This window comes from Odocoileus virginianus, chromosome 15, assembly GCF_023699985.2.
Source record: "Odocoileus virginianus isolate 20LAN1187 ecotype Illinois chromosome 15, Ovbor_1.2, whole genome shotgun sequence".
NCBI lineage: Eukaryota > Metazoa > Chordata > Mammalia > Artiodactyla > Cervidae > Odocoileus > Odocoileus virginianus.
This window is the reverse complement of record NC_069688.1, coordinates 14,048,896-14,290,619: the sequence shown is the minus strand read 5'-3', so window position 1 is coordinate 14,290,619 and position 241,724 is coordinate 14,048,896. Positions and strand designations below refer to the sequence as shown.

General features: G+C 44.3%; 3 protein-coding genes, 3 long non-coding RNA genes and 1 pseudogene across 9 annotated transcripts; 3 read left to right on the top strand and 4 right to left on the bottom strand.

The window, feature by feature from the left end:
- Window positions 1-11,589: 11,589 nt before the first annotated feature.
- On the bottom strand, window positions 11,590-12,391 carry LOC139038441 (uncharacterized). Its single transcript, XR_011491408.1, has 2 exons — window positions 12,298-12,391; window positions 11,590-12,192 (listed from the first exon to the last, which is right to left on the bottom strand). It is a non-coding gene; the product is annotated as an uncharacterized lncRNA (long non-coding RNA).
- A 294-nt stretch (window positions 12,392-12,685) lies between these two features.
- NTAQ1 (N-terminal glutamine amidase 1) lies at window positions 12,686-31,505 on the top strand. The gene is made up of 6 exons (XM_020879029.2): window positions 12,686-13,025; window positions 18,042-18,141; window positions 19,038-19,088; window positions 23,444-23,592; window positions 24,584-24,708; window positions 30,849-31,505. Exons 1-6 carry the CDS (start codon window positions 12,937-12,939, stop codon window positions 30,956-30,958), a joined length of 624 nt encoding a protein of 207 aa, XP_020734688.1. The 5' UTR covers window positions 12,686-12,936; the 3' UTR covers window positions 30,959-31,505.
- Window positions 31,506-31,844: 339 nt separating this feature from the next.
- Window positions 31,845-34,811, top strand: LOC139038440 (uncharacterized). Its single transcript, XR_011491407.1, has 2 exons — window positions 31,845-32,110; window positions 33,112-34,811. It is a non-coding gene; the product is annotated as an uncharacterized lncRNA (long non-coding RNA).
- A 38,150-nt stretch (window positions 34,812-72,961) lies between these two features.
- Window positions 72,962-124,463, bottom strand: FBXO32 (F-box protein 32). Of its 3 annotated transcripts, none has more exons than XM_020879036.2 (9): window positions 123,321-124,463; window positions 117,151-117,263; window positions 116,268-116,317; window positions 115,121-115,213; window positions 101,550-101,643; window positions 100,520-100,704; window positions 93,859-94,041; window positions 92,677-92,820; window positions 72,962-73,173 (listed from the first exon to the last, which is right to left on the bottom strand). In XM_020879036.2, the coding sequence occupies exons 1-9, from the start codon at window positions 123,434-123,436 to the stop codon at window positions 73,057-73,059; spliced, it is 1,095 nt and encodes a 364-aa protein (XP_020734695.1). In that variant the 5' UTR covers window positions 123,437-124,463; the 3' UTR covers window positions 72,962-73,056. The 3 variants fall into 3 exon arrangements, with proteins under 3 accessions (XP_020734695.1, XP_070333152.1, XP_020734696.1); XM_070477051.1 differs by lacking the exon at window positions 72,962-73,173 and adding an exon at window positions 76,338-77,198; XM_020879037.2 differs by lacking the exon at window positions 72,962-73,173 and adding an exon at window positions 86,748-92,058 and having other exon boundaries at window positions 123,321-124,454.
- LOC110128309 (uncharacterized) lies at window positions 115,248-181,851 on the top strand. 2 transcript variants are annotated; one of them, XR_002311118.2, is made up of 3 exons: window positions 115,248-115,297; window positions 149,820-149,999; window positions 181,502-181,851. It is a non-coding gene; the product is annotated as an uncharacterized lncRNA (long non-coding RNA). The 2 variants fall into 2 exon arrangements; XR_011491406.1 differs by lacking the exon at window positions 115,248-115,297 and adding an exon at window positions 138,467-138,682.
- Window positions 181,852-196,257: 14,406 nt separating this feature from the next.
- LOC110128308 (ribonuclease H2 subunit C-like) lies at window positions 196,258-196,775 on the bottom strand (annotated as a pseudogene).
- An 11,874-nt stretch (window positions 196,776-208,649) lies between these two features.
- KLHL38 (kelch like family member 38) lies at window positions 208,650-219,510 on the bottom strand. The gene is made up of 4 exons (XM_020879035.2): window positions 219,434-219,510; window positions 217,378-218,963; window positions 211,121-211,226; window positions 208,650-209,975 (listed from the first exon to the last, which is right to left on the bottom strand). Exons 2-4 carry the CDS (start codon window positions 218,722-218,724, stop codon window positions 209,686-209,688), a joined length of 1,743 nt encoding a protein of 580 aa, XP_020734694.2. The 5' UTR covers window positions 218,725-218,963; window positions 219,434-219,510; the 3' UTR covers window positions 208,650-209,685.
- Between the last annotated feature and the right edge of the window lie 22,214 nt (window positions 219,511-241,724).

Below are 241,724 nucleotides of genomic sequence, written 5' to 3'. Positions count from 1 at the left end.
GAATGAGAGCCGTGGACGTAATGAGACATGGTCAAATACTACGCATATTTGGAAGAAAGAGCCAATTGAATTTGCTCATTAATTGGATTTAGGCATGAGGGAAAGAGGAGTCGAAGATTACCCCAGTATCTGGTTGCTTGTTTGCTTCAGCTAATGGCAAGATTAAGCTGTACTTAATTTAGAGAAAGCTATGGCTAAAGCAAGTTTGGAGGGAATATCTGAAATTCCTTTCCATTCACACCTAAGATACAGAGGTTATTAAATATTCAGCACTTAAAATTTGACCTTTTAAGAGCTTTTAGAAATGTATGCACCGTGATATTTACTACAGCATTATTTATAATGTCAAAAAGCAAAGAACAACTTGAATGGCCCTCAAAGGATCCTTGAGAAGACTGCGATACAGTCAGTAAGAATTGCAATGCAGGACTTCCCTGGTGGTCCAATGGCTAAGACTGTGTCCTCAATGCAGGGGGCCCAGGTTCGATCCTTTGTTAGGGATATAGATCCCACATGCCACGACTAAAGATCCTGTACACCATAACTAAGACTTGGTACAGCCAAATAAGTAAACATTTTTAAAAATTATGATGCAGCTGTGTTAATTACATGGAAAGTTGTGCATAATGCATTGTAACTTGTTAAGAAAGTACAAAGACTTATGTATCATACAATTCCATCTTTGTTTAAAAAAAAGGATATGTATATATTTGTATATTTGCATTGGAAAAAGTCCAAAAGAAACTACAACAAAATATTAATGGTTAGATTCTGGATGGCAATATTATGGTGGTTGTGTGTTTTAAATACGCAATGAATAAAAATTTCAGAACACTAAGAGACAGAGGCAGCCAAATGGTTTTCTTTGTTCAACATTAAGAAATATCACACTTGCTTTAGCCTTTAGTTCATGTAGTGGGTGATATGTGTACCCCAACAGGATACATCCAAGTCCTAAACTCTGGCATCTCAAAACATGACCTAATTTGAAATAGGGCTTTTGCAGATGTAATTAGGATCTTGAAATGAGGTCATCCTGGATATATCAGTTCAGTTCAGTCGCTCAATCCGACTCTTCGCGATCCCATGAATTGCAGCATGCCAGGCCTCCCTGTCCATCACCTGAAGAAGGAATTCATGGGGCCAGGACTCCATCTCAGGCCTATCTGTGCCGATCATGCTCGGCTCCCTCTCCAGTGGACTCTGAACTCTCTGCTTAGTGCCTGTGGGAATGACAAAGGAAGGATAAGACCCCCTCCAGACAGGGGAATCTTGAAGATCACATCCAGGTTGCTCATTGCCTAAGAGGAAACATGCCGTAATCACCCCTGTCTCCGGACAGGTCATAAACATTTTCCGTATCTATCAGGATGTAATCACAGGCTTATTGATTATTAACTGGTTGGAATGTAACTGCAGGCTTATTGATTATTGACTGAACACATAACACGTGAATGATGGGGGTTATTGTAGTTGTATTTACCCTACCTTTGTTTATGTAAGTCTCAAGGGAATTGGGGTGGTGGGTTTGGACATGTACACATGGGGTATAAAAGATTTTCACAAATGCTGGTCGGGGTCCTTGGCTAACAGGAGACTCTGCCTTGGACCCACCGGTGTAATAAACTGTACTCCACTATCTGCAGTGTCCTTCTGAGTGAGTTTGTTTCCCGGAAAGCATGGCTATAACACACCAACTCCCGGAGTTTACTCAAACTCAGTGATGCCATCCAGCCATCTCATCCTCTGTCGTCCCCTTCTCCTCCTGCCCCCAATCCCTCCCAGCATCAGGGTCTTTTCCAATGAGTCAACTCTTCACATCAGGTGGCCAAAGTAGTGGAGTTTCAGCTTCAGCATCAGTCTTTCCAATGAACACCCAGGACTGATCTCCTTTAGGATGGACTGGTTGGATCTCCTTGCAGTCCAAGGGACTCTCAAAAGTCTTCTCCAACACCACAGTTCAAAAGCATCAATTCTTTGGTGCTCAGCTTTCTTCACAGTCCAACTCTCACATCCATACATGACCACTGGTAAAACCATAGCTTTGACTAGATGGACCTTTGTTAGCAAAGTAATGTCTCTGCTTTTTAATATGCTATCTAGGTTGGTCATAACTTTCCTTCCAAGGAGTAAGCGTCTTTTAATTTCATGGCTGCAATCACCATCTGCAGTGATTTTGGAGCCCCCCAAAATAAAGTCTGACACTATTTTCACTGTTTCCCCATCTATTTCCCATGAAGTGATGGGACCAGATGCCATGAACTTGGTTTTCTGAATGTTGAACTTTAAGCCAACTTTTTCACTCTCCTCTTTCACTTTCATCAAGAGGCTTTTTAGTTCTTCTTCACTTTCTGCCATAAGGGTAGTGTCATCTGCATATCTGAGGTTATTGATATTTCTCCTGGATATCTTGATTCTAGCTTGTGCTTCTTCCAGCCCAGCGTTTCTCATGATGTACTCTGCATATAAGTTAAATAAGCAGGGTGACAATATACAGCCTTGACATACTCCTTTTCCTGTTTGGAACCAGTCTGTTATTCCATGTCCAGTTCTAACTGTTGCTTCCTGACCTGCACATAGGTTTCTCAAGAGGCAGGTCAGGTGGTCTGGTAGTCCCATCTCTTTCAGAATTTCCCACAGTTTATTGTGATACACACGGTCAAAGGCTTTGGCATAGTCAATAAAGCAGAAATAGATGTTTTTCTGGAACTCTCTTGCTTTTTCAATGATCCAGAAGATGTTGGCAATTTGATCTCTGGTTCCTCTGCCTTTTCTAAAACCAGATTGAACATCTGGAAGTTCACGGTTCACGTACTGCTTGAAGCCTGGCTTGGAGAATTTTGAGCATTACTTTACTAGTGTGTGAGATGAGTGCAATTGTTTGGTAGTTGGAGCATTCTTTGGCATTGCCTTTCTTTGGGATTGGAATGAAAACTGACCTTTTCCAGTTAGGTGGCCACTGCTGAGTTCTCCAGATTTGCTCTGCAGCACTTTCTCAGCATCATCTTTCAGGATTTGAAATAGCTCAACTGGAATTCCATCACATCCACTACCTTTGTTTGTAGTGATGCTTTCTAAGGCCCACATTCCAGGATGTCTGGCTCTAGGTGAGTGATCACACCATCGTGATTATCTGGGTCGTGAAGATCTTTTTTGTACAGTTCCTCTGTGTATTCTTGCCACCTCTTCTTAATATCTTCTGTTTCTGTTAGGTCCATACCATTTCTGTCCTTTATTAAACCCATCTTTGCATGAAATGTTCCCTTGCTATGTCTAGTTTTCTTGAAGAGATTTCTAGTCTTTCCCATTCTGTTGTTTTCCTCTATTTCTTTGCGTTGATCACTGAGGAAGTCTTTCTTATCTCTCCTGGCTATTCTTTGGAACTCTGTATTCAGATGGTAATATCTTTCCTTTTCTCCTTTGCTTTTTGCTTCTCTTCTTTTCAGAGCTATTTGTAAGGCCTCCTCAGACAACCATTTTGCTTTTTTGCATTTCTTTTCCATGCTGATGGTCTTGATCCCTGTCTCCTGTACAATGTCACAAAACTCTGTCCATAGTTCATCAGGCACTCTGTCTATCAGATCTAGTCCCTTAAGTCTATTTCTCACTTCCATTGTATAATCATAAGGGACTTGATTTAGGTCATACCTGAATGGTCTAGTGGTCTTCCCTACTTTCTTCAATTTAAGTCTGAATGTGGCAATAAGGAGTTCATGATCTGAGCCACAGTCAGCTCCTGGTCTTGTTTTTGCTGACTGTATAGAGCTTCTTCATCTTTGGCTGCAAAGAATATAATCAATCTGATTTCGGTGTTGACCTTCTGGTGATGTCCATGTGTAGAGTCTTCTCTTGTGTTGTTGGAAGAGGGTGTTTGCTATGACCAGTGTGTTCTCTTGGCAAAACTCTGTTAGTCTTTGCCCTGCTTCATTCTGTACTTCAAGGCCAAATTTGCCTGTTACTCCAGGTGTTTCTTGACTTCCTACTTTTGTATTCCAGTCCCCTATAATGAAAAGGACATCTTTATTGGGTGTTAGTTCTAAAAGGTCTTGTAGGTCTTCATAGAACTATTCAACTTCAGCTTCTTCAGCATTACTGGTCAGGGCATAGGCTTGGATTACCATGATAGTGAATGGTTTGCCTTGGAAATGAACAGAGATCACTCTGTCACTTTTGAGATTGCATCCAAGTACTGCATTTTGGACTCTTTTGTTGACCATGATGTCTACTCCATTTCTTCTAAGGGATTCCTGCCCACAGTAGTAGATATAATGGTCATCTGAGTTAAATCCACCCATTCCAGTCCATTTTAGTTCACTGATTCCTAGAAGGTCGACATTCACTCTTGCCATCTCGTTTGACTACTACCAATTTGCCTTGATTCATGGACCTAACATTCTAGGTTCCTATGCAATATTGCTCTTTACAGCATCGGACCTTGCTTCTATCAACAGTCACATCCATAACTGGGTATTGTTTTTGCTTTGGCTCCATCCCTTTATTCTTTCTGGAGTTATTTCTCCACTGATCTCCAGTAGCATATCGGGCACCTACCAACCTGGGGAGTTCCTCTCAGTATCCTATCATTTTGCCTTTTCATACTGTTCATGGGGTTCTCAAGGCAAGAATACTGAGTGGTTTGCCATTCCCTTCTCCAGAGGACCACATTGTCAGACCTCTCCACCATGACCCGTCCATCTTGGGTGGCCCCACACGGCATGGCTTAGTTTCACTGAGTTAGACAAGGCTGTGGTCCTGTGATCAGATTGGCTGGTTTTCTGTGATTATGGTTTTAGTGTGTCTGTCCTCTGATGCCCTCTCACAACACCTACCATCTTACTTGAGTTTCTCTTACCTTGGACGTGGGGTATCTCTTTACAGCTGCTCCAGCAAAGTGCAGCCGCTGCTCCTTACCTTGAATGAGGGGTATCTCCTCACAGCCGCCCCTCCTGACCTTGAACCTGGTCAGGAGGAGGAGGAGGATATATGGTGGACCCTAAATCCAAGTCTGGTGTCCTAACGGGAAGGAAAGGAAGCTTTGACACAGAGACTCGTAGGGAAGAAGGTGATGTGAAGATGGAGGCAGAAATTGGAGTGGTGCCTCTGTAAGCCCAGGAACACCAAGGACTGCCAGCAACCACCAGAAGCTCAGAGACGAGTACAGGGCATTCTCTCTAAGAGCCTGGGGACAGAACCAGTGGTACTGACACCTTGATTTCAGGCTTCTGGCCTCCTGAACTGAGAATAAATGTATCCCTCTGTGTGTGTGTGTGTGTGTGTGTGTGTGTGTGTGTGTGTGTATGTGTGTGTGTTTAAGGAACATGACTTGTGGTAATTTGTTACAACAGCCTTAGGAAACAGAATTGGTCTGGAATTGGTCTTTGTTCTTGCTCAGTGGCTATCTAGTCCAACTCTTGCGCCCCCATGGACTGTAGCTTGCCAGACTCGTGTCCATGGAATTTTCCCAGCTAAGAACACTGGAGTGGGTTGCCATTTCCTACTCCAAGGGATCTTCCCCACCCAAGGATCGAACCAAATCTCCTGTGTTACAGGTGGATTGCCTGGAACTGGTATTTAGCAAGTCATATTTCTTTCTTTTGCTGAAGTCTTAGCTATGGTTAATAGGAATGTCTTTAGGAAAAGAGGAGGGGGAGCAGAAACTCAGGTTCTTTACTCCCCCCCCCCCACTTCCTAAAGAGGGTCTGTGTTCTTAGCTCACATGAGACAGAAAAGAGGGCTGAAGTCAGAGTTAATCATAATTCCATTACCTCACTTGAGATGAGGTCATAGGTGGGACCCTTTCTGTTCTTCAGTAACAATTAGAAAGCAAATATCAATTTGAAAAGGGATTTCTCTCAATGTTATAAATCTGACCTTACTTAAATTTGATAGCTAATTTCAGTGATTTCCCACAAAAGAGGAGAAAATCATTAATCATGTGGGGTGGGGGCTACATGGGGGTTGACATTGTCTGTTTTTCAGCTACTCCAAGTTTAAACATGTCTCCTACATGAGAGATTTTCTCTTTGGGTGGGTTTGGGTGAGGCAGGGCCCACCTCCTTCGATGGGAACCCCACAGGTATTGACATTTCCCTGTTGACCTGGCCTCCAGGACTCAGGCATGTTATCTCATATCAATTACTAAGCCTCTCCTACCTGAGACATTCATCACCTCTTGAAGAAGTAACCAAAGATTCAGGGACAGAGATTATTCATCACCACCATTCTTGGATCCTTGGAGCATTTTATCAGTGTGATCTGGCTGTGCTTCCCCAAGCCCCACCCCACTCTCCTCCCCATTCTTCTGGTAAATTTGATTTCCTGTTTAAGTCAGCCAGAGATGGTTTCTGGGGACTTTCCTGGTAGTCCAGTGATTAAGACCTCGTGCTTCCAATGCCAGGGGTACAGGTTCAATCCCTGGTCGGGGGCCTAAAATCTCACATGCCTTGTGGCATGGCCAAAATTTTTTTTTTAAAAAAAGAACTCTGGTACAGACGCTTCAGGTCAGAACAGGGACTTTTACCAGTGGTTTCCTATAAGGGGCACAGCATGAGACAGACACCCCTATCAGATGTGGAGGAGGGAGGGCCAGGAGAGAGGATGTGAAGTGAGCCAGACAGACATGTCATAATTCTAGGATGTGGTTTTCAGACATTCTCTCTTTATCAGCCTCCCCTGAATATACTTCAGTTTCTCAATTTGCCCATGTAAGATGTGGTACACAACCCTGAGGTATAAGCACGGGTCCTGGTACTATTGCTTCCTTTCCACCCCATTCTAAGTAAGATTGGTAATAATAGTATTGCATTCCAACCCAGCCCAACTCCCCACCCTCGGTGATGAGGTGCTACACCCCTGCCCAGAGCTCACATAGCACATGGCTGCCTTAGCATTTATCGCTTTATGTTAAAATTATCCTTTAACATGGGAAAACTGAAAGTGAAGTAGCTCAGTCGTGTCCAACTCTTTGAGACCCCATGGACTGTAGCGTGCCAGACTCCTCTGTCCATGGGATTTTCCAGGCAAGAATACTGGAGTGGGTTGTCATTTCCTTCTCCATAATGGAAAAGTCGTAATCAGATAAATGCAAAAGAAATGACAATAGGAATGCCATATTTTGCCTATATTTTTATTTTTTTAATAAACATACTCAATGTGATATTGAGGTAGAGGCTTGTTTCTTAAAAGTAACATAGCCACATATATTAAGGGACCTGGAAAATATTTAAAGCTGTTAGTCCAGGAATTCTACTTCTAGGACTCCTTCCAAACATAAATAATCAGAGGCTCAGAGGTGAGGACGAAGGTTTATGTGCAAAGATGTTGAGTGCAGCTTTATTTATAATAGTAAGACCTGAAAACAAACTAAATGTACAATAGTAGGGGGAAAGTTGAAGCTGCACAGGTGGCTCAGTAGAGAATCTGCCTGCCTATGCAGGAATGCAGGTTCAATTCCTGGGTCGGGAAGATCCCCTGGAGAAGGAAATGGCAACCCCCTCCAGTATTCTTGCCCGGAGAATCCCATGGACAGAGGTGCCTCATGGGTCACAGTCCGTGGGGTCACAGAATCAGACACGACTGAGCAACTCAACAACAAGGGGAAGAGCTATGTAAACAATAGTCTGTCCATGTAGCTTTTTATATTGATGCTGATAATTTTGATTTTTTAGAAATGTATTAAAAAATGTATTAAAAAGTATCCCATGTGAAAAATTCATGCAGTACAGAAATGTGAAAAATAAAGGTACAAGTCACTCTGTGTGATTGCCATGAGGAAAAAAAGTTTTCTCTTTCCACTAGGGTTGCCAAGCTTGGAAAATATGAATAGAGGGTTGCCAGTGGCCATCCTCCTACAGCAAGAAGGGAAGTCACGTCAGGATGAAGCCAAGCACTGAGCAGACAGAGATGGGGAGCAAGAAGGCCTGGGGGAAGTGAGTGCCACTTCTGGTCCCTTGAGACCCTGGTTTCTGCAGCTCATCTTTCAACTGTGAGAGCCACTTCAGTGTCCTTCCTGTTCAACAGACTAATAAACAGCCTCCCTGCCTTGACTTTAAACTGACTGAGTCATGACTAATACAATAGGGACAGCTGCTGTGCTGGAATCAAATTATATTCTGTTTGTGCTATAATCCTCTTCTAATGATCAATTAATTCTTCCAACAACATGAAATGAGGTCCATTTGGCATGAAGTGGGCTTGGCAAATCAGTAGAGGCCTCTAAATAATAACCGTTTTTTTTTTTTCATGGTCACAAATCATCCCAGGAATAGACATCAAGTTCATCAGGGTGTAGTGTCTGGAATATATATATATATTTTTTCCTTTTGTGAATCTGAAGACAGCAACTATTCATATTTAGTCTTATGTCATCTTTTCCAACATACTTTCTCAAAGATCCATAAGAAAGGCTTTGGGGTCATAAACTAAAGCACTTTAAGTATACTGGAATGGAACTCATCTGAGTCTAAACATCTTTTAACCCCTTTAAGGCAGCTTGGTGATTTCTACCACTGCACCTATCTTAGCTCTTTTATTTTTAATTTTTCCCAGGCTTTTTATTTTGTATTGTGGTAGAGCCAATTAACAATTATCTCGGCTTTAATTTCTCTTACAGCTATTTTCTTTATTCTTTACAGCTTGAGGATTTTTTTTTTTAATAGAGAAAATCCTAGCAAAATAGACACTGGGTATTTCTGTTTTCTTTCAGTTGTCTGATCACATCATATCATTTGGTCTCAAGCAATGGGATTCTCTTTCTTTTTCTTCTAGCTTTTAATACTGAGCATTAAAATACCCCCTCCCCTAACAAAAAATAAAAGCCCCTTTTGTTCTTAAACCCGACTGTATTCCTGAATCTCCCCTTTCATGTCTGTGGCCCTTTTTTGTATTTTCCTTTGTTATGAGTTACTCCTCCAAACCCCTGCCCTTTAACATCCTGATTTTATTGGGCATTGACTTGTCTGAGTGCATCTCTTTCCTTCCACATTCACATCACTAGGGTTTGCAGGTCAGAATCTGGATCTATGTACTTCCCAACTCCTCTGAAACCATACTCTTTTTAATAGACTTTACTATGAAATTATGTGTGTTTTAAAAATACAATCTTCCCCCCCCCCAATTTAAAGATTAATCCTTGCTTTTAAGAAAAGGTTTAGTAGCTTAAAGAAAGCACATTATAGCAGAGACTTCTGACTCTCTGAATATCCATCCTTCCTTCTGCTTGAGATACTATTGTTACCCGGGCTGCCCAGAATCAACCCTACATCTCCTAATCTCCCTTGCATGTGGATGTGACCTTGTGATTATCTTTTAGACAGTGGAATGTGAGCAGAAGGGATATGTACCATTTTGTGGATTTTTGTTCTTAAACCTTCTGTTACTCCTTTTTCCTGATTTTGCTGGCCAGAATGAAATTGCAGCTGATTTGGTGGTGAGCATTCTTCAACTAGGCTCAGCTGTAAAGAATCTGCCTGCAACGCAGGAGACACAGGAGATATGGGTTCGATCCCTGGATTAGGAAGATCCCCTGGAGGAGGGCATGGCATCCCACTCCAGTATTCTTGCCTGGAGAACCCCATGAACAGAGGAATCAGGGGGGCTACAGTTCATAGGGTCGCCAAGAGTCAGGCACGACTGAAGTGATTTTTTTTTAACTATGTGCAACCAGGGCAACATCTTAGATATGGTCTTCCATCCAGATCTCAGGCGCCTGGGTACAGACACTGTGGAGACAGTCTATCGGCTCTGGAATGTAAACATCCAGGGTTTATATAAGAAATGCATTTGTATCTCCCTAAATCAAATTTTTGGGTTTGTGACAGTAACCTCACTTGTATCTTAGCAAAACAGTCATTAATTCAATAGGGATTTATCCCAGTCACAGTGCTTACACTTTGTTCACAAAGAAGCATAATGATGATAATCATAGTTGCAACACTTGGTAGTTGTTTACTACATAGGGTACTTCTCTGTTGTGCCAGGCACTATGCTTTTTGCACAGATTAGTTTATTTAATGCTGATGTCAGCTTTGTTAGGTAGACACTATACTTGTATTACTCTCATTTTTCAAAAAAAAATTGACACACAGGAAGATTGGTGAATTGTCTAAGGTCATACAGGACAGTTAGCCGAGAAAGGATTTGAGTCAGTCGGTCTGACTCTGGAGCTATTACTTTGTACTGTCTCAAGACAAGACCATGTCATGGTGCTGCTCATGGCAGATTCTGAGACAGGTCAAGTTACTTAACATGATAATAATAGTAAAGACATATGACTAAAGTGTTGTGGCAAAACAGAAAAAAAAAAAGCTGTGCAGAATTGGAAGGCAGCAATGAACTTTCCCTGGGAAAAGCTGAAAATAAGGAAAGTGAAAGAGCACACATTAGATAGAAGATACATGCATCTTCTGCAAAGGTTTCTGAGTAGTAAGACACTCAGTGATGGGAATTAGGATCTATTGGAGAGAATGGAGTGAAACTATACCACAAATCATGACTGCTACCATTCATCGTTATGTATTGGGCTTCCCTGGTGGCTCAGAAGGTAAGGAATCAGCCTGCAACAGGGGAAACCTGGGTTTGATCCCTGGGTTGGGAAGATTCCCTGGAGGAGGGCATGGCAACCCGCTCCAGTATTCTTGTCTGGAGAATGCCCATGGACCAGAGGAGCCTGGTGGGCTGCAATCCATGGGATCGCAAAGAGTGGAACATGACTGAGCGACTAAGCACGTCATTATGTGTCAGTACATATTCATTCTACTTTATATACATAAATTCAATCAATCCTCGTAACAACCCTCTGAGGTAGGTGTTGTTATCATTAACTTCATTTTAGATGAAGACACTGAGCCACAGAGAGGTGAAGTAACTTGGCCCAAGGTCACACAACTAATAATTAATAGAACCTACTAGTTTGGCTTCAGAGTCCTGCAGCAGTCTAGGTCCAATCAGAAGAAACCACATGGTAGGTTAAAGAGGGGATGTGAATGTTAAGAATTAGATAAAAGTAAAATGTGAGATAAAAGGAAACTATGGTATCTTGGACTGAGGGAGGGTCCTCAAGGACAAACTTGAGAGGGGTCTGGATCTCATTGGAGAGAGCATGGGTTGGCTACCAGATAGCAGAGACATTTGCTCATTTAGCAGGCTGGAGGCGGTCCAGGATAGCTGGGTAAACAAGAGAGAAGAGGGTGGAGGAGCGTGATCACTAACCAGCCTCAAGGGGAGCCATGGGAATCTGGGAGCCGGCAGGGACAGAAGACCTTTAAGACGCTGGGGACTGGAGAGATGGAGGCAGAAGGACTGCTAAGTGCATCACCCTGCTCCCCTGAAAGGCTTGCTAGGTGGCTGCCTGCAGCCCTTGCAGGGCTCTAGTTTCTGCGTCAAGAGGGCTGCATAAAGGTTATTGCAAGGCTAGAGCTGCAAGGTCACAGAAGGACAGATCTTGGGGCTGTGGCAGGAGCAGACCCTATTGGATGTTTTTGAGACCACACTCCTAACCCTGGTTGGTTCCCAGAAACCGCAGGAAGCTTCTTCCTTCAGTGCATTTAATAGAGAAGGTTTAACACTGTGCTCATTTTAAAGGATAAATGCTTAAAGGAATTCCATTATTTATTATTAAGTCTGTTGAAGTATGTATTTGGACCTGAGAAGTAATACATTGATAACTGACACAACGACTTACATTAAGTCTTGAGGACTTTTGGGCTTTAGAACTCATGAGACTGGGAGAATCGGACTGCATATATATATATATATATATATATATATGGTCTATAATCCAATCTAACAATTTCGGTTTTCAGAATGGGAAATACCCGATCAGCTGTATATGTCCCTTGCAAATATAAACATTCAGAAGGATACAAATCTAAAGTGAAAGCCCTCCATGCCATTCATTCAACAGAGATAAACACTTTTAACAATCTGGTGTCTTTCCTTCCAGACTGCTGGCAAATAAATATATGATTAACACTAAAAGGGCACTATGAGGATTTTCAAAACTGCTCCTACTCTATGAAAGAATCAGTATATCTTTTTGAGTCAGTATATTTGGAATGAACATCCCTCCACCATTCCACCATCCTTTTCGCTCCCCGCGCCCCCTCGCCCCTCTCAAAAATGAACCTTTTTCACACACAAGATCCTCTTATTTCACTTGCACACGTGGAGTCTTCCCAATCTCATCGGCCGCAGCTGGCAAGGGGTTAGAGGGTGTCAGACTCCTCCGAGACTCATGAAACACCGTTTACCAATTCCAAGCCCTCCCCTGACTCCCCTCTCAAGTGGCCAGCCGCTGACCTCTTTTTTTCCCACGCTGATCGAAACCACGCTGTTCCCAAGTCTCCAGCACTCTCGGAACACTGCAGCTCTAAGACCACGTGCCGCGTGGCCCCGCCCCTGGCCCCCGACCCCACCCACCTGGCGGGCTTTCGCAAACCAGGAACCACACAGTCCTCCACGTCCCTGGCTCCGCCCACTATGAACTCAAGCCGCTCACCCACCCAGGATCCGCCCCTGTCGCTCAGACTCCACCCTCAACGGCACTGCCACGGAGCGCCTCGAGCTCCGCCCACCTCTTTCCGCGCCAGGACTTTGCATCGCTAGCCCCGCCCAAGTTCCGCCCACCAGAACCTGCCCAGCCAATCCAGGGCCGCCCGAGTCCAGCCACTGACAACAACTCTCTTCATTCCCAGCTCCGCCCTCCCGGAACCTGCCACGGGCATCTCGAGCTTCTGCGCGGGATCCTGCGCTTTCAGCCACTCAGGCTCCGCCCACCCTGCCCCAGGCCCCATCACCCGGGGGCGCCACCGGCGGCCTCGGGCTCCTCCCAGTCCGCCCAGCGAACCAGCGCTGCGTGTGGTGCGCCGGCTCCTCCTCCGAAGCCCGCCAGCGGGGCCGGTCCGTTTCGTACGCCTCTGGCCCGTGCCCAGGCCCGCCATGGAAGGGAACGCCCCCGTCGCCGCAGCCGCCGAGTATCAGCCGGCCAGCCCCCCGCGGGACGCCTGTGTCTACAACAGCTGCTACTGGTGAGGGGGCGCGGGGGCAGCCCCCGGCGTCTCCCCGGCCCACTCGGCGGTGGAGACGCAGCCGGGCTCCGCCTCTTCCCGGCCCCTCCCCGGGGGCGCTCTGGGCCTGGCTTGAGGGTTTTCCGGTTTGAGGGGCGGAGGGAGACAGAATGGCAGCCCTAGAGTCTAGAGTGGAGCGTGGGCATTCGGAGGGTGTTGGGGGAGGGGGGTAGTATCCGCCAGGAAGGGTCGAGTCGCTGGTGGTTTACTTCTGCCTGGCCTTTTTCTCCTGGACCTTTCTCAGGGGATCTCGGTGCTTGGGGGCGCATGGAAGGGGAGTTGCAGGCGGAGGGTGGAGGGTAGAGAGCCTTTGAAAATTATTGTACTAAATTAAAGCCCAAGTGGTTTCGCACTGATGTGAAGGTCATTTTAATTTTCGAAGAGAATGAAAGCACAGAGATTTTGCAATAACATTCCCAAGGTCACTCATTGAAGGCAGCCAGGATTCCAAGTCAGGCCCCGTTGTACCAGAAACTAGGAGCCTAAAGACCACCACGTCGTTACTATAATAGTGGTTAGGTTTACACGTGGTACTCAGTATATGCCGAGCCTTGTTCCCAGACGTTTCAGTAAACGAATTCGTTTTTCCCCACAGTGCATTAGGAGGAAGGTACTATTACTCCCGTTTTAAGGGTGAGCACGTCGAAGCACAGAGGGTTGCAAGAAATTTGCCTACTTGTGAGGGACAGGGAGACCTAGCTATAGTCCATAGGGTGGCAGAGTCGGATACGACTTAGCGACTGAACAACAACGTAGCTTGTGAGTGAAGGAAGGCAGATTGGGAACAGAGTCCTCACACTGTACCCCTTTCCTAGACTTCTGTGATGGAATTACAACCCTTAATCTTGGTCTTTTTCACTCCTACGCCTACCATTCCCTTGCTTGAATGGAGACTTCCAGTCCTGCACAAGAAACCTCAGGGTCCTCTGAAACTACCTTTCCTCCTTCAGCTGGTCACCAAACCAGTGCTACGAAGAGCTGGAGTTTGTTCAGCTCTGCATGTCAGGCCCAGTGCCAAGTACTTCCTTTCAGGCTTAGGAGATAGATCTATTATTATCCTTTTTCTCATTTCCTTTCCTAATGAAAATACTGAATCACAGGGAGGTCTTTAGTTTGCCCAAGGTCACACATCTAGCAAGGGCTTCCCTGGCGGCTCGGATGGTAAAGAATCCACCTGCAATGCAGGAGACCTGGGTTCGATCCGAGTTGGGAAGATCCCCTGGAGAAGGGAAAGGCTAACCACTCCAGTATTCTGGCCTGGAGAATCCCATGGACTGTAGGGTTGCAAAGAGTGGGACAGGACTGAGTGACTTTCACTTTCACACATCTAGCAAGTGGTGGTGCCGAACTTGGAAACTCCAGGGTAGGTGCTGCTTCTACATTTTATTTCTGCCCCTCCTCTCACCTTAGTCCTCTTAGTTCTTGTCTCTGAGATCCATTCATTGTTTTATTCATTAATGCAATAAATGTTTACGGAGGATGTGAAGCAGGATCCTAGACACTAGGGATACTGCAGTGAACAATGTAGACATATTCCCTGGTAAGATTTCATAGTTCTTACATTTTTGTTGGGGGAAAGCAGACAAAAGCAAGTTTAACCACACTTGGGTGTGTTGAGTGCTGTGAGAAAAATAGAACAAGATAAGAGATGGTGACTCATTATATTATTAGGATACTTAAATACGTTGATAAAATGACATTAGAACAGAGAGCTGAAGAAAGAGGGCAGGAGCTTTGTGGAAATTGGCAGGAGATTCCTCCAGGCAGGGGGACAGCAGGTACAGAGGCTCTCAGAAGGAAGCTGGCGAGAGTATTCGAGGAATAACAGAGAGGCCGACATAATAGGAGTGCAGTGATTCAGTGGAAGAATACTAGGAGATGAATATCTGTTCAGTTGATCGTCTCCTCTTGGTTCCTTCAGCCATAGATAGGTCTGTCCCTCCTCGGGTCTGGCCACTGGGGCCTGTTCTGGTCCTTCCTAACAGGCATCTCTGCCCAACTCTCCCATAGCCTATTAAGTCTAATTTTCAGCTGGCTTCATACTGCTCAAAGTCAGTCTAAATTTGAATGTACCCAGAGAACCACCTGGAGCTTATAGAATATGCAGATCTTAGGGTCCAACCCCAGAGAGCCTGGATGTGTGAGCTGCACTGTAGAGCAGTCTGAGTCTGGCCCATTGATCCTGTTTCAGGAGCTTAGGGCCAGACAAAAAAGTCTATCTCCTGCGTATAGCAAGCACTCTAAAGATCTGGTCACCATCTGTTCCTGTGACCTATTCGTGAACCTGGCTTCTCTGCTCTGCCCAAGGGTTTCTCAGCCTTGCCTCTGTTGACATTTTGAGCATGGAGATTCTTTGTTTGGGCATCTGTTCTGTGTAGGGCAGGCTCTACCCATTAGATACCAACCCTCCCCCAATCTGTCACAACCCAAAATGTCACCAGCTATTGCCAAATGTTCCTTAGGGGACAAGATTACCTCTGATGGAGAACCAGTGCTTATCCTGTCCAAACTCATCAGGCTGGCACACCTTTCTGTCTGCTCCTGCGGATTCTTCGAACTTGGAATAAATGCCTCCTCTTGACATCTGTTAGCTTCTGTCAGATGTCACTTAGCTTTTAAGACCCAGCTTAATGATAATAGTGGTAGCTAATATTTGTGTTTCTGTGCAGTTTGCAAAGCATTTAAAAATTATTTATTTGGCTGCACCAGGTCTTTGTTGCAGCATGCGGGATCTTTAGTTGTGGCATGTGAACTCTTACGAGTTGTGGCATGTGGGATTTAGTTCCCTGACCAGGGCTCAAACCCAGGCCCCTGCATTGGAAGCACAGAGTCTTAGCCCCTGGACTACCAGGGAAGTCTCCTGCAAAGCATTTTTGATTCTGTTGTAATTGTTTCGGATTTTTCAAATAGTTGTTAAGCACTTGTGTTCCAGGGATCCTCCCCTTCTGCATGCTTCTCTATCAGCTCATCACCAGTCACCCCTGCAGAATCCCAGTCCCAGTACTGCTTTGTCAGCGTCTCTGCTACGCAGATACTCAGCTGACAGCCTGGGGCGTTATTGTTATCACCCCCCCCCCATTTTTTTTAAACCAATTAAATGAGTTGCAGGACTCACAGCTAATCTGCAGCACTTTCTATTCCAGTGGTGACTCCCAGCATTTGCAAGGATGAGGCCCTCTTTTTTTTTTAATTAGCATTAAAAGTTTTATGAGATCCTCCTTCATGGTATTAGTTGTACTCTTGAAAACAAAATTGTTGATGAAAAGGGACTACAAATTCAATATCTCTTAGGTTTAATTTTTTTCTCTGTGTAATGGTCACTTATGTTTGAAAAGTAATAAGCAAAATACGTCCAAGCTACATGTGTATTTAGCCAGCCAGTAGTGCTCATGGTACATATGGCTTTGAGGACTTTTGGGGTTAACTCTGTGTCCATTCTTGGGAGGGGGAAGGGGAACACACACGGAGAACCCGCTGACCTATTTCCTCCATCATCCTGTATCCCTCAAAATGAATGACTCCCTCCTCTGTACTTGCTCTATGCATCTTTTATGGTCTCCTGCGGTGCTCGATTATTTATGGATATGTGTGGCTCCTCTCATCGTCTTCGACTCTGGTTTATCATTCTAAACTCCACGCTCTCAGCGTGGTGATTGGTACATCACTGGCTGTTGTTGATAGTCAGCACTCCTGAATGTCTCTAGGTTGGAAAGACAAATGTCTTCTCAAAGCTCTGTCTGAGACCATCCAGGTTAAACAAATTTTAGCTACTACATGTTATATGTCATATTGAAACAGTTAACATGTTATTACTCTGTGCTGCATGTCCCATAGAATTATTCGCATTCTCCTGTTGGTATCTCTGCCACCATTTTTTTCCCCATAAGACTTCTTGGATATTCTAGGGAAAAACAAAATCATGGGAGAAAAATACAGACACTTAACCGGTACTTTCAGTCTGGCTGAGTGAAGTGTTGAGACAGGTGAACAAGGGCAAGGCTGAGTGAAAAGTGTGTCTGCAAAGAATTGTACCAGTCCTCACTGCCACTTCCAGGTTGCATGGTGTAGGTGGCTGGAATTAAGGTTTTGACAAATTGAGTCACTTGTGTGAGCAGAATATTGGTGTAGCTCGTTCTGAGCAAAGCTGCCGTGTGCCCTGATAGAAGGAGACAGGAACCCAAAGCTTGGGCGGTGAATACCGCCAGGAGTGCTGGAGTGTGACTGCCAGCATGGCTTAGCTTGATGCACTGGGCATTGCTTTACTTCGGTAGTTCTTACCATTGCTTCATAACAGCTGAAGGCCTCTCATACAGAAGAGAGATTCTTCTAGGATAGGAGAATAAGAAAGATGGATTTCAGTTCAGCCTGAGGAGGAGCTTTCTAAAAGTCAGGACCTCCTCCATACCAGAGGGGCTTGGGGAATAGCATTCACAAGAGGCTCCCTCCAGAAGAATTCCTGGACATATCCCATAACCATCCTGATTTTTTCCAGGCAGGAGCCCTCCTACACAGTACCCATCCTGCCATTTCCAAAGGGAAGCAGCCAATCAATGTTAAGATTTATTGAGTATTGATGGTATGATTATACGCACTTTACAGAGGAGAAAATCAGACACTCAGAGAGGTCAAGGTGTCCAAAACTTACTACCTTGTAAGTGGCTGAACTGGAATTCAAGTCCCTGGACTCAGAACTTTTAGAATACTGATGGAGCATTTGAGCACTTAAAATGCCTCTGCTAACAGAGGCAGTGAGCTCTGTGTCCGCAGAGGGGTCCACGCACAGTTCAGGTTCGTAACAGCTGTTGCTGGGGATGTTTCAGAGGAGGTACAATTGTTAGCCAGTTTTTGGAGGAGGTGGTGTTTAAGGTCTCTGCCAACTTTTTTTTTTTTAATGTAATAATCGGTCTTTTGTTCAAATGTGAAAGACACTGAGTGTTCTTGCTTAATTATATTGCTTAAACAATTATTTTATTCCAGTGAAGAAAATATTTGGAAGCTCTGTGAATACATCAAAAACCACAACCAGTATCCTTTAGAAGAGTGTTACGCTGTCTTCATATCTAATGAGAGGAAGATGGTAAGTTGGGGAGTGATTGCAGAAAGAAGGATGACATTTGAAGTTAAATAGAGGATGGGTTTAGCTTATTCTAAAATGTGCTTTATAAAATATGGCAACAGTTCAAAGTTTGTTTTTGAATCAGATTTTTTTCCTACAAGGATGTAGTTAAGAGTTTAGTTTCTCAAACTTAAGGATAAAGATGTTTATGACATAGTTTTTTTTTTTTTTTATGACATAGTTTTAAAAAGGTATATGAAATAGCTTTTAACATAAAATATATATTTGCAGTGATTGGAAAAAAAAAGAGTTTAGTTTCTAACTTGCAGGTAGGGAAATATGTGATGGTATGTTTATGCAAATTCAGTTCCCTTTCTTTAAGTATTAAGTTAGAGCTTTTTAAAATGCTTAGATTAGAAGCACATATGCTCAGGTTTGAAGGAAAAGTTTCTTTCCTGAGTTGTATGGAACTACATTAAACTTCTATAAAGTATTAAAAAAAAAAAGTAAACTGTTCATAGTTTGTAAAGCACGTTTGTGAGCATCATGTTGTTTGATCCCAGTGGTTATCTTGTGAAGTAGTCAGGGTCTGGACAGCTGTTTCCGTTTTGTAGATGAGGAAATAGAGACTTGGGAAGATTCCATGAATGATTAAGTGGGAGAGCAAGAGGTGAACCTGCCAGGACTTCCGACCCCTAGTTTGGGTCTCTTTCTACTCTCCAGAGAACATCTTAACAATGAATTATTGCTCCTTCATCATTAAGAACCCTTGGAAAGATTTGGACTTCTTCTTATCTGTTCATTCTTCCACCTCACTTGTTGGTTGTTTTGAAATATTTTATTTTCCATGTGTGTATTGCCTAAAAGAAGTGGTTGCTCTGTAAAGTTGTGACTCAGGAAGTGTATTGTATTTGTAGATACCTATCTGGAAGCAGCAGGCAAGACCCGAAGATGGACCTGTCATCTGGGTAAGATGGTCAGCACAGCCAGCCTCTGATGCAGCAGTACTTGTAATCCAGGAGCGGTCTTTGTGTTTTGGTAAAGCAGAAATGATGGGGCAGTAGAGAAAGACTATGATAATTATTAACAATTTGACCTTTGGATGACAGATGTTATTTGGTCTAAGGCAGAAGCACTGACGGGCATGTTTTCTTTTAATTTTCAAATTATTATAGAAGTGATTTTAAATGGCTGATGTAGCAGATAAAATTATTGTCTAGACTCTTGTCTATCTAGCACTGGAAGGAACTTCAGCAGCATCTCATCCATCTGTACAGTAGAGTTATCCAGAGACTGAAAAATACAGGTTTCTGGGAATTCCAGTGTTTAGGACTCAGGGCTTTCACTGGCAGAAGCCTAGGTTCAATCCCTAATCGGGAAACTAAGATCCTGCTTGTTGCCTGATATGGCCAAAAAAAAAATATATATATATATATATGTGTGTGTATATATATGTGTGTGTATATATGTGTATATATATGTGTGTATATATATATGTGTGTATATATGTGTATATATATATATGTGTGTATATATATATGTGTGTGTATATATATATATATATATGTGTATATATATATATATATACAGGCTTCTAATCTAGTTGATCTAAAGGTTTGGGAATTTGTGTTCTTAGCAAACTTCTGAGAGAGCATGACTGGCATTTGAAAAACACAGATCTGTTCCAACCCATTCATTTTTCAGGTGAAGAAACAAGCCCAGAAAGGCACAGTGACTAGGTCAGGGTCACCTGGCTGATCGGTGGCAGAACGGTGTCCTTTCCAGCATACATCCATATGTCACCTTAACCTGAAGAATGGTGCCCTGAAGAATGGAATTGTTTGTGCTAAGAAACATGGGAGATAAAAGAAAAGCTCCATTCATGATAATGTAACAAACATCAAGTTTCTGATGCATATTTAGGATAAGACATCATTTGAATTGGCTTCATTTATTTATTTAACATATATGTATTGAGTGCGTGTTATATATGAGGCACAAAATAGACTGAAACTCTTGGCCTCATGGAGCTCACACCCTTGCTTCCTTCACTAGCAGGAGACTCCCTGCTCTGAAGCCCGAATCCAGCAGCGTTGGGCTGGGAGCACAGGCTGAGTGAGGCACATTGGGGTTAAGCCCAAGTCCCCTCCTGGTGGGCTGTGTGAGCTGGACGGGTTACTTACCATCCTTCGGTGTCCTCCTCTGGTCACTGGAGGCCTCAGGGAGATGCTTATTTGAAGCATCACTCTGGTATCTGCACCAGTGCTCTAAAAGCACTAGCAAGTTTTTTTTAGCAGAGCAGTAGAAGCCCAGCTGTGGACTGCCCATCTGCCCTAGCATCATGCCCCTTGCTGAAGTGCTCAGCTTCTGGTCTTCAGGGAAGTTGCAGGGAAAGGACCTGTGGTCATGCCCTCCTTACACAGCAGCTCCTGGTGGAGAGTCCTATTTCAGGAAGTCGCCTGCAGACTTCCTGTGTGGAATACACCTCTGGCAGTTGATCTGTGCCCCTCACTGCTGTTCTGTTGTAGGTGATGGGTGAGCCTCCCTCAGTGGGTGGAGACCAACCCCTCAGGAAGAGGTCACGTTCTAAGTGGGCGCTCCTGCCTCTAGCCTGCGGTGTCTTTTCCAGGCGTTTGGACAAGCTCTTCACCTGGCTCAGAGAGTGAAGCTGCTTCTGGAGTGTGTACTCCTTGGTCCCCATCTCTGCCTCTCCTCATGGAAGTGGCCTGCTTTTCCCATTGGCCATCTGCTATGTAGGAACATAGACCTAAGCTAGCCAGAAGGATATTCCTTGTTTATGCCTTTCCTTTTTTTAAAAATTTTTTTTGCAGCATGCAGGATCTTAGTTCCCCAACTAGGGATCAAACCTGTCATCCCTTTGGTAGAAGAGCAGAGGCCTAAGCACTGGACTGCCCAGAAAGTCTCTGCTTATGCCTTTCCACAAGCTATGTTCTCTTTCTGGAGAGCTCTCCGCTTTAGGCAAGATGCAGCCTTTCCTCAGTGAAACTCCCCTTATTAGTTGGGTCCCTGTCCCCCTTGTGGGGGCCCCCCGCCACTTGGGTTGGTTTTTAAGAAGGCTGAGTATTTACATAATAATTTCATTAATTCTCTCAGTAACACTGTGAGTAATACTATGAGGTAAACACTACAGTTGGGCTTCCCTTGTGGTTCAGTTGGTAAAGAATCCACCTGCAATGCAGGAGACCCTGGTTTGCTTCCTGGGTTGGGAAGGTCCCCTGGAAAAGGGAATGGCTACCCATTCCAGTATTCTGGCCTGGAGAAGATCCTAGCAGGCTGCAGTCCATGGAGCCACAAAGAGTCAGACACTACTGAGCAACTTCACTTTCAAACACTACAGTTGTCCCCATTTTACAGATGAGGAAACTGAGGCCGGTTGGTGGTGGGGCTGAGGTTGAACTGGGTGATCTCGCCTCACATGCCCTAACCCGCAGGTTCTGCCTCCTGCCTTCCCTCATCCTCTCACTCCTCTGCCACTGTTGACTTGGGTTTCCCACTCACTTCTCCAGGAACTTCTTGAATGTTTGGGCCTATCTTTCTCATCTCTGTATCTGTATTTTAATAGCAGGGTTTCCCACAAGTAATTGGGAATATGTATTAAAAAAAAATAACATGAATTAGATGTCAGGAGAGAACCCGATTTGGGATATGGCAGAGACTACTGCTGGCAGGGATGGGAGAAGATCAAAGATGGACTCCTGAGTGGGGAAAGCATTTGAGCCAGAGCTGGAGTGATGAATTGGGGGAGAGCAGTGGAGACGGCAGTGCAGGTGGAGTGGAATAACATGAAGAAGCCCAGGGGGCCGAAGTCGTGGACTGTTACAGCAGAGGGTTGGATGCATTAAAGGGGGGATGGGGAGAAGCGTTCATTTCTGATGCTCTTTCTGCTTTCCTAAGATAGAATTGGAGCCAAAGGAAGCACTTTGGGCTCTGATGGCGCAGTGTTTCCAGTCTCAATTAATTGTCTTCTACCTACCTCACAGGGTCAAATGAAACATTTAAGAAAGTGCTTTGTAAGCTCTGAAGTACTAGAAACGTATGGTATTCCTAACATTGTACTAATGTGATTGGACTTTTTAATCTCACAGTGCTGTTCTCTGTGCGAGCGTTTTTCCGAGGCACTCTAGGCATCAGACTGCCCTCATGTCCATTGATGAATCTTCCTGACATCCATTCCAGCTCTTAGCTGGCTTGGGCAGCACCCCGTGTCTGGGGGTGAGAGTGAGAGTTCACATGCATGCTGGGACGCAGCTCTGCGGGAGAAGTTCTGTGTGTCCTTTTTAATGGCCCCAGATTAGGGCATGACTGATTGAAAAGCAATAGCAGCGACATTTAAAAAAATTGATTTCTTTAGCTGCGCTGGGTCTTAGTTGCAGCATGAGGGATCTTTTATCTTCGTTGCGGCATGAGAACTCTCAGTTGTGGCATGTGGGATCCAGTTCCTTGACCAGGGGTTGAACCCAGGCCCTCTGCATTGGGAGCACGGAGTCTTAGTCACTGGATCACCAGAGAAGTCCCAGCAACAACATTTTAAAGTCCTTCTTCCCCTCTCCAGGCTGACCTCAGGCCGTTCCCCTTTGTTAATGGTTTCGAGGATATCCTTATAGACTTTTTCTCTGTACTCATATGCATGCCTGTGCACTTCTGAACACACACATCTGTCTTACACATCAATTTTAAAATACTGTATGATACATAATCTGCAATTTGCTTTTTCCATCCAACTGTGTAACATGGAGTTAATCCAGTTTCCACAGAAGTTTACCTAATTCTTTTTAGCAACTGCACAGTACCCCATCTTACGGCTGCCTTGTGGTTTGTTAGCCTTTCCCCTCTTGGTGGACTTCTGATTGTTTCTGAATCTTCACTGTTAAAAACAGCACTTCAGAGATTTTCTTTGAATATATACCTTTACTTGCATATGGCAGTTTTTCTCTAGGATGAATTCCTAATGGTAAAATTGCTGGGTTGAAGGTATACATTTAATGTACACGAACATTTCCACTTTGATATAACTTCCCTGTCACTGGACATCTGGTCTGTTTTCATGGTTTTGTGTTTGCTTTGTTATTTTAAGGAGGGCTGTATTAGTCTTGTATATGTTTTTTTTTTTTTTCATTTATTTTTATTAGTTGGAAGCTAATTACTTTACATCATTGCAGTGGTTTTTGTCATACATTGAAATGAATTAGCCATGGATTTACATGTATATGTATATGTTTTTGGTGGTAGATAGGCATTATTACTATAACCTTGGAATGCTCCATCATAAGGTAACCTGGTTAACTTCAACTTTTACTTCTAGGATTACCATGTTGTCTTGCTTCATGTTTCAAGCGGAGGACAGAGCTTCATTTATGACCTTGACACTGTCCTGCCATTCCCCTGCCCCTTTGACACATACGTGGAAGATGCCTTTAAGTCTGACGAGGACATCCATCCACAGTTCAGAAGGTGAGGAAATTCAGGGTGGATTTACCTACTTTTCTGAAGTTATACTTTGACGATTATACAGTTACTTTCTTTGCGTGTTTGTTTCTGCGTTGGTTTTGTAAAGATTGCTTGTCTTGGCTTCACCATTGAGTTGATATTTGAGAGTCATGTACTACACAGAAGATTCAAAATATTTTGAAGTTTTAAACATTGTCCGTCGTATGAAAGGCTGGCAGTCTTTAAAACTTTGTGTGATGAGATCCAAAACATTTTCTTTAAGTCAGTTTCAGAATGTCTCTCATACTCTTATTTTTGGATGTGTGGGTGGTGGGGTAGTGTGGGTTGGGGGATCTGGATGCCATATGATGCCAAAATTGGGAGGACTATGATAGACTTCCTTGGTAGCTTAGATGGTAAAAAATCTTCCCACAATGCAGGAGACCCAGGTTCAACCCCTAGGTCAGGAAGATCCCCTGGAGAAGGGAATGGCAACCCACTCCAGTATTCTTATCTGGAGAATCCCATGGACAGAGGAACCTGGCGGGCTATAGTCCATGGGGTCACACAGTGTCTGACACGACTGAGTGACTAACACTTTCCTGATATCAGCACCTGAAAATTATGCCCTTGACCCCTGATATATTCACTGAGTAAGTAAAGGTAACTGGATAGATTTCCATGCCTTTGTAGTTTGGAATGTCAGCTGATCATTTCTCATGGCATCTTTAACAGGTGTTATAGCCACATATCTGTTTGTGTATCACTGATAGTGGAGAAGGAAATGGCAACTGACTCCAGTATTCTTGCCTGGACAATTCCATGGACAGAGTAACCTGGTGGGCTATAGCCCATGGGGTTGCAAGAGTCGGACATGACTTAGCAACTAAACTATCTGCCTGTCACTAATAGTAAAAAAATGTCTGCCTAGTTTTTTGCATGTCATAGAAAATGAGTCTTAAGAATTGAGTTAGAATTTCAACTGTTACATAAATGAGTGTTGGTTTACCTGCAGGAAATTTAGAGTGATCCGTGCAGACTCGTATCTGAAGAACTTTGCTTCTGACCGATCTCACATGAAAGACTCCAGTGGGAACTGGAGAGAGCCTCCCCCGTCGTATCCCTGCATCGAGACTGGAGGTGAGCCAGGGATGCCCTCTCAGAGGGGTTTCCCATCAGTGTGCTGGTGAGCGAGTTCCCTTAACCAAGGATAGGAAGTGCACTCTCGTTTGGGTAAGACTCCCGGGGTGGTCAGGAGGTGAGCGGGAGTGTAGTTGTGTGTATTTATCAGACTCAGGAATGGAGGCTCAGAGAGCAGGATTGGACGGTTTCATGGGAGAGGAAAGGCTTCAGGGAGCCAAACCACAACCCTGTTGCTGGAATATCAGCTGTCCCTGCCTCTGGTCCACCAGACTTGGGGAGAACTGTGTGTTTGTGCCACTTCACCATGGGACGTGTAGAGCCTCCCCATGGTGGGGCTTCATGTTATGGTGAAGGGAATCCCCTGGTGCCTCTTTGAGACCTGTGAAATCTCTGTAATAAAATCTGCATTAGAAAGGCAGTGAGAGCTAGCTGGTTTTATTGTCCCACTCATCTCATTTATGTTCTTTTAGGCATCAGTCCAGTTAATAATTTATCAAGGCTTAAGTAGATCAAGGGTTCTTCACCACGTTACTGTTGTCTGGCATTCACCTGGGTGAATTTATTGTGGGAAGTAATTCACAAGGTTGCCATTAATTGGTAAAAACCATCCTATGATGAGGATGCTGCTGTCTAAGTCAAGATGTTCTGCAGGCTGTAAAGGAGGCCAGAAAAATAAGACATTAGAGTTCAGAGTTCAGCAGGGAAGAAAGTAAAAAGTGTATTTGGTATATTTGAAGGAAGTGAACACTGAAGGAGGATTCCATCTCTGATTTTTGAGGCTCTCTGTGGAAAGCTGTCATGATTTTTAAAGTTCACATTGGCATTGCTTCGGGTCCACCAACCTGGTTCCCAGGCTCAGCATCAGAACTGGGCTAGCTTAGGTCAAGAGAGGCCTTCATGGGTCTTGCTTTCATCTCGCACACCCTACTGGGTGTGGTCTGGACAGTGCCCGTGTGGCTCGCTGTGTCTCTTCCACATAGGAGCACTGACACAGAAGCTGAATGTCGTAAGCCTTCAGCAAACCTTGTCAGCCCCCGTCCTCCTTGAGGTGTTCCTTTGGGTTTTGGTGACTGCTTCCCAGGAGGTGCTGTTTGTGCCAGCCCCCTCCTATCTTATGTTCGTCTCCTCTTCACTTGGCAGACATGGACACTGGAGCCCCTGGAGGTCCAGCCCTCTGCCTGCCCCCGGGCACCGCTGGAGGAGGGCGGCCGGGTCTGTTACCTCCCTGTGCTCGAGAGCAGGGAAGGGGATGTCTTTTTTTGCCCCTGGGTAACTAGCTCATCGGTGGCCTCCTGAACTTGAGGTTGTAACTCAAAAGAATCTGCTCTAAACATACTGGTTTCTCATGTAGTAATTTAACCATGTGGCCATGTTCTCTTGTGTGGTCAGTCCATTAATTCAAGCCCTGTATTTATCAATTGAACCGACCCAGGAGTCGACCCGGGGTCTCCTGCATTGCAGGCAGATTCTTTACCAGCTGAGCTGCCAGGGAAGCTCCATTTATCAAAGAAATGTGTGTGAAGCTGGGATAAGGGAGAATTACTTTTAGCTCAGTTGTGTCCGACTCTTTGCAACCCAATGGACTATACAGTCCGTGGACTTCTCCAGGCCAGAATATTGGAGTGGGTAGCTGTTCCCTTTTCCAGGGGATCTTCCCAACCCAGGGATCGAACCCAGGTCTGCACTGCAGGTGGATTCTTTACCAGCTGAGCCACCAGGGAAGCCCTGTTTATCAAAGGAATGTGTTTGAAGTTAGGATAAAGGGGGATTACTTTTAGCTAATTAGTATTGCTTTATTTTTAAAAACAAGTTAAAAAAGCTTCCAAGAAGACATCAAACTTTCAATTAATGCCTGTTTTAGATACTTTCATAGCAGCTTTACTTGGTTCCCTGCATTTAGTTGTGGAATTGGCCCTTAGGGGCTTAAAATTTATCACATTTCATACATTTCACATTACATTTTGGCCCCAATATTTAATAATTTTGGTGGCCATGTGTCTGCAGGCCCCGTTTTTAATTTAGCGTTTAGTGTATTTTAGATAAAGGAAACTACGCCCTCCTCTTTTTGCCCATTTCTGATAAGAAGGAAACCGAGATTCAGTCTTGCAGCCTTGCCCTAAAGGCTCAGTTCCAGCACCAGCCTTTGATGGCTCAGTTTTTAAGGACCTTTCCCAAGTCTTGGACTGAACTGTAGGGTACACCATGACTGCCCCTTTCTCTTTCTAAGCCTTTTGCTGCCTCTCATCCTTTCATTTCCTGTTCTCAAATGATGTGTTATAGTGACACTGGCTAATTTGAGCTCAGCTGGCGGATCAATGTTATACGTAAATGGAAATATTATAGTGCCTCTTAAGGAGGTACAGGCAAATGCTGATTTGTTACACACTGATCTTTAAAAATTTTATTTTATTTTTATACACTGGTAGGTAATGAATGCCTACAGATAATCATTTTTTATTTAATTGCATTAAAAAGTCCTTGAAAATGAATACCACTGTATTTCAGAACTTGAGGTTTCCTTTAGCCATTTGTTAAAGATTTTAGCTGACTTACATGGAGTAAGTCAGGTAAGTAAGTACATCTACCCCATGTAAGGAAGAACTTTTGCCCCCTTTCTCCTGGGAGGCTCATGTGTTTCCTTTATTTTGGATTACTTGGTCATCTTGCATCCCTGGCTGTCTGACCACGTCAACAGAAGTCCTGGTTTTGCTGATTATCTAGCCTTTTTGTTGTAAGACTGTGTTTCTAATGTTCTGTATCCTAAGTGTTTACTTGCATTTTTGAAAAGATGTATTTGTTAGATAATATTATGCTAGTTTTACGTTTTTTCTTTCAGTTTTTTAAAGGTGTCCTTCTGCTTGCTTAGTTTCTGATCAAGAAGCATGCTGTTGTTCTTATATTTGTTTCTCTAAATGTAGTGTATCTTCCCCTCACTCCCCGGCTGCTTTTTAAGTTTTTTTTTCTCTTTATTTCTCATTTTCAGCAATTTGATTATGATGGACTTTAGTTTTCTTTAGACTTAGTCCACATGAGGTTTGTTCAGATTCTTAGATTGGTAGATTTATGGTTTTCATCAAATTTGGAAACATTTGGCCATTATTTCTTCAAATATTCTCTTTGACTGCCACCCTTACCTCCCCTTTTAAAAATAATTCTTGTCCTTCACCTGCACATGCGTTAGATGACTTGTTCTTATTCTCTTAAGTCAGTGATCACTTTTTTCCAGACTTTTTCTGTATGTGTTTCATTTTGAATAATTATTTTGTCTGTAAATTCATTCATCTTTTTTGCTGCATTAATTTGCTGTTAATCCCATCCAGTGCATTTTTTTTTAATTTTACATATTTTATTTTTTCATCTCTAAAAATTCCACTTGGGGCTGATTTACTATCTCCCATTTCTCTCTGTTGTGCCCATGTTTTCCTCTACCCTTTTGAATGTACAGAGTGTGTTTATAATAGCTGATTCTTGTCTGCTGGTTGCGTTCTCTCTGTTATTTCAGTCTGTTTACGTTGGTGGATTTTGTTCTTGATGTTGAGTAGCACTTTCCTGTTTCTTTGTGTGATTCATGACATTTGGTTGGGTGCTGGACTTTGTGAATTTTACATTGTTAGTTGCTAGATCTTGCTGCTGCTGCTGCTGCTAAGTCGCTTCAGTCGTGTCCGACTCTGTGTGACCCCATAGACGGCAGCCCACCAGGCTCCGCCGTCCCTGGAATTCTCCAGGCAAGAACACTGGAGTGGGTTGCCATTTCCTTCTCCAATGCATGAAAGTGAAAAGTGAAAGTGAAGTCACTCATTTGTGTCCGATTCTGTGCGACCCCATGAACTGCAGCCTACAAGGCTCCTCCGTCCATGGGATTTTCCAGGCAAGAGCACTGGAGTGGGTTGCCATTGCCTTCTCCGTGCTAGATCTTGAGGTACTTTTAAAAACAATGTTGGATTCGGTTCTGGCATACAGTTAAATTACAGGGGTCAGGTGGGTCCTTTCAAGGCTTGCTCTTTTAGTATGGGCTTCCCAGGTGGCACTGGTAGTAAAGAACCCACCTGCCAATGCAGGGGACATAAGAGGTGTGGGTTTGATCCCTGGGTCGAGAAGATCCCCTGGAGGGGGAAATGGCAACCCACTCCAGTATTCTTGCCTGGGAAATCCCATGGACAGAGGAGCCTGGCTGGCTACAGTCCATGGGGTCGCAAAGAGCTGGACACGACTGAAGTGACTGAGTGCAGATTCTCAGCAGCCTTTCACCCTGCACTCATTTAGCCTTGCTACTCAGGTGTAACCTTTCTGAGGATTCTGCCAAATGCCCATGTGTTAGGAATTCTCTCCCCCTTGGCTGGTGGGGACCGTGGAAGTTCTGGGAGTTATTAGACCAGCTGCTTTCTGGGCTTCTTTCCTAGCTTCATGAGTTCAGTCCTTAGGCAGACTTGGGGGTAGAGGGTGAGTCCCCTCTGCAGAAGTCTAGAACACTGTCTGCATAGTTCGTCCTCTTCCACACTCTGTCCCCTACACGTAGCTGCCGTGCCCTCCTGGGCCCCGGTCTCTGTCTTCCCATGGGCAGAACCCCATTGCTGTTGTGTGGCTCCTTCTGTGCTGTGTCTGGAAACGCCCCCTGGGCAGTGAACCGGGGGGTCCTAGGGCTCCCTCCCTGTTTCTGCTTTCTCAGCGGTCGGTCGTGTTGGCCACTGTCTGGCTTGTGGAAAGAGATGCTGGATACACTTTGTCCACTTTCCTGACTGTCTTTGATAGGAGTACCGTTCTATAACTATTCTTTAATGAGGACAAGAAGAAATGTGTACACACTTTTAAAAAATGTATGGTATGGAAAATTTAAATCATAAACAAAACTAGACAGAAAATTAGACTTTTCAACAGTTATCAGCTCATGGCTGATAGCCCATCCACTTTCCCCCTTCTTGTATTATGTTGAAGTGAATTCCAGATAGTATGTCCTTTCAACTCTAAATATTTCAGTATGAATCTCTTAAAATATAAGGATTAGTTTATTTAAAGTATGACCACAGTGTCATTATTACAGCTAAAAAATTAAGTTCTTTCAAATCAGCATTTATCTCTCTAGTCAGTGTTTACATTCACAGTTATCTCATAAAGTCGTAATCTTTTTCTTATAGTTCATTTATTTAAATTATTATCCAAATAAAACCCCTGCCTTATGCTTAGTTGTTATGTCTCTGAGGAGTCTTTTTTTAATATATAGAGATTCGTAGTCAAGCTCTTTTTTTTCCTTGTAATTTATTTGTTGAAGAAATGAATCTGGGAGAAAAGATCTGGTTTTGTGGATTGTATCTCTTGTATCCTCTTAATTTCCTGTAAATTGGCAGTCGTATCCAGTAGATCGGCAGTTTGTGTGTGCATTGTTTCATCTAGCTTTTTATTTTGGCATAACTTCAGATTGCTAGAGAACTGGGCAAAACAGCACAGAAAGTTCCTTTGTACCTTTTGCTCAGATTCCAGGCTATCTGAGAAAACCATAGCGTAATTATCTAAAGAAAGAAAATAATAAGTCAATACAAAAGTATCAGTGCAGTACTGTTCACTTACAGACCTTATTTATAGTTTGTGACTTTTACCCCAATTTCTTTTTTCTGGTCCAGAATCTAACCCAGGATGTTACATGTAGTTCTCACGTCTCCTTACACTCCTTCAATCTGTGACAATTTCTTTTTTCCTTTACTTTTACACTTTTGCCCTTTCGAAGGGGCTTCCCTGGTGAAGAATTTTCCTTCCAGTGCAGAAGATGTGGGTTTGGTCTTTGGGTTGGAAAGATCCCCTTGCAGTAGAAATGGCAACCCACTCCAGCATTCTTGCCTGGGAAGTCCCATGGACAGAGGAGCCTGGTGGGCTGCAGTCCATGGGGTCACAAGTCAGACACAACTTAGCAACTAAACAACAGCCCTTTAGAAGGATGCTGATCAGTGACTGTGTATGGTGTCCCTCAGTTTGGGTTTGTGTGATGTTTTTCATGATTCAGTTGAGGTTATACTTTGAGACAAGAATATCACAGAATGATATTGATCCCTTATGAAACCTTTGAATAATTTTCCCTACTTTTGGTCTTTGGGGCTGTTAAACCAGAGTTGTGCCTGCAGTGGACATTTCTTTCATGTATTTTTTAGATTCCAAGATGAACCTGAATGATTTTATCAGCATGGATCCTGAGGTCGGATGGGGAGCCGTCTACTCGCTGCCTGAGTTTGTACATCGGTTTAGCAGCCAGAACTACTAAACTTGACCTCGGGATGTGGTGCTGCAGAGAAACACTAGAATCTGAACCATCCACCCCTTCATCTGAGACAGCAAACATTATGGTACATTTGGCTTGGAATTATGCTTTCCCCTTTTAATTCAATTGAGTTGAAAAAAAAAAAATAGAAACCATTTTTTTGATATGTTAGGTTGAAACTTGATGTAGTTGCTCAGATATTCCTACTGTTCATTTGTTAAAACCTGTGAAGACTTATGCCAGTAATTGCTTTTGTTTTGATATTGATACATGGACTTCGTGCCTCTCTTGGATGTATCATGTCTCTCTAGCTCCACGGTAAGCTCCTGGAGGGCAGGGCCATGGCCCATTGCTTTGTGAACCTCTGATGCCCATAAAGTGTTTGCTTGTAACTGTGCTGCTTCTCAAGAGGGCTGCCATTGTGAGCTGAATCAGCGATAAATGTTAGTCTTTTGGGACCATTATGTTCTTAGGAAAGTTTTCAGCCCTCTCAGGCTTAAGTGTTCTTTGGCCTATTTATATGTTTTTAAATAAAATTGACGTAAATTAATTTTGTTTTGAAGATTTTGTGTCTCTCTTGATAATCTGGGATACTCAAGACTGTCTCAGTTGTAGACAGGAACCCTTGCTTCAAAATGCACTGATCAGTCTTCCTTCTTGAAGATGTGTTTGGAACTTTGGCTTTCATCATCTAATTCCAAATAAAAGACGTTTGGCATTAAAGTAGCATATAGTGATAGTTCTCATTCACATACTCCATGGTTCTGTTCTAAAAAGGAGCACATTTCTTATAATAGGGCTATGCAAGTGTTTGCTCTTAGGTGTGTTTTCTGCTTACTAAGAAATAGATAAATAATAAATAAATAAATAGGAATGGAGAAGGCACTGGCGACCCACTCCAGTACTCTTGCCTGGAAAATCCCATGGATGGAGGAGGAGGAGTCTAGTAGGCTGCTGTCCATGGGGTCGCTAAGAGCTGGACACGACTGAGCGACTTCCCTTTCTGCTTACTAAGAAACTTCCATTCACATCCCCTGCCTTGAGCTTTGGAGGGACACCTGCAGTCATTTCCTCGAGAATCAGTCTCAGGAAATACCACGTATGCAGCTGGTTCAGCTGACCTGGAAGATGCTGAGAGAAAGTGAATCAGCTCTGGTAAGAGGAATATAAATACAGCCTAAATTATGTTTATAAATTAGAGTTCAATATAGACCCTATACTTGGATGACTTTGTTGAGTTTCAGATGGTCATTTAAAAAGTACGTGACTACAGTAAAGAAGGTAAGTTTTGGCAGGTTGGACCCCAGAAATACTTGCCTTGAACAGAAACATTCAGAGGGAACAAAGGATTGTGATCTGATTTATAAATTGCATCTCTGAAGGTTTTTTTCCCCCTTGCCCATTAGTGAGCAGGTTTCCAGTCTGGTATTTAAAATTATGTCTGGTGCAGGCCAGTCAGACAATCTGTGTGTGTTAAGTTTGAACTTTCCAGCCACCTTGCCTTGAAATTGAAAACCCCCTACTTCCAACCAGTGTGGTGAGCAAACGTTATAGGTTTTGTCAACATATCCAGTGGCCGTTGTCATGACTTGCTGGAGGAAGTAGAGGGCATTTGTTTTTTTCTACCTACCACTCCTACAGTACCCTTTGAGAAACTTCTTCGCATATTTCATAGAGTCCCCATGGCCATAAATAAAGGCATGTAGCCTAAGCTGGACCAGGCATGGACCCCAGCCCTGGACAAGTCTAAGAGTGGCCTGTCCCAGGGTTCTCTGCAGTTGCTGTGTTGACGTTCAGAGAAAGACGTTCTCGCTCCTTCGGGACCACTGGGCCAGGGGCCTGGCAGTTTGGGGCTGCTGGGGGCATGCTGACTGCAGAAGAAGGACCTGCCTGCTCACTGCAGCCCAGCAGAGCAGGCGCCAGGGGCATTTCTCAGTGCCTGCATCTTGCTGTGCTTCAAGCCAGCCCCAGCCTTTGAACTTGCGGGTTACACAGACCAGAAGGTTCCTTTTCCTCTCCAGCTTGTGTGAGGAGGAGTGCTGTCACTTCTAACTGATGGGTAGCTTCCCTCACAAGAATTTTTCTTGAGAACGGTTGATTTTGTCAGAAAACTGTAACCATTGTCTCTCTGTGCTTTTCTTTTCCTCTGAGGTCAGATTCGCTTTTCTTATCCTTAGCGTGTGTGAGAGAACTGAATAAATACTGATAAATGCTGTGTGGAAAGAGGAACTTTCAAGAAATGCAGGGGACTAAAGTAGAATTTATTTTTTTGGACTCCAAAATCACTGTGGATGGTGACTGCAGCCATGAAATTAAGACTCTTACTCCTTCGAAGGAAAGTTATGACCAACCTAGATAGCATATTAAAAAGCAGAGATATTACTTTGCCAACAAAGGTCTGTCTGGTCAAGGCTGTGGTTTTTCCAGTGGTCATGTATGGATGTGAGAGTTGGACTGTGAAGAAAGCTGAGTGCCAAAAAATTGATGCTTTTGACCTGTGGTGCTGGAGAAGACTCTTGAGAGTCCCTTGGACTGCAAGGAGATCCAACCAGTCCATCCTAAAGGAGATCAGTCCTGGGTGTTCATTGGAAGGACTCATGCTGAAGCTGAAACTCCAATACTTTGGCCACCTGATGTGAAGAGTTGACTCATTGGAGAAGACCCTGATGCTGGGAGGGATTGGGGGCAGGAGGAGAAAGGGACGACAGAGGATGAGATGGCTGGGTGGCATCACCGACTCGATGGGCATGAGTTTGAGTAAACTCCGGGAGTTGGTGATGGACAGGGAGGCCTGGCGTACTGTGATTCATGGGGTCACAAAGAGTCAGACACGACTGAGCGACTGAACTGAACTGAAAGTAGAATTTGTAGTTGACTCTGAAAATAAGAGAAATAAGGCATCTCTGGGAATCTTGATAGGGAAGCAATTACATGATATAAAATGGCTCCCAGGTCAGTAGAACTGACTATAGCTGATTGTGGGTATTACCATGGCTTTTACAAATGATTGTGTCTTTCAGAAGAAGGGCTCATTAGCAGTGGAAGTAAAGACAAACTGTGGTTTTTCTCAGCTTAATTTTTAATTGTTGTTTAGTCACTAAGTTGTGTTTGATTTTTATGACCCCATGGACTGAAGCCTGCCAGGGCCCTTTGTCCATGGAATTCTCCAGACAAGAATACTGGAGTGGGTTGCTATTTCCTTTTCCAGGCTGTCTTTCCCATGCAGGAATCGAACCCAAGTCTCCTGCATTGGCAGGCAGATTCTTTACCACTGAGTCACCAGGAAAGCCTCTCAATAGCTTTCTTGAGATGGAATTCAAATAATAAGCAATTTACCCTTTTCAAGTACACAGTCTGATGGCTTTTAATTTGTTCGGAGTTGGGTGTCAATTTCAGAACACTTTCCTTACTCCCAAAAGGATCCCTGCACCCCTTAGCTGTCACTCTCCATTTCCCCTCCCTCCACCCCAGGCAGCCACTAATCTTTTTTTTTGTCTTCGTGGATTTGCCTGTTCTGGATATTTCACATACATGAAATAAGATACTGTGTGGCCTTTGGGGACTGGCTTCTCTCACCGAGCATCATGGTTTCAAGACTCGGTCATGTTGTAGAGTGTGTCAGTGCTTCATTTTTTTTCACTGGCGAATAATTATTTTTAAAAAGCTGGTACATGCACATTGTACAAATTCAAAAGAGAGGGGAAAGATATATGATAGAAAGTACTCTTCCCCCCCATCCTCACCTTAAATTTAAGGTGCATTCTGATTTCCCTACCCAGAAGTAACGTTTTCTGTTTCTTTTATGGCCTTGTGGGAATGTTTTAGTGCCCATTAAAGCATATATGTTTAATGTATTAATTATTGTGTATTTTTATTATTAGTTATTATGTATTCTGGTTTCTGTTTTCTTCCACAAATGGTAACATTCTAAAAGTACCATTCTGCATCTTTTAGAAGTTAATATATTTGGATATTTTCCAATCAGTACATGTTGAACTTCCTCATTCCTTTTAAAGGATATATTGTAGTCTATGGCGTGCATGGTTCATAATTTAACAGTCCTGAAGTTGTTTTAGTCTCTTGGTACAACCCCCCCCCCCCCAAAAAAAAGTTCAAGGAGTATTTTTGGCTATGCATCTTTATAGCAGCTTTTGAGATAAGTTTTTAAAGTGTAGACCGCTAATTGTCCCACTGAATCCATTCTTTTTTTTCTAGAAAAGGGGATACAAATGTTTTCTATTAATATAAAGGGCCAAATAGTAACTATTTTAGGTTTTGCAGGCTATAAGGTCTCATCCATAACTAACCGCTCAGCTGAGCCTTGGCCTTCCTAGCAGGTAAGCAGCCATAGACAGTGTGTAAATGAGTGGGTGTGGCTGTGCTCCATAAAACTTTGTAAAATCTGGGAGCTGGAGGATTTGACCGTTGGGCTATAGTTTGCTGTCCCCTGTTCTAGAGTCTCGGAGTTGTAGCTGGCATTGTGGCTGCTCTGCCAGAGACTACATTTCCCAGTGTCCTTTGCGGCTAGGTGTTGCCATGTGACCCAGGTTCTCACCTTGGGATCTAAGGGGAGGGGGGTGCACGCCACTTACAGGAGTGACTTGTGAAACATTGTCCGTCCCCTCCTTCACATCTCTCCCCCTTGCCTACTGCGTGATATTGAAAGGTTACTGCTAAACCACGAAAGACGCCAGGATTCTTGGCCTCCAGAGGAGAAGAATTCAATCCAGGGCCAGTGAGACTTGATTGCTCAGAGCTTTTGTGTAATAAAGTTTTTATTAAAGTATAAAAGAGATAGAGAAAACTTCTGACATAGACATCAGAAGGGGGCAGAAAGAGTGCCCCTCTGCTGGTCTTTATAGCTGGATGTTATATACCTACTAGCAGTCTGCTAAATAGGGAGAGGAAATGTCTCAAAACTTAGAGATAGGGAGAGGAAATGTCTCAAAACTTAGAGAATGGCACCAGGCCCCTCCCCCACAACATGCATTGAGATAACATTAGCACCAGGTGAGTCATCCTGGGCCATAAGACAATTGACAGGAATCTTGAAGGAAGGCAGATTTCCAAGCAATATGTATTTTCATTAACATAGATTAGGAGAACAATGTAAGAGTGAAAAATACTGGTTTGTCAAGTTGCTTGAGTCTTATTCAGAACTGACTGGAAGACACAGTCTAGGGTAAATACGTGGTACATTAACATAGGTTAAGACAAACATTTTCAGGAGAAGAGCACATTGTTTAGCTCAAGGTTTGAGGCAAGTTAAGTTCTGGTGGAGCCGGATGTGGGATGTCATTATGGCAACACAGAATTTAAAGAGAAACCTCTTTTTAAATTTGTATAGAGAAGGGGAAAAAAATCTAACTCTTGTTTGTTTCTTCCTGCCACTTAAGAGACAGATAAAAAATGTCTGACACCTGCAGCCTGTTTCCTGTGTTTGGAGACCCCTGGCCTTCCTGCCTGTTACCCTCTCGGTGTGATGGTGACTAGAATGACCTTGGAAGCCACCCACTGAAGATGGCAAAGCCACTATCAGCCTGGATTCCTGACTGACCCCATGGAGCTGAGCTGCAGGCCTGCCTGAAGAGTGTGTTGTAGAGCGCTTCCTTAAGTCACAGAGTTATTGATGCACCTTGATTCTGCAGTTTAGCCACCACCCCCGCTAATTAATACAGAGCCCATTCAAGACTTATCAGGGTATTTCTACAGGGTTGGAAATAAGACTGATGTTCCAGGTGGAGTTAGATCCATGGTGTTCTCATGCAAGCTGCCCCTTCAGTGTCCTACAGTGTTTGTGGGATTATTGCCCTTCACAGAATGTTCAGGAACACTTCCGTCCATCTGTTGCAGGAGGGGAGACCCCTTCCAGGGCCCGAAACTGGGCTCTTGTCCTAACACTCGGAAATGAATTGTCCGAGGAGACACATGCTGACAAAGCAAGAGGCTTTATTGGGAAAGGGCACCCGGGTGGAGAGCAGGAGGGTAAGGGAACCCAGGAGAACTGCTCTGCCGTGTGGCTCGCAGTCTTGGGTTATATGGTGATGCGATTAGTTTCCGGCTGGTCTTTGGCCAATCATTTTAATTCAGAGTCTTTCCTAGTGGCGCACGCATCGCTCAGCCAAGATGGATGCTAGCAAGAGGGATTCTGGGAAGTGGACGGACAGGTAGTGTCTCTTCTCGACCTTTCCCGAACGCTTCTGGCTGGTGGTGGCTTATTAATTACGTATTCCTTATCAGGATTTCCTGTCATAAAACAACTCATGCAAATGGTTACTATGGTTCCTGGCCAGGGTGGGCGGTTTCAATCAGTGTGCTTCCCCTAACACATCCATACCTTTTGCATGAGGTTCGAGTGCCTTGTGGGAAGGAAGCCAAGTGAATCTTGTCTTTATTTACAGTTTAGATTTGTGCAGGCTTGTCTGATGGACTAGGAGGCCTCTGAGCCATCCTAGCTAGAGGAGAGGAAAACAGGTTCCTGAGAGAAAGTCACCCAGAGTGAGGAAGACGCCCAGCTGAGTGGACCAGACTGGGCAACGGAGGCCTGGTGGTTAGAGGGACTATGGGTGGCTTAGACAGCATGGGGTGTGTTCCTCACTGCTCCCCTTCCTGCAGCGCACCCTCGGCCCCGCTCCCACCCTCTTGGAAGCCCTGTCCTCTGGGAATGAAGGGAATGAACTCTGTCACTAGGGGCCCAGTTGGGCCCTGGGGAACCTTGAAAGTAGCTGGTCTTGGGCGTCAAAGGAGAACAGTGGAGGCCAGTGGCCTGACAGGCTGGGATTTGAGTGGTTGACTCGGAGCAACAGAATAGAAGCATGATAAAGCCTGAGGCTGTGGCTCTTATTTTCTGTGAAACTGTTTCATCAGGCCTTTTTAGGGAGTTGCTCTTCAGTTCAAATGGCCATCTATTGAGCCCACATTAAAAGGCGGCATAAGAGGCCCCTTTTCTATCTGGGTACAATTCCTGCTATTCTGTTTGTCCTCATACTGTATGTCTCACTACTCTTTTTTTTTTTTTTAATTAATTTTTTTTTCCATTTATTTTTATTAGTTGGAGGCTAATTACTTTACATCATTACAGAAGTTTTTGTCATACATTGAAATGAATTAGCCATGGATTTACATGTATTCCCCATCCCAGTCCCCCCTCCCACCTCCCTCTCCACCCGATCCCTCTGGGTCTTCCCAGTGCACCAGGCCCGAGCACTTGTCTCATGCACCCAACCTGGGCTGGTGATCTGTTCCACCCTAGATATACATGTTTCGATGCTGTTCTCTTGAAACATCCTGCCCTCGCCTTCTCCCACAGAGTCCACAAGTCTGTTCTATACATCTGAGTCTCTTTTTCTGTTTTGCATATAGGGTTATCGTTACCATCTTTCTAAAGTCCATATATATGTGTTAGTATACTGTAATGGTCTTTATCTTTCTGGCTTACTTCGCTCTGTATAATGGGCTCCAGTTTCATCCATCTCATTAGAACTGATTTAAATGAATTCTTTTTAATGGCTGAGTAATATTCCACGGTGTATATGTACCACAGCTTCCTCATCCATTCGTCTGCTGATGGGCATCTGGGTTGCTTCCATGTCCTGGCTATTATAAACAGTGCTGCGATGAACATTGGGGTGCACGTATCTCTTTCAGATCTGGTTTCCTTGGTGTGTATGCCCAGAAGTGGGATTGCTGGGTCATATGGCAGTTCTATTTCCAGCTTTTTAAGAAATCTCCACACTGTTTTCCATAGTGGCTGTACTAATTTGCATTCCCACCAACAGTGTAAGAGGGTTCCCTTTTCTCCACACCCTCTCCAGCATTTATTGCTTGTAGACTTTTGGACAGCAGCCATCCTGACTGGCGTATAATGGTACCTCATTGTGGTTTTGATTTGCATTTCTCTGATAATGAGTGATGTTGAGCATCTTTTCATGTGTTTGTTAGCCATCTGTATGTCTTCCTTGGAGAAATGTCTGTTGAGTTCTTTGGCCCATTTTTTGATTGGATCATTTATTTTTCTGGAGTTGAGCTGGAGGAGTTGCTTGTATATTTTTGAGATTAATCCTTTGTCTGTTGCTTCGTTTGCTATTATTTTCTCCCAATCTGAGGGCTGTCTTTTTACCTTGCTTATAGTTTCCTTTGTTGTGCAAAAGCTTTTAAGTTTCATTAGGTCCCATTTGTTTATTTTTGCTTTTATTTCTAAAATTCTGGGATGTGGGTCATAGAGGATCCTGCTGTGATTTATGTCGGAGAGTGTTTTGCCTATGTTCTCCTCTAGGAGTTTGGTAGTTTCTGGTCTTACATTTAGATCTTTAATCCATTTTGAGTTTATTTTTGTGTATGGTGTTAGAAAGTGTTCTAGTTTCATTCTTTTACAGGTGGTTGACCAGTTTTCCCGGCACCACTTGTTAAAGAGGTTATCTTTTTTCCATTGTATATCCTTGCCTCCTTTGTCGAAGATAAGGTGACCATAGGTTCATGGATTTATCTCTGGGCTTTCTATTCTGTTCCATTGATCTATATTTCTGTCTTTGTGCCAGTACCATACTGTCTTGATGACTGTGGCTTTGTAGTAGAGTCTGAAGTCAGGCAGATTGATTCCTCCAGTTCCATTCTTCTTTCTCAGGATTACTTTGGCTATTCGAGGTTTTTTGTATTTCCATACAAATTGTGAAATTATTTGTTCTAGTTCTGTGAAAAATACCGTTGGTAGTTTGATAGGGATTGCATTGAATCTATAGATTGCTTTGGGTAGTATAGCCATTTTGACAATATTGATTCTTCCAATCCATGAACAGGGTATATTTCTCCATCTGTTTGTGTCCTCTTTGATTTCTTTCATCAGTGTTTTATAGTTTTCTATGTATAGGTCTTTTGTTTCTTTAGGTAGATATACTCCTAAGTATTTTATTCTTTTTGTTGCAATGGTGAATGGTATTGTTTCCTTAATTTCTCTTTCTTTTTTCTCATTGTTAGTGTATAGGAATGCAAGAGATTTCTGTGTGTTAATTTTATATCCTGCAACTTTACTGTATTCATTGATTAGCTCTAGTAATTTTCTGGTAGAGTCTTTAGGGTTTTCTATGTAGAGGATCATGTCATCTGCAAACAGAGAGAGTTTCACTTCTTCTTTTCCTATCTGGATTCCTTTTACTTCTTTTTCTGCCCTGATTGCTGTGGCCAAAACTTCCAAAACTATGTTGAATAGTAGTGTCTCACTACTCTTTTTTGCGATTATTCAAGCTCCTATTAAGGAGTGGTAGGCTTGTTCATAGGCTTCCTTGGTAGCTCAGCTGGTAAAGAATCCCCCTGCAATGCAGGAGACCCCAGTTCGATTCCTGGGTTGGGAAGTTCCCCCTGGAGAGGGGATAGGCTACCCACTCCAGTATTCTTGGGCTTCTCTGGTGGCCCAGCCTGCAGTGTGGGAGACCTGGGTCCAATCCCTGGATTGGGAAGATCCCCTGGAGGAGGGCATGGCAACCCACTCCAATATTCTTGTCTGGAGAATCCCCAGTGGACAGAGAAGTCTGGTGGGCTACAGTCCATGGGGTTGCAGAGAGTCGGACACGACTGAGTGACTAAGCCCAGAACAGCACGGGTTTGTTTAGAGGCTCAGAATCTCTGTACAGAGTTGGGGTTAGCAGAGTGATGGTCACAGCTAGTGGAGAATTTGCTTCATTTTTGAAAAAATAAAACACTGAGCCAGACTTGTTTCTTCCCATGAGGATGCTGGGTTTATCTAGGGGTTCAGTCATGGGTTCTTTGGAAAAATCAGCAGTGATGTCGTCATAATCTACTTCAGAGTTCTCTGTGTGAAGAGAATTGTAATCAGCAGTGGCCTCAGTGACTTCTTCAGAACTCGGGGTGTTTAATTCCACCTCAGCAGACAGAGTGAAAAGTCTGTGTTCTCCATGTGTGAATCAGTGGTCATTTCCACCTCATCAGTGAAGCCTTGGTCAGTGGTTCAGGCTGGGCAGTCAACGGTCGACTCTAGGTCGATGATGAATTTTGGGAGCCCTGTGAGGTGGGGCATAGCCACAGTGAACCAGGTGGAAGGGAGTGGGGTCAGTGGGTGCCAGCGGGAAGTGGGGGTCCTTGTGAGGGTGAGGCGGCCAAGGGTGTCTGCACCTCATCAGGACTTTGAAGTAGAAGATGACCTTACATAGGATTGATGAGCTATTGGGAGGCTTGCTTACGTTCGGTTTATAATAGCAAGAACCCCTGACAATGCACAGAAATTGTTGGTGGAGAATGGTTATTAAAAAGCTGGACCTAGTGATGGTGAATGTGTGCCTAAATCATCAAGATTTGGAATTACTATAAAAGTGGCAGGTTTGTCGTCACTGATGGTTAGAAGCCTGGGACACACCAGGTACTTACCATTCAGGAAAGAGGAAGTCGAGGTCATTTGCCTTGAATACATTTTGGAGAAGAGTTAGAAGTTACAAGGTGACAGGTTCCATCCCTCCTTCCCTTCCTCCATCCGTCCATCCATCCACCCACCCAGGGTGTATCACATGCCTACCATTTGCAAAGCTAGGCCCTGATGAATAAGACAGAACTGCCCTATAAGAGAAGACGATGGAGAATGCTCAGGTTCAAGGGACAGAACCTCTGTCCTTTTTTAGTATGTCTTTTATTACCTCACTCTCATTCGCTTGTAAAGCAGAGGGTGAACCTTGGAGGAGCCTGTTGTATAGCAATCTTTTGGTAAAGACTTGGCACTTAGAGATTTCACTTCGAACTAACATTGTATGTAAGCCAAAATGAAGAACTTTTCTGTAGTTACTTAAAAGGATCTTGAAGGAAGAAGTGATTATTCCAGTACAGATGTTACAGAACCAGAAAATTTGGAAACACATGAGCATCCCTAGGACCATAAAAACAAATCAAGACTGGACCAGAATCATTCACTTGGTTCCCCTGGTCAGGGGTTACCGTCAGCTCTTCAGTGGGCTAGAGCCGGAGACTCATGTTAGCACACTGCCTCTTCTGTGTGGTTCTTGGTTACAGGTGTAGAGTATTTGAAAGTGAAAGTTGCTCAGTTGTATCCGACTCTTTGCGCCCCCATGGAGTATACAGTCCATGGAGTTCTCCAGGCCAGAATATTGGAGTGGGTAGCCTTTCCCTTCTCCAGGGGATCTGTCCAACCCAGGGATCAAACCCCCAGGTCTCCCGCATTGCAGGCAGATTCTTCACCAACTGAGCTGACTATATTATTCATTCTGGAGGTTAATGACAATTTCTCTAAGCAAGTCCTTTTGTCGCCTTCATAGGACCCGAGTGAAAGAAGCTGTCTAGTTATAACTGCAGTGTGGTGTTGAGGCTGTGTTATAACTTCCAGATCAGCTCTGATACTCTGTGGACAAAAAGTGCTTAGGAGTCTGCCATACTGTTTGTCTTTCAGCGTGTGGCACACAACAGATGCTCCGTGAGCATTTGCTGCATGAATGCATATATATTTATGAGGTTCTCTCAGTGTGTTTCCAGTAGCGCTGCTTGTTATAAAATCAATGAGATGGTGTGTAATTGTGCACATAAAGCAGCCGCAGTTGGTCGATGAGTTGTGAGACAAACAACTGTTACTACTGTTTTTTTCTCTTGGCTGAGAAATGACGGGCATGCTCTGCAGGAGGGATTATCTCGGCCTATTCTTTTGCCCTTTGTCCCCCTGTTTTCCCTCCTGATCCTGTTTGGACGTGATTGTTTATGCCATTTCTGAGAAGAGTGTTCAGAAATACCCCGGCTAGTGAGAACATTTCGTCAGAATATCTATCAATACTTCCCTGTGTGCCTTGACCAAACAGATGTAGAGAAGGAACAATATCGCTGTATTTCACCCTGGTGAACTGCATAGTAGCTTTAGCCTGTTGGAATTCAGCAAGGATGCTATACCCTGAATATCTGTATCTCCCCCAATCCACTCCCTGAACTATGGTATAATCTTGATCCCCAAAGGGAATGGTATTAGGAGGTGGCATGTGTCTGTGTGTGTGAGGGAGATGAGATTAGGAGGGGGGTGGGGGGACTTCCCTGGTGGTCCAGTGGCTAAGATTTTTTGCTTCCAATGCAGGGAGCCTGGGTTCGATCCCTTGTTGGGGAATTAGATCTCGCATATCACAACTAAATATCCTGAGTGCCTCAACTAAAAGATTCCACATGCCACAAGTAAAGATTCCACATGCTACAACTGTAGATTCCATATGCTGCGGTGAAGATCAAGACCTGTGTTGCAACTAAGACCCGGCACAGCCAAATAAGTATTTTTTTAAAAAGATTAGGAATGTGGGGCCCTCATGAAGGGGATTAGTGGCCTTATCAAAGAAATCCCCTAAAGTGCCCTAGCCCCTTCTGCCATGTGAGGATACAATGAGAAACCTGCAACCTGTGATTTTAGCCAACCATGCTGGCACCCTGATTGGACTTGCAGCCTCTAGAACCGTGAGTAATAGATTACTGAGGCTTATTAACTACCCAGTCTGTGGCATTTTTGTTAGAGCAACCTGAATGTAAAGGGTCCCTAACCTGGAGTCCTAACACACACTGAGTGTGTATATGAGTGTATTTTTCTGGAGAGAGAACCCCTAGCCTATATTATCTGTTTATTCATTTAACAGTCTCTAGGGACCTACTTGGTGGTCCAGTGGCTAAGACCCTGAGCTCCCAATGCAGGGGGCCTGGGTTCAATCCCTGTTCAGGGAACTAGATCCCACATGCTGCAACTAAGAGTTCTCACACTGCAGTTAAAAATCCTGTATGTTGCCACAAAGGGTGAAGATCCTGTGTGCTGCAGTTAAGACTCAGCACAGCCAAGTAAATATTAAAAAAACACCAATATTATTGTTTTTAACCTATTGAGGGCCTACTCTGTAACCTCAGGCCCCAGGATAGATGCTGGTAACTGAAACCAGGGTAGCTGCTGCTTGCCTGGAGCTTATAGACTCATGATGGAGAGTAGCAGCAATCAAACGACTGTGCAATTGCAGCTGGGAGAGCGCTGTCGCGGAGAGGTAGCAGTTCTCAGCATGTGTGAGCACGCGTGCGTGCATGCTCAGTCGCTCAGCCGTGTCGGACTCTTTGCGACCCCATGGACTGTAGCTTGCCAGCTTGCCTCTGTCCATGGGATTTCCCAGGCAAAAATACTGGGGTGGGTTGCCGTTTCCTTCTCCAGAGGATCTTCCCAAGGACTCAGGGATTGAACCTGCAGCTCCTGCTTGGCAGGCGGATTCTTTACCACTGAGCCACTTGGGAAGCCCCATGAGAACGTGTAATGGGGGAAATTATCTGGTTAAAGGGGACTGGGAGGCTTCCTTGAGGAAGTGTTTCATCCATTCAACAAGTAGCCCTTACTATGTGCCGAGCAGCATTCCTTCCCTGGTGATTGAGCAGCGAAGAAAACAAGCTCCTGCACTCACAGAGACCACATTCTGGTGGAGAAGATGAACAATGGACACATACTGTGTGTGGAAGAATGGTGTCTACTTACTGAGTTGGGGAAGATGGTAGGTGGAGAAATTTTGGGGAGGAGGAGTGTTGAGGAGGATCAAGTTTTATTTTGGGCATCTTAAATTTGGGATGCTGGTTAGATGTCTAAGAAGAGATGTCAAATAGTTGGATAAAGGCATTCAGGGGAGAGGTTCGCGCTGGAAATATAAAGTGGGGGAGACTTCAGTTAATAGTATATAAAAGCACGGGACTCAATGAGCTCATTGACTGAAGGAGTGTAGACTGAAGACGTGGGGGCCCTAGCCCTGGGAGCTTTTACACTTAGAGGTCAGGAGATGAAGAGACTCCAGAAAGAGGATGGAAGGAGGGGCTGGTCAGGGTAGGGAGGGGGAGAAGACAGAAAGGTCAGAGAAGAATAATTCAAGAGGGAGTCAGATGTTGCTGATCAATTGAGTAAGCTGAGGACTGAGATGACCACCAGCCTTGGCAAACGTCTTCAGAGCAAGTTCAGAGGAGCGGTGGGGATGAAAGCCTCCTTGAAATGGGTTTAGGAGAGAAGGGGAGGCAGGAGGCAGAATGGTCTGATGAAAGGAATAGAGAAGTGGGGCTGTCCTGAAGTGGGATATGGGTCAAGAGGGGGCTTCCCTGATCGTGGCCATCATCAAATTCTTCCTTCATGACGAACAAATTTACCACTTCTAGCCCTTCAGAGAGACCTCGAGGGACATCAGAGACCTGTCCTTCAGGCCCACCGTTCTCACTCAGGGTGAACACTTCTGTGTTCTTGACTAGATCCATCCATCAGTTCATACCGCCTTCCTCAGCATAGACTGGAGGAAAGAAAGTTGGATACCCCAGAGGGATAGTTATCCTTTGATACCCATGGAGAATTGGTTTCTGGACCCCTGTGGATACCAAGCCCTTTGGATGTTCAAGTTCCTTATATAAAATGGTGCCATACAGCCAGCCCTCAGTAACTGTGGGTTCCACATCAGTGGACTCAACCAACCACTGATGGAAGATTGCAGATTGAAATCCACAGACGGGGAACCCGTGAGTAGAGTGCTGGCTATGTTTCATCCAGGTCTTAGAGAAGTCTAGGCACCACCCCTAATGGACTCCCTGCTTTTTCCTTTGTCCCCTTCCCACCTTTCAGTGTTTTCTCCACAAAACAGCCAGAGTGGTCTCTTAAACATATAAACAGATGATCTCACTTCCTTGTTTCAAAACAACCACCACTACCAGGACTTCACAATAGCTTCAACATATACTTAAGATAAAATTCAGGACTTCCCTGGTGGCCCAGTGGTTAAGAATCCGCCTGCCAATGCAGGGGACACAGGCTTGATCCCGGGTCTTGGAAGATCCCACATGCCACGGAGCAGCTAAGCCCGTGCGTCATAACTACTGAAGTCTGCTCTCCTGTGCTTCACAACAGGAGAAGCCCCCACAATGAGAAGCCCACACAGAGCAGCTAGAGAGTAAGCAGCCCCTGCTGCTGCAACTAGAGAAAGCCTGTTCACAGCAATGAGGACCAGCAGAGCCAAGCATAAATAAATAAGTGAGCATGCTTAAAAAAAAAATCAGTGTTTAGAAAAGGGGAAAAGATCAAATCCACTGTTCTTACTCTCGCCCACAATGCCCTGCAGGGCCTGGACATGACGGCCTCTGTGACTCCAGCACCCCTGCGCCCGGCCGTTTCCTGTCGTGCCTCACTGGTGAGTCTGCTGTTCCTAAGAAGGCGGAACTCATTCCTTCCTTAGGGCCCTCACATGCTATTTGCTCTAATTTGACCCCTTTTCTGTCCCTTCATATTTTCTCTTGGCTGTCGGCTCCCTGACAGTTGAGCTAATCCTTTCCTGGTCACGTGTCAGAAGCTGCCCGCCCCAGTCAGTATCAGACTGCTTCACCACCTCCCCCTTCCCAGCAGTTATCACTTAACTGAAGTGATTTGCTATATTTATTTGTGTAAAGTCTGTTTTTATCTCCCGTCACTAGACTGTGAGCTCTCTGCCTTGCCTAGCATGTTGTCTGCCACTGTGTAGGTGCCCAACAAACATGCCTGGAACATTTAATGAAGGAGCAATCCCTGCTACCTCAGGGGTCTGGAAGATCAGGGTCCCCCCCGCCCCCACCCGATCTCTGGGTAATGCCAGAAAATTGTTACTAAATTCTTGCTCTTTGCATTCCTCCTTTTGACCAGGTTCTGTTCCATTTTCAGATTGTACTGTCCTTTTGCAAACAGTACTGTACTGTTTAGGAAAGGTATATCATTTTTATTTAGATGGTATTATCATTTTTTCTTTTTTGGTCTCTCAAGCCTCCACTCCACTACTCTTTCACTTCTTGGTCTAGAAAGGACATACAAATGGCAGATAGCAAAGATTATTGTGAGTTGATTTAATCGGCGTCACTCTCACACTCTTGGTGGGTTCTTCACTCTAGTCTCCTGTTGTAAACATATATTGAAAGCACCTTGTCCTGTGTGTCTGCTCGTGACAGTTGGGGAAGGCATTACTTTTTCCTTCTCTCCTCTAAACTTGACCACGTAGCCTAGCATCAGAGGGTTATTTCTTTTCACCCTGTCAGTCCAAAGAGAATGTGGCTCTCGCCATGAGCTATAGCAGGCTTCCATTTGAGCCAGGCTTTTAATAGCAACCGTTTGTTATCAAGGGAGCAGTCGTAGCAGCATCACACATAGAGTCAATAGGCAGTCTTTCCAATGGTTTCCATGGGGATCTGGAGTTTTAGAGCAATTTCTGGGAAGAACGTTGGAAAGAAATTGACGGTAAAAATGTTAATAAAGTCACACTGTTCTGACAGATACCATTTCTAGAAACATGGGTGATATATGAGTCATTTTCCACTCAAGACCCATGGGGTACAGAGCTATGTGTGACCTCCTTGGGGCCAGGTACAGAGGGGACCTAGTGCCTGCACTCAGAATTCAGGAAAAATCAGATTTGAGTCTTTAGTCCCCATTATAATTGTGCTTTTGTTAGTCACTTGCTGTGTGACCTTGAGGAAGTCACTTAACCTCTCTGGGCTTTCATTGCTTCATTTAAGAAAGAGTTATTTTGTTCTTCCCTGGTGGTCCAGTGGTTAAATATCTGTCTGCCAAGGCAAGGGACAGCAGCTCGATCCCTAGCCTGGGAAGATCCCAAAGGCCACAGAGCAACTTAAGCTCCACACAATCACTGAAGCCTGCGCACCTAGGGCCTCTGCTTCACAGAAAGAGAAGCCACTGCAATGAGAAGTCCATGCACCACGACTGGAGAGTAGCCGCCAATCACTGCAACTAGAGAAAGCCTACACACACACACACACACACACACACACACACACACACACACACAAAAGGCTGATGTGTCAGAGCCCTATCTGAGAGGTGTTGATTCAGTAAGCATACCAGTCAGGCTTCAGTTGCAGATAACAGAAGTCATTCTTGCTGCTTGAAGTCAAAAAGGGTTTGATTCAAATCACAGAGAAGGGAGGCAAACATTTGGAGAGGGGATCATTGGGTGTAGCGGCCAGAGATGCTTCACACGTATCCTCTGGTGCCAGGAGTTCTGGCAGCACCGTCATGGCTTACTGCCTTCTTGAGGATGGGAGGTCAGCATCACCAGGTGGTCTCTCTTAGCTGGTGCTGTGCCTAAGCCTTCGACAGGCCATTTATTCTACCTTCCAGAAGATCAGCTACTTCTGGGTTATGAGGAGCATGGTAAAACCAGAGAATCCTAGGGTACCAACTCACTGATGTACTCCTTTTGCTGTAGGTGGATTCGTGATCAAATATAATGTTGGCTTTGGAACTTCACTGGTGGTCCAGTGGTTAGGAGTCTACTTTGCAATGCAAGGAATGTAGGTTTGATCCCTGGTTGGGGAACTAAGCCCATAGCCCCAACTAGAGAGCCCATGGACTGCAAGGGAAGATCTGCTTGATGCAGTGAAGATCCTGTGTACTGCAACTAAACCCAAGGCAGCCAAATAAATAAATAAATAAATGCTGCTCTTGCTGTTTAGTTGCTCAGCCGTGTCTGACTCTCTGCAGCCCCATAGACTGCAGCACGCCAGGCTCCTCTGTCCGTGGAATTCTCCAGGCAAGAATACTGGAGTGGGTTGCCATTTCCTTCCCCAGAGGATATTCCTGACCCAGGGATCCTGCGTCTTCTGCCTTGGTAGGCAGATTCTTTACCACTGAGCCACCAGGGAAGCCCAAATAAGTAAATAAATAATAAATATATATATATATACATATACACATATATGTATATACATATAAGTAATGTTGGCTTTAAGTAAGTCACTTCATTTTCTTAAATTTATTTTTAATTGGAGGATAATTGCTTTATAATATTGGAGTAAGTCACTTTAACTCACTGTACTTATTTACAGGAATGCCAAATTCCAGAGGCTGTGACATTACATTTCATAGTTCCTTATAATCTGACAGTGGTTATATTTCCAGATAAACAATTAAGTTAATAGTCAACCTGCTTATTCCTGATGCTATTAAATGTCAGGAGAACTTACATGTCGCAAGGATTTTTATTTTAAAACTTGGAGCACAAGATGCACTTCTTAAATACCTAAAGCATTAGTCATTTTAAAGTAAACAGAATTACAATAAAGTGTTGCTGAACTTGATTAATTACATAATTACCTCATTACAGGAAATAATTATTTTGGTCAGGTCTGAATAATATCAACCCTTACAGGAATTATGCCAGAATAAAGTGTGTACCTGGACTCTACCAAGTATTGAAGGAAAAGTCGAGAGTTGCTTTATGTGATTACCTCAGGGTGAAACAAAAAAATGATATTTAGCTCATCCTTTGAAAAAATGTCACTTTAAAGTAATGATTCTTTCACTTTCCCAACCTCTTAGCTCTGTAACTTAAGTGATGTTGCCACCTATTAAACTTCTAGGCATATTGGAAATTTTCAAAAATAAAAAAAATCAATTTGTTTCAAACTCTGTGGAAGGCAATCCCAAATCACTGCATATGGTGAGTGTAGCCATGAAATTAAAAGATACTTGTTCCTTGGAAGAAAAGCTATGACAAACCTAGACAGCATATTAAAAAGCAGAGACATCATTTTGCTAACAAAAGTCTGTATAGTCAAAGCTATGATTTTTCCAGTAGTCGTGTACAGATGTGAGAGTTGGACCATAAAGAAAACTGAGCACTGAAGAATTGATGCTTTTGAACTGTGGCGTTGGAGAAGACACTTGAGAGTTCCTTGGCCACTAAGGAGATCAAACCAATCAATCCCTGAATATTCATTGGAAGGACTGAAGCTGAAGTGCCAAAACTTTGGTCACCTGATGTGAACAGCTGATTGTCTGGAAAAGACCCTGATGCTGGGAAAGATTGAGGGCAGGAGAAGAGGAAGACAGAGGATGAAATGGTTGAGTGGCATCACTGACTCAATTTACTTTAGTTTGAGAAATAATGAAGGACAGGGAAGCCTGGCGTGCTGCCGTTCTTGGAGTCACAAAGAGTTGGATGCGACTTAGCGACTGAACAACAACATGGAAGAAAACATCACGAAGCTACAAAAACAAATGAAGCTTATGTTTCTTAAGCGGACTGGTAGTGTTTTCACCTTAATTTTATATTATATTCTTTCACATGTATTAAATATTTAGTAAAATTAAATTTAAAAAGCGATTGAAAAAGTGTATATTAAAAGAGAAAATAATAGGGACTTCTCTGGCGGTCTAGTTGCCAAGACTCTGTGCTCCCAGTACAGGGGACTGAGTTTGACCCCTGGCTAGGGAACCAGATCCCACATGCAGCAACTAAGAGTTTGCATGTTGCAACCAAAGAATTCTGCATGCTGCAACAAAGACCCAGCACAGCCAAATAAATGAATAAATATTTTAAAATAGATAAAAGTCAATCCATCTTTACTTTTTAAGGACCCTAGAACATATATGTATCTGCTACCTTTGTGTCTTGGTTAAAGAAAAAAAAGAGAGAGAAAATAGGTATATATTTGCTTGTATTTGTATAGAACATCTAAAAGAATATTCAATATCCCAAAGAAACTGGTGATAGTAGTGACCTCTGGAGAGGAGAACTGGGTGGCTGACATTAGAGGAAGAAGGGAAACTCCATCATATATCCTTTTGTGTTTTTAAGAGTCATGAGCCTCCTTTGCTGTCCTGAAACTAAGACAACATTGTCAATCAACTTGTTACTGAAAAGTATGCACGGGGGTCTGGCTGCTCGCCATTCAAAAGCCAATAAACAGGCAAGGTTATTGGAAAGGAAAGTTTATTTCAGATGCTGGCAACTGGGGGAAGGGTGGCAGATGTCTGGCCAAAGGCTGACTCCCCACCACCGCCACCCCCTCCCTGCCCCCGACAAGCAAGGGGTGAGAGCTTTTATAGACAGAGTAGGGGAATTCACATGCAGAAACAGTGCAGTCATCTCTAACAGTCATCTTCAAATTGGTCATCACTGGTCTGACTAGCATCAGCTTGGTTGTTTTAGGTACAGTTAATCTCCAGTTCCGGGGTGCACTTGTTCCCATTTCCTTGCAACTAAAGAATTCTGCATGCTGCAACTAAGACCCAAGGCAGCCAAATAAATGAGGAAGTATTTTAAAATGCATTGTGGCAGCTCATATCCTGGGTAGTCTGGTCATCATGTAGTTAACTTTTCTACCTGCTGTTCTAGTATCTATAGGACAGCTCACAGGATATGGGTCAGAATTTTCTCTATAGCCCTTGAGAAAGAACTGAAGGTCCTTGATTGTGCTTAATGACAACATGACTATTATTTAGTCTCCTTTGACTATTTTCCTTTGTTTCCACATTTCCACATTTCTCATTTCTCTGATTAAACTTATTCTTTGACTAAAGTTTTCCACAGGCAAAAGGCATGCAGAGGACATGGTGGTGGTGGGGGCAAGGACCATGTGGTCCTGCTCCATTTCAAACTGTACCCCATCAAAAACAAAAGAGGTTGTGAGCCCCATCAAGAATTTTACTCATTAATAAATAAAATAAATCGTATTTTATTTAAAATATTGAAAATAATAATAATACAATAAATAATAAATAAAATTTAAAAATATATAAATCACACCTTCCCTCATTCACACATTTACCCATATGACCTTTTTTTTTTTTAAAAAAAAAATAAGCAAAGCAGAGCTTTTAACAGTTGCATCCTCAGGTGTTCTCTGGAGTGAAAGTGGGGTGGACCAGCAGCACGGGAAGCCAGAATGTGTGACACACACTTAGAGAACTTGACAGCAATGTCCATACGCTGAGAGAGACTGAGTAACTGGGAAACATGCCTCCAGTTGTTTTCCTATCATACTGATCTCAGCCATCTGCTCAGCAGTGCTAACCTTTGATTTGGCTGCTGTGGGTAAAGGTGGGACCTCTCAAGGGCTGGGCGAGGAGCTGTCTGTGCTCACGAGGAATGTGTTTTCGTGCCTTATATGGCTTTGAGCTGCAGCCTGGGGGCAGAAAGGCTCAGAAAGCAGGAGCTCATGCAGAGAAAAGCCTCCTTAGTGGATAGATCGCTCTTGAATTTAAGGATCTTAAAATAACCCCTTGTGGGAAGCCGTCATGATAGCCAATTTTTATTGGGCTCTCAGTTTGTAACAGTGCGGGTCAAAGCTACTGCTTCTATATGAAATGATTCATCCTCACAACAACCATATGAAGTAGGGATTATTATTATCTATTTCTCAAATGAGGAAACAGGTGCAGGCAATGTTCCCCAAGGAGCACAGTCAACACGCAGATGAATGTCATCTGAACCTGGGTCTGACTCCGGGATTGCTACCCCCTGAGATGAAGATCCAGTCACATTGGAATAAATCCAAAGGCGGAATTAGAGCATTGCTTCTGCTGGTCTCGGGACTGAGATGCTGAGTGGATTATAGAAGTGAGAGCCTGGGGAAGTAATGGGGTGGCCTGTCTTTGGAATGTGGCATATCTTTACAATGTGAGAGCCTCGAGAGCAAGATGAGATTTAGGGCTTAATCATCTTTTAAAAAATTTATTTGGCTGCACCAGGCCTTAGTTGTGGTATGTGGGATCTTCTGTCTTCGTTGTGGTGGGCAGGACCTTTACTTGAGGCTTGTGGGATCTAGTTCCCTGACCAGGGATAGAACCTGGGCCCCTTGCATTGGGAGTGCAGAGTCTTAGTCACTGGACCACCAGGGAAGTCCCATTAGGACTTAATCTTACAGTAAAAAAAAAGGAGGGGGGTCTCCGGGGGCAAGCTCTTAAACAGGGGAGGGATGTGGGGAAACTAGCATTGTATAGGGCGTCCTTGGACTGTGATTGGCAGGTGGGGGTGTGATTGGCAGAGGGGAGACCAAAGGAAAGAGGCCTCTGCATACAGACAGAAGAGGGTCAGGACTAGGGAGGCCGTTGTGGAAATTGGAGGAAGGATAGATCTGGAAGATTTTGTCTTGAGGGCTTGATGGGGCTCATACCAGTTGAAAGCTGAAGAGGAAGCAAGGAGATAAGAACATGCTTAAGATGTTCTGTCACCCAGGGGTCGGTGGAGGAGGTACTTCATCCTGCTTTTACATCCACGTGCATTTAATGCTTCTGTTCAGGGCTCCCTGAGTTTCTCATTTGTCCGCAAAACAGTTCTTCTAGAAGGTGTAACAGCTGCTGTCAGTCCCTCCCTCCCATCGAGGGCCCATCTCCCCTTACTCTTTCTCATGTGAATGAAGCCCTGGTGCATCCTTAAAGGGCTTTCCTTGGTCCTGGTGCACTTGACCCTGGCTTGGGCAGGCTGGATACGGGAAGGAGTTAACACGCCTGGAGCAGCCTTCAGCCTCTGCTGATTTGCGGAGCTGGTGGATAAAGGCTTCTGCTTCCTTTCTCCTTGAAGGGCACGGCTCCCAGTGGGGTGCTGCAGCTTCTCCCAGGGGTACCCAGCAGGGTGAAGCCCCCACTACCTGCTCATTGCCTTCACAGTAACCCACTCCCTTGCCTCTCCCACCTCACTTCTCCACTCCAGGCCGCTGCTTCCTAGGATCACCTCCCAGATAAACCACCTGTACTCCAACCCCTGTCTCAGTTCCTGCTTTGGGGGAGCCCAACCTAAGACAGTTGAGAGATGGCACGTCGAGGTCGCTCAATCATGTCCGGCTCTTTGTGACCCCATGGACTGTAGCCCTCCAGGCTCCTCTGTCCTCATCAGTGGGACAGAGATTCTTCTGATGGGATTTTTCTGGCAAAAATAGTATAGTGAGTTGCCATTTCCTTCTCCAGGGGATCTTCCCAACCCAGGGATCGAACCCAGGTCTCCCTCATTGTAGGCAGATTCTTTACCATCTGAACCACCAGGGAAGCCCAGAGAGGTTATTTCACTTGTTCAAGCTCACAAAGCCAGTCTGTAGGGAATCTAGGATTTTAATTCAGCTCTCCTAAACCCAGTGGGCTCCTGATGTTCTCTGATACTAACCAGTCTTTGTATTCACTGTAATGTCTCCCTGGATCTTTTTACACATTTGGCTTTCCTGCTAGAGTCTGGCCTATTAGATACCAGTATAAACTCATAAAAGGCAGGAAGTATGGTCCAGATAATTTAGTACCCAAGACCAACAAGACTTGTGTCTTTCAGAGACAGATGCTCAGTGAGGATTTGTTGAAAGGAAGAGACAGAGCAAAAGGAGGAGGAGGCATAGGCACTTGGGTCCATGAAGCAGGAGCATGAAGGAGAGCCTCCAGGCATCGTGTCATGGGGCTGGAGAGTGACCTGCCTTAAGGGAGACCATGGTTAGGCTGTCAAGCAGAAGATCCAGAGGAGGCACAATGGTGAGCAGAAAACTTGGTAGAGAACTCAAAAATCCATTTTCTTGGAAATCACCGATGAGGAAAGCTATCCCTAATGAAATAGTCCTTTTCAGTGCATGAATCTCTGAAGGAGAGTTTCGTTTTTTCTTATTTGTTTATTTGAAAACCCTTTATTTATTTAATTTTTGGCTGTATTCGGTCTCCGTCGCTTTTCTCGAATTGCAGCGATCGGGGGGCTGCTCTTTAGTTGCCGTGTGCGGGCTTCTCATTGTGGTGGCTTCTCTCGTTGTGGAGCACACCCTCTCAGGTGCACGGGCTTCAGTAGTTGTGTGAGGCGGTCTCAGTAGTTGTGGCTCCCTGGTTCTAGAGCGCAGGCTCAGTAGCTGTGGCTTAGTTGCTCCGCAGCATGTGGGATCTTCCCGGATCAGGGGTCGAACCCATGTCTCTTGCATTGGCAGGCTGATTCTTTACCACTACCACCAGGGAGGCCCTATTTTTTGTTTTTAATATACGATAGTAATGTTAGCTTTGTAGAAAAAACATTGGATGGATTCTACCCAAGAATAAATTCTACAAATCAGATACTCAGGGCAGTATTTTTCAAATGATGCTCTACAAGGCAGTAAGACTTCTAAAGAACACTCTTACAAGCCTCCTCAAGAAGAGGTTAGTAGATCATAATAATTGATTAATACTTACTGAGCTTTAAATCTTTTTTTTTGTTTTTGCCATCCCACGTGGTTTGCGGGATCTTAACTCCCCAAGCAGGGACTGAACTCTGGTCCCTGGCAGTGAAAGTGCTGAGTCCTAACCACTGGACTTCCAAGGAGTTCCTAATATTTGCTAAACTTTATTAGAACATAGACCAAGCCCTAGGCTGTGTCTTGGGTTGCATTATCTCAGTTGATTCTCCCAGTTACTCTTTGATAGGTACTACTGTCATCCCTGGCTCACAGATGAGGAAGCTGATGCCCAAAGAGGTCACTCAGCTAAGTAAGACTGAGTGGGATTTAGCCTCCGGGCTATTTGACTCAGGAGCCCGCGACCTTTATGGGCAAGGTTATAGGTACCCTCCTCCCCACCTCTTGGCTAACCATACACCCCCTCCATCAGAACTGAAATTCAGATTTTGCTCTTATGAGACACAGTCTGAGGAACGGGAACCTGTACACTGTTGGTTGGGGGTTGGGAGAGAGTGCATTAGAGAGTGCCACACTTTGACCGCCTTCTCTGCAAGTCTTGGAGCTTTGCCTCCTATTGTGCTGGGGAATTTTAAAATGCATTCTGATGAATGTTGTTTGCTCTCTTAGTACACAAGGGGGAGCATTTAGCATAGGAATGGGAATAAGATTGCTGCAGGGAGTGAGTTCTTGTTCTTTGTAAGAGTTTCTCTTTCTCTTTCTCTCAATAGGATTTTCTAAGAACGAAGACAGTTTTCTACCTAATCCCAATATTGTTATTATGATGTCCAAGAAATTAATATTGATGAAACCACATAATCTATATATAACTATCTATATCCAGATTTTTCCCAACATTGCCAAGATGCCCTTTATTGCTTTCTCTTTCTAAAAATTCTTCCGTTTTTTTTTTCCCCCATAAAATGTTTATTTATTTGGCTGCACCAGGTCTTAGATGTAGCATGTGGGATCTTCGATTTTCATTGCAGTATGTGGGGTCTTTAGTTGCAGCATGCAAACTCTTAGCTGCAGCATGTGGGGTCTAGTTCCCTGATCAGGGATTGAACCTGGGCCCCCTGCATTGGGAGTGCATGGAGTCTTAGCACTGGACCACCAGGGAAGTCCCTCTTTTTCTATTTTTGATCCAGAATCAATTTTCTATTCTCTTAATCCTAGACCATAGTCATTTTTCTGAAATATTTTGGTGTAAAATGTTCATGATTTTTCCTGACTCTTTACTATTCCATGAAGCTGATTTGCTGTGATTTATTAATAACTTTCTCTTCAATTATTCCTGTTAGAAGCATAACATGGTGTCATGTGGGACTTTTCCTTTCTCAGTTTTGACTCAGGTACCGATTCAATAGGTATCAGATTGTAATTATATGAGACTGATAATCATAGATGGAATGTGTCAAGTGTCACAGATCAGGTTCCCTGATGAAGATTTCTGTACAGGAGGTTTATTGAGAGTGCTGGAGATCAATACCTATGGAGGAATAAAGGAAGTTGGGGCTGGGCTGAAGGAATAGTTGAACTTCAACCCAGTCACTACAAAGGCCTTAGCCAGCCCTCCACTGGCTCTGGAGCTAAGATCATCTTGCAGAATTGTTCTGTACTGGGGCGAGGAGATCGGGTCTTTTTACCTCTCCAGGGACCAGTCATTGGATGCGGCTTACCCCTGGGAAGTGGCCATGACCTTGGGTGAGGTAGTTAGCTTAGATCAATTTTCAAAGAGACTCAGGGTGACAATGAGGGCCTCAGTCCTGTGGGCAGAGACCACAGCATCCACTATACCAGGGGAATTCTCATGAATCTGTCATGCAAGTCCTAGATTCCTGCAGCCAGACCGAATGCAAAGGTGTGTGTCTGTGGAGATGAGAGGAGGATGGGAGGAGGCAGAGAGAGCATTGCATGCTGGGACTCCTCCCTCCATCCCCAGAGGAAAGACAGGGTTCTACCTCCTTTTCTGAAAGTATATGATGGGGGCTTCCTCAGGTCCACATATTGAACTTGAAGTACTTTTTTCTATAATTGGAGAGAAAGAAAACCAGTTGGGTGGCCTGTGGCCGCAGGACACAGAAGGTGGTGTTTGGTCCTGCCCTCCCAGGGTTTGTTGGAGCAAAGGATGAGGGAGGGTTTCCTAGGACTCAAATGTAAGTCACTTGGGAGAGAATTAGGCTAGAGTTATTTAAAAAAAATATATATATATATACACACATATATATGTTTTTAAAAAGCCTCTAAGACTTACAAAAAGTTGCAAAAATAAAACACAGAGTTCCCATGTGCCTTCCACCCAGTTTTTCCCCAGTGATAGTTGTATTTTCAAAACTAGGAAATTGACACTGGTACAAGGCTATGAACTAAACTACAGACTTTTTTTGGTTTTCATCCATTTTCACATGCACTTGTATGTGTGTGTGTGTGTATTACTATGCAATTAAAAAATTATTTTTTATGTGGACCAGAGACTTTTATTGAATTTGTTATAATATTGCTTCTGCTTTATGTTTTGGTTTTTTGGCCTCTGAAGTATGTGGGGTCTTAGCTTCCTGACCAGGGATTGAAACCACCCACCCCTGAACTGGAAGGCAAAATCTTAACCATTAGACTGCCAAGGAGGTGGGGAATTTAATCACATGTACAGATTTGTGATTTGTGTATCACCATCACAATCAGGATACTGATTTACTAGTAAGAAGCTCTCTCACCCTACATCTTTTCAGTCAGACCCTTTCGCCAACCCTGTTCCCTGGCCATCACTGATCTAGTCTCCATCACTATAACTTTATCATTTCAAGATTGTTACATATTAGGATCATGCAGTATGTAACCTTTTGAGATTGGCTTTTTTTCACTAGCAGAAATAACAGCCTGAGTTCTAGCCTTGTTGTTGTTTGTATCAATAGTTCTTTATTTTTTATATCTTAGTAATATTTAATCACATACCTATACATAGTTTATACATTCCCCACAGGAATCATTTAAGTCCTGCCAATTGGACTTTCTCAGGGGGTGAGAGCAGCTCAAATGATGAAGTTTGAACAGAAAGGATTGTCAGGGAACCAGGGGCGCAGCGGGTAGTGGCAGCTGGGATGGAATGCTTCATACGTCTCCCTTGTCCTGAGAATTAAAACTGGAGAGGTCCCCAGAGATGGAGATCTCCAAAGATCCCATGAAAAAGTGCACAAGCAAGAAGCAGTTTATAGCTTCAAAGTCCAGTGAACTTACGACAGTGCCAGTCACAAGCCAATTAAAGTATTTCCAGACATAACCATTTACCTCTGTCACTTTGACATGGGATCCAAAACAGCAGCTAGTGAGTGGGGCAGGAAATGCGACAGAGTAGTGGAAGAGAGAAGAAATTGCGTAGGAGACCCCCTCCTCCCCTCCTCCTCGCACTGAACTGCTGGCTCTATCTGGGAATGGGGGAGAAAGTGCTGGGATGAAACTGAATTGTTGATTAATATAATGACCTGACACATTGAATTACTCTATTAAGACCATGTTTGTGACTTGATGTGGCATCAAACTGTCATTACTTGGAAGTGGCCAGAGCAGACAAGGTCCAGCAATAGTTGTCATCTAGAGTCAAGGACAAGCTCCTTTCTTCCTCCTTACTGCCCCTCTCTCCAAATGAGTTCATTTTAGAGGGATGCTGGGAGAAAAACAAAATATATTTTGATTATGTCTGCCAGTAGTTACATAAATAACTTGGAAATAAACATCTTTTATACATAAGTCATTTTTTTCTTTTATTGTATAATTTCTTTCAAACAAATTCCTGGAAATGGGGTTTGGATATTTTTATAGCATGGGCATGGATATTTTTATGATTCTCAAAACGTATTTCCAAATTGCTTTTCTAAAGTTTTGTACCAACTTACATTCCCACCAGATAATACGTGGAAGTTTAGTATTATTAGATTGCTAGCATAATGATGTTTAAATGCTATTTCATGTTTGAAATTAAAAAAAAAATATTCTGGATATTAACTCCTTCTCAGATACATGATTTGCAAATGTTTTCTCTCATTCCATAGGCTGACTTCTCACTCTACTGATTCTGTCTTTTCATGCACATAAGTTTGAAGTTTGATGTAGTCTCATTTGTCTGCTTTTGGTTTCCCACCTGTGCTTTTGGTGTCATGCTCAAGGAGTCATTGCCAAGACCAGTGTCATAAAGCTTTGCCCCCTGTGTTTTCTTCTAGGAGTTTCACAGTTTTCATTTTTTTAGGTCTTCGATCCATTTTGAGTTAATTTTTGTGTATGGTGTAAGATAAGGTTCTAACTTCATTCTTTTCCCTGTGGACATCTACTTTCCTCAACACCATTTATTGAAGAAACTCTTCTTTCCCCTTTCACAACAGACTGTGGAAAATTCTTGAAGAGATGGGAATACTAGACCACCTTACCTGCCTCCTGAGAAATCTGTATGCAGCTCAAGAAGCAACAGTTAGAAGCAACAATTTAGAACCAGCAGACTGGTTCCAAACTGGGAAAGGAGTACGTCAAGGCTGTATACTGTCACCCTGCTTATTTAACTTCTATGCAGAGTACATCATGCAAAATGCCAGGCTGAATGAAGCACAAGCTAAAATCAATATTGCAGGGAGAAATATCAATAGCCTCAGATATGCAGATGACACCACCCTTATGGCAGAAAGCGAAGAGGAATTGAAGAGCCTCTTGATGAAAGTGGAAGAGGAGAATGAAAAAGCTGGCTTAAAACTCAACATTTAAAAACCTAAAATCAAGGCATCTGGTTCCATCACTTCATGGCAAATAGATGGGGAAACAATGGAAACAGTGACAGACTTTATTTTCTTGGGCTCCAAAATCACTGCAGATGGTGACTGCAGCCATAAAATTAAAAGACACTTGCTCCTTGGAAGAAAAGCTATGACCAACCTAGACAGCATATTAAAAAGCAGACATATTACTTCATCGACAAAGTCCTGTCTAGTCAAAGCTATGAGTTTTCCAGTAGTCATGTATGGATGTGAGCATTGGACCATAAAGAAGGCTGAACGCTTAAGAATTGATGCTTTTGAAGTGTGGTGTTGGAGAAGACTCTTGAGAGTCCCTTGGACTGCAAGGAGATCTAACCAGTCAACCGTAAAGGAAATCAGTCCTGAAAATTCGTTGGAAGGACTGATGCTGAAGCTGAATCTCCAATACTTTGGGCACCTGATAAGAAGAACTGACTCATCGAAAAAGACCCTGATGCTGGGAAAGACTGAAGGCAGGAGGACAAGGGGATGACAGAGAATGAGATGGTTGGATGGCATCACCAACTCGATGGACATGAGTTTGAGCAAGCTCCAGGAGTTGGTGATGGGTAGGGAAGCCTGATGTGTTGCAATCCATGGGATTGCAAAGAGCTGGACACGACTGAGGGACTGAACTGAACTGATTAGCAACCTTGTCAAAAATCATCAATTGTTGTATATTTTAATTGATGGAAATATATGAATATTAACCAGATCAAAGAATTCTTTTGTAAAGTAGACTTGGGGGCAAATAATGACTTTTTGAATGAGGTGGTGATAAAAAACACAAAAATGTGAATAAAACTCGAGACCATTGGATGGAGACCTAGTAACATCTTTTCTTAAGTTGTCATCAGTGCCAAGGGGAAAGTTGATTGACAGTCTAATTCACCAAATTAGTGATTACTGAGTGCCTGCTATACAGGCATTAACCAGGCCAAGGGAATACAGTTGTGCATAAGAGACCAGTCCCTGCTATGTGTGTTTCTGTATAGAATCTCATTTTCCATTAGCAGCATCAATAAAAATGTGTGTGCCTGCCCTCCCTCTGCTAGGAATTTGAAGAGGTAAAAGAGACTGTGAGATGCTGTCCATGCTCTTAAGAGCCCATGTGAGCTTGTTCTTACCAAGGTCCCAGATCACCTTCATGCTCACTGCTCTTTGCTAAGGGCTAATACCTAGTGACCACTGGAAAAACCATAGCCTTGACCAGACGGACCTTTGTTGGCAAAGTAATGTCTCTGCTTTTTAATATGCTATCTAGGTTGGTCATGACTTTCCTTCTAAGGAGTAAGCGTTTTTTAATTTCATGGCTGCAGTCACCATCTGCAGTGATTTTGGAGCCCCCCAAAATAAAGTCTGACACTGTTTCCCCTGTCTCCCTGAAAAATTGATGCTTTTGAACTATGGTGTTGGAGAAGACTCTTGAGAGTCCCTTGGACTGAAAGGAGATGCAACCAGTCTATCCTAAAGGAGATCAGTCCTGGGTGTTCATTGGAAGGACTGATGCTGAAGCTGAAACTCCAATACTTTGGCCACCTCATGCGAAGAGTTGACTTGTTGGAAAAGACCATGATGCTGGGAGGGATTGGGGGCAGAAGGAGAAGGGGACGACAGAGGATGAGATGGCTGGATGGCATCACCGACTCGATGGGCATGAGTTTGAGTAAACTCCGAGAGTTGGTGATGGACATGGAGGCCTGGCGTGCTGTGATTCATGGGGCAGCAAAGAGTTGGGCACGACTGAGTGACTGAACAGAACTGAACTGAATACCTAGTGAAACTGATGCCTTTTGCTTGGAGAATGAAAGGGATGAGGGCTTAAAGGCTGGGACTTGTGTCCAGATGTCTGAAGGAGTCCATGTTCCATCTGAAGCTGCTCTCTGTAGGGCTATTTCTTAGGGTCTCCGCAGACACATCCCACTCTAGTTGAAACCAAAATTTCTGTCATTTCAATACCCTAATGTTCCATTCAAGACACACAGGAAATAGGGTGAAAGAGAGATTGCTTCTGCAAGCCACAGACTAGCAGATTGAGACATTCAATAGCACTCTCATTTAGGCTGAACAGTGGTGATTGTGTGTGAGTTAGCATAATGCTTTGCTTTGCAGTTATTTGGCAGGTGTTTTATTTCTTTCAAATGGGATAGGTATGCATATATGAATTGAAATCTCTTTTGCATTGCTTGTTCTCCTAGTACAAGAGAGAACAAAGCTGTTCTCTCAGCTTTGTATGATGAAAGGTTTTCAGTATCTTTGGAGAGGAGTATCAAGTTTATATAAGAAACTCAGTTTGTAATCTTCAATATTGTAAACAAATTATTGATGCTTAAGTTTGCTGTCCCTTAATCTGTATTTAGTTTTCATTCGTAATGTAGGTCCAGCCACTTTTTTGTTTATTTATTATTATTTTTTTTTTTACTTTTTGTTTAAAATAAACTTTTACTTTGGAATATCTTGGACTTACAGAAGAGTTGCAATGTTCCCATATATCACTTACCCAGTTTCAATTTTCCCTGATGTTAACATTTTGTATGATCATGCATGCTAAGTGCATGCTAAGTCACTTCAGTCGCGTCCAACTCTTTGTGACCCTATGGACTCCTCTGTCCATGGGATTCTCCAGGCAAGAATACTGGAGTGAGCTGCCATTTCCTCCTCCAGGGGATCTTCCCAACCCAGGGATCGATTCTGCATCTCCTGCAGCTCCTGCACTGCAAGCAGATTCTTGACTGCTGAGCCACTGCGGAAGCCCATTACCCATGGTACCGCTATCATGGCACTTTTATCAAAACCAAGAACCCAGCATTGGTACATTACCATTAACTAAACTTCAGGCTTTATTTGGATTTCACTACTTACTCCATTAATGTCTTTTTCTCTTCTACAGTTCAATTTAGGATACCACCACATTACATTTAGTTGTTGTGTCTCTTTAGTCTTCTCTGGTCTGTGACAGTTTCTCAATTTTTCTTTGTTTTTTATGACTGACAGTTTTGAGGAGAATTAGGAATGTATTTTGTAGAGTTTTGGGTCAAATCACTTAAAATTTTATTTTATTGCTATTCACCCATACATTGATTTACAACAGTGTAATCATTTTTAGTGCATTATTTTCTGGTCTTTCTAGAGCCCAGAGTTAAAGCACTTCTATTAATAAAGGTAATTTTCTAGATTGGATAGACCTAAATGGACCCTTGCTGCTGATACAATAATTTTAAAAAATCCAGTGCCCAGAAGGGAAAACTGTAGGTATGTGTCATTGTGACATGATCCAGCATTGGCCAGGTTTATATCTGGTTTCATAACATGGCAATTCTGTTAGTCAAGGTTTTGGAAGGAAAATCTAAAGTACACTCAGCCAGGATTTTAAAGAGGATTTAATGTTTACCCAGGTGAGTCAGTGTAGTGGCTGGAACTTCTATAAAAATGTCACAGATCAGGTGACTTAAAAAGCAGACATTTATTTCTCATAGCTCTGGAGGCTGGGAGATCCAAGACTAAAGCCTTGGTCAAGGTGTTTTTCCTGGCTTGCAGATGGCTGCCATCTTTCTCCTCACAAGGAGAGAGCGAGAGCTCTGGTTTCTTTTTCTCTCTTAAAAGGGCACTCATCCCACCATAGGGGCCCCACCCTCATGAACTCATCTACCCCTGATTACCTCCCAGATGCCCCCCCACCAAATACTATCACACTGTGGGTTAGAGCTTCAACATAGGAGTTAGGGGTAGGGCATACACATGCAGTCTGTAATAGGCAGGGATAGAGGGAACCGATAGGGATGTCGAGGCTCTTTGGGACTGGAAGCAGAGGGAACCCCCAAGGGATGAAGGAGCAAGGGGAGGAAATTGTACTGTGGGTCACAAAGCTGCAGATGGTGGTTGGGAGTTGGGCATGGTGCCTAGCAGGAGCTGAAGTGGTAGAGAGAGGAAAACATAGCCAGAATGCAAGGCAGGGAGAGAATGAGAAATATCCAAACTTCTCCTAGCCTCCAGTTCCCAGTTGTTGTCACCCACTGGCCAAACTCAACCAGAATCCAAGGGCAGGGGAGCCTGGACACCACAGTATTTTGGGATCAGCACTCCAGGCCACACAGAAGGGTGGGAAATGGAGGAGAATATGTCTAAATAGTGAATAGCCAGCACCGATACTTAGAAGTATGCCTATTTGACTCTATTTCGTTACATACATTTTCCTAGGGCAGGAACACCCTCTTTGTAAACTTAGCCTTGATAAAGCAATTGTATACATTTCCTGGACTTTCCTGGTGGCTCAGTGGTAATGAATCCACTGGCCAATGCAAGAGACACGGGTTTGATACCTGGTCTAGGAAGACCTCCTGGAGAAGGAAATGACAACCCACTCCAGTGTTCTTGCCTGGGAAATACCATGGACAGAGGAGACTCACGGGCTACAGTCCATGGGGTTGAAAAAGAGTTGGACACCGACTTAGCAAATGAACAACAACATACATTTCCTAAGACTGCTTGCATCACAAAGTACCACAAACTCAGTGGCTTAAAACAACAGATGTGAATTCTAGCAGTTCAGGAAGCTTGAAGTCTGAAATCAAGGTGTCATCAGGGCCACACTCCCTCTGAAACTGGTAGGGGAGAATCTTTTCTTGCCTCCTCTAGGTTCCTTGGCTTGTAGATGCATCACTCAGTCTCTGTCTCCCAAGTTAGATTGTTATTTCCCTGTATGTTTCTACCTCCTCTTCTTATATGGACGCTAGTCGATTAGGTTAAGGGCCCACCCTATTCCAGTACGACCTCATCTTAAACTATTTATATCTTTGGTAACTCTATTTCCAAATAAGGTCACATTCTGAAGTTGTGAATGGGCATAAATTTAGGGGGACCCCCCACTACATTTACTACAATTCTTTTTCTTTTTTCAGTTGAGGAGAAAGAGGCAGATAGAATAACTTGTCCAGGTTACAGAAAGTGACTGAACTGAGTTTAGAAGCACAGTTTAAAACTATTAATTAGCCAAAACATCTTCCTCCTTCCCATTGGCTTGCCCCTTCGCCAGCCACCACTCTTGGACTTTTATTACTTATTTCCTTGTTCAATGACATCTTGGATGTTAGTTGATTTTAACTTTAATGGACAGAAATGACCTGAGCTGTTGCCTGTTGGGCGGAGGGATCGGATGATGTGTGGGGAAAACAAAATCTCTGTCTCTTGGAGATTTAGTTTTCTTTTTGCTTATAAAATGGCAAAAATGACACATCTCATTTGGTGGTTGTGAGTATTCAGTAAAATCAGTGTGAGAAAGCTTGGCAAAAGCTTCCAAGGCATGCATGCAACTCTAAGGAATTTTTATAGACAATTTTTCAGGTAGAAAAGGGGACATTACTCATGTAGGTTATTGATTAATTTATATTTTTGAATCTCTAAATTGTTGACATGCCTTTAAGTCTTAGATGAACAAGAAACAGAAATAGTGTAGTATAGATATTCAGCATTGCCTGTAATTTATTTCTCAATTTAGCCTCTTTCAAATAGTAAGTAATTCACTTTCATTGTTTTTGCTAAGTTACAGCATAAGTTGATGTCATAGCTCTTGCCACTGACCAGTAATATTACTTTGGTCATGTTGCTTAACTTCATCTTACATTGTGAAGGTTAAAGGAAAATGCAGACATACACATAGACACATACACACGAATGAGCACATACAAGCTCCCACTGTGACTCCTGGTACATTAAAGATGGTCAGGAAGTGAAAACTTAAAAAAAAAATATCACATTGCTATTATTATTGCTATTAACATTATTAATATCATTGGTTTTCACAAGCACCGAGTTATAAATACTTGTCTAATGAATCTACTTTTTTAACTTTTAAAAAATGTCAACTAATTTTAGACTTACAGAAAAGTTAATAAAGATAATACAGAGAATTCATATATGTGCCTCACTAGCTTTCCCTAATTTTAACATCTTTAAAATTTTTTTTCATTTTGTTTTGGCTGTGCTGGGTCTTCATTGTGGTGCGAGCTTCTCTCTAGTTGTGGGGAGCGGGGGCTACTCTTTGTTGTGGGGTGCAGGCTTCTCATTGCTGTGGCGTCTCTTTGTTGTGGAGCATGGACTCCAGGATGTTCGGGCTTCAGTGGTTTCGGCTCCCAGGCTCTAGGACACAGGCTCAATAGTTGGGGTGCACGGGCTTAGCTGCTCTGTGGCATGTGGGATCTTTGGGTCAGGGATATCGAACCTGTGTGTCCTGCATTGGCAGGTGGATTCTTTACCACTCAGCCACCAGAGAAGCCCCTAATGTTAACATCTTGATTAACTACAGTCAGATGATCAAAACTAAGAAATTAAGATCAATTCAATGCTAATAAGTAAACTACAGATCTTACTTGAAATTGCTTGTTTTCCTGTTTAAGTTTCCAATTTCCTATTGCAATGCAGGGACTTTATGGGACGACTAGCTTAGTCTTCTCCAACTTAGATTTTTTAAAAATTGTGTTTCATGATCTCAACACTTTCGAAGAGAACTTATCAGTTACTTTTTGGAATGTCCTTTAGTTTCGGCTTGTCTGTGTTTTCTTTGGTTAAATTGAGGTAATGCAGTTTAGCAAGGATACCTCAGAAGTAATGCCATATCTTTCTCCATGTACCATTTCAGGAGGTACACAATGCCAATGTATTTTATAACTGGTGTTGTTAAACTTGACCTCTTGGTTAAAGTAGTATCTGTCAGGTTTCTTGAATTTAAGTTACTGTTTTTCCTCTTGCAGCTAACAAATATCTTGGGGAGATACTTTGAGACCATGAATATATCCTTTTTGTCATACGTTTGCACACTAGTTTTAGCATCTATGCAGGATTTTTGCCAGAAACAATTATTAATGTGGTGTTTGCTTACTGGTGATTTTCTATTTCTTTCATGCCTGTATTTGTTAATTGGAATTCCTCTGTAAGGAAAAGTTGTTTCTTTTCTTCCACTTACTTATTTGTATTAGAATGAGCTAATAAGTATTTATTTTATTCTATGGGTTATAATCTAATACTATCATTATTATGATCACATTGTTCTGGCTTTCCCACGAGGAGCTTAATTAGGTTGGCTTCTGTATTCTTTCAGCATGCTCCATCATTCGTTACTATTGGCAGCGCCTGCTTTTTCTAGGCTCGTGTTACATTTCCTTGCCCCAACACCCCTTTTATGTCCCCCAAAGCACTAGTTCCTTTTATTGGAGAATGGATTTAGAGACTATGATCTTGGTGGTAGGTGTGCTCATTGCTGCTGGGGTATCATTGCTTCTAGGTCCTTTCAGTGGCCAGAGCTAGGAAATATGTATATGTATGTTTACTAACACACACACATCAACTTTTATTTCAATGAATCTGTGTAGATTTCTTTTGGGGTTGAGCTGCTTGGCTTGTGGTGTCTTAGTTCCCTGCATAGATGGAACCCATGCCCCCAAAGTACGGAATTCTAAGCACTGGACCATAAGGGAATTCCCTATATAAATATTAAAAGCCATAATGAATGCATTCACTCTAAAGAAACTGTAAGAGTATCTACAAGGCAGGCTTCTATTTGTCTGCCCCAAATAAGGAGAATATTACAATATTGCAGAGTCAACGGTACTTGTTTGCTTTCAATTTTATGTTATGATTCACATAGCCTAGGTTATTAGAAAAGGGACCTAACCTGATATAATTCTGAGAACAGAAAAAAAATCATAGAGATATCCAATTTATGTTTCCTAAACTGGTATTCCATGGAATACTGTTTTGGGAAGTGTTAATAGGCTTATCATGATGAAAGGGCTCTGTGGTCCAATAAATTTGGGAAGCGTGTCATGGTAGTCCCCCCACACTTATGTAACACTGCCCAGGGATTATTAAAGGAGTTTAAAAAAATATATTTTCCAGAAAAATTATATGATATAAACAAAATATTTATCAGACCACTTTATGGAAGCAGAAGATATGAAAGAAGAAGAAAACACATCAAATTTAATGTGATTTTTGTTGTATAAGTTTATTTGGGACTAAATGTTGGTTTGCACAATAACATGAAATTTTTAAAGTTGTGTGACCACATTCCTTGTTAAGAGAAGCTGCTATAAGGTATGTCTTCAAATAGCTTTTAAAATCTATGGGGAAAATTGCATTTGCTTTTCAGGGGGCAAATATATTCTTTAGAAAAAATATATTCTCTACTCCTGCCATTGAAATAGAGCTCAATAGAACTTATGGAAAAACTAACAGCAAAGATGAAACATCCCGTTTCAAAGTAGTCATTTTGTGGATGAAGGTAGAAACCTACAATCTTTCCCCCACCACAGCATTTCATATTTAAACCTTCTATTTTTAACCTGATGGTGGGATTCATGGCTAATGCTTATGAGATCTGTGTCTAGACAGTTGAGAAAAACAGGAAATGAGTTACATTGTTGTAGCTTAAGAGAATTTAACCTTTTGTCTTCTAGCTCCAAGTTCTGCCTGCTTTAGAAAAACATTCCTTCTCTCTTGAGGATTTCAGGGCATTTAAGGAACTATAATAATCCAAGGCCTCTTCAGGGAGCAGAGACAGCTATTTTGGTGGAAAAGGAAATGAGAACATGGGTTTACTGGGCTTGGCCCATAAAATGAACACAGACATTGGGAGGAACGTGTTTGCTCTCTCCTTCTGAACTCTGTGTGTTCACAGCTGTCTCGGATGGTGAGCTTCTGAAGCGCAGGAACTCAGCCTGGCTGACCCCCTCTGCGTTGGATGCATCCCGTGATGCTGAAGCACATACAGTGCCCCCCAGAAGGACAAGTTAAGCAGCAGCAGCAGATGGTATCTATGGAATGCTTTCTCTGTGCCATGTACGTCACATGCATGATCTCATTTAATCCTCTCAACGACCCGAATAAAATATGGTTAGTACTATTACCCCCACTTTACCCATGATAAAATGGAAGTTAAGGAACTTTATAAGAGTAGCAGAAGGCTTTCCTGGTAGCTCAGTGGTAAAGAATCCGCCTGCAAATGCAGGAGACGCAGGTTTGATCCCTGGGTTGTGAAGATTCCCTGGAGAAGGAAACAGCAACCCACTCCAGTGTTCTTGCCTGAGAAATCCCTTGGACAGAGGAGCCTGGCGGGCTACAGTCCATGGTGTCACAAAGAGTCAGACATGACTTGGCGATCAAACAACAAGAGAAGCAGGACTGGCATCTGAACCCAAATAAATATGATTCTAGAACCTATGTTCTTGGTATTCTATACTGTTTAGGGCTGTTTTGACAATTAAATGAGATGATGTACATAAATTTGTCATGGTTTCTGGCCCCTAATATGCATCAAAACTAATTCCTGCTATTATTTGTTTAAGTAAAATAAGGCTACTTTTCATTACAAGTGGATGATGACACCCCCACGCCCCCTCCTTGTAAGATACACAGTGTATAGTGCTTGTAAGTAGCTGTTGAACTGAGTGTATTGAATAATAATGGTAAGGATTTGTATTTAATGTATTACCTGCACCATTATTGTGCGGCTGGAGATACAATGATGGCAACAGCTGGTCAGGTTTGAACCTTTGAAAACAAGTAAAGGAACCTGGCTCACACAGCAATGAAGTCTACAATTTTGACTTTCTTAGCCATTGTTTATAAGAGTCTAAGAAATGGCCACCATACCACATACAACAAATACTACATAGACTGAACAACTTATCACTTTCACTTTGCACACTCAAAAGTGGTAGGGAGACGCTATTAGGTAAGACAGAATCCTTGTGCTCATGGATTTACAATCTAGTAGAGAATACATTAAAAAACTAGCAATTGGAATCATTACAAATTGTAATAGGCACCACCAAGGAAGTAGTGGAAGGGTTGAAATATAGAATAATGGAGTTGGGATGGGGAAGGAAGCTCAGATCTTACTTTGCATGGGAAGGAAAGGAAGACTTCTTTGACCAGGTGACATTTAAGGCCCATGATATGAAAGAGCCTGGAAAGAAGAAATAATACAAAGGTTTTGGCGAGTGGGTGGGGGAAGAACTTGACCAGTTCAAGGGTTTGAAAGAGAGAGTGTGTGGCTGGAGCATAACAAGGAGAGTGGGGTGAGATGAGGCCAGAAAGATGGTCAGGACAGGTCATGGAGGGCCTTACCAGCCCTTGGTAAGAAATTCAGTTTTATTCTAAGTGTAATAGGAACCCACCAAAGGGTCCTAAATAGACAAGTGACATTATCCGATTTGCTGGTGCATGGAGAATGAAGTAGACAGGATGGGAATGCTGTTGAGGGGACTTGCCTGGTAGTCTAGTGGCTAAGATTCAGCACCCCAGTACAGATTCGAACTCTGGTCAGGAAACCTGGAGGGTAACAGGCAGGAAGGCCAGGGGTCTCCAAATGGAGGAAATAAGCTGCAAGTGTCAGACATTTTTTCTCTCTTAAGCAGAAGGAGGAAACAAACTAGTGATATATATATATATATATTTCCCTTCTCTATACAAATTTAAAAGGAGGTTTCTCTTAAAATAGTGTGTTGCCATAATGACACCTGGTTCCACCTGAAGTTAACTATTCTCAAGCCTGGAGTTAACCAATGCATTCTTCTTATGGAAATGCCTGTCTTAAGCTATATTAATGTACTGTGCATTTACCCCAGACTCTGTCTTCAAGTCGGTTCTGCCTATTGGCTCAGAACCAATTTGACAAACCATTATGTTATCCTCAGACATTGTTCCCCTAATCTATGTAAACAAAACTTTGTGTATGGTAATCTGCCCTTCTACAAGATTCAAGTCAATCGTTTTATGGCCCGGGATGGATGACTCGTTTGATGCCAAGATTATCCCAAAATACATCTTATGGATGAGGGGCCTGGTGTCATTCTGAGTTTTAAGACATTCCTTTCTTTCATTAACAGATTGCTAGTGACTATATAACATCCAGCTAGAAAACTAGCAGGGGCGGACTCTTTCTGCCCCCTTCTGATGCTTATGTCAGAAGCTTTCTCTATCTCCTTTATACTTTAATAAAACTTTATTACACAAAAGCTCTGAGTGATCAAACCTCGTCTCTGGCCCCAGTTTGAATTCTTCTCCAGAGGCCAAGAATCCCAGTGTCTTTTTGTGGGTCAGCAACAACCTTTCAAAACTAGATCCCACAGGCCATAACTAGAAGATTCTATGTGCCGCAACTAAGACCCAGCACAGCCAAACAAATAAATAAAAATAAATATGAAGGAAAGAATGCTGTTGGGATTGTCTGTGCGAAAGATGGTGGTGACTGGGACCAAGCACTCCTTAAGAGGGAGGGTGGATAGTCAGAGACAGAAAAAGAGATGTGACGGCGGAAGCAGAGGTCAGAGTGATGTGGGGCCAAGAGCCTAGGAAAGCAAGCAGCCTCTAGAAGCTGGAAAAGGCAAAGACATGGATTCTCCCCGAGAACCTTCAGAAGGAACCAGTGCTGCCCACCCATTCTAGACTTCTGACCTACACAACTGCAAATGAGAAACTCGTCTTGCTTTTCACCCCTAGGTTTGTGGCCCCTAATTACAGCAGGGAGGTGCTGGCAGGAATAAGTCATTTGCTTTCCACCCTGCCTCACCCTCCAAAGCTCTATGTCTTCCTTCCATTGGCCGGATCTAACCAGAAGCTACAGGTGAGAGATCCACAGATGCCGTTCACACGGGCCAGCTTTTTAGGTGACAAAGAGGATGGAGGGGAGAGGAGAGTGAATCTGGAGCAGCAGAGAAAAAATGTCCAGTGCAGCGCAGGCTGCCAAGCTGAGTGGTTTGCTCTTCATCTGGAGCCTATAAGAAAGCAGGACGTTTGGCATGTTGCCTTGGCTTATCTCGGCCCTTTCTTTAGTGAGTTCTCTCTAGCACGGCCTTTGAAAACATCTTTGGTTTTGCCTCACCTTTATAGTGCAGATACAGGATGACAATGCACCTGTTTCTAATATCTAATTCACCTGTCAGAAGGATGCAGCAAGTTTCCAAAGCAAATGATATGAATTATAGTTAATCCACCATTTACTCTAAATATAAGAAGAAAAAGTTGCTTGACATTGCAGTATCGTGAGTGAATTTACCCCAGCCTTTTTCCTGTTTTCACCTAAAATGGTAGTCTCAAAGCACCTATCCTTGGACCAACTTCATCAGCATTCCCAGGGTGTTTTAAGCTTTTACAGACTTGGGGATTCTCATTTAGCTGGTCAGAGTGAGGACTGAAAATATGTTTTCTTTTAAAAATAAGCTCCCAGAGGGAGAAGGGATACATGTAAGTGTATGGCTGAGTCCCTTTGCTGTCCACCTGAAACTGTCACAACATTGTTAATTTGCTATGCTTCAATATAAAATAAAATGTTCTAAAAAAATAAAAATATGTCCCAAGAGATTATAAGGAACCACAAGTGCCTTAGACAGAGATTTTTTTCTTTTTTGGACAAACTGACTATAGATTCACAAGCTACGTATGATGTGAAAGCGGACTTTTTTGTTAGTCTTAAAACTACCTCCTCCAAAAGCTTACCCAGTTCCACTTCAGGTCAGCTGGATTGTGATTGGAATTAAATTTACCAAACACAGTTGGGTATGAACAGAAAAATCTATTTCGTTAGTTAATTATACTGCATACCTGTAATAAACTACTTTGATTTGGCAGCCACTGAACTATGCACAGTGGATACAAAAATAAATGAATAATAATAATACAGATTTTCAAAGATTTAGCTTATTGGGAGGGACAGCTCTGCCACAAATAATTATAATACGGTGAGATCGGGGCTGTGATGGGACCATGGACTTAGTGCCTTAGGAACTGGGAGGCGATGCTCAAACAAGGCTTTATAGAAGAGGTCACATTGGAGCTGGGTCTTGTAGGGAGAGTTGGAGTTTATGGAACAGGGAAGGGCATTCCAGACAGTGGGAAGAATTCACAACAGAGGCATGAAAGAGATGGCTAGTTTAGGGAGCTGCCTGTGATTTCGAGGACCTGGAACAGACGTATGTATGTCTCTGAATGTGGCTTTAGGGGATGCACGGACTATATTATCACCAGCCCTGCTGCCATGACACTGAGCTTGAGTGTTAGATTGGTGTTAATGGGAAGCTTCAGAATAATTTGAAAAATTATTATAAAAATGACAAAAGTGATTCTTGCCACACTTTGGAAAAAGCAAGAATAATTTTACAGTTAAAGAGTGAAAGTCCTCTTTCACTACTCTCTTCTGGGTCCATCCAAATCAGTCCCCCACTCTCCCCCCCCCCCCCAGGTAGCCATTTTAATAGTTTGGGGCATCCTTATTGATGTATTATACATTTTATCATGTATGTTTTCAAATATACTCCTATGGACTGAATTGTGTGCCCTCCTAAAATTCACATGTTGAAGCCTTAACTCCCAACGTGACTGTATTTGGAGATAGGGTCTTTAGAAGGAAATTAAGATTAAATGAGGTCAGCTGTCCATCATGTGAGGCCACAGCAAGAAAATGGATGTCTGCAGGTCTAAGAGAGCTCTTACCAGAAACTGGACCCCGCTTGACCTAGATCTGGGACCCTCCAGCCTCTGGAACTGTGAAAAAATAAATTTTTGTTGTTAAAGGCCCCAGTCTGTGTTATTTTGTTGTGGCAGCTTGAGACTAAGACACCTTCCCAAAATTAGAAAAAATAGCAAAAAGAATCTTCACTGACCTGTTATCCAGATTCAACGATTATCTATTGAATGATCATAAACAGGGAAGTGGTGGGATTAGGTAATGTGTTCTAGAAAGACCTCTCGGGCAGCAAAGTGGGTATGTTGGAGGGGTTCGGGCTGGAGATGAGGAGACAGGCTAAGCACCTCTTGTAAATTTCCAGGCAAGCGATGATGATGGCCCTAGTTGGGGGAAGGCACTAGAGAAGGAAAGGGAGGAACAGGGAGGAATTTAAAAGTAGAATTGATGGGCTACATGTGTTTCAATCATAAGTCTGTGTTTCATTATATCTAAGATGCTGTGGATTGTTAAGATGCAGCCTGAATTCAAAGATATAAAAATGGAAAGAATGTTAATTTTAGGATTGATGAAAGGCCCTAGAATTGAAAGCTGGGACCACCAACCCCCCCTTGGGAACAGCAGACATGAGCGTGTAAAAGAGAAGCAAGATTTTGATATCCGGAATCCTGATGCATAGCATGGGTTAATGAACTTTAAAAAAAAAATTACTTCTTAAGTTGAACTCTTCTTTTTTGCTCTTCTTGATTAAAGAACATGTTGGAGGGGCTGGTTTTGTGGCTGGGAACTTTATAGGAGCCCCTCCATTTTGACAAAACGCTATCCAGATGAGATGATGTCATTTACAACTTCACAGTCATGCTCAGTTTGGGGGCAGCCAAATTCCGTCTATTTAATTAAAAAAGGATGTTTTGAATGGGGGTGCTAGGGGATTTGGCCTATTGATTCCTTTTCATGGTGCTTTCTTGGGCTTCCAGACAAGTTTGGACTCCACAGGCAGATGGAGCTCTTATCCATGTTTTCTCTCCCCAGTGACAGGCCTGCAAGCCTGTCATTACCCAGTACTGGCATCTATCGTCTTGGAGCTGGGATGGTTACATAAACACTGAGAGCAACATAGCTCATCCAGGCTACACTTCGAGGACCTGAATTCCCCTTTGGAGGGAACGGCACTCAAGTCGAAGTAGGCCGAGGGGCAGGACGCCGCTTCCCCAAGCAGAGCCAGAGGTGGGGTTGACGGCAGGGGCACCAGGAGGGACCCCGGCCACATCACCCAGTGAATTCATGTCTGCGCATCTGGGACTCCATCATGATTTTTGCCTTTTCAAATTTAAAATTGGATCGAAAAATGTGTGCGAGTGTTTTTAAAGAGTCCAGAGCCAGACTTCTTTTTTTGTTGCAAGCTATTTTAGGACTTATATTTTATCGGTTGCTGTTTTGGAAAAAAGGACTTTCGCCTCTGCGTTCCCGGAAGTGCCCAGTGAAGTGAGTGTGCACTCTGGATTTAGACAGCCCAGGTTTGAATGCCAGTTCCACTGTGTCCCTGGCCAAGCTGCTCATCCTCCTGTACTTCAGTTCTGTCTATAAAGAGGGGGCTAATAAGTAGTGCCTATTCCATAGAATTGTTGAGATAATCAACCATTTCACATGCTTAGAACAATGCCTTGCTATTCAATATACAAGTAGCAAAAATAACCACAGCTAGAAATATCGAATACTAGCAAAAGTGTTCAGCTTACTCTGTGCCAGGTACTTTTCTACATAAAACAGCTCTCTTTATCCAACTAGCCATCCTATAAGTAGATGCTGTTATTATTCCTGTTTTATAGATGAGGAAACTGAAACATAGAAAAGTCTATTTGGTATAAATATTTTTGTGTCTCTGCTGAACCTCATATAAACCTGGTTGTAGAGTATTAAAATTATCGGTTTATATGCCTGGCTCTCCTCCATAAATATGTGGGCTCCTCAAATATGATAACTCTAGCTGTCTTTATTTTTTCCCCCCGGGCGAGGTTCTCATTAGTTATCCACTTTATACATAATACTGTGTATATGTCCATCCGAATCTCCTAATTTATCATAGATCTAGTACCAGACACACAGTAATAATGTTAAATACATTGGAAGGAACTTAGTGGGAAGTGTCAGTTTGGGGCATCGACATGAAAATACATTTTTTTCAGTATTGGCTCCCAACCGTTGTTATATGGTTCTTTCCGAAGCTTCATGGGAACAGCTTCCTTGATGACCTTCAGGCCAAATTATGCAGTTGTTCATTTCCCGCTGGTTATTAGCAGTTTCATTCCAGAACGGGGCTTCAGCCTGGTTTATTTGATAACGTCTCTCTCCGATTCCCGCCGTAGCCCTCCTCCCGGCCCGGCCAGTGCAGCTGTGACTGGTTTCCTTGTGGCTGTCTCTCGTCCGGAGCTTAGGTGTGGGTGGGCGGTAGGACGGTGACGTCGGGGCGACATTTGCCTTACTTGGCAGTCTAGGGTGAGGTTTCCGTTCTCTCTACAGGGGTGGTTGCTGTCTCTCCAGCTGCTTGGTCGTCGGTCCTCTCTCGGGGCGGGTGCTCAAGGCGGGGTCTTCCATGGTGTGTGAGGGCTGGTCCTTTGCAGGCCCTTTGGGAATCTCTCCCTCCCCGACACACTTCCCAGCTCGGAGAGCTGCCTTCAGTTGCAAACCCTTCCCCTAACCCTACTTCAGTTCCTGCCCTTCCATGGCTGCTGGGGGGACTGACCTGGGGGACACCCCTTTTAAAATGCCTTTTTTTTTAAATTGTGGTAGAAGTCACATAATATAAAACATACTATTTTGACCATGTTTAACTGTACAGTTCAGTGGCACTCAGGACATTCACACTGTTGTGCGACTGTCACCATCGTACATCTCTGGAGTTTTTCACCTTCCTAAACCGGAACTCTGTCCCCATTAAACTCCAAGTCCCCATTCCCCCTTCCCACCCTCCACCCCTCAGCCCCTGGCATCTTCCAATGTGCTTTCTGACTGTGAATTTTTTTTTTTGGTGAAGAGGATGGGATCTGACTCTATGAATTTGACTATTCTTGGTCATTGTTGCTCCATCACTTAGATGTGTCTGACTCTTTGCGACCCCATGGACTGCAGAATGCCAGGCCTCCCTGTCCCTCATTATTCTAGGTACCTCATATAAATGGAATCAAACACTGTTTGTTTGTACCTACTATATACTGGAATGCATTTGTAAGGTTAACTTAATATATACGGGGACCCTCTTTTAATGAGGTGCAGAGAAGATGACTCAAGCCCAGTTACCTTCTTAGTGTCCGCTCCACCCTGGGGAAATGTGCACGCCCTTGTGTGCCTCTGGGGACGTTGCAAGGTGCCTTGCCACCCCTCCCTCTCCCAAGCCAGTGTCCTCTCCAAGCCTGTCTTCCCCCGCCCCAGTTATCAGTTGCAAGTAAGGAATGAAACGCAGGTCTTCTATATCATTGGAACTCCTGGACTTTATGAATGATTCTCCTGGAGTCCCGGTGGGGGAGTGGGGGAGGATATAGGCTCTTCCCATGAACACTGTCCTCCTCTCTCTTCACTCTTCCTGTTACACTGACTCAGAGGGTGGAGGGAATTCAGTTGATTCTGACCTCTCCATAAGCCCTTCAGGGTGGTGGCTGGCTCCAGCTGTTAAATTTACAAGGTCAGAATACTCAGTGCCATTTGTCCTCTGCACTGGGTTTTATCTCAAGTCCTAGGACTTCCTTGCGGCTTTGTTGTTCACAATAGCCAAGACAGGGAAGCAAACTAAGTGTCCATTGGCAGATGAATGGATAAAAATTATGTGATATATAAATATATGCATATGTATGTTATATTATATATAATATATAAGTTGAAGCTGCAATACTTTGGCCACCTGATACAAAGAGCAGACTCATTGGAAAATACCCTGATGGTGGGAAAGATTGAAGGCAGGAGGAGAAGGGGATGACAGAGGATGAGATGGTTGGATGGCATCACCGATTCAGTGGACACAAGTTTGAGCAAGCTCCGGGAGATGGTGAAGGACAGGGAAGCCTGGCATGCTGCAGTCCATGGGGTCACAAAGTTGGACACAACACAGTGACTGAAAAACAAAATAATATAGATAAATATATACATTATATAAAATATATTTTAATATCCTATATTGAAAATATGTAATGGAATATTATTCAGCCATGAAAAGAAAAAGAAAATCCTGCCATTGGTGACATGGATAGACCTTGAGCACATAAATTAACATTATGCTAAGTAAAATAAGTAGACATAGAAAGACAAATCCCAGATAATCTCACTTATATGTGGAATCTAAAACAGCCAAACTCACAGAAATAGACAGGTGCTGGGAGCTGGAAGAAATGGAGAACTGTTGGGTAAATGGTACAGACCTCCAGTTGTAAGATGAATAAATTCTGGGGTATAGCCTGAGTTAACAATGTATTATATACTTGAAAGTTGCTCAGAGAGTAAATCTTTAATGTTTTCACCACAGACATCTAAAATGGTAAACACGTGAGGTGATGAAGGTATTCAGTTCAGTTCAGTCACTCAGTTGTGTCCGACTCTTTGTGACCCCATGGACCACAGCATGCCAGGCTTCCCTGTCCATCACCAACTCCCAGAGCTTACTCAAACTCATGTCCATCGAGTCAGTGATGCCATCCAACCATCTCATCCTCTGACGTACCCTTCTCCTCCTGTCTTCAATCTTTCCCAGCTTCATGGTCTTTTCTAATGAGTCAGTTCTTCGCATCAGGTGGCCAAAGTATTGTAGTTTCAGTTTCAGCATCAGTCCTTTCAATGAATATTCAGGACTGATTTCCTTTAGGACTGACTGGTTGGATCTCCTTGCAGTCTAAGGGACTCTCAAGAGTTTTCTCCAATGCCACAGTTCAAAAGCATCAGTTCTTCAGCACTCAGCTTTCTTTATAGTCCAACTCTCACATCCTTATGTGACTACTGGAAAAACCATAGCTTTGACTAGACAGAACTTTGTCGATGAAGTAACGTCTCTGCTTTTTAATATGCTGTCTAGGTCACAGCTTTTCTTCCAAAGAGCAAGCGTCTTTTTAATTTCATGGCTGCAGTCACCATCTGCAGTGATTTTGGAGCCCCAAAAATAAAGTCTGTCACTGTTTCCATTGTTTCCCCATCTATTTGCCATGAAGTGATGGGACCGGATGCCATGATCTTAGTTTTCTGAATGTTGAGTTTTAAGCCAACGTTTTCATGATGACGTTTAAGCCAACCTTTTTTTGATGAAGGTGTTAACTAACCTAATTGTGATATCATGTAACAATATATTGGGTTGGCCAATATTTGTTAATATTTTTCCCTAAGGTGTTACAAAAAATCATAATATCCAATGTATCAAATCATTATGTTGTATACTTTAACCTCATGTGACATTGTGTTGCTGTTGTTTAGTCACTAAGTTGTGTCTGACTATTTGTGACCCCATGGATTGTAGCCTGTCAGCCTCCTTGGTCCATGGGATTTCCCAGGCAAGAATACTGGAGTTGGACACAACTAAACAACAACAAAAACCACAGAAAGGAGTGAAATATTGCCATTTGCAGCAACATGGGTAGACCTGGAGATTATCATACTAAGTGATGTAAGTCAGACAGAGAATGACAAATATCATATGATATCACTTACTAACAATACAACTGAATTTACTTACAAAACAGAAACACAGACATAGAAAATAAGCTTATGGTTACCCAAGGGGAAGCGAGGGGGAAGGATAAATTAGGAGCATGGGATTGACAGGTACACACCCCTATATGTAAAATAGATAACAATAAGGATTTACTGTATAGCACAAGGAACTATATATTCAATATGTCTAACGGAAAAGAATCTGAAAAATAACACATAAATATTTTTATATAACTGAATCCCTTTGCTGTACACCAGAAACTAGCACAATATTGTAAATCAATTATAGTTTAAGAATCACATTCATGTCAAAGCACTTCAGAGTTGTGAAATGCCTGACTAGAAAGAGGGGCAGATGTTAACCGGGAGAGGGGAGGAGGGAGCTGTGTTCACACATAGCAGGGAGACGGACCCAGGGCTGTACTCTGTGTATAATCTTTTCTCGTCTACTGGGGCAAGGCTGTGAGCACAAGCCAAGAAGTTGTTCAGTTACTTGCTGGCAAGTCTCCCTCTATAAGACCATTTGGATGTCAAGGCTAATGAAGGTTTAGCCTAGGGACCCTGGGCACCTGGTGCAGGAAATATTTCACAAAGACTCTTCATAAGGTATAGTACTAGGCACTGTGGGGCAAGAGGAGCTGCAGAGTCATAAAAGGACACCAGGTTTAGGGTCAGATGTGAGCTTAGACCCTACCTCTGTGGTTTAGGAACCGTGCGACCGAAGTGTGTGATAGCAAATATTTAAAAGAATCAGCTCTCCAAATAAGAAAAAAAGTTCTGATTTGTAGTTCTTCCTGATTTCTGAGATGGAAATATTCCCACTATGGTTGATTGTAAGTTAATAACATGCTACTGAAGGTGGAGTTGAAAAAAGGTGAATGCATTCAGCTCAGCTCTCATGAGCCATTTCCAGCCTACCAGACTGTGTGATTTTGGACACATCATCTAATTTTTCTGAGCCTCCCCGGTTTCCACACTTGTGAAGTGAGGATAATATTCAATACTAGTATCTCCCTTACAGGGCTGCTATGACAGTTCAAAAGAATAATACATTTGAAAGCATTTGGCCAAGAGTAGGATTCAGTTTATTATTGATGTTGCATCTGGGCTTTCTCATTTCTTATTACCTAGGAGTTTATAAAATTGAAAGGATTTTCATCCAAGAAAAATTCTAACTGGTGGAGGGTGTGTGAATGTCTGCTGTAGAAGTTGGAGAGGGGATGGAGAGACCATTGAAGAAGCAAGAAATAAAACAAAAAGACAAAATAAACTAGTTTCATCTGAACTAATATATGATTTCCTAAAATCTCAAAAGATTATATGAAATAAAAGGGACCTAGAGATAGCTAAACCAACCCACCTTCTTTCCTATTACAGATGAGGAAACTGAGTCAGAGAGTAGAAGTGGCTTCCCTCAGGTTTAGCCCAGCTGCAACGGAGCCCCGAGTAGAAGCCGGCTCTGCTGACTGGCTATTTGGGACTCATTTGTGGGTCCAATTCTTTTCAGCTTGTGCTTGTTGGCATGAGCAAAGAGTGATGGAAATCTCAGGCTTCCTTTCATACTACTCAGGAAAAGTGATTTGACTCAATTATCAGAATAGTTCATTAAGCCAGTGGTCTCCAAAGTGACAGGCTGGAAGAAAAAAAACCCAAAACTACTATTGATTTTTCTTTTAAAGAGTGAGACGTCAAGCAATTATCTTCTGCCAGGGAATAATCTTGTGTCATTTCATCGAAGGAATTACTCAGACAGGTGTGGGCAGGGTTAAGGGAACAGAGAAGATGCTAAGGCCTCCAGAGATGAGCAACAATGAGAATTACTTCTCCCAGGTTTGGAGAGAAGCCTAGGGATGGCTGGAATCGTAAGGAGGAGGGATACTGTTTTTGCCATGGACCAGGGACCAGCCAGGAGAGAGCAGGCAGGAATGACCCTGAACTCTTTCTCTGCTCTTGTCTCTGCCAGCACCTTCTTCTGGACAAACCCAATCAGATGCCAACTGGCAAGAGAGTCTGGGGGATGTAGGGCTTTTTGCAGTCAGCCTCCTAGGGCACTGAGCTCGGCAGAGAAGCGGAGAATGTATCTTCAGGGTCAAGCAGAGAACAACTAGCACAAAAGACTTAAAGATGTTTAATGTCTGGGTTGACAGTGGTCCTTTCCATCCATCCATCAGACATCATTCAGTACCCAAGGCACTTTGGTCCCAATGAGGAGTGGAAGCCAGTGGAACCCAAAGTAGATCAGTGTACCGTGACATATTGCAGCTTCTGTATGCCCGACTAAATGGATTTGTGGATTATAGTATCTAGTTTGAAATAAGCAAAATATCACAAAATGGACAAATGCTTTAAGAGGTTTCCTAGTTTCTTGCAAAGAAACAGTAGAGTGAAGATATTGTTGCAGATGCTAAGGAACACTAAAGTGTGAGTACTGACCTTGCTCTTCACTGGCTGCATTAACTCAATGATAAGCTAATGAAATTGAATTGAAAATTGGCCCAAAAGTTCATAATGGTCACAGCTATTTTGAATATGGATTTATGTCCATTATTACTAATAGTGAGCCTCCTCCTATGTGTTCACTATGCTTTGAAATATTAATTAATGATAATAGTGCCTGCCAATACTTTATAAATAGATAAACACACGTATTTTGGTTTATGCTTAAAAAATATTTACTGATGGGATGGTTGGAGACCACTGGTTTTAAATAATAAACAAAGGCTAGAATTGCGGGGGTCATTGATTTAGTCATAGTGCTTCTCTTTAGAGACAGTGAAGACTACATGGTTTTTCTGCTTAGAAGACATAAAACAAAAAAAAAAAAAAAACAAAATAAAAGGGAGAGTGGGCTTGTGAATAATAATAACAAATGTTTATAAGTAAGCTTATGTGTTAAGCACTGCTCTAACCACACAGAAACCATGTAAAATGCATCAACTCAATTACTGTTCACAGCAATTCCATGATGTGGGTACTGTCATCATTCCCATTTTACAGATAAGGGGACTGAGGCAGGTCAAGGTTTTGGTACAGTGTTTGGTACAGCCAGGAAGAGGTAGGGTGGGGTTCGAACCCGGGAAGTTGACTTCAGATTCTTTGCTCTTCATCTCTAGGCCTTGTTGCCTCTTTGAAGGAAGTAGGGGGGCTCCATGGAGTAATTTTGAAATTAAGAAAAAAAAATTGCAAAGTAAAATTAAAACAATTGAATGCGAGTTTTAAAAGTACAGAGACAGGAGAGTCACTCAAATGCTTTTCTGTGGGTTAGGAGTGACTCTTTCCTTGTGCTCTTTGGCATCTGCCAAGTATGATTTTCAGGATGTGGTAGCTGGCTAACTGCCTCTGGTAGCCACTAGATTCCACTCTCCTCTGGGTTTTTCCTCTTGCCCTCTGAATCCTTCCCCTAGACTTGCCTTGCCCTTGTTCTCTTTCTAGGAGCTCATATTTTTTAGGGTTCTCCAGAGGAAAAGAACCAATAGGAAGTATTGGTCTCTCTCTCTCTCCATCTCTCTCTATAGATAGTAATCCCTCCCCCAGATATATTAATAGATATGTAGAGATAGATTTTATTCCTTAAAATATTTTGTTCTTTAAAATCTATCTATACAGATTTACTTATTCATTTAAAACTCATGTGATCATTGTTTTCCAATTTTCTTCAAACCAGTCAATCCTAGAGGAAATCAGTCCTGAATAATCATTCAGTTCAGTTCAGTCACCCAGTCGTGTCCAACTCTTTGCGATCCCATGGACTGCAGCACGCCAGGCCTCCTTGTCCATTGCCAACTCCTGGAGTTTACTCAAACTCATGTCCATTGAGTCAGTGATGCCATCCAACCATCTCATCCTCTGTTGTCCCCTTCTCCTCCTGCCTTCAATCTTTCCCAGCATCAGGGTCTTTTCAAATAACTCAGTTCTTCACATCAGGTGGCCAAAGTATTGGAGTTTCAGCTTCAGCATCAGACCTTACAATGAATATTCAGGACTGATTTGCTTTAGGATGGACTGGTAAAGAGTCTTCTCCAACACCACAGTTCAAAAGCATCAATTCTTTGGTGCTCAGCTTTCTTTATAGTCCAACTCTCACATCCATACATGACTACTGGAAAAACCATAGCTTTGACTAGATGGCTCTTTGTTGACAAAGTAATGTCTCTGCTTTTTAATATGCTGTCTAGGTTGGTCATAGCTTTTCTTCTAAGGAGCAAGTGTCTTTTTAATTTTATGGCTTGCAGTCACCATCTGCAGTGATTTTGGAGCCCAAGAAAATAAAGTCTGTCACTGTTTCCCCATCTATTTGCCATGAAGTGATGGGACCAGATGCCATGATCTTAGTTTTCGGAATGTTGAGTTTTAAGCCAACTTTTTCACTCTCATTGGAAGGACTTATGCTGAAGCTGAAGCTCATTGGAAAAGACCCTGATGCTGGGAAAGATTGAAGGCAGGAGGAGAAGGGAATGACAGAAGATTAGATGGTTGGATGGCATCACCAACTTGATGGACATGAGGAGCAAGCTCTGGAAGTAGGTGATGGACAGGGAAGCCTGGTGTGCTGCAGTCCATTTGGTCACCAAGTGTCGGACACGACTGAGTGACTGAACTGAATGTTTATTTAAAATTTTATTTATTTATTTGGCTGCACCAGGCCTCAGTTGTGGTTCATGGGCTCTTTAGTTGTGGTGTGCAGACTCTTAGTTGTAGCATCTAGTTTCCTGACCACGGATGGAACCTGGGCCCCTGAGTTGGGAACTCGGAGTCTCAGCCACTGGGCCACCAGAGAAGTCCCTGAGCTCATGGTTCTGATGGGCTGCCCCAGTGCGCAGGACACTGCTGCTTAATAAACATGGCTTATTGGCGAGAATTTGAAATGCTGGGTCTCTGGATGCTTCTTGGGCAGAAGTGTGATTGGCGTCAGCCTCAATGAAGCCCGTATAGAGCGGGAAGGAGACAGCTTCACACCTGCCCCCAACAGGCATAGCCCTGCGGACCAGCTCTCGCAGGTCCATGTATCAGGGCGGCCAGAGTGACTGGGTGCTGACTTAGGCTGTGCCTTTCATGGCAGACAGATCCCCACTCAGCAGGGGACGGGGGATATGGAGCAGAAGGATGAGTAGGAATTTATCTGAAGGGGCAGAGCTAGAGTGTCTGCTAGGTTCTCTGTCTTAGTTTCCTGTGTGGCTGTAACAAGTTACTGCCAACTCAGTGGCTTAAGACAACACAAGTTCATTAGAAGGCCAGAAGGCTGACACGGGTCTCTCTAGGCCAAGGTCAAGTTGTCAGCAGGGTCAGGTTCCCTTCTGTCGGCTCCAGGAAGCAAAGTCACTCAGTCATGTCCGACTCTTTGCAACTCCATGGACTGTAGCCCACCAGGCTTCTCTGTCCATGGGATTTTCCAGGCAAGAGTACTGGAGTGGGTTGCCATTTCCTTCTCCAGGAGATCTTCCCTACCCAGGGATTGAACTCAGGTCTCCGGTGTTGTAGGCAGATGCTTTACTGACTGAGCCTCCAGGGAAGTCCGTAGGCTCCAGGGGTGGATGCTTAATCCTTGCCTTTTCCAGGTTATGGACTTTGATCTCATTCCCTGGCTCTGGGGGACCATTATTCCACCCACCATAGTAGCCTTATGCTTTTCATTTTAAAATAAGCTATTAGTGTAAGATGATTTTTAATGGAAAGGTATAATAATTTCACTAATTTTAAGAATGCTGAAGTTTTTCTTTGAAAGAATTTCAGATATATTTATGTTTAACTTACTAAATTTATAAGTTATTAATTAACTTGGGAATGTTTTGCTTATTAGGATTGAAGCTTCTGTGAGCAGGTATTCGAAGTGCTTGCTTTTTTAAAAAAGCAAATGCATTAGAGTTATAATTGCAGTTTTAAAACGTTTAAAAGAATTTTTATCATTTGTCAAAGGCACTTGTTTAGTTTGTTCAATGTGAGTTTCTCAAAGAATAATAAAAGGCCCTCTTATTTCGTATGAAAATTTACCAGACTTATATTTGCTTGAACTTAAACTTTAATGAACACTAGGTCTCCACATTTGTTACTTTTTCAACTGCCATTAATTTGTAACCAAGATGTTATAAATAGGTCTATGCACATAAACTCAGGCTGACACTTATTCTAGTCCAGGGTAAGTCTGTGGTCCTAAGTGAGACTTTCAGAAGCATTTTGTGAATGTATGTGTGGATTTATTCATTCATTTGGCCCAGGCACTATGCTAGGTACAAGTAAGATTATGGTGTAACAGAAAATATAGTACTAGTCACTGAGTCCTGTCTGACTCTTTGTGACCCCATGGACTGTGGCCCTCCAGGCTCCTCTGTCCATGGAATTCTCCAGGCAAGAATACTGGAGTGGATTGCCATTCCCTTCTCCAGGGTATCTTCCTGACCCAGAGGTCAAACCCGTGTCTCCTGCATTGCAGGCAGATTCTTTACCATCTGAACCACCAGGAGAGCCCAAAAACTGATACCAGAAGATAGATTTACTCAGTTGGAGAAAGCTGAAGCTAGGAAATGGCCCTAAGGAGCAATGGATAATTATGAGACAGAGGGGCTGGGAAGAGCATTGTAGGAAGGTAGAACGACCTGAAAGAAGACTGCATGGCATGTGTAGGGAATTGTGAGATTTTGTGATCCTGCTGGGAGTTTAAAAAAAAATTCTAATTATTCTCAGGTGACTTTTATGTCAATTTCTGATGGAGTGTCAGTGTTGGGATCAGGGCATGTTCCAGAGTAAATGTGTCGAGTAAATCAGTCACCCCTGTTAGTCACCTGAGCAATCACACATAACTGGGAACACAGGGCAGTTACTAACCTGATTCTCTTGTTGCTCAGGGAATCATAGCTGCTAACACTTATTGAGCTCGTATTATGTGCCCAGCTCCAGGCACTTTATAAGTATTAGCTCACTTAACCCTCATAGCCATAAGAAATAGATTTATTATCAACAGGGTTGAGGAAATTTGACACAGAGAAGGGTTAAGTGACAAAAGTCACACTGCATGTGAGTGACAGGACCATGATGTAAACCTTGCACAGGCTGTTTCCCTTTTCTGGAATGCTCATGCCCCCATCTTCTGAAGCCAGCTTTTCTCATCTTTCAACATCACTTCCTCAGACGGCCCATTTCCGCCCCACACCTTGTTATTCTGCACCTTAGTCCTTTGCTTTTTTCCCTTCATAGCACTTATGACAAATTAAATTTGTCCTCTACTTATTTTTTTGTCCCCTACTTGGACAGCAAGGAGATCAAACCAGTCAATCCTAAAGGAAACCAACCCTGAATATTCATTGGAAGGATTGATGCTGAAGCTGAAGCTCCAATACTTTGGCTACCTGATGTGAAGAGCTGACTCACTGGAAAAGACCCTGATGCTGGGAAAGATTGAGGGCAGGAAGAGAAGGGGATGACAGAGGATGAGATGGTTGGATGGCATCACTGACTCAATGGACATGAGTTTGAGCAAACTCAAGGAGATGGTGAAGGTCAGGGAAGCCTAGGATGTTATGGTTCATGGGGTTACATGAAGTTGGACATGACTAAGAGACTGAACAACAACTTATTTTTTTCTTTCCCATTAGAATCTAAATTCCATTAAGCTATAGACTCTATCTGTCTTGTTCACCATCTTATGCCCAGTGCCTTCACAGAGTCTATCATGGAGCAGCTGCTCAGTAGATGTCTGTTGATGAGTAAATTAATACTGACGTTAAAGTTCACTATTACCTAAGCATTCTATTTTATGAAGAGTAAGTAGGAATATCCCATTTAAGCATAATACTGTATTTCTGATTTAGATTGGTACTCAGCAGCAAGCTTAGTTTTCTGTGTATTCCTAGAAAATTTTACAACAATGTTAAGTTTCTGAGAGCAGGAATATAAGCCTCACTCAGCAAAAGGTAAACATACTCAGTTTGATAAAAAACCAACTTGAATTGACATGCACCAAAAATGCACCAGTGTGTGTTGTTGGAAAAACATTTATTGCAATTCAGTGTCAAAAAAATTTTACAAAAATATGCCACCGTCTGGTACAAACAACTATAAAAAATCAGTTCGTCATGCAAGAAGAGAGTGCAAATAATTTATACAGAAGGACTCAGTTCACACAATATTAAATAAACATCTCTGTATGTAATTGGTCTAACCTTATACTTTTAGTTAAAATGTTCAATCCCCTAAATTTTTCATTAAAAAAGTACTTGAAAGCTTCTAAGCTTAGGATGTGGACTTTCACATACACCTCCTCTAGCCAGGATGATTGGCAGTATCGGCAGAATAAAGATGGCGCCAAATGTGCTCAAGTGCAGAGCACAGCTTGGCGCCTTCTGTTTAACAGCCTTGTATATCATTAATTAAATTAAACATTTCTATACTCAAAGACAGAAAAAGTCATGTTCAAACTCCGGAAGTAATGTTGCAGCAGATGGAGTCTCAAGCCGTTCAGAGTTTTGAAGCAGCCATCCATTTTTGGCCAAATGGAGGAGGGCCTGAATTTTGAGAGATCTCTCAGAAAACTTTGTTTGCTGAGTTCAAGGATACTTTGAAAAATGTCTAGCAGACAAAGTCATGAATATCCTGGTTCCTTGCTCCTTGCCGCCTCATGGACTAATCCCCCTTTGCTTGTGAGGTTTAGCAGAGAGTGACCTTCTACTGGTAGAAGCTCACCGGGTCTCACAGCAGGTACCAGAGGACTGAGAGATGGTAGGGATGGGGTAAATGTACCTCTTAGTCTAAGGGGAGAGGAAACCTGCTTGGTTACCATCAGAATCTTACTTTCTAGAAAGCAATCCAGGTGCTCAGCGGTCATCTGTCTCAGGGGGCACCTCTACAATTAAAATCTGAGTACCTAGGGAAAAATGAATTTGTCAACACAGGCTGCTAACTTTACGGCAAGCAGGCTGTACTCACTAGTATGCCGTACCCACAGCAGAGTCAGAGTTCTGTAAAAACATTAAGAGACTCCTTAACTTCTCCAGGAAGAATCAGGGACTTCAAATGTTTTTAAAGAGTTAACAGCCAGACACCTAACACTGGACCACCAATGTGGAAGTCTCGCGAGGAATCAGCTCTGGTGTCACGTGTGTCCAGCCACAACAAAAGGTGCTGCGGTAGGGGGCACGAAGTCAAGGCTCACAAAGTCCCAGGTTTATACTCAGGACCACTGCTGAGTACCAGCTGGGTTGAGGCATGTCTCCCAAATATTCTGGACCCACTACCTCATCTGGAAAGGCAGAAGGAATGCCAGACTCCATCATCGCTAACCTTCCTCCTAGCACTAAAGTCTAGCAGAGGAGTTTCCTTCCTCTGGAAAACCACGAGACTTGACTCTCCTTAACAAAACAGAGGAGAAAGCGTCTACAGAAAACGTGGAGTTGAAAGGAATTACGATCTTGTTTGTTGAAGACATCAAGGGCCCAAGCTATATCAAAGAGCCCCATCTCTGCATTTGCCTAGAGGTTCAGGGTGTTTCTGAGGTCTGTTTAAACACTAATAGGATTTTAGGCCAGCATCCAGTCAGAGGGATGGTTCACAGACTCTGAGAGTTGGAAACAGATTAAAACGAAAAAACACAAAAAACAACAGATGTCAACATGGAAAATGATGATAGAGTTTAGTTTAAAAAATTCACACATAAAATTACAGTTAAAAAAATTCACACATAAAATAGTGTTTGCATAGCAAGACGTAATTGCCCTACAGCCTGGCAGAAATATATAAACTCAGGTGCATATTTTATGATAAACATTGTATTGAACACTAAGCATGATATACCGTTGAAATGACTGAACTTCTTGCAAATCACACCACTTGTTTAGACAAATCAGATTCCAAGCCCCTTCTCTTCTCCCACATAAAAACAATGGAAACAAGGAGCCTGTGTTAATTGCAAGCTCCCAAACAGTTTTTGAAGAGAGAACTGTGGCAATAAGGTATTCACACTTGTTACCTTCCTTCATCATTGCCAAGTAAAGCCCGTTCTTGCCTTGACAGTTTTGCAGTGTAAATCCAGCCCATCTAAAATATCTCCTCTGATCTACTTCAATATAAAATGGATCATGGCGAAACAGAGGTCATCTCACAACTGACCCTTTTGATCTCAAAACTGGAGATGTTTTCACATTGTAGTTTCTGCCACCACCCTCCCACGTGACTGATCCATCTGCTAAAAGTAACAGTGTTGAGTCATAATGTGATCTACTTTAAAATGTTTGGATCTTGCTATAAATTGAGTCCTACGTGAGATTCACATATTCTCCTTTCCTCAAACGCTGTGCCTTCTTCTCAAGAAACTCTAGGATTGTTGTTCAGAAATGTTTGCATTGAAACAAATCATTACACTCGTGTGGATCAGCTTCTACTGTCCTGGACAAAAACTCTTTCCTTCTCTGGTACTCTCATATTCGACATCAATCTTGAATCCTCCTTTCCAGAGCTGCGGTGGGGATAGGTAGGTACAGCAAAGACAGTACAGCATTCTGTCTTCTCCAGCACTTTCCACTGGGATGTCCCTTCTGGCTTTTTAGGTCAGAAGTTCTGAGACAGAGATTCTTTGTTTTTTGTTTTTTAGGTCAGGTTGTCCTGGGAGGGTTTGCCAATAGAAATTCTATAGACAATCAGTGCCCAGGGAACAAGCATGTTCTTTTAAAGTTTCTGGTTTTACTTATACAAGAGGCTCTGGCCACACTTCAGAGGTACCCCATGTCAGCAGCAGAGATGCTCACACTGCTGTGCTCTTTGTCCCCGCCGCCCCCGCCCATGCACAAACCACAGCAGCAAAGACACATCACTGCTATTCCTTCCCCTCTCCCTCGCCACCTGCCATTTCTTTCCTTATTTTCCTCTTCCAAAGAAAGGGAATCACAAGTATTGGTTTCTTTTTTTTTTTTCTCCTTAAAAATTTTCCTTGACTCTGTCCATACCACCTCCAGTGATGTCAAAGGAGATGGGGAGAGTTTGGAGTCACGATCTGGGTAAACATTTCAGAAAACTGTAAGCCTGTCCCTTGTGGTAGGGTCATTTTGTGTAGGTGTTCTTGCTGCCTGCGGTGTGGTCTTGAGCACCTCGGACAGTCCAAGTGACACTGGTTCCCCAGTTTCGTGCTGACAGTCAAAGCAGGCGACATTTCTGGAAATGTGAACCTGAAGGTGCTGAGGAGTCTCTGTTTACACCATCGGCATGAAGGCGCTGAGAACATGAGTTGGGGGCAAGATGTGAAAGGCTATGAACGCCCCAAGTTGCCAGAGTCAAAGGTTCCAGAGCCCTCACCACAACAACGATCTCATCTCCACTCACATCTTTAAGGAGGCTGAGACCTTGGAGAGAACCTGCCTGAATTAGGGCAGAATGAGCCTTTGATTCCATAGTCTGGACCTGCATTCTCAATGTGACCTTGACTGGGGTGGGCAGGATCCTGCTAGGTGTCACAGTGGTTTGTGACCCTCCAGAGCTCAACCTTAACCAATATCTTATTCTTTAATATTTACTTTCCCTCAAAATCGAAATACAATTTACCTTTTTCTTCTTAGGGGGGTGATGATGAAAAAAAGATATTGAGAAATCCATAGGCATAGGCCTTGCACAGTGAGGAACATCAACTAGTGGTCAAGTTCTTTTCCAGATACTGGTACTTGGGTTGTGCTTTGAGAAAGGGCACGAAGGGGTCCCTCATCACTAGCTGGTCCCTTAGCTTGTTTCTGTACATTCTTAACCATCTCTCCCCGTTTCAGGTCACCCCCAATTCAATCCCTAAGAATACACTGTTGCTCAACATAAATGTGGACCAAGTTCCTATTTCTGCTTCACTCATTGGCCAAGATCATGGAGGGTGCCCACTTTACATACAAAAAAAAAGGAAAGCAAATACAACTGCAAAAATATATACACTGTTGTAGAAAAGCAAAGTTCTATAAAAGGTAAAAACAAAAACATTCCCCACTCCCTCCTAGGAATATTGACTCCTTAAGTCCTGAGATTTCCTTCTTCCACATATAACTACCTGTTGGTATTTGTCTAGCAAGTTCCCCTGGGGTTGAACTCAAAGTACCTCCATCCACTCCCTGTCTGGCGAGAACACCAGGCTTTATCAACCTCATAAGAAGCCCTAGCTCAGGTTGACTAAATTTCGGTTGGATGTAAAGAAAACTCATCACCCATCAAGAAGAACAGCAGCTGATATGTAAAACCTGTTCTACAAGTCTTTATCAGGCCCTTGGCTCCACACAGTCCCCAGAGACAGGCTTATCCATCAAGATACCCTAGGAAGCCCAGACAAGCCAAGAAGTTAAACAGGAATAAGAAAATCTTCATGGCTATTGGGTGACTCATTCCATTTTTCCTGCAGTAGGATTTCCTCTGGGACTGCTTTTAATTGGCCTTATGTTGCACGACATAAGCTACAACGTGAAAGGGAAAAAGGCATAGGTGCTTTGGGGTTTGTTCTCAAAGAGAAGAAACCGCAAAGAGTTTCCCATTTGTCTGGAAGGGAAGCCCGAAGCATGAGGAAGGATGCCTCCAATCTCTCTTCCTGTTTCAAATCACTTTTGATGAAGACACAAAACAGACAGAGACTGTCTACTGGACCATGCGGTTTGTCAGAGCGAGCGTTGCAGCTTTCTGAGGTAGACTATTGTGCGGTGTCTTCGGAAGATAAGGCCCTATCTATACCCATGTGGGTTTAAGATGAGTGGTGCTTCCATTGCCTTTGCCAAACAAACCCCAAATCAAAACCCAAAGCCCTGGGGTTTCTCACATGTAGTTTTTCTTCTTAAATTTTTTTCCCCAATACATTTTCACATTGTAAACAAAGAGCGTTCTATTTTGTATTTGAGTTTTGCCCTTTCTTCCACAACTCTAGGAAACTATCAAGGAGTTGCAGTGAACTTCAAGAGAATTCCATTTTCACCGATGAAATAGAATTCCTGCCTTAGAGTCTTGCTGGCAAATCGTTAGGAAAAAAAGTTCATTTACAGGATTTCTGTTTTCCATACCAATTCTAATGAGAAGTCCATATGCTTAAACTTCCAGCCAGCAGCTGTATCTCTCCCCTTCAGTGTCCCCTATCTCAGAAGTTTTGAGCCAATGTTTAACATGTACACTATTTACAAATCAAGTGTCCAAACTCTGGATTCCCAACCATCCAATCATCAGGGGAACCCTTCTGAAGTGCTGTCATGTGCTGGGATTCAGAACTTGAACAAGTTGATAAAGTCCTGGGGTGAAAGCGAAACAGAACAGCTTGCTGGGTTATTGGCTGTGCACGGGTGATCAGTGCCCTGGAAAGGAACATCATGGTTAGGTGGGCATTCTCCACAGCATCCCATTGGCTTGTGGTACCCTATGGAATTGCTGCTGCTGCTGTTCAGTCACTCAGTCATGTCTGATTCTTTTGCGACCCCATGGACTGTAGCCCACCAGGCTCCTCTGTTCATGGGATTCTCCAGGCAAGAATACAGGAGTGGGTTTCCAATTCCTTCTCCAGAGGATTTTCCTGACCCAGGGATCGAACTCATGTCTCCTTCACTGGCAGATGGATTCTCTACCACTGAGCCGCCAGGGAAGTCCTGGCATTGCCCAACCTCAAAACAACATTCCTCTCTCAAGAATGCCCTGTATTATGCAAAAACTAAGGAGTGCTATATGTATATGTGTACCTGTACACAGAGAGATGGGGGAATCTGGGGCGCTGCAGGGAAAGCTGACACAATGGGGTAAAGGAAATGAAAGTCTTTGAAAGTTTCTGTCCCCAGTGCCTGCATCAGTCTTACCTTCGCCTTCACCTGGGGGCTACAATAGTGAAAGAGCAGGAAAGCATTTGGCAACACAGTGCGGGTGTCATTGGCTCTTAGGGGCTGGGCTTGGGGGTGTGTGGCCACCACCTCTGAGACACATACCTTCCAGGAAAGAATGTGGCAGTGTCTGCAGAGCTGAAGGGTGTCTCCATACTGCTCTTTCCGTGGGTAGCATCGCACAAGTTTAAAATACATCTTCTTCCAATCCAGCTGTCCTTTGTCGGACAAGATTAATCGCTTGCGGATCTAAGTATCAAACACATAAAAGTTGTTCTGAAAAGTTCTGCTCCTGCCTTCTTTCCCCACCTTTTTCATCTATACCCTGATGATAGCCAGGGAAAAAGTAGCAGAGATATAAAAATGTAGCTTCTGATCTCTACCCAGTGAAAGAAACAATAGCTTTTAACCAGTCTTTAAAAGAAACAGGTGGTTGGTGACATCTTCTGGTGTTGAAAGTTTAGGTGATCTCCATAAACAACTTCAATCTTTTCACTGCTACAGACTTGAGTGATTATTTCCAGGGAGATGCAGTGACTGTTTGGCACAGTGGCTCTATTTTATATCTAAATATTAGTGGCTTCGTGAACAGATTCTGTTGAACTCACACTTCTATATAAAGAAGTTGGGGGAAAAAAAAATCTGAGGCAGTGTGTGGAGGGGAAAAAGGCCTAGAGCTGGTGTCCGAAGACCCAAGTTCAAATCCAAGGCCATTTTCCTCACCTGGAGAGCATGCCACTAATTTGGATATGTCATTTAGCCACTGTGGCCTCAGTCCCTCCTGTTTAAAGTGGGCATAATGTGCTCAGTCGCTCAATCGTGTCCGACTCACTGCAACCCTATGGACTTGCACCCCACCAGGTTCCTCTGTCTGTGGGGTTTCCCAGGTGAGAATACTGGAGTGGGGTTGCCATTTCCAACTCCGGGGCTACCTTTCCCTGGGTTATCAGCATAAAATGAAATAACATCAGGAAAATCCTTTAGCTGTAAAATGTCATAAAAATGTAAGTTACTTTGTTATAGAAAAGAAGGGCTGTTGCTAATTTTATGAATTGTTTTCAGAGCAAGTTGTAAAATGAGAATGGGTTAAAATATAAGGGTTTTTTTTTTTCCTTCTTGAATCACATAAAAGAAATCTCACAAATATTATTTAGAAACTCCTCGGACTGCTTTTTAGCCAAACTAGGGAGCCTCCCAGGGTGGGTTTGAGAAAGATGCCAAGGAAGCTTGGCAGAGTGGCAGGCAGAGTGGGAGAGAAGGAAGGAACAGCCGTGGGGCCACACCGACCTGCCTCTCGGAGAAGTGGTACTGGCAGAGCTTCTTCCATAAGAGCCGGTCCTCGCTGAGCACGTGCAGGCCAGGGGCCACCTGGCCCAGGCTGACCAGGTCTCGCCCGTCGCTCAGCCTCTGCATGATATTCAGTTGTAAGCACAAAGGCAGGTCTGTGAAGGTGAGGCCTTTGAAGGCAGGCTGCGGGGAGAAGGACGGTGTTAAGTTGCAGGACAGAGAGCAGTTAGGCACCAGGCAACACCCTCCAAGGATGCAGCTGTCCCCTTGTCCTCCAGCCTCAAGCTGGTTTACTGATCAGAGCAGCCATTCTCCCTGCCCTGAGTACAAGATAGGACCCATGACCGCGACGCACAAAGATCAGCCTGGAGCAGCTCCGGCCAATGGGGCCAGAGAAATTTTCCTAAGTTGCACAAAACTTGATGCTTAAAAAAAAAAAAAAGGAAATGTAGTTGACATACACTATCCTGTTAGTCTCAGGTGTACTGCATAGTGATTTGATATTTGCATATGTTATGAAATGATCATCCAGTAAGTCTAGTAACCATGTGTGCCCATATAAAGCTATTACAATATGATTGACCATATTCCTTATATTGTATATTACAGCCCCAGTGGCTCATTTGTTTTATAACTGGAGGTTTGTACCTCTTAGTTTCCTTCACTGATTTACACTTTTACTGTGAAGTGCTAAATTGCTTCAGTTGTATCTACCTCTTTGAAACTCTAAGGACTGTAGCTCACCAGGCTCTTCTGTCCATGAGATTCTCAAGGCAAGAATACTGGAGTGGGTTGCCATACCCTTCTCCAGGGATGGAACCTGAATCTCTAATGCCTCCTGCTTTGGCAGGTGGGTTCTTTACCACGAGCACCAAGCGGAAAGATTCTATCAGCGTGAGTTGGATTCCTGCGCTTCACTCAATTACAACAGTCCTGAAGGACTCACTGCCCTGGCAGGGCACCCCCAACGTCAGCTCTCATGGCCTGCCTCCTTGTGACCACCGATCCCCCAAAACAGGCTTTCTCACTGGTCCCCAAACACTGCCCAGAAGGCTGTCACTCTGTCCAGGCCTCTGCTCATGTACAAGTGACTCTTCTCAGATCAAGTTCAAACTCGTGCATGCTAAGTTGCTTCAGTCGTGTCCAATTCTTTGCAACCCTGTAGACTGTAGCCCACTAGGCTCCTCTGTTCATGGGGATTCTCCAGGCAAGAATACTGCAGGGGGTTGCCATGCCCTCCTCCTCCAGGGGATCTTCCTGACCCAGGGATCAAACCTGCCTCTCTTAAGTCTACCTGCATTGGCAGATTTTTTTTGTTTTGTTTTGTTTTAACCAGTAGCGCCACCTGGGGAGCCCCTGTTCAAACTCACCTCCTCTGAAAACTGCTTTTGTGTCTCCCTCAAGTCTTAGGCACTGCATCTTCCTAGAATTCCTATGATCTCTTTCAGATACCATTGTCTTTTTTGGCTGCACCAAGGGGCATGCAGGATCTTAGTTTCCTGACCAAGGATTGAACCCTAGCCCCCTCCACTGGGAATGTGGAGTCTTACCCACTGGAATACCAAGGAAATCCCCTCTGTTAGAACCCATCTCCAAAAGAAAGCTTAATGGGACATTCCTGCTAGGATATAAGCTCCACAGAGGCAGAAATTTATGTGGTTTTTCATTGCTATGTCTAGAAGAGTCTAGAAGTGTGCTAGGATATAGTAGGCACTCAATAAATATTTGTGGAATAATGAAAATAAAGTAATAATTAAACAGGTAAAAACAACCACAGTAGAAAGACTCTGTACTAGTGTGTGTGTGTACACATGTATGCACACTTTGGGAAGGGCTGGTCAAGAATCTTTCAGCCTAAAGATCCATCCGTTCAGGCATCTCTGTTGAACCTTAGGCTCCGTGGAACATTTTGAAAACTACTGATCTGTGGAGAACACATTGGCAATTAATCATGAGCTCCTCCAGAAGCTTCTTCTATTATATCCTTGCATTTATAGTTAAGCCCTTTATTGTTTAAATTTGGATGAGCTTATGTTAGCCTATCCAGACCGAGCTCCATGAAGCCAAGGTCTAAGCTTGTAACCCTCGCAGACTAGTCTAGCACAAAAACCCTCTTCTGGTGCTGGAGTTGCTGCAAGGGCAAGAGACCCAGAAACATATGCAAATCATTGGAGAACAAAGGTTAAATGCCACCAAGGAGACAAGTGCTATGGGAACCATCTGTACAGAAGGTCCTCAGTAGTGCTTGTTGCTATTTCTTGAACAGCAACTAGCTTCTGCCATCTGGATAAGAAGTCAGCACAAGTCGCTTGAGACTAAGACCGTGGTTCTTTGTCCTTCCCATGCAAGTCCTGCGTGAGCTCTTGAACTTGAACTAGTGACATTTTTAGCTCAGTGTTCTATCACCTCTGGAGGTCACAAGAAGGAAAAAAAAAAAAAAACAACACAAACAAACAGGATGAAGAAACCTTTCCTTAGCTCAGGGGAAAATATCCTGGGAATGGGTATTGAGTTCCCCCCCTTGAAATCTTAGCTAACTAAACTCTGTACGAGGCATGTTAAGGCTGGACCACACAAGATTCCAGGGGGATACACAGTGTCAGCAATTACCCCCTCCCATGCCCTGCCGTGTCTTTGCAAAGCAGGACAGGCGTGGAGAGGGAAGGTGGGCAGTCACAGGGTGCCCTGGGACGTTGGATGATGGAGAAGAACAGGAGGTGGCGTCGGAGGAACATGGGGTGGAGCAGTAGCAGATCGAGATCCCATGGGAAATCTGGGTCTCAAATTCTGTACGTCTGGTAAAGAAACTGCCTGCAATGCAGGAGACACAGGTTCGATCCCTGGGTGGGGAAGATCCCCTGGAGAAGGGAATGGCAACCCACTCCATGGCCTGAATTCCATGGACAGAGGAACCTGGCAAGCTATAGTCCATGGGGTTGCGAAGGGTCAGACACGACTGGGCGACTAACACTTCCTTTCATACTTCCTTCGTGTCCAAAATGAGCAGGCTTAGAAGTCTCTGAGGATCCCCTCCAGCTCCAACCATCTCAGACTTGGAGTGGTATCAGCCTCCTAACCCATCAGAAGTGTCTCTGACTTGACAATTTATATTGTTCAGGCTGCTGGGCTGAACTTTCAATTGTTTGCAGAATTCAGGATTTTGCTGGACTGCAGAAGGTCCTAGACCTATTTGTCATTTATCATCTGCGGCTGATCATATGAGCCAATAAAACTGCCATGAGATTTTCTTTTTGTTTCCAGCACTTCAAAGCATCTACTTTTTTGGTTAAAACTCCCAGGCCAATTATTACATGAACTCCTATTAAAGTCCACTTGGCAAATTCACTCTCAAATTTTCAAACCTGAACTTTTCCAAAATCCTTGCCCAGACCCCATGCTGAGCCTTTACTCCTGATAAATGATTAACTGCTTGCGTACCTTCTTCTATTTGAATATAAACATATTAAATAAAAAGAAGTCACTCTTGCTCCCCCTATCAAGTGTTTGGCTAAAAATCCTTTTATATTCACCCTGCCTTCCCTGCCCTCCAACGCTTCCAAACTCTGCCTTGCTCACAGCACACTGTGATTCTGTGTGATTCCCCCCACCAACCCCCTACCCACCACAAGCCAGTTCTCTTCGTTTTTCTCCCTTTTATTATTTACTATATTAATTATTTTGCCAATAAAAATTGGCTCCATAGAATGAGATAGGAAATTCTGAAAGAAAACAAGATTATGTGCTGGGGAGATACTGATAGAACTTTGGCAAACAGAAAACGACTGTAAATGTCACCTTAACATTTTCATGTAATAACATACTTCTCTTTGGTCCAAACTGTTAAAAAGTTTTAAAATACAGTCCACACTGAAGTAATTAAATCCCTTGGGTTTCCCTGGTGGCTCAGATGGTAAAGAATCTGCCTGCAACGCAGGAGACCTCGGGTTTGATCCCTGGGTCAGGAAGATCCTCTGGAGAAGGTAATGGCAACCCACTCCAGTATTCTTGCCTGGAGAATCCCATGGACAGAGGAGCCTGGTGGGCTACAGTCCACGGGGTTGCAGAGTCGGACACAGCTGAGTGACTGACTTTTTTTCTGTCCACCCCCACTTTCTCTCTCTCTGTTCATCTTTCTTTCCTCTGGAGACGTGGGCATTTCTGTGAAAAGCACTTCAGAGCTCCGTGGGTTCCCAGCACTGCTGTCAAAATAATGTAGCCGAGAGCCACGGAGGGTTGGGAAGGAGGGCATGAGGGAGCAGAGACTGATGGGTATCTTAAGCCTGGGTTCAGTCCATATCCTACTGGTGGGGAGGCCCCGGCCAGATTATTCTTAACCACTCAGTCTGATTTTTCTCATGAGACAATGCCTGGAAGTACTGAGCACAGTGGCCAGTTAATATTAGCTTTTATAATGACCCCTCCTTACAATTAGTTACTAGATGAGTTCATTAATACATTAGAGGACTTTGAAGAGTGCCACCAAGTGAGCCCCTCATAACAGTAATAACAGCTGATGCGTTTACAGTACTACATGTCAGGCTCCGCTCTAAGTGCTTTCTATATACTAACTTTTTAACTCTCATACCAGGGCTATGAGATAGGCATGATTGCTCCTATTTCCCAAACGAGAAAAGCGAGGCACAGAGATGTTCAATACCTATTCCCTACCTATCCTGCAGTTAGTAAATTTCCATCCTCATCTGTAATACAGGGCAGTATTTTGCAACTGTATTCCTCTGAACACTGAGCAAGTTCTTTAGGTAGGTGTAGGGAGGAGAGTTGCCTTCAATCATTCATTCATTCAATTAATGTCTACTGACTGCCACCTGCTTTGGTCCAGGGACAGGAAACAGAGCAGGGAACTAGATGGTACTGTCCTTTCTTTGTGGCATTTACAAGCCAGTGGATGAGACAGGAAGGTGAATATATGTATGAAATAATCTCAGTTCATAAAAGCGGCTCAGTAAGATGACAGAGGCTTCAACAGACTGGATGGTCAGAAGCAGCAGCTATCCTCAAAGCCCTGAGGTAGGACCAAGCTGAGAATAGCTTGGGCTGGCTGGGGTGCCATGAGCAGAGGGGAGAGTCAGATGAATTTCAGGGTCTGATCCATCCTGTGTGAGATTTCATTGGATTTAAAAGGTTTGCAAAAAGCTGAATCACTGAATACATAGTTGGAAGAAAGCTGGATTGAAAAAATTTTGGAAACCACTGATGCTAAAAAGCTTTGCCATTTTAGGAATAAGAAGCTCAGGGTTCTGACCTCAGCTCTGGCCTGACTGCTGTGTTACTTGGGAAAGTCACTGGGCTTCTCTGATCCCTCCTTGCCCCTCACTCCATGAAGGGTAATAACAACTACAATGGGTACCTCCCAAGAGAGTCTGTAGATCAACTAAGGAGGGCTTTGGGGAGAGTAGACGCATGAAATTGGGCAGATGTGGCCAAGGGAGGGGGTGGCTCCTGTAAGGGAAACAGAGAGAACAGAGACAAGTTCTGGGCAAGTGGGACCATCTAAATGGGTGTTCCAAGTTATTGGAGGGAAGATGCCCTTGAGACTAATGGGATTTGCTCATTTATATCATTGATTAGGTATCTGGTATCTATGCAGTGTGTGTATGTGTGTGTGTGTAGTGTAGCCTACATAATTCTAAGGAAGTCAGAGAACTCTGAGGTTTCTAATTATTCCCTCTATTTCTGAGTTTAAAAAAAACCAAGGCACAGAGAGGTTATTAACTGTAAAGTCAAGGACACTGCATTTTGCAAGCTTCATATAGTGAAACACTTAAAAGAGGTCAAAGAAGTTTTTTTTTTTTTTTAAATGTTTTATTCTCAAGAGACAAGGCAGACCCTAACTTTATCAGCCTGGGTCCCGGAACCACTTAAAACAGCCGTGGTGAGTGATGAGATAAGTCAGCCAAGTGCCATGTGAGCGGCCTAAGTGTGTGTGTCCATTAGGGAGCCTTGAGAGATTACAACAACATCTTTCTCACATTTTTCGTATGTCTTGGTCCTTCTGCTCACTCTCAAGAGGACAAGTGCTAGGAGGCCAGCTTATGTTTTAAAAGCCAGAAGAAACTACTGGTAGTAGTTTAGCTGGAAATGTGGGGGGTTTTGGTTTATTTGTTTGCCTTGAGTGAGACTTGCCCATCTCTTTCCCCACCTGTATGTTTACAGTCTTTACTCAAAGGCTTCCTTTCCTTCCAGTTAATAACTGGAACTAGAGTTTTAAAAGGCTGGTAGCACCAGTTCTCCAAGCCACCACCATCATGGCACCTTTGCAATCCAGGCAGCATCTTAAAGCTATAAATGAACTTGTACTTTAAGAGGAAATGGGCGAAATCTCCAGATCCCACTGAAGATTTCACTGGTATAGCCTACATCTGACCCAAAGGTCAAGTTCCAGTTTTTCCCACCTTTCCATTGGTTGTCATCCTCCGTGTGCTTTGATCCTGCTCTGCCAAGTTCTTCCCACCCTCCCTTTATCAGAAAGCCCCCAGCCCACCCTCAGCACCCAAGAGACAACATCCGAGCAGAGCTGTCTAGACTCTTCCATCATTGGAGTGGGTTTAAAGTCCTATTGAGGCTGCCCAGCATCTTGGCAGATGAACTGACTGCAGAGGGGTTGTTCCTGCTGGGAGGAAGCTGGGGGGTCCCCGCTTACCCTGGTGATTTGGATGTTATTCAGCTGCTGCTGCCAGTGCAGGATCGTCTCCATCCGATACACCCACATGTTGATGTTCCCCACCAGCACAGACTTGCCGACTCTTTGGACCAGTGTACATAAGGACGTGTACAGCGTCTGCAGGAGTTCCCTTATTAGTCTAATGTTTTGCTGGTCTTCAAGGACTTGAGTGGGGGAAGAAAAACAGTAGGAAGAGTTTATGAGGCTAGAACACTCCATAATTTTACAAGTGGTCCTTTCTTCTGTTCTACTGTGCTTGTGTTAACCCAGGTACAGCCACGGGGGATATGGTCTTCTTTCTCACTGGTGTCTATTCTATACTTGGCTAAGCTTCTGCACTCGAGGGTATGGGATAGAGTTTCCATTATCTGGGTCCCTCTTTGTTCTCTTCTCTCCGTTTTCTACAAAGACTGTTTCTCTTTTCATTGGTCCCGCCAGCACCACAGGCTCACCTGATCTGAAAGCAGTGTCTCTTGCCCAGCAGTGATGTGTCTTTCAGATGATCAGTGGTAGAAGCACGGGTCTGGGGGTCAGGAACTTGGATTCATACCCAGTCTGGCTGCCTCTTTGTGTGATTGTGAATAAATCACTCTTTCTCTCATGTATACAATGAGTCAGTTGAGCCAGAGATGTCAAGTTCTTTCTAGCTCAGAGAGTCTGTGAATCTATCCTGCCTTGCACCCTGCTCACTTTTCTAGGAATGTGGAATCTAGAAGTTTGGTAGCCAAAGTTGGGACATGTGCCTCCACTGAGAAGCCTGAGAGGGAGAGAGCAGGACAAATGGATGATTCCAATACAAGGACAAGATGGTGATCGTCTCACCCTTTGTCTTGAGCATGGATGGCCCTCCTTTCTCAACTGGAATCTGGCACCCATGAAATGCATCTGGAGTCATTTATTTCCATCCATTCACATTCCCTTAATTCAGTGACATGTCCACTGCATTGGAAAATCCATCTGCCCAGCCCCAGGCCTATTAAAAGGGGTGAGAGAGTGGGAAAGAGCTCACCTTTCAGTACCACTTTTTCCAAAATGTTCATGAAGTTCTTCTGGGCAATGCCACTCAGGGATGTGAGCTGTGACTTCGCTATCAGTTCCAACAGCTGTGGATAAAAATAGAAGTTGCCAGGCTTAGACTACAGAGATGTTTTTCTCCTCTAATCTTCACTTTTGAGTCACGTGACACGTAGACACGGATTGACGGGGAGAGATAAATGGCAGACAGGGCCACAGTGCAATAAAAAGCAGATGCTCCGAGTAAAAGACAAATGGGGGTAATTCAAAACCTCGGCATCAGGCTGAATATTTAATTGCTTTTTTTCTTTTAAATATAAAGAGCTTGGCTTCAGTCAGGGCTAATTCATTCTACTTGTCCTACTTCAACAAGCGAAGCTGAAGTTCTCCAAGGGGAACAAAACCTCCCATGACCTGTGATGTTGGAGTTCTATATAATCACTCCCAGAGGGAGTACTTCTACCCTGACTTGAACGTCTCCCCGTTGGCTGGGACTGCTCTCGAGGCACCTAAATGCTCAAGTTCAGCAGTGATGTGCACTTTTCAAGGAAGTGGCAATTCTTATCCAGATATCTGCTGCTTATGCAGTGCTCAATAAACATGTCCACTAATTAGAATCTTTCATCACACTTAACTCTTTGTAGAAAGATGCCAATGCGTAACTGAATCCCTTGGTGTCCACCTGAAACGATCACAACATTGTTAATTGGTTATGTGCGTGCGTGCGAAGTTGCTTCAGTCGTGTCTGACTCTTTGGTGACTCTATGGACCGTAGCCCAGCAGGCTCCTCTGTTGATGGGATTCTCTGGGCAGGAATACCTGAGTGGGTTGTCATGCCCTTTTCCAGGGGATCTTCCCGACCCAGGGATTAAACACGCATCTCCTACGGCTCTTGCACTGCAAGCGGATTCTTTACCACTGAGCCACAGGGGAAGCCCCCTAATTGGCTATACTCCAATATAAGATAAAAAAACAATATATGACATAGTCAAGTTCTAATAAAAACTTGTAGAGTGACCAAAAGAAAGAAGCTAATAACAGGAAGAGAGACCTTCAGGGATGTATGGTGTATATATATCTTTCTACCTAGAAGTTAGGATCCTTGTAGTTCTTAGAATTATGTGCAAGTCTTGCTTTGACCACTTATTAGCTCTGTGACTCTGAGCAACTTCCTGAGTTTCTTGGTGCCCCAAGTTTTTTTCATCTGTACTTGTAATACTTAGAGTCTTCAAGATTGGTGTGAGTGTTAAATGAGGAAACACACATAAAGCCCTTAGCAGAGCACTTGGCATAAATTAGGTAGAAAATAGAGGTTGGTTGGTATATTGTGGGAGTATGGTCCATTCCCACCACCCATGTTATCACTAAACAAAAAGAAATAAAGATAATAATTTAAGTTGGTGCACCCTTAGCATAATCATTCTTTCCCTCAAAAGCAAAATTCTTACAGATATGGCAAGATTTTTTTTTTTAACTCAAAAATTTTGTCATTGAAAAAATGAAAATTTAGACTGAAATGGGATTTTAGAGATCATACAGTTCAACCCAGTTAACAAATGAGCAAAATGAGGCTCAAGAGACTAAACTTCACCAACTACACCACAAAGAGTGAAATGGATCAGCAGGATCTTCTTAACACACTTCATGCTTTCACAGTTATTGAACAAAAGAGTCAATATAAAGGGAAAGTAATTAATTGCACCCGGAACCCCACCAGGCAAAGGAAAACTGACCAGTCTCACAGCCAGTCAATTAGATTTAGAGAACCAAGACTCCCCTTTATGTTAAAGCTTGAGTCTCTGCTCCTAGGAAACTTTCCAAAGAAGTTTCATCTCCTAGGCCAGGCCCCAGCCCAACTTCACTTCAGGTCAGTAAACACCAAGTACGACACTGTGCTGGGTGCTGGAATCCAGGCTGAGGGAACTAGCAAAGTGACATTTAAAAACTGGGCTGTAGAGAAGAACTGAAACTTTTGGATCAAAGCCCCAGGCAATTCAAAGAACCTCTGCTTCCAAGGCATTTGTTTAAAAATTTTGTCCCCATGAAGCTCCTTAGGAGCCAGTCGACCATGCACAGACTTTTAATTTCCTGAAAATAATTTTGCTCGAAGTTAAAAATATACTTGGGCCACCTGATGCTAAGAGCCAAATCATCGGAAAAGATCTTGATCCTGGGAAAGACTGAAGGCAAAAGGAGAAGAGGGCGGCAGAAGATGAGATGGTTGGACGGCATCACCTACTCAATGGACATGAACTTGGGTGAACTCCAGGAGGTGGTGAGGAACAGGGAGGCCTGGTGCGCTGTAGTCCATGGGGTCATAAAGAGCAGACACGACTCAGTGACTGAACAATAACAAGACCCCCCAGTCCTTCCCTGCCTGGCTTGGGTTTCTCTCACACTTGCCGGGAGACATGCCATCTTTGGCTTGGGGGAGGAGGATGAAGAAAGGCTGGTTTGCTAAGATCAGTACTGGGGATCCAAGGCTGGATGTCAGGAAATGACCAAATGCCCATGAGGAGGGGAAAGAAGTGAACACAGCAGCAGAGGCTGCGTCCTCGGGGCGGTGACCAGACTGGATGTCCTCTGTGCGTCCAGTTCAGCTCTGTCACCAACCGACACGTGAGTCAAGAGAGGAGCAAAAAATGGCACAAAGGGACTGGCCAAAACTTCCATTTATCTCCCTGACCAACAACAAGACTCAGAAGGCCAAGACCACGGTCTATTAATACCCTGAGCCTCACATGACCAGCACAAAGCAAGATGAAAGCAAACAACAGTCTTGAGGCGGCTCTGGGAAGGGCAGTCGGCTGTGTGCCATGACTCATCACGGGGTGGGAGGTGGGGCGGGGGGCGGGTGAGAGGAGGGTAGGCAGAACTCTGCCTGAAATCCATCCAAAAGCCCCACTCCATGTGACTGCCATCTCACCAGGGCGTCAGCTTCAGTCTTGTCTAAAACTGCACCAACCCCAAGAACACAAAAATTCTCAAGGCTATGACTGTGCATTTGAAGGGGAACAAGAGAAACCCTTTGACTAAGGAAGAGCAGCAAGATAGAGCAGCAAAAATCAGTCAATTGGCAGAAGAATAACATGTCAGCCGCCCTCTGTTTGTCCCTGTGTCAAAAGAAAGTCCTTCTTTTCACTGCCAGGCAGCCTCGGGGTCATGAGAGAGCCCTGGAATAGGAGGAGACCGGATGCTCTAGCTGGGTGACCTTTGCATCTGTCAATCACTTAGCAAGTGTTTTCTGCATGTCAGTTCTGTTCTAGTGTTGTGGTAGGTGACGTGGATTAAGACACACGATCCCTAGACTCAGGGGGTTTACCGTCTAATCTGTGATGTAAGTCATTTTACCTCCCAGAACCTCAGTTTTTTCATTTCCGAAGTGGACAAAAAAAAAAAAAAAAAATGACTACCTGGGACTTCCCTGGTGGCCCAGCGGTTAAGAATCTGCTTGCCAATGCAGGGGATACTGGTTCGACCCCTGGTTTGGGAAGATCCCACATGCCTCAGAGCAACTAAGCCCGTGCACTACAGCTACTGAAGCCTGGAAGCCTAGAGCCTGTGCTCTGCAGCAAGAGAAGCTGCTGCAACGAGAAGCCTGCACGCTGCAACTAGAGAATAGCCCAGCTTTCCACGACTAGAGAAAGCTTGCATGCGCAACCAAAAATAAATAAATAACTTAAAAAAAAAAAGACTACCTACTTCACAGGGCTGTAATGAGAATTAAATGAGATCAGTATATAGAAACCAAATACAGGGCATCATTACAATAAGGTACTATTTCTTTCCCTTCCAAATCCCAGTCTTTTAGTGAAGTTTAAAGTTGATATTGAGACAAGTGCTTGGGCCTGGTGCACTGGGAAGACCCAGAGGGATCGGGTGGAGAGGGAGGTGGGAGGGGGGACTGGGATGGGGAATACATGTAAATCCATGGCTAATTCATTTCAATGTATGACAAAAACCACTGCAATGATGTAAAGTAATTAGCCTCCAACTAATAAAAATAAATGGAAAAAAAAATAAAGTTGATATCAAGGGTTACCATTTCCATAAAGTTTTTTCTGTAAAGGGCTAAACAGTAAATACTTTTGCCTTTGAGAGCCATAGGTCTCTGTTGCAACTACTTAACTCAGCAATGGTAGTACCAAGCAGCCCTGGACAGTATGGAAATGAACAAGTGTGGCTGTGTTCCAATAAAACTTTATTTATAAAAAGAGACATGGGGGGCAGATTTCGCTCTTGGGCTACAGTCTGTCAACTTCTGATAGAGTATAGAGTTTGATATATATATTTATCACAGAGCTCAAGAGTGAGGGCTCTAGAGCCAGACTGCCTGCCTCCGTTTCCCTAGCTTTAAAATGTACATGGTAACAACAGTATCTACTTTAGAATTGTTGTGAAGATTAAATGCATCCATAAAGCACCTAGAACAGTGCCTGATACCAAAAATATACTCAATAAATTATTATCATTGGTTTTTATCACAGCACAGAGAATATTACTAGGTAAAATTATTGCCAGGGAAGGCATAGTGAATTAGTAGGGTAAAATACAGCTGGTTTAAAGATCTTTAGAATCGTTGTAATTCAATTTTATATATTGTCAACCAAATGCTTAAATTCTTTCAAATTCTCATATTCCTTTCTGTCATTTTTATTATAGTTCTGATACATTTAATAGCTTCTTGTCTGATGATAAAAGTTAATGTTGATACATTCGATGATTCACATAGTTCCATCTACCATGAAGTCTTATTTTGTTAACACCAACCGGTGGTTGCCAAATGCCAGTGACTGTGCTCAGTACCTTATATGTGTGATCTTATTTCACCTTCAATGGCAACGCAATGAAGTGGGTTCTCCACTAGTCAAAAGGGGATTCTGTGGCCCTGAGAAATTATGCAACTCATCTAAAGACACAATAGCTGTAGCAAGTAGAGAAGCCAGGACTTGGGCCCAGATACGTCTAACAAAGAACATATTTATTTATTTTAATTTTTTGGCTATGCCAGGTGCCATGTGGGATCTTAGTTCTCTGACCAGGGACTGAACCTGTGCCTCTTGCAGTGGAAGTGCTGAGTCTTAACCACTGGATCACCAGGGAAGTCCCGAGAACAGGTTTTTCTGATAGTTTAAGGACTTTGGTTTCTCAAGGCTAATCAAATTTGCATCTAGGGCCAAACTTAAAAACAGTAGTAATATCATGTATTGCTATGTTCTAGGAAACAGGATCTGAAAACCTTATATCAATATTACCCTGTGATAGGTAATCAGCTTGTAACATTAAGAAAGAAATAATATCCAGAAAGTGTTAATAACATGTTTGTGTGTGTGTGTGTTAGTTGCTGTCACGTCCAACTCTTTGTGACCCCATGGTCAGTAGCCTGCCAGGCTCCTCTACCCATGGGATTCTCCAGGCAAGAATACTGGAGTGGGTTGCCACGTCCTTCTCCAAACAACACGTTTGTGTGTGTGTTAGTTGTTCAGTCGTGATGAGGCAATGTGTGTGTGTGTGAAAGTCGCTCAGTTGTGTCAGACTCTTTGTGATCCCATGGACTATAGAGTCCCTGGAATTCTCCAGGCAAGAATACTGGAGTGGGTAGCCTTTCCCTTCTCCAGGGGATCTTCCCAACCCAGGGATTGAACCCAGGTCTCCCACATTGCTGGCAGATTCTTTACCAGCTGAGCCACAAGGGAAGTCCAAGAATACTGGAGTGGGTAGCCTATCCCTTCCCCGGTGGATCTTCCCAACCCAGGAATCAAACATGCAGGGTCTCCCGCATTGCAGGTGGATTCTTTACCAACTGAGCTATCAGGGAAGCCAATAGCTTTAGGTAAATCACATTGGTCTACTTTCCACATCAGTATAATTCTACAGATCCAGAACCAGTATTGTATGAACTAGTAGCAAGGAGGACAGAACTGATTACTTGTGTCAAGGGAGCTGTGTGCCTAGGGGTGTAGAGCTGTATCTAGCAATTTATCAAGATGACTTAGCCAGCTGGATTCTTTGCCTCTGGCCACAAGAGAAAAAGCAGAGGAAAACGGACTATTTGCAAATGGCTGTTTGTTTTCTGCTGGGCAAATTTTAGTCCAGGTGCCAGTAATTTGTGGCTGTGTTTAAAGAGAGGTGGGGGCGGGGTGGGGGTGAGAAGAGGGTTCTAATTCCAGGCTATCATTACCGCGGGGCCGCCTGGGGATCCAGGAGGACCCTCAGTGACTAGCTGTGCTGTAACAGGACCGGTTCTGGGCTCCCGGAGGAAGGGCTGGTGGTCACCGCATGCCGAAACCACATCCTGCCCTTCGGCTTTGACTCATGCCAGTCTTAGACACACGGAGAAGAAAAATCTAGTTGCCAGCAACATCCTACAGCCAATCTCGGAATGGATGCCAACCACAGCTTGCAGGGGTGTGTGGAAGATGAATGGGCAGAAAAAGACTGCCCTCATATCTCACTTTGCTGCACAGAAAAGAGGTTTCTATCATCTCTTCCATTTGGTTCATCATAGCATTCAGACTTTTTTTTTTTTTCAAGAATTCAGACTTTTAAAAATAAATTTGCTCAAGTCACCTCTCTGCTCGAAACCCTCAAATGCCTTCCCTTGGCCCTTAGAAAAAAATTCAGCCGCCTGACCACGACTGGCTAGGTCCTCCTGACCTGGTCTTCACTCCCTGTCCAGCCTCATCGCGCCCAGTCCTTCCCCAGCTCACTCCACTCTGGCTCCACAGCCCACCTCTGGTTCCCTGAACCACCTTCGAGCTCATTCCCGCCTCCGGGCAGCTCCATGCAGGTCTCGGTTCCAATGCTGCCTGCTGAGAGCTCAGAGAGTCCTTTCTGGACTCTCCTAGATCTTACTATGGTTTCATTGTTCTTCATCATTCCATTTGTACATGTCTGAAATGATCTTGTTTACTTGCTTGCTGGCTGTCTAGTTGGGATAGAAACCTCAAGGAAGAAAGGGTTGTTTTGTTTACCACTCTACTCCAACCTGCTGGAGAAGCCTCTTGAGAGTCCCTTGGATGGCAAGGAGATCAAATCAGTCAATCCTAAAGAAAATCAACCCTGAATATTCATTGGAAGGACTGATGCTGAAGTTCCAATACTTTGCCACCTGATACGAAGAGCTGACTCATTGGAAAAGACACTGATGCTAGGAAGGATTGAGGGCAAAAGGAGAAGGGGGCAACAGAGGATGAGATGGTTGGATGGCATCACTGACTCAATGGACATGAGTTTGAGCAAATACAGGGAGACAGTGAAGGACAGGGAAGCCTGGCGTGCTGTAGTTCGTTGGGTCGCAAGGAGTTGGACACGACTTAGTGACTGAACAGCAACAACTATGCCAACCTGGCACATGGCAGGCACTCAACTATATACACATATATTTAACACACCTGTCTGTTAGACTCAAGGAGCGGTATAGCTGGAGCGGCCCTGGTCTTGTCGGTCCGAGGTTAGCCATGAAATATGCACACCCAAACATACTTTGTCTTGCATAGAATATTGTTAAAAATGTAATTCATCCCTAAATTCCTCCTTTTCCTATGACAGTAGGCTGTGAGGTTTAAAGGACATGCATGTCTGGTTAGAAAACATGCCAAAGGATTCTCAAACGTAGGAAAAAGCTTTAAGAAACTTGGAGAAGCCCCTGCCAATTCTCCCATGCTCAGTACCCAAGCTGGGTGCCCATAGGAAAATTATGTCTTCTGCCATAAACCTTTGGTTATATCAGGCAGTGCTCTGTGTACTTCCAAGACCCTTATTTATTCAAGGGACAACCTAGATTAGAACCTGGAAAGTTTTGTCCTGACTTTGAGCCTGAACACTGACAGGTTGGAAGAGGGAGCATTTTGGCTACATTAATAATCTCCAGGCATGTCAAGATTGGGTAAATATTATTTGCAAATGAAACATCTCTCTAACTGAGGGCCAAGTTTATACAAATCAATTGTATTCTCAGCCGAGAGCAACTTGCCTCTCTGTCTTCTATCCATCCCAGAAAATTCTGAACTTAGAATGATGCCCTGTTCCCTGTTGCATCGATCTGAGCACCTCTGTCTGCCACAATGAGCCTGCTGAAATCAGGCTCCCTGTCTACTCAGCCTCTTTACCTCCACCCTAGGATTGTACCAGGTTCACTGTCACACTGCCCTTGGCTCCTGGTCCACCATCACTCTCCATTTCTCTTTTTTCTATCTCCAGTGTGGGGCTCATGCCATTTGTCTCTGCAAAGCCTTCTACTGTCTCTCCACCTGGGTAAATCCTGGCCTTCCTTCAAGGAAGGATACTCTCAGGTTCAACATCTTCCAAGAATCTGCCTCCAGTGTTTCTCCATCTCCAAAGTGGGATGGGAAAGAAAATCAGGTAGAAAAATCATAAAAAAGTCAATCTCTATATTTTATTTCATCTTTAATTTCTATTTTCATATATTTTCTAATGCCTAATTATGACCCTAAAGATGACAATAGTTACAGCAACAATGGATGTACTGGGTACTGTTCAAAGGCATTTCAAGTGATTAAATTCCATTTAATTTTGTAGCAACAGGACAGTGGTTACCATTATTAGCACCTTTTAGAGGCATATGGGGCTTCCCAGGTGGCTCAGTGAATAAAGAATCCACCTGCAATGAAGGAGATGCAGGAGACATGGGTTCACTCCCTGGGTTGGGAAAATCCCCTGCAGGAAGGCATGGAAATCCACTCCAGTATTCTTGCCAGGAGAATCCCTTGAACAGAAGAGCCTGGTGGGCTATAGTCCATAGGGGAGCAAAGAATTGGACATGACTGAAGCAACTGAGCATGCATACATGCATATGTATACGATTTACAAATGAATTTATGAATATATATAAATTGAGAATATGTGCTTAAATTATCAATGTACTGTCAGGTGTCCATGGTCAAAAACACCACTATTCTGGTCTTTAAGCCTTCCTCCATTTTTGGGGGTGCCCCCACTTTGGTGGGTACCCCCTACTTCTGCAAGTACTCTGTTACTTTTGTCATTGTGTGGGCACCCCCACTTCTGTAGGTAGCCCCCTATTTCTGCATGTACCCCTCCAATTCTTTGGTCATACCCTCAAGGTCTGTGAGTGTCCCCCACTTCTGAGGGCACCTAGAAATTGCAGGATCTCCTTGCCTAAATGCTTAGGATGACTGAGAAAGCTAGGAATTCTGAGATGCAGCACTGCTTGGTAAAATCGCCAGCACCCTAATCAGCCAGCATTCACTTTAAGATTAGCTCGGGACCCTCACTGCTAATACCCTACAGTGGATTCTCCCAGTTTGCAACCACTTCTGCCATCATTTTCAAACAGGCTTAGGGCTCCGCTCCTTTGATTTTGTTGTCATTGGGAGGGCTGAGCTCCTTCCTTCCATCCCCGTTTCTCAGTCCCGAAGGAAAAAGATACCACCGGTTTTAAGACCCAGGGGGCAGGACTCGAACTTTAAGCAAAGGAAGGCTGTGCACCACCAGATTAATCCAAGGTCACTTGGGCAGAGGGACCCGGTGCAGGGCCCAGCTGCCCGCACACATCATGACCCACCAGGGGCTTGGCAACAGCATGCCTTTAATTGAAGGCATTGGGTTTAAATTTGAGTCATCATCGTGCCATATTTCAGCCTTTCGTTTGCCAAACCGCCAGTCAACTTAAACTAAAACATGTTTTTGGAAAAAGATTTTTAGGGGGTGGTAAGAAGGCAGTAACTTGCTGGAAACATTCAAATGGACTTAGGGCTGTAATGCAGAAAAAAATAAAAACGTGCATCGGTTTAGGTTGTGGATGTTCTCTGTGGCAGAGGAACAGACAGAGTGTGGTTGCAAACTTTTTGTTTGTCCTTCCCCAACTGTTGCACACAAGGGGCAATTCATTAAGGTCATGTGTGTGTGCAGGCTAAATTGCTAAACTGTCCGACTCTGCATCCCTACAGACCATAGCCTACCAGGCTCCTCTGTCCATGGGATTCTCCAGGCAAGAATACTGGAGTGGGTTGCCATGCCCTCCTCCAGGGGATCTTTCCGACCCAAGGACTGAACCTGCATTTCTTACGTCTCCTGCGTTGGCAGGTGGGTTCTTTACCACTAGCACTACTGCCACCTGGGAATCCCCTCATTACGGTCAGGAAATTGCTATTCAAGTTTCTTCCTGATCTAAAGACAGCTTCTAGAGTTACCAGGTACTTGGCCACATTCTCATGCCATAGAGAGAGCTGGGAGAACCAAAGATCATTCTGGCATTAGAGTGTTAAAGCCCTCTCTTGCACTCATGCCTCAGTGTGTCTTGTTTAAAAACTTATTATGCAAAATATAAGTTGGGCTCCCAAGTGGTTTCTGGGCTGGTTGGCAAACTTGAAAACACACTAGTATCAACTGGGGGATAAACTTAAGTAGCAATGCCAGGGTACCACCTTCAGCTGATGAACTTAAATGCACTAGAGGTGGGCTTCCTAGAGAAAAAAAGCTTCTAATGTGCAACTGTGTGTCTTCCAGAGACTCGCTTTCTCTGTTGGGCTCTCTGTGCCCTGGATGGGTTAGTCAGCACTTGTGTTTTCCTGGTTACGTTCTAACCCCACCACTGGCCCATCTCCTGGAATCTTCACCGGCTCCCCAGGGGAATTTCCGAAATGTGTTGGTCTGGAGGCATGGTGTAAACCCATTTTTTAAAAAGTGACCTTTCATAAGTGGGTAAGTTGCTGCTTTTAGAGATTTTAAATCATCTTTAAAAACCACAGTTAAAATTGTGTTTAAGCCACTGGTGGTATGGAGAGAAGTGGGTAGAGGCAATCAGTGTAGCCTAAAGCCAATTAAACAAAGGTATAAATGTTATATAAAAACCTCTCCAATTTATCGTCAAATTTCTGATTCTAAAAGTTCCACAAAATTTTCATGCTATCTGATAAAACTCATAACACTGAGATAGGAGTGTTGGCCATCTTTTTCATTCCCTCTGCTTGTCTCTTTTATGGAGATTGATAGCCAGTATGAACACGATACATTTTTTTAAATGTACTTTGTCTTTAAAGAGGTTAAACAAATTTGAAGGCTTCAGAGTTGATCTTCTGGTACTGAGGAATCATTGTAGTATTAAGAAACCATTAGGCCAAAGCAGTAAGATGAGGATAAAACACTGGCAAGCTACTTTGCAAAGTTGCTTTAAGGATAAGAAGACTATTTGAGAACAACTTAAGTGTCTTAAGTTCCTTAGAAGAAAACCCTCAAAATGTGGTGCCTATCATTAAAATGTTTTAAGCTCTTTATAAAAATAACATTTCTCAAATTACAGAGGACTCTAACAGTGAAGAGGAAAAAAAGATTATTCTTTCCAAAATAGATATTTTCCCCCTTTCTGAACCTAATAACAGAAAGCATTCAATAGTTTCTTTAACTTCAAGATTAGGAGATTGTGCTCATACTGTTAGACACAAGTTCTTCATGCTGAGTTTTAATCAAGAGGAAAGGGCATTATTCTCCAGGTATTTTTTTTTTAAAGTAGAAAAACATTTTTTAAAAAAAATCAACCAAATTGAAAAGGTCTTTCAGGGAGAATAAACAATAATTTTTTAAACACACAAGAAGATTTAATAGTCAACTAGCCTAAAACTTAAAAAATTAAGTCTGGAAAAGCTTACCAATTATAAAATCTTGTCATTATAATCAAAAATATTAATTGAATTCCCAGAAATAAAATTGCCTTGTGTGATCAATTAGAGTTGATTCTTATAAACAGTAATTTTGATAGGTAGGTAATAACAAATATTAGTAGCTGACTTTGACTAACATATTCTGGTCTGCAGAAAATTTCCATGTATGTTACTGAGTTTCACAGCTACTCTGTGAAGTTAGGTTATTCCAAGTCCTTCTCCCACTTGGGAACGTAAGGGTGAAACAACATGAAAGAGGTGGTGCTGAGCTCTGACCGCAGGCTGTTTTACTTTCAGTCCTTTGCTTATATGGAGCTCCTCCTTGTAGCAGCTAAAGAGTGTGGACTTTAACTGCCGGTTTCAGATTTGGCTATCTTCCCTTATGTAGCTTTGTGACCTTGGACAGGTCATTTGCTTCTCTGTACCTCTCTATTTATGTAAACAGAGAATAAAAGTACCTATACTTTACACAGTTAAAGGAAGGCTAAGAAGTATCAGTGCACATAATTGCTTGAAATAATTTCCACAATTCAACTCCTTGTTCCTTTGCTTTATCTTATTTCTTGTGGAAAGGAGAACAGGTAGAAAGGAGAACCATCTAAAAACTAACCATATGCTGATCAGTTTGGGATCAAGACATCAGATCTGGGAGACTGGAAACTATTCACCTTCTTAGTGGCAAGTTCCAGGTCTTCCTGGACCTCACTCCAACCAGCCTGCACTGGGTTGTGGGCTCCCAGTGTCAGCAGAGTCAGCAGAGTCACACTGAATGACATGAACATCTCATCAGGAAGGTCTCTGATTGTTATCCCTTTTGGCCTGGAATAAGGGCTCATTTGAGCAGACAGACAGACCTGACCATGGGCTCAGCTCGGAGCTTCTAACCTACAAGAGGCCTGGGTTTGTGTGTGAGTGTGGTGCGTGTGTTTTAAAATCAGGTCATCTGGGACAGCGAGGCCTGTATCTGCCCAGATGACAGGTGAACCATCCAGGCCTCAAGGGGGCTTGAATGTCATCACTCTGGCTCAGCCTCTGCAATCATCTGACTCATTGACACAGCACTGAGAGGCACAACAACCCAGGAAAAAGAAAATAAAAACCCGACCGACCAACACCCATAGGGGGAAAACTGCCTCCTACTTCTGATCCTAAAACCCAAACAGCTGCTACCGCCCAGATGGAACCGCTGAGAACAACACACAAGGGAGCTTGGGGGAGAAACAGCCACCGAGCAATTTAAAAGAATCAGTGACTTGAAGGTCATGGTTAGGCTTAACTTATTTTACTACCTTCATCATTAATATTTTGCTAAAGCTCATTAATTTTTTTTTCCCCCACTCAGGGTTTAAAATAGGAAGCAACTGACCCAAGCAGGTAGTTTCAGGCTTGCAGTGAACCTGGGACTGAATATTGTCATCACGTGGTGGTGGAGGGGTGGGAGAAGGGAGTCAGGGAAACAAGGTTCCAACGTGCCTGAACACCCAGCTTTGAGGCTTAAACCAAAAATGTCTTAGGTTCACCCAGAGTCAGCTAAAGTTGGGCAAGGAGGAAGGCCAGTGAGAATGACCAGAGGGGCATAAAATTTTTAAAACAAGCCAAGGTGCTTTACAACTTGTTTTCTGCTAAATTCTCTCTGGCCAATGTTGCTGCCAGGGCCCACGCTGCCCGCCCCGTGGCTCCCGTGAGGGATTATGGTGTCCCTGTCTGGGGGCGCCTATCACAGGGACATCCTAACAGGATCCATACGGGAACCGGAAGTCCATCCAGGGAGGGGGAAGTTGAGGAGGCCATTTTCTGCTTTCCTCAAGTAGCCCAGGGTCCTAAAAAGTTACTTTTATCGGGCAGGGGTGGGGGTGGGGGCTACTTCAAGACAACCTAAAGAGACACTTCAACTTGAGAGTCTGGGTAATCAATGGAGACTTACCCGTACAACGTAGTTAAATCTTCTGGAATCCAGAATGGCAGTTGAGAAGTCCAGCCTGTTGAAAGCTTCCCCCAGAGTGCAGTATCCATGGCGCTGAATGTGAAAACAGGGGGTGCAGAGGTCACGTTCTAGAATGATCTGCCTGGACTCTGCCGACCAGCTGGGTGGCTATCTAAGGTAACCTGCTCCTTTCCTGCACCATGATCAGCTCTTTCTGGGAAACTCCACCCCCTTACCCCTCACCCCCGTGAGCCACAAAGATGGGTGGTTCGCAGGCAGTTGCTTTAGTCAGTGACTGAAGTTGTGACATGTACCCTGTGGACCCTTATCCTCCGCATGCACTTGTTTATTGAGGAAGGGTTGGGAGATAGATATGTGATGTATGTTGATCACGGGAACATACTTCTGGAGGGAGAATTAACCCTGTGTGTGTTAGCTCTGTCTGCCACCCTGCCTCACATCTCTAGGGCTTTTCTCACTGTGATCATCAGAAGTGTTTTTAAGGCTTCATGAAGGAGCCAGAGAAGTTTTGGTCTTTCCCCTGTGAATGCACAAGGCACCGAGGGTGGAAAGCCCTGACTCACAGCCCCAGCTCTACCCCCAGCACCTGGGTGGTCTCGGGTATATCACTGTCCCCCTCACAGGGCCTCAAATCACAGAGGGAACTAGTTCTCCAAGGTCCCTGAAGGGGTAGAAATTCTATCAATCTGGCATGCAAATTGAGATATTACAATGTCGTGTTCTTTTCTGCATCTTGTGTGTGCAGCATCACACCAGGCAGGCACAAAAACTTCTACTGTATTTAGTAATTAAACCTCCAGGGGTAAAATGAACCGAGTTGAAGTCTAAAAGTGATGTTAGAACAAAAGGGAGGCATTGTCCTGAGGGAAAGACTGGAACTTTATAACAGTTTCAGCCTTTGAGATGCAAATATTCATCTCCATTAAGCACTTTTACAGTCATCATCTCACTGAACAACTGGGGAGTCCACCTAGAGACTTTAGCCTCTCTCTCTGTAGCCCCAAACTAATGGTCAGCTAGGTAGTGGGCTGCAAGCCAGCACCACCCACACCCAAAGAGACAGTCCTATACTCTCCTAGGGCAGGTATAAATAAGCATTCTCCTTAACAAACAGATGAGTGCTCACCTCTTTAGTACTTCCTTTGTGAACATAGATCCATTTTTCTTGGTGGAAATCTAAAAAGACAAATAAAACCCCATAGCTTTAAAATTTACAACATGTCCAAGAGTTTGCATTTATTTTTCATTTACTCCAAAGTGTTAAAAAGTTTTGACAGAACATACAAAGACTCCACTGACAGTCTAAGGGGATGCAAATGCCTAATTTCTGCAGTGTATAAATACCAGAGTTATAACTTACATTGTTGAGGGCATTTCAAGTCTTTGATACTCAGATCGAGTATACCAAAGCTCCAAATTAAAGAAAAAAATCTAATACCCAAGTACAAGTTTGTGTTAAATGCCAAGCCTACAAGTTAAACAATGCCATAAGGAGTAGAAATAAAACAGATAACATGAAGAAGCCATGCAGTACAGATGGAATCAACTAAAGATCTGTAATTCCTGCTTATTAACAGAAATGTAGACTCTCCGTTCACACATCCAGCATCTAGAACTGTTACTAGTATTTTTACAAGGAAAGGGGGGAAAAATATACGTTCAAAGCCTCAAAACCCAGTTCCAAATGAAAGCACACACTGGTGCTTCAGCTGACCATATCACTGGATAATAACTAAACTAACTATGTCAAATATAAGTGACAAGCCAGGAAAAAACACCCCAACTAGCAACTGACTTATAAACACAACAAAACTATAAAGAATACATTAATCTCACTCATAAAATGCACAACCAGGTTTACGAGTGCAAAGATCCCTGTAACCTCTGTCAGTGACACAGTCTATGTGAAAGCCAATGCCAAACATGTGAAGTGTGATTCCCCGCCCCAAGAACCAATCAAAACGATCTTCAGACAGCTTTCTTTCTTAAGTTCAAAACAAATGGCTTACACTGAGTTTTGGTTTTGCTATTCAGCATGTCCTTCTTTCTCTTCTTGGCTGCAACGTCATAGTTCAGGCTGTTGAAAAGATTCTCCTTATTGTATGCTTCCTTGCTGCAGTAACTAGGAATAATAAGACCAGAGAGGATGAGCTGTAACAGTTATACTTTAACATGAGCTGTTTCTATAAATAACTCACTGCAGTTATAAAACTCAATCATATGTGCTCCTCAAACAAAGCAATGAAATAATCACTCAAAAGAAGTCTGCACAGGCCCAGTCTTGCCTCTTTTAGGAAGAAAATAGTGTCACATCTCTATTAGTCACATCTCATTTTGAAAATAGTGTCACATTTCATTTTGAATGCCCAACAGTGTTTGCCATTGTATTAGATACATAGCTCTGCACTCTTTTAAGAGCCACCCAGGGTACAGCAACATTATTTTAAGTAAAAATTATGAATGGTGGGGAGAGAGGCTACTGGCATCACTATAATACACAATTATTTTCATTTTGCAAAAATCATCCACCTCAAGCTGCTTTTAAAAAAATAGCTTTATGGAGATATGATTCACATACCATATCTTTGACCTATTTATTTATTTATTAATTAATTTTTTAATTGAAGGATAATTGCTTTACAGAATTTTGTTGTTTTCTGTCAAACATCAACATGAATCAGCCATAGGTGGACATGTGTCCCCTCCCTCTTGAACCTCCCTCCCATCTCCCTCCCCATCCCAAGCTGCTTTTAATTAGCATGCTCCCCTCTTGTCTTTAAAACATTTACAGAAGTCTGACTTATAGACTGTATTTCTAGGAGGTGTTCAGCATATAGTATCAGTTGTTTAGGTTTCATATCATTCCTTGACTAACCCTAGGCATCATGTTGTGAGGTGAAGACCTTGAGTCCTAAATGAAACAAGCTGAATTTACAACTCACACATCTATTAGGGCTGAAAAGACAGAACTGGCCAATTCACAGGTCACTAAACAATGTACAGTTTCAACTTGGGTTGGGGCATATTTCCTTCAGTAAGCTTAGCTGTCTTTGGGGGGCTGATGGAGTCCTATCATGTAATGGGACTTGAGAGTAAATCTCCAAAGAGTTTCTGCAGAAGGAATGCAGGAGAAATATTGAGAAGATATAATGAAAAGATCCCCCTACCCCCACCTCCCAACCCCCATGGGGTATGCGTATGCCAGGCAGAATTTTTATTTTTTTCAGGCAAGATTTATAATGTCAACCAGTAAAACATCAACTAGGTTTTTTTTTTCTTACATCAACCATATATTAGAGCCCTTTAACTTTCTGAATTCTTTTGCTGAATTTAAAATATGATTTGATTTATATCTTGTTTGGACCAACATCTGTTGGATAAGATGAGGTACAGTTGCACTTCTCCATGTTATGAGTATTATGTAAAAGAGAAGAGAGGGGTTGAAAAACAATTTCCAGTATCCTATTGCTATCAATACAATGATCTCTCCAGTACTTCAATAAGTACAATAAGTATCTTGCTAACATGCTTACATGTGATAGCACCAACAATATGCTCAGTGTTTCTGGACCCAGAGGGATAGGCTTGATGGATAATCAGTCATTTGTTAATCTTCCCTCAGAAGGCCAAGCTTAATACCATTTATTGAGCTTCCTAATATCATTAGCCCTCTCCTTCTCATTCCGGGATACAGGATACTTTGAGGTTTCAGCGGGTTTACTGTAGAAATGCCCTGTCTTAGGGAACACTAAGTCTCACTGAGCCCAGGGTGAGTGTTTGGGGCCTGGCGCTGTATCACACGTGAGTGTGTATTTGCTTGCACGGCTCTAGGGGCACGAAACCGTTGAGCAGCCAGCTGCCCGGTGCCAAGGTCAGCAGGATAAGAGGGGCAGCAGAAACAGGGAGCAGAATTCAGAGTCCTTAGAGCTAATTTAAGAAATTTCTGTCAACGCTGAGGAGAAGGGAGGAAAATGGAAAGTCACTTGACTGGTCCATGATGTACCAAAGCTGAGAACAGCTTTAGAAAACAAAGTTGAGGCCATTTCGTGTAAAAATATCACACGAAGACTTATTTTTAAAGGAAACACACACTGGCACTGTGAGCAGACACCTACAGCCTGAATTCCACGTAGACAGAGCCACAAAATGAAGCTGTCTTATTCTCAATCACACATTCAAGGTTTAGCAGAGCATTTCGGGGCCTGGGCCATAGATTGTGACCATTCCTTAGCAATGTTAAATATTTATCTTTCATCTTATTCTTTTCTAATTGAAAACATTCCTCAAAGGAATTTGAGCACTTGCTTTCCTCACAGAAATAACAATAACCTGCTTTAAGCCTGAGTGACTCATTTCCAAAGCTAGTTTTAAGAAGAATTCAACATAATTGATGATGCTTTCCCACTGGAGAATGTAGAAAAGCTTTAACCAAAGAGAAACCCTGCACTTTTCACTTAGGTTTTGGACTTCAGGGGTAGGGACTGGAAGGAAGGACCACGGGGTTTATTTGTGTTGCCTGCTTATATGTTTTCTTTTAAGCAATAATATATTCAGTTAGAGGCTATTTTGAGAGTTCAATTATGTCCATTTCAAGAAAATGCAAAGCCAATGGAAAATTACAACTGAAATTTTGAACAAGAAAAGCCACCATCATTTGGGAACCATGACTTTTTTTTTATAAGCAAAACCATTTAAAGAGGCTGTCTTCTTCATTAAATGCAGTAGTAACCAGTAACTTGCTATTTTATAGTCAGTTCTAACTAATCTTGATTTTTATAGGCACAGGCCTAGAATAAGGGAAAAAAGACCTCTTCCAGCCCTGTACTGTCATCACACACATACCAAGATACTTAAAGACAACTTTAAAAAAAATGGAAGATTTCAAAATAAGTGCATTTGGCAGCAGAGACAAAGGCAGGGAAGAAAAAAAAAAAAGAAGTCCTAATTCTCATTTCATTTGTAATAGACCATTTGGAGAAAGCTGTGGCCTACTCCTAAGGGTTAGTTGTAGATTAAGGCCAATGAGAGTTCTAGGCTAATTTACTCCAATACATACCCAAATTGTCAGACTCACAGGGCGAGAACCCCATTGTTGTGGCAAAACAAACAGCCTAGTATATGAAGCTCTGAGAACACTGCCTTGCACACAGTAAGTGCTCATAAAAATCTTAACTATTATTTTATTTGCTTATTCACTATTTTATTTGCTTGTTTTTATTTGTGCACCCAGGGCACCAGGGTAAACTTCCTGCTTCCTGGTTCAGCCTTAGCTGTACTTTTGGAGTTTTCAGAGGCACCCCTGCAGGCTTGCAGAAGGGTAGCCCACGCTCAGGGAGCTGAGATGACTCATCTGGGGGGTGGGGCAGGGCAGGGCTGGGGGTTATTGGTGAGCAGGACTGCTTGCGAGGTGGCTCAACCACCAGTTCCTTGAAGCTCTCTTGGATCACCCTAATTCCTGCTGAACTCTTTCCTTGAATTTTTTTCATCTGCCCAAATGTAACACTTGCCATTCCTCTTAGGTAGTTTCAACTTTTTCACAGGGCACCCTCCTTGAAGCTTATCTGAAATCCTCCCTTGATCTCAGTTCAGGGCACTTGGCTGTGATGGGGTTTTGGAACATTCTGCTGCTGGAAGAAGACAGGGCCTGGGACACAGAGAGAATGGCCAGCAGGGTCCAGAGAAGGTGCTCTGGGCAGAGAAGCTGTGGTCCACTCACAAAAAACACCATGGTCCCCAGGTTGCAACATACCAAGGGCACCCTCACCCCCCCACCCCCGCGCCCCCACTCTTGTCCAGGCAGCTCACAGAATGGGAGGTGGAATCAGACTAAGTGCCTGAGGCCTCTTCTTGCAGGCCTCCGTTGCACATCCACCCCCCTCCCTCTCTTTCGAAAGGGCCTGCCTTTTGTTTTCTCCTAACAGGAGAGGCATTCAGCTTCACCTGAGTAGGCAGGCTGGCTGCCCAAACCTGACATCACAGAGCAACATCACCAGGACTGAAAACAGGAGGGATATTTGAGCCTGTAAACCCGGGTCTCAGAAGGCCAACGGCTTTGAAGAAATTGGCAGACTTCTCATGTGAAGTAGGGAAGGGACTGTTTACAATTGCTGGGGGAAAAAAATACTCTGCAAACAAACAGGGAGCTGCTTTGCTAGGAGCTACCAAATGAGTCCTCAAATCTGACTCATCCAAGAGCCCCAAGTGGTCACTAAGTGGATCACCATTTGTGATGATGGTGGTAGGGTGGCAGTTCTAGCTCAGATGGCCTGAAAAGGGAGGAAAGAAAGGAGGTTCAAGCAGAGAGAGAGGTGGGAAGCTAAGGGTAAACTTTCGTGGTAAGGTAAACCTGTCTCTAGGTCTCCCCTACTATGGAGAGAGAGGCACCACTTTTCTAAATGGGAGTGACACCAGCTTATCTCCCAGAGCAGATTCAGTGTGAATGTTTATGCCAAGCAGAGCCTCTGATTTGGAAACTCTCCTGCTGAACCCACTGGTCTGTCTCCCACTGAGGAACATCCTATGCTTGTATCTGGGTGAGCCGCTGGGACACAGCTGAGCAGACCACGGCTGCACTCCCCAGGAAGAATCCAAACTGTCACCTCAAAATAAAGTCCAAAATATTAGATCCTCAACTTCTTAGGAATGAGGAGGAAGGAAGGAAGGAAGGAAAGAGGCTTGCATTCTACTATACTAAAAACAAAAAAAGCTTTTAGTCCAGGGAGAAAAATTTAGATCAAATGGGCAACTAGAGTCCCTAAGAGAGTCTAGAGACAGCAGATAGTCTTTTTATTTTTCTGTAAATTTTCTGAGTTTCCATAAGTAAGATTTCTTTAGAGTGCTACCCAAACTCCCCAGGGACAACCTCAAAGTGTCTTTAAAGTAAAAGGTCAATGTGCTCTTGTCTTCCCTGGCAGACCCCCAAGATCAATTACTTTTATTTTTTTCCACTGGAAAACAAAAAGTGATGCTTCACAAATCACAAACAGGTGCGGGGCCCTGGAAGGCAGGAAACTGAAATAACCATATTTCCTTGATAGTTTTTGTAAAATTGAATGCCAGGGGCTCAGCCAAACAACCATTGGTAAATCTGAGTAGGAAGCTGGCCCAGGTACAGGACTCTCCACCAAAGTCAGTCTAAGGGCTGGGGGCGGGGAGCAGTGGTTTTCCCCAAAGGCCACGGGTAAAGTCACCCAAGGGTAAGCAGGCTGCACTGATCCCCTCTGGGCCAGATGGCAGCGATGTGGGTGCCAACTGTGGTGATGAGGACTGACAGCCTCCAGGCCATCCAGCTCCTTAGTCGCGGCTTCTGTGTTATTAACCGGGATGGGGGTGGGGCATCAGGCTCCTCGGAAACTCAGATTTTCCACCACACTGACAGTTCAGGTGGAACTTGACTCCAGAGGTTCACCCACGCCGGGTGGACTTTCTGCAGGGGATGGGCATCACCTGAAATGGGGGCGCACTCACTATACAAAGAAAACGCCCGAAAGGGCTACTGAGGAAACAGGTGCAAAGACGCGGTCCTCCCAGAGGCCGAGGGCTTGTGGGAGTCTCACCCCACCTCCCTCCCCTCCTCCGCAGCTCTGCCTCCTCGGGTCTTTACCATCGCTCCGCCAGCACGGATGCCCCAGGGACCATCTTGTCGCCCCTTCCCGGTTACTCATCTTCCCTGCCCACTCTGTGGTCGCCTGTGCGTGGGAAGAGCCTGGAGGCGCGGCGGCCGAGACCCGTGTCCAATCCCGTCTCAGACTTGTGCTCAGAGCCCCGCCACCCCAGGGTCCACCCCAGGATGAAGGTCATGCGGCCCACTCGCCGGCGCTCACCCCCCACCCCTACCCCCCACGCAAATCGCACGACGCTGGTGTCCTTTAAGGCAGTGGACCCCTGAAGTTGGGTCTAAGTTTTAGCGTTTGGGGATAAGATCAGTTTCTCAGAGGGACCAGCATTCTGTAAGAAGTGCCCACTTGGAGACGCTGACCTTGAACAATAAGAGAAACCAAACACCCGTGCTCTGCCGACATCTCTGCAGAAACCCGGGATAATTCACTTCCATCCTTCTGGTCCGGGGCTCCCTCCTCACCCTGTTCCGGCCTGCCTGCGTCCCATTCACCCGCCCCCCACTCCGAGAGGCCAGCCCGAGTCTGTCCACCGCCGCTGAAGTTGGTGGCGACCCCCTCACCTGCCGAGGTCGCTCACGAAGCTGCCGCTCTTCTCGTCCAGGAAGCGTTTCCAGCCATCCGCCGTCTTCACCCAGCTCTGCCCGGGGGACCGCCAGTCCTGCCCGAGGAATGGCATGGCACTGCCGGGGGATGCGACGGATGCACGAGACGGACTGAGGGACGGGGACCTGCCCGGCGGCCTCGGGGGCGCGCCCGCCCTGGGCGGCTGCTTGGGGTGCTTGGGGGCCGGTGAGGGAGCGGCTGCGGGATCGGGGGTGCGGAGCGAGGTGCCCGCGCTCGCGGAACGCGCTATGGAGGGTCGCGGGGCGCGCGAGGCTCGCTGCAGTGCAGCGCTGCGGTCCGGGCCGCCGTATTTATCCTGGGCCGCCGGCCGCGGCTCTTTGTTGCCGGAAGAGCCGCCTGCTCTTAGCCCGGCCCCCCCAGCCCGGAGGCCACGTGGCTTTGTTTATAGGCTCGACTTGTTTTCCGAGGCGCCCGCGGCTCCTACTCCTCTGGCTGTTGCACAACCGCTCGCCGATGGAAACTTGAAGCCGAGCTGCGGGGCCGGGGCTCCCACTGGCCCCTCCGCCCCGGGCCCCTCTGCGCTCCCTTCTTGTTCGCAAAGGGCGCAGCTGCTGCGGCCCGAGCGCGAAGCCGGGCGCTCGGGGAAACTGAGCCTCGTCCTCCTGCAGCTCCCGGCCTGGCGAGGTGCGGGGAGGACTAGGCCCGGGCGGCGTCTGGATCGCTGTGGAGCGGGGGTGGGGAGAAAGGAGGCTCCCCGCCTCCCAGCCCCGAGCTGTCACAGTCGAGCCCCGCGATTCCGAGCGGCCTTGCGGGAGCCGAACCGGCACTGCGCGGCCCGGAGCCGGGTAGCGGGACGCAGCCTCCTGGCCTCTCTCACTGCCTAGACCCCGATCTCCTCGGCGGAGGAGGGGATTCGCCGCGAGGCGGGGATGGAAGGAGGGACTGTCTTCCACCTCCCTCTGCCCTCGAACTGTTGAAGAGTCTGTTGTCAGACCTGTCCCCCGGGTGGCAAAGGAAGGAGAAGGAGGCCTGGCGGCGGCTGGTCCCCGCGCGGTGGGAGTGGAGAGCAGGGACCGTCCCCCACCCCTCTGCGCGCCTAAGCGAGCGGCGCCGGCGGCTGCAGCGCCCGACCCAGCACAGCGCAGCGGGGGAGCAGGTTAGATGTGTCCCAGCTCCGCTCACTGTCCAGCCTCCCTCTAGGACGCCGGGGCCTGGGCTTTTGTTCTGAAGAACCGCTAAGCCCCTTCCTCTTCCTTGCTGTTTGGTATCCTCTGGGCTATTAGGCCCTCCTCCGGGAAGAATCAGGCCAGGAGTTTTGTTTTAGTTTTGGCAAGACTTTCCAGAAAGCCCCCCCGCCCGACTGATGGGACTGAAGGAAGTTCGATCAAAGCCCACAGTGAGGAGGCAATGCCCCCGGAGTCCTAGACCCTCACAGACCTCAGTTTATTCACCTAATCCTCCTAGCCGCGAGCAGGAGGACCAGTCTGGCAGCGATCCAGCCCCTGAGAAAGGTTACGCCTGTGACTTAGCCAGGGTCACAAGGCTTGTTTCTTCACAACCCACTGTACAATCTGAAATCACCCCGTTTGCTTTTTGGTAATAAGCTACCACTCTCTGCAGAGAGTGTAAACTCCGGGGGAGCTCCAGCTCCAGCACTTTGCCAGGCCTGGAGAAGGCCTTCCATAACTATTTGTCCTATGAGTAGGTGAATGCTTATGGGAGGCTGCTGACCTCAGGCTATCGCCGTTCTCTTCCTGACTTCTACTTATGGTGCTTTATGATCTGTTCCGTTTGGTGATTGAATTGCAAAGAGTGGTCACAGCAGAGTAAAATCTCCATGCTTAAGAGTTACCTTACACTTGCTTCCTAGATATCGCCACAGTCCCTCGTCTGCAGCCACCAACTCTGCCATCTTTAAGGCTCAGAGTAGACAAATTGTGTGTGTCTTGGGAGGGGTACATGTTGGAGGGGAAAGGAGATGTTTTTAACAAAGTCTGTTTTCAAGTAGCCAGAGTTTTCTGATTCAGGTTTTCCACCATAAATAATTTATTAGTGTAGTAATAGTAAAAATAGCTTGTAAAAACACTGCAGAAGGTCTTAGACAAATGATAATCACTATGATCCAGCTCATAGATGAGATAGTGTTGGGTCTGGCCTTTGTTGGAGAGAACTGATACCTGCAAGGGAGCATAATTAAGGGATGTGATTATTAAAGATGTGTGCTAGTTACATGTCAGTGAGCTATAGCTCTGTAGAAACTATGGAAGGCAGAAGATTTGAATTCTAATTCTGCTAGAGCAACATACTGTCTGTCTGACCTGGATGAATGACAAATTCTGGAGGCTCAGTTTTCTCAGCTGTCAGGAAAGAATAGAGCCTATAAATGTCTACCTTTCAGGATTGTTTAGAAAGTATTTTAAATGGGATTATTGTTACCGGTTCTTTTCCCTTTGGTTGTGTAATGCACTCACGTGGCACACGGCCTCTTAGTAATATGTAATTCCCTGATTCTTTTTTAAAAGTTGAAATATAGTTGATTTACAATATTATATTAGTTTCAGGTGTAGAGCCTAATGATTCAGTGTTTTTATAGATTATACTCCATTTAAAGATATTACAAAATAATGGTTCTAGTTCCCTGTGCTGTACAATATATCCTTGGTGGGTACTTTGTACATAGTAGCTTCTATCTCTTAATCCTCTACTCCCATGTTGCCCCTCCCCCCACTATTATCCGTTACTTTGTTCCCTCTATTTTGTCTGTTTTGCTATAGATATTGATTATTTTTTAGATGCCACATATAAATGATAACATAAAATATTTGTCTTTCTCTGTCTAATTTCACTAAGCATACTATTTTCTAGGTCCATCCACATAGCTGCAAATGGCAGATTTTGTTCCTTTTTTATGACTGAGTAGTATTCCCTTGTGTATATACACCACACCTTCTTTATCCATTTGTCTGTTGATGGACACTTCTGTTGCTTCCATATCTTGACTGTTGTAAATAGGGCTGCTATGAACATTGGGGTGCATGTATGTTTTTGAGTTAGTATTTTCATTTATTTTGGATGTATTGCCAGGACTGGGATTGCTGGATCATATGGTAACTCTATTTTTAGTTTTTTGAGAAACTTCCATACTGTTTTCCACAGTGGCTGTACTAGTTTACATCCCCACTAACAGTGTACATCCATATCGTCATCAACATTTGTTATTTGTAGACTTTTTGATAATAGCTGTTCTGATAGGTGTGAGTGATATCTTATTTTTGTTTTTATTTGCACTTCTCTAATAGTTAGTGATGTTGAGTATCTTTTCATGTGACTGTTAACTATCTGCATGTCTTCTTTGGAAAAATGTCTACTCAGATCTTCTGCCTGTTTTTTTTTTTTTTAAGTCACATTGTTTTTCTGATATTTGAGTTGTATAAACTGTTTACATAATTTGGGTATTAACTCCTTGTCAATAGTATCATTTGCAAATATTTTCTCTCGTTCAGTAGGTTGTCTTTTCATTTTGTTGATGATTTTCTTTGCTGGGAAAAAGTTTTTAAGTTTAATTAGGTCTCATTTGTTTATTTTTGCTTTTATTTCTTTTGCCTTAGGAGATAGATACAAACAATCTTGCTACCAGTTATGTCAAAGAGTGTTCTGTCCATGCTCCCTTCTAGGAGCTTTATGGTTTCAGAGTTTACATTCATGTCTCTAATTCTGAACTCATTTTTGTATATGGTGTGAGAAAATGTTCTAATCTCTTCCTTTTACATGTGGCTATCTAGTTTTCCCAGCACCACTTATTATTAAAGAGACTCTCTTTTTCCCAGTGTATATTATTGCTGCCTTCACTTGTAGATTAATTGACCATAGGTGCATAGGTTTATTTCTGGGCTCTCTATACTGTCCCATTGATCGATGTGTCTGTTACTGCGCTAGTATCATGCCGTTTTGATTATTGTAGCTTTGTAATATAAACTCAGTACTTCCCTTATTCTTCACACCGACCTTGGCTATGTAGCTTGCTTTGGCCAATGGGATGCTAGTGGATGTGATGTGAGCAGAGGATATCATGTGTGTGCTCGTCTGATTGGGCTTGCCTTCTTGTACTTCTGCCAAAACCATGGCAAGAGAGTACTCAGGGTAGCCTCTGCTTCTCAAGCCTTGGTCCTAGGATGCGACTCATGGAGCAGACACCCCACTTGTCCCACAGGTATGGTAGCAAGAAATAAATATTTATGTTTGAATGCCACTGTGATAATTGTGGTCTTTTATTACACAGAATTCCTGTGTCAGTTGCTGACTAGGGTTGAGTAGATAAAACTCTGTGGAAATTTTAATTTCAAAAATGTAAGCAGAAGTAGGAAATCACAGTTTTGGGGTCCTTGACTTTTTGGCTAAGAACTGATCTCAGGAAGCTTCAGTGTTTGTCTGTAGTCCTTTGGCTTTCTCCTCCTGTGACTATCACATCTTAGCTCTGCCATTACTAATGTATGAGTGACTGCTTTAGATTTCCCACACCATTAAAAATCCAACTTGACACTTTTTCCAACACATGGTTTCTAACCAGGAAGCCTTGTAATGCTGAGTGAGCCCTTTAAGATAAAGAATGTACTCGGCCACGTCTAGACCAATTACCTTGACTCTGCAAAGGCTGTGGAGTTGGAATCCTTATCATGACTGAGCAGTTGAGAACCACAAAGACAAAATATTAGTGTGATGCCTGTGGACTCAAGATATAGAAGCAGAAGGATACTCTGAGAATTCCCCAAGGCCCAGTCTGGGTAGAACCAGCATAGCCTAGGGGCTTGAGCAGTTCACACAATGCAGCTACAGTGGCTGAGTTCCACTGCACAGATATTGAACCTCTGCCTCTGCTGAACTGCTTTGGGTAACAGACTGACCAGATCACATGCTGGGTATTGGGTTATTTATCTGTGCTTCTCTGCTATGGGGCTGGGAGCTCCTTGCTAGCAGGGCTGTGTCATCACAGTGTCTAGCATAGTGCTTGGTACATGACAGATAAACCATAAATAACACAGTGAATGTTGAGCTAACCGTGGAGTACGGGTGGTGCCATGTCTTTACCTACTGATAGCTTATTATTTCTAAGGACATGACAGAATAGGGAGGTGGGAGAGTAACATCCCCTAGTCCTGCCCTGCATATCTGAATTCTCCAACAGTGATGCCTTACCAGTTGGTAAGACAAATAGAGAAGGTGGCGGCTTCCCTCAAAATGATGTTTTCATGTGCTTGTTACCTTGATGGCAGATACTAGCCATACTGAAGATAGTGTGCCCAGAGCTTCGCAAATGTAATCCTGTTTAACAATCCTCACAAAACCCTGTGAGCTAGGTACCATTATTCCCATTTTGTAGATTAGGAAACTGAAGCTCAGAAGAGTTAAATAGCCTGCCTAGGATAACCCAGTTAGTATGTGGTGGAACCCAGGCTGGTACCAAGATCTAACTTCAATCCCAACTGGAGCCAGATTGACTGGAAATCATATTTCCCTACTGAAATAGCTGTGTGACCTTGGGCCAGTTACTTAACCTCTCTGTGCTACTCTTTCCTCATTTTTGAAATGGGAATGATGACAGTACCCACCTCAGAGGGTATTGTGAGGATTTATTGAAGTAATATGTATAAAGTACATATAATAGTGCTAACATCAGTAGTAGTTATTATTATCTTCATGCAAAATTTGCTTAAGTCCATTTATGTTTTCCCCACCAAATTTTAAGTGTTGAGGACATGGAGCACAGCTCACTTAGCTAATTTCCAGATATGAGACAATGTGTCTATTGGAGCAAACTGTACAATGAAATGATAGTTTACATATTGTTAGTTATTATTTATTGCACTTGAACTCTGGAAGTGGGCCTTTTTCTGTTCCAAAGACTGCATTTTCAAAGTTAAACCTGGCACAGTTGTAGCCTGATTGCTACCATGTAAGGCTGTTTAGAGAAATTGTTTGTAGAAAGAACTGTGAAAAACTTGATAAGTATAATAAATATGATAAATATGTTTCTAATTCAAAATGACATCTTTTTATAGCTTTGGCCGAGGGATTGACTTCTTCTCACTGAAATGTAATGATATTTTGTTTTTTCATAGTTTCTCTTTCTAAAAGGGTGATTTTTGTGTGTGAAAAGTACTTATCAGCAGTAATTGGGAGTTAAAAATAGCTTGTTGGGTTGGGCGGGGGCTGGAATCAACGTCTGTTGGCTCATTAGAGTAAATTTTATAAAGGAGGAGTTAGTGTATTTTCAACCTGCTAGTGTTGTCATGAGGAATGTATGTTTAATGCCACAGAAATTTGCATATGACCTTGTGCCTTGGCTGTCTAGGGTAGGGCATCCTTGAAACAGTGTGAAATATGTCTGCTAGGTGTGTTTGAGCAGGAACTGCCAGCTGTGTGTTATTTCTGGGTCTCTGGCTGCCAGGAGTCCTGCCAACAAAATTAAAGTTGGTCAGACACATGTCACTGCAAATATTCTCATTACTTTAATGAGAATCATTTGCTATTCCTCAAATGGGGGCTTGGTTCTGTTTCTGAGAGAGGGTCAAGGATATTTTGCTATAATCCTTCTTTTATAGGTCAGCTTTAATGAAATTTTTTTTCCCCCTCTTGATAAGCAGCAGAAAGGATTTGGAGACAAAACTACTAACTTTTGTATAATATAGGGAAATAAATAAAACTGCAACATTTACCCCAATAGCCCAGACTTCTAGTGTCTTTTTAAAAAATCCAGATTTAAAATATGTGAATGTTAAATTTTGTTAAAGTTTTATGTTACCTTTGTAATGGATATAAAGCTTTAAATACAGTATAAGTGCTTGAAATTGGTTAAAATTGTGTATAATTCTTCACATAGTATCTTGAATGTTTGCGTAGCAAATCTGAGTTCTGAGATTTCTCCTATGCAAAAGTAGCTCAAACTGAAGTTTGCCCAGGCTTTGTGTCTTGTGGTTTAGTTACTTATCAGCACTCATGTTCACATAACTTTGTGAGGTATGTGATTTATTCCATGAATCCAGATGAAGATGATGAAACTAATGACCCAGATGAAGAGACTAATGCTTGGGTATGTTAACCACTTACTTGAAAGTCTGCTTATAAAAATCAGAACCAGCTTTTAGAGGTTACCTAGTCCACTTCCAAAGAAAAGAAACTCACTCAGGAACACAGAACTAGTTAGTAGCAGTCCTGGGAACTGAGACACATGCTACCAAGCCAATAGGGTTAGAATATTCCATTAACCTTTCTGTACTGACCACAGTCCCTAAGAAAAGTCAAATTTGAAATAAAATTCAAACCTTTGCTTTGCACATTCCAATGATTGGATTTTATCAAGAGTTTCATCAGTGAGTTTGATACAAGGAATAGAAGAAAAATGGTCACAGGTATTTGAACCCTTAAAGAGACTCCTCTTCAAAGTTAGGCTCCTGGAGAAACAGCAGATTTGAAAAATCAAGTGTCTTGTAAGTCCTTACTTGACCATAGATTGAATGCAGATATACAGCTTGTTATATTTTGACAAACTGTAATCACTGCATGTTTGGTCTTGTCAACCCTAGTGATTGGAGAAGGGGTTTGTGAGTTACAGTGAGTGTGTTTCCTCATATGAGTCAGCTACTGATTTGTCAAGTCCTGGAGAAGTCACTTAACCTGTTTGGTGTTCAGTTTTCACATTTATGTACACATACGTGGAATAGACATGGTTATACAATTCTATGACATCATTGGTTAAAGGGTGATCAATAACAATCATTACAAATTTTCATTGGGAAATAGGAAAACAATTCTCTGCTGTGCTTTTTCTTGGGTCAGTTGTCTCTCTCTGCCTGTCTTAGCCATGGTTTTCCCCATGAAAATCAAAGTCTGTAAGTGAATTTTCTTCTCTGATGTGTGCCCGATGCCTGGTGCATAGGAGGTCTCTGTGTATGTACAATTGAATTTCTAAGTCGTGGCCTAGAACTCTGGTCTCTGAACTGAAAACCATTTTATTGTTTGCCTCAGGTTATTCGATAAAAATAAAATGAACCCATGATTTCTTTTAAACAACAGTACATTCATTTCAGGAAGAAGAAGGTAATTTTAAAAGAAGTACAGAATGTTCATCTTTCCCATTTTGACTACTGCCTGTGAAATTCAGTCCCTTAAGAGACATAATATTTTCAACCAGGATTTACTGTTGATAGTAATTTAAGAAATAATTTAGTCTTTTAAACATCTGCTTTGCTAAAAATGGTATTCCATAAAAGCTTTTGCTAAACGTCTTCAAATGGTGTGTTTATTAAAGAGATGGTACGTAAATTAGATTGTTTCTTCTATCAACTAAACAAAAGGAGTAGTTATGTTTCTTCTGTTTTTTAATCATCTTACAGGCTGTAGAATTTATTATAGAATGTCATTCATTCATTGACTCAGCAAGGATGCATCACACCTTTGCTATGCTCCCGGTCCTTTTCTATCTAAAGCAGCTTAGAGAACACAGAGATGACCATTTACTCTCAGAGGGTGTATAGGCCATAGGGAAAGAGAGACACATAAAAATACACTCCTAAAACTGTGTGGTATGTGCAGTGATTGAGGTTTGCATGAAGTCGTTGGGATGTCCACAGAGAGGGATAAAGCACCGAAGTCAGCCTAGGACAGTCAGGCGAGGCTTCCTGGAGTTGCTCTTGGGCTGAGTCTTAAAAGATGAGTAAGAACCAATGTGGGAATTCCCTAGCGGCTCAGTGGTAAAGAATCCACCTGCCAGTGCTGGAGATGCAAGTTTGATCCCCGGGTTGGGAAGATCCCCTGGAGAAGGAAATGACAACCCAGTCCAGTATTCTTGCCTGGGAAAGTCCATGGACAGGAGCCTGCTGGGCTACAGTCCATGGGTTCTCCAAAGAGTTGGACATGACTTAGCAACTAAACAGCAACAACAAAGAACTGATGAAGCAAAAGCAGATAAAGATGGGAATGGGGTGGCTACGCAGGTGGGGGAGACAGACCAATGACAAGAGGAGGGGAATGGCACTTGATGCAGCGAAGTTCAGACTGTGAAGCAGGGAGTGAGGAGAGCTGGGGATGGAGAGCTTGGGGGACATGGCAGAGAGCTCAGTGAGGATTGTTGGAAGGCCTGGGCTTGCTCTGAGCGGTGGGAGCCAGGGAAGAGCTGTCAGCAGGGGAATCTCATTGTCGATGGTGCTGTAGGTATGTATCTCTTGGGTGTCAGAGGGATTAATGGAGAAGCACATGGACAGGACACAGGGGACAAGTTAGGAGGATGCCTCTAGGCAGCAGCTGATGAGCATCAGAGCCAGCAGAGACGCAGCTGGGGTGATGAGGAGGGGATGGGCTTGAGAGGCTTGTAGGAGGTAAACACTGCAGGATTTGGCAATCGATTAGATGCAAAGGATGACGGCCGAAGTACTGAGGAGGGCTTTCAAGATTCTAGCCTAGGTGAAAGGAAAAGTGAATGCTTGGATGGGAGGCTGAAGACTAGAGTCTCATTGTTTGAATGAGGCCTCACTTTCACTGGTTTAAGGTTGGGAACAGAACAAACTCTGTGTTTTCTCTCTCTGGGGGTGGGTAGGGGAGGTTGCCTGTGTTGCTGGAAGGACCTTTTCCTACTTGCCCAGACCTGCCCAGAAGGAGGCAGGAACTCTCTTTGGAACAACTTCCAGAGGGGCTCTTCTCTTTTGCCCTCCCCAATCTGGCCCATCTGAGATGGCTCTTCTCTGCCAGTTGTTGCAGCACACAGCCTTGAACCATGAAATGAAAAACTCCCTTTTCACAGGCTGTGAAAAATGTTACAAATATATATAGGGCCATTTCTCACTACAAATAAGTTCTAACAAACTTTCTTTTAAACAAAGGGAAGCCAAGAATTATAAAATGCCTAAAACCAAGTGAATGCATGTGTGTTGAAAATTTGTTGTGTATGTGTTTACCATCTGGTTAGTAGCACCCTCCTGCTAGCTTCCTGATTTAGGGGGGATACCCCACTGTGTCTTGGTGGGAGGTAGTGCTTATTTCCAAATATAGGACCTGAGGGGACCAGATTTTCTCACTCCCTGCTGTGGTCGGGCCAGGGACAGACATGTGACTTAGACTTGACTGATTGCAAACACTCCCAGGAGAACGATGGAAGGAAGTTGGTGGTTCCTTGTTGGAAGACATTCCTGGCCAGCATCACTGGAGGGGGTGCTGCAGCAGCTTTGCCATAGTCCTTGGGCTGCCTCGGTCCCCACCTATTTTCCACACCTGTTTCTTCAGTCTCTTGCTGATGCTATGGACCCTGATAGTCTTCCAATAAAATCTTTGTGCTCAAGAGAAATCAACAGGGTTGATTTCTGTTGCTTGCAAACAACAATCTTGACAGTATGAAACTCCCATGTAGGAAAGGTATTCAAATACTGGGTCTGACACACACGCACCCCCTCCCCTCCACCCTGCCCTCCTTTAAGCCCTGTAGTCTCATGTGCTTACGTGTAAACTGGGGCCAAGGGTTGAGTTAGACCAGAGGATGATTTGTAAGTATTAGGGCTTACCAGAAGAAATCATCTGCTGAGAAAACTGGACTCAAGCCCAGACAGGGGATTTTGGTTTGCACAAAACTGGCAGATTTAGAAACATTGAGACAGAGAAGAATGCTGAGCTGGCCATGTGTGAAAGAAAAAGATGAAGAATTGAAAAGCCGAAAGCTGTAGGTTTTTCTTGTAAATCCATGCCATGTGCATCATCAGGGCAGCAAGACCGAGGCGGTGAAGTTTCCTTAAAGTATACATTTTGTTATAAACAACTTCTAAAATTGATGTTTCAGGTGTGGGATTTAGCTTGAAGACAGGAGGGATGGAGGAACATTTATTGAATGTGTGTTGTGTGCCTGACTTTTAATCTACATTAGTTTATTTAATTCACCCTGAAAATGTCAAAGTAAGTGTAATATCCTGATTTTATTCACAAAGAAACTGTGCATAGTTAGACTTGCACAGCTTATAAGAAGCTGAGTTGAGATTTGAATCTGGGTCTTTTGACCCCAAAACTTATGCTCTGCCTTCTGAAGTTTACATGAAACCAACAGGAAGAATCAAAGAGAGAGTAGGATGCTAGACCTCAGGAAGAAAGTTCTTTTTCCATGTAAAGGAGAGTTGCGACCATAGCTGACTGGTTTGTTACACAGCTGCCACATGGACTCGGGGAGGGGACCTCAATTGTCTTGGTGTCTAAATAACCAAGAAACTCACTTTATAGCAGAAGAAATATATCACTGGCCTCTTGTTGACAAAATTAGCTGATATGACTGAATTAGCCCATCACTCATAAGCTTGATAGAATCATAAGAATGACCTAAAGACCGCTGGGAAATAATGTCCTAAAGGTTTGAGGCTCCTGTCCTAAGAAATAGAGTAAATATAGTGTTCTGCCAGATTCAGAATACAAGGTCTTGGAACCCAGGGGGAGGTGGGAGTACCTCCATCTTGTTTTTAGATTATTACACCTAACAATGAATTTAGAATGTTTTGGGGCTTTCTATCTCTGAGATCTTGGGTTGGTGGATTTGGAGGTCCTGGTTTCTACCGGGGACCACAGACATAGTTCCATTAGGGCTGAAGCTGAAAGTGTCGCTGGCCATTTGAGGCTCCTCACTGGCTTCCCAGGTGGTGCTAGTGGTAAAGAATTTGCCTGCCAAAGCAGGAGAGGTGGGTTTGATTCCTGGGTCGGAAAGATCCCCTGGAGGAGGGCATTCCAACCCCCTCCAGGATTCTTGCCTAGAGAGTTCCATGGACAGAGGAGCCCGGTGGGCTATAGCACATGCGGTCGCAAGAGTCAGACATGACTTAACGACTAAACCATGGTCGCAAGAGTCAGACATGACTTAACGACTAAACCATCACCACCATGCCACTGGACCAACAAGCAGTCGGAAGCTTACTGTGTTGGCTGGAGAGATTGATTGATCCTCATTATCAAGGAAAGTTAGGTTACTGCCATCCAACAAAGCTGAGAAAAAAACCACATCCAGAGCCCAGAAGACTCACTGGGTCTCTTCTTAGTGCTCTCACGTAGAGTAATGATGGTTAGTGAAAAACCATGACAACCCAGTAAATATTGGGTCACTAAGGGCTCCCATCCTATGGAAATAAAAGGTTGACTCATCTCTCAAGTAAACACAACTCCAGTCCTCTGCAGTGCTGAGAGTGGGGAGAAGGTGGATTGGGTGATGGAAAAAGGAAGTTTGGTTGTTGATTTTGGTTCCTTGATCAGCAGCTGAGGAGTGGATGGTAGTTGCTGTAGGTCTTATCTGATCAAGTACAGTTTCCTTTTTCTGCTTGTCTTTCTGCTACCTCTAGTAAAGGGTGTGTTACAGGTTAGGTTCCAGGTGAGAATGTGACTGTTCTGGGATCTCCTTTCCATGACAAGGCAGTTTGTGAGACTTGGTGTGTCAATAATGTTGGGGATGAGAGTTTCTTCATCTGAGTGAAGGACAAGATGGATGCTGAGTGGATGCAACAGGGTGGACCAGGCAGGTGACTCAGCATCTCTCCTTTTCCCTTCCCCACAATCATTTTCTGTCCTTCTCTAGACCTAGGGGCTTCCCAGCTGGCACTAGTGGTAAAGAACCCGCATGCAAATGCAGGAGACATTAGAGACTGGGCTTCAATCCCTGGGTCGGGAAGATCCCCTGGAGGAGGACATGGCAACACACTCCAGTGTTTTTGCCTGGAGAATCCTATGGACAGAGGAGGCTGGTGGGCTACAGTCCACAGGGTTGTGAAGAGTTGGACACGACTTGGGTGACTTAGCGCACACACACACACACTCTAGACCTAGGGCTGAGCCCTATAGACCACTTCATCTGGGCTCCCTTGCCCTCTGGTTTCCATTTGGGTTTGGTAAATGGGAGTTACAGACAAAAAAATCAGAGGAGGAGAGAAGTCAAAATATTTCTTCCTCTTTGCTTCAGCACCTTTGGCCCGAGTCTTCCATAACTTTGGTTCCTGCCAGGCAGCTCCTCTGCCCTGATTTCAGTTCTCATTGGATTCTGCAGAATTGCTTTTCTCCCCTTGCCCTTGAAGACCCAGAGGTAACAACAGCTTCCTGCTGCCCTCTTGAAAGCTCCCTTAACTCTATCCACACCTCCATAACTTATGCCTTCATTAAAACCTCTTACATTAAACCATTGGAGCAGTTTTGTAACCTGCTGGGCCCATGTGTGATACAAATTGGGAGCTGATTTCATTTCATTGAAGCAGAATGTTTTCATTTTATTAAAGCAGTCTTCATTTTCCCAGTAGTGTTTCTTGAAAAAGAGTTTCTGCAATATTTAAATCAATTTGATCTACAAATGTTTGATTTACATGCCGCCATGCCAGGAATCATACAAAATAAGAGGAGGAGGAGAGCTATTTTAAAAGTCTATTTTACCTAAGAAAGTTAGGCAGACATATTTTCTTTCTTTTAAATTTTATTTTTTAATTTGAAGTATAGTTGATTTACAATGTTGTGTCAATCTCCGCTATTCAGCAGTGACTCAGTTATACACACATAGACATTCATTTTAAAAATATTCTTTTCTGTTATGGTTTATTGGAGGATACTGAATATAGTTCCTTGTGCTAGGCAGTAGTTCCTTGTTGCTTGTTCATTCTATTATAAATATAATAGTTTACATCGACTAATCCCAAATTGCCATCCTTCCCTCCCCACCTCCCTTCCCCTTGGCAACCATGAGTCTGTTCACTACATAGACGGACGTATTTTCTTCCTAGTATTTCTTATGGTGAGTTACAGCATTTCCATGTCATAAACGAGAAAGTTGATATCTGTACACTTGTGGTAGAATTTAGCTGTTACTCTACTTTTTTTGATTCATTGTCATCAAGTTATAATCCTATGGGATATGCAGTAACCAAACATTCATTTATTCCTTCTCCAAGATTTTATGTGGTACTTACTGAACACCCCTTAAAGTCCTGCCACTGGTGAAACAAAGATGAATGAGGGATTGTCCTCAATCACCAGCACAGTTGGGCACAGTGAGAGAGCCATGGGCAAGTTCAATCAAGTCTTTACTTTCGAGTGTCCTTATTAGTGAAAGTGATACTAACATTTATTCATTTAAAAATTATTTGTTGCTATGTGCCAATGCTAGGCACTGGAAGAACAAGAATGAAAAAATGCACAGAAAAGAAACAAATGCTCCAAAGCATACAAAAGCAAAAGCAAGGTGAAATTAAAAAACCCCGAAGCCAAACAAAAACCCCCCAAGCATATACTCAGATGACCTCTGCAGTAATAACACTTGTAGCCTAGGGACCCATGTGGGGTTCTTGTGAGAGTTAAGTAAGACCTTTGTGGTGCACCAAGCACATAGTCGATGCTTAATAAATGTTTGAGATTATGATCATCATTTGGGGAGACTGACCCATTGTAATAAAATGTCATGTGTGCGAAATAGTCAAGGGGCACAGTTGGAGGGAGGAACGTATTCTTTTATGGGGAAATCATGGATGGTTCCATAAAAGAGGCAACTTTCGAAGGACAAACCTCACTTCACTGGACAAAGTAAAGTGAAAGTCACTCAGTTGTGTCCTGATTCTTTGCAGTCAGGCTCCGTGGTCCGTGGTCCATGGACCGTAGTCCACCAGGCTCCTCTGTCCATGGACTTCTCCAGGCAAGACTACTAGAGTGGGTTGCCATTTCCTCCTCCAGGGGATCTTCCCAACTCAGGGATCAAACTTGAGGCTCCTACGTGGCAGGCAGATTCTTTACCACTGAGCCACCAAGGAGGTGAAGCCCTTTATTCCTTGAGCAAGTCTTATCCTATTGTGGAAACATTATAATCTAGTTCACTGATGCCCCCTTGGCAGCTGGTTTCCAATCCTTTCTGACCATGTCATGGTAATTAACCTGAATACACACCTTTTCCCCACTTACCAAAATATTTGTTGGTTACGTTCCTGGGATGATAATTTCCAAGTCAAAGAGTGTAGGAATTTTGAATTTGACAGGGATTGTCCAACTGTCATCCAGAGAGGCTTAATCAATGTGCACCCCATCAGTAATGTGCCAGGGTGTGGGGCCATTATTAAGTAAATTAGTGTCAGTTGAACACAAGCATGCAGTACCATGACAGTCAATCTGATGATACCCAGACAGGTACTCGGGAACTAAGAGATGGGATACGCTGGATGAAGGAATGATTCACATCCCAGGCGGAATGGGGCAGGATGATGCAAGATTTCATAGTTGAACTTTTTACCTGCAGTTATACCCTCCCAGTTCAAACCTGTGTTGTTCAAGACAACTGTATTATGACCCATGATTTGTTATCTCCGCCTGTAACATTCTTCCTCAGGTATGGATTTTATCTCACTAGTTGCAACTCATTCTCTAGGTCTTAACTGTGTCTAGGGAGCTTTTCTGGCACCCAGAGAACAGACTTGGTTTCTGTAGTGATCATGGTGAAGCGGGACAGAAGGTCAAGCACCCCATCCCATCCCCACCTCTTTTGGTAACAGCTACTCCTTTCCTTTGGGGGAAGACTTCCCCCTTTATGCCGGTTCTGGTGGGGCTGATAATCACAGAGCCCACCTCCCACCACAGGAGTTGCCAGGTAACCAGGCTGAGCCAGTCATAGTCCTTACTGATACCACCCCCCACCCCCAGTGATTAGCCTTCCCATGGTCATGTGACCTAAGCAGAGCCCATCAGGGTCTTTCAAGACTGATTTCAAGAGACCTGGAGAGAGCGAGGGCATTTGTTTCTTATGGGCTGCTAAGCTAGAAGCCTGTGCATCTAGGAATACCAAAGGCTTATCTTTCTCAGCAGTGTTGAGAAAAGCTATCTGCATTTGGAGAGAAAGAGGATAGGGCACAAAGGGAAGACAGAGGTGAGGAGTGGAATAAGAGTGAGAGCCCTCTTTAGAGATTAGTTTAGTTCATCTACTCTAAAATTCACCCTTTTGAACTATACAATTCAGTAGTTCTTGGTAGAGTCACAGATTTGTCAACAGTCGCCACTGATAAACTACATAATTCTGGAACATTTTTATCATCCCAAATGAAAACTGTCACCTTCCACAATCACCTTCGATCTCCTCTCCTGGATCCCCAGCCCATGGAGACCAACAATCTACTTTCTGCCTATTCTGGATGTTTCATATAAATGAAATCATACAATATGTAGTCTTTTGTAGCTTGCCTTATTTCATTTAGAATAATGTTTTCAAGGTTTACCCATGTTTCGGTATATATCAATACTTCAGTTCTTTCATGGCTGAATAATATTCCATTGTGCAGATATACAACATTTTGTTTCTCCACTCACAAGTTGACAGACATTTGGCTTGTTTGGGGGCTTTTATAAATTATGCTTCTATGAATTTTTCATAAAATATTCCACAACATTAATAAACTATTTCTGTTAATTTATTAGATTAACAAGAAAACTTGTTAATCTCTGTCTTTCCCATCAGACTCTAAGTCTATGAGTGTAGGAGATCCTATAGGTTTTTAGTAATTACATATTTGCTGGGTGAATAAATGAAAGACATAGAAGTATGATCTCTATTTTACAGATAGGAAAGCTGAGGGTCTGAGAGATTAAATAACTTGTCCAAGTCCCATAACTAGTACATCCATCAGAGTTCCTAATTATAAACAACAGAAATCAACTCTGGCTGATTTAAGAAGAAAACTATTTTATTGACAGACTGTTGGGGAGCTCATAGAATTATAGGAAGACTCAGGCTTAGAAAATGAGGTGGAACAAAGGGAGGCAGCCAGGACTAAGGCCAAAACCATGCCTGAGAAGCAGCCTAGTAAGAACACTGCTGAGATCTCCCCTGAACAGAGCACATTCCCCGTGCACTGCAGTCACCATCTCTGTTCCTGGATATCAGACACTGCTGCTCTGCTGAGGGCCTCACCAGAATGCCTTTCTCTTAACCTTACTTCTTTGCACCACCAGTTTCTCATTGAAAGCTCATGGACTCAGCTGATTGAATATGATTTAGCTGCAAGGGAAGCTGGGAAAGTATCTTTTCAGCTTCTATAGTGAAGATGGGCTCTGTCTTACCCTGGAACTCTCAGTGTGGAATTCTCTAGGATAGGAAGGTTTAGAATTGGGTAGAAAAAACATATTAAAAAAAACATTCTTATAGTAGGTGGAAAACTAGGTCTGTCCACATTGAATACATTGTAGTTGTTTGATAGCTTCTGACAAAATGCCCAGTTCTCTGAACCTTTTGAGTCAGTGAAAAGCTTACTGTGTTATTTCTCATCTACTCCCCACTCTCCAAATGTCAGGTGTCAAAACTTTGACAGGTCATCATGTACTCAAGAGGTCTTTTAATTGCTTATCTATTCTGTACCTTTTATTTTAAAAGCAAATCCTGCCAGAACACAGTGCCCTTTTAAATGTAAACTGAACTGAGTGCCTTAAGAAAAGAAAAAAACAAAACAAAAATACCCAGAAAAACACTAGGGCTTCAGCTTCTGATCTTGCCATGTGACTGGGGAGTTCCCCTGCTGCTTTGACCTTGAGAGGCATGGCCTGGTGGCCGTGTCTGTCTCCCATGTGGCTCTTCCCTGGGGTGATGTCCCCAGGGCTTTTCATGGATGAACTCCCCATGTCAATTCCTCAACATCACATCAGGGGAAGCTAGCCCCAGACCATCCATCAGGTGTTCATTAAGCAGAATTGTGACAAGGTCCTAGAGGCTTCAGGCTGAGTGAAGCAGGATTTGATTAGTTGTTGTTCAGTTGCTCAGTCGTGTCCAACTCTTTGCGACCCCATGGACTGCAGTACGCCAGGCTTCCCTGTCCTTCACTATCTCTTGGAGTTTGTTCAAAGTCATGTCCATTTAGTCAGTGATGCCATCCAACCATCTCTTTCTCTGTCACCCCCTTCTCCTCCTGCCCTCAATCTTTCCCAGCATCAAGGTCTTTTCTAATGAGTTGGCCAAAGTACTGGAGCTTCATTTTCAGCATCAGTCCTTCCAATGAATATTCAGGACTGATTTCCTTTAGGATGGACTGGTTTGATCTCCTTGCTGTCTAAGGGACTGTCAAGAGTCTTCTCCAACACCACAGTTCAAAAGCATCAATTCTTCGGTGCTCAGCCTTCTTGGGCTTTGATTAAATCAGTGTAAAAACGCACCCCCTCTCCTCTGCCCTTGGGCACACGGATAATTAAGCCACATAGTTGCTAACAACCACTGTGGAGGTGCCAGCCTCCCTGTGTTAAAGCCAAGAGACTTCAGCTTTGCCAGATGTAGGGGAAGGACATTCCAGAGAACAAGGCCATTTCTCTTTGTCACCTTGGATATTCCAGCTGGGGGTTGGAGCAGGGAGAATTCAGAGAGAGTCTGGTTCACCCTGACCATTTTACAGAAATTAGGCTGGAAGCTTGCTTGAGCTTACATAGCTCAGAAGTGGTAGGGCCAACACAAACTTCAGTTCTCCATCTCTAAAATGGAAGTGATAAAAATAAGAAAATATTTGGGACTCCCCTGGCCATCCAGTGGTTAGGACTCTATGTTTCCATGGCAGGGGGCCCAGGTCTGATCCCTAGGTGAGAAACTAAAATCCCGTAAGCCATGTGGTGTGGCAAAAAATAAATTAATTAAAAATTAAATGAAATATTTGTGAATCAGAAGTTTGCTATGGCATCAAATAAGAAAATATTTGTGGAAGCAGTTTTATACAAATAGTACATAAATTTAGCACACCCTGAACAAGTGCTTAATCTCTCTGTACCTCAGCCCCATCACTTGTGAAACGGGAGTAACATCATCAGTCCCAAGTCACCCCCTGCAGTGGGACACCAAGTGCTAACCACTGGACCACCAGGGAAACCCCTGTGCCATCTTTGTGAACACGCAGCCTTGGGGTACTGTCCTGAGGGCTGAGCTTGTTCCACAACCTGGCTCTGTCGGTACCTACAGGCTGGCTGGGTGACTATAGGCTTCCTTTTTTGGGGGACATCCATTTCCTTGATTGTAAAAAGAGGGGGGCAATGGGCTCTTTTAGTTTTAGTAGGAGGTGTAGATATTGGAACTGAATTTACTCATTTCCTAGAGTAGTTAAGCTTGTGGATTCTAGATTCAGAGTCCTGGGTTTGAGGACAGTCTTGCGTGACTGAGCAAATAATTTAACCACTCTGAGCCTCAGCTTTCTATCTGTAAAATGGGGATGAAGAGGATACTTCTTCAAGGGTTGTTGTGAGGATGGAATTAGACAGTGCATGTGCACTACCTAGCCTGGTATCTGGCATCCCATGAGCTCCTGGTGAGTACTGGCTATAATATTAATGTTAGTTGCTCAGTCGTGTCTGACTCTTTGTAAACTTGTGGACTGGGGCCTGCCAGGCTCCTCTGTCCATGGGATTTCCCAGGCAAGAATACTGCAGTGGGTTGCCATTTCCTTCTCCAGATAGTATAAGTAGTAATAATATAATATTAATAACCACAGTTACTGGAATGGGGTTTCTTTTCTGATGTGGAGCATTTAAAAAGTCTTTATTGAATTTGATACAATATCATTTGTTTTATGTTTTGTTTTTTTTGGCCACGAGGCAGGGATCCCCAACCTGGGATCAAACCTTCACCACCTGCATTGCAAGGTGAAGTCTTAACCACTGGACCAACAGGGAAGTCCCATGGAAGTGGGTTGTTTCTAAAGCTAACTCTCTAGTATTAGCTTCTTTCGTCCATGTTCTTAGTCTTTTCCTTTGAAGTCAAGTTCAAAGTTTTGGTTAACTAAGAGTTCCAGTTGAATACTGGTTAATCGAGTTGGCTCCCCTCTCATTTGGTGGTTTATGCCTATTTATGGATAGAATTTGTAAGGAGCTTGTTGGGCATCAGGAGGTGCTTGTCTCAAGCACATTTGTTCTGAGACAAGGAAATAGATGTAGGTTTCCATGCAGGGAGAACCACACTGAAACCTAGAAGGCAAATGGCCTCCGGGAGATCCAGGTTAGACAATCTCTTACCAGAAGTAGAAGCAACTTCTTCTGAAAAAGAAAAAATTATCTAATATCATGTTTTGTCTGAGTGCCACAGGAATGCATTTTTCTTGGAGATAAATAAAAAAGAAGCAACTGCCTTGTCCACACAAAAGTAATAAATGGCAATAAAATCTCCTGTGAACAGCCACTTCCTAGAAACCTGGACCCAAAAATGTGGGCTCAAAGTCAAGGGGTAGATAGATAGTAGATGCACTGCATAAAAACACGAAGAACGTGGAGAACTGGTTATGGATTTATGACATGTTTATGAAGCTGAATATTTGCTTTTTAAAAGTCTCCTTCCCATGGCTTTGCAGAGAGAGGAGGCTCTGGGGAGCGTTTCCACTCGGCCTCCGGGAGAGCAATGGGGGAAAGAGGTACGGGGAGACAGAGGGGCTGTTTATCTGTTGATGGAAGAGCAAGTGAGCAAGTGAAATTTCTCGAGGCTCCACCCCTTTGCACAGGAAGTCAATTCAAGGGTCTTGGTTTTACTCAGCATCTAGACAAGTGGTCCTTCTGGAAGGGAGGTCCTATGGGGGTTCTGCCTCCAGCCAGCTCTTGGGCTCCAGGCCATGGCGTCCTTGGCACGGTGGCAGTGGAAGCTGTTTGTCTTCTGTGGCACTCACTTTTTCAGTTTCTGGTCCACTCGGCAACCTCTCTGTCCCTTGCACCTTGCTATCTGGTGACTTCTGTCCCACTGGCCATCCAGTCCCTATCAGCCCCCCTCTCCTGGGCCTTCTTTCAGTGGTTCTCTGCTCTCACCATCCTCCCATTCATCAAGCCCACCACTCTGCTCCATATCAAACAATTATAGTACCTAACTACTAATAAAACCAGGTGCTTTCTTTGTACTCACTGTGAGGCATTTTACAAATGTCTCAAAATCCTACACAACCCCAGAGAGATAGGTATTCTGAGCTCCATTTTTCATATGGGCAAACTGAAGCTCAGCTTGGCGAGTTAACTTATTCAAAGGTACACAGCTAGTTAAGTGGCAGAGCCAGAATTTGATCCCTGACCTTCTTTCTCTTGAAGAACTGGGTCTGTCTAAAACTCCAGTGGTCTTCAACTGATGTGACACCATGTGACTTTTCTTGGAACCAAGTCACATGGAAGAATATAAATAAAGGTGGTGGTGCTCCATGGAGAGCAGGGATGAACATGCCTGTCGGAGGTTGACAGCTGTTCACGTTAATAGCTCAGTAAGTTTTATTTATTAATTAATTCATTGGAATTGAGCTCTTCTGGGGCACATACCTTCTTTTAAGCGAGTTCCTGGGCAACTAACTTGTAAACCGGTGATAGTAAACCTCCTGGTAGGTTGTTGTTAGGTTTAGTGGAGTGTCTGGTACAGGGGAAGCAATGATTGTGGCAGTGATTATGATGACTTCACACGGAATTTTAGTCAAAGTACAAGATTATGAGGATTAATTTCTCATTTAATGGATGACCTAGGAGGGTGCCGATTTCTTTAACGACACCAGAACCCAGGTGGGTCTGATAGCTGTCCTGGCCCATCTGCCTGGGGAAGGGGGAGGGGGGCTGGTATTAATAGATGTTTAAGCCTGGGAGGGGATGCTCACGGCTGCTCCCATGAGCCAGCCAGGCACTCTACTGGCAGGGAATTTTGAAATGAGACACTTATAATAGCAAAGCAGTTCCACAGGTGCTTTGTAAACCTCTTCAGTTGCCTTGCTCCTTGTGGCTACTCAGAAGGGCTCTAATTCTGGCCTCAGCTGGCTGGGGATGGCTGTTTCTTCCAAACTCCTCCTCCACGGCTGGATTCCCTGCTTCTGGTTACATTTGAGTGTTTATTGTATGCATTATTTATTTGACTGCATGGGGTGTTAGTTGTGGCTCATGGGCTTCTCTCTGAGGCACTCGGACTCAGTAGTTGCAGTGTGTATGCATGTGGAATCTTAGTTGCTGGACCAGTGATAGAATCCACGTCCCCTGCATTGTAAGGCAGATTCTCAATCACTGGACCACCAGGGACGTCCCCAGGTTACATTTACAGGAGTGTCTTTTGCTTGGAGCTGAGCCAAGAGCTGGACCATGTGGAGGGACTTGGCCGGGAAAGCTGTGCATGGGATGGGACTGTGGAGGAAGGAATGAACTATAGGTTCTCGTAGCTGTCACTCAGAGAAAGAAAGTGGTCCTTTCCCTCTTTCTTCTGCAGCCATGGATTTCCATATGGATGCCCTGCAGGAGCTATGCCTGTTTCTGGTTTCTGCCGGACTGTTTGTTAGCATTCCCAGCAGATGCAGAAAGAAAAGAGAAGTCAAGGGACCAGGAAGGGCCCCTGGTTGCCTGGGGGTTTCCCAGGCAGTGTAAATGACTTGGCAAAGTCTACATGCCTTTGGGCTGAGCTAGGCCGAGAGAGGCCAGGTGTTTGAGGGTCTGTTAGGGCACAGAGAAAGTGAAGGGCCTCCTAGGTCCTGCTCATTGGCTTAGCATCAGAGTGTTGAAGAGCTGGGATGCAGGAGACGCTCCAGGGCTCTGGGAAGTTGTGACTTGCCCCAACAGGTACATTTCTTGAGCACATTAGCCAAGGCACTTGGCTGCAAACTCAGATCAGTTTAAGGAAAAAGAAAAGCGTAGAGGGAATGTTTTGGTTCAGGAGCATTGAAAGTCCATGGGTGGCTCTTGGGCTGTGGGCATGACTTGAGGTCCCCGTGCCTCTCTGTTCATCCCCACCCCACCCACCTCTCCCCATTATACCTTCTTGCTCATCTCTGCACTGGCTTCAACACCAGGCAGGCTTTTCTCATCAGTGACGAAGGTAGCCATTGGCCCCTCCCAGCTTCCATTGTCCTCCAAGTCGATTATCTGAGAAAAAAAAAGAAGAGCATCATTCCTCAAATTCCAGTCTAAGTACCAGGAATGACACGATTGACCTGGCTTGGGTCACCTGCCCATTTCCTGAAGCAAAGCTCCACCTAGGAGCATTCTGATTAGCGCTGTCTGAAGCTCAGAGGCTGGAGCCAGCCCATGTGAACCACCTGGCTGCAGGTAGGGAAGGGGGGGTATCCTTCAGAGATGCTGGGCAGACAAGAAGTCTTACCTCCTCCACAGTGGGCATGTCCCCTGCCATCAACACCTTAGTGAGCACCCATGATCCAGTTCTGGCCCCAAGGAACTCATCTTTACCCTGGCTCACTACCCCCCCCCCCCCACCCCCCGGGCCCCTGCCCATCCCATCCTACCCAGATGGAGGTAATAAGAATGCAAGTTTTAATTAGCATTGAAGAGCTTGTCTCTAGGTGTCTGTGTGTGACTTCAGAGCAAATCATACTTACAGTAATTAACATTTATTGAGCACTTACCATGGGACAGAAAATTGATTACATGCTTTGTATTTTAACTGCCTTGAATCCTCAAAACAACACCGGGGGATAGGTACTGGTGCTCACTTTACAGGTAAAGGAACTGAAGCTGATCTGCCAGAGAAGTTTATAAATTTGTCTGAGGCCACTCAGTGCATAAAGAAGGCTGTTGGATTTCAGAGCCCATGCTGTGATACATTAGGTGGCTGCCTCCCAGGTCCAGCTATGCTGTATTCTGCATAGCACTTCACTGCAAATGTTTACAGGATTGTGAGTAATGGCTCAGGGCATCAGGGAGGGCTGCTATGTAAGGTTGTATGGACTATGCACTGCACAACTCAGGAGGGGCCATACATGTTGTCATCTTTGTAATTGTAAACATTGGAGTTGTGCAGTGGACAGCCTGCATAAATATATGTGGCTACTCTGAGGCCTTGGGGCCTGCATAAACCGAGAGCCAGAGGTCACATGGAAATGCCAGGAGCTCAGTTGGGGAGCTATTAAAAACTGCTTGGGAGTTGGTGTTGAGATTAGGAATCAGGGAAACAAGCCAAGGTAATGGGAGAAGGAACGCGGAGGACTCTAGCTGGGGCAATCTGACAGAATCTGCTGGATGGTTTCTTTCATACCCAAACTCACACTAAGTGACTTTTTAAAAAGGGGGAGGGGCTAGTTTCATTGCATCATAGAAGTATATATGCAAATTGATGAACATTTGGAAAATGTAGAAAAGTTTAAGCATGAAAATAGTAGTCCCACATTATCCATGACCCAGAGAAAACCACTGCTAATATCTTATTGGATTTTTTCTAGACTCTCCTCTCTCTGTTTCTTGATGGGTGATATAGATAGATACATAAATAGTTATAGATGTCTGAAAGTGAAAGTGTTAGCCGCTCAGCTATGTCCGACTCTTTGAGACCCCATGGACTATAGCCCGCCAGGTTCCTCTGTTCATGGAAGTATTCAGGCAAGAATACTGGAGTGAGTTGCCACTCGCTTCTCCAGCGGATCTTCCTGACCCAGGATTGAACCTGGGTCTTCTGCACTGCAGGCAGATTCTCTACCATCTGAGTCACCAGGAAAACTCTGTATATAAACATATATGTCAGTATTTATCAGATGTCTGTATAATATCTGTATCTATACATAGGTAGATAGATATAGATATAGGAATAATATAGACATTGATTTGTACATGGTTTATCATGTTAAGGGCTTCCCTTGTGGCTCCGCTGGTAAAGAATCTGCTTGCAATTTGGGAGATCTGGGTTCGATCCCTGGGTTGGGAAGATCCCCTGGAGAAGGGAAAGACTATCCACTTCAGTATAGAGTATTAGCTCATACTATTTGCATAGTTTTCCCCTGGTCCCCTGGTCCTCTGAAATGGTTCAGATGGGATAGAACTGACTCTCGCTGATCCTGGAGCATCTTCAAGGTCCCACCTGACTGCTAACACAAGCTTTTGAGCAATTCTTTCAAGAACTAGTGGGCCATAGAATAGAGAGGCCATTAATAGAACTGATCATTAAGCTGGTGGCTTAGAATCTGCCTGCAATTCAGGGTTCAATCCCTGGGTTGGGAAGATCATCTGGAGAAGGGAATGGCAACCCACTCCAGTAATCTTGCCTGGAGAATCCCATGGAGGCTGGTGGGTGATAGTCCATGGGATTGCAAAGAGTTGGACACGGCCGAGTGATTTTCACTACACTACACTAATAGAACTGAAGGGAAGTAGGAACAGTCATTGGAGTGAAGAAGAATATGACACAGTCAAACCCAGGGGTGCTGAGTGTTGAGGGGCCACTGGAACCTGTGGGCCAACACTCAGAGTCGTGAGCCAGCTAGTACACCAGGGCGCTTGGTGACCCTGCAGATCATGAACTTGTCCTGCTGAAAGGGACCTTTGAGGTGATGTGGTCCAGCTTCCCCTCTCCTCCTCATCACCTTCCTGCCCCATCTTGAACACACAGATACATTTTCTAGATGAGGAATCTAAGATCTAGGGAGGTACCCTGCCCTGCTTGAGACCATAGAGTGAGTCAGTGGCAGAATTCAGGGCTCCTGACTGCTTTCCAAGAATCCAGAGTGTCTGAAAATGTGTGTCGGGAAAGGCCAGGCTTATCATATACTCTGGAATAAAGAAGTGTTCCGTGGTCAAAGCAACGCTTTGGTCAAAGACTGCATACTGTAATCCTTAGCTTACTAAAGGCTCTGATAAGGCCTGCAGCCAAGAAACCTGTTGAACTTGGTTCAAGGCATAGTTTCCTGAACTTGTGAAGACAAAGAGCTCTTTTCTCATGGATCATCTAGCCATGTGTTGAGGTACATACTGGGGGGAAGAGAGGCTGTGTCATACTCACTATGCAGCCTGTCCCCTTAGGCCAGCAGAAAGGATACCCGAGGATATAAGAAATGTCACACTGGGTCAGAGTCATAGTTCTTCCAGCCTGGGAATGTGCTCGGTGATAGGGCCACCACGAAGAGTGTCGCAAGAGCCCTCTGCTGAGGCCAAATGTGGAGGCTGGACACTGGATTTTCATGGCCTAATAGCTCAGTAGGATACTGTGGTCCCCAAATAGATTTAAACTTTAGAAAATTCCAAATAGCACAGTAAATAAATTCCATGGGAGCAAGTTCTTGTGTGTCTTGTTCTTTTCTGTGTCCTTGATACCTGTGCCCAATACATAGTTAGCATATTCAGCAAGTAAAGACTTGCAGAATAAATGGAATTAAATTTACATTGTCCTTTTTTAAAGAAAAGTTTTTTTGATGTGGACCATTTTTTAAAAAAGCCTTTATTACATTTGTTACAATATTGCTTCTGTTTTATGTTTTGGCTTATTGGCCCTGAGGCATGTGGGATCTTAGGTCCCTGCACCCCCTGCATTGGAAGACCGAGTCTAAACCACTGGACCTCCAGGGAAGTCCCTCCACTGGCTTTGGAGGGCGGCAGAATTCTGTAATCTTTTTCCCTGAGTGACATACACTCTTTAACTTTCCTCTTTGAGGCTTGGAGACTTACAACTTATGATTGAAATTTAACAAATACTTATTGAGTGCTTAATGTATGTGACTCCTGGGCTAGACCTGTTCCCATATAAGTAGGATCTTAATATTGTCAACGACCCTGTGAAGTACTCAATCCCAATTTTTCAGGTGAGGAGGCTGAGGCTTGGAGGTGTCAAGCGATGTTTTTAAGAAGTGGCAAAGCTGGAATTTCAACCCAGGTGTTCTTAATAAACGGCAAAGCTGAGATTTATGACCAGCACCAGGTGTAGCTTATTCATGGACTCCACGTGGGATGATCAAGATTGACGTGAGATGAATCAGCAAGAGGTAGGTCCCGGATGAAGCTTCCTCCGGATTATAAAGGAAGGCACTTCCTCTTCTGAAAAGTTGTTTGTGGCAAGGCCTGGTCACCGTGGCTTTCCTGGGGGCTATGTGGGGACCCGAGGCCACCTGTCATGTGTCCTTGTGGAAAGTAATTCTGCCTGATGCAGGGTAGCTCTGAGAGTTGAGAAACATGAACAGGTCACAGCTGATGGAACAGCTGAAGCCCTAAGCCTCCCATCCCTGGTTACAGGAACACAAACTGTAACATGCCAGCCTGCCTCCCATTGGCCTGTCCACTCAGGTTGATATTTTCCATCCAACCCATTGAATGCCCAGGCATTGATTTTATTAGCACTAGAGTGGCTTTTTTTTTTTTTTTTCAGTTTAATTTAAAAACTGAAGAAAGACAACTGTTGTTAATTCCTGGCCACTCTCTGAAAATTGTCTGCTCCTCTGAGCTGGGGCACAGAGTGGCTAATTAAACTGCCTTCAAGGCAAAGTGTGTATTTGGATGGGAGGCCTTGGTGGATGGAGGGTTATGTCTCAGTAGATTCATGGGATGTCCGAACTGGGCGCACCCTGAAGGTCATTGGGTTCCTCATCTTACAGAAGAGGAAATCGAGACTCTGAGGTCATCCGAGGTCATATAGCTCTTGATTGGGAAAGCTGGATTTCAAACTCAAGTCTTGATTTTTGGTGCAGTTTTCTTTAATCTGCAACATGCTGCTATCATGAATACTATCTTGGTTTCATCATTACACAACTATTTAGCCTCAGATCTTTACCCATCTGTTAAGTACAGGCAATCATAGTTAGCTACCTCGTGGATTTATGGTAAAACATAAAAGCGATTTTAGCTGTAAAGTGCTTTCCCCATGCACCTGGTACACATAATTGCTTAGTAAATTAGAACTTTAAAAATTTATCTATAGTATCATCTCCCGAGGTGGGGGAACTGGCTTGTGAGGAGGAAGGGGTACCTCTGTCTGCCTACCGCCTGCAGCCTGGGGTGTGGCAAGGACACGGTAAGAAGTTGCATTTGTGGGGCATCTTGCCTGCCAATCTCCGTGCTCTGCCGTACACGCAGTTCAGTCGCTCAGTCGTGTCCAACTCTTTGCAGCCCCGTGGACTGCAGCGTGCCCAGCTTCCCTGTCACCAACTTCTGGAGCTTGCTGAAACTCATACATACAGTGTTGTTGTGAAACGGGACTTTTCTTGCCACGGAGAAAAGCGATCTGATAAACCTACTCATGTGAAGGGTCATTGGTGATGTTTTACTCTTCTCAAAATGGCTCGGAGCTGATACTCAATGCAGAGGAATTCATTTCTGAGCAGGGAATCTCAGGTAGTGGCTCCAGGTGAATAGGAAAGAGAAGCAGCCTTTGGGGCTTGAGCTTCCTGGAGCCCCTCGGGTTAAAAGAGAGGAGGCGGTGGTTTGCTCAGCCCACACCTGGGGCTCAGCCTACAGGCCTGTCCCTGTCATCCTGACTATGATGTGCCCTCACATGGGGCTTCCTGTTGGGGAAGCTGGTTCTGGGTGGTGGGAGGGCAAGGGCTGACCTCTCATCTTCCGAGATAAGGCACCCGGGATGCGAGCTGCACTGAAGAGGCTTGAATGTGCAGCTTGTCCACTGTCATCTCCTCAACTCTGCCTGAGCTCCGGGTTCAAAATCAAAAGCTTCCCACAAGTGAAATTAGCTAAGTGAAAACCTAGTGCACTTTCTAGAACTATTAAAAAACACAAACAGAGAAAGTCTTATGTTAGCACTATTAGTAGGAACAACCCATTTATTTATTTATTTTGAAAGCTTTTTGTTTTGTATTGGGGTACAGCTGATTAACAATGTTGTGATAATTTCAGATGGACAGCAGAGGGACTCAATCATACATATTCAGGTATCTCCCCCAAACTCCCCTCCCCTCCAGGCTTTCATATAACTTTGAGCAGAGTTCTCTGTGCTATGTATACAGTAGGACCTTGTTGGCTGTCCATTTTGAATATAGCAGCAGTGTACAAGTCGACCCCCAGCTCCCTCACTATCCCCTACCCTAATCCTTTCCCCTGGCAACCAGAAGTTCATTCTTGAAGTCTGTGAATATTGGTTTTGTAAATAATGTACTGTGAATTTAAGTACTGTGAATAAGTTTCAGTTTTATGACATTGTGCTAATTTAATTCAACATTTGAGTCAATATACATTTTTGTACAAGGTACAACTCTGTGCTAAACAGAAACCCAAAAGTGCTGCTGTGTCCTTCTTCTGCTCTATCCCCGTTTTAATCTGGCATTGATATACTTATAAATATCTCTTGAATCCATCTTTATCCCTCCATTATTGCCATTGTTACCCCATCATCACTCCATTCCATACTGAAGTGGCCTCCTCTATGTCCTTACTGGATCCTTCTTCTCTAGTCTTTATTGCAGAGTCTCCAAAGCTTTGCATACCATGTGATGGCCATTGGGGTGCAGGCATAAAATACTAGAATTTTTCTTTTTATTAATATTAGGAATAAAATTTCACTTATATTCAACAAGTGGCTTTACCCAGGCTCCTTGGCCCAATCCTTGGACCAGACAGTCTTGTAATTTGGTTTGACAGGCACGCTGGAGGCTCTAGAACATGGCAGGGCTCAAGGTTGCCCTCATGGTTTTCTGCTTGTTAGGTTTTTTTTTTTCCAGATTTATTGATGATTACAAGTTGTACATATTTAATGTATATAGTTTGATGATTTTATGTACATATGCACTGTGAATATTCACAACAATCAGCTAATTAACATATCCATCATCTCATTGGGCTACCCCTTTTTGCAGTGAAAACCCTTAAAATTTACCCTCTTAGCAATTTCAAGTATACTGTATAATATTCTATAGTCACGTTGCATAGATGGGATCTCTAGAACTGATTCATCTTGCATCACTGAAACTTTGTATCCTTGACCAACCTCTCCCCATTCTCTAGCTCCTGGTAACCACCATTCAACTGTTTCTATATCTGACTATTTAGATTCCACATATAAGTGAGATCATACAATATTTGTCTTTCTGCATCTGGTTTATTTCACTTAACATAATTCTTCCAGGTCTATTAATGTTGTTGCAAATGGCAGGATTTCCTCCTTTTTTTTTTAAAAAAAAAAAAGACTGACTAACATCCCGTTGTAATAAGGGTGCCACACTTTCTTCATCCATTCATCCACCAGTGGACGTGTAAGTTGTTTCCATATCTTGGTTATAGGGAATAATGCTGCAGTGAACATGGGGGTGCAGATATCTCTTTGAGATCCTGAATTCATTTCATCTGGATATACTTCTGGATATATTCCAGAAGTAGAATCGCTGGATCACACAGTAGTTTTTTAATTTATTGAGGAACTTCCATACTGTTTTCAATAGTGACTGTACAAATTTGCATTCCCACAAGTGTTGCACAAGGGTTTCCTTTTCTCCGCATCCTCACCAATCCTTGTTACCTTTCATTTTTCTGATCATAGCCATCCTAACAGGTGTGAGGTGATCCTCCCTGGGGTTTTGACTTGCATTTCCTGATTTGTGAAGCTGAGCATCTTTGCAGGTACCTGTTCACGTCTGTATGACATCTGTTGACATCTTTGGCAAAGTCTATTCAGGTTCCCTTGTGCATTTGTCCTCAGTATCTTAGAATGTGCTGCATTTTGTATCTTCTCCAGGAGATGCCGTTTATGGATTCCATTAAGTAACTTTAATTAAATTAGCTTTCAAAATATGGACAAGCAACTTAAAAGGATTCCTGCCTCATAGCTGTAGATTGAATACCTAAAGCAAGCAAGGGGGAGTGAAAGGCTAGTGGCTGAGCCATTACATCTTGAATGAGTAACGACAATGATAAAGTCTTTGGATCTAATTAAGTCAGACACCAAGTTGGCCCCCGAATTCAGATTGGTCAAAAATATCACATGAAGGGACTTCCCTGGCAGCCCAGTGGTTAAGACTCTGTGCTTCCAATGCAAGGGGCAAAGTTTTGCTCCCTATTAGGGAAACTAAGATCTCACCTACCCCACAGCATGGCCAAAAAAAATCACATGAAATATGGGCAAACATCTATTGTTGTTGGTAATAAACCTCACCCTAAGTGTACATTGTGCTCTGAGATATTGATTAATGATAATACACAGCCATCATCATAATTTTCAAGAAAATCTTTTCTTTGTGCTCATTTTCAAGCATACACTGAAAAAAAATAGTAATGAAACTCCATGTACCTACTACTCTGCTTCAATAATTATCAGCATTTTGCCAAGACAAGACTTTGAAAACTGTTTCTTAGTTCCCTTTAAAAACTTCTATATTTGTTTGTTTCATAATGTACACAAACTATACAATATATATGAATATACAAATATACAACACATAAAATTACATAAAACATTTTTTTACTCTTAAGGATGTATAATCCAGTGTTTAGAGAAGGCTGTTCCACCTAGCAGGTAGGAGACCTTTTTGATGTGAAAACCTAATGATTCGGCATATACCTCAAGGGCTTCTCCTTGCTTTTAAGGAAAGTTCTGCAAAGATCCATCCAAGTCTCTTGCCTTGCTCCCTTCTAGCTCCCGGTCCTGTCTCTGCTGTGGTCCGTTTGTTGACCATGCAAACTTTGCACGCTGCACGCTCTTCCTCTGGCCCAGGGCCTTCCTGCTTTCTTCCTCTGCTCTCCTTCTCACCTCCAGGGCCACTTTTATAGGGAATCCTTTCCTTCCCTCCAGTCCAGATCATATTTCCTAAATGTGATCCATTCTCATTGGATTGAATTCTTTCCCTTCCTTTTGTGTCTCAGTCTGTAATATCTAACTATAGACTCATCTGGGTGATGGCTAATGTTTGTCTCTATCTACTGACATCTCCCAGAAGTCTACCCTCCCCAATGTCTAATGCAGTGCCCAGCACATAGTAGGAATTTGACACCTTGTGGACTAAATGAAGGCTATGTTATAGTGCAAGGTTAAAACAGCGCAAGGGTGAGAGGTGCATGCTCAGTCACTTCAGTCGTGTCTGACCCTGCCACCCCATGGACCGTAGCCCGCCAGGCTCCTCTGTTCATGGGATTCTCCAGGCAGGAATATTGGGGTGCCCTTCTCCAGGGGATCTTCCTGACCCAGGAATTGAACTCGGGTCTGCCTGCGTCTCCTGCATTGCACCTGGGAAGCCCCAAGGGTGAGAGGTGATCCCTATAAATCCCAGCTGGTAGATGAGTCGTTATTGCAGGAGAAGTCCAACCCTGGAAGAGATTATGAGCAATGCAAGACAGCGGTTCAGGTTCATGGATAGTGTGTGGTTAATTGCTAAACAAGCACAGCGGGTGTCAAATGCCCCACTCTGTGGGGTGGGCTTGGCTACTTTCTGAAGGTATTATCTTTTGAAATATAAAAGTCACATGTGAACAAACACAGATGGACATCCTGGAAGCTGAAATCTTTGTGTGTGATACTGTAAGCGTAATTTAATTTTGATATACAAGAGTCTCCAATTTGACCCTGAAGACATAATGATAATGTCATCTTTCCAGATCATTCCAGCGTGAATGAATCTGCCCTTTTCTCAGGCTTCACATCTATTCCTGCCTTGAAGATGAGGCTGGGGTTTATCAGCAGCAACATCTTTCCTTGGGTCTTGCAGCTGTCTTTCCCAATTTGACTTTTGACCGGGGCTCTCACACGGTATTTTCTGTGGTTTTGTAATAAGGGGGCTTATTTTTATAGATCTGGTAAATAGAGAACCAACTTGGTATTAATTTAGAAAATTGGAGGCTGATTTGTGAAACTCAGCCTGACATTCATACGATCTGAGCTTGTTCTTGTCCAAGAGAAGCTCTGTTTGCATCTGTTTTTCTTTTGGCACGCACTTGTTTATTTTCTTGGGTTTTTACTTGTCCCTTGCCATTAGAATCTAATCCTCATGAGTTGTTGTTCAGTCACTAAGTCATGTCAGACTCTTTGCAGCCCCATGGACTGTAGCACACCAGCCTTCCCTGTTCTTCACTATCTCCCGGAGTTTGCTAAAACTCAATTGTCCACTGAGTCAGTGATGCCATTCAACTATCTCATTGTCTGTTGCCTCCTTCTCCTCCTGCCTTCAATCTTTCCCAGCATCAGGGTCTTTTCTGACGAGTCAGCTCTTCACATCAGGTGGCCAAAGTATTGGAGCTTCAGCTTCAGCATTAGTTCTTTCAATGAATATTCAGGGTTGATTTCTTTTATGATTGACTGGCTTGATCTCTTTGCTGTCCAAGTGACCCTCAAGAGTCTTCTGAAGCACCACAGTTTGAAAGCATCAGTTCTTTGGCACTAAGCCTCCTTTATGTCCACCTCTCACATCCATATAGAGCAAGGGCCTTGATGGTCCCCACTGTAACTGAGTTTCACAAATCAGCCTCCAATTTTCTAAATTAATACCAAGTTGGTTCTCTATTTACCAGATCTATAAAAATAAGCTCCCTTATTACAAAACCACAGAAAATACCGTGTGAGAGCCCCGGTCAAAAGTCAAATTGGGAAAGACAGCTGCAAGACCCAAGGAAAGATGTTGCTGCTGATAAACCCCAGCCTCATCTTCAAGGCAGGAATAGATGTGAAGCCTGAGAAAAGGGCAGATTCATTCACGCTGTAATGATCTGGAAAGATGACATTATCATTATGTCTTCAGGGTCAAATTGGAGACTCTTGTATATCAAAATTAAATTACGCTTACAGTATCACACACAAGTATCACACCTAGGAAAGGCCTGGCATAGAGCAGGTACTCAATAAACATTTATTGAATGAGTGACTGTAAGGCAAAGTTCTGAAGGAGAGGTGGTGTTTGAAAGCACATTGGCCAGAAGGCTCTTTACCATTATTTCAAGATCTCTCAGTCTTGTAACTTGAGGGAAGAGGATAGTTCTCTACCCCCTATTTCTATATTTCCCATGACACTGGCTGCTACCAGGTACTGGTTCATAGTAGACTGAGGACATCAGCTAAATAGAATCTATAGAAATTCTAGGTAGTCATTACAGTAATGGAGAAGGAGGAGGAGGAGGTGGGAGCTCTTGAATGAGAGGAGCTAGAGTGAAGTCCATTTCCCTTCTCACTCACTGAGCAAACTTGGGTGAATCACTAGATTGCTCAGCCTCAGTTTATTTATCTGTACAATGGGTATATTAATAGCAGTAGTCTTTGTCACAGGGCCATGGGGAGGCTGTCTGTCTGGGAAGGGCTCTGTAAACACTGAAATGTCCAGAGATATGAGTTGCAGTGGACTCTGGCCAAGGCAATTACGAAATACTGGAGATGCCCATAGGACTGTTGGCAGTGCCCTTGGCCTTCAGATGGACACTGGGCTCAGAAGCTGAACCTGCTGGGTCCAGATTTCCAGGTCTTTGCTTCCATAAGCTCCTCTTGTCATCACCTTCTTTTTTACCCTGCTCTCCCCCATGGCTTTTTCCTCCCTCCCCCACCTCTGGTCTCTTTTTATGCTGGCTCATCCAGCCGGTCTGGATTGCCAGATGAAATGTAACTTGATAGATAGCCTGAGTTATCTAGAATTACATTCCAAAAACATCTCTGTGTTTCCTCAGTGGGGGGAAGGGGTGGAAGGAAAACAGGAACCAGGGCACAAGAGGGTAGAGAGGACACTCTGTAGCCATGGTCTACCTTTTCTTTTCTTTTATGAAATCTGGCTGTTGGTTTCCTAAAGCAATTTCCCCAAACAGTGCCAGCCCTGTGGGTAGAATAAAGAGTCTCCTATTGGGTATGATTTGAAAGGAATTAGAAGACCCTGCCCTGATCTCTCTTAGTGGTCTGACATTCTCCCATTTCCTGCACTTTTGATTCTGAAGCCAATATAGTCCCAGTTGAAGATCATAATTTTTATGATCTCTTATTATCACCTGGGCTCCAGTTAGGGCTATCTCAGACTGCAAGGGCATGGAACACAGACGATAGGAAAGACATGATTTTTTGATAGGAAAGACATGATCAGGAAAGTGCAACCTGGAAAGGATCAGAGAGAAGCAATTCAGAGTTGTGGGGCTTTAAGATCTGAACTGGGGGAAGGATGGAAAAATTGAGAGGGAGGAGCAGGGGAAAGGGCTGGAGAAACTGACCTGCACACAGTAACTCTGCTCTGCCTTGGAAATTTTAAGCCTCGACCAACTGGTTCATTATTCATGATCATGAGTTAAGGTTAGTGGAAGTATTATTATGTTTCATTCCATTTTAAGGCCCTCTTTATTTGGTCAGGATGAACACAGTCCTGTTGATCTTTTAGACTTTCATGATAACTTTACTCTCTTCATCTCATAGTTAAATTATAAACTCATGTGGAGAGGGACTTCCATGGTGGTCTAGTGGTTAGGACTCTGAGTTTCCGAGGCAGGGGGCAAGAGTTCAATCCCTGGTTGGGGAGCTAAGATACCACAGGCTGAGTGGCACAGCCAAACAACAACAACAAAATGAAGCACATTTCCATTAAAAGATAATAATACCGTGGAGAAGACTGTGAACTCCGGAGAACAGCGTCTGATTTCCGTGCCTGAAGCTTCCTCCTCAGGCTCATGGTCCCACTCTTTCCCTCGTCTGTGCCACCCCTGCACTTTTCGGGCTTTCCCCCTTCCCGGGAATTCCCTCACTCTCCCTCACCTGTGCCCTGCTGGAATCCCTCAAAGACGAGCCCCGACTTGGTCACCCCACGGTTTCGCGTGATGTCTGTGTCACGGGCTGAGCGCGCTCACTTAGTTGCCTCTCACGCACCCACGTCCCTCCCCCGTCACAGAGCTGCGGGTGCACCTGCTTCTCCGCTCCCGGCCCCGCCCCTCTGGCTGGGGGCCATGCACAGAGTAACCCTCAAAGGGTGCTTAATTATGTCTGTGGCATTGTATGCAGCTGGGGCACAATGCATTTCTGCAGGGATTTCAGGAGCTTCAGCTCTGTGACTGATGACCGAAACCCCCTCTCTCCCTTACAGTCCATGTAAGGCTCTCATTTTCTCTTCAAAGGAATGCTCACCGAAAGGTACATTAGGTTTCTAGCTTTCCTGGGAATTTTTTTTTTTCTTTTTGTTTGGTTGTGACAGTTGTGACACATGGGACCCTCGATCTTCACCGCAGCAGGTGGGATATTTAATAGCAGCATGTGAACTCTTAGTGTGGCATGTGGGATCCAGGTCCCTGACCAGGGATTGAACCTGGACCCCCAGCATTAGGAACACAGAGTCTCAGACACTGGATCACCAGAGAAGTCCCTCTCCTGGGAATATCCGATCAAACATCCTAACCACAGAACTCTAAGGTGTTCTGTATTGAAATATAGACAATTTCTCTACAAAGATACACTGTATGGCATATAGTCAATATTTTATAATAACTTTAAATGGAGTATAATCTACAAAAATATTGAACCACTATGTTGTACACCCGAAAGTAATATAATATTGTAAATAAACTATTCTTCAATAAAAAAAAGTTCAGTTCAGTCACTCAGTAGTGTCTAATTCTTGGTGATCCCATGGACTGCAGCACACCAGGCTTCCCTGACCATCACCAACTCCTGGAGTTTGCTCAAACTCTTACCCATCGAGTTGGTGATGACATCTGACCATCTCATCCTCTGTTGTCCCCTTCTCCTCCTGCCCTCAATCTTTCCCAGTATCAGGGTCTTTTCCAATGAGTCAGTTCTTCGCATTAGGTGCCCAAAGTACTGGAGTTTCAGCTTCAATATCAGTTCCTCCAAAGAACATCCAGGACTGATCTCTTTTAGGATGGACTGGTTGGATCTCCTTGCAGTCCAAGGGACTCTCAAGAATCTTCTCTAACACCACAGTTCAAAAGCCTCATTTCTTTGGTGCTCAGCTTTCTTTGTGGTTGAACTCTCACATCCATACATGACTACTGGAAATACCATAGCTTTGACTAGATGGACCTTTGTCAGCAAAGTAACATCTCTGCTTTTTAATATGCTGACTAGTTTTGTCATAGCTTTTCTTCCAAGCAGCAAGTGTCTTTTAATTTCATGACTGCAGTCACCATCTGCAGTGATTTTGGAGTACAAGAAAATGAAGTCTGTCCCTGTTTCCATTGTTTCCCCATCTATTTGCCATGAAGTGATGGGACCAGATGCCATAATCTTTGGTTTTTGAATGTTGAGTTTTAAGCCAACTTTTTCACTCTCCTCTTTCCCTTTCATCAAGAGGCTCTTTAGTTCCTCTTCTCTTTCTGCATTAAGGGTGGTATCATCTGCATATCTGAGGTTATTAATATTTCTTCTGTTCTAAAAAAGAGTAGAATGAATAAAAAAATTAAAATATATACCATGTTCCGTATACTACCCAGAGAGGTAGTATAATAATCAATTGAGCTTGGGCTTTGCTACCAACCTGTTTGGGTTCAAACAAGTTGCTAATCTGTAGAGTTCCTACCACACAGGGATGTTGTGAGATGAAATATGTTAATATTCATAAAGCTAGTGGAGCAGAGCCAGGCATGTGGTTTGTGCTCAGCAAGCGTCATTGGTATTATTATGTTATTATTATGTGTTAGTATTGCTATTTTCCATCTGCTCTTAATGTGAGTGGGCCCCTTTGGGCAGCCCCTTCTCTCTGTACCCACCTTGAGAGACCAAACTCAGCACCTTACTGAATCCCTCCTTAAATCAAATTGAATTCCAAAAGTTTTAGTGAAAAAAAAAATGCAGACTTTACTCAAGATTACTTAGGGGAAATCTGGAGGATGATAATGTATACTACAAAGCAAAACCTAAAAAAATTCCCCTTTTAAGCATCTTTGTTCTTTTTCCAAAGTTCCACTGTCAACACCAGCAACCTCATCTCTCCTTCCTGCCCAAATATTCTCCACGACATTTGGTAGCTTCTCCAGCTGTCCAGATACATCCTCTTTGGGATTCACATTCCTGGGGAGGCAGGGAGGGTAGAGTACAAATGATCTTCCCCCCACGCCCCACATGTAGAATGTTAATTCACAGATAGTGCTATTAATTATTATTAATATATATGGCAAAGATTAAAAACATTAAGCACCTAGGGTTCCTGGATGCCCCAGACTGCAAAACCCACTCAGGTTACCTGGCTGGCCAGGGGTATGTTAGGACTGGTTCAAGAGTGCCAGTTGTGAGCATTTCTTCCCAGTTCTGTACTGGTAACTTGAAATCAGCCATGGTGGGAGTGTTTACACTCCAGAAATGGGCACATGCTAGCGACCAGGGCTTTCCCCTGAGAGTGGTTGATAAGCATTGGTCAGGACACCACTGTTGCATCTACTGGCACACATCTTTCTCTGGCTTTTATGCAAGACTTTGGGAGTACCCTTGTTTGGCTTTCTGCCTCCTATGTTCCTGATATTCTGTGTCTAGGTGGCTGAAGGGAATTGTTCTTAGTTCTACCCCCGTCCAGTCACCTTCGCTCCTTCTCTTTCTTGCCTCTGTTTATTTTCCTTGGTATTTGAGCTCTTCTTCTCTCTGTGTTAATGAACCTAGGTCATGCTTCAGATCACTCTCCATTTTTTGGGGTGGGGAGAGGTGTGAGTTTTCAGCACACCCCGTAACAGTGTGTGTGTTTGTGTGTTCAGTCGCTCAGTTGTGTCTGACTGTTTGCGACCTCGTGGACTGTAGCCCACCAGGCTCCTCTGTCTGTGGGATTTCCCAGGCAAGCATACTGGAGTAGGTTGCCATTTCCTCCTCCAGGGGATCTTTCTGACCCAGGGATTGAACCTGGTTCTCCTGCATGGCAGGCAGATTCTTTACCTTCTGAGCTTAAGGAGTCTTTTAAACTGAGCGTGCGTGCCTGCTAAGTCGCTTCAGTCATTTCCAATTCTTTGCAACCCTATGGACTATAGCCTACCAGGGTCCTCTGCCCAAGGGATTCTCCAGGCAAGAATACTGGAGTGCTATTTCCTTCCCTAGGGGATGTCCTGACCCAGCAGACACCCCAAAAGGTGCACCGTAGCCTATACATACACTTGCCACCAAAAATAAAAGTTAAGCTACAAGTGGTGATGAGACTGGAAGAATGAGAGACAGAGAGACTAGTGGGTCCAGGTAGCTAAATGAGTGAAGGAGTTCCCACCAGTCAATAGGGGAAAGGGTGGTTAGCTTGTCTCCCTGGACCCGAGTTTTATACTCTAATCCCAAGGGCTTGGAAAGGCCAAATATTCCCAAGGCTGATTTTCTGGCTGCCTTTGGGCCTCTCATGCCAGTGGAGGGGAGAAAATCAGATGGACTGGTGCCCAGTCTGCAGCGAGGAGCTGGCTGGCTCCGGAGCGGGTTGGCATTATCCAGACCCCATCTGACTAACATGGAGTTGTTGACGATGAGGGAGGGTAGACATTCCTAAAAGAGGGAGCGAGACAGCCATAAGAGGCCTGGGGCTCTCAGGGTGCGTGTGCTGTGGAATAAACATCCTGGGCTGTGAGCTTCCACACTGTGGGCCCTGAGAGGGCAGGGCTCTGCTCTTGTTTATGATTCTGTAGATGACAACCGGTCAAGTGCTTGTTGAGGCCAGGGGATATACCAGCAAATACGACGTATCCTGTGCCATCATGGAATGTAGTGTTAACATAATGCAACAGAAACACAATCAAGCCAGTACAGGACAGTGTGGTTGGTGAGTGCTCTCAGAGGCATCAAGCACCAGGGAGGCAGGGATGGGGGACTGATCCATGAGTGTCAGAGAAGACCTCCTGGCTGCTGCTGGTTGTGTTATTCGCTTAGTCGTGTCCAACTCTTTGCCACCCCATGGACTGTAGCCCACCAGGCTCCTCTGTCCATGGAATTCTCCAGGCAAGAATACTGGAGTGGGTTGCCATTCCTGTCTCCAGGGGAAGGTCTTCCTGACCTGGGAACTGAACCCAGGTCTCCTGCTTTGTAGATGGATTCTTTACCATCTGAGCTATCAGGGAAGCCTGAAGACTTCCTGGAGGAGGTGATATTTACATTGTGACAAAATAAATAGGATTTAGGCAGGCAAATGAGGTTCGTTCTGGGGACAGACACGTGGAATAGGATTTCAGGCAAAGGAAAGAGTATTTACAAAGTCTGCAGATGAAAAGTGCGTGGTGTCACCCAGGAAGTGTAAGTGGAGCTCCGACCAGCAGGTCCTCTTGGGGTGGGCCTGTGTGTGTGGAGCTGCTGTCTCATGGTTTCACGGATGGGAGCCTTGTGTTCCTCATCCATGGAAGGCATACTCCAGTATCATGGGCTTTGCCTTCATGAGAGCAGGGCATGGGGGATCACAACATCTGAGTTAACCTCCTTGGGCTGTGGTTGTCTCCTCTGTAAGCCATCTGGGTGGGACAAGAAAGCAGTTTTCAGATGGAAGGGGATATCATTATTTCTCTTACCTTCTGCAGTTCTGTGCTTTTGTTTTCTAATTTTTAAATTTTGGCTGCACTGGGTCTTCACTGTGGTATGCCGGCTCATCATTGCAGTGGGAGGGCTCCTCTAGTTTTGATGTCTGGGCTTATTTGCCCTGCTGCATATGGGACCTTAGTTCCCCAACCAGGATTTGAACCTGCCTTGTCTGTATTGGAAGGTGGATTCTTAACCACTGGACCACCAGGGAAGTCCCTGCATCTCTGTATTTGAGGCTGTACCATTGATACTCTTTGGATGATTTAATTGTTCCTTTGACCAGATCTGTTTTCTAGGGCTGGTCCCCACCATCCTGCCCTGCTATGTACATGGCCTGCTCAACCAGTGCCCTTGATGTTGATAATATTATCAACCATTATGATAGTGGTTGATAGTGGTATCATGGTCTCCTCATCATCCCCATGACCTGCCAGAAGATTCTTCTCACAGTTCTGAAAACTAGGTGCACTGGAGCTTCATTCTCTGGGGGTGGGGGATAGTTCATTGTGGCATCAGTGACCCCATGGAGAACCAGGGTTGGCTGGCTGGGGAGGTGACCCCCTTCTCCCCTGCTGCTCTCTTCATGCCATCTCTTGAGCTATAGGACAGACTCAGGGAGAGCCCAGGTGGAAAAAGACAACCTTCTTGATTGAGGGAGGCACAAGCGATATTCAAGTTTGAGAGAGGAGCTGTGTTTCCTATTAGTATCTTATCACCTCCCTGGGCCCCAGCTTCCTCATCTATAAAACAGGAGATTAGACAGATGCTGTTTGACTTGTTTGCCCACCTCCTGCCCGAGAGTCCAGACCAGATGGGCAGAGACCTCCCAGGTAGAGGGGGGGAGGTGCTTGGGTAGGGTGAGCTGAGAGTCCTGCTGTGTGCAGACCAGAAGGACAAGTCACAGGGATCAGGGTAACGAGGGAAGTGGAGTGTGGCCCCGCTGCTCCTTCTAGATGGGCCTGAGCTCTGCAGTTTGTCCTGGGGTCCTTCACAGGCCTCCCGTGACTCCTTTGTTCCAGCTGGCCTGCTTGGGTGAGGACATACCGTCAACCCTCTGGCTCCAGTTTCTTCCCTGATGTCCTTGTCATTCCCTCACCCGGTTTCCTCATGCCCTGACTCTGGGAATTTCCCCAAGTCCTCTGAATCATAATGGTTGCCTCCATTTGTTGAGTAACTTCCATTTGTTGTGTCTGGTGCTGCACTGAGATTTTCCACACTTTATCTCATCGAGTCCTTATGAAATGCCCTCGGAAGCAGGTTCTGCCTGCATGGGCTTCTCCTCATCCTCACGAGGCTGGTGTGTCTCCATCCTCAGCCATCAGTCAGCTGTTTGCTCTCGGGCTTTGCTGCCCTCTTTCTCCCACCAATTTCTGTCACATCATCCTGTTTGGTTTTCTTTGCAGCACTTGTTACAGAAATCAGCCTCTGTTTTTCTGTGTTCTCATCACTCCTCCCTGGGATGTAAACTGCCCAGGAGCAGTGGCCATGAACGGTTTGGCCTCCATAGTCCCCTCCCCACTTTCTAGCGTCTAGAAGCATGCCTGATGTTTATCAGGTACTCATAAACATTTGCTGGATGAAGCCGTACTATTGCCACCATTTTACATATGAGAAATGAAAGCAGAGAGAGCCTAAGTAACTTGTAGTTAATACAGAGCTGGTTCAAACCCAAGTTACCTGTGTCCAAAACAGACACCCTTAATCCTCATGTGTTTCTGGCCCCATCCTGGTATGACCCCCTCCCCCCAATTTTTTTAAGACTTGTTTTTGATGTGGACCATTTTTTAAAAAGTCTTTGTTGCATTTATTACAATATTGCTTCTGTTTTATGGTTTGGCTTTTTGGCCAGGAGGCATGTGAGATCTTAGTTCTCCAGCCAAAGATCAAACCTGCACCCCTGGGAAATCCCAGTGTGGCCTTATTTTGGTCTGATTTCTCCTTCTAGGCTGAAGTGGACTGGGTTACTTTTCTGCTCTGACATACCGCCTAATTCATGCTGGTCCTTACTTTTCTTAACATGAAACCCCTTTTTGCAGAACTATGCTTCTCATCTCTCCCTGCCTCCTACCTGTGTAAATAGTCCCTGGTGTGGCTGAGTTGTTTTTTTTTTTCCCGTGGGCCTAGAAATTGCAGGAACCAATGCCTTGCTTATCTCTCCACAAATCTAACTTTCAAGAGGGTTTCCAGTTACTGATGAGAATAAGAGGACGGAGATTTGAGTCTTTGAAAGATATTCTGAAGGGAAGAAAAGGTGAAGATCCACAGCCCATTTTTCTTAGTCATTTTTCAGGGAAATTGTAAAAACAGAAAATCTTGTTCTACCAAGAAACTATTTAATGATTAAAGTACATCAACATCACATATAGAATTGGCAAGGGACGCAACAGCAAAACGTGAAACTCCTTCCCAGTTCTGGGAGGAATCAGAGGAAAGGCATGTGACTAGTTCTGTCCTTTCTCAGATTCTGTATTTATGGTATATAAATAAAGAAGGGATTGGATGAGGAGAGATGGGAACAAGAGAAAAAAAAGTAGGCTTCCAAATGATACTAAAGTGAGGATGATGAAGTCATGACTGCAACCTCAAAAGTGTTTGTCTCAGAACATCTTAGACCTGTCCCAGACTGCAGGGTCCAACACTGTGACTTGATAACAGACAGAAGGAGCTCAGCATTTCCTGAGCAGCTTCCCTGCTGTGGTTTTTCAACCGTGAGTGCTTCATCCCCTGCAAAAGTCAGTCTTAACACATGCTTTAAATGAGCCATTATTGAAATATACTATATTTAATCTGCCCTCTGACCCCACATTAAAACATGAAATCCCTCAGATAAGAGAAAATAAAATTCCATGGAAGTCTGATTTAGAAATAGAGCCTCCCATGTCCCATCCTCCCCACCCCAATCTCTTTCTTGCTAAGAGAAATTTCTAAAAAAAAAAAAAAATCTCAAGAAGCAGTATTGCTTGAAATGATTCAATTGGTTGTCCATTTTTTTTAATTGGTTTATAGCATTTTATATATGTGATGTGTACAATAGTATATTTCAACTTCTATATACACTATAGCGTGCTCATCAAAGGTTTAGTTCCTGTCACCATAAAATTGACCCTCTTTAACCATTTTTCTCTTCCCCCCATCCCTGTTCCCCTCTGATAAACACTACTCTGTTCTTTGTATCTATGTGTTCATTTTTGTATGGTTTGGTTTGTTCATTTAGCTAAAACTTTTAAAATATTCACGCATGAGTGAAATCATACAGCATTTGTCTTAACTAGAATTCTACTGGGGACAGAGAAAGCTTAGTAGTCATTTTCTTGTCTGTGTGGCTGCTTTAGCTCAGCTGCTGCAGAGACTGTGAACTGCTCAGTACAGGTGACCATGGGCGGGCTTTCCTTGGACCTGGGAGTGCAAACAGTACACTTGTGGAGCTCAGACAGGTGCACAAGCTGCCCTCAAGAAAGAACATTCCCCAAGCAACTCTGAACCTTTTTCAAGCTCATGGAAATATTCTCCCTGAATGAGATGAGGAAGAGCAAGAAGTTGTCTATCCTTTATACCTTGGCAGGTGCCTGGGAGAGCATGAAGCCACAGGAGAAACTTGTGTAGCTTCCCAAAGTTTGTCATTGTTCAGTCGATAAGGGACTCTCAAGAGTCTTCTCCACCACCACAGTTTGAAATCAATTCTTTGGTGTTCAGGTTTTTTCATGGTTCAACTCACATCTGTACACGACTACTGGAAAAACCATAGTTTTGACTATACTGACCTTCATCGGCAAAGTGATGTCCCAAAGTTTGCTATTTAGGATTTGGGAGATGTACTTGCTTTTTGTTAAAATAAAAACATACATATAAGGCAGAGAAGAGGGCAAAATCACATAGTTTTTTTTTTTTCAGGTTCTTACCTAGATTAATTTTTTAAATTGAAGTATTTTTTAATTTGAAGTATAGAGTTTTAAGATGAAACAATTTCAAAGCAAGGATGTGATTGTGGTGGGGCATTTGGAGCTCTGTTGCCCTCAGAGGTCACCTGCTTCTATGGGTTTACACTCTTCTGTCATTCAAGGTCATGGGTCTGTTTAAGGAGCGTTCACACAATGGACCACGTTGGTTTCTCTGGGGGTAAAAGTGCTGATCAAAGGGGAACCATTCGTTAATGTGGGTCAGAGAGGAAAGAGCTCTCAGTGCCAAACCAAGGTAACTGTCCAGAGACAGAGATCCTCTGGAGAGTATGAGGCTATCCCAGGTCAAAGTCATCAGATATTTAAATCATATTTTCTTTTTTTTTTTAACTGCCTTTGTCCTGACTTCCTGCTCTCCTAGCAACCTTCTGTTGTAGTTTGGTTGCCCTTGTCATTTTCCTGCAGCGCAGCATCTGGCTTTCCTGGCATTTACATTTCTCACTGTAAATCAGTGGCTTTCAACTGGGGACGATTCTGGCAACACCCCCACAGGCGACATTTGGCACCATCTAGAGACATTTTTGGTCGTCACAATTGGGGGAGAGATGTGATACTGGCATCTGGAGAATAGAGGCCAGGAACGCTGCTACATGTGTCATGATGTCACCGCCACACACGACAGTCATCCAGCCCCCAAAGTCAACAGTGCGGAGGCTGAGACACCTTGCTGGAGATGACAAGTCCATATTTCTCCATCACTCACCGGTAAGCTTAGCTACTTTGAATTTGCTGTTGGGAGGTTAAACCACTCCCAGGTCTGGTATAGCAAAGTCTACTTAGCCTGTTGGGCTGAAGACCAACACCTGGACTGTGCTGAATTCTCTACTTAGAGTCCTGGGCAGCTCACTGGTCTCCCTTGACTTAAAAATTCTTAGGACTTCCCTGGCAGTTCAGTGGTTAAGACTCCACACTCCCAATGCAGGGGGAACAATCCCTGGTCAGGGGAGATCCCATATGCCACATGGCACAGCAAAAAAGAGAAAAAAATTCTTTCCACTTTCTCTTGTCATATTTTAAAATACTCTTACTTTAAAAAATTCAATAAGTGAAATAGGAATTTTAAAATACTCTTATTTTTCTTTCACTATAAAAATTCAGTAAGTGAAATATGAATACTTGTAATAAAATTTTAGATAACAAGGGACACTTTCTCTGACATTTGCATTCACACAAACACATATATATTTTTAAAAACACAGGTGAGATCAAACCCTGTACTTTTATGATATTTGCATTCTTTGCTTGTCATCCTACCTGTGACAAGACAAAGAGATCTGCCTTATTGTTTTTAATTGTTGCACATGGTATTCCCTTAGATAGATATGTTGCCATCAATTTAACTCTATCTTCATTGATTGTCATTTCAGTTGTTTACAATGTTCTGCTATTACAAGCATCCACATTAGCATTTTGTGCATATATCTTTCTGCAAAGATATCCTTGTGGGGTTGTCAGTTGTGGGTTTGCATGTGAACTTTATGGAGCTGCTTCCACCTGTTCTCCCAAGAAGTTAAGCCAGTTTCTACCCTAACCAGCAATGAATGGGTGTATCCTTTATTATGCACCCTCAACAACATAAATTTGCTCAGTCTTTAAAAATTCTGCCAATCCAATGAGCAGACAATGGAAGCACCAGATTGCTGCGTCACTGGTTACTAGGGAGGGTTCCACAACTTCTCATAAGCACGGGGTGGTCTGTATGCCTCTTGTTTTCCAAAGCCCTCAGTTCTTGGAAAAGAATAAGACTCACATGTCGGCCCAGATTTCCAGGGATCTAGGCTCTAGGGAGACTCAGAATGTCTTCTAGTTTCCTGGCTCCTAAGATAACCTGGCTGCAGAGAGGCAGAGGGAGGGAAAGTATTTCTTTGTGTCTGGATCCCTGGCCTCTGCTTTATCCTTGATCTGGCTGGAGCAGGATGACAAATGGGGAGAACTGAGGTGGGTGTCTTTCAGCTCCCTAACTTCTGGACAAGAGGAAGTAACTTCAAACACTCTGCCTTCCAGTCACTTCCCCTCTCCACCACGGAAAAGCTCACACCCGTGACTGATGCTCTTTTCGGCATCATCTTGAGTTCTTGAGCTCTTTTCTTCAGTTTTCCCACTTACTGCATTTGTGTCGTCATCATGGTTAGGCATTTGCACTTTTGACCTTCATCTTAATCAGAAGCCCTTGGAGTTATTCATCCCTGCATCCTGAGGCCTACCACCTTGCCTTCTGGTAATCGCAGTTTCTCTGTAAATGTCAGCGGAAAGGGGTTTTTTATTTCTTTATCTAAATAGAAGGATCTTTGACTGTAAGTTTTGAGTCACTCATTTTTTTTGGAAAGCATACAGAAGTTGATGAAGTGAAAATAGGTACCCATATGAGCTTTACAAGCCACCCTAAGGAAAAAAGAATATTTGAAAAGATGGATATATATACATACATGTGCATATACTCATGGTAGCCATGTTTCCATGTATACATGCACATGTATACACATATATAGATAGATATATACTATATGTATATATACATTATTGTAATTTTTGGTCATTTTATTTTTCTATTATAGCAATAATAAAAGACCCTGATGCTAGGAAAAATAGACAGCAGGAGGAGAAGGGAGCAACAGAGGATGAGATGGTTGGAGAGCATTATCAACTCAACAGACAGTCTGAGCAAACACTGGGAGATAGGGAAGGACGGGGAAGCCTGGCGTGCTGCGGTTCATGGGGTGGCAAAGAGTCAGAGTGATTGAAGAGCAATAGCAATACCTATTCCTATAGATTTCAAATAGTATAGAAGGTATATGTGAGATAAAAAAAGCTTTTTTGCTCTCTCCTGACCTTACCACCCCATTTCCTAGAGGCACACATTCACCCATCTTCAAATGTTAATTTTTATAAATTAACATTATGGTTACAACCATAAACTTCAATGTTGTCACATGTTTATTTTTTGACTTATCGATATCTTATCAATTGGACAATAGTTCTTGGCATCTTACAATTGTAGGTGAAATTTAGCAATCACATCACCTACTACCTCCCTTTTCCTGTCTCAGTCTTCTCTTTTTAGAGTCACTTCTTGATGGTTGCCGCTTTCATCACAGCCAGACTTGAGAGGACAACCCTTTGAGAGCAGACAGGGCAAATTCCTGGCTGGTCAAATCATCAGGTAGAAATTTCCATGGGTTCCCGTTTCTTGAGCCTGAAAGAGGGGCAAGAGCGCTGGTTTCTGTTCTGAATTGTTTTGCTTTCCCTGGAAGCTAACTCAAAAATATCTTCTTTAATAGACTGCTGCCAACAAACCAAATTCCACCATGCATATTCTTGGCTTCATTAATTTTTTTCCCATTTATTAAAATAATATTTACTTGACCATGTACCCAGACCCTATAATGATTCTAGTCTGCTTCCTCTAGGTAGGCTTTTTAAAATTTAAAGCATTTTATGAGAGGGGATTCAGCACTTTAAAAACTTGCTAAAAAAGGTAAAAATAATGCATAAGAATTACATTAGAAAATGAGATGGATATTGAAGTGGAAAAAATGAAAACACTGGAGACATGAAGGTGTGAGGTTTTAGAACAGTTAACTTCGAGTTGCAAAACAGAGAGAATCTTAGGATACCAAAAGTGGAAGTTCAAGAGTGCTGTTTGTTGGGGATGTTAAGAACTATTTCTCTTTTGGAGACACAGTTGGGATGAAGGGATAGAACACATGAAAGGGGAAGGGAGTACATACGGTGCTCTGAGAAAGACTGCCCAGCTCCGCTATTATTAGTTGTGTGATTTGAGGCAAGTTATTCAGCCTCTCTTTGCCTCAGTTTCTGTGTGGGTTCTTGTGAACATTAAAGGGTATTATGAGTTTGGTACGGTGCTTGGCACATAATGAGCCATTGCTATTATATTATAAATGTTATTTTTACTGAGGCAATTAACACTAACAGTCTATTTTATGTACAATTTCAGAACAAGCAGGAGCAGACCTGATGAGTAGTTGAACTTGGCTGTGTAATAGTTTAGTGACAAGGGTATTTAATTATATGAGCTTTGTTCTAACATTTATTGCAAGAAGAATATGTTGTTGCAAGAAGAATATGCTGTTGCAAGAAGAAACAGATTAATACAGAGGTTGTGATATTATACTGAGTAAAGAGCAACCAACTGTGTATTTGATGAGGAAATATATTAATTCTGTGACAGGATGTGCATAACTGTTTCTCTGCATTAGATGTGCTAAGGTGCTGGACCTATGAGTGAATAAACCTGTAGCAAGTCCTCAGAATTCAGACAGAGGGTCTAGGTGGAGCTGATGAGTCTAGCTAAGTCATGGCTGTCATCCCAAGGTTTTCAAGCGGTGGACGGTTGTGACACATGCCACAAGTCCTAGTCACTGAAAATGGGTTATTTTGTCGCATCCTTTTAGAGACACACCTACCTGAGAGAGTAGCTCCTTAGAAGTGTCACCCATGGACCAGGTTGATGAATCCATACTAAAGATCTGAGAGGGTGGGGGTGAAGTTGCGGTGAGAGAAACAGACTAGAATCATGATGGGAAAGGAAGGGACTATGTGCCAGGAGGTGGCAGAAACTTCCTTTCAAACTTCACCTGAGAGGAAGGTGGCAGGTGACAGGTAAAGTGATGGGGCAGAAGGTAGGGCTTCTTTAGCCTCAAAATCAACCCAAAAGCTCTGAATTAAATACAAAATATGGGGACTTCCCTGGGGGGGAGTCCAGTGGTTGGGAATCCACCTGCCAACTCGGGGGATGTGGGTTTGATCCTTGGTCCAGAAAGATCCCACATGCCACAGGGCAACTGAGCTCATGCACCACAGTTGCTGAGCCCGTGATCCAGAGCCTGTGCTCAGCAACGAGAGATGCCGCAGCGAGAAGCCCGCACGCCGCAACTAGAGAGGAGCTCCTGCTCGCTGCAACCCGAGAAAGCCCGTGCACAGCAACGGAGACCCGGTGCAGCCACAAACAAAATTAAAATAAATAGATAGATACAGTAATGAAAAACCAAAAACCAAAATATAGCATTGGTGATCTAATTTTCACTTTTCACTCCAGCATTTTACTGTATTTCCTTTTTCTTGATCAATAAATTAATATTGACCTATTGTAGAGAATGATAGAAAGTTACATAATTCCATTACGTAGAGACAACCCCTGACAACATTTTGATCATTTCTTCTCAGTCTTTGTTCTCATATAGGTATTCTTCTTTGTTTGTGACCATGCTCTATTCATTATGCTGCATGCATCTTTTCTTTATTAAATTGTACTTTATTATTTTTAAAGTTGAGGTATAATTGACATACAACATTATATTAGTTTCAGGTATACAATGTGATGATTAGACATTTGTACATATTGTGAAATGATGAACACAATCAGTCTAGTTAACATCTATCACCACACATGGTTACAATTTTTTTAATATGATGAGAACTTTTAAGATCTATACTCTTAGCAGCTTTCAAATATGCAACACAATGTTACTATAGTCAGCATGCTGCACATTAAAGCCCCCTGACATTTATTTTACAACTAAAAGTTTGCACTTTTGACAACCTTCATTCATTTTTCTCTCCATCCTCATCTCTGGTAACTACCAATCTCTTCTCTATTGATGAGTTTAGTTTTGTTTTTTTGTTCTAATTTCACGTATAAGTAAGACCATATGATATTTGTCTGTCTCTGTCTCACTTATTTCACTTAGCACAATGTCCTCAAGTTTCATCCATGTTGTTGCAAATGGCAAGATTTCCTTCTTTTTATGGCTGAATAATATTCCATTATAAACATATAGCACATATTCTTTATTTATTCATCCAATGATAGACACTTTGGTGGCTTCCATGTCTTGGTTTTGTAAATAATGCTGCAGTGAACAGGTGGGTGCATTTATCTTTTTGAGTTACTGTTTTTGTTTGCCTTGGAAAAACACCCAGAAATGGAATTACCAGATCATAGAGTAGTTCTGTTTTTAGTTTTTTTGAGGAATCTCCATAGTGTTTTCCACAGTGGCTGCACCAATTTACATTCCCACCAACAGTGCACAAGTGACTTCTTTGCTCCAAATCCTTGCCAATGCTTGTTATTTCTTGTCTTTTTGATAATGGCCATTCCAGTAGATGTGAGGTGATCTCAATGTTGTTTTGCCTTGCACTTCTCCAATAATTAGTGACACTGAGCACCTTTTCATGTGTCTATTAGCCATCTGTATGTCTTTGGAAAACATCTATTCTCTTCCCATTTTAAAATGGGATTGTTTGTTTTTGCTATTGAGTTGTATGAGTTCTTTATATATTTTGAATCAGTTCAGTTCAGTCCAGTTGCTCAGTCATGTTCAACTCTCTGTGAATGCATTGACTGCAGCATGCCAGACTTTCCTGTCTATCACCATCTCCCAGAGCTTGCTCAAACTCATGTCCATTGAGTCAGTGACACCATCCAACCATCTCATCCTCTGTCGTCCCCTGCTCCTGCCTTCAATCTTTCCCAGCATCAGGGTCTTTTCCAATGAGTCAGTTCTTTACATCAGGTGATCAAAGTATTGGAGCTTCAGCTTCAGCATCAATCCTTCCAATGAATATTCAGGTCTTCCTTTAGGATGGACTGATTGGATCTCCCTGCAGTCCAAGGGACTCTCAAGAGTCTTCTCCAACACCACAGTTCAAAAGCATCAATTCTTTGGTGCTCAGCTTTCTTTATGGTCCAACTCTCACATCCATACATGACTACTGGGAAAACCATAGCTTTGACCAGATGGACCTTTGTTAGCAAAGTAATGTCTCTGCTTCTTAATATGCTGTCTAGGTTGGTCATAACTTCTCTGCCAACAGCAAGCGTCTTTTATTAACCCCGTATCAGATATATGACTTGCAAATATCTTCTCCCTTTTGATAGCTTGCCTTTTCATTTTGTTAATGGCCTCTTTGCTGTGCAGAAACTTGTTACTTTAAGGTAGTCCTACTTGTTTATTTTTGCTTTTGTTGCCTGGGCTTTCAGTATCAAATCCGAAAAATCATCACCAAGATTGATATCAAGGAGATTGTCATTTATGTTTTCTTCTCTGAGTTTTATGGTTTCAGGTATCGCATTCAAGTCTTTAATCCATTTTAAGTTGATTTTTGTGTATGATATGAGATGGTGGTCTAATTTCATTCTTTTGCACATGGATGTCTGGTTTTCCTAACACCATTTACTGAAGAGATGCTCCTTTCCCATGTCTTTTCCATATAACATTATGTCATCACATTTTCTTGTAACTTTTAAGACCCCTTTGTGAACATTATTTTTGATGCCTGCCTAATGTTCCATTGTATCAAAGAGACATGTATTACTCAACTATTTCCTTAGTGTTGTTTTTCTAGTTATAAATAATGTGATGATTCTTATACATAAGAAACTGCCCATATTTCTTTTTACTTTTTGGCCATGTGGCATGTGGGATCTTAGTTCCCAGACAGGGATTGAACCCATGCCCCCTGCGTTGAAAGCATGGAGTCTTAACCATTGGACCACCGGAGAACTCCCTGTTGTCCATATCTTGTTTTTATTTTATTTACGGCTGCTCTTGGGCTTTCTCCAGTTGCTGCAAGGGGGGCACTGTCTCGTTGGGGAGCACGGGCTTCTCAGCAGTGGCTTCTCTTGTTGCAGAGTGCAGACTTAGGGTGCTCCGGCCTCAGTAGTTGTGATACACGTGTCCATATATCCAATTGCTTCATTAAGATAGATGCTTAGATGTGTAATTACTGGGTCCAAGGGAACGCCAGAATGATTTTTGGAAAACTTATTTATGCTCTCAGCTGGTGTTTATAAAGCAAGCGAATTTTACAAGCTCTATTTGTGCACCTTCCGAGAACCTCAGCTCTCTCTTCTCCCTCCATAATCACACAGGTTCAACTCCTTCCTTGCCTTGTTTTCCCTGCTCAGGGAGTCATATTGGAGTCACTGTTTTACTTGGCTGTCAACTTATTGCCTGGAGGCTGTTGAAAGCTAGTGATTTCTCAGAATTTGGGATGGTACATTTTCTCACACTTCCTAAGGACTCCCAGATGCAGCCAGTGAAGAGGGAGGAGAATCCTAAGGCTGAAAAACAAAACAAAACATAACCCAACAAAACAAAACAACAAAACAAACAAACAGCACAAATCCCACTGAAGTTCATATACATAGAGTGAGTGAGTGAGTGAGTGAAGTCGCTCAGTCGTGTCCGACTCTTTGCGACCCCGTGGACTATAGCCTATCAGGCTCCTGCGTCCATGGGATTCTCCAGGCAAGGATACTGGAGTGGGTTGCTGTTTCCTTCTCCAGGGGATCTTCCCCACCCAGGGATCGAACCCTGGTCTCCTGCACTGGGGGCAGACGCTTTACCGCCTGAGTCACAAGGGAAGCCCAATATACACATACATAGAGTGGTCCATAATTTCCCAACCTTTCTTTCCCTGCTTCCAAGCTCACCTGAGAAGTTGCCAAAGGTCAAAAATGAATAAGAATGGTTGTCTTTCCTTCCTCTCTCTCCCCTCCTTCCCTTGCTTCCTTTCTCCCTCCTTTGATTCATCCCTAACACATTACCTGTTAGCTGCCAGGCACTCTGGGCTTCCCTGGTGGCTCGGTGGTAAAGAATCCACCTGTCAATGAAGGAGACATGGGTTCCATCCCTGGCTGGGGAAGATCCCCTGGAGAAGGAAACAGCAACCCATGCCAGTATTCTTGCCTGGGAAATAGCATGGACAGAGGAGCCTGGTGGGCTACAGTCCGTGCGGTCACAAAGAGCTGGACACAACCGAGCCCTAAACAACAGCAATAACAGCCAAGCAGTCTGTTAGACGCTGGAGTTAAGGACCGGTAACACCAGGTTTGGCAGTCAGAGTTCTTAGGTATAGCCCAGAAACGGATTCCAGTAAACTTATTAAGAGGGATGTGTCAGAAGGCTACTGCTCGCTTCTCAGAGTGATAGAGGAATTGGGCAGCAGGCAGGGCCCTGGGAGCCAGGCGCGAGAACAGCCCAGAGCCTACCCCAGGGGCAGGCTGCCGGTTAGGACTCACTGCAGCGCCACCCCGCTGGGACAGCCCCCACGAAGGCTGGAGCACGGAGAAGTTCTGAGTGAACCTAACTCTTCGCTTTCCTCCCACCAGATTTTTATTCCCGGGGAGGAGGCCTCTGATTGGTTGCGGCCAAGTCATGTGATCATGACTGCAGGGAGGGTACGACGTGTCCCTTGACTTCTGTTGGGGGAGTCAGAGGCCCGGCCTTTCACCGTCTCCCGCTTCTTGGAGGATTTTCTGCAAATAAGAAGGGAGTATTCGGATTCTGGGAACTACCTCCTCTTACCACCGCCCCATCACGCATACAGATAAATGTCAGAACTTTAGGGCTTTGCTGTCACATGGCTGACTGCTGAAGCAGAAAGGTCAGCAGATGACTGTACTACGAAAGGAATGATGGTGCCTCCTTCCTCATTCTAGGTGAAGGAAGACAAAACTGAACACGTAAGAAATGTTAACAGGATTAGAACTTGGAGACTTATTGAAACTGGGAGGTGATGAGAAAGCAAAGGAGGAGAAGGCAATGGCACCCCACTCCAGTACTCTTGCCTGGAAAATCCCATGGACGGAGGAGCCTGGTGGGCTGCAGTCCATGGGGTCGCTAAGAGTCGGACACGACTGAGCGACTTCACTGTCACTTTTCACTTTCATGCATTGGAGAAGGAAATGGCAACCCACTCCAGTGTTCTTGCCTGGAGAATCCCAGGGATGGGGGAGCCTGGTGGGCTGCCGTCTATGGGGTCTCACAGAGTCAGACACGACTGAAGTGACTTAGCAGCAGCAGCAGCAGAGAGCAAAGGAGATTCAGGTGATGCCCAGATTTCAGGTCTTAGCAAGAAAATGGGTGGTGGAAAGAGCCACCAAAGTGGCCACCCCAGGTTTTGAGGGAAATCAAGTGTTTGGCTTTATACACATTGAGTCCAGGAGAGCCCGAGTGGAGATGTCTGCACGTGGCTGTGTGCAGTTCATTCATCGATTCATAGATTAATAAACAGATATTTATTAATCACTGATTATGGTCCAGAAGCAGTTCCAGGCACTGGAGACATAGCAGAGAACAGGTGACCATGTTTGCTCTCATGACGCTCGCATTCTCCGGGAGCTTTGCTCAGGAACACAGGAGAACAGGAGGGCTGGATGCCTGGACTTGGGGTTCACCCAAAAAGGGGTGAAGTTTTGGGACAACCTGGAAGGGTGTAGAATGGAAGAGAAGAGGGCCTTGGATGGAACACAGGACACAGGACTTAAGGAGGAGGAAGAGACTGCAATGGAGCTTGAGAGTGAGCTGCCATCTCCCACCTGTGGCCTCTCCAGTTCTGAAAGCCGTGTCTGGGATCTGCCTGGAGTTGTTAAAGAGCCATGAAACAGTCCCAGAGCATCCAGATGACCGCTGGTGTGGGCAGGTCTTCTGATGCTGTGGTCTTCAGACGGGTTTCAGAATCAGTCTGCTCTCCCTCCCTCTTCCTTCCCCAGTTCTGTCTTGCAGAGGCAGGCTCTTCATCCACTTTGCAGCAGACACTCTGATGTACAGCAATACCTCATCCATCACAGTAAAAAAAAAAAAAAAACAATCCCCAAAACCTTGCTCCCTGCCTCTGGGGTAACAGCGTCATAATGCGGTGAGTACCTGCGGAGGTCCTGACAGTGGATAGCAAACTCGGTGGGCTGCCTAACATCCTACCTTGGATTCCTCTTGGCTGCATTCATATCAATTTATCTCTGTCCATACCCCACAGTACATCGTGTCCCAGTTCTGGAGCTACTGGTATTTATTGCTGTGCCAAGGAGGCCCATTGCATAAGTCCTCCTGAAAGAGGACATTGTCCTGATCATTTTGACGTCCCTGCCCTGGGGAGCCACAGCCTGAGAAATGGGCCCCCACCTTCCCCTCTGCCACCAGTCAGACTCCAGCATCTTAGAACTAGAAAAGAGTTTGGGGGAGTGTATTAGTTAGGGTTCTCTAGAGAAACAACCAACAAAAACCACACATTCATACATATACATATTATATATAATATAGACACACACATATATACTTATATACTTTAAAAAAAAGAATTGGCTCTTATAATTATGGAGCCTCAGAAAGAGTCTAATAGAAATTTGCAGGGTAATCTGGCAGGCTGGAGACCCAGGAAGAGATGAGTCTGAGTCCAAAGGCCATTTGCTGGCAGAATTCCCTCTTGCTTGGGGGAAGTGCATCTGCTTTACTCAAAGTCCACTGCACCACCTGGGAAACCCTATTTTATACATAATAGTATGTATATGTCAATCCCAATCTCTTCCCAATCCATTCTGTACTCCCCTCCCCGCCTTGGAATCCATTCGTTTGTTTTCTATCAAAGTCCACAGATATAAATGTTAGTCTCACCCAAAACACCCTCACATAAACATCCAGAATAATGTTTGATCACATACCTGGGCACCATGGCCTAGCCACATTGACACATGAAGATACCCATCACAGAAGTCATTGACTTCAGCCCCTTCACTTGGCACACAGGGAGATGGGAGATGGCGGTCCAGGGAGGCTCGGTGATCCGCCTGTAGTTGTGTAGCAGTTCAGTGCTGGAAGGGGTGGGGTGGTTTGCCAATGGAGATGCAGGTGTCCTGGCTGTGGTCCTGCCCTCTTGCACTACTTCACTCACTGGGGTGTTTACCCACTGGGGCAGGGCAGAGACCAGCGCACAAGGAGGTTGCTTATTGCTTTGGCATCAAATAAAGGGGAGTCCCATCACATCATCATTTAGTTGCCTTGGATTGGCTTGTTTATAGAGCTGCAGTGTATGTGTTAGAGGAGAGCACATTGGAAGCCTGGTGTGTATCTTTGGGGATCTTCCAGCTTAGTACCTCAGTTAGAATTCCGGGAAAGTGAATGGCTGAGACCTGAGGATGTTTTCCTGGAATGAATGCCTTTAATCAAGCCATAAATCCCCTCTGCAGGATATATCTCACTGTCTTCCTTGTTTTCCAGGGGAATTTGACAGTACAATTTTGAGCACTTGCCATGTACCTCAGTAAATACTTGTTGGGTGATGAATAATGCAAAATGCATCTTGACTTTCAGCCCAGGTTGGGAAGATAGGGTGTGATTCTTCACCGTGGCTCTGACTCACCTTCTGAATGGTCAGTCTAAGTCCTGCCTCTTCCTTCATGTAACCTATCAGGCACCTGCTCACTTACCAGCACCTGGGGTTCCCCTCCTGCCCTGGGGACACACCACATCAGAAGGAGTCCTGATCTCTAAGTCACAGACGGCGGATGGGCTTGGAAGGACAGGGCTTGTCTATCGCTTTGTGGAAGAACTGAATTTAGAAGTGACAACCACTGTTACATACTGGTAATGGTCATGATCATGGTAATAACAGTGGCCTTTTATTGAGAGACCACTATGACCAGTCCTGTGCTAAGTAAGCACTGTGTTAAGTTTCTGTGTGTTTGCTCACAGGTTCACATCTCTCTGCCCTCGTGGGCAATTGTGAAACCTAGTTCTCAGAATTAGAAGTTTTTCCATAGAAATACAGTGGAATACCCAGGAAATGACCCAGAATAGTGAGAATAGTGTTAATATGACATATGAGACACATGAAACTTGGGATTGGTCCAGGGGAACTGCAAATATGGTATCATAAGGAGGAATCTCTGAGAAGCATTTTTGAGCTATACAGGGCTAAGAGCCCCTCATTTACTGGTTGTGTTGGTGAAAGAGCTCATCCTTAGATAGTCTGATAAGGAGTCTGGGGCACTTGAGAAAGAGACAGGGGTCTGGGGCTCTCCAGGAGAAGAAAAGGACAAATGTTTTTTCTGCATTGCTTTGTCTTAGTATAACAATGTAACTTGCTCAAGGACATGTTTCTCCTTAACAAGAACCTTCTGAATACTGTTACCTTAAGATATATGTTGTGGGAGTGGGTCTGGTAAAAGTATATAAGGCCTTGCTAAGACTAGCAAGTGGGGCACCCTCCGTCCCCCTTCTGATGTCTATGTTAGAAGCTTTCTCTGTCCCTTTTATACTTTAATAAAACTCTGCTACATGAAAGCTCTTGAGTGATCAAACCTGGTCCCTGGTCCTGAAGCTAAATCTTCTTTGGAGATCATGAATCTGACATCATTCACTGTAAGCTATCACTGGAGCCTTTGTAGAGGAGAACTTTATGGAAAATAATAGGGGAGCTCAACATTACTGTGGATGACCTGGTCTAAAGTACTGCCTCTCATAATGCCCGGTTGGTACTCAGAGATGTAACTCCCTGCTCCAAGTCAAAAAAGGAACAATGATGGGAAATTGGAATAAATGCCAATAGACAATATTATTGAATCAATTAGGGCTGTGAGTGACAATTGATTTTTTAATTTTTAAAAAATATTTATTTATTTGGCTGTGCTGGATCTTAGTTGCAGCACATGAGATCTTTGATCTTTGTCACTGCATTTGGTATCTTTAGTTGCGGCATGTGAACTCCTAGTTGCACCATGCAAACTCTTAGTTGCAGCATGTGGGATCTAGGTCCCTGACCAGGGATGAAACCTTTCCCCCTGCATTGGGAGTTCAGAGTCTGAGCCATGGACCACCAGGGAAGTCCTGTGGCAATTAATTAATAGTGGCTTAAATACTCAAGCTTTTATTATCTCACTTAAGAACTTTGGAGGAGAGCATTCTGGGGTTGGTTCATCAGCTCTAGGGTCTTACCAAAGATCTAGGGTCAACTCTTCATTTCAGCTTTTCTGTCTTTAGCTTTTGAGTGTTGCCTTCATGTTTACCACTTCATGGGCACAAAATAGCTACCACAGCTCCAAGCATTTCATCTCAATTCAAGGAAGAAAAATGGAAGAAAGCGTCTGTGTGTGTGTGCATATGCAGGTTGGGGACACTTATGTGTATTAGATCATGCCTGCCTCCTTTATAGGAAACCAAAAAAAAAAAATTCAGAAGCCTCTCAGATGACTTCTTTTAATCTCTCATAAGCCATTACAAAGTCAAATAGACATTCTTAGGCACAAGGGAGACTGGGAAAGTCAGTATCTAATAGAGGAATAGGGTTATCTTTTACTGAATGTTTACTGAATGTTATATACCAGGCACCTTGCTAGGCACTTTACATGGGTTTTCTTACCTACTTCTTATTGCAGTTCTAGGGGGTACATGCTACTGTTTCCTGATTACATGACTGAGAAGACTGGGGTGAAAAAGTGAAGAAACCTGGCTAGAGTCAGCTAGTGATGAAAAGTGGCTTGGAGGCCAGGTCTGCCTCCCACCGCTACCTGAGTTGTTCATCAGCAGAGCACGTGGTTTCTCAGAAACGGACCCTTCCGTGGGTGAAGACTGCATGAAAAGTCGTTCCCAGGCTTTCCTATGTCTTACCTCTACTCTGTCAAACAAACAATCAAACAAAACCGGGAGCCTGTCATGACAGATTAAAAAACTCCAGTTTTCCCAAGGACTTTCGTATCTTTATAGATATTAAAAAATAAGTTTTAAAAGCAAGGAAAATGCTATGCCTTGTAGTAAGTTCTATTTCGTAGCTTTAAAACACAAGTGAAAGTAACAACTGCTCTGGCGGTTGAAGATGGTGGTGATGGTGAATGTGACATGTGCTATTGTTTGCGTGTACTTTCTTGCTCAGCTTAAAATCCGTGGTCGCTGTGTCAATCAGCCCTTGCCCTCTCTCCCTTTGATAGATGGCAGAAGCCCACCTCACCTCCTCTTCTTGACTTGTACACCAAGTAAGCTGAATAAAGCCGGAGAAAAGCACTCAGCAATGTTGAATAACCTCACTTCAAGTTGGGGACCATCATTTTTAAGAGGGCTCTCAGACACACACAGCCTTTCCACTTTATTTCTCTGGTCGATTTTTGTCCCATTCTCCCAAAGGGTCTTTTCACCACCTGTCTCCTCCAATCTCTCCCATCTCCTCCCTCATCCTTGCTTTCATGGAGAAAACAGAAACAATTAGAGGAGAACTTCCTCTTTCTTTCACTGCCAAGTCGACAAAGCTCCCAACAATTGTTCCCCTATGCTTCAACCCTCTGAGGTCCTTGCTGCCTGGCAAGACCCAGCCTTGCCATCACACACCCTGAGTCCAGCTCCCACCACCGTCTCTAGCACTTAGCCTTCCTAATTATTTCCTCTTCCTTCTGCACCATCACATTTCCTCCTTCATTCTGGATGATTCCCTTCATAGCACATATTCATTGTAATATGTACCTGTGTGCATGCTCTGTTGCTCAGTTGTGTCCAACTCTTTGCGACCCCATGGACTGTGGCCCACCAGGCTCCTCTGTCCATGGAATTTTCCAGGCAAGAATACTGGAGTGGGTTGCCATTTTCTTCTCCAGGGAATCTTCCCAACCCAGGAACTGAACCTGCATCTCTTGTGTCTCTTGCATTGCAGAAGGATTCTTTACCTGCTTCGCCATCAGAGAAACCCAGCATCTGTGAGACTGGTCCAATTTCTAAGATTAATCTCAACGTTTTTGCCACTTGCTCTGTACTTCCTTACAGGGGAAGAATGAAACAGATGAGCCATGGATCGACACTTCCTGGGTGGCTGTTTTAAACTGAAAATAGTCAGAGCCCACGCTGCAGGGTCACCCAGACAGGACACTGGCAGTGGGCACCATACCATCTGGAGACCACTTTTGCTGTTGTCCCTGTCTAGAGAAGATGCTACACACACTCAAGTTGGGTTTTGAGGATCATTTCAGAGCAAACTTTGGTCTGTAGGTGTGACTATTGAAATCATTCCTCAAAACATTCACTGAGTGTTTTCTATCTGCCAGACCCTTTGGTGGTGCTGGTGGTAAAGAACCCGCCTGCTGATACAAGAGATGTGGGTTTGATCCCTGGATCAAGAAGTTCCCCTGGAGAAAGAAACAGTAACCCACTCCACTATTCTTGCCTGGAGAATCCCATGGACAGAGGAGCCTGGTGGATTATAGTCCATGGGGTTGCAAAGAGTCGGACACGACTGAAGCGGCTTAGCATGCATGTAGTTGCAAAGTACTTTGCTTGTAGTATTACCTAACAATGTTATGATGTGGGTAGTAATATGTAACAGCAAAAGCAGACTGTAATATGATTTATGAACTTTGGGTGATAATCATATATCAAAAATTAGTTAATTATTATGAATGTACTATGTTGGGAAACATTCATAATGGGGGAGTTTGTGGAGAGGAGGGAGGGAACTGTCTATGTTTTCTGATCAATTTTTCTGTGAGTCCAAAGCTACTCTGAAAAATTATTGTCGTTTAGTTGCTAAGTCATGTCTGACTCTTTGTGACCTCATGGACTGTAGCCTACCAGGCTCCTCTGTCCATGGGATTTCCCAGCCAAGAGTGGATTGCCATTCTTATTGTCATTTGCTGCTATAGAAGCTGAGGCCTAGAGAACAGGTTGAGCTCAAGGTCACAAAGTTCATAAGTATTGCAGCCAAAACACAAACCCAGTCTATGGTATGGAATATTCAGTAGCCGTGTGACTCTACTTCAGGATACCAAGTCTTGGGCTCAGGGAGGTGAATTGTCCACTGATAGTTTTGGCTGAAGGGACCAGTGGGCCCTTTGGACCTTCAGCACTTAAAGTTCCTGGAGCCTGGGACTCTGCTAGATGCTGTGGGGACCCTCAAAGGGTGGGAAGACACAGTTACTTCCAGAAACTCACAGTGTAGTTAAAGAGAACAACTCACATGCAAGAACCTCTTAGGACTCACATGGACTTGCTGAGAGATTTGTTCTATAGGTCCCTGTGTGTGAGAGTCTGTGTTAGTGTGTGTTTATGAGTGTGTGTTATGCGTACATGTGTGTAACAGGAGCAGGCGTGTGAGAAGAGAAGGCAGTGCTAAGGGATTGGGCGTAGGAGAAGTGATGAGGCTGCAGAACCTGCTTCAGGGGGCTGGGAACCCAGGGTCCTGCCTGGATGGTGAGACAAGAGGATTCCTTGTGGAGGTGACACTCGAAGTCTAGTGACAGTGCCCTAGACTATCTGGGGAGCTTTTAAAAATATCAGTGCCTGATAATTCTCTAGTGGTCCAGCAGTTGGGACTCCTCATTTTCACTGCTGAGAGCTTGGGTTCGATCCCTAGTTGGGGAACTAAAATCCCACAAACGGACTGCAAGTTTCTTAGTACAACCAAAAAAAAAAAAAAAAAAAACCCTGAAATGCCCAAAATACCAGTGTCTGGGCCACACCCACGTGCTAAGTCGCTTCAGTTGTGTCCGACTCTTTGCAAACCATATGAACTATAGCCTGCCAGGCTCCTCTGCCAATGGGATTGTCCAGTCAAGAATACTGGAGTGGGTTGCCATTTCCTTCTCCAAGGGATCTTCCCGACCCAGGGATCAAATCCATGTCTCTTGTGTCTCCTGCATTGGCAGGGAGATTCTTTACCACTAGTGCCACTGGGATATCCTACCTAAAGAGACTCATTTAATTAGAGAAATTCATTTTTAGAAGCCCTCTTCACAATTCTGCAAATATTTCGACTGAAAACTGTACGAGTACATACTTTCCCAGCAACTTCCAGACTCCTCTCTTTTGAATCCAAGCTGCAGATCTTTCAACGGACTCCCTGGATCTGGACCTTCTTGTTCTCTCTTTCCTGTGACTGAGAGGTCGGATGACCATGTAGACGCCGGCTAGGCAAGGCCAGCACCTGCTGCTGTAAATCTGATGCAGTTGCATCATCGCTCTGCCCCACGTATCTTCAGTATCTTGTATCTACATCTGGACGGACAGTCTGTTGTTTTCTGCTTTGTAGCAGTTTGTGCAGTCACAAGGGGACGTGTGCTGTGTGCTGTTCCGCTGCTGGGGTTTTTGTCCTGTAAATATATGCTGGGGTGAGTTTATTTATAGGAAATGATGATGGTTCCTTTTGATTGTTATTGACCAGAGCAGGTTTTCATGTGTCTCATCTTTCTTTAATTCATTGTTGTGGAAAGATTTTCAAAGAAAGGCCAAGTGAATTCTAACCATTTCAGGGAAATTCCCCCTATGTGGGAACTTCAGTGAGGCCTGAGGAAATGATCAGAAATCACCCCAGAGTAATCAGAAGGTTGGGAAGTCTGGGAGAGAAGAGCTTTGTAGATGTATTTGACTGTGCATTAAGGCAGTGGTTCTCAATCTTGACTGAGACATTAGAATCTTCCCGGGAACTTAAAAATCAAAAGAAACACAACAAAACCCCCAAGCCCCAGACTGCATCTTGGAACAATTGAATAAGAATGTCTGGGACACAGTACCCAGCATCAGTATGTTTTAAAGCTCCTCAGATGATTCCACTGGTAGCCAAGGTTAGGAACCACTGTATGAAGGGATAAGAGTGTGACCCTCTGGACTGTAGCCCACCAGGCTCCTCTGTCCCTGGGATTCTCTAAGCAAGAATACTGGAGTGGGTTGCCATGCCCTCCTCCAGGGGATCTTCCAGATCCAGGGATGGAACCCAGGTCTCCTGCATTGCAGGCGGATCCTTTTTACCATCTGAACCACCAGGGAAGCCCTAATAAAGAAGAGGGGGCCCCAATATGTTGCAAGAAAGAAGAGGAAGAAGGTAAGATGAGGAAACAGTCATCTACAGCAGCTTTGGAATGTAATAGTTAAGTTTAACCAGTTCCAAGAACTCAGTTTAACTTTAAGAAACTGATGGCCAATCTCCAAACATCCTTGTAATCCTTAGTTCATGAGCCATTTGCATCACGAGGCCCAGGGTCTGTGAGGGCTGACAATGAGAAGAGCATCTTGCTGCTTCTGTGCCCCATGGCCCAGGGAAGAACGGACTCCAAGATCACTCTGGTTCTCCACACAGCCAGCGATCCAAACAGATAACTGCCAGAGAGGGTTAGGAAAGTGTGGGTGTGGGGACGGTGGGATTGCTCTTTAGGGGTGGTGTTGAGAGAGCCTCTGGCTTCTGCCTGTGTGGTTTTGGAAGGGGAGAACCATAGAAAAGACACAAGTCCATCATCTATTGAACAGGTGTGGTCTGTCTGCTCAGTATAAGCAATTAGCTGGGGACACTTCAAAAAAATTCTTTTATTTGGAGATAATTACAAACTTAGAAAAGAGTTGCAAGGAGATTACAAAGAAGTTTCTCACCATTCATCCAGATTCACTAATTGTTAATTTGCAACCACATTTGCTTTATCACTCCCTCTCTCTAGATGTATATGAATTTTTCTGAATCATTCAGAAAACCTTTTACTCCTTAACTCTTCATTGATATTTCCCATGAATAAGGACATTCTCTCATGTAATTGCAGAACTGTGGAAATAAAGACCCACGAAATGAAAAAAAATCAAAGGCTATTTATGCTGAGCTTACTATAGCAAGAGAGTTGGTTAACATCACTTGAATTTTGGCAGAGGTGCAAAGGCAGGCAGAGGAGTGGGAAAGCTTTATAGTGGGGAAAGAGGAAGGCTTCAAGTGTACCCTGATTGGAGGCTGTTGGCAAGGGGATGCTGGAAGTGGGCTAACTAGAAGTGGGGGGTCCACATGATTGGTTAGGGGTGCACGATTGAATTTCTCTAGTTGATCCTAAGTTGGGAGCAGGAACAAGCATTAGGAAAGTTGTCCCTTATTAATCAAGTCCTGGTCATTTGGGACCAATTGTTACTGAATTATTGTTTAGCTTCCTGCATTGTCACTAAAGACAGCAATCTAGCTTTCTGCAAGTCTGACTTATAGCAGGCTGCTGCCTGGGCTGTTTATTGTAGATGAGGGGTTGGTTTTCTGGGCAAGTGGCTACAAGTTGTGGGTCAAAAAAAAATTTTTTTTAACAGTATCTGGCCTTATCAGATTTAACTTTAGGGTAAAACACTGTTAGCTAACTCACACTCCATATTCAAATGTTGTCAGTTGGCCTAATTATATCCTTTATGGTAATATCCACCGCTCCCCCTACTCTGGTCCAAAATGCATTGGAGGATCATTTGTTGCATTTAGTTGTCATGCTGCCTCTTTCATCTCCTCTAATTAGGAGCAGTTCCTCAGCTCTTTTTTTAACCTTTCATGACACTGACTTTTCTGAAGCGTACAGAAAACTCTTGAAGACACACGTAGCTCAGCTGACAGTGAACCTGTGTCAACAGCCTGGCTCCGGGCCTTGTTCCTTGACTCCGGTCCTAGAGACTCTGAAAATTGTTTGGGTTGATGCAGCTCAGGTAACCAGATAACCAGCCCTTCAGTGAGGACACGGAAAGTCACGTCTCCAGGCAGGGTGGAGGAGAAGCTTTGTAAACAGAGAGTGGTACCCGTGGTTGTGGCCTTTAGCAGCTAATCCTTCGTCAGGCTGTTTGTGAAACGTGTTTTGGTTCCATTTGTGAAAATATGTTCTCTCATTCTCTCTGCGTTTTACAGACGTGGACACTAGTTTTTGTTTTGTTTTTTTCCACTCCTCACCTCTCCCCCCTGCCTCCTTTTCATTCCAGTTTCCCATCTCAGAAAAGTGCCAGAAGCATTTTCCAGCAGGCTGGGGAATGGTGGCCGCCATTTGTCCGGGATGGTTGAAATTGGTCTGCTGTGCTTTTTAAGAACATCAGGGACACAGAGAAGGTTTTGTTTGGGGGCCTGAAAAGCTTTGGGAACAGGACTGTCACTCCAAAAACATTCACCCCTCTGTCACTCCGAGCTGCTGTCAGAGAGTGATCTCTGGATCTGTCAACAGCCTGGATCGTAGCTCAAATCCCCTTTAGCTTTATCCATCTTAATACACTGAGCAGTAACAGGCTTTTATTTATGGGAGACTGGACTAAGATAAGTTTGCTTTGTACACTGGTTAGGATCATGGTTTTTGGTGTCCGATTGTCTGGCTCCAATTTTTGCTATCTAACCATATGTCCTTGGGCACATTACTTAACCTTGGGTTCCACAGCAGTGAAATGGGCAAATATTAGCTGTTCTATAGACTCCTCTGCCTGTGAAATTCTCCAGGCCAGAATACTGGAGTGGGTAGCTAATCCCTTCTTCAGGGGATCTTCCTGACCCAGGGAGTGAACTGGGTCTCCTGCGCTGTAGGTGGATTCTTCACTGTCTGAGCCCCCATGGAAACCTGTAAGAGGCAGTAGGTAATAGACAATGAATGTGTCTGTCTTTTCAGGGAATTAATTCATATTTTAAACAGAGACCTTCAATCTTGGAATCCTAGATATTTTAAGGTAAAGAGAATTTCTAAGTTTTGAATTCTTCATTTTCTGTTAAGTTCAAAACCCCATAGTGAGCAGCAGAACCTGGGTTAGAAGTCAGGTCTGATTTCTTGTCTGGATTTTTTTTTTTTAACGTGAAAAGAGTCATGAAGGAAATGTTGGGGTCTAATGTAGACAAGTTAGAAAATTAACTTTGGTCAGAGGGACTGATCAGTGTCCCCTTTCTTCCATGCAGGGCTGAGGGTGGTGATGTATCTTGAGTGTAAACCACCCACAAAAACATGCCATGGAATCAGCCAGTAGAACCTTGGGAAGGTGAGTCTCAGGTTTCCATTTCTTTAAATTTAATATTTGAGTGGGTTTTATTTTCCAGATTAAAAAAAGAAGTTTTGTTAATTTGCATAGGGAAGAGTAAATAGATTCTAAGTTACAGGAAAGGTCCAAAAATCTGGACATATTCAGTTACACCCTCATTAAGAATGAACTCTCCTTTCTTCAGTACCCAGGACCCTGCAATTCCTTGAGCCTCTGAGCTGGCTTAGTACAGAGAAAGAATCATACATTGCCCATTGCCTTTTTTTCCCTTCAAAGTCTTAAAAAAAAATTGACACATATATAGTTGTTGTAAATATTATATGTTATAGGCATACAATATAATGATTCAAAAGTTTAAAGGTTATATTCCATTTATAGTTATTATAAAATACTGGCTATAGTTCCCATGTTATACAATGTATCCTTGTAGCTTATTTTATATTCAATAATTTGTACCTCTTATTCCCCTGCTCCTATCTTTCCCCTTCTCCCTCCCCTTTCCCTACTGGTAACCACTAGTTTGTCCAATATATATGTGAGTTTGCCTCTTTTTTGTTAGATTCACTAGTTTGTTGTATTTCCTAGATTTCACAGATAAGTGATGTCATACAAAGAGAAGTATCTGTCCTTCTCTGTCTGACTTATTTCACTCAGTGTAAAACCCTCCGAGTCCATCCATGCTGCTGTACATGGCAAAATTCCATTCTTTTTAATTGCTGAGTGGTATTCCACTGTGTGTGTGTGTCTTCTTTATATCTTCTATATTGTGCCATATCTTCTTTTTTCTTTTTTTATTTATTCATTTATTTGGCTGCACCAGGTCTTAGTTGCAGCATGTGGGATCTAGTTCCCTGACCAGGGGTGAACCTGGGCCCCCTGCATTGGGAGCTCAGAGTCTTAACCACTGGGCCAGCAGAGAAGTCCCCATATCTTCTTTTTGATTAGTTTTTATTGGAGTATAGTTGCTTTACAATGTTGTGTTAGTTTCTGCTGACAGCAAAGTGAATCAGCTATATGTTTACATACATTCTTGCTTTTTTTGGATTTACTTCCCATTGAAGTCACCACAGAGCATTGAGTGGAGTTCCCTCTGTTATATAGTAGGTTCTTATTAGGTATCTATTTTATGTATAGAATCAGCACTGTATACATGTCACCCTATCATCTCACTGCAGTGAGCCTGAAGCTTTAACTGTTAGCTTACTCCCAAGGGATTGCTTTTTTGAGGTCCCTATAAATTGCAAAACCAAAATGTAAAGGATAAAAATAAAAAATTCTCTTCTATTAGAGCTGCCAAAAGGATGAATCGTCAGATTGGTGAGGCATGGGAAGGGTCCAGAGGGCATGGATATGGGGACGTTATGTTTTGATGGAGGAGGTGGGCTGATGGAAGAAGGGAAAGAAAGACAGTGCTGGAGCTCCAGTTATTTCCTAAAGAAGTTACTTCTAGGTGGGGAACCTAACCGTGAGGAACCGCTGAGGAACAGAAGGGCAATGTGAAGACAAAGGATAGGCAAGGATAGGTAATACCAGACAGAGAGTTGGGAGAAGGTTGCTGAAGTAAATGTCACCTGCTTTCCAAGTTTGCTAACATTGACCCCATATGTGAAAACTCCAGGCTTGTCACTTTGAGACTTATCAAATGTCCATTTACATAGTATTTGCTTCTTTGGACTGGCTGTGGGAAAAGGCAAACAGTCCACGAATTTAACTCACAGAGATTCTTTTTTCTCTTTCTTGTTCCCAAATAAACCTTCAAGCAGGAAAGAACGCACAGACCTTGACCCGATTCATGTCTGACTAGAGCAGGACTGTGGGAGTCCAGTGCCTGTAAATCGTCTCTCCTATCTGAACTCCTCAAAGAAAATCTTTCCCCAAAGCAATTGCCTCAGCCAGAGTTCACGCACATTGACCAGCCCTTTGAAAATTCTGTCTGCAGATAATGGCCGTCACAGCCGGCCTGTCTTACTGAGAGAACCCTGTTGTCTGTGATATAATCCAGAAGAATCCCCAAGGTGGCTGATGAGATCTGCCTTTTGGAGAAAAAAAAATATATATAGCATTTCACATTGCAGTTTAAAGAGGCCTTTAATCTCACAATCCTAGATATTTTAGGATTCTAAAATTAGGAAGATGATTAAGTCTTCAAATTCAATTTAGAGAGAACTGTGGGTTAATGAGGATTCAAGCACCACCATCTCCTCTACTGAGTTTTTTTTTTTAAATTGACAGAGGCGTTTGTCAATACCCATGACCTTGAAATCCAACCCATTTTTAGGCTACAAATAACCAACACTGGACTTCAGGGGCTCAAATCAAGGCCAGTCTGGGGACACAGGGTGGGGGGAAAGTCTAAGTGGATGTGTGTGTGTGTGGCGGTTCCCTAAGTTGTTTATCCAAATCATACTTTTAGTCCACGATATCAGAATCAGCTGGGATGCTTGCTTAAAATGTTTGCTGAAAATATTCTTAAGTTCTACCCAATCTGACTGGGTCAGAAATTTGGGGGAAGGGTGGTAGCCTAGAACTTTATACATTTCACACAGTTTTTCCATGTGATTCTAATGCACACCAAGGGTTGCTTTTAATGAGACTCAGCTCCTAAAACTTCCAATATCTGTTTAACCCCAACTGAAATTTCAAATTCTTGGGGGGGAGAGAGAGAGAGAGAGAGAGAGAGAGAGAGAGAGAGAGAGAATGTAGGTTAGCTTCACGTTTGAGTGATCTTGTTGCTGAACAACAAACTATCACAAAATGTAGTGACTTCAGACAATGATTTTGTTTCATCTCATGATTTACAGGTCAGGAATTTGGGCAGGGCTCAGATGTGTAGCTCATGCAGCAACAGCTGGTGCTGCTGAAAGATCCACTTCCAAGATGGTGCATTCACATGGCTAGTAGGTGGTTCCTGATTGTCAGCTGGGGGCTCAGTCAGCCCATCAATGGGGAGACCTCTTTGTCCCCATGTGAGCCTCTTTATGGGTCTGCTTGACATCCCTACAGTGTAGCAGCGGAGTTCCAAGAGCAAATGTTCCAAGGACTAAGATTGAAGCTGCAAAGCCTCTTCTGACTTAGACATTGATGTCAGATAGCATCATTTCTGCCATAACCTTTGGTCAAAAAATTCTCTAAGATCAACCCAGATTCAAGCATAGGTGAAAATAGACTTCTCTGCTACTAGAGAAGCAAATAGACTTCTTTGCTACTCTGAAGAGTAGCAAATTCACAGATGGAGGAAAGGAATAGATGGTGGCCATCTTTGAAGACTTTCTGCTGTACCCTGCTTGGGTCAGTTGTCAACCCCTGGATCAGTCATGAACACAGGCATTGGAACTCAGTATAGATTCAGCTCCTAAAAATAGTCTCTTGTCAGTTTTTGTTGTCATGATTTGCTGCCAGATGAATTTGCTGCAAATATACAAAACAAAGAAGCAACAAAAGACAACACTTAGGTTTGCATAGATTTTTGGATTTTGGAATTGTGATAGAAGGTTGTTGATTTGTATGTTTTTTCTCATCCCAAGTTGACTTTTTCCCAAATGTTAGCTCTCTATCCTATCTACTTGGTCTCTGGTTATCTTTTTCTACTTATTTAGATTATAAGGATGAGACCAACATGGTCTCCATCACTGCTTGGAGATTCAGGGAGTAGTAGGTTGAAGCACTGGAAAAACCAGAGTTCCAGCTAGTGGATCTTTCTCCTTATGACTTTAGTTCTCATTTCTGGGTCAGCACCTGATAGTCATGATCCCAGAGGAGACCAGTGAATCATCCAGTCATGGGGTTTGGAGGTGATTCAGCAAGATCGAAGTGGTGTCAGGAGTGTTTTTGGCTTAAGTTCTTGAAGGTACTGATTACATATCCAATTATGCAAGTGGCCATGGAGGATCACATTGTGGTACACACTAATTCTCACCCAAACTAAGCATGTGAGGCAGGGCCCTCACCTGGTAGGGCATGATCTCCTGGTAGATCTCAGGCCCCTGGAGCCCAGTAAAATTGCTCTTGCCAAGATGGTTTATGTTCCTTTCTTGAGAGAATGGGAGGCTCAGAGCTATCCTCATCTACATTTATCCTCCCAATACTATCCTCTTCCTTTGAACCAAGGAATGATGATGATTCCCAAATCATCCCAAGGATGATTTGGGGAAAAACCAGAAGTGATTCCTGTGTCATATTCTCTTGATGTGTTATCTACCTTTATGGTACGAGAGAGGACTTCTCCAGGTTGAATCAGTTCCTAATGTCCAGCATTCAATAATTAGAGACTCATTTAAATGGGATCAGACTTTGTCCCCTGTTTTTATAGGCAGAATCGTGTACTAGAACTTGAAATCATGAGTTTGGATTCAAACTCCATTTTTGCTACTGACTTGGCCAATTCACTTTATCTTTCTGAGCTTCATTTTTGTCAGTCAGGTGGGATGATGGTGGGAAGCAAGACAGAAAAACATAGGAGAGACTTCATTAGCTTTAGTATTCTGTTATCCTTGAGAAGGCTATCTGAATTCCTTCCCTTTTATTCTCTATTCATCCAATAAATATTTATTGTATACCTACTGTGTACACTATTGTAGTTGAGGATACACTGACTGTATCTGCTCTTAGTTTACATTCTCATGTGATAAGGCCAAAATCTTAAAAGAGGAAATGGGAGGTAGTGATAAGTGCTGCAAGGAAAATGAAGCAAGATAAGGTCCCAAGTGGCGCTAGTAGTAAAGAACTTGCCCGCCAATGCAGGAGACATAAGAATCATATATTCAATCCCTGGATAGGGAAGATACCCTGGAGGAGGGCATGGCAACCCATACCAGTATTCTCGCCTGGAAAATCACAGGGACAGAGGAGCCTGGCAGGCTATGGTCTACAGGGTCACAAAGAGTCGGACACGACTGAAGTGACTTAGCTATAAGGGTCTAGAGAGTGAACCTGGGGTGGTGGTCGGGGTGTGGAGTAATCTTGACTTACTTGATGGTGATCAGGGAGGTGATCCTTGGAGGGAGGTGACATTTCAGAAGGAATCTGATAATCACTCGATAATATTTGTTGAATGTATGAATGAGCCAGGCAGAGTCATTTATGGTTTGATTTGAAAGAAAACATTCTAGACAGAAGAAACAGAATATATAAAGAAACTGAGTTGGGAATGAACGTGGCATATCTGAAGACTAGAAAGAATCTGGTGGGGTGGAGGAACAGTGAGTAGAGGGAGAGGTCAGTGAGAAAGCCAGAGGTAACCAAGGCCTTATAGGTCCAGCTGATGAGTTAGGTTTTATTCTGCATGCAAAGCGAAACTATTGGTGGAGTAACATAATCCAGTTTACACCTTAAAAATATCATTCTGCAATATGATACCACTTCCAACCCACCAAAATGGCTAAAATTAAAAAGACAGACAATATCAACTGTTGAGATGTGGAGCAACTGGAACTCTCACATACTGCTGATGGGGGGAGAGATTGGTATGAATACAATAATTGGGAAACTAATTGGCTGTATTGCTAAAGTTGAACTTACATACACCCCATGACCCAGTGATTTCATTCCTAGATATACACTCAACAGATAGGCACACATATATTTGCCAAAAGATAAGCACACGAATGTCCATAATAGCCCCAAATGCTCATTAAGAGTAAAACAGACACATGAATGTGATATTGTCATGTAGTTGAATACTGTAGGGAACAAATATTAAGCAAATTATAACAACACATAACAATGTGAGTGAATTTCACAAACTTAGTGTTGAGCAGAAGCCATGCCAAAGAGTTCAACTGTCTAGTTCCATGCACACAAACATCATAAACGGGTCCAACTAATATAAGGTGTTGGAAGTCAGGATAGTGGTTGTGCCCAGAGATCTAATGACTGGAAGGAGGTGTGTAGGGGCCTTCTGGGGTACTATCATATCCTGTTTCTTGATCTGGATACTGCTTACACACATGTGTTCAGTGACTTTCTCTAATTATCTCTTTACTCTTGTTTCCCCAGGCCAAACGGGCCTTGAGCCAAGAGAGATGAAGACTGTGGGAGAGTCTTTATCCCTGGCCATTAGAGCATGGTCAGCTTTTCTACTTAATATCACAGTCTTCTCAGGAGTGTTGAGCAGATGAGATTCATCCACTTTACAGGCCAGGACTTTGTTGTTAAGTGATCTGTCTGAAGTCCTGTGCCCTCATGGGACCCACCATTGTTTCCATTTCTCCATGTTGCCTTTCTGATTTGGAACAACCGGTTTCTCATATTACATTTGCATTTAAGAATTTGAATTTTGAAGCTAATTTAAGAAATACAATGCTTTGACTATTATCTTTATAGAGTCTTGTATCTAATTATAATTTTTTAAAGCAATGTTGCTGATTAAGGGGATAAATATTATAAGCAAAAAAAAAAAAAAAAAAAAAAACTGGAGGCCCTTAAACTCTGGGGGAAGAAATGGTGGTTTTCATTGTCAGATTTTCTCAGCCCCATTGCATGGACATATGGAACTGTGTGTGACATTTTTACTCTAACCACAAAATTTCATGAATTTTCAGTCACTGAATAATAAAATAAATCAACATTCTAGGTGAAAAGATGGAAGCAATTTTGAGGCAAAAATATTTCCTTGAAAATTTCTGAGAATCTAAGACTTTGACCACATTTGCTGGGACTGAGCCCTTAGAGTGAATGAGCAGGTCACTGTGTCCCCATAGGCCATAGGATGGGGAACCAGTGGCCAACAATCTGAGGTCTATTTAGTCAACTGCAGCTAAAAGCTAAACACTGTTTGTTAATAGGCAAATGAGAGAGTTCTCTTTCCGCCCAGTTGAAGAGAACAGGAAGTGTGGGGCATCAAGGGAGCTAGCACTGGCTGAGTGCCTCTTGGGTGGGTGCTCCGCTATCCTGTTGTTTTTACCTAAACAAGTAGAGGCTGTTTACTCTTACACATACAAAGGACCTTATGGGTATGGAAATGGAGTTTGACTTTCTTCCTAACAATGCAAGAGATTTAAAATCATCCCTGAATATTCATTGGAAGGACTGATGCTGAAGCTGAAACTCCAATACTTTGGCCACCTGATGAGAAGAACTGACTCATTTGAAAAGACCCTGATCCTGGGAAAGATTGAGGGCAGGAGGAGAAGGGGATGACAGAGGATGAGATAGTTGGATGGCATCACCTACTCAATGGACATGGGTTTGGGTGGACTCAGGGAGTTGATGATGGACAGGGAGGCCTGGCCTGCTGTGGTTTATGGGGTGGCAAAGAGTCAGACAGGACTGAGCGATTGAACTGAACTGAAATGAGTGATCCGGTCAGATTGACTGATTAATTGATTGATTTTTCTGTGAAGAGCTCCTTTATTGCCTGAGGAACTCTGGCTCCATACTGAAGAAGGGGTTTATTGGGGTGAAGGGATTGGTGGCTTTCAATTTCAAGCTCTGGTTCTCAGTCTTCGGGTACCTGTGCATGAATCCCTGCAGTGAGGGTGCGCCAGGTTAGGGCCCCACACACTTTGGCTTCCAGACCAGGTATAGATTCCAGGCCCCACAGGGTGAAGTTGAATTGGCTGTGGCTCTGATCAAGCGGTTGAAGTCCGGATCAAGCGGTCGAAGTCCCGTCCCGCCTCAGCGCCTCTGGGGTTTCCACCAGTTCCTGCTCCTCTTGCTCGTGGTCATCCTGCATCCCCAACACCTCTGCCTTCTCTTCTGTCATCATGTATCCCACGAAGCCGGGCAGCATCACATCACCTCCTCGCCACGTCGACTGCAGCCCTGAAACGACGCTTCCAGCGCGTTGGGACCCTGGCAGATGGCTGGGCCGAAGAAGTGCCCCGCAGAGGTGGGCGGGTTAACCTGGACCTTGCAGGGCAGAAGGTGCAGGGAGACGAGGGCAGGATCAGCCAGGGTATCAGGGCACAGGTGGACGCGGCGCTTGTCGATGGCTTCCTCGTCGCTGCTCTCCATAGTCCGTCACGACTCCGTAGCTCGCAGGCCAGATTTATTTTTTTGAAGGATAAATGGATCTATTGTTCCCCCATTTCTGCTAGGAGTGTCGCTCCAATCCTGACTCCTGGTGGCAGGGCAAGAGTGGCAAGAGGAGAGAATGGAGCCAGGGAGAGTCGTTAGGGAGCCCCTTAGCATAGTCTGGGGACAGATTTCCCATCCAGTACACCCATGAAGCATCACCATCTCCTTCCTCCCATCCTTTCTGCTATCATCGTCATTTACAGTGTCACTGTACATTTAAATTTCAAATGGCATTGACATTCTTAATGTCACTGCACACTTTTACTTCTCTCTGTGTTATTACCTCTACCATACACGGTTACTATTTTTGCTTTCAATATTTATATGGTCACCTTAGGTGCTTCCTCCTCATCAAGCCCTAAGAAGGAGAAGGATATTATCATTCCTAAAATATAATTTGGGCAGTCATGTCCTAGTGGGGTTGAGTAGTTTGCCCAGGGTCTTCTTTCAGACTGGAAGATCTGGGGGATGACTGCTCAGGATTCTGAGATCTCATCATCGCCTCCAGTTTGAAGATGGGGATAAGGGCAAATGCTCACCATCCTCCATGATGGACATAGAGATATGAAGACTGTCCACTGGGGACATCGTCCATCATGGATCTTTGAGATGATGGGCAGAGGTAGAAAGAGAGAGAAAAGGAATTATTATAACATGGTCCCAACTGGCCTTGTGAGGGAGCTGATGGGTGAAGGAACTGGCAGAAGGTAGCAAAAACTTGAATACCTTTATTGCATTTAAATTCTGATTTTGCAGGTGGGGAGACAAAGGTCCAGAGAAGGGAGGTAAATTATAACAATGTTGTTGCTGTTTAGTCGCTAAGTCCTGTTCGACTCTTTTGCAACCCCATGGACTGTAGCCTGCCGGGCTTCCTCTGTCTGATTCTCCAGGCAAGAATACTTGAGTGGGTTACTATTTCCTCCAGAGGATCTTCCCTACCCAGTGATCGAACCTGCATCTCCTGCATTGGCATGCAGATTCTTTACCCCTAGCGCCACCAGGGAAGCCCTTATGAGTGTTATCTCTTCTAATTCTTGCAGGAATCCTATGAAGGAGTTACTGCTTTTCTGTGGGTGCTGTAAGAATCCCATGGTCTGAAACAATAGGAATGTATTATCTCAAGTTCTGGAGTCCAGAAGTCCAAAATCAGGGTATTGGCAGGGTTGCTCCCCTTCTAGAGGCTTTAAATGAGGAAGGACTCTTCCCGTTTCTGATGGCTTCGGGCGTTCCATGGCTTGTGGGCTGCGTAACTCCAGTCTCTGCCTTCATCTTTGTCTCTGTGCCGCAAATCTCCCTCACCCTTTCTCTTAAAGGACACTTGCATTTGATTTATGATCTGCCTAGTTAATCCGGGATTATCTCATCCTGAGATCCTTTATATAACTGCATTTGCAAAGATCTTTTTTTTCCAAATAAGGTTTTATGTTTTGGGGCCATGATTCAACCCACTACAGTGAGATAGCATCATCATCTCCATTTTACCAGAGGGGATCCTGATGCTCAGAGAGGTTAAGAGATGTCCCCAAGGCCACATAGCTACAGATGGCTCTTTGTAATGCATCATATTTAACAGCAGAAATGATATTAATGGTCAACCCACAGATAGCACTTATGTATATTAATTCAGTTAATCCTCGGAAAAACTCCATGAGGAGGCACGTGCTATCATAATCCCTAATTTAGAGAGGAGGAAACTAAGAAACAGAGAGGTTGGTTAATTTTCTCAGGGCCAGACAGCCAGGCACTTTGGCTCTATCTGTGCTCTTGTCCACTCAGAAACTGCCATATAGCCTCCTCTGCAGACACAAAAGGTCACCACACAAAACACTGAGATATTTTCAGGGGTGACTGGAGTCTCAAAATGCGGTTCTGAAAGATGGGTGCCTAAGATCTAGTGGGGGAGACAGACTGTGTGGTCAGTTACTTCAGTTGTGTCTGACTCTTTGTGACCCCATGGACTGACTGTAGCCCGCCAGGCTCCTCTGTCCGTGGAATTCTCCAGGCAAGAATACTGGAGTGGGTAGCCATTTCCTTCTCCAGGGGATCTTCCTGACCCAGGATCGAGCCCGCGTCTCTTTCATCTCCTGTATTGGCAGGCAGATTCTTTATGACTGCACCACCTGGGAAGCCCCAGACAGACAGACTGTAGGCAAGATTACAGATCCATGGGGCTGTGCCAACCCCGGGGTACCGGGGACTCCGCTCTGGACATGGGAGGCCTCAGTTCCTGTCTCTGGGCTTTCACCTCCTGGCTAGCCGCCCCAAGGCAAACCTCCCTGCACTTTTGTCCTGAGCTTCTCTGCTGATGCCACCGTCATCCTGAGAGTCAGTCAAGCCAGCAACTGTGTGCTGTCTCTTCCTTGTTCCCCACCTCCTCCCCTTTGTGCATCAGTCACTGTCCAGCTCCCTGTGGATTCTGTTACCTTGCTTCCTAAGTCCCTGCTGTTCTATTAACAGCTGTAGCTCATCGTGGGATGGGAATAGCAGCGCGTCTAGGTTGAGCATTCATTTGTTGAGCAAACCTGTGTTGGTTACCTTCTCTGTGTCAGGAACCAAGGAGACAGATGTGGCCAAAGCAACCCTGTTCTCCGTCCTCATGGGACTTCCATTTGGGTGAGGGCATCAGCTAAATAAAGTCAGGAAAGCAAATTAAACAATAAACAGGATTAAAGGTATGAAAGCTAGACAAAGAGGTGAGAAAGAATAATGCAGTGGGTGGGGTGGAGGCTGTATTTTATTTTAGACAGTTGATTTTTTTCTTTTTTTGGCTTTATGGCATGCAGGATCTTAGTTCCCTGACCAGGGATCGAACCCTATCCCCTGCATTGGAAGTAAAGAGTCTTAACCACTGGACTGCCAGGGAAATTCCAGAAGGTGTTTTATATAGGGTTTCAGGGAGGTGCTGAGGTGAATCTGGAAGAGTCTTGTGATACCTGAGCCAGGTAGTATGGGTACAGTGCTTAGTAAGGGGGCTGTAAATGTTAGTCATTGTCATTCATGGGTTACTTCATTCAGCAAACATTTTCTGAAGGCTAAGTTTTATACTGGCTTCCCTGATGGCGCAACAGGTAAAGAATCTGCCTGCTAATGCAGGAGATGTGGGTTCAATCCCCGGTCTGGGAAGATCCCCTGGAGAAGGAAATGGTAACCCACTCCAGTGTTCTTCCCTGGATAATCTCATGGACAGAGGAGCCTGGCAGGCTACAGTCCATGGGATCTGAAAAGAGTTGGATACAAGTTATCAACTAAAAAGCAATTGTTACACCTATGTGCTCAGACCCTGGTGGTCTCAGTCTCAAGTGGAGAATTATCTGGGCCTTCTCAAACCCACTAGCATTCTTAGTTTTGCCCTGCAGATAAGTTAAGTCAAACACATCTATAGCCAAAGTGGGAATTAATTCTGTTTTCTTCTCCAGCACTTCACAAAAGATAAGTGTCTCAGAGGCTCCGCTAATGAATTCAACTATTTTCTCCTCAGTCTTATCTTGAGTATAGATGTCTCCACATTGCCTCACTTCCAGGCTGTCTCAGAGGGTTTTGATTTTGCTATTGCCCTGGGGTGGCCTCTGGTCTCTGAATGTGAGGAGAGCCAGAGGGTCTTTTGGGGAAATTGTAGAAACAGCCTCCAGTTTTGAATAGGACCAGGCTCTTGTGCTTGCATCTCCCTAACTTACAAACACTTGGGATTCTTGAATCTCTGTCCTCAAATCACCATTTTCTGGACCATCAACTTGTTCTGGGAGCATCTCTGGAGATTTTGGGACCACAGGCCCTGGAATCCTAATTAAATCAAACAAGTGAAATGAAAAAGAAAAGAGACTTGTGGATATCTTTAGGGAAAACAAAACCCAAACTCCCTGCATGAAGAGAATGACGTGGTGTTTGAACGGGAGACTAGAATTCCTATAAGATTGCGTGAGAGCTGACATTTCAGAAACCAGATCCCTCCCTCCAGCCCCCTCAGCATTGGCTTCTGCATTAAGGTGCAGCCTCTCACGACGTCACCCCCAAGGCTTATGTTGGCTAAACGGAGAATAGGACATTGTGCTAACAGATGAGTTCTCTTAGATCATTTCTCGTGCCTGATCCTGGGCTTCTCCTCACAGACCCTAATTCCTTCTTAATAGGCATTTGGCAAAAGTTGCTCACCTTGGGATTTGGGGAAGCTGCTCGAAAGCTATATCTTGTATACATTGACTGTGGAGTCCATTAAAGAGGTGCTAGTCCCTATGAAATGGTTTGGTGGTGGTTTAGTCACTCAGTTGTGTCCAACTCTTTGACCGCATGAACTGTGGCCTACCAGGCCCCTCTGTTCATGGGATTCTCCAGGCAAGAATACTGGAGCACATTGCCATTTCCTTCTCCAATGAAATGGTTTAGTTCTGTTCTATACACATTTACTGAGCACCTTCTCTGACATGGTCCCCACCCATGATATGCCCCTGATGAAAAGGGAAGATGAGGCGGTGTCTGTCGTGGTGGCCTAGCCTGGGACCGAGGATGATGCAGGTCATCAAGATGCCTTCTGGGGAGAGATGTTGTCTATGTGGGATATATAATGCCTTCTCCCCAAATTCATGAAAACTCAGAACCTTAGAATGTGACCTTGGTTGGAAGTAGGGTCTTTGCAGACATAGCAAGATAAGGTTCAAGATGCGATCATACGAGTTAGGGTAAGCCCCAAGTCCAATAAGAGACAGAGGAGGACGTGCAGAGAAGGTTGTGTGATGATGGAGGCAGAGATTGGAGCAATGCAGCTACCAGCCAAGGAATGGCATTGTTTTCCAGGAGCCCCTAGAAGCTGGAAGAGATGAGGCAAGATTCTTCCTTAGAGCCTTCAGAGGGAGCCCAGCCCTGCTGATACCTTGATTTTGGATTTCCAGCCTCCAGAACGTGGGAGAACAAATTTCTGTTGTTAGAAGCCGCCGAGTAGGTGGAGTTTGTTATGGCAGCCTTGGGACCCCCTGGGAGCCAACACAGTGTCTGAGCTGAGTCCCAAAGGAGGTATCAGAGTCTTGCCCTCATTCCCACACTCTTTTCCCAGGTTGGAGCACATGCAGTTGGGAAAACTCCATTGGTCTGTGACAGCAGGAGCCTCATTCACCTCCTTACCACTGTGCCTGGCATGTAGGGGTTTCTGCTCAGTACTTGTTGAATGCATAACAGCGTATAAGTGAATGAATGAAGGAGGATCAGTGAGCAAGAGGCAGGAAATGGGTTTTTAGGTGTGAGAAACTGTGGCAGCCAGAGGGGAGGGGCTGCTGAGGGTTTTCTGTGTCAATTGCTTCTCCTTGGTCCAAGTGGGTATTGAGTGAAGTTTTTCATGGGGGACGTGCAGACTGGCCAGTGAAGAAGACAGAGAAATACCTAATACAGAGGAAGAGAAGGGAACTTGACTGTGTCCATTGTCCATTCACTGTCAGACACTGTACTGTGTCTGTTAATGGCCATCATCTGTCTTGTCGTTTTCCAAACAATCCCTCAGGTAGGTAAAAGTCCACCCATTTTCCAGATGTGGAAACTGAGGCTCAGAGAAGTGAAGAGCTTATTAGAAGTTGCACTGCCAGGGAGTGACAGACCCTGAATCCAGGCCCAGGTCTCTCCTGCTCCCACATTTCTGTTCCTGCTTCCACAAATAAATAATTGTGCAAGGGAAGGTCATTGGGGTCCCTGAGGCTGGGGAAGGATGCAATGCTGTCCAAGTCCAGATGACTGGATTGAGTGAGGGGAAGGGGTAGATTCTCTGAAAAATGATCCAGGTGGGCATGTGGAGTTCTGGGGACCTGGATCACCTGAAGGCCATCAGCTGTGCCATTTTGAATAGTGTTCCCGGGGTTAAAATCAATGTCATTTTCTTCCCCATAATATTTCATACTGCTTTAGTCTGTGTTTTTCATTGTTCTCAGGCCAGTCTGCAAAAATAATTTTTTAAACTTAAGCACCATCGGGGTTCATTCCTGAGTTAAATGCACCAATGCATCTGATAACTAAGCCTTAGTTCTCACCCACAGCAGCAGGAACACCCCAGTGGTGTTTAGGGCCCGTTCGTTTGTGCAGGCACTCATTCATTCCACATGCACTTCAGCGTCGTCTGAGTGCCAAGTATGATTGTACTTGGCCCAGAGGTTTGTAGGGCACTGAGACTCTGTCTTCGCCTCCATGAAGAACACCCCTTCTGGTTTCATTTCAGGTCTCTATGGTGCTATAATATGAAAAGAGCTGGAATAAAGGGAGGGAGGGAGAGGGGAAGGTGGGTAGAAAAGCTGGAAAGGGATCCATGGAGGAGGTGAAGGCCAAGTCAGAGTTCAGTAGGTAGGGCTGGGGGAGGCATTGGAACAGAAGAAGTACCCTGTGGAAAGGCCCGGTGTGTTGGAGCTGTGTGGAGAGGGTGATGTCAGACGTGCTGAGAACACGTCTGAGTCTAGTTAGTTATTGTCCTTCTCAGGGTGTGACAGAGTTTTATTATAGGTGGCAAAGGCAAACTCAGCCTCCAGGGTACTTGGTTTTTAAAAGGTGGATATTTGGGGCTTGCTCTTGTTCGTCAGACAGAGCATGTACTCATGCTCGGTCACACAGTTGCGTCCGACGCTTTGGCCCCCAGGGACTGTAGCCCACCAGGCTCCTCTGTCCATGGGATTTTCCAGACAAGAATACTGGGGTGGATTACCATTTTCTCCTCCAAGGATCCCTCCCACCCAGGGATCGAACCCACGTCTCCTGCGTCTCCTGCATTGGCAAGCAGATTCTTTACTACTGAGCCACCTGGGAAACTCATCAGACAGAGTGGATATAAAAGGGGATGAAGCAGGGTTATAAGGGGGAGACCATCTGAAGGGGAGACTGGACCCTCCAGGAGGGGGTTCACCTTCTGAGTCACCACCGCTCATGGGGATGAGAGCCAGGAAGGGTCTGCATGGGGTGGGGCCAGGATGCCAGCAACTGTCTCTCCCTGGGGCCATGTAGCTCTGCCAGGGGACCGCTGATGTCGTGTCTGTTGGTCATTTCCTGGTCAGTGTGTGGCCTGATGGTGGTCTCAGCACAGCAGACCTTCTTACAAGATGCCTGCTGGGAGCCAGGGTTACGCGGCGGGGGGGACACGTCTCGGTGCTGAAGCTGGCAGCCCTTCCTGCACCCCACTTATGGGTCCCCTGCCGCAGTTCCTTTCCTCCGATGCCGTTTTCTCTGCTAGTCGCTCTCCTGCTCCCTGGTGTGTGTTGGGACAGGGCGTTTGGTGTTTCTGTTGAAGTTTTCTTGCTTCACCCTCACCCTGCTTCATTTCGCCCTCTTCCCTTGTTGCCTGTTAGGATGATTAGGCAGCCTAGTTGACATGTTTCCACTTAAAATGTTTCACTGCTCCTGGCTAAATATATTTTGACCTCAGCTCTGGACCGTGACTCTCTCCTCGACCAGCAAGACTGAGGACACTTTGTGCCAAAACCTTCTCTCTCTTTCGTGTTGGTCTGAGTTTACCCTCAGCAGATGGAGGAAAGGAGTCCTCGCGTCCTGAGGGTCATTTTGCAGCCCAGCTCAGATGTGGGGCTTGACCTCGGGAGGCCCAGGTGTGTGGCATGCACCTGTCACAGAGGCATCTGATTGGACGCACGGAGCTGGCCTGCGATGTGTGTCCTAAATGGGTTTGGCTGCGGGACGTCTTTCTTTATAAATCCCAGCAGGCAATTTACATAGTTTTGTTGCCCCAGGGAGACTTAGACGAGCTCTGAGTAGCCACAGGCTCTGGCAGCTTATTAAATATTGGATGGAGACGAAGGGAAAAGAAAGTCAAAGCATTAGCAAGTCTCTGACAGAAGGATTGTTGGAGGCCACAGAAGGAGTTTAGAGATGGCAAGACGCCTCCTTCTAATTCTAGGCAAGTAGGGCCCTCTGGACAAAGCCTGCAGGCTTGACTGAGGTAGGCTGTGCCACCCAGAGTCTCCAAACTTGATTTACGAGGGGAAAGGCGAGGGAAAGAGGGAGGGACAGAGGGTTCCCTTAGCAGAGGGCCTGGGGGAGCTTAAAGTAGTGTTTATGCATACTTAACTCTGCGTTTGAGATGGAGATCTCTGAGATGGTGTTGATTCAACCTCTGTGTTCATTTACTAATTCTTTCATCCACTCATCTCATGTTTATGGAGGATCTACAATCCATGTGGCTGACACTGAGTCCAGCCAGCCCTGGCTCTGGGAATGCAGAGGAAAATGGGACAGATGTAAGACTACAGAGGGGAAGATGATGATCCAATTATCATCATAGGGTGATGATAGTTATCACAGGGTGATATTATCATCAGTTCAGTTCAGTCACTCAGTCATGTCCGACTCTTTGCGACCCCATGAACCGCAGCACGCCAGGCCTCCCTGTCCATCACCAACTCCTGGAGTCCACCCAAACCCATGTCCTCTGAGTCAGTGATGCCATCCAACCATCTCATCCTCTGTCGTCCCCTTCTCCTCCTGCCCTCAATCTTTCCCAGCATCAGGGTCTTTTCAAATGAGTCAGCTCTTCACATCAGGTGGCCAAAGTATCGGAGTTTCAGCTTCAAAATCAGTCCTACCAATGAACACCCAGGACCGATTTCCTTTAGGATGGACTGGTTGGATCTCCTTGCAGTCCAAGGGACTCTCAAGAGTCTTCTCCAACACCACAGTTCAAAAGCATCAGTTCTTCGGTGCTCAGCTTTCTTAATAGTCCAACTCTCACATCCATACCTGACCACTGGAAAAACCATAGCCCTGACTAGACACACCTTTATCATAGTGTCAAATTATCATAGGGTGAGGGTTTCAAAGGGGTCATATCAGAGACAAGAGGGTCATTTAATAGGAGAATTGACCCAGGCTAGGGTGGTGGGGGCCATGGAAGACCTCCTAGATGCAATGACTTTTAAATCTGGAGTGTTAAGTATAAGGTTAAATTACATTAAGTGAAGAGGTGAGGGAGGTGGTGTGTATTAGGCTGGGGCAAGAACAAGTGTAAAGGCCCTGTGGCAAGAGAGAGGAGGGGGGCTAAGAAAGGATGACTGAAGCAGAGATGACTGTGGGGAGCAGGGTAAGCAAAAGATGAAATCAGAGAGACAGGCAGGGGCTGGGTCAGAGAAGCCCTGGAGGCTAGATAAAGGCTAGATTCATGCAAAGGTCTCTGGAAGACTTACCATCATTTTCAACAGGAAAGTAACATGATCAGAACTGAATTTTTAAAAGAATACTCTGCCTGTTATTTGAGGAACCATCAGAGGGACAGGAATGGAAGCAGTGAGTCTATTGGGAGGCTGGTAGGAGGAGGGGATGGCTGCACTCAGAGAAGCTGCGATGGAGACAGAGGGGGCAGAGGTATTGGTGGTCTATTTCAGGGGTGTCATCTGGTGACAGGACCAGATAAGGATGGATCAGATGCAGGCCATCAGCAGAGACTCCAGGGAGCAAACCACATGGTTCTGACCTGGGCAAGCATTTTCTGATGGAGGGCACAGCAAGCTTGGAAACAGAAAGTGGAGAATTGCTGGAAATGTGTGAGCTGGAGGCTGCGGCTGAACAAGAAATGGGGGACATACTGGGAGGTGAGATCAGGAGATGAGAGCAGAGAGGGGGCTGGGGCTGGTGGGGGAGTGAGCTTGCGGGTTCCCGCAGGTGGCCTGAGACAGCTGGGAAGGCTTTGGAAGGAACAGGGGAATGATCGATTCTTTCTCACTTTTGTGTGTAGCAAAGGTCACTCCAGGTACATGGCAGGCAGGAGGAGAAGGAGACGACAGAGGATGAGATGGGTGGATGACATCATTGACTCAATGGACATGAGTTTACGTAAACTCCGGGAGTTGGTGATGGACAGGGAGACCGGGTGTGCTGCAGTCCATGGGGTCGCAAAGAGTTGGATACAACTGAGCGACTAAACTGAACTGAACTGAACTGAACTGAAGGGCACTCAGGCTGCTGTGTTGAGAACAGGTTCAGGGGCAAAGTGGAAGCGGAGAGGCCGGTGAGGAAATGATGGTGATGGTTTAGCTGGAACCAAGGGGACGGCCAGGACCAGAGGCAGAGCTGTGGGTGGTGAGGCACCGTCGGTCTCTGGATATTCCTGGAACAAACAGAGGGAGGTGTGAGAGAGAGAGCCAAGAGGAGTGTCTGAGACTTTGGGCCTGAGAAACTGGGAGAGGGTATTGCTCTCTCCCAGAATGCAGAAGCCCATGGGAGGGGTTGTCTTGGAGAGAAAAGAGTGATCTTGAACATGTTTAGTTTGAAGTGTCTCCTTAACATCAACGTAGAGATGCAGGGCAGGCAGTGGGGCCTAGAGACAGAGAAAGTTGCCAGTCAGCAGTAGTGGGGCAGTGTGGATGGCCAGGCCCTGGGTGAGCTTGTGCACCTGGGGAGTGATGTGCTAAGTTGCTTCAGTCGTGTCTGACTCTTTGCAAGCCCATGGACTGTAGCCTGCTAGGCTCCTCTGTCCCTGGGATTCTCCAGGTAAGAATACTGGAGTGAGTTGCCATTTCCTCCTCCAGGGGATCTTCCTGACCCAAGAATCAAGCCCACATCTCTTATGCCTCCTCCATTGGCAGGTAGGCTCTTTATCCAGGGAGTGAGAGGAGATCCACAAAAGTTCTCAGGGCTAAGCGCTGAGGCTAGTAAAGTACCACATAGTCTCCAGGAAAACAGGGACACAAGAGTGAACTGCAGGGAGAAGGAAAAGAAGTAAGAGAGACTGGTTGTTCCAGAGGCCCAGAGAGGAAGGCATTCCAAGATGCAGGGAGGGCCCGCTGTGTCACATACTGCTGACCAGTCAGGTCAGATGGGAAGGCAAAGTGGGCTCCCTGTGTGGCTGCTCATGGAGCCACTGGTCACCTTCAGGAGAACAGGGTCAGGGGAGCGTGAGACTGGCAGCCTGCACAGAGAGGTTCAAAGAGGGAAAGCTGGAGTAAGGCCAGCCAACAGCTCAGGCGCTGACCATCTGGGCAGGGTGTCTGGACGACAGGGCAGAGGGTGGTCTGGGGAGCAGGGCAGAGCTTCCGACCTCAGCAGGAGAAGGAGTGTGAAAACTACAAACTGGGAGGAAGTGAAAAGTCCAGACCGTGGTCCTGGAGAGCCAGGTGGGGAGAAGGCTTCAGCTGGGGGGCACCGGGATGCAGGCTCAGGGCAGCAAGACCCATTCTGGACACTTCCCTTGGCGGGGAGAGGACGTGGCCTCCGCCGCTGGGCTGGGGCGGGGCTGGCAGGACAGGATGGGACTGGGAGCAGCACGTGAAGGTCTTCAGTGCCCATGACTGAAGGGTGGTGGTTCTGGACCTGAGTGCACGCGCGTTAGTCATCTGGGACGCTCTTCAAAAGTACAGAGCTCTGGGGACTTCCCTGGTGGTCCAGCGGTTAGGACGCCGCACTTTTACTGCCGAGGCAGGCAAGGGTTCAGTCTCTGGTTGGGGAACTAAGATCCTGCAAGCTGCGTGGTGTGGCTGAAAGAAACAACAACCAAAAAAAACCCCCAGAGCTCTGACCCTGCCTCTGAGAATCCACATCTGTGCATCCTCAGTGAGGCTCGGCCCTATTTTCAGACTTCTTCCCAGGTGATTGTAATGTGCCAGCAGCTTCAGCTAATTTCCACGTGTGGGACTGAGCCAGCATGGAGACACTTTGAGAGAAACAGGGCCATAGGGACATGGCCAGCCTTGGCATTGGAATTGGCCACGATTGCGGTAAACTCTGAAGGAATTTGTTGGCTTTCTTTAGGACAGCAATTCTTATAACATTTACCAAACTGAAAATCTTGATAAATTCTGCAGGTTTATAGCTCCCCAGAGGCTGGAGAAAAACGTCACTTGGCAGCAGAAACACACTTTATTTTTTATTTTTTTGTGGTGGTGCAGATAATTTTGCAAATACTAGATACTGAATTTCACATACTCTTCTGGCATTCCAATGCCCTACATCCTAGAATGCAGAGAAATAGTGTGTGGATGTGCTTAGTCACTTCAGTTGTGTCTGACTCTTTGTGACCCCATGGACTATAGCACGCCAGGCTCCTCTGTCCATGGGATTCTCCAGGCAAGAATACTGGAGTGGGTTGCCATCTCCTCCTCCAGGGGATCTTCCCTACCCAGGGATCGAACCCACATGTCCTGCATTGGCAGGTAGATGCTTTACCTCTGAACCACCTGGGAAGCCCACAGAGAAATACAGTCAAGGCCCGTTGCTCCACATGCCCCCTGGAAGAAGGGCTTCCAGGGACCCTGCTGGGTGTCTTTGCCCTCCCATTCTGAATTTCCAGGATGTTCTGGAAAGATGTGGTTTTGTGAGCTTAGCATTTATTTCTTGCACTGGGAAACTACTTCTATCCATTATGTTTAGTTTAGATAGGTTGTCAGCAGTGACTGTTAACCCCACCTTGGCCTGTGGAGACACAATCCAGGACAAGCCAACTGTAGTAGCACAGTCACTGGAAGTGGTGATTGGCTCAAGAGGGAGGCTTGGAATTCAAAAAGGGCCAATCCGCATCGTTCTGGGGAGCAGTTATTATATGGATAATGGTAAAGTTCTTTTCTGAAGCTAGTCAGTGTGGGTCTGGATTGATCAGTTGCCATTGTTCCCACACGGTGTGGATAAAGAAGCTTACAGATGAGGTAGAGAAGGAGGGAGGCAGAGAGAGAGAGAAAGAGAGGAAAGACAGAGAGACAGAGATCGAGCAAGAGACAGAGAAACAGAGTTCTGTCAGCAGCATGCTTGGTCCCAGGCCTCCAGGCTCTGGAACTTTCCATCCCGTTAGCTCCCCCGGCACCCTGCTCGGGTTAAGCTTTTTGGAGTTGGACTCTGTCTCTTGCAGCCAGAGCATGTTGACCAGGACAGATGACTTCTCAGTTTCTCGAGGACCTCAGGGGACGGTGGAGTGGTGGGGGATGCACTGCAGGGTGAGGCAGGCGTGGTCAAAGAGCTTGTGAGGCAGCTGCCCCTGGGACGTCCAGGCATCCGTCTGGGGGTCGTAGCAGTCGAAGGAGGCCGAGTCCTCGATGCTGCAGTCCGTGGTCAGCCGCCGCCCGCCCGTCACGTAGAGCTTGTTCCCCATCACCGTGGCCCCATGGTGCATCCTCCGGTCTTTCATGTCCGCGCATTTGACAAATTTGTTGGACTGAGGGTCATAAGCAAGGATCCTCCTCGTGTAACCTGAAAACCAAGTGGCATGTCGAGAAGGTCAGCGATGCTTATTTGGGACTGGAGGTGGGCGGTCCGGGGACCTGTCTGCCCTCTGCCATTTTCTAACCCTGAGGCTGTACTTTGAACTAAAGCATGGAATGTTTCATTAAGCTGGGGTCTGGACCTGGATCTATCTGACTTGAGTCTCTGTGTCTTTTTTTTTTTTTTTTAATTTTATTTTTGGTCATGCTGCGTGGAATGTGAGATCTTAGTTCCCCAACCAGGGACTGAGCTTGTGCCCTCTGCAGTGGAAGTGTGGGGTCTTAACCACTGGAGTGCCAGGAAAGTCCCAAGTCTCACATCTTAACTCAAAGTGAAGGCAGCACACATGTCATTCTTAAATTGAGAACAGAGATTCCAGTGGCCTCTCAGCTTCATTGGCTTTTTCATCTTTCACATATGCTCATTCAAGAGCCTTAACTATTCCAAGAAGGAGCTTTGGGAACTCAGAAATGAGTCCCCACAGCAGCCTTATCTAGTGGGTACTTTTAGGACCCCCATTTTACAGATCAGCAAACACAAGCACAGAGATTAAAAACTTGTCTAAGAGCATACAGCCAGTTAGTAGCAGAGTCAGGGTTTGAACCCAGATCTATCTGCCCACCCCCCACCCCCCAAACCAGCCCTCTTAACTGTAGCATCCTGCAATCGCAGAGAAATTACCCCTTAGCAGCTAGTCTTATTTACAATAGCAAGTTATTTTTTGAGTTTTTGCCCTGGGTCTGGGATGGTGCTAAGTGGTTTAGATAGGTGAGCACATTTTAAGGTCACAACTCTGTGAAGTAGGTATTACATTATTTCATTCCTTTTTTACAGATAAAGACAGGGAGAGACTTCAGGATGAGAACATAGCTTTGTTAAGTCGTCCACCCTCCCCTAGCTGGGTAGATGTGCTTTTATTTTATTACCTTATTTTTTTATTTTAGCTTTTATTTTATATTCGGGGGTATAGCTGACTTACAGTGTTGTGTCACATTCAGGTGGACAGCAAAGTGGTTCAGTTATGTGCCTTTAAAAAGGCCGTCTTATAGGACAACACCTGTCTATCAGTGACCCTTTTTCCATGAAAAATGCCAGGTTTGTGTCCGGCCTCATGATCCTCCGTTCAAACTTACCTCCCACGATGACGATCCGCTCCCCAAGCACCACGGCAGGGGCACACACATTCTTGATCATTCTCGTCTCCATTTTGAACCATGTGTTTCTGGAAATGTGATAAACCTGAGGGAGAAATAAAATCACGGCGCTGCATTTTAAAGTGATATATGTTTTTAAGAAGTAGAAGTAGTAGTTAAGAGGGTAGAAGAGCAGTGATTTCTCTTTCTTTGCCTTTTTTCTCCGGTTCTGAAAATATAGGTATCTTACTATCAATAAACAAAATATAATTATATAACAGGAAGAAGAAACTTACCAGAAATTGGTCTTTGTGTGGCCTGTGAGCTCAGTGGCTGAGCTTCTGTGGACTGGGACGAGAGTCATGCGTTTGAGTTGATAGTATGTGTTTGCTCACCTTCTTGGAACATTTCTTTCTTTTCAATGAGAAATGGAGCAGCTTGGACTTGCATAAAACCAATGATCTTTGAATCATTTTTATTTCTGGCTCGTGTTTAGATTTCAACATGTTCCAGTGTATCTGAGAGGGTCTTAGGGCCAAGAATAAATTTGGGTCTAAATGAGGAACGCTTTTGAACAAGTCATGCCTGAAAGTCATTAGAATTGTAGGAAAAAAAAAAAAAAGGAAGCATGAGAAAAGGAAGAAAGAGTAAAGAGATGGGGCAGGATATCTTGGCCTTGGTCTGAAACAGAGCAGCAAATCATGATTCTCAGACGTGTGTGTGCGTACTCAGTCGCTTCAGTCGGGTCCGACTCTGCGACCCCGGGGACTGTAGCCCGCCAGGCTCCTCTGTCCATGGCATTATCCAGGCAAGAATCCTGGAATGTGCTGCCATTTCTTCCTCCAGGGGATCTTCCTGACCCAGGGATCAAACCCGCGTCTCCTCGGACTCCTGCATCACAGGTGGACTCTTTACTGCTGAGCCACTGGGAAGCCTTCCCAGACATGTGCTCCTATTAAACCCCTCAGTTTAAAGTTTAAATATCAAATGTAAATTAGTTCATGAGAGATATGAGATGGACTTCACGTAAGAAAAGCAGGAACAAAAACTTTCCAATATTCTTCACCGAAAATTCTTTCTATGTGAAATATAATTGTCACCATGTTCAGTTCAGTCACTCAGTCTTGTCTGACTCTTTGGGGCCCCATGGACTGCAGCACACCAGGCTTCCCTGTCCATCAGCAACTCCTAGAATTTACTCAAACTCATATCCATCGAGTCAGCGATGCCATCCAACCATCTCATCCTCTGTCGTCCCGTTCTCCTCCCACCTTCAGTCTTTCCTAGCATCAGGGTCTTTTCAAATGAATCTGTTATTTGCATCAGGTGGCCAAAATATTGGAGTTTCAGCTTCAACATCAGTCCTTCCAATGAATATTCATGACTGATTTCCTTTAGGATGGACTGGTTTAATCTCCTGCAGTCCAAGGGACTCTCAAGAGTCTTCTCCAACACCACAGTTCAAAAGCATCAATTCTTTGGCACTCAGCTTTCTTTATAGTCCAACTCTCACTTCCATAAATGACCACTGGAAAAATCATAGCCTTGACTAGACGGACCTTTGTTGGCAAAGTAATGTCTCTGCTTTTTAATATTAAAGCCCTTATATTTTATCATTTTACCAAATTTGATCTTCACAACCATCCTATGACGTGGATACCACTACTTTCCTCCATTTTTCATATTAGACCATTGAGGCTGAGAGAGGTTAAGTAACATGTCCAAGATCACACAGCTACACTGAGTGGAAGATCCCGGAGTCCATCCTTTTATTCGCCACACTCGTGGCTCTGCTTGGGGCCATGGAGGTATGGCTTTTCTTTTCTTTTTAAAAGATTTTAAAAAATCGTGTACTACTCTAATTTGCATTTATTACAGCATTAGTAGTGTTTAAAGATATTTGGTGCTTGGTTGAGCTTCCCTGGTAGCTCAGCTGGTAAAGAAATCTGTAGTGTTTAAAGATATTTGGTAACTATATTTCTGGCCACACCATGCAAAGCATACTGGATCTCAGTTCCTCAGCCATGGTTCGAACCCATGCCCCCTGCAATGGAAGCTCAGAGTCACTGGACCACCAGGGAAGTCCCTTTTGTAAGTTTTTAAAAATTGAAGTATAGTTGATTTACAATACTGTGTGAGTTTCAGGTATTGTCGGTTGTCTATTTTATATGTAGTAGTGTGGTATGTTAATCCCAGTCTCCTAATTTATTCGCCTGCTTTCTCAGCTTTCTATACCCCAGCTTTCTACTTTGGTAACTGTAAGTTTGTTTTCTATGTTTTTGTGTTGTAAATATGTTCATTTGTATCTCTCTCTGTCTTTTTTTTAAAGATTGCCCATATAAGTGATATTATATGATGTTTGTCTTTCTCTGTCTGACTTACTTCACTTAGTATGATATTCTCTAGCTCCATCCATGTTACACAAATGGCATTATTTCATTCTTTTTTATGGCTGAGTAATATTCCATCGTATATATGTACCACAGGTTTATTCATTTGTTGATGAACATTTAGGTTGCTTCCATGTCTTGACTATTATAAATAGTGCTGCAATGAATATTGGAGCCATGTATCTTTTTTTTTTCATGTATCTTTTTTAATAATGGTTTTCTCCAGATATATTATATGTCCACGAGTGGGATTGCAGGATCGTATGATAACACTATTTCTGTTTTTTAAGGAACTTCCATACCGTTCTCCATGGGAATCCTTCCTGGTGCATCGGTAAAGAATCTGCCTGCAGTGCAGGAGATATGTGTTTGATCTCTGGGTCAGGAAGATCCCATGGAGAAGGAAATGGCAACCCATTCTTGCCTAAGAAATCTGATGGACAGAAAAGCCTGGCAGGCTACAGTCCAAAGGGTCGCAAGAGTTGGACATGACTTGGCAATGAAACCACCACCTCCACCACCGCCTTACTGCTGCAACAATTTACATTCCCACCAACAGTGCAGGACGGTTCCTTTTTCTCCTGTGTGGCTTTGCTTGATGGAGGCTTTCGAGACTGAAGCTCTCTTGAAGTCTCTGTCGGTTCTCAAAGTTGTTGAACCATAGAGGAGGCCACAGCTAGAGACAGGGGCAACCACAATGGCTGGCAAGCCTTGTGTTTTAAACCATCTGCAAATATGCAGGTGACACTCTGAAAAATGAGATCCTTGGAGGAAAGCAAACACTGATTGCATTTTACTGCCTCCTGGCTTGCTCTTCTTTATCAGTTTTGAGGATGGTTTCAAAAGTTGCTCACAATTCTCATGATACCCTCAGAGAGGCTGAAGCAAGGACAAAGGATGGTTTGTGACCCTGGAGGAAGTGATACTTTGTTACGGCAGAGGGTTTGCTTAATGCCCTCCAGAAATAGAAACAGAAAGAAGGCCAGGTAGAAACACAATTTGCACAGTAACCCCACCCCCCCACGGCAGTTTAGTCTTTTAAAAAGAGGCTTGCGTGCAGGTAAACCATCTGATGAAGAAATCTTTGTCCCTGTATCTGAAAACCCAACCTTCCCCATCAAGTAACCCAAGCATTCTTACTGAGCTATATATCTGAATGAGTACAATTTCCATGACAAAGCTAAATGCTAAGTAGATAAGAAGAGCTTCCAAACTGATACTTTTTCCATTTTCCCCTTCTCTGGACTGCAGGGTAAAAGGATCACTCACATGTTAGTGTTTTAGGTTTTGGTTTTTGGTTTTTTAAGATTCTTGTTTGATTGTCTTGTGCATTTCTGGTTGAGTTAGCTTATAAAATCTTTTGAGTTTTGTATTTATTCTTCATAATTGATAAAAATTTTGTAATGTGAAAATTATCAACATATTTGTTGGCTTTATTTTGAAAAATAGTTTTGTTTTTTTTTTTAAACAGGAGGGGCTCTAGCTTTTCATAGAAGCACTTTATTATAAATCTGAGTGGTGTGGCCAGAGTTTGGAGGGGTGCAGAATGTGTCTGTCTTGGCTCAAGTACACGAGTGAAATCCGGAACAGGCTTAGAATCTGCCTAGATGGTCAGGGAGGAATGGGAAACATGGGCTGGAGAAGTGACAGGAAGAGAAAAACAAGGAAAAGATTGAATAGAAATGATCACTTTTCTCTGTCGTCACTGGCACCAACTTAGCCCAAGTTGCCATCATCCCTTGCCTGGGCCTCTAGAAAGATCTGCCTTCGCCTATTCGGGCCTCCTCCAGTTCCCTCTTCATGAAGCATCCAAAGAAAATTCTAAAAATGTGAATTCGACTACTTCATCTGCCCTGCTGCTCTCAGGATTGAACCCCAATTCCTTGATGAGGCCTGGAAAGCCAGGCCAGCCTCATTAACACAAACACTCATCCCCTCAAGAATGTTCAAGAATTTCTGTAGGAAGGGCTCAGGGGCAGCAATCTGGGTAGAGGGAGCTGCTCACTATGACCTGGGAAGGGGCTGATGGAGATTACAGGGGGACTGACCATCCCCAGCTCCGCCTTGGTGCACAACCTTTCTGCCCCTTCCTCTGTGTTACAACCATCTTGTCAAGCTTTTGGTTCCTCCAGGGGATGGGCTGCATCCCCTTTCTGCTTTCGGGTCTTCTACCAGCTGTCCCCTTACCCAGGAACACCACCCCTCCCTCAGTAGAAGAGTCCGACTCCTGCTCCAGACAGCAGACTCATCTGCTCAGAGAAGCTGCCTGCCCATCTCGGTCCACGTCAGAGTCCTGTGTCCACCATGTGTCCTCTTCCTCTCATACCCTCCATCCTCACCTCCTTCTCTCTTCTCTTGCATCTCTGCTAAAGTCCACTTAAACCAACCTCACAGAGTTCTCGCCAAAGGCCTCTGAATCCTCACAGCCTCCTAGATTCCCCCCAGACTGCTTTAGGGGGTCCCTTAGAGCACCCCCTCTATTCAGCATCTGAATCGCAGTTCTCTCCTAAGCTCCTGGATAGTAAGTGGGATTTACACAGCTCATGCCCATGTCCCCAGGGTGCCCAGTGTAACTCCTCTAAATGAACAGAGCAGATCTCAGGGGCCTCCTTGATTATCTTTAGGAGAGGGACTTCGCTGGTGGTTCAGTGGTTGGGACTCTGTGCTTCCAATGCAGGGGGCTTGGGTTCGATTCCCAGTCGGGAAACCAAGATCCCACATGCCACATGTGTGACCGAAAAGTAAAAAAATAAAATAGAAGCCTTTTATTAAAGGTGAACTACAGAGATTAGAATGTGCATAAAGTTGGAAAACACCCAATATTCTGACATTTTGATTTTTATTAATAACACTTCTCAGGGAGCTTGTAAGTGAAATTGGCATCTACCTATCATTTAAGGCAGGGGTTTCACAACCTGGCCTGTGCCTTAGAATCTCCTATAAACTTTAATAACAGTGAATGTCAGGATCCCACACTTGGAGATTCAGATTTTGATTCAGTAGATCTGAGGTCTGGCTCCTGGGCTTTTGGTAATAGACTATGGACCAGAGCTTGAGAATCTTCTTTTAAGGCCTTACTGATTTGGGTTACAAGCATCTGCAATATTTCTATTCTGTTGTTGTTCAGTCACTCAATCGTGTCCAACTCTTTGACGCCATGGACTGTAGCCCACCAGGCTTCTCTGTCCTTGGAATTCTCCAGGCAAAAATACTAGAGTGGGTTGCCATTTCCTACTCCAGGGGATCTTTCTGATCCAGGATTGAACGCATGTCTCTTTCTTGGCAGGCAGATTCTTTATCACTAAGCCACCTGGGAAGCCCTGTAGGACTTCACTCTCTGGCATTCGATGTGTTCTAGTAGATCTTTTAGATGTATCTGATGTACCTTTGTATGTATTAGTCTTACACAAGAGAATTCATAAACGCGTAAAATCTTGCTGAAATTAAACTTTCTTTCTTCCTCCCTTCCTCCTTTTTCCTTTCCCTGCAACTAACAAGCATGTATTATATGTATGTATGTGCATATGTATGTGTATATGTGTATTCGTGTATTTGTGTATATACACATGTGTTTGTGTGCATGTATGTATGCACATGCAGGTGCATCACACACGTACATGTATGTGTGCATGCAGTGAACACACGTGTGTATTAGTATGTGTGCCACATATGTGTTTGTACATATATGTGTGTGCATGCGTGCACACATGTGTGTAGCTGTGTGTAGGCATGGTGGGAAGGACCATTTACCTGCATATATGTATATGTGTGTATGCGTGCACAGGTATAGTGGGAAGGACCATTTACCTGGATACATGCATGCATACGTGTGTGTGTGTGTGCATGTATGTGGGAAGTACTGTTTACCTGGATAAGGCGCACAGGGTTCTGCATGACGTCCTCTCCTCCGAAAAGGTAGAGTCTCTGGTCTTTGACAGCGACTGCAGGGTGGAGAACCCCCACTGGCATGCTGGCCATCATCTCCCAGACATTGCCAACACTGTCGTATCTCTCCATGGAGTCCATGACCTCGTGCCCCTCGCCAATCCCCCCGATGGAGAAGATGAAGTTCTTGTGGGCAGTGCTTCTGTGGGAGTAGCGGGCCACCAGCATGGGCTGCCCTGGCCTCCACTGGTTGAGCTTCAGGGAGAAGATGTAGACCTTGGCAGTGGGCACGCTCTTCCCCACAGCCATGCCCCCCAGCATGTAGACGCTGCGGTGCAAGGAGACAGCCGAGGCCTTATACAGGCGGGCCGGGAGTTTGGCAAGGCTCTGCCACCGGCCGGTCTGTCCGTCGTACAACAGGACGTCCCTGGTGGTCTGCTGGTTGTCCTTCCTTCCACCCAGGAGGATGAGGAAGTCTTGGTAAGAGTTTCTTGGCGGGACATGCCACAGAGGTTGGAGGCCCGCGGAACTGGTGGTACCGTACAGAGAAAACACCTGCCTCTTGGCGGTCTCCAGGATGGTCTGGCAGGGGGGCGAGGACTGGAGGAGGGCGTCGTTGGCGATGAAGTGGTGGAAGAAGGCCGGGTGGACGTACTGCAGCCTGACCTGCTTGAACAGTTCCTGCATGTATCGCTTCCGGGTCTGGAGGTCATGCTTGATCCAAACCATGAGGGCCTCGAATACCTTCTCCTCCTCCCCGCACAGCCCATCGTCCCCCAGGTAGTCTCTCAGTTCCAAGGCACAGAGCTCCTTCAGGTCAGCCGACGCGGCCACCTCTGGGAAATACGTCAGGGCCACCTCCCTGGCTTTCTTCCGGAGGGTCTCACAGCTGAAGACTTCAGAGAGTCTGGTCATGCCCAGGCAGTTGCTGGGGGTCAGCTGGCTCTGCAGGAAGGAGGAGCAGGCCTCGAGCAGCTTGGGGTACTGTAGCATGGATGCGGCCTCCATCAGGGGCAGGACGCTTTCCACAGTGATGTGCGCCTCGCCCGTGTACACATACAGGACGATTCGCTCCAGAGTCGAGGCGTCAACGCCTTTCAGCTGGACCTTGGCCTCTCGGCTCTCCCGGAAGTTGCTGCAGAACATGGCCCTGAAGTAGGGGCTGCTGGAGGCCAGCACGTTGCGGTGGCAGGGGACCTCCCAGGCCCCGGAGCAGATGCTCACGTCCGTCAGGATCCGTTTTTGCCTCAAGTCATTGAGCTGCCTCAGCAAGTCAGAGGAGAAGTCATGGTCTTTGAAGAGGAGCCCCTCTGATGACTCCTCGTCCATCCTGCAAAGATGGGGAGAAGTCCCAAGAGGGAGGTCGTCCTGGAGGGTTAAGCTGTGGAGGCTCCGAGACTTAGAGCACGTCTGTCCATTCACTGAGATGTTTGTGGATACCGCCAAGAATACTGCTTGGTGAAGACTGGAAAATGGGACCACCTAATGCATAGGTCTCATAGCGAAAATCTCTCTACTTGGTTATGATTATTCTCAAAGGTAACAGAGAACTACCATCTGCAGACAATCTGAAAAAAAAAAAAGTAAAGAAAAAAAAATTTAAAAGAGAGAGAGAAGGTGGTTGGGTAAGTTGGGAGAGTCGAAGGTGGCAAGTGGTCACAGGGGCTGAAATGTTAGCTCAAAGCAAAGGTGACAGTTTGTGCATTTGAAGCAGAAGTCTACGAACCTTTCTCCGGATTCTTAGCATATCTCTTACTTAGTACACTCATCCAAACATCTTTCTGGGTGTTAGTCATTCCCCACGGATGTCATGCTGGGGGCGTGGCCTCTGGTATCGGGACAGAAATGAGGGATGGAAATGGACCTTTGCGATGTTTTGTTTTTATTTTTAAACATGACCTCATGGAGTCTTGTGGGTTTTGTTTTTAAAATGAGATAAATAGAAAGCAGAGACCAGACGATACCCTGGGCAGGGTTTATTGGATGACATCTGGCCACCCATCCACCTGCAGAAGAATTAAACATTAGAGCTCTTTACCTCGTTTTCCTGCAGTGACAACCACCGATACCTGCCGCGGCTGGTCCCTCCGGAGACTTTCCACCTCTGGCTCCAACTGAAACCATAAACCCAAGCCTTTCCTTAAGCTGGCAAATAACTTGTCCTGGGAGAATTCTGGATTTGTTTATGCTGAAGGCACTTTCACAGTGTTCTAGAGCTTTGTGAAAGAACTGCTGGGCAGAGAGACCGTGTATACATTCCAGGGCTAAGAATAGTTGCGTATGTACTTTCCACTGTTATGACATGTGACTTTCCATTTGCCTTTTGCAGCAACCCGAGGGCCTGTGGGGCCGGCGCATGCCCACATGCCTTGTTTCCTTGGCAGATGTTTACATGGGCAGAAATAGATTTGGAGGAACAGCTTCTCTTAGACAAGACTTTGCTGCCCACTTGGACACATCCCGAGTCCCTTGTCCTAAAAGTGCCTGGGAATTCTAGATGTCTGTAAACAGGTTGCTGTGACCTGGGAAAAGTCACTGAAGATAGTTCTGGGTGAGTTTAAGGTGGCAGATGGTCACAGGGAAGCCAGAACATGGGGCCCCAAGGGCATTGCTCAGTTGGTCTCTATTTCCTACCGTCTGCGGGCAGGATTGTTGGAGAAGGGCTGTGAGTTCCTCCTCCAGGCTCCAAGGGTGATGGTCTTTGTGATGAAGATTGTTTTAAATATTTGTGAAGCACCCTCAGGGTTCCCAGGCTTGGGGAATACCAAAGCATCTTGGATCCTCCTTATCACAGGGACTTCTGTTTTAAAGTGGCCAGAGCAGTACTCTTGTGGGTCACGCCTGCTTCTCACCAGAGCCCTGCTGACTGTTCTTCAGTTCATTTTTTAAAAAAATAGTTCAGGCTTGCTTTTCTGTTTCATTTTTCCAATTTTCCCCATCAGAGAGGCTTGAGCTAAAGGAAGGAGGAAAAGTATGTTGCTCCAGGAGCAGAGTGTGGATGAAAGGAAGGAGAAGAAAGAGGAGGGGGAGGAAGAAGAGGAGGAGAGTGCTGATGGTGATGGAGCAGGATGCAACCTCCAAATACAAGAATTAGAGCCATGCTGGAACGCTGTAGAGCCGTCAGGCCGAGTTAAAGGGACCCTGCGTCTGTCCTGCCTCTGCGCTCAGGGAGGTCCTGATTGAGGGAGCCAGCAGTGAATGATGGCAGGGAAGCCTGGTTTTCTCTCCTTCTCAAGTCTTGCCGGGACTATTGCAACAGTCGCTCCTAACCCTCGCTCTTTGTCTCTCCCTCCAGTACATCCAACCTGTCACTACCTTGGTCACCCCCGAGAAGCCAAATTGGAATATGCCCGTCCCTCAGCATCATGCCCTGACTGCAGGATAAAGTCCAGACTCATTAGCTGGAATCAGATTGGCCTCCTGCCCTCCTCCAGAACCATCTCCTGCCACTTCCCTGCCCCACTTACGTTTTTCACTCTGGTTCCCTCAGACAACTTGCAGATCCCTGTAGGTGTCTGGTCCCTGTTGGGGAAGCTGGGCTGGACTGCCTTTAAGGGCATCACAGAGCATTGTGGCCGGGGGCTGTCTCACATAGTTACACATCACAGAGTAGAGAATGCCCAGAAGAGTCTAGAAAATAGAGATCAGGAAAGCATATCCATCACAGGTCACTGGGGCCAGATGCCTAGAGGTCAGAATTAGGAGCAGAAGATCTGAGCCAAGGGTGGTCAGAGACCCTGGGAGGTAGAAGCAGGGGGCTGGAGAGAGCTGCTGTCAGAGTTGGTGGCTGTTTTTGCACTTCTGCCAATGAAGAAACTACCTGCCAATACAGGAGATGAAAGAGACACGGGTTCGATCCCTGGGTCAGTAAGATCCCCTGAAAGAGGAAATGGCAACCAATTCTAGTACTCCTGCCTGAAAAATTCCATGGACAGAGGAGCCTACAGTCCATGGGGTTGCAAAAAGTCGAATGTAACTGAGTGACTGAGCACACTTGCACTTTTGAGCTATGCTGGGGATATGTGAACAAGTAACCAAATTCCTTCAAGGGCCTGACATTCTTCTATTTGTGCTTCCGGGCCTTTGCACATGCTCTTCCCTTTGCCATCGTTTCCATTTTCACTTCTGAACTCCTATTCATCCTTCAAAACCTTGTTTGTATATCAGCATCTCCAAAAGTCTTCCTTGATCTTCTGAGTACTCAGTACTTCTCTGTACTGTTTCCATCCCCTCTACACACTTCTAACGGTACATGCCTCACACCCTCATTGCAATTATGTTTGCCTATCTGTGTCCATTTTGTTAGAACGGAAGTGTCTGGACAGCAAGAACCTTATCTTAATTGTCTCTATCTGCAGTGCCTAGCACAGTGCCTGGCACACTGTGGCTGGATTATATATAGTTCCTGAATTGAGCATGACAAAGGGGAGACTGGGGAAACAGTGAGTTCTGCTGGATGCCCTTCATACCCCCTATTTGCCATACAGATTTAGCCAGGCTGCCATGTTCAAGGCTTCCCTGATGGTTCAGTGAGTAAAGAATCTGCCCGCAGTGCAGGAGACAGGGGAAATGCAAGTTCAGTCCCTGGGTTGGGAAGAGCCCCTAGAGGAGGAAATGGTGACCCGCTCCAGTATTCTTGCCTGAAATATCCCATGGACAGAGAAGCCTGGTGGGCTTCAGTCCAAAGGGTCTCAGAATCGACTGAGCAACTGAACATGTGCATGCACAGCTTGGTACGTGTCCATTAGAACACAATATAACCAATGCTCTGGAGCAGTCCTGGATGTTCCTCCTTTTAATCAAATCCAATAACACGGTGAAGTGAAAAGGAAAATGATTGCTTTACACCACAGAGCGAGAGTTAAGTTCAAGTTTGGGAACTGAACTGTGAAGTCTTCCCAACTCCAAACCTAGTGTTTTGGTCTTTGGCCTTGCAGTCAGCACAAGGAAAACAATAATTTCCGTTTTGCTCTGAGGTTCCTGTATTATTTCTCTTCCAGACAGTGGGCAAGCGAAGATTTGGTGGGAGGGCAATAGGTAGGGATTTCTGGGCATGAACTAACATGGCATCACCCATTGGTAGAAACCTTGGAGCGTCCCCTACATTCTCTAATTAGACCTTCTGGGATCCAGCCCTGTCAAGTGTTCAGACGAGCCCTGGTGTGCAGCGTCAATGTCTGACCAACTTTAATACATCTTTTGGATTCTAAAGTTTTGGAAAAAACAAGCCCCCTTTTGTTGGCCTGCCTATGAGAAAAATTGCTTTTGCTTAGTCACTTTAGTTATGTCCAACTCTTTGGGACCCCATGGACTGTAGCCCACCAGGCTCCTCTGGCCATGGAATTCTCTAGGCAAGAATACTGGAGTAGGTTGCCGTGCCCTCCTCCAGGGGATCTTCCCCACCCAGGTATCAAAACCAGGTTTCCTGCATTGGAGGTGAATTCTTTTACTGCTGAGCCACTGGGGAAGCCTACTAGGAGAATTCTACATTCAGTTCAGTTCAGTTCAGTCGCTCAGTTGTGTCCGACTCTGCAAGCCCATGAGTTGCAGCACGCCAGGCCTCCCTGTCCATCACCAACTCCTGGAGCTTACTCAAACCCATGTCCATTAAAACGTTTGGAAAAGACGCAGAGTCTTGGTGTTTACCTCCTAGCAGGCATACACGTATAACACTAAATACATAAACACTAAACCCAACCCCAAATGTGTATCTACTACCCCCACCCCATGTAACCCCAACTGGCTAATTTCAATTCATGAATCTATTTGTGTCCAATAGTCTTATGCTCTTTGTCTTAACTTTATTTCCTGACCTTCTTTGGAAGATGTCTTAGTTTAGGGTCTGAACATATGGGAATTTAAGATAAATGAGCACATTCAGGTCCTTACCCCTCCTTGTGATGAAAATCAATGTCAAAAGGAGTCAACAGTCAGGCTTCAAAGGCATGAAGACTCAGGAGGATCTTCACATCTCCTCTCAGCATCTATGTGGTCTTGGGCAGGTAGCTTATTCTTAACTGAAGTATAATTAGTTTATGATATCAGATTAATTTACTGCATAGTGATTCAGTATTTTTACAGATTGTACTCCATTTAAAGTTATTGTAAGATAATTGCTATAATTCCTTGTGTGGTACAATATGTCCTTGTTCCTCATCTATCTGATGCAGAGCAGTTTGGATCTCTTTATCCCATACCCTTAATTTGCCCCTCCCCTTCTCCTTTGGTAACTGCTCTTCCAGCCTCAATTTCTCCATCTGTTAAATGGGGATAACTTGATCACAGAGAAATAATGTATGGGAAGCATCTAGTAAAGTGCCTGGCACAGTGTAGGTTCACAGGAAATTGTGCTTAGTATTATTCTATTACTCTGAAAATAATCTCATGAGATCCCAATATTTCCTGTACTCAGTTTTCAGCATCTAATTTAGTCTCCTGCTCACTGTGGCTGTTTCCTTTGCCCTAAGCAAGTGCCATGTTCCCTATTATCTAATCAGCTTTCAGGAGTCCTGGATTCCAGGCTCTGCCAGGGTCAGGCTGTATGTTTTTAGACCAGTCACATAGCCTCTTTGTGCTTTGTCTCTTGGCCAAGAAGTTATGGGTGGGAAACTTCTGAATCCTGCCTCTCTCAGCTCACCCTGTGGTTTGTGACCTGAAAAGACCAGTGAAGGGACAGCTAGGACCTGAGCCTCAGCAAAGGGGCCTTGTCAGAGCTTCTGCACATCTCTGGCCTGAAGCCGAGACTCTGGCCTCCACATTGGTCAAGCTGCCAGCTGGTACTCTTTATTATTTTGCTCGTTGAAGTAAGTTCAGAAAGCTTTCAGTTTCCCTGTGGAGTTTTGTGTCGTTTTCACTCAGACTCAGGAGGTCTCTGTTTGTTTCCTGTCCTGAGCTGGGCCTGGATACTCATGGAAGGGCAGTGCTGCTGGCTCAGGTCTGACAACTACAAGCAAGGAAGTCACAAAATAAGCCCTGCCACACGTGGCCAGTCCTCCTAACGCCCTTCGAGACAAGGAAGGTGTTACCCTCACACTAACCACGGAATCGTGGCTGGGGTGGTTTCCAGGACCTGTGTTTCAAGAAGGAATATATGTACACTTAAAGGCCTAGGAACAACTCCTTGATACCTGGAAGACTGTTCTCTGTTGACATCAGAGTATTGGCAGCTTCCTCACTCTGCAGGTGCTGGAGAAAAGTGAGGAGCAGACAAATGAGGTTTCAGTGATCTGGATCATCCAAAGCTGTAAGAAGGAACTTGCCTCTTGCGATGTGGCTTTTAAACTTTTCTGTGTCTGTGAGTGCTTGGCTATCAGCATCTGTACCTATCTGACTGGGTATGTTTTTTTGACCAGCTTGTGGAAAGCTGAACAAGGACTTTGTGCTGCAGACAGTGGCCAAAAGGCACCCTGCTTCTTGATTCTGGAGTTGCCATGACAACCATCCTCTGAGAGCTACAAGCCCAGCTCCTTTTACTAGGCCAGTAGTGCGAACGACTGCATTCCCAACTCTTCCTCCATCCTGTCCCACTGCCAGGAAATATTTTATACTTTCTTGCCCCTGGGGAGGGCAAGGGGGAGAAAGGGCCGACAGAGATGACGTCAGGACTGCTAGGGGATTGTTGGTATATAACCCGGCCGTCTGGTCCCACTTCTCCCCACAAACTCAAGTCTGACCTCGTGTATCATTTATGCCACAGGTCAGCTTTCTGGGCTCTAAATCAAATCAGGAATAAAGAAATAGTATGATCAAGGATACATTCTTACTCTCCCATTTTAGCGCTGTGAGTCACAAAAAATAATACACTGCCTTGGTGTTTCTGTTTCCTAGGGTGGGTGCTCCCTGATGGGGAGATAGGAATTTAGGCAGGAGCATCCCTCTCTCTAGGCCACTGAGGCTTGGTTTACCCACCCATACCTTCTTGTCCAAGTGACAGAATACAGAGAGGTTAGGTGACTGTTCTAAAACCCAGAGCCTGTCCCAGGCAGAGTCTGGATTGGAATCCAATGCTCCTGAAGTTTGGCAGTTTGCAGCTGTGGTACAGAAGGCGGATGACCTACAGAGGAAGGTCTATTGGGAGGGTAAATTTTAATCCTTTAAAAGTAGGAGTGAGTAGAATCCCCAGGGCAAATGTGAACTGAACAAGGTAGGAGAAGGCGACAAGAGGACAAGCTGGTTGGATGGCATCACCGACTCAGTGGACGTGAGTTTCAGCAAGCTGCGGGAGATGGTGGACAGGGAAGACTGGCGTGCTACAGTCCGTGGAGTTGCAAAAAATCAGACACGACTGAGTGACTGAACAAAAACCAAGGGTCTAATTAACTAAGGGTCCATCCATCTGTCTATCCTACCAGACATCCATTCATCCATCCTCCATTCATCCCTGGACCACCAGGGAAGTTCCTTTTAATTCTATGTTTGATTACTGCTTCTACTGAAGTTTTGTTTCTTTATGAACAACACTGATATATTTTTTTAACTTGGCCTCCTCATTTAAATTATTATCTCTTATAAAATATTTACTTGCTTGTCCTTGCATTCTAGAATACCAACCCAAATTCACCTTTTATACCATAGGTGTATTATTCCATATGGTTCATTTTCCTCTTCACTGCTTCTAGTGCAGAACTGAAATATGTTCCTGCATTTTTATTCCTCCAAAATAATCCCATAGCTCTTCTAGCTCTCTTTCTGTCTCAATCTGATTGCTATGGACTTCTGCCTTTTTTACAGAAGGAGTGGCATTTTTCTTTCTTTTGATGCTGAAGGTGTTGAAAAAGTTTCTTCTGGACATAGTCTTGAGTCTTCAGAGTGGTGTTCTCTTTTCTTGTCCTGCAGTATATGTTCAGTCTGTCCCTTTTCTTTATGTGTTCATCTTTGAATGAGAAGATTTATCCAGACCCAGTGATGGGGCAACTAACAGACTACAGAGCTTGCCTTTGGAACTGTTAACTCTCCCCTTGGGTGCTACTTGAATATCCTTCTTACTTCTACAATTGGAAGGATAGCTGATCATTCTTCCCACTTCCTAGCTCCATTCTCAGAGTTTAGTGACATCCATGAAGTTTGGCCCTGATGGACTGAGGAGTGATTTTCTTCTATCTGCAATGTATTTGTGAGTCTATAACCCCAACTCTCTAACAAATGCCTCCAACAGACTTTTCTGTCTCCCTCCACGACTTTCAAAACCTTATGCCGATTTCACTCCACTTTTGGGATGCAAAGGGTCCCTGGCAGGGAATTTCCCCACCATCTTCTACATCCTGTCCTATTTGGTTGCTTGAGAGTTGCAGTCTGTAAAAGGATAAGGAAAGCTTTTGTGGGATGCATGTGTTGTGAATAAAATTGAACTCTGGCTGCCTCAAAAGATATCACTTGTGTAATAGTGGATAACTGGTCAGTTTTTTTTTTAATTATTCATTTTATTCTTGGCTGTGTAGCGTCTTTGTTGCTGCATGTGGGCTTTCTCTAGTTGTGGTGCATGGGCATCTCTTTGTGGTGGTTTCTCTTATTGAGGAGCAAGGGCTCTAGGGTGCTCGGACTCAGTAGTTGCCGCTTGGTGGCCCCACCAGCATGTGGGGTCCTCCCAGACCAAGGTTTGAACCTGTGTCACCTGCATTGGCAGGCCGATTCTTAACCAATGGACCACTAGGGAAGTCCCTAGCTGGTCAGTTTTAAGATTAGTCTAGTCTCCGGGTCTCTGAGTCAAGGGGCAGGAGTGTCAAAGAAATGAACTCTTTACTTACTTTCAAAGAATTGAATCTCCTCTCTTTCATGAGGTAAGCATGAATAGGTCATTCACTCTTTCTCACAAGCCAACCGTATCTGCTTCTGGTATTGAGTTGATTCTGGTATTGAGCTGTAATCAGTCCTACCTTGCTGAGGTTGTGGTGGGTATTCCCCATTCCTTGTAAATAATTTTTGGTGGGAAATAGATGCTACCAGAGGGACACTTGTATATTAGCTTTACACAATGTTTTTGAGGTTCAGTTCTCAGAACCTATGAGGCATTCAGGAGCCCTCTGGGTAAAGTCTTCCCTCGTCAGCTCTTTACTTTCTCCTACACCTGAATAATCAGAAGGTAGGGAAAAAAAAGAATGAGTAAAGACAGATGCAGTTGATGTGGTGGCTCATATAATAAAGCATCCACCCACAGTACAGGAGACCTGGGTTCAATCCCTGGGTTGGGAAGATCCCCTGGAGAAGGGAATGACTACCCACTCCATTATTCTTGCTTGGAGAATCCCATGGACAGAGGAGCCTGGCAGGCTGCAGTCTATGGAGCCACACGGTGTCAGACATGACCGAGTGACTGAGCACAGGGTTACACACGATTGCTAGGAAAGCTTGTCCAAGTTTCCAGGGCTTTGGGTAAGGAAGTAGGAAGTATCTTCTTGTGTTTTCCATTCCAATGGGCAGGCCAGCACAGGCTGTGGAGTTTCAGACATGAGCTAGAGGTCAGGGAGTCTGCTATTTAAACTTTTCATAACATCTAGTGTGTTGTTGGTTGCCCAAAGGCATTACATAATATTGGTAATAATCATAGCAGTCAGAAACCTGCCATTCTACCTGGGAGACATGTACATTTTCCTATTGTCATCTCCAGAATTTTCTTCAGCACAAGTACCTGAAGGGAAACTTTCTCAGTGGCTCCCACAGAAGAACAGTAGACAGTAGAGGTGGGGGGTGGTGATGGTGGGCAACCAATGACCTGACTGAGATTCCCAGTTGTTAGTGGGTGTTCCTCCAGAAAACACTGTGCAGGAACAGTAGTGAGGGTGATCTTTTCTGAAATTAGGAAAGACACCAGGGCATGCTAACTGATTAAATCATCCCAACACAAAATGATTGAACACCTACTGCACACCTACTGTCTTTACTGAAGACACGCAAAGATCTCATTTTTACCAGGCCACATGGTAACCCACTCTTCTCCCTGAAAAGCATTACTTACCCAAGTTAGAGCAGGTCGTGAATTAGACAACAATGGGGAGAAAAGTGCAGGGGAGAAGGGGAAAAGATTGTTCCAGAAGATGTTTGTTGCTGCTGTTTACTTGCCTCTGACTCTTTGTGATTCTATGGACTGCAGCCCACCAGGCTCCCTTGTCCTTTTAATCTCCTGGAGTTTGCTCAAACTCATGTCTACGTTAAGTCGGTGATGCCATCCAACCATCTCATCCTCTGCCACCTCCTTCTCCTCCTGCCCTCAATCTTTCCCAACATCAGGGTGTTTTCCAATAATCCGGCTCTTCACATAAGTTGGTCAAAATATTGGAGCTTCAGCTTCAGCATCAGTCTTTTCAATGAGTATTCAGGGTTGAATTCCTTTAGGACTGACTGGTTTGTGTGAATGATCCCTAGAAAGAATGTCCCAGCCCCGTGGCTAGTTTGTCACATAAGATTGAGGGTCTGAGAAGGAGCCCTTTGGACAAGTAAATAGAGCAATGCAAACCAGGGAGGAGGGTTTGGGGGTGAAGATGGTGCTTTTCTTAGAACTACGAAGGGATTTCTGGGTAGCGGGGTGGCCAGCCTTGGTATTACTGCTGAAAAGGCAGAGGAGAGAGTGGCGAAGACAGATGTGTTGCCTTCCCAGCTGTGTCTGAGGTCGTCTGCGAACCTTTGAGAATCACCCCCTGGGCTTCATGCAAAGCGCCCAGATGTTCTGATTTAGGCACAACAGGCCTTCCCCATTGACATTTTCCCATAAATTTTCTTCATGGGTCTTCCCAGGTCCTGTTTCTCTCCTTTTTGCCCACTATCCACTATCTCCCCATCTCATTTTCTCCTCTTGCTCAGCCAAGTTATTTCTATCTGCAAAACTTCTCTCCTGTTATCTCCTCTATTATCGTTTCTCATGAGGGACTTTTCTGGACCTGACTGGTTTGGCCACTGGATTCTACCCTTTGCCCCTGCTTTCCTTGGGGGCAAAGAGAGAGCAAGAGAACCTCACCTACCGAAAGGAGCAGTGTTTTCTCCTGGTGAATTTGCTTGTTAAACTGTGAGTCAGTAATCCATGGTGGCTATTTTTCTGTTTTGCATGAGGGTCCAGGGCAGAGTTTGTCTGCCAACTCTGTTATATAAGGGACAAAAGGCAGTCTTTGAACAGACCTAGTGCTACACTTTGCCATAGTCAGGTATCTTTGAGCACTTTACATCCTGTGTGTTCTCTACTTCTCGTGATAAACCTGGCAGGCAGGTCTCGTTAAGCTAGGGTTTTCAGCATAAGTCTGTCCCAAGTATTGTGCAAGACATACTTATGCTAAAATACTTTCTCATGATTTGAAATTCAAATTTAAGTGCGCTTCCTATATTTTCATTTGCTAATTCTGTCAACAGTTAAGTCCAAACTGCAGGGGAGGTAATATGACTTGCTCGGGGTGCTTGGTCATGTTAGTTTCTTACTCCTGTCCTTCCCCATCTCCACCATTCAAGCAGTCCAAAGAGAGAAGAAAAGAAAAGAAATATTATGCAAAATGAATGAATATTCTCCAGCCCTCTGCCCACGGACCATTTCATTAAACACTTTCATCTATTATCAGCAGCATCCTGGCAGCACAGAAACTTACTGGAGGGCACAGTGATGATCTGATACTTTGGCTGAATCCCGAACCAGAGTTTTGACCTTTCTGAAAGGGACGTGGCGAAGCAGAAGCCTGGAGGCCTTGGCGTCCACAGCCGTGAATAATTGCCCTGGCTTTGGCACCCACTGAATCTATGAACCAGGCTACCTCTGTTAATTCTTTCATGAGTTTTATTTTCTTTGTTGAAAAGTTGAGAATGGGACTATTGACCTGCATTCTTCGCGGGACCAGGTGATGCAGTGCAACTCAGCAGCTGGTACTGGACGGACCTGGGTTTGAATCCCAGCCCTGCCACTTACCAGCTGTGTGACCTGGGGAAAGTTACTTAATCTCTCTGTGCCTTGGCTTTCTCATCTGTAAACTGGAGATAATGTGAATGCGAATTAGACTGAAGACTGTGAGGTCTGGAGACAAAGTTTACTAATGAACTCATGCATTCGAACAAGCACTGAATTGCTAACAACCTAATCAAATCCTCCATTAAGAACGCTGGTCACGGGGTTTGAATGAATGCTTAGCTCTGTGCGAGGAAGGACTAGGGATACAGGGGAACAGAAAACCTGATTTATGCCCAGAGAGACCAACAGTCCCATGGGAGGAGACCAGTTGTACCTAGGTGAAACAAGAAGACAACAAAATCAAGGGTGTGATGATTCAATGCAAATTCAGACAGAAGGCTCAGGAGGTGTGAGCAGCAACAATCATGTCTTATGCTTTTACCCTCATTGTAGTTCACCCGGGGCATTCATAGACGTATAAGGTGAAGTAACAGGTGGTCAGAATGTGGAGGGTCTGGACCCGGGGAAGCTACTTAGAGGAGGGAGTTCTTTTAGCAGTCGTAGATCTGGATCGGAAGATGGCATTTCTGATAGGACAAATCCAAACTGTGAAGGTGGGGAAGCTGGTGGCCCCCAGTGGACAGCAGAGGCGTTGAAGTGGCCCTCCAGGAGACTGAGGCCGGGCTTGTCGCGTATTTCTCCTTCAGCGAATCACACGGCTGGCTTCTCAATGTTCAGGACTTGGCTCATATTATCCCATCACGTGTATCTTCCCTGGCCACCTGAAGTGGCTTGCATTCCCTCACCTGTTGATGTCATATCACCCTGTTTTATTTTTTTTTAATCATACTTTATGTTTTATGGAATTATTATATTTATTACATTAGATTATTTATTCTGTCTCCCCTAGCAGAATGAAAGCCTCATGAAAGCAAGAACATAGAACCCGTAGTGATGCTCAATGAATATTTGTTGGATGAATGTACAAGCAGTTAGAAAGATGGCTCAGAATTCTAGCTTAAGGAATTAGGATTTTTATAGGAAATTATAAGGACTTCAAATAAAACCTGTATCAAGGTACGTCCTATGTCCCCAGAAGGCCCTCTTGTAACAGGAGTCAGTCAGCGGTCCTTCCCTTTCCTCTTCGCTTAAAATGAATCTGGAGAATGATGCGAGTTTCTGGGAGTATCCACGGGTAAAGACTGGGGTGGGTTGCGGAGCCATCAATCTGCAGTTGTTTTAGGGCAGTGGTTCTCCCCCGAGCTTCCCATTAAAGCCCTGGGGAAATTAAAAAATTCCCAGTTCCCAGGCTGTACCCCTAAAATCCAGATCTCTCGGAGTGGGGCCCAGGCTCTGAATTCTATAAGCTTCCCTGGCAATTGCACTGTGCAGCCAAAGGTGGAAAACACTGTGCTGGATCCAACTTATGTCACTTACAAACTCAGGCAGGAGCAACTAGCCTATCTTACTCACATTAAGATGTCAGGTAGAAACCATAACTCTTCTTTTGATCTTCTTTACAGACACTCTGCCCAGAGGTGAAGTGCGGCCAGCTAGCTTCTTGGGTACATTTGTATATTTGATAACCTGTTTGGAATTAGCCATACATTTCCGTCTGCTGGGGCAGGCCAGTCCTAGCCAGGACCCATATGTCCTCTGATGAAACATTATTTTGGGGACTGGTGGCTGGCAACTCCTGACCTGGCTTCTGTTCTGCTAGCCCCATTGGCTGGCTCAGTTCCAACCTCCACTTTCTCTGCCCTTGTGGTGGCCACATGGTCCAGCTTCTACTTGTCACGTCTTCAGCAATGCTGGAGACCTAGGGTGACTTAACAGGGTTAATATTCATTTCATGTCACATGGAAGATGCCAAGCCGACGTCGCAGCAAATCTCATGTCCCTACTCTCTCCAGCTGGCCCAGGTTGAAGGGTCTGGAGAAGGCCAGGTGACCTGAGGTCTCCCTCTTGGAAAGGGACTGTTGAAACACCTTTAAACCTTCCTGGCCTTTGAGACCTGTTTGGCTGAGTGTCGTCCCTTCCCCCACCCTCTGTGTGCCAAGATCTATGTTAATCTTCCCGGGCCACATAGGCCATGTGACCTCTGATGAAGTCAAACATCTGGGCAGTTAATCTACAGACCTGCTTCTAATTGGACTAATTGGCATGGAATTGGTAGAGCTGTAGAGAGACCTGCTGCTCCTGTCTGGGCTCTCAATGCCAAACAAAAGAAGCATGGGGTCAGTCTTTCAGGCTGTGGATGCCCTGGAACAGTTGAAGAGCCAGTGTACTCAGTAGACAACCGTCTACTTGCCTCTTCTCCCCTCCCCTTCCCCCTCTCTGCACCAACATGTGCTTCAGAATGTGATTTTCATGAATCATATTCCTGTGTCTTGTTTTGGAAACCACGAGTGACTGCTGTAAACATAGCATTGAATGCCCCTGCTCTTTGGGTATCCTGAGATATATAGGGGGCACAGTGGCTAACTGATTGACAGTTCTTCATTTGACAAATGTATTGAATAAGCCCATTGTGAACAGATCTTTATTGAGCACCTACTATGAGTCAGCCACTGTTTTAGTCACCAGAGATATAGTGCAGGGGGCAGGTAATGTTAAAAGATAAGCAGAACAAATAACTGAGTAACTAGAGATGAGATGATTTGGGATGATGATAAGTGCTACAGAGGTGGCACTGCATAGAGAAGAGGGTGGAGGAGAAGATTCGATATGAAATAATCTCATGATCAGGGCTTCCCAAGTGGCTCAGTGGTAAAGAATCTGCTTGCAAAGCAGGAGCCACAGGAGACATGGGTTTGATCCCTGAGTTGGAAAGATCCCCTGGAGGAGGGCATGGTAACCCACTCCAGTATTCTTGCCTGAAGAATCCCATGGACAGAGGAGCCTGGTGGGCTACAGACCACAGGGTCCCAAAGAGTTGGACACAACTGAAGCAACTTAGCATGCAAGCATGTGTGATCAGGGCTGGCAGGGCGGTGAGAGATGTAGAGAATTGCTGTGTGGGTTGGGCCTGGAAGGCTGAGGAAGATGTGGTCCTTCATCTCATGGATCTCTTGGTCTAGCTGGGGACATGAACAAAGAGAATGATGGAGAATAATATTTTAAGGGCTCTGATGAAATTTTGTAAAAGGGAGAGCTTAGAAGGGAGGACTGGCTACATGAAGGTGGGGCAGGCAAGGCAAGAGTGTGAAGCTACAACAGAAAAGAAAAGTGGAAGTCAAAGGATAAAGTTGGGGGCCTTCCTTGGTGATCCAGTAAGACTTAACATTCCAATGCAGGGGATACAAGTTCAGTTAATGGTTGGGGAGCGAAGATCCCACATGCCTCACAGCCAAAAAACCAGGACATAAAAAAAAAAAAACAAAAAAAAAACCAGAAGCAATATTGTAACAGATTTAATAGTCTTTAAAAATGGTCCACATAAAAAAATTCTTAAAACACACACACACACACACACACACACACACACACACAAAGGATAAAGTTGGCTGGAAAAGGGGAAGAAGGAAATTGTGCTAGGTGTTCATTTCTTTCTGGTAGTCATGTATGGATATGAGAGTTGGACCATAAAGAAGGCTGAGCACTGAAGAATTGATGCTTTCAAAATGTGGTGCTGGAGAAGACTCTTGAGAGTCCCTTGGACAGCAAGGAAATCAAACTAGTCAATCCTAAAGGAAATCAACCCTAAATATTCATTGGAAGGACTGATACTGAAGCTGAAGCTCCAATACTTCAGCCACCTGATGTGAAGAACTGACTCCTTGTAAAAGACCCTGATGCTGGGAAAGATTGAAGGCAAGAGGAGAAGGGGACGACAGAGAATGAGATGGTTGGATAGCATCACTGACTCAGTGGACATGAGTTTGAGCAAACTCTGGGAGATGGTGAGGGACAGAGAAGCCTGATGGGCTGCAGTCCATGGGGCTGCAGGGTTGGACACGACTTAGCAACTGAACAGCAACAACCAAGTCCCAGGCTTTGTTCTAGGTGCTGGGGTTACAGGAGTGAACAGCAGAGCAAAAGTCCCAGCCCCCACTGGAATTTATATTCTAATGGGGGAGGGTAGATATGAATATGTAAACAAATAAGATAACTTTGGATGGTGACAACTGTTATGAAGACAAGATGCGATAATGTTGAAGGAAGAATTTGGGTGTGTTTGGAGGGCAGTGATGGGAAGGAGACTTGACAGGGTAGTTGGTATAGGCCTCTGGAGGAGGAGACGTATGCTGAGATTGGATCACAGGATAGTCTGGGAGAAGGGGAGTTCTAGGTGGAGGAAACTACAAGTACAGAAGTCTTGAGGCAGGAGGAAGCCTGGCAAGTTTGAGGAACAGAAAAAAGGCCAGTGTGACTGGTGCCTGGTGAATAAGGGGAGAGTGGGTCAGTTCTAGAAGGAGTCAGAGAGGAAGCAACCAGGGAAGCAGAAAACACAGATATGAAGCCACTGTAGCGATTCTAATTAGAGAGAGTGGAGGCCTGACCTGGAGGGAGAGATTTGGAGGTGGGGAAACATGGAAAAGCAATGGTATTTTGAGTAATAGAACTAGCACAATAGGACTTCTGATTCCTGGCCCTTGAGGACTGAGGGATGGACTGAATCAAAGATGACATTGGCTTGAACAACTGGGTAGTTGGGCGTGGTTACCAAGATAGGAAAGACTAGGAAGGGAACTGGTTTTGTGGGAGAAATCAAGATTTTTCTTTGGATGCCTTTAGTATGAGATGTTAGCTGGACATCCACCCCTGGAGAGGAAGCATAAAGGCTTGAGGTATAAGAGTAGCAGACCCTTCTGGGAACCTGGGATCAGTGTGGGGGAGAGCTGTGGTTAGGAGTGCTGCAGTGCTGGCTGTGGGATGAGGCAGCCTGGAGGAGGGACGTGACTGGAGGCGGGGGGGAGACCACTGCACTCTGTCTTGTTAGTCCAGGTGGGGAAATGTGGGAGTCCTGAATCCATCTGGTATTTGCAACTTAGATTCACTTCCTTGTGCAATAGACTCCTTTGTGATTCCATTTCAGAAATCACGGCCATTTAGTGCAGAGGATGGGGTGACTTGGCTAGATAAAAATTCAGCAGGCGTATAGGGAGCTCATGTGATGGGTCCATCTCTTTGCTAAGGCTTTCTGATACTTCATCTCATTTAACCCTCACCGAGATCCTAGTGGGTAGGTTCGGCTCCTCTGCATATGCATGAATGAAGTTGTTCCTGATGTTTTTGGTAGACTCAAAATGACTCTGAATCAATGACCGCTGAAGACATCTCTTGTTAGCTAGGACCTCTGTCGCCTTGTTTGTCCTGGAGGTGATTGTTCGCGTCTATGGAGGCTCTTCTATCTCTGGCCCTTAAATAGGGACGCTTCTGAACTGTTATCACTCCCATCTCACAGATGAGGAAATTGAGTCTCCGGAGGGCACGTTGGCTTCCCAAAGCAGCGCAGCCTGAGAATGGAGTCTTCCCGGTCTTTCTCTCTCCTCAGCCCCTCCTTGCTCTTAATCACTGCACAGGTATCCAGAGAAAGAGAAGGCAGTGTTGATGCCTTGGAAGTCTCCGATGAGAAGAAAAGCCTGCGTGATCATCATGGACAGATCAGTGCTTCAGAAGGAAGAAAAAGCACATACCGCGTGGAAACCCTCTTGTCTGACACGCTGGATAAGGGCAATAGGCCATTTTATTTAAGCGGAAAGCAAAGAATCATTACAATGAAACATACATGTTTTTATTATTCATATAAAGCTTTCAAATATACATCAATTTACTGAGAACTTTTTCTTCACAGATGAGCCACTGATGGGCATCAATGCTGTCGTTCATTCTTTTTATTTTATTTAATTTTTTATTTTTTTTATTTTAAATGCAACGCACCTTGATCTTTCCAAAGTGTTTGATTTAGCTTTCATAGAAACAAGAAGTCTTTCTTTTTGAACTTGTAGTTGATTGACTTCTTTGATAATGAATTACATTATGTAGTTACAGTAGTGAGTACAGTAGGTATAGACAGGTTAGGGAATAAATCGTGCCTTGCAAAAGGCATCCTCTATAGAGAGGATGGGGCATGCTACTTAATGTGGCAAATTGGTTAAGTGCGATTCAATTAAAAGATCTCCTACTGACAGAAATACATATACAGTGCTTATTTATATGTATCAGACACTTGAAGTGAACGAAATACTTGTATGGAAATGATTTTGCTTTTCTAATTTTTGTTCCTTCTGGCTCTACCATTCCCAAAGGCTGGTTCTAATTTGAACTGGTTCAGTAGGATTTTTAAAACAACAACTTTGATTTTGTTTTCAGTGCAGTTAAAAAAAAATTAATATGTGGGTTGGGTTCAGAGTTCAGCCAATTAGTGTGTCCATTTTGGTTTGTGAGTCATATTATCTTGGTCCACATTACTCACAGTGAGGAATGATTCAAAACCAGTGCTTTTTTCCTTCTGAGCCCAGAGTCTAAAAATGCTTCAGGCCTCTTTTGTCCTGAGACATCCTTGTTCTAAGGAATCCTGAAGTTACATTTATCAGGGAACAAAAGTCATTTACAGGAAGAGACTGGCATGAAGAGACTGGCATGAAAACCCACTGTCTTATGATTCTGACACTAAAGATGGTCTTTGTTTCCCTTTCCTTGAGTTGTATCAGTATTGGCTGAACATTTTTCTTTTTTTTTTTGGCCACACTACGTGGTATGTGGGATCTTAGTTCCTCAACCAGGGATCGAACCCATGTCCCGTGCATTTGAAGCATAGAGTCTTAACCAGCGGACCACTGGGGAAGTCCCAGCTGAACACAGTTTGAGCTCATTGAAAGTTGGTTACCTTAGGAACAGAAGACTTCTGGTTTAGTCACAAAGGAGCCTTGGAGCATTGTCTTCAAAACCTAAGGACGATTCCTTGGGTACCTGGTAGGGAGGTCCAAGGACCACTCTGCCATAGCCTCCCCTTTCTCCTGAGATCTGGGCACAAAGTCTGCCATTCAAAAGGGAGATCCACTCAAATGTGGCACACACAGGTCACTGTGGTTTCTTTGCTTCTTCCCATGGCTTCTTTTTCTAGGAACTTCCCTCCCAAAGAAAGGAAAGTTTGATAAAAGAAGAGTCCAATGCTGGCTTCCTGGGTGTGCAACCAGTGATTCTGAAAGACGCTAACTATGTGTCATAGTCTCACAACGTTTTCAAGATGTCAAAAATCAGACTTCCCTGATGGTCCAGTGGTTAAGACTCAGCCATTCCACTGCAGGGGGAACAGGTTTGACCCCTGGTGGGGGAAGTTCTGCATGCAGCGTGGTATGGCCAAAAAAAGAAAAAAACTCAATGCCATTTTTATATGTTAACAACATACTTGTGGAAAGCAAAATTTAAAAAAACACAATACTGTTTATTATTTTAAAAAATGCCAATTGTCCTTCTAGCATGAGCAATGTGGTCCTAAATGAAAGCTGGTATGAACTCATGTCTAGCTTAATGCGGCCGCAGGTGGATTTATGTCTGTGTCTACATCTACATCTGTGCCTGTGCAGCTGTGTTCTCTCTACACGTATGTGTGAAGAGAGATGTGGGTGCATACCTGGGTTAGGACGTGCACTTATACTTCCAAACTCTGTCTACTGAGTGGGTCTGGAAGCAGTGAGCACATCCTGTGCCCAGACTTTGGTTTCTAATATCGTTCTCCCACAAAAGGAACCAGGCTTTCTTGGAGAAATGGCAGGTTGTAGGGCTGGGAAGGGAATATGCAAAATGAACATAGAGCATAATATAGTGCCAGAAATAAAAGACATATGCAAGAAGCAAAGCAAGAGGGCATGTCCAAGGGACATAGGAGCAAACTGCAGGAGCTCCCAATAGATGATGATGGAACAATTTGAGCAATGAATAGTGTAGTCTTGAATTATAACCCAAAGTTGTTGTTCAGTTGCTACGTTGGGCCCTACTCTGCGACCCCATGGGCTGTAACCCACCAGTCCGTGGAATTCTTTAGGCAAGAATGCTGGAGTAGGTAGCCATTCCCTTCTCCAGGCGATCTTCCTGACCCAGGGATCAAACCCTGGTCTCCCGCACTGCAGGCAGATTCTTTACCATCCAAGCCACCAGGAAAGCCCATCTTTAGTTCATAAGTTGTGACAAATGTACCATATAAATGATATATTTGGGAAACTGGGAGGAGGATACATGGGGACTCTAATATAATTTTACTTTTCTGTAAACCTAAAACTTATAAAATAAAAAGTTTGCTCTGAAACCCTCCTCTCCCCCAGCCACTTTCCTTTCCCTTGACCCCATGTCTTTTTAACATACTGGTCGTCACTCTGAGTCCTGGTCACGTAAGAAATTGTAGTGACACAGACAGGCAGCCTTGACATCTGTCTGAACTCAGTGCGGCAGTTCTTGCTGTCACCATGGAGAGGCGAATACCATTTCCCAGCACTGTTGTTTCTTGGCTTATCTAGCTTCTGGGGGCTTATCTGAGGCATTTTTATTGGCTGTAGTGTGATCCGAGGAATAGTTTGCTGCCTGGGGGAGTCCAGGGCATCGCTCTTTTGGGGCTAAGGGAGCCAGACTCTGCATCACCGACACAGGAACAGTGTCCTGATTGGGCTGATACCCTCCTGAGGGCAGCCGGGGCATCCCTTTCTGCTTTAGCATCTATCTCCGTGTATGTGATAAAACCTCTGTCTCATCTTCTGGATTGTTGGTCTCATCTTTTTCTTCTTAATCTTTACTTTTAATCACTCTCCTTAGATTTACAGGAATTGATTATATCACTATGTGGGGTGCCAAGAGGGGCAGAGTATAATTTTTTTTTAAAAATAAGAAGCTGGTAGAAGCATTTTCTCCAGGGAGGAATCTGTTGATGGGCTCTCATACGTAAAATAGATTATTTACAGTTCCAGGAGCAGTCCATATGGCACCTCAGTGAATATTAGTGGAAGGCGCCCTCTCTAGGCGGCTGCAGTCCTAGGGCTGGATTTCAGGTCCCAAACATTCCCTCTGTCAGGCAGCCGTGTGCAGTAGACAACATACACAACCATTCATTGTGTCCCTAAAATGTGTGATAGATAGCAACACATTGCCATGAGGTAAGAGGATAATCACTATTCAGGATAATCACTTCTTATGCAGGTACCTGGGGACAGGGTATGAACTGTTTCAGGAGTCTTCTGGAAGAAATGGGATGGAAACTCACAACAGATGGAGTGCTAGTGTTGGCTCCTGTTGGTTCATGGGAGCCAATTGTTAATTTTTCACAAATTTGATGAGCTGGTTGTTAATCACAGTCACTGTTAAAAATTATATTATGTAAGTTCAGTTCAGTTCAGTTGAGTCGCTCAGTTGTGTCCGATTCTTTGCGACCCCATGAATTGCAGCACGCCAGGCCTCCCTGTCCATCACCAACTCCCAGAGTCTACCCAAACCCATGTCCATAGAGTTGGTGATGCCATCCAGCCATCTCATCCTTTTTCATCCCCTTCTCCTCCTGCCCCCAGTCCTTCCCAGCATTAGGGTCTTTTCCAATGAGTCAACTCTTCACATGAGTTGGCCGAAGTATTTGAGTTTCAGCTTCAACATCAGTCCTTCCAATGAACACCCAGGACTGATCTCCTTTAGGATGGACTGGTTGGATCTCCTTGCAGTCCGAGGGACTCTCAAGGGTCTTCTCCAACACCACAGTTCAAAAGCATCAATTCTTCAGCGCTCAGCTTTCTTCACCATCGAACTCTCACATTCATACGTGACTACTGGAAACACCATAGCCTTGATTAGACGGACCTTTGTTGACAAAGTCATGTCTCTGCTTTTAAATATGCTATCTAGGTTGGTCATAACTTTCCTTCCAAGGAGTAAGCGGCTTTTAATTTCATGGCTGCAATCACCATCTGCAGTGATTTTGGAGCCCCCCAAAATAAAATCTGTCACTGTTTCCATTGTTTCCCCATCTGCTTCCCATGAAGTGATGGGACCAGATGCCATGATCTTAGTTTTCTGAATGTTGAGCTTTAAGCCAACTTTTTCACTCTCCTCCTTCACTTTCATCAAGAGGTTTTTTAGGTCCTCTTCACTTTCTGCCATAAGGGTGGTGTCATCTGCATATCTGAGGTTATTGATATTTCTCCCGGCAATCTTGATTCCAGCTTGGGCTTCTTCCAGCCCAGCATTTCTCATGATGTATTCTGCATATAAGTTAAATAAGCAGGGTGACAATATACAGCCTTGACATACTCCTTTACCTATTTGGAACCAGTCTGTTGTTTCATGTCCAGTTCTAACCCGTTGCTTCCTGACCTGCATACAGGTTTCTCAAGAGACAGGTCAGATGGTCTCACCTGGTATTCCCATCTCTTTAAGAATTTTCCACAGTTTATTGTGATCCACACAGTCAAAGGCTTTGGCATAGTCAATAAAGCAGAAATAGATGTTTTTCTGGAACTCTCTTGCTTTTTCGATGATCCAGCGGATATTGGCAATTTGATCTCTGGTTCCTCTGCCCTTTCTGAAACCAGCTTGAACATCTGGAAGTTCACAGTTCACGTATTGCTGAAGTCTGGCTTGGAGAATTTTGAGCATTACTTTACTAGCATGTGAGATGAGTACAATTGTGCGGTAGTTTAAGCATTCTTTGGCATTGCCTTTCTTTGGGATTGGAATGAAAACTGACCTTTTCCAGTCCTGTGGCCACTGCTGAGTTTTCCAAATTTGCTGGCATATTGAGTGCAGCACTTTCACAGCATCATCTTTCAGGATTTGAAATAGCTCAACTGGAATTCCATCACCTCCACTAGCTTTGTTCGTAGTGATGCTTTCTAAGGCCCACTTGCCTGCACATTCCAGGATGTCTGGCTCTAGGTGAGTGCTCACACTATCATGATTATCTGGGTTGTGAAGATCTTTTTTGTACAGTTCTTCTGTGTATTCTTGCCACCTCTTCTTAATATCTTCTGCTTCTGTTAGGTCCATACCACTTCTGTCCTTTATTGAGCCCATCTTTGGATGAAATGTTCCCTTGGTATCTCTAATGTTCTTGAAGAGATCTCTAGTCTTTCCCATTCTATTGTTTTCCTCTATTTCTTTGCATTGATCACTGAGGAGGGCTTTCTTATCTCTCCTGGCTATTCTTTGGAACTCTGTATTCAGATGGTAATATCTTTCCTTTTCTCCTTTGCTTTTTGCTTCTCTTCTTTTCACAGCTATTTGTAAGGCCTCCTCAGACAGCCATTTTGCTTTTTTGCATTTCTTTTCCATGGGGATGGTCTTGATCCCTGTCTCCTGTACAATGTCACAAACCTCTGTCCATAGTTCATCAGGCACTCTGTCTATCAGATCTAGTCCCTTAAATCTATTTCTCACTTCCACTGTATAATCATAAGGGATTTGATTTAGGTCATACCTGAATGGTCTAGTGGTTTTCCCTACTTTCTTCAATTTAAGTCTGAATTTGGCAATAAGGAGTTCATGATCTGAGCCA

Coding starts and splice junctions, on each gene's coding strand:
- KLHL38 (XM_020879035.2), bottom strand. CDS start 218,724: ATGGACGAGGAGTCATCAGAGGGGCTCCTCTTCAAAGACCATGACTTC. Junction 211,227..217,377: donor ACCCTGTGCGCCTTATCCAG/GTAAACAGTACT, acceptor TTTCTCCCTCAG/GTTTATCACATTTCCAGAAA. Junction 209,976..211,120: donor GCGGATCGTCATCGTGGGAG/GTAAGTTTGAAC, acceptor CTTGGTTTTCAG/GTTACACGAGGAGGATCCTT.
- FBXO32 (XM_020879036.2), bottom strand. CDS start 123,436: ATGCCATTCCTCGGGCAGGACTGGCGGTCCCCCGGGCAGAGCTGGGTG. Junction 117,264..123,320: donor TTCGTGAGCGACCTCGGCAG/GTGAGGGGGTCG, acceptor TATTATTCCTAG/TTACTGCAGCAAGGAAGCAT. Junction 94,042..100,519: donor ATAACATCCAAATCACCAGG/GTAAGCGGGGAC, acceptor TTCTCCCCGCAG/CCTGCCTTCAAAGGCCTCAC.
- NTAQ1 (XM_020879029.2), top strand. CDS start 12,937: ATGGAAGGGAACGCCCCCGTCGCCGCAGCCGCCGAGTATCAGCCGGCC. Junction 18,142..19,037: donor TATCTAATGAGAGGAAGATG/GTAAGTTGGGGA, acceptor TTGTATTTGTAG/ATACCTATCTGGAAGCAGCA. Junction 19,089..23,443: donor AAGATGGACCTGTCATCTGG/GTAAGATGGTCA, acceptor TTTTACTTCTAG/GATTACCATGTTGTCTTGCT.